Raw genomic sequence first — 269,549 nt, forward strand, 5'->3', positions numbered from 1 at the left:
CTTAGGGAAAGCTAGGGGTGGGGGTGGGGTTCCCTCTAAGGCAGGCTGAGAGTGGAGTCAGACCAACCCTGGTCAGCTACCCTCAGCTACGGTGTCATCTCGTGTCTCTGGGGTTCGACATCCCTATCTCTAAACTGAGGGGTTTGACTCGGTGACTCTAAAGCTCTAAATCAAGGCCACAGAAAGATGCCCTGTATGCCAAAAACGTATTCCAACAGCATCTTGGCAAAACATGGGAACAGACAGGCTGCCACCAACTGGGGAATGGCCTGGCAGATTGCCGTATATGAACACTGTGGAATCTGGGTAGGCAAGAGTGGATTAGAAAAATTCAGAGAGACTTGGGAGGACTGACGTGATACAGAGGGGAGGAAGGAGAAGCAGTAGAGCCATATACACAAAGACGTCAACAGAAGTTGCTCAGAAAGACAGCTGAACTCAGCTGGAAGGCGAAGACCAACCTAGGCCCAGGGAACAGATGAGAAGAACATACACCTGTCAACGTAGAGGTGAGGGCCTATGGCTATGGAGCGTCACGTACACTCTCAGGCATTGTTTCTTAATGTTGGTTTTTTATAACTTTTATTTTACAAGAAGGGACTGTGGAAAAATAACTATGATGTAAAAACAAAAAGCTTCAATAAAACCTTAAGAAGAAAGAAATCCTTGGATTCTAGACGTTCTTTTTACACAGACAGAGTGTGAGCTCTTGTAGGGGCCTGGACCTTTGTATCTCTAGATCCTGGCACAATGCCTAGCACACACACAGTAGACACTTACTACATAGCTGCTGGTCTAGATTGGGCATATCTGCCTCTTTGAACAAGGGTGCCAGCTGGGCTCCCCCAGTATCCAACCAGTCCAGCTCTCAGGAGTTCAGCTGTTTGCTGCAGTCCCAGGAGGACCCGCATGTCCCCAGGAGCTTCTAGCATGCTGTGAGGTAGTATCTTCAGTTCCCTCTGGCTGACAATCCCTCCAGGGCTCCTTGACACATAATAGGGTCTTCAGGGCTGAGGAGCCTGAGCTTGGCTCCCTTCCCCCTCTACCTTCTCACACCCCGGCCCCCCACCTCCAACGGTACACCTGAGCAAGAAAATCCCTTCAATGGAGCAAACACATTATGAGCCTTCTTTACCTGCTGGGCCACAGATCAGTCTGGTTCTAGATGGGCAGACCATGGGAGCAAGTTCAAGCCTGGCTTCACCTGAGACCCTCACCCTTTAATAGAAAATAGTAATTTTTATTATGACAATTACTTGCTAAATTTATTGAATATTGTTTATTATTATTTTACCTGACATGGATAATACTTTAAGGTTTGCAAAACAGTTTTGAAAAATCAGTAGCTATTATTTCAGTGTATAGGGAATTTCTGGTGAGGAAAGGCCCTTTACCCATGCAGATCAGTCCTCACTTGGTCTTAGAGAATTGCTTAGAGCAGCAAAGAGGTCAAAGCACTTGCCCAAGGTCACCTAGCCAGACCAGGACTGTCAGAGGAGAGCCCAGCACAAAGACAAAACCAAATGGAGCTGCGTCTGTCCCTGGTTTGGCATTAAGACTCTCCCCAAGCTGGCCCCAGTTCCCCTTTCCTCCCTTCCTCTCTCTGTGCTGCTCCATGTGGGATGCCGTGCTCCCATCTTCATGGCTTTGCCTGGACACTCCACCATGCTTGGAACATCTCCACCTGAGCTTCCTAGGGTCCTTGGCTCACTCTTTCCTGGTGTTCACCCTGCCGCGACTGCCAATGCCCTCCCCTCTAAGATTACCTTGTCTACAAGGTATATATTGTGTATATCTGGGGTCCCTAATGTGGTTTGGGCAGAAGAGTAAGAAGGAACCATAACCCAAACATAACAGGGCATTCCCAATTAAGTACCCTTCCCACTAATCCTAGATGACTCAGGGCCAATATCTCTGTCCCAAAGCACTGGGCCAGTCAGGTGGCACCACAGTGCACAGAGTGCTGGGTCTGGAGTCAAGAAGACTCATGTTTATGAGTTTAAATCTGGACTCAGGTACTTACTAGCTGTGTGACCCTGGGCCAGTCTTTTAATCCTGTTTGCCTCAGTTTCCTCATCTGTCAAATGAGCTAGAGAAGAAAACAGCAAACCACTCCAGCATCCAAATGGAGCCACCAAGAGTGGACAGGACTGAGAAACACTACACAACAACAACAAAGGGTTGTCCGGTTGCCTATGACCTGGCATGCCTAGGGAGGGTCCCTGGACAGGCAGTTAGAATGGGTCATCATGCCCTATGGCCTTTGTGGCCACCAGAGTTTCATGAACTCCAGTTTCTCTACGTTTCTGCACAAGGAGGCAGTGAGCTTCCACCCTCCACTCACTTGGCTGGTCCAAGCTCATCTCCACTCTCCCCACATTGCCCATTCAGCTGGGTAGGGTTGGAGTCACTGAAGCCCAGAATGGGCTGCCAGGAGGCCAGGCTTAAAGGAGATACTGTCCATAAAGGGCTTGGCAAGCCTGAAATGAATGAATGAAAAGTTGGCCAAGCTGTACTATACACTATGTACTAAGAGCACTCAGCACTAAACCTGGCGCTTGGAAAATAAATACAGAATCAAGACAGTGCCTGTCCTCAAGGAGCTTATGTTCCAATGGGAAAGAGGAGAGAGGTGCAGAGAGAAGGGAGGTGAGGTCTGGGCAGTCGCAGAGAGGGAGAAATGGAGCGCAAGCACGCCCCGCCCCCTGCTGACCAGATCCGTTATTACCATTATTATTATAAGAATTTTAAAAGTCTGGAAGTCTCGAGTCTGAAAGACTAGAGTTCAAATCCTACTTCAGATGGTTTGCTAGCTGAGCAAATCACTTAGTTTCCTCATCTGTAAAAAGTGGATAATAATAACACCTACCTCACAGTATTATTGTGAAGACCAAATTTAACAAACGACACTAAATAATTTAGTGAACACCATTTGGTAGTATCATCAGTAGGAGCAGTAGCAGCAGTAGTGGAGTAGTTGGAGTAGCAGCTGTTTTCTTCCCCCTTCGTTGCTGAAGACCATGCCATCAGAGAAATGACGATGCGACTTGCACTTAACTTTGAGTGAGGGAAGGTTCTGCAAGGTCACCAGCCTCACCTCTCCTCCAGAGCCATCTGGGACCAGTGACCAGATATTCATCAGGATGAAAGGGGAGACCTTGGCCCCTTTAGGTCAAGGTCTATTCAGGTACTTACTTAGAATAAGGTAACAACCCTTTCACTGAATAGCCCTGTATAAGAAGTAGCCAGGGATAGCCCCTTTAACGAGGTAAAGAAAAGAAAGACCTCAGGCTGGGAAGGAAACAGCAACAGTGACTATTAATAATCACTCTGAAGCCAGGAGGATCCAGAAGAGAGCTCAAAGGCAGGGGCCTAGAGTTGTCCAACATATGAGCTTCAGAGTGCAGTAAGTTTAAGGTTTTGGGAAGGAAAAGGGAGGGAAAGGAAAGAAAATAATCTAGGTAGTAAAACCCAACTTACTTGGGCATCTTCTGGCTATCCAAATTTACCTTCCTTTGGAGAGGAGAAGGAAGGGGAACTGGAGACAAGCAGGAGAGGAGGAGCTAAGTGACCCAGCTAGCTGAGTCCCCATTCAGGCAGCTGCATCTACTCACAGATTCTTGTGCTTGTCCTTCGTTGCCTAAGATCATGCCATTAGAGAAATGATTATGTGACTTGCAATTGTTAAGCACCTACTATGGGTCATGCACTGGGCCAAGAGTTGGGGTTACAAGGAAAAGCAAAATGCAGCCCCTGACTTCAAGGAGCTCACATTCTAATGGAGGAGACAGTGCCTAAATAACCAGGTGCATCCAAGATGTCGATGCAGAGTAGGTAAAGATGATCTAAAAGAGGAAGGCACTGGTAGCTCTAGGGACCCTGGCAGGCAACTTCCCTGCAGTTCCCTAAACTTTAAAGTGAAAAGGTTGGATATGAGGACCTTTGGGCTCCTCCCAATGTTGGCTCTAAGGTCATGTGATCCTAGTTCAGCTTTGTCCTTATCAATATCTTAGGCTATTAGAATTACCAGGCTGGAAACGCCCAGAACTCACCAGAAACCCAGTGGTCAGATGTGGCCACCCTCTGATTGGTCCTCCCAGCCCTGGTCAGGCATAAGATTAGTTGACACCTTTGAAGAAGGCCCAACCCTACCCTGGAAAGGGCCCAGACCCTCAGACAGGTCACTGGGTCCTGAGCTCCCAGCTGTAGGTGACTCTGGGAAGGCCCCCAATCCTGAAGCGTCCTTTGTTGTACTTTCGGGTTCCATGGCCTGGCCTTTTCCTGCCCATCTCTCCTGGCTGGCACCACCTGCCCCTCTTGGTCTCCTTGTTCCAATTCCCCTTTCCATTGGATCTCTGTCCTGCCAGCTCCTGGCCCTGGCCCCAGTTCCTCATTTACTTAGTATATCCGGCTGGCGACACAGTCAAACACTGGCTTCCTGAAGCAATGCCTGCCCTGTTCCATCCTTTACCAAATAACAGAATTTCAAAATGGCAAAGGCCTGGGGACCATCTAACTCAACCCGTATTGGAAACAAGACTCCCTCTACTACCCACCCAACAAATGACTATCTAGCCTCCTTCCAAAAGCCTCAAGTGAGGGAGAGTCCACCACCTACAACCCACCCAACAGTGGCTGTCCGGCCTCTGACCAAAGGCCTTCAGTGAGGCAGAGCTTACTGCCTCCTGGACTGGTTCATAACCCCCCAGGACAATTCTATTTGCTTGGTTCCTTCAAAGCTCAGCTCAGGTGTCAATTTGTACATGACTCCTTCCTTCCTGATGCCTCCAAATGCCAGCACCTTCCCCCAGCAGATGATTTTTGTATTGATATATTCTACCCGGCATGCCTTTTGTACATTCTTATACCATATATGCTGCGTCCTTCATAGAATGTTTTGGCTGATTTAGTCTATATCCCTGACACTTAATGCAGTGGCTGGCAAACAGCAGGCACTCCCTAAGTACCTGATGATATCAAACCTAAGTTGGCCTCTCTGTGACTTCCCTGCTTGTTCCCGTCTATGCCAATGGGGGAACCGAATGTGTCTCATCCCTTTTCAATGATACAGGATCATAGAGTGGAACCAAGGGGACCTTGGGAGCCATGGAGTTCTACTTTTTCATTTTACAGATGAGAAAACTGAGCCCCAGAAAGGATCCATGATTACCTAATAATAGCTGACATTCCTACAGACCCTCAAGAGTCTGAAGAGCTGTCCCAAGGAAGAGGGATTAGACATTTTCCACTTGACCCAGGAGGATGGAACCATGAGCAATGGAGGAAGGAGAGGTGCTAGAAAGAGGCAAATTTAGGCTTGAGGTCAGAAAAGACTTCTTAAGAATTAGGGCTGTCCCAGAACGGAACAGGCTACTCCAAGAACCAATAGACTCCCCCTCCCGAAGTTTCCCAGACTGAATGACCCTTTGTTGAGAATATTCTCAAGAAGATTCAGGGATAATGATGAGGAGGTCCATCATGGACATGCTGAATTTGTGACTCCACCAGATATATCAGGTGAACAGTTAGAGATGGGCTCCTGGCAATCACTGGTGACAAGGAATTGGGTCTAGAGCCATGGCAGTGGTGGAGATCACTGAAAGATAAGAAGTCAGTAGAGAGGGAAGAGACATAGGCCAAGGGCAGAGGCTGGGGAGGGGGGGCAAGCAAAGGGACATGAGTGAAAGGGACTCTTCAGGACAGGCAGAACGGGGAAGGTTAACCAGCAGAGGGGAGTGTGATGGATGCCAGGAAGGGGAATGTTTGGGAGGAGAGGATGGGCAGCAAAGGCATAACAGGTGAAAGAAAAGGGCCTGAGGAAAGCCCATTGGATGGAGCATTTTAGAGACCACCAAAGGCCTGAGAGAGAGAAGTTCCGGTCCAGTAGTGGGGAATGAAAGTCATATTGGAAAGACCCCACAGCAGTGGTTGGCAAGGTGCTAGAACCAGTCATGAAAAGATTTCTTTCTAGGAGTTTAGCCTTGAGCAAAGGGAGAAATAGGGTGAGGTCGACCTTCCCCACTCAGATCGCCTTCCACTTACCCAGTATATATCTAGGTTATGTTTGATTAATTGCATGTTTTCTCACCTATTAGAATGTAAACTTCCTCAGGGCAGGGGCTATTTTGATCCTCCTTTGTTTACCCAGGACTTAGCATCATGCCTGGTACCTAGTTAGCAAGTAATAAATGCTTGTTGACCAACTCACTAAGCAGGCTGCCTCTAGCTCTGCTTGAGAGTCTGAGGAGAAATGTGAGAACACAGTTGCCTCCAATCTCTTGCTGGTTCAAAGAAAATTCACTGGAATCCGTCCACCCTCCAGGCAGATGACCTGTTGTCAGACTCAGGCCGCTAAGGTCTGGATTTAAATCCACCTCTGACCTCACTAGTGTTTTGATGTCCCATGGGTACGTCACTGTCTCTCTAGGCGCCATTTTGAAGTCAAATATACCTTTCCTGTGCAGTTTCTTTTCAAAACCACTTCATAACATTGTTTTTGACACAAATGAGAGACAGTATTGGCTAGCATTTGTTCTCCTATCACTCTAATTTCTAAACACATCCCTCTAACCTTCTCTACTCAGAGATCATCCCTTACAACAAATGCAAAGAAAGGAAAAAAACAGTTCTTAGCTACAGCTGAGTCTGACTGTGTGTACATACTGTATGTACACATTTCACTCCCCCAGCCCTTGCCTCTGCAGAGAGGGGAGGGAGGTGCGTGTTCTGGTCTCCTTCTCTAGCCAAGTTCATTGCATCCATTTTTACACTCCACTTTGTTTACAATCGTAGACCTTACCTTTTCCAGTGGTTGGCTTTAAGAGCCTCAAGGTCGAGGATTGTCTTCCTATTGCTTGGGGTCCTGTGCACAGTAGGAGGTCTATTGAATTGACTGAATGGAGGGAATGGAAGGGAGACTAAGGGAAGTGACTGGAGAAGTGGGAAGGGGAGCGGAGGGAAGATGACGAGTCAGTTCCAACCTCAAACTGTTGAGTTTGGGGTGATGGCAGGATAGCAATGGACGGGTCAGCAGTGTAGACGATGGACGCAATCTTAGGAAACCCACAGTGAGGCTAAAAGGGGAAGCTGGGAGAGAGGCTGAGCTCAGCAAGGATGAAAATGGGAAGAAGAGTAGAGGGCTGAAGACAGAGGCTTGGGAGACCCTTGGAGGTCTCCTTCTGGGAGCTGATGCAGCCCCAGTCAAATCTATTAAGTATCATAAGTGCTGAGAACACAGAGACTAAAGTGGAGAGAGTCTGCCCTCAAGAAACTTAACATTCTATTGGGAGATTTCACTTGTTAATGCAGTAGGAGTAGAACTCCTACCATGGAAAGAGCCTTGGCAGGGTGTCAGCAGACCCAAGTCATAACCCAGCTCTCTCTATACACCCACGTGACCTTTGGCTGTGGTTCCTCATCTGTAAAATGAAAAGGTTCATTTTCTTCCTTGAAGAGGGGAGAACACCTCTGTGAATCAGAAGACCTTTCCCATGTCTTGGTTAGTTTTGCTGAACTGATTTTTCTTCTCTGTTTTGCTCTGTTATAAAGGATGTCCTTAGGAAGGAGGAGGAGGGGGATAGATTGAGAAATATAGGTGATATAAAAATAGGATATCAATGAAAATTCACCTTAGGAAGAGTTGGACTGGATGACCCCCAGGGTCCCTCCCAATGACCCCCAGGGTCCCTCCCACTCTGAGGCCTGGGACCCCACTCTAAATCTGGGATGCATCAGTACGATAATATGCAGAGAGAGAGCGCTAACAGGAGGGGAAGCAAGGACAGCCACCATTCCTGATGTTTCTCTACCACTTCACACACACAATCTCATCTGAGTCTTACCACAATCTTGGGAAGAAGGTATTATCATAATTCCCATTTTACAGATGAGGAAACTAAGGTTGAGAGAGATTAGGTGACTCAGTCACACAGCTGGTAAGTGTCTGAGGCAGGATTTGAACTCAGGTTTTCTGACCCTACAGCCCAGCACTCTACTCGTTCTCCACGTTACTTTCTTGGAAAAGGATTTTTGGAGGAGACAGCCCTTGGACAGTGTTCCAGGGAGGTGAGGAAGGAGAGTGCAAAGGTAGAGGAGCTGTCTCTGTTCTGGACTCTGGTCTCACTTCCGGGTCCCACTGTGAGCACACATTCATTGTGATGTTTGATTTGGAATCAGGGGAGTTGTGTTCAAATTCCATCTGTGACACTTGCTAGCTGCGTGATCTCAGGCAGATTCCTTAAGCTCATCTGTAACATGAGGACAGATGGTGGCAGAGGTCCTTGCCAACCCCAGACCTCTGACCTGGTGGCAAACATACCAAGTCCCAGAGATCCCAGAATGGGGCCTCGTGGTGGGAAGGGAATCTGTAGGCCAGCCAAGCAAATCTAGGTTGGCCCAAGAATCCCCATACCTGCACCATCCCTGAGAAGGGCTGGAACTGGAGTCAGGCCAGACCAACCTTAGCTGGGGTGGAGAAACCCCAGAGGGCCAGGCTACCTGTTGAACTGGTCCTGCCGGCCCTGCTAGCTCCAAACTTGTCCTGAAGAGCTGGGACACTGAGCTCCTGCTCTGGCAAGTGCCCTCAGCCACGGGCCAACCAGAAGAACAGGAGGCCCTCCAGGGCCACTGGAGAATCCTCAGTGTTTTGACAATCTATCCTGCAGTTGAATATGGGAAACCAGGAGCCATAGGTGGGAGCACCATATTCCTCGGGCTTTGGCAAAAGAACTGAGAAGAAAGGAGGGAGGGAGGGACAGAAGGAGGAGGAAGAGGAGAGAGAGAGAGAGAGAGTGAAAACAAAAGAGGGAGGAAGAGGAGAGAAGGAGGAAAGGAAGAAGAAACAGATGCAAAACTCTTTGTGATCCTTCTAAGGGTTTTTCCAGGCTCTTGACTTGTCCTGACTCTGCCAATGACTCTGATACACAAGTCCTATAGCTAATACGGGAATTTGTTTCACAGGATTCTGTATGTTTACAAAGGGGTTTATTTTCTTGATTTCTTAATGGAAGGAGGGGAAGGTCAGAGGGAGAGGAATCAGAGCAAAATAAAATAATATTGAATTTTTAAAAGATATTCCTGTCCTTTTACCATCACCTCTCGTTTCATTTTTGACACCACATAAAAAATTTTGCTTCTTAAATTATGAAATTCTTGAAGGGAGGGACCTTTCTTTGTGTCCCCAGTACTTGTCACATAGTAGGTATTTAAAAAATACTTGTTGACTGACTGACTGAAGGAGAAAACCCTGGACACCTGTAGTTTGGAAACAGTTGTTAGAACCCAGTGTTGCACAAAGGCTGCAAGGACCGTGACCCCCAAGAAGTCTGGGCAGAGGGCGCAGGATTGGGCTCATACTGCTAAAATGGCCCCCAGACAGCCCAGAAAAATGGGACCCCAGTGGTGTCAGGCAAGCTAAACCAGTGTCATACTAAATTACCACAACCTACTGACTCAAGGCTGACCTCTAGGCTCTGAGAGGGTAAGAGGCTGTGGGGCAGAAAGGGCATAAAGCAAATTTTGTGTTGGGTCTCTCAGTCAATTTAATACCACAAGCATTTACTAAGCACCTACTATGAGCCAAGAACTGTGCAGTCTCTGTGTCTGTCTCACACACGCGCGCACACACACACACACACACCCCTCTCTCACTCTCAGACACACATTCATGGAATCTGGGAAGGTACAATCTACCAGTGGAATCCTGGCAACCTAAGAGACAGGAATTCTGGAGAAACAGGCCTGAGATCTGTGGGAGGATCTGGGAGAGGAGACCTAAGTGACTTTATTCCCCAAAGCAGCTGTCCAGGGTATCTGGTGGCTAGACCTAAGAGCAGTTACAAGAACCAGAAGGTGGAGGGCTTGTGCCTCACAACCAGGGGCAGCAAAAGAAGTGAGATCTTTTCTTCCTACCCTTTATGAGACCTTGAAAAGAGAATACTAGAGAGTATTTCTCAAAAAAAGGTCATTTCAGAGCCACTGGGAAACCTCAGTGCAGAGGATTAGGAGAAGAAAGTTGAAATTTCTGTCTTTGGTAGAAGCTAGAATTTTAATACTGTACCTTTCACTTTCAATTTCATTCAATAATATATTACATTTAATAGTGTAGTAATCTATATATGAGCGAACTATGTGAAATTAGGATTTCATTGAAAAGAGGGCCCAATAAGTTACGAATTATACTTAGGGATGTATTTATACCCTTAGTTTTCTCTAGATAGGGTAGGTCAGGTTCTTAAAGGGAAGACTAGGAGACATAGGGCTCATCCCATTCTCACATGTGCAGAGAGGGAGCTGCATCAACTTGAGATCAAAGTGCCCTCTGGTGACTAATGCAGGTATTACGCCCTGAGTAGCTATTTCAGCGCCACCTAGTTGTCTGAGTGTCGATGTGCTGGGGAGGCAGACTGGCCAAACTGGTCAAGGGCCCTTGGCCGTACCATTGAGAAGTATGTCTTGAGAACAAGCAAAGTATGGTGGAAGCAGAAAGAGCACTGATCTTGTCCCCAAGGGACCTCTATGTTCTAACTTTGGTTCTAGCTGAATGTGCAACCCTGAGCAAATTACTTCTTTGAGACAACTGAGATATCTGTAAAATGGGAATAATCATACTTTATCTTCATGGCATGATAGAGTGGATATAGAAATCAGGAAAATGTATTCAAATCCTGCTTCAGGGGCTTACTAACTGTGTGACCCTAGACAAGTCACTCAACTGCTCTATGCATCAGTTTTCTCATCTGTAAAATGAGGCTATATTGCCATGTCTACATTCTAGGATTGCTGGTAGAATCAGGTGGGATATGTGTTAAGTGCTTTGTAAACTACCAACTGCCATGGAAATATGTGCTGTGGTTGCCATTTTCCCCTCCCTGCCAGGGTTAAGAAAGAGTCTGTAAACCTCAGCATGCTATAAAAAATGGGAGTTATAGTTATGATTCCAACCCCACGAGAAGTCAGAACCCTCTCCCTCTGCACAGGGAAAGAAAGGATCAGGAAGACCTCATGGTTGAGAGTGGTAAGCACTGATTCTATAACAAGAGGTCCTGGGTTCAAATTCTACCTCAGCCACTATCTAAGATGTGACCTGGGACAAGTCATCTAGCCTCCCTTGGCCTCAGTTTCCTCCTCTGTAAAATGAAGGGTTGGGCCCGGTGTAGGATCCTCTAGTTCCATGAGCAGGGTAGATGAGCTCACTCCATGAAGTCTCCCTCTCTGGGCTCCTTTCTGCTCCTTAGATAAATCCAGTCACATTTCCCTGATTCATTCCTCGTTGGTGATCATGGAGATGTCGCCATCTGTAGCATCAGGCTCCTATTCAAAAAAACTCGTGAAAAAACTGCTGGGATGTCCTGAGAAGGGAGGGGGAAGGGAGAAGGGAAGGGGGATGCAAGTCTCAGATTTCTGATGGCTTGACATAGTCAGGGCTGCCTCTGGTTCTCCAGCCATCCCTTGGGGCTGCTCCTCCTCTTCCACCCCACCAGCTTGAGGCTTCACAGAAAGAAAAATCTTTCCCTCCAGAAACTAGGGGTTGTTTGAGAAAAACAAGCAAATTAAATGGGATTCTGTTCACTTACTATTTGAGGCTCCTCAGGATGATGGAGCCTCAGAGCTGGAAGGGACCCCAGTGGCATCTAATCCAAGCCAGACTTACATTCTGACCTTGTATGGTGTGTGATCAGGAGGGAGGAGACCTCTGGGTTGGGTTTGGGGCCCTAAGACTCCTTCCAACCCAGAGATTCTACAGCTGTTCATCCTTTACTTGAAGAGCTCCAGTGATAGGGAGCTTGTTCCCAGAGGTTTGCTCCTCTGCTTCTGGACAACCCTCTTGGTTAGGAAGTTGGTCCTGATATCAGTCTAAACTGGTCTTTTTGTAGCTCCCCCCCGCATTGTTGCTGGTTCTGCCCACAGTGGCCAAGCAGAAGAAAGAAAGGAAGGAAGGAAGAAGGAAAGAAAGAAGGAAGGAAGAAAAGAAAGAAGGAAAGAGAGAAAGAAAGAAGGAAAGAAAGAAAGGAGACAAAGAAGGAAAGAGAAAGAAAGAACGAAAGAAAGAAAGAAGGAGGGAAGGAAAGAAGGAAAGAAAGAGAAAGAAAGAAAGAAGGAAGGAAAGAAAGAAAGAAGGAAGAAGGGAAGGAAAGAAAGGAAGAAAGAAAGACTTTTCCACTGGCCAGCCCCCTCCTGCCCCCAGCCCTGCAGACTGTTCCTCTCTTCCATCTTTCCTAAAGGACCAGCCCGGGGGCAGAACGATTTCAGGGACCTTCTCCATCCCCGTTGCCTTCCCCCAGAAGCTTCCCAGTTTGTCATCATCTTTCCTATAATGTAGCTCCCAAACCTGAACACAGACCACTAGAAAAGTGGTCCAACCAGGGCAAAGAAGAGTGGGATGGATTACCACCGTTTCCTTCCTAGTCCAGCTCCATATCCCACTGCTGAGTCCAACCAGCTCAGACCTCTCCCCACCCATCCTCCACCTGGTGATAAAGTGATTTTCCATATCTGCAGCCCCACTCATGTCACTCCCTTACTCAATAAACTCCTCGGCTCCCTTCTGCCCCTAGGATCCAATATAAGTTCTTCTGTTTAATGTTAAAAGTCTCAGCCAACCTTTCCAGCATCATTATCCCTGACTCCCCTTCCCATGCTCGACTTTTTCTTTTTCCTTTCCTTGCTCTATGATTCAGTCAAACTGATGGTCTTGCTGTTGCTCACCCACAGCATTCATCTCTCCTCTCAGCAGCTTTGCATTAGCTGTCCCCTATGCCTAGTGTTCCCTCCCTTCTTACCCCCTCTGCCTTCCAGACTGCCTTCTCCATGATGCCTTTGCTGATTCCCCCACTGACAGCATCCCCCACCCCCACCACACAATTTATCTGGTAGCTAGATTTAGTAGCACTTATCAATGCAGGTCTTGTCAGAGGAATGGAAGCTCCATGAGGGCAAGGATCATCTTCCTTTTGTTCTCATGTCCTGAATGCCCAACACAGTGCTTGGTACTTAGTAGGTGCTAAATTAATTGAATTGATTAATGTGTATGGGAACCCCCTGAGTCCCCAGCTCGGCTTCCCCTGACTTCCCAGAAAAGTCAGTTTGGTGCATTCTCCTTTTGCCCACCTCCCCAGGGATTCCCAAGACCCTGTGGTCCAGACTTCAATCTATCAATGGTCAGAACCTGATAGGAACAGACAAGGAGGTTGATCTGGTGGCAAGAGTGCCACACTGGGCATCAGCAGACTTGGGGTTTTGTCCTGACCCCACCACTAGCTAGCTAGGTGACCCTGGGCAAGTCACAATGCCTCTGGTCTCCATTTCTCAATTTGCTAAGACAGCTAAGTGGCGCAGTGACTAGAAGGTGGGAGTTGGAGGCAGGAAGATCTGAATTTGAATCTTGCTTCAGGTGCTTACTAGCTGTATAATCCTGGACAAGTCACAACCTCTGTCTGACTCAGTTTTCGCATCTGTAAAATGGGGATAATAATAGTATCTACCTCCCAGGGCTGTTGGGAGGAGGTAGTAGTTGGAAAGCACTCAGCACAGTGGCTAGCACACCATAGGTGCTGTATAAATGCGCGCTATTATGAACTATTATCATAGAGTCTTCCCAACGCCCTCCTCAAGTTAGTATCTGTGGTTTTTGCCATCATCAGCATCATAATCATCATCCCTACTTTACAGGCTAGGAAACAGAGGCACAGAGAATTGCCCGGGGTTTCTCAGTTAGTAAATGTGAGGTAGAACTCGAACTCAGGGCTTACTAACTCCAAGTCCTGTGCTCTGGATCACATCACCTCTGCTAGGATGACTGCAGATTGCTCCCATGTTCTGATTGTTAACATTGATTATCCAGAGCCTGATTTGGTTCAGATCTTCCTTATTCCCTTTAGGAAGCTGACATGGTCTCTCTCTCTCTCTCTCTCTCTCTCTCTCTCTCTCTCTCTCTCTCTCTCTCCCTCTGTCTTTGTGTCTCTGTCTCTCTGTGTCTCTATCTCTGTCTTTGTGTCTCTGTCTCTCTGTGTCTCTATCTCTGTGTGTCTCTGTCTCTATGTCTCTGTATGTCTGTCTCTCTGTTTCTCTCTCTCTGTCTTTGTCTCTCTGTCTCTCTGTCTGTCTTTCTGTGTGTCTCTGTCTCTGTCTCTCTTCAAGTATCACTGATGCCTTTTGTTCTGTAAAATTCAGTTCAATCCAAGAGCCTTTCTTTCTGGAGGGCATGTTTGCCAGGCAGCTGTCAGGCTCCAGAGTCAGCCAAACAAAGCACAAAACAACCTCTGCTATTTACTGTGCAGGGGCTTACACTGGGGGTAGGGCAGAGAGGAGGAGAGGACAGGGCTAAGTAAGGACTCAGTGAATGCAAAGCAGAGGGATCCACGAGGAGGGTGTTCTGACTGGGCAGGGGAATGCACCGTAAGTGCAAAGGCTCAGCAGTGGGAAATGTCTTATCCAGGGAAGAAGTTAGCAAGAAAACCAGTTTGGCTAAAACTTGGAAGTGAAATGTGAGAAAGCACAGACATCTCCCAGTTCTCTGTCTCTCTCCATAATAAGACCTTCCTGAGTTACAGTGAAAACCACCTCAGCATAACCAATGAATGCAGGGATGGTTTGACTTTGTATGTAGTACTCCATCCTGGTAGTCCCCCACTTCTCTGAGGGGTGCTTCCTCCACTTATCCCAATGAGACAGCAGAAGAAGCACCTTCCGTCTCCTTGGGAGGCTCACTTTGAACAGAACAATATAATACAACAGCTGCTCAGGGCTCTCTCTTTGCAGGGTTCTGATGCCTGGGCAAAGCCTCAGAGCCTGGGAAGGTTGGGATGGGGCCCTTCTCCTGGGCTAGCTATGGTCAGAGGCTCTGGGGTGGCATCCCAGCTTGGCCAGTTACTACCATTTGTGTGACCTTAGCCTAGTCCCTTCCCCTCCCTGGTCCTCAGTTTTTTCATTTGTAAAAGGAGGTGTTAGACTAAAGTCTCTCAGATCCCTTCCGGCTTTGGGTTTCTCTGTGTCCCTGGTGCTCCCTCCAGTGGGAATTCTTGGAAAAGATGCTGCAGTCTCCACAGACTTCAAACTAAAGGGACCTCAGAGGCACCTGGTCCAACCCCTTCATTTCACAGAGGGGGGAAACTGAGGCCAAGGTTGTAAGTAGCTGAGTCAGGATTCTAATCTGGGTCCTCTAGCTCCTCTTTCCTCTCCACCACAGCTCTAACCCCTGGAGTTACTGTTCAGAAGATGTCCACCCCAGATAGAATTCTGGGCTCGGAGTCAGGAAGACCCAAGTTTGACTCTGGCCTTGACTCACTAGCTGCATTACCCTGGCAAGTCACCGAACCTCTGTCTGCTACTGTTGAGTTTTCTTAGCTGTAGAATGGGGATAACAGAGGTTCTGTGAGGATCAGATGGGACAATATTTCTAAACTACTGCTACATAGTGGGTGTTCAATAAAGGCTTATATTCTTCCTTCCCTAACTAGAAGTGACCTTAGAGGTCATCCTCTCTACTCCAACCTCTTTTTTTTTTTTTTTAACAAATGAGGAAACTGAGACCGAGATAGTTGAAGGGACTTACCCAGGGTCATACAGAGAGTGTGTGATCCCAGGCTCTCAGATTCCAAATTTAGTTCTTTCCCCATGCAAACTTCCAAGATTATTTGATCTGACTTGTCCTTGGAATATGGATTCTTCTGACCCCAGCTCTGGCTGCCCTAGACCCTCTGGATCCCTCCAGGGAAGGCCTTCTTCACTTGGGGTCCATCAACTTAATTACTTATCTGTTTATATTTAATTTATCCAAATAGAAATCTATTTAATTTAATTATACATACTTTATATTTATTAAATATTATATAATTATATAATATAAGAATGCATAAGTATGTGTAACATATAATTATTCAGTATAAATACTTATTTGTCTGTTTATTTGTTTGACAGCTACATTTCAATATAATAGCTGCCCTGTCCCTGACTTTGACCAGAACTTCGTGGATTCGTGACATGGGAACGGTTCCTGGATGGCAGAGGCAGAAGAAGGGGTTCACTTCCTAGCTGTGAGTCCTTAGGCAAACTGCTTCCCCTTGAGGGTTTCAGTTTCCTCCTCTGGGAAATGGGCACACTAATCCTTGCCCTCACCCTTAGACCCTGGGCCACCAGGGGCCCTCAGCTCTCTGGGCTGCAGCTGTCCACAGGCCTGGCTTGCGGGCACTGGACCCCAGCCTGAGCTCCCTCCAGACCCACAGAGCTGGAGGCTGGGCAGCAAGTGCCCTGCTGCTGGTCCTGCCCTCTGCCGCCCTCTGGTGGTGGCTAACAGCACTACCCTTCCTTACCACAGGTTGAGTGCCTGGGTCCAGAAAAGGCAATGCCCGGTGTCTGCACGCGCACTCTCCAAAGTGATTCTTCATGTTCTATTGTGCCTTGTGTGAGGGAAAGACTTCTCATTTCTCAGATTGGAAACAGGAGATTCCTGTGGTCCTGGTGTGGGGGAGCCAGTCAACCAACCAGAGTCTACTCAATGCCAACCCTGGGCTGGACACTTCAGAAAGAAGCAGGAAAGGGAGTCATTCCGGGTCCTCCAGCAGATTCTGCCCTATGGGGAGCCTCCACCTTCCCTAAGGCAGTATTTCCCTTCCTGAGGGGGAGGCTCTGTTCCCACTTGGTGAGCCTTCTTCTGGCCATGAGGGGCTGGTATTGTGTGTGTTTGAGGGGGTACTTTTCAAATGAACATAACAGCATAAGATTTGGAGAAGGAAGAAGCTTTAGATCTCAATCTCTTCTTTTTACAAATGGGGAAACCAAGTCTGGGAGAGCGGAGAGGTCACATAGGGAGTTAGTAACAAAGATGGGGTTCAAACTGAGCCAGAGGTTCATCCACTGGCCTTCAGGTTCAATCTCATCATTTTACGGGTGAAGAAGCTGCCCTGACCTGCCCCCTCATTTTAGAGAGGAGTAAACCAAGACCCAAGGATGGGAAATGATTTGCCCAGAGTCACACAGGGACTAAATAACAGAGGCAAACCTTGAACCCAGGACCTCCTGATCCCAAGACAAGTTGTGTAACTGCCTCATTTACATTTTAAAAGAGAAGCTAATTAGCTCCAAATCAGCTCTAAAGGATAGATTGTAACGAGCCTAGGGATGACAGGTCTTGGGGGTAAGAAGGCCTTCTGAGGCTGCTTCACCAAAAATTTCAAACAGCAGAGGGCCAAGTACAGATCCCTGGGGTCCTCCACTAGAGACCTCCCTCCAAGTTAGCATTGAGGTCTAGCTAATTCATCTGACTGCGTACCCTTGGTTGCCCAAGGTGCCAGCCTGGTTGGTCCTTGGACAGCCCACCCTGAGTGTTGTCCAGACCCCTTTCATCGTACCAGGCTGGTATCACTCTCCTGACCTGAGCCACCTCCACATATGACAAGTCAGAGGTGGTATCATCATATGTGAGCTGATCTTTCATGGCATTTTATGGTTTACGGAGCACTCATGCCCTCCGAGGCACCATGGTGTCTTGGAAAGCTTGATGGGCCTGGAGGACCTGGATGGTCCACACCCTGACTCTGCCAATCACTGCTTCTGTGACTTAGGACAAAGTTATTACCTTCTCTGGGACTCAATTTCCTTACCTATAAAATGGGCAAGGGAAGGCCCAAATGAGAGGGCCTCTATGGTCCTTTCTGGCTCTAATTCTTATGATCCCCACAGTAGCCCAGTGAGGGAGGGATTACTCTCCCATTTTACAGATGGCATTTAGCAGCATTAAGGAACATCCAGTTGGTCAGGGTGACAGATGTAGATATGAATCAGGGCAAAGTGCTGGGACTAGTCAGGGGTGTCTGGGTCATGAATTAGGAGAGGGTGGGCTGCAGAGTCTTTTTTGGAGGGCAAGGCAAGCACTTTAAAAAGAGAGCCCTGATGTGAGGGAAGGGACAACCAAGCAGCCACGGGAGGTCCTGCAGGGAGACGCTAAGATTAACCGCCCCCTCCTCTGGGAGTCCTTCACTCATGAGGGACCATGCACCCAGCATGAGTGTATTTCCCCAGAGATCCACTGGAGGGAATCTTCACCAATCTTCAGCCCTCCCACTCCCATTCCACCAGGCGGGAGCCAAGTTCAGAAAGAGTCTCCAAGGAGCCTTGATTAGGATCTCAAGTGACTTGCCCAGGGTCACACAGCTAGTAAATCCAGGTTTTGAGCCTAGGTCTTCTGACTTCTCCAAACCCCAGGGTTTTTCCACTGCACCACACTGTCTCAAACACCATCCCACCCACATATGAACAAGATGCCCTTCCACAACTGCTCTCCCCCAACCCCTAAGTGCTAGATGACTTTCAGTGTGTGTATGTGTGTAATGTGTGAGTACACATATGAGTGTGTGTGAGTACACATATGAGTATGTGTGCGTGTGCATGTGTGTGAGGAGACACTCACTATTTCTACTTGAGGACAGCTCTCTTCCTTCGACTCCCTCCCATCCTGCAGCTCTGCCCTCTGGCGCCAAACAGGAGTCTCTTCCACAGGATAGCCTCAGATTCCTGAAGACAGCAATTAAATCCCAGCCTCCCTCGATCTCCTGTTTTCCTGCTGGTGTTTAAAGCCTGCCCCAACTTGGCTTCACTCTCCTTTGCAGGCTTATTAGAGATTACTTCCCAACATATTGCCTTTCTTGCTGATAGATCCCATGCTCACCACATTCCATCTCCTGCCCCCATGACTTTGCCCCTCTCTTGTCCCTCCCTCCAGGACTGCCTTCCCTCCTCATTTCCTTCTCCTAGAATCCCCCCTCTCGGTTTCCTACAAAATTCCTGGAGCCTTTGCTGATGCCTCCTGGTGCTAGTGCGATCCTCCTGCAAGGATCAGCTTCAGTATTAACTTTGCACACACTCATTCTGCTCCCTGAGGAGAGAGGACATTTTGTGGTTGTCTGGACCTGCCCAGCATCCAGGACCATGTGTGGTACACAGGAGGTGCTTAATAAATACTCATTGAATGAAGGAATGAAAATCCTTTCAGATGATGTTTCCTGGGACTCAGTTCCCTCTTCTGTAAAACAATGGGGCAGCCAGCCCTGGCCCCTGGCTTTCAGTGGAGGAGTCTAGTGAAGGGACGAGGGGCTGAGCCCTCTCCAGTCTCCCTCATTTATTCCTTTACATTCCTCAACCTCACCCCACGTCCTCAGTGACTCAGAAACTAAGTCATCTGAAAGTGAGTTCGACACGATGCCAGGGGGGAGGGCAATGCCCCGGGAGGGCACGCCGGGGCAGCTCCCTACCCCCCCACTGCCCCACCCCCAGAGGAGGGGCCTGCCCTTACATTTCTGGTCCTGTGTTGTCCTCACAGGGCAAGGATTTAGGATCTTAGGAGCATTGCAAACTGGAAAGAACCTCCCTCCATAGCTAGCTGGCCCAACCCATTTTATGGAGGAGGAAACTGAGCCTCATCTGGGCTAAGAGGTTTAACCAAGGTAAATTCTCTGTCATTTATTAAATCCAAGGCTCTTTTTAATGCTCCACAAAGCTGGAATGAGGGCTAGAGCCAGTTTGGAGAGGGCTGACGGCCATTCTCAGAGAAGTACAAGTCGGTAAAGAAATTGAGAATCAATCACGTGAGAAGTCCCAAAGCTGGAGCAGGAAGCCACTTTAGATATGTCTTCATTTTTACAGATGGGGAGAACTGAGACCCAGAAAAGATCAGTGACTTATCCAGTCATACAGCTAATAAGTTTCTAAAGCAGGATTTGAATTTAGGCCTTGTTGACTCCAAGCCCAGCATTCTACCCACTGGGCTACCTAGCTCAATAGGAAAGAAAGAGAACTAGATCTGGGTTTGAATTCTGATTCTGTCATTTAATCCTTGTATGACCTTGGGAAAGTCATATCATCTCTGAGCCTCAGTTTCCCCATCTATAAAATGAAGGGGTTCCCTCTAGTTTTCAATCCGTGATTCTATGAGCAACAGAGAGCCCTGTCTGGGGCCAACCAAGAGTGATGCCATCCTGGGCACCTCCTAGTGACTACACTCTGAGCATGGCACCTCCACTCAGAGACTTTCAGCCTCCTTCTTTCTCCGTGAACATCTCCTGGTCACTGCCCAGACTGTATCTCAGCAGAAAGGGGTGATGAGGGGTGTGATAGCCCAGTCTGTCTTGCATGCACAACCAGATCTGATCAAATATCTCCCCGTTCAAAACTCAACTGTGCCTTCCCATTGCCTTCTGGATGAAATCTAAACTCCTTATTCTGACATTCGATGATGCCTCTAGGTTTGGCCCAAATCATCTCTCCAGCCTTATCTTTTCCATGAACCAAATGCTCAGTCCAAGCTGGAATATATGCCATGCCTGGTAAATACCACATGTTCATCTGTAAAATGGGTTCGACAATATTACTTCTCTTCCTTTTGGGGCAGCTGTGAGGCGCAAATGAGATAATCCCCTGGGAAACCTTAAAAACTAAATGAGCATTATGACTACAAACAGTTTACTTAACCTGTCTGAGACAGTTCCTTTTATTTTAAAAAAATCTTATTTATAATAATAATAACTAAGCTGCTATAGTGCACTGAAGTTTGCAAGGTACTCCAAGTAAGCTCTTTCATTTGATTTTCATAGCAACTCTGGGAAGCATGGGCTTTTATAATCCCCATTTTACAGATGAAGAAACTCAGATTAAAAGATAAAACAGACGCTCACATAGCTGGAGGCGTCTTAGGGACGATTTGAACTCAGAGCCCAGTGCTCTAGCCACTATACCAGCCAGCTAGCCACTTATTGCAAATTTAATAATCATTAACAAGCATTTCAATGTACAAAGAACTCAAAAAAAGAGGATTGTGTATCAAACTGAACTTTTAAGTATTTTCAGTTTTACAAAGTAGCAGCCAAATTGCCCTTCCTTGGAAGGCTTCGATGGCCATTTGGGGGGATGTTATAGAGGGAATTCCTTTTGTATGTGGATCCATCTGAGGTCCCTTCCAACATTTAAATTCTGTGATTCTTTGTCCCCTTCTAAACTCTGGGGGTTTTTCTGTGTATTTTTAAGTGTTCTATTATCTTAATTTTCTCATCTGAAAAATGGGAATAATTCTATCCTTTATTTGCCAGTTGTTGAGTTCAAATAAGATGATACATTGTAACCCTTAAAGCCTTGTTTGTTATCTGATGACGATGATGACAATAGTGATAATAATTCCCTGGCTCCCCCTCCGGCCCTTTCCCAGACCCTCTACTGCCTCCATTAGCCAGGTCTCTGTATTGCAGGGAAGGTTCAAAGGTGTCACTGGACAGTCACAAAGAACAAAACACTTCACTCTCAAACATCACTCGGGCACAGAAACGCCTCATCTCAGCTCTGGGAGGAGCCAACTTCTTGGTGCTGAGGGAGGCTCTGTCTTTACATGGAGAGGAAAGGTTCCTGTCCAAGGCAGAGCCTTGCTGGCACCCAAGGGCAGAGCAGAGAGATGGGTGGAGGATATAGGATCAGCTGGTAGCTGCTCCAGCATTGGACCCTTGCTCTACCCGATCCTGAGGCTGACCTGAGGGAGGTATCGTGGGCTCCAGGAGTCAGCAGACCTGGGTTCTGTTCAACACAAGGGCTGACAGATACATCAAGTCAAGCTGTAGGCCAGCCTTCCCTTGCTCAGGACATTGGATGAGACCTCTGAAGCAAGTCACTGCATCTCCCTAGATCTCTGTTTCTTCATCCGCAGGATGGGGGTGTTGGGAATTGGGAATCAAAAGGGTGCCCATCACCTGGGGAATGGCTGGACAATGGAATGGAATCCTGCGGTGCCATAAGAAATAATGAAAGAGACAGGTTTAGAGAAACCAGAGAACAGTCATGCCATGACCAGCCATGATTCCAGATGACCAATGATGAAGCACACTGCCCAGCTTGCAGGACAGGGGGCAGAGGGCGTAGCCACTCTGTCCACCAGAAAGAGCATAGTCCTGGCTGAGGGTGGGAGTCCTCGCTCTGCCTGTCTAGGTGACACCAGTGTAGAGGGTGATGATAATAACTCATCTTTTTCTCAGCACCTAGATCTCCTCCCATCTCCAGGCAGCAGTGCCTAAAAACCAAAAAATCATTAAGTGCTAAGTGCCCACGGTGTGCCTGGTACCAGGCATGCTAAGCTTTGGTGATACAAAGCAAAACTGTCCTGTCCTCAAGTAGATTAAGTTCTCATGGAGGAGATAACAGTCAATCAACAAGCACTTATTAAGCACCTACTGTGTGGGGGGTTCCCTGCCCCTATATTTACATATATCGGTATTTCCCTCTAGAGAATGAGAGGCAAGGAGTCTTTCCCACATTTCTTTGTATCCTCAGAAGCTCCTAACACAGTGAGTATCTGGTATATAACAGGTGCTCAATAAATGTTTGTTTGTTGACTGCCTTCAAGGATATTTCATTCTATCAAAGATCTGTACCTATACAAAGTCCCTGATATAAGGGAGGAAGGTGAGATTTCTTCTTTCCCAGATAAGTTGTTTTAGTCACAGATAATGAGCTTCTAATACGAATTCACAGGGCATTAAACTAAGTATAAGTTTGCTGCCACATGTGGTGACCCCTTTCAAATGTGACTCCCCTTTTGCTGACAGAATTAAAGGGAGCGATCTTACTGGGAAGAACACCTCAAAAGGTGTCAGGGTCTTCCGTAGCTAAGGCAGGAAAGCATTCCTGTAGGGAGCACAGGCTCAGAAAAGTATTGAGAAGGATATTTTCCTCTCCTTGCCCCATTCCCCACAGTGACTGTGGCCTCTAGAATGACTTGCCCAGAGGGAGATGTCCCACCCAGGAGACAAATCCAGGAATTCATTATTTTAGAGAGTTTGAGGCAGAAATTGAAGAAACAGAGGCACATATCCACAAGACAGCTGGTAGGAGAGAAGTGAGACACCTGCAGAGAGGAGAAGACATGGGAAAAAGAATCTAGGAACCAGAGCCATTGCAAATGGTGATCATTTAATATCATTTTTGGACTTTAATAAGGTCCAGAGCCTGACCTAACCAATCAGAAGAAGAGCCTAGATCTAACAGCCTCTTTGTTCTCTGAGTAAACTCAGAAAATACCTCTTCCTATGTCAATAAGGCCACATGGGGTTGACTTAAGAGCATTTTTCCTCTGTTTAAGGATGTGACCCTTAACCCGAGAAACTATCTTGAATAATGGGACTTTTCCGTATCTTAATATTTTTGGATACATACTATGTTATGGCATGTTAATGATAAAGAAAACACAGATATCCTGGGTCATAATTTAAACTGACACTTTGTCAACTTTCATTGTATTTACCACCTATTCAATTAAGAAAGTTCCTTTCTCATGGCATAATTAAAGACACATGGGGATTATAAATCTGAGGGACACAGACATCCTGGGATTGTCTTAAAACAGATTTAAGGCTGGTCATTTTGTATCAGACAGTCAAAATTTATGTTTTGGTTCCTTGTACGTATAGGTTAAACTAGCTTTGGCTAGCTGTGAGGAAATAAACAATATGAATTTACACGTCACCTAGTCTGTTTGCCTCTTTAACCAAGCTTTCAGGTTGACACTCTCAAAGGGAGATGCATGAATCTGTTGTTATTCAGTCATGTCTGACTCTCTGTGACCCCATTTGGGGTTTTCTTGGCAGAGATACTGCCATTTCCTTCTCCAGCTCATTTTACAGATAAGGAAACTGAGGCAAATGGGGTTAAGTGACTTGCCCGGGGTCACACAGCTAGTAAGAGTCTGAGGCTGGACCTGAGCTCACAAAGATGAAGCTTTCTGACTCCAGACCTGGGGCTCCATCCTCTGCACCACCTAGCAGTCTATATGAAGACTTTCCAAAGAAAGAAAAGACTTGGAGGCCTTGCAGTACCAAAACTTGTGAGTTGCCTTTTCTGTACACATATACACGTCTCTCCACTGTCTTGTTGTACTCAAAAGTTGAGCCTGCTCTTACCATGGATGCTGTGTGTATTTGTGGGAGAGTGTGCCCCAGGTTTATGGTAGAAATGTTTTACAGCTACTTTTTTTACTTTGCTGCCTTAATAAATATCTTTGCCAAGAGATAATTGTATCTACTGGCTTATTGTTAATGGAAAACATGCTAGTGGAGGCTCATGATCTATAAGACTTGAAGAGTTGGACAGAAGTGAGTGATTGAACAGCAAGGATTCTAAGGGTCAGAGGTCGGGAAGGAGAGGAGGGGGTCAGGAATGAAGGGGGAGGGGGAGATTGTGTAAAAACGTGGAGACAGGAGGCATAAAGTCATGTGTGAGAAGGTCAGTTTGGCTGTAGAGTGCAGCAAAGAGAGAAACACACAATAAAGCTAGAAAAGTAGGTTACAACCACGTTGTGCAAGGCTTCATGTGCCAAACAGTTTATATTTGTCCCCAGTGGTCATTGGGAGCCACTAGAGTTTCTTGAGGAGGAGAGTAACCTGTCAGATGTGCTTCAGGGAGATCATTTGGGGGCTTCATGGAAGATGGATTGAGGAAGGGAAATGGAATAGGAGGCAACTGAAATAGCTGAGATGAGATGGGAGGGGAAACAGAGCTAGAACAGGGACTGTGGTAGTGGAGGGAAGGGGTCAAATGGAAACAGAAGAGACGAACCTGAGTGATCCACTAGATATGAGCGAAGGGGAGCAGGGAGTCCTGGAAACCTTAGGAGAGACAGTAACGCCCATGACAGTAATGGGGACATTTATTTGAGCAGCAGACTTGAAGGGAAAGATAATGAGCTCTGCTTTGGCCATGGGAGGAAAGAAGAAGGCACTAAAGTCACAGGACCCAGGATGTTCCTACTCCTGAAGAGAATGATCAGGTCACAAACTAGTGGATGGCTTCAGAACCTGACAGGGCAGCCCAGTGGGCAAAGCAGGCATGTTGGCAGCAGAGGGTGCCTAGGTCCCCACAGGGGAAGGAGAGGAAGGAGACCATAAATTTATTCATTCAGCAAATATTGATCCATTGTTTCCTCTGTTCAAGGCATTGTGGGGAATAGCAGAGATCCAAGCCACCGTGGAAGCCCTCAGAGATATTAGAATCTGAGAGAGATAAGACATGTACAGGGCAGCTCGCGGTAAATTGTGTAGGAGTTCAGCAAGGTCTAGCCAAGACTGTTTCATTTAAGGAGATCACATACAAATGCAATTAAAGGCACTTCACAATCTACATGGCTAGGGGTAGTGGGGAACTATGAATAGAAGGCTAGAGTCAGGAAGACCTGAGTTCAAATCCTGCCTCAGGTCCTTACCAGCCTGATTCTGGGCAAGAATCTAAAAGGAACCTTATCCCCTCCCTATTTTACAGGTGAGGAAACTGAAGCATGGGAGGCTTACCTAGATATAGTGGAAGGGGAAAGGAGAGAGGAAGGGAAGGAGGAAAGGGTGGAAGGGGAGAGGAAGGAAGAAGAGGGAAGGGGAGAGGAGAGGAGGAGAAGAAGAGAGGGGAGGAGAAGAGGGGAGGGGAAGAGAGAGTTGTGTCACCCTCATTGCTAGTTGTGAGGGCAGCTGCTCACTTTTCCTTTCCTTCTCTTTCAGTATGAGAGCAACGGATCAAGAGAATTCCTTGATTTTAGTATTTAGGCCGTTGTTTGGAGGCAGCCATAGGACATTGGGATCTCCTACTGCCAGACTGACTGAAGATCCTTGTTCTCTCTTTCTTACCTAAGGGAGCAAGCTGGTCATCTCCTGGACTCTGGTTCTTCAGGATTCCAGCTTCTTTCCCCAACACCATCCTCTGTAGTGCAATAAGGAGGTGGAGTTTGAGTAAACAGTTTCTCCCTCTCTCCAGAAGGCACATGGCAATGGTGAGTATGTACTTACATGAGTTCTGAGAAGTGAGTTCAAGAACACTGCGTCCTATAGAGAGGGATGCAGAATTTTGAATTCTTTAGGCTATGTGACCTCAAATTTAGTTTAGCCCCAGTCTTAGGAATTTTCTTGTGGGCCACCCCAAAAGTCAAGAGTTTGTGGATCAGACCTAGAGAGAAAGGTTGCTCTTCAGTCATTTCAGTTGCGTCTGACTCTGTAACCCCATTTGGGATTTTCTTGGCAAAGATACTGCAGTGGTTTGCCATTTCCTTCTCCAGCTCATATGCCAGATGAGGAAACTGAGAGCAGGAGGATGGAGTGACTTTCCCAGGGTCACATTTGAACTCAGGTCCTCCTGACTCCAAACCTCTTGCTCTATCATAGTGCCACCTAGTGGCCCCAGAGAGAAAAACAGGGAGGAAGTTTTCCTGATGTGGTATGATACTTGGAAAAAGGAGAGCTGTCCACATAACATGGTCACTGCATAGTACCCTACTTAGACAGCAAAGTCAGTAAGCAACTTGGATTGCACAGTATTAGAGAAAGAGTAATCTTCATCCTGTCTCCACTTCCAACCCTCAAAAGTGGCATGAAATCTGGAAAGTTGGGGCTGTAATAAAAGCTAGTTGAGCTGGCAGGGGAGGGGAAATTCTAGACCTGTCCAGGCCCTTCCCTCTGTCACCACCATGCCAGGCTCCTCCGAGAACAATATTTCACCAGTTCATTCAGCCGTGACTGTCTGCTTTCTTCTCTTCTTTTGGTTTGAATTTCTGATTAAAAAAAACTCGGGGGAACCAGATATCTCCTTCCCAATGCCTTGAGGACTGAAGTATCCCTCAAGGCCCTGTCTTGAGCCCCCCTCCCTTTTAGTGACATCATGGACCCCCATGGGTTTAATTATTGTCTCCCACAGATGACTCTCAGTCCATAGATCCTACCCCCATCACCCTTTGAGCTCCAGTCTCATATCACTTGTTGAATTCCCACAACTGAATACCCCATAGGCATCTCACACCCAACATGTTTATTGCCTTAAAAGCAGACTTGGCATCATGGAGAGAGGACTTTGGTTTGAGCAAGGGGTCTATTACCTTAACATCTTTAAGCCTCAATCTTTTCCTTTTTAAAATGGGGTGGGTGGGAACTAGATAACACCCTCTCTAAGTCCTGAAGAAAGATGGTCTAAGAATAGGGTTGGGAGGATCCAGGAAGAGCTAATGGTGGGTAAACTCGGAAGCTTATCTTCTGGAATCATGTCCTAGGTCACGATGTACCCTGAAACAGCCCAGAGGATGTACCTAGCAGGTGTCCATGTACAAGCCAGCCAGCCCCCAGCATTCTAAGGGAGCAGTGACTCCAAAGGTGGCTTCCTCGCTGGAGTCCTATCTTTTACCCTCTCCCTGTGCTCCCTGGGGATCCGAGAGGTGCAAGAGCCAAGTCTAAAGTTTGGGTCCTAGCCCTGAATGCAGTCACTGAGACACCATTCTTCTGTCTCCCTATCTGAAAATGGGCACAATAATATCCATATAAATGTTGTATCAGAGGGCCTAGGAAAACCAGGATGGATTTTCTGGATCACTTTGCTCATAGCCCCCATCCAGGAAAACTGGAACAATGTATATACTAACCATGTTGCCTTGGACTAGTATCTTTCAAGGCTCAGCTCAAGGTCCCTACATGAAACCAGTCCTGATCTCCCAGTTGTGAGCACTCCTCCCCACAAAAATTACTGCGTCTTTCTTTGGATTATACTCTATTTATTTGTCTGGAATTGTTTTATTTCTCCAGTAGAATAGAAGCTTCTTGAAAGCAGGATTATTTCATTTTGTCTTTCGTTTTCCCTTCACCTCACCATGTCTGGGAACACTGGGAAAATGCTCATTGGATTGGAGAATTGACTAAAGGTTCCCCATCTGTCTTCGTACAAGGCTCCTGCCTGAGCCAGGTAGGGAGCAGGTCACTTTCTCCTTTCCTCCTTCTACTCCCTTCTCCCTCCTCCCCTCCTTCTCCTCCCCTCTTTCCTTCTCCCCTGCCCCTCTTTCTCCCACTTTCCCCTTCCTCCTTCTCCTCCTTTCATCCTCCTCTCCCCTCCTTCCTGTCCCTCTCCCTCCCTTCTCACCTCCCTCTCCTCCCTCCTTTCCTTCTCCCCTTCCCCTCTTTCTCCCATTCTCCCCTTCCTCCTTCTCCTCCTTTGTCCCCCTCCTCCTCTCCCTTCCTCCTCTCTCTCCCCCACCTCTCTCTGCCTGCCTTTCTACTGTTTTCCAAACTGTTTCCCAACTGCCTGTTCCTCAGCACACCGTTTGGCACATAGTAGAAACTTAATAAATGCTTGATAACAATATTCTTGGGAGATAAATTTCTCTCTTCGCGCATCAGATTTCTCCCTGAGTAAACCAAGGGAAACCTGGGCCCCCTATTTCCTTCAAAGAACCGGAAGGAAACTATTAGTAAACACAAAATATTTATGTAAAGGTGTAAGGCAAAGCTCCTTTTAGATGGTGTGTTATCTGCATATAAATGTCTTTGGAGAGCTCATGACGCCATCCACCTCCCCCAGGTCATCTCCCTTCCCTACCTCTTTTCCTAAGTGCAAAAACTGGAGTCTAGGGATTTGAAAAACTAGCCCAGTCCCAGAGCTGTTTGGTAGTTGGTGGACAGAGATGCCAGAGATGAACATTTGGGGAGTAGATGGGTGGAAGTCATTGTAAAGTAGTGATGAGGGACATGAGTTAGGGACAAAAAAGAGACATCCAAAGGAAAGACCGAGGGCATTTGCTCACTGAGATGACCCTGCTTTTTGCTCTAAAGATCTAGACCCCTAGGACAGAGAACCAGGTTCAACCCCTGAAAGGGAAGGTGTCAGTGAGACTCTGAGGAAATTAGATTAGCGAGGCTCTGCTGGTCCTAAGGCAAAGGTTTATCTTCCTTTTCTAAAACGTCTAAGAAAAGCCCATGGAGTTGTGGGAGCATTTTAGTCAGACCACAAGACTTTTTTAAGCTCTTAGATATGCCTAGGGCTGCGTAGAGCCTAGAGAGAAGAGCACCAGGGATGAAAGAGAGACAAAAACAGTCCTTTCCCTGGAGACACTCACATTTTAATGGGAGAGATGTCATGCAAACAACTTTGCACCTGTGAAATATGAGCAGGATAAGTGGGAAGTAATCTTGGAGGAGAAGCTGCTGAGAGAAGATGGGAGGGGGGCTGACTCTTAATGAAGCTGGTCCTAGGGTGGAGGAGGCAAAGAATTCCAAGCATGGAGGACAGACCATGAATAGGCAGAGTTGGGAAACTGAGTTCTGGGTATAAGAGAGACAAAGAGGCCAGTTAAGGAGGATGGTAAAATATAAGAAGCCTGGAAAGGTAGAAAGGGACTAGGTTAGGAAGGGCTTTAAAAGCCAAACAGAAGGCTTTATACAGGCTGTCCCCAAACTCTTAATGCAGTTTTGAGCTTTAATAGCTAAATATTTTTGGAACATCCCAGATTTGATCCTGGAAGCAACAGTGAAGCTTATTGAGGAGGGCAGTGATATGGTCAGACCTATACTTTTTTTTCTAATAAAAAGAAAAGTATTTATCCAAAGTAGATTTTCTTAAACATGTTGTATAAAGTTCATTAATTTCCTTAGGTTTCGTTCACTGTTTTCTTTTTCTTTCAGTTTTTTTATTTTTTCCAATTACGTGTAAAAACAATTTTTAACATTTGAGTTTTTTTTTATTTTGAGTTCCAAATTTGCTCCCTCGCTTCCTTTCCCCCTCCTTGAGAAGGCAAGCAATTTCATACTATTTTTACATGTGCAGTCATGCAAAACATATTTCCACATTAGCCATGTTGTTAAAGAAAACACAACCCCCTCCTCAAAAAAAACCAACAAGAAAAATAAAGGAAAAATAATTTTCTTCAGTCTGCATTCTGACTCTTTCTCTGGAGGTGGAGAGCATTTTTCATCATGAGTCCTTTGGAATAGCCTTGGATCATTGTACAGCTGGGAATAGCTAAGTCATTCATAGTGGATCATCACATAATGCTGGGGTCACTGTGTACAATGTTCTCTGGTTCTGCTCACTTCACTCTGCATCAATTCTGATAATCATTTAATAATCTCAATTAGGACCAGAGACTGAACTAATCAACTAGAAGAAGAGCCTGAACCTAACAGCTTCTTTGTTCTCTGAGTAAATTCAGAGAAGACCTCCTCCTATTTGAACAAGGCCAGATGGGGTTGATTTAACAGCATTTTCCTCTGTTTATGCCATTAAGGATGAGGCCCTTAACTCAAGACACTATCCTGAATAATGGGACTTTTTTCTTATCTTAATATTTTTGGACATATACTATGTTATGGCATGTTAATGGTAAAGAAAAGATATTCTGGGTCATAATTTCAATTGGCACTTCGTCAACTCTCTTATCTTATTGTATTTACCATCTATCCAATTAAGAAAATTCCTTTCTCATACTATGGTTAATCATATATGGACATCATAAATTTGAGTGACACAGACATGCTGAGTTGGGATTTATTCTCAAACACATTTAAGCCTGGTCATTCTTTTATCAGTCAGAACTTACATTTTGGCTCCTTGTACAGTCGAGTTTGCTAGCTTCTGCTAGCTTTAATTTAAGGGAATAAACAGCATGCATTTACGTATCACCTAGCCTGTTTGCCTCCTTTAACCAAACTTTCAGGTTGATAGTTCATATAAGGGTCAAACCTTTACTTCAGCAGAATCACTTTGGAAGATGGAGTGGAGAAAAAAAGAACCTTGAATTGGGAAGACCAGACAGTAGGCTATTACAATAGCCCAGGGAAGGGGTAATCAGGACCTGCATCAGGCTGGAGACCATAGCTGAAGATTTCAGCTGAGAAGCTGGAGGGGGGAAGATTCTGAGGTCCAACACAGCAATGTTTCGGCAGTGCCTCCAGGACCCGGAGGTCAAGGGTTGGGAGCTACCCATGGATACATGTGCCTTGCTTCCTACGTGCCCCCACACTTCACATTAGAGACAGTATTTGTCGGGGAAGACACCTGTTTGGGGCACATTTTGTTGCCTTTCTTACTTGTTTGCTTAGAACACGTTGTAGACCCTGGCTGATCACTGAAGATACCACATGGGTGGCAGCTTGGGAGTCTGAGAGGAGCAGCCCAAGGGAGTTTGCTGGGGGTCTGACCTGTGTAGGAGGCAGTCCCCAGGAGTGACATATACAAAGGAATTTCAGATGATGGAGAAAATGGTAAAAACAGGGTGGGGAGAGGATGGGGAGCACAGATAGGTCACTGTGGGAGGAAGCAGACGTCCAGGTGAGGAGGGAGAGTCCATATAGATACAGTTCCTTCTCAGGCTCTTTTGCTGGACTGAATCATAATACCCACCATAACCCTTCCCCTAACTATGTGCAGGAAAGGGAATATCCAATACTGGGAATAGCAACTGCCTCACTTTGGCTGGAGCTGGAGTCCTGCTTGGGGATCCCTTGAGGGGGAACAATGTGAAATCAACCTAGAAAGTTAGAGGGGAACCAGATTGTAAAGGACTCTAAGGGTCAAACAGAGGAGTATGAATCTTTATTCCAGAGGTAATAGGGAACCACAAATGCTTCTTGAGTAGGGGACTGACATGTACCCTGCACTTTAGGATGTTAGTTAAGTATGTTAAAAGTTTGTGCCTCATAGTGGCACAAAGGTGTCCCTGGCCTCTCATGAACTAAGCCAAGAGCATGTGAGCTCTGATGGGACCCTCTCCATGGATAGAAACCACTTGAGGGTTGTTGGCGGGGGAGTATGGGAAAGAGAAACTGTTCTCCAAGTTGGCTACAGGGAGATTGGTTTTTCAATTTTTTAATTGAAATTTTTCAATACTGTTATTCAAAACTGTGCTGGATGAGTCCTGAGAGGCAGTGTGGAAAGAGGCTTTGTCCTTTAGAAAGAGCTGGGTCAGATGAGCTGGGTTCAAATCCTGTCTCTGACACTAACTTCTCTGGACCTTAGTTTTATCCATAAAATGAGGAGACTGGACTAGATGGTTTCTGAGGTGCCTGCTAGCTCCATGATCCTATGACCTCAAGGCCTCAGTTTCCTCTTCTGTTGGACTAGAAAGTTCCTTCAAGCTCCAGAGATGATTCCCCTGTGTGAAGTTCTTTCTGCCTCCAGACCCTCATGGTGGGAAACACCCCCAGCCTGGCACATCCCACCTGTAGCTCTTGGCTGTGGCCTCCTGTAGCCCCCCTCAGAGGAGCCAGGCAGAGAGAGCCCTGGCCCAGATAAGTGAGTGCCCCAGCTCTGCGCCTAGACCCGGATATTTGCTGTTCCCTGAGAGTGTTTGCTGATCTCTCCCAGATTGCTAGCAGGGAGCTGGGCAGACTGGCTGGAAAGGATTGAGGCCATTCCCTGGGAGCTCTCTCCTCTCCTGGCTTCACCTCTCTGATCTCCTCAGCATCACCTCCCAGCCTTCCCCTTTGCTCCAATCTCTGAGGAAGAGGAAGAGCGCTCATTTACCCATGCCCTTGATCCAATCTCCTCCTCTCTCCTCCTATCCTTTCTATCAGTCATGTTCTGTCTCTCTCTTTACCTTTCACCTCTCTCATCTTCAATCTCTCCTTGTCTATTGGCTCCTTCCCAGGTCTTTTTGATCCTTAGACAACCTTCATTTGACTCTGCCATCCCCTCAAGCCCATCATCCTCCCCTCACAGACAAGTTTCTGGAAGAAGCCACCTCACTTCCCAGCTCCCTTGCCTTCTGGCTTTGACCTCCCTACTTGACTAAATGTTCTCTCCTGGTTCACCAATGTTCTCTTTCAGAATAAATCCAGCAGCATTTTTCCTCTTCCTCATCCTGAATGGTGTCTCTGCTGCATTGGACGCCACCAGCTGCCCTCTCCTCTTGAATACTCTCTCCTCTCTGGCCTTTCAAGACCCTGCTCCACCTTACTCTCTCGCTGCTCCTTCTGAATCTCTTTTACTGAGTTGTATCCTTGTCTGTACCATGAGCATTCCCCTAACTGTGGGTGCCCACCAAGGCTCTTCCTTGGTCTCTCTCTTCCCCCCCCCTTCTCTCTCTCCCTCCCTCCCTCCCTCTCCCTCTCCCTCTCTTTCTCTCTCCCTCTTCCTCTCTTTCTCTCTCCCCCCTCCTCTCTCTTTCATTCTCTTTCTCTCTTTCTTTCTCTCTCTCCCTCCCTCTCCCTCTCCTGCTCTCTCCTCTCTCATTGACTTCATCATCTTTACTCCTCCATTCTCCACCTTGTTCCCATTCTACTGCATCTATTTTGTTTGCGTGTATGTCATTTCCTCCCAATAGAATGGAAGCTTCTTGAGGGTAAGAACTGGTTTTTTTTTGTCTTTCCATCTCCAGAACCTGGCATTGTGCCTGGCACACAATAGGAGTCTAATCAATGCTTGTTGAATTGGATTCACGTGAATTTCCCAGGCTGCAAAATTTACCTGATTCCTGTGTTACCTCTTGCCTCAGTTTCTCCCAAGCTCAATTCTCCTTCCCCAGCCCATGCCTGCATTATTACATCTCCCTAAGTATAAAGACCAAGGACAAGGCTGGAGCTCCACTTGGATACAGATACCTCACAAGTCACTCTACTTCCTTCCTGTGCCTCAGTTTCCTTGTCTATAAAAGGAGGGAGTTAAGCTCAGTGACCTCTGAGGTCCCTTCCAGCTCCATACAGGATCCCCTGGTGTGTGGGGAGGGCTGTGTAGGGGGGAGGAAGCCCTGGCCCCCTGATTTTCCCTTCTTCCTTTTGGAGCTAAGTCACAACCGGTGATCCCAATTGTGTTGTGTGTGGGTCTGTTTCTGGATCAGAGTCCAAGGCACCAAACTCCTGACCTCCATATTTACAGAGTATAAGAGAATGAAGAAATGCATTCCCCACATGCCTGGCCATGTATGTGCCTATGTGCATGTATGTGGTTCTCTTTGTTCCATTTGTCCATACATGTCACAGCTGGTCCTGGCTATATCTGTTTGTCTGCTCAAGTCAAATGTGAGACTTTGTAAGGAGCTCATGTGTCATCTCAGGCATAGTTGGTGTATACCAGGAGGCTGGGAGGGAACAATTGTGGGAAGGGGCAGGTATTTGTTTGTGAGAGGGACCCACACGCAGCTCAGCACAGGGCAAGTTGGTCCCCCTGCCTGGACACAGTTTCAGTGACTGCAAGGTTGGACAGCAACTCATGGAGGCAGTTGATGTTAAAAAACAAAAAAGCAACAGACCTCTCCAACTGCTGGGGCTGGGCTCTCAGGTGCGCTCCCCTCCCTGTGCTCCTCCCTCCCCTACTGCATGCTGCTCTCTGCAGCCTTTGCACCCACTCTGTGCCCTCAATGGTCGTGGGCAGGACGGAGCGGTGTTCCCAGCTGCCTCCCACTGCAGCATGGTAAGCGCTGCTCTCCTCTGGGACCCAGGGAATGCAGGCACCCTGTGCAGGGGGAGTAGAGTGCCTGTTGTGGATCCAGTCGAGGAAGAGACTGCGGAGCTGGCACCAGTTAGGCTGGAAAAGAGCTCCTGGGGTTGGTCCTGCTTGGGTAGGGGGAGAAGAGGAGGGGAAAGGGAAGGATAGGAAGAGTTGGGGGGGAGGGAGAAGTTTCCAGAAAGGCTCAGCTTGAGCCCATGGACTGGCATTTTCCTAGACCAGAAAATTGAAAGGAAGCTATTGGGGTGTATGGATGACTGCGGGGGCTGTCCTGGGCAAAGCTGGAGTCTAGAGGGAGAACCTAGAATTTAGGGCTGAAAAGGACTTTCTCAGTTAACCGGAGGGGAAATTTAATGTGACCTGCCTAAGACATACAGGTAATAAGTGGGGAGCCCAGGTTTAGACTCAAAGAAACTCAAAGATTTCTATTCCCCAATGCTTGGTGAGGCTAGATCTCAATCTGAGGTTGAATTTGAACTCAGGTCTTCTTGACTCCATCCACTATACCACCTTCCTGCCTGGTGTAGGGGAGTGAAGCGTAAGAAAACTGGAAAGGTGGGAAGAGGACAAATCGTGAAGACCTTTCAATTGCAAAGGGGACCTGATCCAGGAGGGAATAGGGAGCTTGTTGAATAAGTCAGTGGGTAATGTGGTCAGATCTTCACACTGGCACTTAGCATTTGGGGGGAGGTTAGCTTGAAATGGGAAGAGAGGTGGGCAACCAGCTGGAGGAAGGACTGAAGGAAATATGCATTTATTCAGCCCCTACTCTGTGCCAGGCACTTTGTTAAAGGCTGGCAGAGAGAGGTGGAAGATGAGGACCCAAAGTGGGTATGGAACACTATGGCCGGAGGGATCGCTGACACACCAGATCACAGTCAGGATCCAAAAAGCCCTTGACAGGCCACAGACAAAATCGAACCGAACTCCTTGATCCAATTCGCCAATATTTGTAAAGCTCTCAGCATAGTGCCTGCCAACGTGGTGGTGCTTAATAGAGGCTTATTCCCTTCTACCACTTTTTGAAATAAGCAGCAAGTCTCCTGGCTGGGTACAAGAAATTAGCTTCCCGGATAAAAGATGGAGAAAGTGTGAATAGAAAGCATTTGGATTGAAAAGGACCCAGGGGGAGGGGATCAGCAGACCACAACCCCAGGCTGAACCACATCTATGGTGGGAAGTGGTTGCCAAAAAAAAAAAAAAAAGCTACTGGTGCCTTGGGCTACATTGGGATGAAGCTCAGCCTTCAGGAAGTCCCGCAGTTCGGCCTCTAGGTGGTCCGATGGTGCGCAGTGTGTCAGACCCAGAGTCAGGAAGATTCATCTTCCTGAGTTCAAATCTGACCTCAGACACTTCCTAGCTGGGTGACCCTGGGCAAGTCATTTAACCCTCTTTGCCTCAGTTTCCTCATCTGTCAAGTGAGCTGGAGAAGGAAATGGCCAACCACTCCAGTATCTCTGCCAAGAAAACCCCCAGTGGGGTCACGAAGAGCTGGTTAGGACTGAAAAATGACTCAACAATGGTTTGAGAGGTCTCTGCTGAGGAAAGACTGGACTCCTCTTGTTTGGCCCCTCAGGGCAGAACCCAGGCAATAGAGGGGAGGAAACTGCAAAGAAGCCAATGTAGGCTTGATACCAGGAAAATAAAAGGTCCCTTAACCTTGAGAGTTGTCCCAGAGTGAAGTGGGCTGCCTAGCCTGGGGCCATCCTTACACTGACCCTCAGGGGCCGTCAGCACACTGGCCTGGCCAGGGCTGTCTACAATCTCTGCCTTCTAGAAGGTCTCCAAGCAGAGGCTGGAGAACCCCTCTTTGGGTGTGTGATAATAGGGGATTCTTTGGGCTGAATCCGATTAGCTGGTTTTTGAGATTCCAGGAGGAGAGGTTGCATTCCAGCCTCACCAAGCCAGTCAATGACCAGGCTTGGACCCAACTCAGCCACACCAGCTCTTTTCTCATTACAAACCAATCCTTCCCCATTCCCTCTGGCCCTCCTGCAGCTTTGCAGCCTCCCACCTTTCCCTATTGTGAGTCTGGAAGGGGCCCCTAGGAGCAATTATTACCTAATCCCCACAGAAAGATCAGAGCTCCCCCCATCACCAGACAATCAAATAGTAATGGCTCATGCAGGTAGTTTTTGGCAGATAAAGTGACTTGCCCAGGGTCACCCAGACAGTGTTTACAGGATCCCAGATCTACAGCCAGAAGAGACTTTGGCCATCTTTGTCTACCCCCAACCCTCATTTTACAGAGGAGGAAACTGAGGCCCAGGGACATGAATTAACTTGCCCAGGGTCATTGGGTACCAAATCGCAGAGCCAAATTTGAACCCAGAGCCTCTGACTCCCAATCTGCCCAGTTTCTCAGAGAATTCTCTTCCTTCCTTCCTTTGCCCAGGCCCAGACTCCTCCCCGCTTCAACTGTTCCGACTTCTTCAGGGATGTGTCTGTGGTGGCCCCACTTGGCCCCCAGCTCTGCAATGGAAGCGGGCACTCGCGGAGCGCCGGGGGGTGGGAACCCTTTGACCTGGAGGACTTGAACTTGACAGCTGAGGAGCTAAGGCTCAAGTACCTGGGCCCCCAGCAGAGCAGGCTCTTTGGGCCTGTCTGCGCCACCTATCTGCTGATCTTTGCTGTGGGCGCGGCGGGCAACGCCCTCACCTGTCTGGTCATTCTGCGGCACCCGGCCATGCGCACTCCCACCAACTACTATCTATTCAGCCTGGCGGTGTCCGACCTGCTGGTGCTGCTGCTGGGCCTGCCCCTGGAGCTCTATGAGATGCGGCACAACTATCCCTTCCAGCTGGGGGCGGGGGGCTGCTACTTCCGAACGCTGCTCTTTGAGACTGTGTGCCTGGCCTCGGTGCTGAACGTGACAGCGCTCAGCGTGGAGCGCTACATGGCCGTGGTGCGCCCACTTCAGGCCAAGGCCCTGGTGACCCGGGCCCACGCCCGCCGGGTCATCGGGGCCCTCTGGGCCGTGTCTGTACTCTGCTCCTTGCCCAACACCAGCCTGCATGGGATTCAGGAGCTGGAGGTGCCAGGTCGGGGCGTGGTGCCCAACACAGCCATCTGCACGCTGGTCCGGCCGCGGGCCATCTACAACCTGGTGGTGCAGGGGACCACGCTGCTCTTCTTTGGCATCCCTATGGCCACCATCAGCACTCTGTACGTGCTCATTGGCCTGAGGCTGCGGAGGGAGAGGCGCCTGTGGGCCCAGAGGGTGACCAGGGACAGTGCAAGTGACTGCAGCAATCTGGGAGACAGGCTGAAGCCCAAGATGCATCGCCAGACGCAGGTGACAAAGATGCTGTGTAAGTGAGAGGGAGGGAGAGAGGGAGGGAGGGAGATCAGAGGCTCAGGGTCAGTGTTGACACAAGGAGGGAGATCAGAGACACAGGGGTCAGGGTTAACACGGAGGGAGGGAGATTAGAGGAAAGGGTGTCAGTGTAGACACAGGGAGGGAGATTAGAGGCACAGGAATCAGTGTAGACATGGTATTGTAGGTTTAGAGCCAAAGGGGACCCTAGTCCAACCCCCTCATTTTACAGATGAGGAAACTGAGACCACAGAGGTGAGGTGGCTTAGTAGGGGCTGCCCACCAGCCCTAGTGCTCAGAGCCAGGGGCAGGTCAATGAGGCTCCAGGGCTCCCTCCAAGTCACCTGTTGTCTCCATCATGCAGTTGTGCTGGTGGTGGTGTTCGGGGTGTGCTGGGCCCCGTTCCATGTGGACCGCCTCATGTGGAGCTGTGTGTCCCACTGGACTGAGGAGCTGCTGCAGGCCTTCGAGTATGTGCACGTTATCTCAGGAGTTTTCTTCTACCTCAGCTCGGCTGCCAACCCCGTTTTGTACAGCCTCCTGTCCAGCCGCTTCAGAGGGGCCTTCCGCCAAGCCCTGGGCATGCAGGTGATGAGGCAGCGGCCAAGGACTCTGCTGCCTCTGCTCCCTGGTCTCCCCCAGCCCCGCCACTGAAGAAGGGGCCTTGAATGAACCAGGGTTCTGGGCAGTGGGAGCCTCATCCTCTCCTGGCTAGAAGGGAGGGTGGTCAGAGAGCCAGCCCCTAGAATCACAACCTCCAAGAGTGAAGAGGAGCTCAGTGGTAATCCATGAGACCACCTCTCCTCCTCCATGGGAGACCTAGCAAGGTCCAAGGTCACACAGGTAGGAAGGAAGGAAAAATTTCCAGTCAGGAGATGGAGCGTCTTGTGCTAAGAACAATCACTGGAAGGCAGAGTATGTTGAGGGGGAGGCAGAGAGAATACAGGAAATAAGGGAGGGGCAGGTGCTGAAGGGCTTTGAATGCCAAACAGATTTGATCCTGGAAGCAATAGAGAGCCACTGGAGTTTATGGAGAAGGAAGATGACTTGGCTGGCTTTAGGAAGTTTGTTTTGACATTTCAATGGAGGATGCCTTAGAGTAAGGAGAGACTTGTGTCCAGGAGACCAAGTGAAAGGCTGTCACCTTCAATTCTTCTTATATCGAGCCCAAATCTACTTCCTATTTCCACCCTCTGGGGCCAAGAAGAACCAATCAAATCTTCTGATAGATTTTCAAACATTTACAGAATCACTTTTATTTTCAGACATGGGGGACTATGGATGTGGAATATTATATACATTGTCATTGATTTATTACACTTTCTCATTACTCTCTTTAAAATTCTTTGCTACAAGGAATGGTTTCCTGGTTAGGCTTGGGAAAAGATATATTTGGTGATAAAGGAGATACAAAAATGAGATATCAATTAATTTTTTTTTAATTTGAAAACAATGACCACGCCCCTGGAAATTTTCTCTAGGATAAACATCCCAAGATCTTTCCACCCTACCTCACAGAGTATGGCTTTCAGGTCCCTCACTATCCTGAACAGCCTCCTCTGGATAGGTTCTAGCTTTTCATGGTATATCCTAAAATGTGGCAACCGAGACTGAAATAATCCTCCACAGTGAAGGAGAGTGGACCCATTGAATCCCTTGTTCTGAATGTTTACTTCTACTTACACAGTGTAATACTGAATTAGCTTTGCTGCCTGTCCTGTCACAGTAATGACAGTTATTGAGATTGAAGACCAGTAGGCTCCTCAGATCTTTTTCATATAAACCTAGCTAGATAGCTAGGTGGCACCAAAGTGCATAGAGCACTGGTGCATAGAGCACCGAGTCAGGAAGACCCATCTTCCTGAATTCAGATCGAGTTTCAGACACTTACTAGCTCTGTGACCTTGCGCAAGACACTTAACCCTATTTACCTCAGTTTCCTCATTTGTCAAATGAGCTGGAAAAGGAAATGGCAAACCACTCCAGATCTCTGTCAAGAAAACCTCAAAAGGGAAAATGACTAAACAATAAGGAAATTGTCTAGCTACATCTCTCCCCTTATTTTGAGTGCTTGAGCAATAGATGTTTGAACCCAAACGCAAGATTTTACATTTATCCCTAGCAAACTGTATCCTGGATTCAGCTCTTAGACCAGGTTGCCAAAACCTTTTTGCATCCTGTCACTCAACATGTTAACTATCCTTCTGAGTCTCAGATCTTCTGGAAATAGAACATTTCAATCTAATAAAATAGAACATTTCAATATAGTAAGGATGTTGCCTATGTATTTCTTAAAAAATGTATTGCTAGCCTTTGGTTTTATATCACCTACTCTTACCAATGTGTCCTTCCCCTTTCTCTCTTAGAGAACAATCCTTTGGGAAATCTTTTATTGTACTGACAAAATTTGTCTCATATTAAATTTCTATGCTTAATGCCAGATACAAAAAGTCATTTTTAGCCATGCTCTTCACGCTAACAGCCATAACTTGCCTTGAGTTTTATTTATACCTGAGGCTCATTCTAGATTTATTAACCAAGCTTGCTATTTCCAAACAAAAATTCATTGCATTTTACTACACTCATCTTATTTTTTAAAATGTTCTTTCTTGCATTCTGAATTTAACAAACATGAGCCTTTCCTTCTAGCCATGCCATTACTGATGTTATTAATTTTTTAAACGTCATACTGCACTAACTGTGCTAACTAGTCACAGGACTTCTATGGGCCAGGAGTCTGGCCAGTGAGCCCAGTCCTTATGGGCATGAGAGAGACTGTACAGCAGGATCATGATGCTACTGCCTACCGGGAAAGACTTTGGGGCTCTCCCTTCTAAGCAGGTGCTGAAGGGACGCCTTCCAGCTGGGGGCAGCCGTTTACAAATGGTGTCAGCCTGGGCTCATCTTTCCAGGGGATGGTTTCTTCCGGGTTCGTGGTTTCCAGTGTGACAAGAGAGACAAATGATTGGAGGGAGAGAGGCAGGGGCCCTCCCCCTCAGAGGCTCCCATGTGGCACATGAGCACAGACCTCAGGTTTACACGATAAAACTCATTCCACTGAGTCCTTTCTGTGCCACCTTGAGGAGGTAGTCACACATTTATCTTTTTTCTTTTGGTTTGGTCTGTCTCTACACAATCAAGATGGATATGATGCTACTTCTCCAGCAATATATACATATAAAATATCATATATATCATATAATACCTTGTATCATATATAATATCCTATGTATCATGTATCACAAACTGTATATATAGATATACATATATATGAAGTACGCATATATAAGGACCAACAGCCCAGTTAGAGTTTGTTGGCAGTCTAAAATGGGGAACTCATTACTTCCTACCCCCTTTCCTGTCCCCATCACTGAAGCTGCAGAAAAGTCACAGGGAACCAAGGGTCATTTTCAATTTTTTGTTGTTTCATACATTGCCCCCCAAAAAATGTCATGGCCAGGTGGCCAGCCTATTGGCCTAGCACATAGTAGGGCTTACCCTCAAGTACTCAGTTTCTTCCTTCTGTTTACTTTGTATACCATGTGTCCTCAAAGTCTTCATTTGAACAGCTTAAAGACTGAAAATGTCACCAAGACTTTTGGGACACCTTCAATGTTTTATATTTATTTCTCTGATTTCCAGTTTCTGCATTTGTTGAAAGTAGGGTGTTTAAGCTCAGTGATCTCTGAGCTTCCCCAGGAGAACAGAAGCTTCTTGAGGGCAGGGCCATTTTCTGTCCTGGATTTCCCAGGGCTTTGCACGGTGCCTGGCACATAGAAGATGGTCAGTGAATCGAATCATTCCTTTGAGGTTGAGGCTAGAGCCCTGTGGCATGCCACTACTGACATCCTTCCCATGAGGTTACATCACAGAGTGGTTGTGAGGGAAGTTTATGCCCACCCTCCATGTGACTCACCTACTCTGTGCTCTCTCCCAGCTTTGAATCACTTGTAGACATATCGGAAGACGGCCCCTGACACTTGCTGCCTGTGTGGTCATGGATAAGACTCTTTGCCTTTAGGCCTCAGTTTCACTCACTGTAAAGCAGAGTGTAGAGTTAACCTCTCGGCTCTTTCACAGCTCTAGATTTATGATTCTCTGGCTCCAGCAGGAGCATCTCCAAGCCTGACCTGAGCATCACTTCCCCATTTCCAGCTGCTTCCAGCAGATGTGCCTCCATCCTCTCAAACCCAAGACCACTCTCCTCCTCCATCCCTGAAGCCAGTCCCCAAGTGGGCTTCCTTTTCCAACTGTCCCATTCTACCCTTCATCCAGCTTCCTGAGCCATCCTCGGTGTCTCCATCCTGAGCCCTCCTCTTTTCTTCCTCTCTGTTCTCTCTCCTCCTCAGCTCCCAGAGTTTCAATGATCCTCTATGGGCCCACAGTTCTTTCCTGGTCCTGGATTTTGCAGGGTCATCTCAGGAGGTCACAGTGGAGCCCAGTAGCTTTCTCCTAAGTCCACTCCCTTCTAGTCTCTGTCTCTAAGGGCAGCCAGGTCCCCACAGTGATTGCACCAGGGTTCACCACCTCAGAGTCACTTTGCTCCTCTTGCCTCCTCCGTGAACAGTTGCTTTTGGAGTCCTGCCCCATGGCTCCACCAGGCTGCCCCTTTCTCACCCAGTCCACTCCCCCCAAACTCAGACCCCCATCACCTTCTGCCTGGACCATTTTAAGAGCCTCCTCATACTCCTCCCACTCTCAGTCTCCCCCTTCTTCAGCCTCCTCATAAACAAATCCCACAAATCATTGTCTCACAGGACAGTACTTCCTGCCTGAGAACAAACATTCCATGACTCCCCATTAGGATAAATACAAATTCTCCTATTCCTTGCCGACCCTCAGAGGTCATCTTCCCTGTCCACTTAATTCACCTTGCTCCTCCCATGCTGGCTGTATTTCAACTGTCTCGTCCCCACATTTGTTATTCCTCCTTGTTTTACACATGTGGAAACTGAGGCCCAGGGAGGTTAAGTCACTGGCCCAAGGTCATACAGGGAGAGAGCACCAGAGGTGGGTTTTGAACTCAACAAGTCCTCAGACTCGTTGCCCTGTACCAAATCACGGTCCTTGTATGCCAGTGGAGAGAGGCACCAAGTACCCAAATAAATCTTGGAGTCATTGGTAGATTCACCCAAGGCCAGCAGTGGGGCCTGCTGGGTGGTCAAGAAAGGGCTTGTGGGAGGGAGTCCCTGAGCGGTGCCTTGCAGGAAGCTGGGGAGTCTTCGAGGGGGAGATGGGGGATGGGGCGTCACACACCTAGGGAAGGTTTTTAAGGGGCAAGTTCTTCAAATCCAGGTCCCAAATGCCACTCCTTTTGACCAGAACTGCACTTGAACTCAAGCCCCAGGGCTTGGAAGCAGAGTTCTGTGCCTTGCTCAGGAAGGGCAGGGACCTTGTGTCCCATGGTGGAGGAGGGAGCTGGGGGAGGGAAAGGGGGTCAGTGGGGAAGTGACTAGTCCAAGGTCACACAGGTAGAAAGAGTCAGAGGCTCGATTCTGAACTCGATCCTCTGCTTTCAAAACTAGCTCCCTCCCCCTCCCCCAAAATCTGGTCTGTGACTCTCAGTAATGAGCTAGCTTCCAGCCACAGGCCAACACGGGGGGAGAAGAGGACTGGCTCTCCCAATGGCTGCCCAGGTGCACTCTGGGGTGTCTCCCCCTCCCCCCTATCCCCAGGGACGTTTCCCCAGAGGCCCCAGCTGCAGTTCTGAGGAGGCAGAGGCAAACTCCCCACTTCCTCCACAGTTTTTGCAGAAACCTGACTCTGACCTATACGCGCCACCTGGTGGTGCCCACCTGGCACAACCTCTGGGTCCTTGAGGCGAAGGGATGAGGTCCAGAGGGCTCCAGCAACGTGACCACAGTCACACAGGATGCCAGGGTCCTCCACACTGACCCAAAAGGACCTGGAAAAGCTGACACAACACAATCCCATGAAACCCAGCCGTCATTTATGAAGCCCCCTCTGTATGCCAGGCACTGTGCCAGGAACAGATGAAAACCATCTACTGCCCTCAGAGAGCTTCCATTCTATGGAATACAACAGATCAATTAATACAAAATAATTTGGGGTTAGCCAGGGTGGTTTGTTTGGGAAGGGAAAGATATTTGGAAATGAAAGTAATGAAAAACAGGAGAAGAGAAATGGAAAAGAGGGGGGAACAACCATGATTGGAGGAGGAATGGGGGTGCATTAATGGAAGAGGGGCAGAAAAGGCTTCCCAGAGGACAAGCACACAAGCTGAGCCTTGAAAGAAGCTAGAGAGTCTACGAAATGAAGGTGAGGAGGGGACTGCCTGTGCAAAGGCATGGAGATGGGAGATGGGAAGCAGAGTGTAGATGAACACCAAGTTCAGCAGGAATGTAGAGTGGTTTCAGTGATGTGGATGAAGGCTGGAAGAGTCAGCTGGAGGCAGATGGATAAAGGTGGAGCAGGCTGGATTTTCTCCTGAAGCAATCAAGATCACTAGGGCCTCTTAAGTGACCCAAAAGCCCAAAAGGAGGTCTGATCAGGGCGGATGACAGAGGCCAGGACTTAAGCTAGGGTCTTTTACATGACTACCTGAGGAACCTTTTGCCAATTCCTAAGGAAACAAACTTCCCTCTGGTTTCCCCAGGCTGAAATATTCCAAACTGACATTGGAAACTGAGGCCCAGAGAAGCGAATTAACTTCCTAAGGTCACACAGGCACGAGGCAGCCAAGGCAGGATTTGAACCCAGGGCCTCTTCCTGGAGAGCCAGTCAGTATCCTTTTCACAGAACCAAGCTGACTCTTCTCTGAGCTGTGGGAGTGTTTCTATCTGAATCATTGGAGGGACTGCCCCAGAGAATGTCCCAAAGCCGCTTCTGATTACTTGTTCGGGTTCAGCTCACCCAGCCAAGGGCCAGAGGACAGGAGAGAGGGAGGGGCCCTCTGGGAGCATAGTGGCCACCCCACAAGAGAGGCCTCTATCAGATAACCCAAGAGGAAGCTCTTGACTTTCTCCAGAGATGGCAGAGATGAATTTCTGTGGTGACTGAGGCAGGAAGTCTGCTGGCAATTTGCTGGGGCTTAGCATTAAGGGGGAGCCTGTCTCCGTGTGTCATAGGCCTAGAAAGTCTGTTCATCCAGTGCTCCTCTCCTGGGTCAGCAGGGACAGCTCTGGGCCATGCCCCCTCACCTGGACTTCCCACAGCCTCCTGAGTGGGCTCTGCTCTGGGCCTCTTTGGTCTAGTCTTAGCTGCCCCCGCAGGAATTTCCTGATGTTTGGCTCCACCCATACTACTCCCCAGCCTCAAACAGCCTCCAGGCCCTGCAGTGTTAGGACTAACCACCTACTCCCCAGCCCTTTATCCCCGGCTGGGCCTTCCAGGGTAATTGTGTATTACTGCCCTCATAAGTCAATTTTAGGGCATCTTATTACGGACCCACAAGGGACCAGTCAGGTTTAACCAAAATCCCCATTGGATTTGTTCCTTCTCTTTTAATGGATTGCGGGGGTGAGGGGCTGGGGTGTTGGCAGTGGGGAGTGGGGCCTAGCTTGGGATGCAGGAAGGGTTAGTCTAAGAAGGATGCCAAGAAAAGAGGGAGCTTGAGAGGACCTTTCCTGACATCCAGGGTCTGTAGCAAACTCCCCACACCTCTGAAGGTCTCGAGAGGCCCCATCCTCTGCCTGGTGTTGTATGAAGAGCATGGAATTATGGGTGAGGAGACCCCCACCCCAGTTCTCCTGGCTCTGCTATGGGACCTTTGGCAAGACCTGCCCCACCCTGGGCCTCAGTTTCCCCATTTGTAAAAACGAGTGGTTGAACTAGATTGTCTCTACTCGGTTTTAAATCTTAGGATTCTAGCTCCTTGATGTGAACAAGATTCTGCTTTCCACCCTCTTCCTCTCATCATTCAGCTAAGGACCTGGTTATTGGAGTACCCTGTTCTCTCAGCCTCCCATGTGTTCTGTGCAGTGTATTTTATCTGCCTCTTCCTGGGCCCAGGACTTCCTGAGAATCTCTGTCCCTCAGGCTGGAATCTTCAAAAGAAAACCCTCAGCCCTCCTCCCTTCCTAGTAAAGGTGCCGGACTTAAGTGGGAAATGCTGCCTGCTCTGTGAGTTGGGATTGGTTTTGTCTTCTTCTGATCCGAAAGGGAAGGCTTGGTGGGGGGAGATAGGGAGATACCTGTGATATAAAAATAAAATCAATAAAACTTCCAAAGGGGGAGAAAGAAAGAGAAAAAGAAGAGATTTTGCCAATCTATCTGTTGGAGCTTGGGCAAATTCCTTACGTTCACTGGGCTTTCACTGGCCTCTGAGGCCCCTGGACTTCTGTTCCAGAGCTAGGATCCCACGATCCTTTAGTAAGAATCAGTCCCAGCTCCTCCCTCTTCTCTCACTCACTTTCCATTATTCCCAATACTGAAGAAACAGAGTCAGCCCGCCACGCTGAGAGCCTGATGAAATGAAGGACCTCTCCCAGAAAAAGAAAGAAGCTTTATTTGGCCACTCCTTCCCCAGCTCAAGGCCTCTGAGGCAGGACCTAACCCACTAACTTTAGGAGTAAAGAGTAGAAAAAGTGATGCACTTAGAGCCAGAAGCCCTGGGTTCAAATCCTGAAGTTGCCACTTAGACCTTTGTGAGCTTGGACAAGTCAGTCTCTATGGGATTCTCTTTTTTCTATAAACTGAGGCAGTTGGAGATCACATGGTCTCTAAGGCTGCTCTCAATTTTGGGGAAAGATTATTCCAGGTCTCTTAGCACCCAAGGGGACAGATCACTAAAGCCTGCCTCAACAAGGCAAAAGGCACATCAGTCAACACTCACTATTTATGGTTTGCAGGTCAACGATGGAGCTGAGGTTTCTTAGGAGGAAAAGACCCTGCCTGGTGGGCAAGAGCATTGGAGGCAGTGTTCACCAATGGGCAGACCCTCCCCTCCCCCCAAAGAAAAGAACTCTAAGTCAGCTGCCTCCGGGCTTAGATGGAGGGCAAATGCAGTACTTCTTCTGTGGAACTGACCTGGCTAGTCTGAGGTAGTTGTAGGGAAATGAATGGAAAAAAAATCAGGGCTGGATCCGGACAGAAGCCCTGGGTTCAAATCCTGACTTGAACACAGAATGTCTATGTAAGGACAAGTCATTTTCTCTTTGTGGGGAGGGGAAACCTTCATTTCTGTTGCTCAGTCCATCCAACCACACTGCCTTGAATGCTCTTAGATACTCAACAAATAATTAATTAGGAAGACCTGGCTTCTAATTCTGACTTAGATACCCTTAGTTATGTGACTCTAGACAAGCCATTCAACCTCTTGGAGACAGTCTCCTCACCTGTAAAATGGGGATAATAGTAGCAGCCTACCCTGTGGCAGGGAGGACCAAATGTCTGTACAGAGAAGTTTGTATGCACTTCACATGTAGCTTTTCCTGTACCTGTCATGTCACCTTTGTAGAATATAAACTCCTTGGAGGTAGGGACAATTCCCTTTTTCCTTTTTCTCCACAATAGCTGGCAAGGTAACTGCCATGTAGCAGGTGTTGAGGAAATGCTCGTTGAATGGAGGATGGATAAATGGATGGATGGTTGGATGGATTTTGCAAACCTTGAAGTCTTTTATAAATTTGATCCCTGACTATGTTGTTGGTGTGATACATCCATGAACTCTCAATTAATGCAGCAGTCATAATCTACACTCCAGACCTTGGAGAAAAGCCCAGGGGGAGCCAGGACTCAGGATACTGAGGCTGACAAGTGACTGGCTCCCGAGTAGAGGACCAGGTCTTTATGGGTCATGGGATGTGTGTTAATCAGCTGAATTCAGCCAATCCTCAGGAGATGGAGCTGTGCTCACCTGGGCTTCATCAGGGTGAAAGATGGTTAGTCTTAGGGAAGCAGCCTAGGGTGGGTGAGTTCCTAGACACTAGGGACTGGGTTGAGTTCTGGGGTCACAGGCAAGGAAAGCCAACTTCTCCATTAAGGGCTGAAAGGTCCAGCTGGTGGCTGCTGTGTCTTCCCCCCAGGCAGAAGAGGGAAGGGAGCATCTCATGGGAGAGGCCAGAGCATACAGCCCTCAAAGGCAAGGTGAAGGAGTTGGGGCCAGAGAGGGCTCTGGAGCCCACAAAGGGAAGAGTATGGGGGACTGAGGAGAGCTAAGGGTTGTAGGCTAGATTTCTCAAACCTTGGCCCAAGGGATGCTCAGTCTTGGAGGGTTCTGGGAGGCCATGGGGCAAGCCACAGCATCCCTGCCCTGCCCTGCCCCCATGGGGTAGCCCATTTCACTTAGGACAGCTCCAGATTGGAGGAAGCTTTTCTGGACTTCAAGCCTCAGGTTGTGTTTCCTCCTGGTTCTTCTCTCCAGGCCCAAGTGGAAGAAATCAAATCCCTTTGCCAGGGGAAGCCCCTTCAAATATTGGAAGACAGCATGGATTTCTCTCCTCAGCCCACCCCCACCCCAAGTATTCTCTAGGCTATAATATCCCTCATTCCTTCCTCTGATTAATATTAAACCACAACTCTTTGTGGGCACCCCCGTGAGCATTGCAAGGCAAGAGGACCATGTCAAGCAACTGGTGGTCCAGTGGACAAAGGACTGGGTCTGGAATCAGGAAGACTGAGTTCTAATCCAGATACTTACTATCAGTATGACCCTGGGCAAGTCACTTCATGTCTGCCTGCCTCAGTTTCCTCAACTGCATGTAGGGGGTTAAAAGCATCACCTACCTCTGAGGGCTGTGACAAATGAAATATTTGTTAAGTGTTTGGGCACAGTGCCTGGCACATAGTAGGCACTTAGTAAATGCTTATTTCTTTCTAGGGGTCCCATAAAACTCATAAAACACCCACTGGTATTCCAAGCACCAGTAGTTAAATGAATGTTTGTAAATGGTCTGAATGTTAATGACTTGGATAAAGGTCTAGATGGCCCATCTATTTCACCTGGACACAGCACTAAGACAGGAAAGAAAATTAACACACTGAGTGGCAGAATCAAGATCCCAAAAGATTTTGATGGATTAGAACTATGGGTTGAGTCCACTAAGGTGAAATTTAATAGGAATAAATGTAAAATCTTATAGTTGGGTTAAAAAAAAATCAATGTCACAAGGATAGGACTGGCGGAGCATGGATGGATCGGTTTGTCTGAAAACCTGGGAGTCCTCGTGGTCCACAAGCTTGATTTGAGTCAGTCTTGTGATGGTACAGCCAAGAAAGTTGATGTGACACCACACTAAGAGGGACAGAGTTACCAGAACTAGATGGTACCAACCAGACCATGGCTGGGGTTCAATTCAGGAAGGACATTTTAGGACAGACATTGAGAAGTTAGAAAGTATCTAGAGGAGTGCACCAAGAATGGTATAGGGTCAATTGAAGAAAGTGGGCATGTTTTAGCTCAGACTAGTAAAGGTGAGGGTGGGGAAGTTGGGGATTCCACGATACCTATGTTCAACTATATGAAAAGTTATGTAGAAAGGGAACCAGACTTGTTCTGCTTGGGGGAAAAAAAGGAAATAAGCATTTACAGTGCCTACTGTGTACTAGGCACCGTGCTAAGGGGTGAATTTAATCTTTTTGAAAAGATAAATGTTTCTTGCTGTCTGTTTTTTACATCCCCCAATTTCTCCCAGCATCTCTCCCTTCACCTTTCCAGAGCCATTCCACATAACAAATGTTTTTATAGAAAAGAGAAAAAAATCAGCAAAACAGAACAATACATTGAATAAGTCTAGAGATATACCCAACATCTTCCTCCTCTGCAAAAGCTGAGGGTATCTTCTCACATCTCTTCTTTGGGGCTGTGCTGGTTCTTTGTTGTTGGTGTTCAATCAAGTCCAACTTCCTTCTTGGGATTTTCTTGGCAGAGATACTGGAGTGGTTGGCCATTTCCTTCTACATTCATTTTACAGATGAGGAAACTGAGGCAAACAGGATAATGTGATTTAGCCAGGGTCACACAGCTTGTAAGTGTCTGAGGCCAGATTTGAACTCAGGTCTTTCTGACTCTAGACCTGGTACTCTATCGACTGCACCACTCAGCTGTCTCCCCTATTCTTTGTAATTTTTCATCATTCAGTTTTGACTGTTTTGTGGGGGTTCTTTGCATTTACGTTGTTGTAGTCAGTGTGTATATTGTTTTCCCGGCTCTGATGACTTCATGCTGCATCTGTTCATATTAATCTTTCCATGTTTTTCTATATTCATCACATTCATCATTTCTTACGGCACAGGAATATTCTATTACATTTATGTACTGTTATTTCATTGCACACTCAATGGACATCTACTTTCTTTCCCATTCTTTGCTACCACTAAAAGTGTTACTGTAAATATTTTGGTGGTCTCTTCTTATTGATGACCTCCTTAGGGTATGAACATAACAGTAGAATCTCTGAATCAAATTTTTTTTTGCATAATTTCAAATTCCTTCCCCACCAACAATGCATCAGTGTGTCTGTAACAGGAGTTATTTCCAAAATGCTTCCAACATTGACCATTCCCATCTTTTGTCATCTTTGCCAATTTGCAGGGTATTCAGTCAAACTTCAGGGTTGTTTTGATGGGTGTTTCTGAGTCGCCCTGATGAATATCAGGCCACTGAATCCAGAAGGCTCAAGAGGATAAAGTGAGGTTAGTGACCTTGCACAGCCCTGCCTCACTCAAATCAAAGTCAACCGCAAGTCATGTCACCATCTTGATGTCATGGTCCTCTTTGAGAACGAAGGATAACAATCTGTGAGTGAGTGGCAACTTTTCTCTCCCCTCCCTTCCCCTCTCCTCTGGTGTTCTACCCAGGGGAAGGTACACTCCTTGGCCAAAAGTTGCCTTTTTTTCTTTGGGTTTACTGGCTACATCTCTCGCTCAAAGAGCAAGTCTTAAGCCCAAATCATTCTGGAGCTCAAGACTAGACAAGTCCCCACCCACCTAACACAGACTGAATGTAATAACTAAATAGTAACTGTTTCTCTTTTACCCAGGAACCCTGAGGGTCTTCTCCTGCCCAGTTTGATTTTTTTTTTTTTATTAAAGGGGCCATCCCTTGAGTAACTTAAAGATGCTTATTCATTGAATGGGTGTACCTCACTCAAAGTGAAAATGTGATAAGACCTTAGTTTGAATGGGCCAGGGTCATTGTATCCAGGGTCATCTCCAGTCATCCTGATGAATATCAGGCCACTGGACCCAGATGGCTCAGAAGAAGAAAGTGAGGTTGGTGACCTTGCACAACCCTCCTTCACTCAAATGAAAGTCAACTGCAAGTCATGTCATCATCTTGATGTCATGGTCCTCTTCAAGAACGAAGGACAAAACTCAAAAACCTATTATCAGTGATCTGGAATATTCTTTCATGTGGCTGTTAATAGTTTGCAGTTCTCCTTTTGACATCTCTTTCCTGCCATCCTTTGAAAGCTTCTCTGTTGGGGAATTAGAGCTATCCATGTCACATGGTAGGTTTTGAGGCATTTGAAGGTCTTTGCCCCGAGGCTAGATGATGTTCCTCAAGTATGTTGTGGAGGAGATGTCTTCTGGGAATGGGGTCGGGCAGCCTCTTCCAACTCTTAATCCTAGCAAATGTAGCATTTCTTCTGCGGCTTTCCTCTCTTTGGTCCCATTTAGATGCCCAAGACTAATGCCAAGGAGTTTGAGGATGTAGACAGGGGGAGAAAAGAGAACTTTTTTCTATACATTATCTATAGGGTATTTAAACACATTAGCTCAGTGCTACCAACTGGACTAACCCACAACTTCAACATGTCCAGAAGACATTCTCTTTTCTCTCCAAGCCTCTCTTCATACCGACTTTTTTATTATTGTCAAATGCACCACTAACCTTCCAGTCATAGGCCTATTAGTGATTGGATTTTAGAAGCACTTATGAACTACTGAAACTTCTTAAGGAGGAGACTGACTTAGCAGGACCAGTGATCTAGGGAAATCATTCTGGTAGCAGCCATGTGGAGGATGCAAGAAAGTGAAGGTAGAGACCAGTTAGGGGGTATTTATTATAGTTGTTCAAATGAAAAGAGATGTGGTCCCGATAGGAGGGAAAACCAGTTGGGAGAGGGGGCAGCCTGAGAGTGAAAAGGGAGGGGAAAATGATGATCTGGTGGTACAATTCACAAAACAGAGTCAAGAAAGACTCCAGGGTTGTGAACCAGTGTAGCTGCAAAGATGGTGGTGCTCTCAACAGGTGTCAGGAACACAGGATGTCAGAATCAGAAAGGCTTCCAGAGTCTCCTTGGGGTCACGGTTATATTTTCCATATTAAAAAAAAAAAAAGCAATGAGACTTTAATGACATTTCGGATAGTTTGGGGCTTAAATATTGGGGTATTTCTTTTGTATAAATTTCACCTACCTATTCTATCACTGAGCCCACACCTCACTCTCCTCTCCAGTCTTCAATCTCTCCCTATCTATTAGGTGCTTCCCCCACTGCCTACAATCACACACTCCATGCTGGGGTGTGCTGGTAAATGTTCAGGAACCATCTCTCCAGGGGGGCAAATGTAAGGCAGGGCATATTTTTAAGTGTAATCTACATTATTAAAACTTTCTTAAGTTTAGACAATTAACAAAATAATTCAAGTTCTGATCTGCAACAATTTCCAAAGCGTAAATGCTCACATTGAAAATTTAATCATCAGCTCCCAAGCAGGTTGGAGCTGGCTCCAGGATATCCCTGCACCTGCATTTCCCCATCCTTAAAGTCCATCCCTCCATCTTAATGTCTCTCCCCTCCCTTCAGTGCCTCAGTTCTTTGGAGATCACCTACACGAGGTGCCTTGGTTTCTCCTCACTCCAAAATCATCCATGATCTGCCAATCACTCTGTTTCTCAGTCCACAGCCTTTGACACCACTGATCACCCTCTTCTCTTCATCATACTTTTCTCTCCAGGTTGCTGTTTCCTGGTTCTCCTCCTACATGTCTGACCTCTCCTTCTCTGTCTTCCCCCCTTGCCCTGGATAGCTGTGGCTGCGGACCAAGGTCTTGTCCTGGGTCCTCTTTCCTTCTCATTCTGTATTCTGACACTGGTGATTTCATCAACTATCATGGACTCAGTTATCTCTGAGTAGGTGGCTCTGGGGTCTCCTTGGGCAGCCCTAACTTCCCTGCTGATCTCCAGGCTTGCAAACTACTCAGTGGGTACCTCAAACTGAGTGTTCTGCACACATCTTAAACTGAAAAAAAGCAACTCATTTTCTTTTCCCCAAATCCTTCCCTCATCCTAACTTTCCTGTTCCTGTTGAGAGCCCCCTTCCTCCCTGTCCCTGAAGCTCACTTCAGCCCACAGACAATCAGTTGTCAAGACCTGCATTTCTCCAACACACCAGTGTCAAAGTGTGCAACTGAGAAACAGTCAGAGCAATTGGCAGATCACTAGTGGTTTTGGAGTGAGGAGAAACCAAGGCACCACGAGGTGATCTCCAAAGAATTGAAGCACTAAAGGGAGGGGAGAGACATTAAGATGGGGGGATGGACTTTGAGGATGGGAGATGCAGCTGCAGGGGTATCTGCTTTCCTTCCCTGACACCCCTCCCTCCATGCAATCACCTCTAGTGGCTCCCAATTGCCTTCAGGATCAGACACAGAATCCTGTTTGGTTTTTACAGCCTTTTGTATCCTGCTGCCTTCCAACCGTCTCAGTCTTCTTATACCTAATACTCTGAGTGCAGTGATACTTCCTCCTTGTTCACATTACGCTCCATCTCCCAACTCCAGGCATTTTCCCTGACTGTCCCCTCCACCTGGAGAGCTCCCCCTCCTCCTTTGTGTCCCCTGGCTTCCCTTGAGTTCCAGCTAAATTTTTGCTTTCCCTGAAAAGTTCTCCCCAATGCTCCTTTGTGTTCCTTCTCTCCAAGTCGGCCTCTCTCTACCTTGTTTGCAGACTGACTTCTGTATGTGGTCTCCCCCTTCTTTAGGGCAGGGACAGCCTTTCTTTGCACCCCACCGCGTTTAGCTCAGTGCCTGGTAGACTGGTATCTAGCAGGCAATTAATAAATGCTTACTGATTTAAGTTTCCACAAAAATAACCTTAGTCAATCAGATGTGATACAAAAACCTAGCTAAGATACAACCAATGTTTTCCCCTACCTACCAGTCTCATAAAGCATCCAAAAAGGCAATCTGGTCGTTGGGCCTGATTTGTTTCAATTAAGCCAGGCTGCCTCTTGGAGGTCACTGCTTCCTTGTCTAGATCTTTAGCCCTTAACAAAGGAGGCAAAGTGGAGCTCCCTGGCCTACATCTGGCAGACTCCGTTTATCTTTCCTTGGTCTTCTGCAGCCCTGGGCTTCCCCTCCCATTCTCCAGGATCCCTCTGAGGTCACATCTGCTCATTTCTGGGTTCCAAAGGTGTCACTCTTACCTGGACCTTTGAGGGCCCACGATCTTGAACCCCAAGAATCCCTGGAAGGAAACTGTACCTATCTGAGAGAACCGAGTCAGGGAGCGGCTTACGAGGCCCCACGCTGTCCTGGCTTTGGGGATCTCCAGGGGTGATGTGGGTGTCACCGAAGGGAGGGCCTCAGACAAAGGGGAGAGCTGGGTCATTTCTAAATCGTTGGCACAGACCTGGCAACATTCACACACTTCACAACTCTTTCCTGTTCTTTTCCTCTCCGTCCTGGGGAGCCGCTCACGACCTCCTCAGCTCTGCTGATTCCTCTGGGCTCTTTATCTAATGAGACTGTAGCCCCTGCCCCCCAGGGCCTGGAAGGGGCCAGCTGGGCCCTCACTGATGGGGACCTGGCCCCCAACCTCGCTCATCTGTGAAATGGGGGGGCCTAGAGCAGAGCCTGCCTCACAGCGGGGAGTCAGGACCCGGCCCCTGCAGTGCTGCCTCCCGGGGTCCTAGACTCCCTCCAGGGGCTGGTGGGTCCCTGCAAGAACAGCAGCCCACCCCCAGATGTGGGGCCGCAGGGTCATTCTGCAGATGGGGAAACTGAGGTCAGGCAGGGTTCCGGTGTGGAAAGGCGCGCGTGCGCACACGGTGTTTGATCAAGGCCTGGCTGGGGGGGGGGTGGGGCTCTCACCATCCGGGTTATCAGGCAGGCCCCGACCCTTCCTTAGCCCATTATACCGATGGGGTGCCCTGGCCTCGGGAGGCGGCCCAGCCCCGCACAAGGATGGGGGGAGGGCTCTTGGACGCTACAAGGGCCTCTTTTCATTGGACAGACGGGGAAACCGAGGCAGGTGGCGTCTGAGGGGCTGGCACGGGGTCCCGGCTTCCCCCGCACCACGCTGGGTCCCCCCCGCCCCCCGGGGTCGCACCCCAGCTCCCCTCCGGAAGGCCCAGCAGCCCAGCGGGGCTCAAGATGTCCGCCGCCGGGCGACCAGACACCACACGTGGGCAGGCTGCACCCGGCGCCACGTGCTCCACCGCACTCCGCCGCGTTCCGCCGCGTTCCATTCCGCTCCCGAGCGTGCCCCACTCGCCGGCCAATCAGCGTGCCGCTCCCACCTCGAGTCCCGCGCGCTCGCGCGCCCTGCGCCCCGCCCCGGCGCGCCCCGCGTTCCTTCTGCCCCGCCCCCTAGGCCGGACTCGCTCTGGGATTGGCTGGCGCTGGCTCGGGGGCGGGGAGCAGGAGCTGGTTGGCCGCGGGGGCGTCACGGGGTCGGGACGAGCTCCTTTCCAGTCGCGCCGAGGGGGCAGGCTCAGTCTTTCGTCTCAGTCTCAGCCAGCAAAGGGCTGCTCGCGGACGGACTCCTGCCCGCGCTCTCCACCACCACCGACGTTGCCTCGGCCTCGGCCAACGGATCTGCACCCTCCGCGCCGTAGTCACGCGCCGCCACCATGGTGAAGCTAGGGAAGGTGAGAGGCGGCGGCCTAGCGCCTCCACGCGCCCCCGGGGCTGCGGGGCCTAGCGGGCCTGAGCGGGCGGGAGCGGGGAGGAGCGCGACGGCGCGTGCGCAGCGCGGGGCTCCCGGGAAGTCTCGCGCGACTCGGCGCCGCCGTGGCCGTCGCTGCTTCTGCTGCCCCTGCGGGCGGGAGGCGGAGGGCCCTGGGAGCCGGGAGCCCAGAGCAGCGGGAGGGAAGGCGGGGAGGGAGGCCGCGCGTGCGCGCTGGGAGCCGAAGGGGGGGGGGGGGAGCTCCGGGGCGGGGGCCGCCATGAGGTCATCTCCGTGCGCCCAGCTCCCGCTGGCGCACGTGTCCAAGCCGCGCGCACGTGGGCGCGGGGCTCGCCCGCCATGTGGCCCCTGTCTGACAGACCCGAGCCGGGGCCGCGTTCGCGTCCGCGGGTGGGGCGGCATCGGGGAGGGCTCAATCCTCCGTCTCTGGGTGCGCGCGGACCTCGGGTCCCTTATCTGTCAGAAGAGCAAGTCTGACCACGTGGCCCCGGTCCAGCTGACCCCTTACGTCCCGATGTCCGACTCCTCCCTGGGGTGGCTGGGGGCGGCAGCGGCCCTGCCCTAATGGAGAGGAGCTGGGCACTGACTGCCCTGCAGGACCCCAGGAAAGTGCAGGGGATGGGGGGAATCAGCCCCTAGGAGGCTGAACTCTTAGCTCGTGCTTTCGGCCCACGTGGCCTTGCTGCGGGGAGTCCTAGTCAGCCCGAGTCAAGGGGTTGGGAAAGTCGGGGCCATGTGAGACCTCGCTCGGGTCCTGGTTCACAGTGAATGTTAAAGCTGTTTACTGGAATGTGGCGAAGTCGTTCCCTTGAAACAGGCTGGAGCCGGCACTCTTTGTTGTCTTGGAGCACTTCGCCTTTTAACCTGGTGATCTTCCATTTCAGTGTGTGGGAAGCCCGAAGTGGACCGGCATTTTCAAATATTCTGAACTTGTTGGTATCAGGAGGGAGGCTAGAAAGGGGGAAACCTTTCCAGAAGGAGGACTGCTTAACCTGAAATGAAGGGTTTTAGACCCATTTTAAAGCTGGTAAATTTTATAAGTGTAATTGTTATGGTTGATGCTTCTGAAGAGCACTTGAGAGAACTTGTGCTGCTGGAATATAAATGTTGTGCTCTTTTGGTCTTTTATTCTAGGCTGCTAAAAATCAAGCTGAGCCAAAGAAAATGGCTCCTCCCCCAAAGGAGGTAGATGACAGTGAAGATGAGGATATGTCAGAAGATGAGGAAGAAAGCAGTGGAGAAGAGGTAACTTTGCAACTTCATCCAGAAATGATTAGTTTTGTTCTGTAAAGAAAAAGAGGAGCAAACCAAGCTCTTCAGAGTTTAGAAAGGAATTTGTAGGCAAGAATTTCACTATAGCTTGATCCTGTGTAATTGTTTCATTGGCATCTGTTCATTTTAAATGTTCATTAGATGAAGAATCATTTTGGGGGGCCTGGTCACAGCAATTTTCAAATCTGGGTTTGATTTAAGGGAGAAATTAAGTAACAATCCAGACTATTTGGGGGGGTAGGCAGCTTGATTCATTTCTCATTTAAGGGCAGAGGTGAGTCTTGGGCACCACACTCTTTTCTAGGAAAGATGCTTGGTAGTACACATCTCAATGTGGAGTTAGATGAAATTTACAGGGCTTTTGTGAGCACTTTCTGGACTTTGCCCAGGGCATGTAAATGTGGGCTAATTAATGCTCGCAACTAGGCAGGACCCCTGCCAGCAGCTTTTGTTGGGCTGATTGAGTCCATTGATTGAACTAGAGTTGTGGGCTGTTAGAACAACTCTGGCACAACTAAATATGATGGGCTCACTGAGGTGATGATGTCCTTGGAAGGTAAGAAATATTCAATGTTGACAGAAAACAGTGTTGATTTAGACACTTTAAAAATCTAGCATAGCCTTCAAAAGTAGAGGTCCAGACATTAACTTGGATAGCTGGGATGTAAATTCTATCCAAAAGTGAGAAAGTACCTAAAGTACAGACTTGGCTCCTTTCCATATACTTGACTGTTTGCTGGTCTGTAAAACAGGTTAGACCAAGTTCTTTCCTAGCTCTGACATGACTTGGGAGGATTGGGAATTTCTGAATCTAGAGTCCTTAAGAGGCAGTATCCTAGTGGCAAGCTAGGATTACAGACCTTTGTTCAGAGGGTAACGTCCAAGCCCCTCCTGGGTGAAGAGCCCTGGCAAGCCCGAGGGAGATATTTAGACCAAACTCCCTCAGGGAGCTTATCCTCTAGCAGTTTGGACCGAGTTGGGTGTGCAGTACTTTATGGTAGCTGGCGTGGAACAAATTGTATGATGTACCCAAAATAGAGCAGAGTAACTAGTGGAGCTGCATTGCCCTCTTTGGCAGCCAGAATACACTGTTGGATTGAATTAGCCATGTACAGTGCCTGCTCCTCCCTCCACCTTTCCAAACAGTTTGTAGTCCAGGCCTGACTTTTGAGTTCCAGCACTTCATACCTGTGTGAGCAAGTCCTCAGGGTGCAGCTTGTAGGAGAGATGGATGGGGGGGGGGAATCAAATGACCTCCCTTGTTTGTTCTTTAGCTCCTTAGAGTCTGGCTCGATATTTTTGTCTTGAGCTGTTCTTTTTAGGTTAAAAAAATGTTTTGTGAATTGTAACACTTGGTAAATGAAAATTATTATTACTAGGTTGTAGTTCCTCAGAAGAAAGGCAAAAAGGCTGTGGTGGCCACACCAGCAAAGAAGGTACCACCGGCCAAAAAGGCTGTTGCTGCTGCCATGCCAGCCAAGAAAGCAGCTGTGACTCCTGGTAAGAAGGTGTCCACCCCCACCCCAGCCAAGAAGGCAGCAACCCCCGCCAAAGCTGCCATCACACCAGGCAAGAAAGGAGCTACTCCAGCTAAACTAGCTGCCACCCCAGCAAAAGCAGCAGCCCCTCCAGCCAAAGGGGCAAAGAATGGAAAGAACGCCAAGAAGGAGGACAGCGAGTCTGAGGAAGACGACAGTGAAGATGAGGAGGATGAAGAGTTTGAGCCTCCCAAAGTCACAAAAATGGGAGCCACTCCCGCCAAGCAAGACTCTGAAGATGAGGAGGAGGAGGAGGAGGAGGAAGATGAGGACAGTGATGAGGACGAAGAAGATGAGGATGGTAATAATTGTTTCTATTCTGATCATGGTAAAGAACTTTGTTAGCAGAGTCATAAGCTCTGCCTGGAGTGAGATTCTTTCAGTGGAGGCTGCATTCCCTGAAATCAGCCACCCAGGGCATGATCCTGGGCAGATAGCGCCCCCAACCTCCCCTCCCCCCAGCATCTCTGGGTCCTTCTCTCTCAGGACAAGGGACCTTTCAGGTTCCATCCCTAGTGCACTTGTTGATTCAGATCTGATAGAGTTAGGGTGTTTCCTGGAAATTTCATAATCAATAGGAAGGGTTGGTATTCTTTCATCTTGGTTCTTTCCCTCATGGGAGATAGTCAAGTCAAGGTGTTGTTTTTAGACTCTGAGGAAGAAGCCATGGATACCACACCTGCCAAGGGGAAGAAGGCCAAGGAGTCTGAGGAGGAGGAGGAGGAGGAAGATGATGACGAGGACGATGAAGATGATGAAGATGAGGAGGAAGAGGAAGAAGAAGAGGAGGAGGAGGAGGAAGAGGAAGAGGAGGAAGGTAAAAATTAGAGAAATCTTAGGCCAGTGGGTGCATCCAGGTGTGAGTTTGTCTGGCCCAGTGCTCAGGCATTGGCTGGGTGGCACTAGAAGTGGACTGGCACAAGATGTGCTCATGAGCCTACTGGTCTTTTCTTTCAGTGCCTGTGAAAGAAGCACCTGGAAAGAGGAAAAAGGAAATGGGCAAACAGAAGGCTCCTGAGGCCAAGAAACAGAAAATGGATGGTAAGTGCTGCCTAAAGCAGGCACCTAGAGGGACAGGGGCAGCACAAGTGATGATCTGACAAGGGACTTAATTCTGAAGTCTGATGGACAGACACACTGTAAGCAGCTGATGTGCTCATGGTGTCCTGGGCATCCGGTCTCTGCAGTAGGCACTTCCCCTAACCCAAGTTACTTTTTTGCCGCAGCTGAAGCATCTACAAATTTCAATCTCTTTGCTGGCAACTTGAACTTCAACAAAAGTGCAGCTGAGCTCAAAACTGGCATCACCGACTTTTTTACCAAAAAGGATCTCACTGTTGTGGATGTCCGCATTGGTGCCACCAGGTAAGTGGCCTGGGTATTTTTCATTTATGAGGACCCCGGTGCATTTGACAAGGTGAACACGTTGGTCTTTGCTTAGCAGATTTAGTCAGAACACTTAGCTCAACAGATTTGATTTGAACCACCAGAGAGGCATCCCATAGTGGCTATGGAGTCAGGAAGACATGGGGATAAGGTCCATCACTGACTCCCCCCTCACACTTTAGGTGACTTTTCAGACTGAAGACTAGATGCATGCCAAGAGTTCACATTCCTCTGTTACTATGGTCAGTCTTGGATCTCCAAGGCAGCCATTTGGTCAGTCTCCTGGTTGGAGTCAGTTGGTGATCTCTGGCACCAAGTAGCAGAGCCAACTAGGAAGGACCAACAGCCACGTTCTTATTTTAACATTCCTTTTGTAACTTAGGAGGAGAGGTTTTCTGCTTTTAGATGTAGGATCTGAGCTGAGGGGGAGTGCTCCAGGCCACCCTAAAGATTGTTAGTTGAAAGACTGTCCCTTAAGAAAACTTGGCGTCTTTGGTCACTCCCATCATCAGGCTGGCCATTCAGTGCTGGGATCTTCCTAGAAAGAGGTGAAGAAGGGCGTAGATTGGCTCAACTGTCAGCACTCATCCTGACTGTTTAGGGTGTCACAGGCCCCATTCTGAATTGGACCCTGGCTCAGGGGCAGCCTCTCATCTGGTTGTGGTTTGAGGCTTCCTCTCTCTTTTTCGTCCTTCCAGGAAGTTTGGCTATGTGGAATTTGAATCTGCTGAAGACATGGAGAAGGCTCTGGAACTGAGTGGCTCCAAAGTGCTTGGCTCTGAAATTAAGCTGGAAAAAGCAAAAGAAAACAAGAAAGGTGTGATGAAGGGGAGACTCCTTGGCTTCTTCCCTGTGGGTGGTGGCTCCTGTTCAGGCCCCTCTCAAATCCAGCTGACTGGACCTCTCTTTACTCTAGACCGAGATGCAAGGACACTCTTCGTCAAGAATCTGCCATATAAAGTAACTCAAGAGGAGCTCAAGGAATTGTTTGAGGATGCCATTGAGGTCAGACTGGTCTGCACCAAGGATGGGACCCCTAAAGGGTAGGTTATATTTATGGTGGGGGGGCTCTCAGAACTGAAAATTAATCTACTCTTGTTTAGCTCAAAACAGTGATCTGGTTAGAGAATGTGTGCAGCACAATGCAGTGGAACCCACAGTGAGGGTCTACTGTGTGCCAGGTGTTCTGCCATGGGCTGCATATATAGTCCCTGCACTCTAGGAACTCAGACTCTTAGCCACCTCTGATGACAGGTGTTGATCTCACTGGACGTAGTAAAATGAATTTCTGTCCCCTTGACAAAGCCAGGTGGTAAGGCACTGTGGATTGGGAGTCCCAGTCTCACTTAGTACCTTTGCATCCTTGGGGAATCACTTAGAACCAAAATCCTATTTGGTTTATCTGTATTAGGGAAAAAAGAGTTTCCTTTTAAAAAGTGGATGTTGCTTTCCAGATACAGTTTTTCACCTAGACAGTGAAGCAGCTGCTCCAGGTAGTCCCTGACCCTGGGAGGGTATAAGAACCGTCAAGGGAGTGGGAAGCTCATCACTGCTGATAGAAAAACTGCCCACACGTTAGCACCCACGATCCCTAGGGACCGGACCCCAGGTCTCCTCTCAGCCTTATTGCCCAATGTACGTGTCGATCCCAGAGAAGATTTTTTTGTCTCTGGTACAGTCTGCGGTCTGTCCACCACTGGGTGGTGTGTGCCTTTTTTGTATCCTTCCTTTCTTGGAAATGTGGGGTCACTGGCTTGACCACCCACCCCCATTTTCCAGAATTGCCTACGTTGAATTTAAGACTGAAGCAGATGTGGACAAAGCTTTGGAAGAGAAGCAGGGCACTGAGATGGATGGCCGAGCCCTCATTCTGGACTACACAGGGGAGAAGAGCCAAGGACAAGAGAACTCCAGAGGGAAGAACAGTTCCTGGGGTGGGAGCAGCAGCAAGCCGACAGACTCCAAGACGCTGGTGCTGAACAACTTGGCCTACAGCGCCACTGAGGAGAGCCTGCAGGAAGTGTTTGAGAAGGCCACATCCATCAGCTTGCCTCAGAACAACCAAGGCCGACCCAAAGGGTGAGGAGGCCAGCAGGCAGTGGGGGCCAACAGGGTCTTAGAGTCTCTTCCACAGCATCTGAATATCTTGCCTTCCTGCACAGGTATGCATTCATTGAATTTGCCTCGGTGGAAGATGCAAAAGAGGCTTTGAATTCTTGTAACAACATAGAGATTGAGGGCAGAGCCATCCGGCTGGAGCTGAAGGGACAGAAGGCTGCCAATGCTGCCCAGAGGAACCGTAAGTGAAGGGGGTGGGGAGCCGGCTGTCATCTGCATAGGTAGAGGGAGTTTCCTCAGCTGGGAGTGGCCAACCCGGTGAAATTCCATTTCCAGGTCTCCCTCCACCTTCAAAAAAAGGGCCTTACAAATTCTGGATTTGAAAAACGGGGGGGGGGGGGGGGGGGGGTCTTGTTTGCAGCTGAACAAATGATGCTGGATGTGATGACTGATTATCTGAGAATTACTGATGAAATCTCTAGAAAATTCCTCTAGATAGTCAAGTTCTGATCCAGTTCTTGTCTCAGGGCATAACTTGCTAAAGGTCTGGTCACAGCTCACCATGGCCTATGAGCCTACAATGTGCTGAGACAGACTGCAAAGCCTCTTGGTGCCAGAGATGACATGTCAGCTCTTCTTTCCCCAGAGTCCTACAAAACGTTGTTCGTCAAAGGCCTGTCTGAAGACACAACAGAAGAAACATTGAAAGATTCATTTCAAGGCTCTGTGGGTGCCAGGATAGTCACAGACAGGGAGACAGGGTCTTCGAAAGGGTACGAACTAGGAGCCTGTCTGGGGGCCAGAGGTCTGGGTGTCTTCTCAATGAGCTCCTCCCTGTCTACCAGTGACAGGGCTGTGGATTCGCACGAGAAGAACATAAACTTCGCACCATTGTGTTTGTGTCACTTGTTGTCATGGGGGACACTTCTCCGTGGCTGTGAGACAGATGCGTACCTGGGGATCAGGAAGGACAGGCCCAGAAAACAGGGTCACTACAAGTTGGGGGTTGGAGGACATTTGCTATCCTGCTCACAGAAATGACTTGTCTAAGAGGGGGAGTTTTCCCATGCCACCCTTGACAACCTGTGTGTTTGCTGCTGACACTTATCTAGGTTCGGTTTTGTGGACTTCAACTCGGAGGAAGATGCCAAAGCTGCCAAAGAGGCCATGGAGGATGGAGAGATTGATGGAAACAAAGTGACCCTGGACTGGGCCAAGCCTAGCGGCTTTGGAGGCCGAGGGGGCGGCCGTGGTGGCGGTGGCGGTGGCCGTGGTGGCTTTGGGGGCCGAGGCGGTGGCAGAGGAGGCCGAGGGGGCTTTGGAGGCAGAGGCCGAGGAAATTTTGGAGGTAAGGGAGAGGCTGCAGATGCTGCAGGCAGAGAGTAAGTCTGGGGGGGTCTTGTGGATGTTCATGAGTTCTTATGGGGGTCTTCTTACACACAGGCCGGGGCGGTTTCCGAGGAGGTCGAGGAGGCGGAGGCGACAACAAGCCACAAGGAAAAAAGACAAAGTTCGAATAGTTTCCCCCTTCTCTTTTTCCCCTGCTATGTGAACGGACTCTGGGAGTTTTCTCCTATCGTCTAATCACTGACGGAGCTTTCTGAGGACATTCCAAGACAGACGGGCAGCCCTCTGGCGTCTTGGACAAACCTGGATGACATTTCAAGGGAGAGAGTGCGGCGGTTTTGACTGGATGGACGTTCCATATAAACTTTTTGCAGAGACGGGTGGTAGCTTTGGGAGGTTACCTTTTTGTCAATGAGTTGTCTTGAGTTTATAATGTTATACCCCATGTACAAAACCATTTTTTTCCTACAAATAACTGTAGTGGTTTTTTGTTCCATTTTTATCCCCTTTTTTGGCTGTAAAGAAAAAAGGCAAATGTTTTCTCATGGTTCCTGCTTTATAGCAGCCTGTTTTAGGACACATTAAAAGGGCCTAACCTGGTGCCGGACTGTTTCCTAAAGGGCTTTCAATCAAGGCACCAATTGAAGAAGCAGTTGACCCCGGGGAGATGTACCTGTGCATCCTTGGGCTGTCTGCCCATGCACCTTGTGCTCAGTACATCTCCCTGCCCTTTTGTAATCTGGGACATCAGCAATCCCTATTAAGGCCTTTGTGCTGGCAGAGGCAGCAGCCGTGCTCCCCCTTTGCTGGTAGGGCAAGTAGCAGGTGTGGCACCAGCAGAGGTCCTTGGGAGGGGCACTTTGAAAGTCCTAGGATGATAGGCCACCATCTTAGTAAGCAAGTTGTCGAGGAAAGCCTCCAGGGCATTAGTTGATGACTGAGACCCTGCAGTTCCTCCTGAGAAAGTGGAGTCACCTGTCCACAAGAATGAATATTTAAGTCGGTGCCCCAGGAACCATGAAAGAAAGCTGTCAGCAGCCAAGAACTGCCTGGACCCCACCCCCTGATTTCAGAAGAAGTGTGCCTGAAGACTAGGCTGGGGCCCACAAGGATTCCAGGAGGGATGTCCTCTGTGAGGGAGATGGGAGAAAGTACTCAAAATCAAAGCCTGGCCGCCCTGTTGAGGGGAGCTGATAAAGGGAATCCTGTATTAGACAGTAGCTGGTGGAAGGCTTAAGAATAGTGGTGGATGGTCACTGGAGAGAAGCTGGGCCACCATGAGGCTGGGTGGCTAGGAGGCCTTCTGGGGCCAAACTGAGTCCAGATAACCTCCCGTGGTGGGCAAACTGGTCACTGACCAAGACCAAAGAGATACTGTGCATGCTGGGAAAGGAGAAATGGAAGGGACACCGCCCATTTTTAGGCAAATCTAGGTGGGCCACCTGCCCAAGGGATCCCTGGCTGGCAGTTCCAAGGGGGAACTTACCTTGGAAACCTGTAGCCATTTTAGAAGTGTCACTAGCAAATGGTTGGGAAAGCTGGGTAGACTCTCCCCAGTAGGTGGCAGCACAGGATCGTCCAAGACATGGCAGCCTCATGCTGCTGCTCCAGGGCTGGCTAGGAGGACAGTCCCAAGCAGTGGTAGGAATGGTGGGGTGGCTGCTCAGAGAACTGTCCAGGCCATGCCTGGCTTCCTAATGGACCACGAAGGCATGGGAAGGTGCGTGTTCACCACATGGGCCATTACCAATGGCTCCTCCCAGGGTTTTGGCATCTTGTGAGTGGGTGCTTAGACCTGTTGTAGGCTAGCAGGGGAATTTTCAGGATTGGTGAGAATAGATAGGCCAAGAAAGGCCCCCTCTTCTGAGGAGTTTAGGGAGTCAACCTTTAAGGGAGTGGAAATGGAAATGGGAGCATCTCCCAGTGTTCAACTTTCTAGGGTCGTAGATTTGGAAGCAGTTTGGAACGTTATGCCATCAAAGACTTCTCCCTCTTAGGGGTAAGGAAGGGATATGACCCTGGTGCAGGGTGTGAGGGGCACAGGTCTCTTTATTTAATTTGTTTTTAGTTTTCAACCTTTACTATTACAGATTTTGAATTCCAAGTTTTCCTACTCAACATGGCATGCAATCTGATTTAAGTCTATACATGTACAATCATATCAGACACGTTTCCACATTAGTCATGTGAAAAAAGAATCAGAACAAAAAGGAAAAACCACAAGAGAAAAAAGAAAATGGTCTGCTTCAATGTGCATTGACTCTAGTTCTCTCTGGATGTGAATAGCATGTTACATCGGGAGTCTTTTGGAGTTGTCTTAGATCTTGCATTGCTGAGAGGAGCTAAGTTTTATCAGTCGTTGGCACAACGTGGCTGTTAGTGTACAATGTTCTTCTTGGTTCTGCTTCTCTTATTCAGCATCAGTTGATACAAGTCTTTCCAGGTTTTTCTGAAATCTGCTGGCTTATCGTTACTTACGGAACAGGAATATTCCATTACGTTCATATACCATAACTTGTTCAGCCGTTCCCCAACTGACAGCCATCCCCCTAATTTCCAATTCTCTACCACCACAAAAAGAGCTGTTACATTTTTGTACACGTGGGTCCATTTCCCATTTGTATGATCTCTGGGACACAGACCTAGAAGTGCTATTGGTGGGTCAAAGGGTATACAGTTTTATAGCACTTTGGGCGTAGTTCTAAATTGCTTTCCAGAATGGTTGAATGAGTTCACAACTCTACCAACAATGCATTAGTGTTCCAGTTTTTCCACATCTTCAACATTTATCAATTCCCTGTTTTGTCATATTAGCCAATCTGATAGGTGTAAGGTGGTACCTCAGAGTTTTGATTTGCATTTGTCTAATCGATAGTGACTTAGAGCATTTTTATATGACTATATATAGCTTTAAATTTCTTCCTCTGAAAACTGCCTGTTCAAATCCTTTATGAATTGGGGAGTAATTTGTATTTTTATAAATTGGACTTAGCTCTCTATTTTAGAAATGAGGCCATTATCAGAAACCTGCTGTAAAAATTGTTTCCCAGCTTTCTGCTTCCCTCCTGATGTTTGCAATTGGCTTTCTTTCCCAGGCTTCTTTCCAGCAGGTCCCCTCCTCAGGGGCCTTACTTGTCCAGGGATGCTGCTACAACAGCGAGCTAGCTTCACCATTCTGTACAAAGGATGTGGCCTTGAGAATTGGTGACCAGGAAGGAGGTGTCCAGCATCTCACAGTTGTGTCCTTAGTCTCCATCCTTCAGTATAGGCTCAAACTGACAAAAGGTCTTAATGGTCACCTAGTCCAGTCCCTTCATTTAAAGGATGAGGCCCAGTGAGTTTCAGTGTGCCTAAAGTCACAAAAGTGTTGGGATATGTGAGCCCAGGTCCTGCCTTCAGGTGCAAGCCTGCTTCATCAATTTTGGCCTTTCCATTTAACAGGAAAGAAGGGGAGGGTTGGGGAATATCCCTTTGGGTAAAAGGACTAGAACATGATATTGACAGGTTGGATAGTTGAATCTGGTGGGGACCTAAGAAAAGTCCTAAACTCTCAGATTCAAATACGCTTGCCCAGAGGCAGGAGTGAAAGTCTCCCACAGCTTGAGGTGAGGGCTCTTTGGGAGGTGAAAACCAAAACCCCACCTTGGGGGAGAGGGGAGGCTTGGCTGCAGGGGTCCCAAGAGGCAGGGCTGGGAGGAAGGTGCAGTCACACATCCCCTTTTCATTTTACAGATGTAGGGGAGGCCTAGGGAGGACTTAAAGGTCATCCAGGTAGGAAGGAGCAGAGAGCTGGGACCTACACCTTAAGGAAGGTGTGGACAACTGCTCCCAAAGGGAGCATCTGCATGGTGAAGGATCTGGGAGTATTCATAAGAAGGGATATGATAGCAATCCTCAGCTAGTTATTTGAAGGTTTATGAAAAAGTGGGAGAAGAGTTCTCCAAAATGCAAAGTCAACCACCTCAAGCTCACACTCAGAACTCTATCTAGGGGAAAAAGCCTCCAAAGCCACTGGCCCAACACCCCACTCCCCATTTTACGGATGAGGAAACCAAGGCACACGGAGGGGGAAGGATTAAGTGGGATCCAAGTCCAGCTCTCCATAGTACAAAGGGACAGGCTGGTTGGAAAGGTCTCCAGCTATCCCTCACTGCAAATGTTCAGCCAATGAACATCTAGTATGCGCCAACTGTGTGCCAGGCCAGTTGTATGCCAGGTGCTGTGCTGAGCAGGAGAGGCTGTCATCTTGGAGTAGTGGCAGGCACTCATCAGGGACACTGATGGACTGACACAGTGCAGGGCAGGATCCTGAAAGGTCTTTTGTCAGTTCTGAGTGAGATTCTGTGTTTTGGACTTGTCTTGCCCAAACATACCTTTTTTGGTGTTCATCAAATGTGGGCAACGGGCTCTTCCTGTGCAATCATCTTCTCGACCCATGATCCCTCCCTGCCCCCTCTGCCACATGGTCATAGAACTGCCAGGAACCTCAGAGGACGACGGGTCTAACCCCTTTTTTAAAGGAGGAGGAGACAGGCCTGGGGAGGTTAATGACTGGCCCAAGATCACTCCAAGTTCTTTGCTTGAGGTCACCTAGGGACCTCAGAAGCAGGATCTGAACCTTCCTTCTCTGACCAGTGCAGCTTGTCTGCCTTTCCAGACTGGCTCAGAGAGTTCGATCTGGAGAACAGCAAGAACATCCTTCCTCCAAGGAGGACAGGTGTTTGCCAGGGCAGTTGTCTAGGGAATTTCTGTCCTGGTCTCGAGAGACACTGGCAGCTGGTGAGAATCTAGGCTTCGGCCCCGGGCTCCTTGGCCACAGCTCCTCTGATGAGACCACAGTGGTAACTGACTTGGGGGGGGGGGGCGGGCAGCCGGGACTCCTGCGCTTTGCTGTCTTTAGGATCCACTTGAGCCTCCCCTCTATGCTGCCTCCAGGCATCTGAGGCTGGCTTGTCCAACCAGTTCTGAGAATCCCCTCCAAGGTGTCCACGGGTGTGTGTGTGTGTGTGTGTGTGTGTGTGTGTGTGTGTGTGTGTGTGTGTGTGTGTGTGTGTGTGTGTGTCATGTGATTTGTTCTTGAGCTCCAGGGCCCCCCACTGTTGGTTCAGCCCCCTGAGGCTAAACTGAAGCACCCTACCCCCCCCCAATAGGATAGCTTGCCTATCCACACAGGACTAGCACTTTTCACTGTCCCTACACAACATGCTAGCTGCTGTCCATCTCTGAGCATTTCTCGGGCTGTACTCCATGCCCAGAATGCCACTCCCTTCTTCATGTCCATCGAGGGGCCTCCTTGGCTTCCCTTAAGTCCCAGGTAAAATCCCTTCTGCAGGAAGCCTTCCCAAACCTCTCTAACGTTTTGTTGAGATTTTTAAAAATTTCTTTCTTAGGGCAGCTAGGTGGTGCAGTGGTGCTGGAATCAGGAAGATTTCTCTTCATGAGTATAAATCCAGCCTCAGACACTTCCTACCTGTGTCACCCTGGACAAGTCTCTTAAGCCTGTTTGCTTTAGTTCCTCATATGTGAAAAATGAGCCGGATAAGGAAATGGCAAACCATTCCAGCATCTCTGCCAAGAAAACCCCAAATGGGTCACAGAGAGCTGGATGGGAAACAAGAAGTTACTTTTTTAAATTATTTCATCAGTTATTTCCCAATTACATTAAAGTTTTTTAACGTTCATTTTTTTCTTGAGTTCCAATTGCTGTCCCTTCTACCCCTCCCCAGCCCCTCAAGAAGGAAATTGATCTATGGATTATGTGTATGAAGTCATGCAAGACATGTTCCCGTTAGCCCCAGCCCTGCCCTCTGATCTAGCACCTTCTCTGTTGATGACTTCTATTTATTCTGTATGGAGCTTTGTTTGCATGTTGTTGGGGTGCTAGTGCTGAGCTCCTCACAGGCAGGGTCCGTCTTCTACCTCAGCATCCCTAGCGCTTTACTGTGTATCTGGCACACAGTAGGTGATTAATAAATGCTTATTTTCCAAAGGATTTATGAGGAAATGCTCTCCTCCAGAGAAAGAACAGGTGGCATCTACAGATCAAAGCAGATTTTTAGCATCAGGCCAAATTTTCCATCTGGACAAAGGATGACTCTTACCTCCTCAATCTTTTCTACCTTTGTGCATCCGTGAGGCACCAGGGGCACACAAGTTGCTGGCCTCTAGTGTCTGCATAACTGGAAGTTACCTTACAGAGTGAAGGTGGCCTCCTTGTCTTACAGAGAAAGAAACTGAGGCCTAGAGAGAGATACTGGCCCAACATCCATCGGCCCCTCAAATCAAATTCAGACCAAATCCTGTGGCTCCAATCCACACCCCAGAAGTGGGAAGGGGGAAAGACCCACAACATGGGAGGTTTTCAGGGCCCAACAATTAAATGTTTCAAGTAATGGACAGCACACTGGGGAGCATGTATGGAAGGGTGCCCAGGATACTGAGTATGGAAATGTACCAAGATCCACCCACAGCATGGAGTATTTTTGGTCCAGCTTTACTTATGGTAGAAGGAACTCCCAGCATGGAAGCTCCCTCCACCAACACGCTGGGGCTTTGAGAAGCAATGACTCCTCTCTGGTCCTGTAACACCGAGTGTGTGGCAAAGGAGGGATTTGGAGCCAAGGCTTCCTGACTCCTGGCACTGACTTCCTGGGCACTATGCTAGCTTTGGCATTAATGCTGGTGTTATGAAGGAGGTACCTCGTGCCCACTGGCCAAAGGCAACTGGAAGAAGCTACAGGCTCCACTCAAACCAGCTCTTGTCAGAATCCTGTGTTGAGCCAGGCAGCCTCAGCTGCTCCCAAGAACTGGGGGCAAGGCGGGGAGCCTCCCTACCAGGTTACCAAGCTCTTCCCTATGCTGCTGGGCTAGGAGCTGACCCAAGTGCCTAGATGGGGCCTCAGAGCCCTCCCAGGGTCAGCTTCCCCTCCAGGCCTATCAGAGCAGGGAAGGCTGAGGGAGAGGGCCTGTGCTAAGACTGCACTGAGTAGTCTGAAGGCCCAGCCACACAGTGTCTACTCGTGTGAGTGGCTTACCTAGGGACAGCAGTGGCATGAGCCCCAGGAGACCTCCAAGTGTGGGGGATCAGGGCCAACATGGAATTCCATCAGTGGGCAGCCTCGGGTCTTACAGAAGCCCTTTGAAGCAGAGATCAGGAGCCATGAGAATACATAGGAAGTAAAGGCCCTTCAGGACTGAATGACCCAAGCTGATGACCTGTCCTCCAGCTTCCTTCAAGAAACACGAGGCACTCTCAAGTTTTACTTTAATCTGTCGTTAATTTGGCCCACCAGATGTGGAAGGACTGGAAGGAGCTTGGGTGCGCATTTTACAGAAGAGTAAAACAGATCCAGAATACCACATACTCAGACCTTAGAAACCAACTAAACGACCAGCCACTGAAGGAAGTAACCTGACCACAGGCACACAGGAAAGCAGAAAAGCTTTGGTGCAGGGACCAGAGCCTCCAGTGAGGAGGACCTGGAATCACATTCTTTCCACTGGTGAGACTGTGTTATTTGACCAAGGGGACTAATAAACCATTTACAAAGACCCCACATCTATGTGTCATAGAGACAAAAGGCCTGCCTTCAAGGGGTTTCTGTTCTACTGGGGAAAGATACTACATGTGTATGCCCAGGAACCCCCCACTGCTTCTAATTCTACCCCAGATATGGGCTAAGGGATACCTCCAGGCCAAGTGGACTCTTCTTCTACCTCACTAAAAATGAAGAGGTAATGAGATCCTTTTCTAGTCATCCTGGTCCTGTGTGGTAGAGACCTAAGAGGCCCCCTGCTATCCTGGGCCTTGATCCAAGGCCCCCTTGTGTCTAAGCACAGGTTTATTGGATGTAGGAAGTAAAGAGATGACACTGATGGTCCCAGTTCGAGTCCCCTGCCTCCCAGGAGGGCACATGAACTGGGAGAAAGATTCCAGTTTTGTTGAGTGGACGGATGTGTCTCCTGGACAGAACCAAATCATGTGATTTCTCACATATTCCTTTTAATTAACAAAACTAGGCTGTGAATCGCGAGCACAAGTTTGTACATTTGGCTCCCCGGTCGGATAGGGCTGAGGTTGGCCCACCACTCCTACACACGCACTCACACTATTATAAATACAGGTCCTGCCCTGATCACAGATCATGGAGAGCAGGAGGGGAAGGTGGACAAGTCATTTCATCCAGAGGCAAATGTTTCTGTCTGGTTCTGGGACATGGGGATCCTGTTGGGATGGGGGAAGGAGGTAAACAGAAGAAGCAGGGGAAGAAGGTCCCTCTGCCACCTACATTTTTGCTTCTGTCCCCTCTAAAAGCCTTCATAAATAAAACTTCACAGTAGCTAAGAAAATACTAACTGCTCAGCCTTCCCAGGCTACTGGAGCTCAGAGGGCCCACATCTGCCCAGCGCAGGGGGCCTGTGACTGGTGCTCCAGCAGAGAAGGTGGCTGCTCCCTTCCAGTCAGGGCCAAGCCACTCAGGGACCAGGAACCCTGGGTCCCAGCAGCTTTTCTCCTGGGATGCAAAGGTTTGAGAGCAGGTGGGTCAGGACATCCAGCGTCCCAAGCGTGAAAGGATTCCAAAGAGCGGAGCCTTTGAGGTAGTCACAGTGAAATGCTTTTCCTTCCCAAGGCTGGTGGGCTTTGGGAGTTGATGAGATGAGAAGCTTGCTAGGGGCTGGCCAAGCATCTGTGAAACCCCTGGCCATGAGATGCACAAGCGGGTCTCTGCAAGCAGCAGGCTTGGCTGAGCCCCTGGAGTCCAGAGATGGTTTTAGTGGTGATTGAGGCAGTTTTCTCTGCAAGCTTGTCTGTGCAAGGGCCTACTATGAGGCTGGAGGGGCTGAAGGCCGTAGGCCTACAACACCAGCCCCCTGGGCCCTGCTTCCCTGGGACTAGAATACTTGCCTGTGTTGTACCTGGGGAGCAGAATGTGGAGAGCTAGAGGGGACACTGGGGCTCCCCTAGTCCGTCCCCCATCTGCCCCATCTCCAGTTCAAGAAGAGGCAGCTCTGCCTCCTGGTGGAAGGCTGGCACCTTGAGCATGGAGGTTAGCAAGCTCCTGAGCCCCAGGGCCCAGGATCCAATGGCTTTCTGGGCCCTTCCCCCAGGGGCCCCTGCAGATATTCCAGTTAGCACAGCCAGAGAAGTCTCTGAAGCGGCGGTGGGCCAAGGGCTAGAGCACTTGGAGTTTGCGGGCACAGGTGAGATTACTGTGCACCAGCTCCCACATGTCCAGCAGCTCAGCTGGCAGGAGCTTATGCACCACGAGCATGGAGCGGAAGAAACATGGCTCCTTGTTCATGGGGCTGCTCTTGTTTCGCGTGATGCCGAATGTCTTGAAGCCGGCATGAGCTGCAGGCTGCACTCGGAGCAGCTGAAGGCACATGCCCAGGAAGACATCGTCAATAGGGTAGAGCTCCAGGCTCTCGGAGGCGCGGTAGAGGCGGCGGGCCAGCCCGCCAGCCATGAGGAAGCCACCGCCGCCTGCGTAGGGTGGGTACAAGGGCTTGCTGTACAGCGTGCTTGGGATGTAGTACTTGTTGTCCTTCTTGCGAATGGGCCGCGCACGGTACAGGACGTCCCCCACAAACAGGTCCTCGTCGGGATGCCGGTCCGCCAGGAACTCCAGCAGGTTGTCGGGGCTGACGTACACATCGTCATCCCCTTTGAAGATGAAGCTGACACCTGGGCAGAAGGTGTCCTGCCACTTGAGGAAGTGCACCTCCTTTAGAGTCAGGTTGAAGAAGCTGTCCAGGAAATCCCACTGCAGGATGTCCCCGTAGAGGCGATCCTCGTAGGCCAGCAGCTGCTGGTAGTGGGCTCGCTCATCCTCCTTGGCAGCCTTGCCCAGGAGAAAGAGAGTGCGCACGGCACCCTGGCCTCCCTCAGCCTTCCGCTCACGGCCCCAGGTGCGCCGGATGGCTTCCCGCCGGTCGTGTTGGGTGATGATGGACTTCACCACCACCAGCAGGTAGACACCCCCTTCACACTTCTCCGGGTGATTCATCAGCATGGGGAAGTAGCGGCAGTGGCGGTAGAGCAGAAACTGCTGGAAATGGGGCTCCAGGGCCAGGAACCAGCTCTGCCCTGTCAGGTTGGTGTTGGCAGAGCAGTTGGAGACTGTCACGTCCCAGGCCGGGGGTGTGCCCTCTGTGGGTGCTGGGGTCGAGGCCTTCCTGGGGAGGCTCCAGAATCCGGCAGAATTGGAGAAGTCACTGGTGTGCTTCGTGGCCTTAGCATGCCTCAGCCTGGACGACGGGGAGGAGTCCAGGAACTGGCCTGGGGTCAAGCCTCGCTGCAGCACAGTCAGGGTCGCGAGCACCACCACAGAGAGGCACACCGAGCGGTAGATGGTCTTCTTCCTAGGAAAGAAGGAGGCAGGAGGTCAAGAGCCTTTCCCCATCTCCTGGTCCTCCAGGTGCAGGTTCACCTGACCACAAACCACCTGTGGCCCAGCTCCATCGAGAAAACAAACATTTATGAAACACTTACTGCCAGGCACCGCACTACCTAAGGGCTTTGCAATTAGCTGGTTTGATCCTCACAACAACCCTAGAAGGCAGGTACTATTACTATTGTTAGCCACATTTTACAATTATTGGGGAAACTGAGGCAGACTGAGGTTTAAGTGACCGGCTAAGTGTCTGCAGCCAGACTTGAACTTGGATCCTCCAGCCTCCAGGCCTAGCACCCTATTCGCTATCCACTGAGCACCATCCTCCCCTTGCCTCCAAAGTCCCAGGATAGAGGTGACTATAGAATTTTGTCCCTGTGCTTTTCAGAGAAAGAAACTGAGGCCCAGAGCCTCCCTACCACTCTTTCTTCTCCAGTGCCCAGGCACCTGGCACAGGGCAAATGGTTGCTGACCAACTCTTGTCAGATTTTCCTGAAACTCTTTCTTGTCCCACCAGAAACAGTTTTGTGGCCTCGGTACCCGGGGATCAGCATCCCCCCAAGTCACAGTAGATGAGCTCTTGGGGGCAGGAACCGTCTAGTATTGGCTTCTCTGTCCCCAGAGCCTCACAAATCACAGGCCTTGGAGAAGCAACTGAAGGGAAGGTCTCAGCTTTCCTTCCATCTTCCCATGGGGGAGGGACCAGGAAAAAGTGATTTCCCTCCTCTCTCTCCCAGCCTCTCCCGGCTCAACTGGGCTTTTTCTCTCTTTGCCCAAGATGGGAAGAGCTCTGGAGATCCTGGCCCTGGGTGGAATTCCTACCTGAAAGTCAGCCACAGCCTTCCAGTGAGAAGAGCCCAGGGAGAACAGAGGTCTGAGCTAATGCTCAGTGCTGAGCCAGGCCCTCTAGCACTGGTTCAGACTGCCCCTGCCTCATTTTCCATGATGGAGATCCATGGTCCATCCTGCCTTACAGCTGCTCTTGGACACTGGACTGGGCGCCAGTGTAAGTCTGTGACTGCTTGTCTTGGAGAGGGCCACCAGGCCCTTGGGGAATGCCCAGCCTGCTTCCATTCAACAATACATTTTGTTCTGGGCTTGGCCTAAAGGCAGAACCTACTCACAGGAGGTTTATAGGGGCAGACCGATTGATCGGTGGATGACTCTGCTAGGTGGAGGGAGCTTCTCATAACTCAGACCTAATGTGTGTCCTGAGATACAGAACACCTGTGCAGGCCCGCCCCCCCCCCCCCCAAGGCTTATGGCGCCTCAGAAGATAGGCTGTGAAAGAGATTCAGAGAGAAACAGTGTGTGCCTGTATAGCGTAATGGGGGTAATGGGAAGGCTATATAGGCGATGACACTGGGATAACTGTGTTCAAAGCTGGAAGGGACCTCTGAGGCCATCTAACAGAAAAGGAAACTGAGGCATAGAGAGATTCACCAAAATAAGATCTAAAGCTAGAAGGGCCCTTACAGGCCACCTGGATCAACCCAATTTACAGGAAACTGAGGCAGAAAAGGTATGACCTTGCCTAAGGTCACACAGGTGTTAAGTGGCAAAGCCAAGATTTCAGCCAAGAATAGATAAGAGATCCCAAAGCTGGTGCCTCCTGGGCCCCAGAGACCTTTAGCATTAGGAGCCTTTAGGCATCCTCTGGAACAATGGCTTGTAAGCCTCCGGCTGCCAAGGAGTCCTAAGCACTAAGGCCAGCAAAGCCCTATTGCATGGTTATTCATATGCTAACTCAAATGGACTCCGCCAGAATTGGGTTCTTCAATGTATAAAATCATTTAAATTAGAAAGGAAACCAACCACTTGTATTAAAATGTAGAAGTCTTTTCTTCCCATCCAAATCACAAACCAGGTTTTTGGATGGCCTCCCCCAGAGCCCCAGGGCATCTGTTACCAGAGCTGCTCTCACCGATGTGCCCCACTGCCAGCTCAGGAGCTGAAATGGAGCAGCCTGGCTCCACCAAGACTCGGACACTGACTCCTGAGCCATCTAATCCAACCCCCTCTTTTGACAGATGGAGAAACTGAGGTTAAGTGACTAAAGGTCATGAGCCAGCTCCATGGGCCTTGCTCCCCTCCCCAGGCCCAATCTCTCTGGTCTCTAGAAGGGACTGTTGAAGTTCACGAATCCTGGCCAGATGGGGAACTGGGATGGCAGGAGATGGGGGCAGACCAGCTGATCAGTGGATGACTGCCAGGTGGACGTAGCTTCTCAGAACTCAGACCTAATGTGTGTCCTGAGATACAGAACAGCTGTGTAGCCCCCTACCCCCGGAAGGCTGGGCACACCCCTCAGACGGTGGGCTGTGAAAGAGATTCAGAGAGAAACAGTGTGTCCCTGTATGTCTGGACTAGACTGCATGCCCTATGGTTACCAGGTCCAGGGCAAGTGTGGCTGTCTGACCATCTCTTCACTTCGAATACTACACCCAGTAGGTTGGGGTGGAGCTCAGGGTGGGTCCACTGATCTAGGAGGATCTAGGAAATGAGGTGGATGGGGTGGGGGATCCTTTCCCTTTTCTGAGCCTCTCTTCAGCTCGGTCAGAGAGGACTTTGCACCAGATGGTCAATGAGGACCCTCTCTTTAGCTCTCCCCCAGGGCATTGGACTAGAGAGTCAGGGAGGCCTGGGTTCAAATGCCACTCCAGATACTAATGTAGCTTGTGACCCTGAGCAAATCACTTAATTAAAATTTTCTTATTTGCCACAATTTTAGGGATTTGGCTTCGATGGCCTCTTGAGTCTCTGGTGATTCTATTTTGAAGCAGATGCGAGAGCTCAGCCCTCTTGTTTGTCAGAGAAAGAAATGGAGGTTCTGGGAGGAAAAAGGACCCAGCCGAGGTGTGACCTTGGGAAAGTGGAAGTCAGGATTACAACCCAGGGGATTTAGAAGTTTCCTCTGGGGCCTCTTCTAGCCTAGGGGCACCTCTTCACCTCAACACTTCCCTCAATTAGTAAAGAAAAATGTGGGCGAGGGTGCAGAGGTGGGTCCAGCCGCAAAGGAAACTCTAGGGAATATTTTTCAGGTGAATAACTCCATTCCCCCACCGCCAGCACCAGCTTGGACCAGCCCAAGAACCATAACATGGCAGAACTGAAGGGACTGTGAAAGTACTCCCTCATTTTACAGAAAAGGAAACTGAGGCTCAGTGAGGTCAGCTGGCTTGAGTCTTGCTCACCATATCACAGATTTGGGGTTGGCAGAGCTCTCTGGTACTTGGAGGCATAAGGAGCTCAATTCGCTTGGCGCAAAGACGCAAAGAGGAAGAAAGCACCTGGACTAAATCCTAGCTCCCTCCGATTCCAAATCCAACTCCGAGCCTCACTGTCCCAGGGCGGCTTGTTCAGCTATTTATGTCACAGATGAGGGAACTGAGACCAGGGGTGGAGGTGGCATTTTCTGTACCTTCGTAAAGTGCCAGGGAGCCTAGAAGTTCACCCCATCTCATCCCTCTCCTGTCCTCCCACCCCACAAAATACAGCCCAGTCCAAATTGCCCTGACTCCACCCCTCCAACCGTTGCCTCTGCCTTAGGACTCTGGAAACCCAGTTCCCCGCGGCCCAAGCCCAACGTAAGGTCTGGAGAAGACCAAGTTTGGTGGAGCTTTCCCAGCTGCCAGGGGCAGGCGGGCGAGCCTGGCTGCGGATCATGGCCGGAGCCCCCATCAGGAGCCCAGCTGTGGAAAGCTCCAGCCTTCCTGCCTCCATAGCGCAGACAGAGTCAGCTGGAGAGGGGGCAGAGGACCCCACTGGCATCCCTCCCCCTCAACCCGGGGCCCAGGGAAGCGGCAGGAGGGCAGGCAGCCCAGGTCTCCTCCTCAGGAGGGGAGGACAGGGACATCTGAGTCCCCCAGCCCCTACATTCTCCCATCCCAGAGGCAAGATTACTCACCACTGGAGCATGCTGGGCACACTCGGAGGGCGGCAGAGTTGGCTGAGCCGGGGAGTCCGGGGACAGGGAAGGCAGAACTGCTCAACTGCTGCTGCTGCTGCTGCTTCTGCTGCTGCTTCGGATGCAGCCGGGAGTGCTGGCTGCAGGGGCAGGAGAGAGGGACAGAGGGAGGGAGGAGACAGAAAAAGTGAGAGAGGGAAGGGGAGGGACCGAGAGGGAAAGAGAGACCGCCGATCCCCGGGCTCTTTCCTAAGCCTCTGGGGCGGAGCCAGGGAGAGGGCCCCCGCTGGGAGGCAGGTATTTTAACCCTTTCCAGCCTAGGCTCTGGCCCCAGGCACCTTTAACCTCTCCGGTGCCAGAGCCCCGTGGAGTCATCAGCCAAGCCCCAAGCATTTAACGAGCGCGAAGCCAGGTAGACGGAGTCTCCAGCCCTCACCTCTCTCCCGGCCTCCAGCCTCCAGCCTCCAACTGCCCATCAAACAGCTGACCTGGATGTCCTGGAGGCGGCTCTCACTCAGCCCGGGCGAAGCCCACTTAGTTAGCTTTGCCCCCTCACCCCAACCTTCCCTCCTCTTGGCTTCCCAAGGATTGTCGGGAGAACCCCCGTACTCTCGGTCCTCAAGGTTCGGCTGTCCCTGTCTATACCTCTCCCCCGCCCCTCAAGCTCCTTTGGCAAGTCCTGTGGTTTCTAGCTTTACAGCCTTTCTTATCTGCGGCCGCCCCCGGTCTCTTCTTGACTCCTCTGTCCACCCACTGGTCCAGCCACCCTGCTACTGCAGCAGCGGTCGGAGCGTGTGGGGGAAGCAGAGGTGACCTGCCTCAAATCTCACTCCAATTCAGCCTCCACCCAGCGGTCACCTCCACCTCAATAAATTCCAGTGGCTCCCTATTTCCTCAAGAATCAAATATGAAATCCTTGGAGTAGCTTTTAAAACCCTTTACAGCCTGTCCCCTCCCCAACTAGCCTTCCACACTTACAGTCCAGGATCCAGTGGCCGGCCTATCTCCTCCTGGCTTCGGGTCTCTGATGAAATCCCTGCTCTGCCAGAAGCCTGTCTCAGTCCTACGGACCTGGCGCCTTTCCTCCGAGATTCTCCCCAATTTGTTTGAATGTATTCATCTCCTTGCTCTCTCCCTCTTTTGACTTTGAGATCCTGGAGTGAGGAAGGATGGGGTGGGGACAGGGGAGCTAGTTTTTTGCCTTTCTTTGTACTTATCCCCAGAGCTTCACACATAGTGGGTGCCTAATAAATGCTTGTTGACTGACAGAGCCAAGGGGAAGCAATTCACTTTCCTTCCCTTCGCCTCAGTTTGTCCATGTGTTAACAGGGAGTTGGATGCCCTCTGAGGTCCTTTCCCACCCTAAGCTGTCTATTACTGTGGGTGCTGGAGGTTGGGGGCGGAGGAGACAGGGTGGAGGGTCACTTCTTTGGGGTGGGGAAGAGGGAATTCATGCTTCGGTCTGGGTTGGAGCTCTACAGCAGGCCAGCAGTGGGTTCAAATCCCAATACAACCTGTACTGGGCAAGTCCTGGCCTTCTCTGGGCCTGAGTTTCCTCATCTTTAAAATGAAGGGGTTGAGCTGAATGCCCTCTGAATGTGAGATTCAGTCCAGAAGAGAGGAAAGGTAAGTAAGAGATGATAGATGACAGGATGGGGATGAGAGATTAGAAAAGACCACTAGAAGAAGACGGTGCTTGTGCTGAGTCTTGAAGGAAGAGAAATCTTCTAGGAGGCAGAGGGAAGGAGGGAGAGCATTTCAGGCATGAGGCACAGTTGATACTGTGGCATGGAGATTTGGAGATAGAGTGTTTTGAATGAGGAACCAGTCCATGAATCAACACCAGTCCTTCTGATCCCCTGTCCTCACTACCTCTCCCAATTTCTGGTCCAGCTTGATTGAGATACAAGTCCTCCAAAAATCCATCCCAGTTTGGTCATGCCCAAGCCCACCCAGAGGGCTATAAGATATGCCTTGGTCCTCAGTGCCTGCTCCTTCTTACTGTGAGCAGGTTCCCTCCGAGGGAACAGGTACCCTCTTGAACTTGGGTTAGCTAAACCTTGCTCAGATTGCACTGAGCCAGGGGACACCATCTTGGTGTAGCGGATAGGGGTTTGAGGAGGTGGGGGGGTGTACCATCTTGTCGGGGGAGGGGGCTCTCCAGAAGCCCGAGGGCAGATCTAGGAAAATGCCCAGAGGAAAAGCTTCCTAAGAAATGGGGCTGCCCCAGTGTGGAGTGGGCTTCCTCCGGAGGTGCTGTCCTCTCACCTCCTCCTTGAGGTCTCAAGCAGAGGCTTTAGAAGGTGCAGGCCTCACTGGAGCCCTGAGAGCTTCTGTGTGAATCTCTCCTGCCACCTCCTGACTCTATCCATCCCAAATTCCTGGTGGGCAGGGGCTGTCCCAGGAGGGTCTCAGTCCCCCATCCTCCCTAGAAGGTCAGATGGGAGCATACACTCCCTCCAGGTCTGTAGACTAGTCTTCATACAAAAGGTGCTTAAATGGGAGTTACTTGTTTGGTTGATGGATTTTTCCTTAAGTAAAATTAGAACTTGGTCTTGGTGGGGAGGAGAGGAGGACAGATTGCTTTTGTGCGTAATTGGACTGACCAGTATCTCCTTCTAGGATTCTCTCCTACTTTTGGAGGGCAGGGAGCTGGGAGAGGAGACATCTGAGACCATGATTGTTGGGGAGACCCCCATCACCTCCTGTGAGTGATCTGTGGTGACAAGCACAGTGAAATGGAGGGGTCTACACCTGGATCCCCATTAGCTGTGTGACCTTGGGCATTACCTTCACCTACCTGGGTGGTGCAAGACTAAAGCATTCCTTCAGATTTATAACACTGTAGAATATTGACCTTACTGAGAGAGACCCAGGAAGGGAAGGGCTCTGGGAGCCAGAGCGGATCTTCTCCTCAGAATAACTCCATTGAAACTATAGTTCAAGGCCCCCTTTCAGCTGATAGCATCTCTCCTCTGTCCTCCCCCTTTCTTTATTCAAAACTATGTCCCTCACTAGAAGGTAAGTTCCTAGTGGGCAGGGACAAGTTTGTTTTGGTGTCTGGATGCCCAGAACTTGGTACACTGCTTGGCACATTGTAGTCACTGATTTGTTCTAAACACTGGGTGACTGGTTAATTGGGTATGTCCAATCAGACATGAGTGGGTACAGAGGGACCGTAGTCTCTAGGCTGGGCCAGAATGTGTCCTTTCCAGGGCCCCCTTCTTTCCTCTCCCTCCCCTCTCTTCTCCCTTGATCTTTTTCCCCCTTCCCCATCCTCTCTCACTACATTTTCTCCCCTCCTCCCCTCTTCTCCCCTTTTCTTTATCTCCCTCTCTCCCCTATCCTATCCCCATATCTCTTTTCTCCTCTCCCTCCTTCCCCCTGTTCCTCTTAGTGAAGGTTTGCAAGGTGTGAGGAATGACCTGCTCTCCTCTGCCCTCCCAATGACTGAGGCCCAGCTGGCCAGTCTTGGGTGACCACCATCCATTAGGATGACAAAGCCAGGGCCCCTGGAGAGCTGAGCCACAGATCTCAATCTCACCATTCTTCAGAATTGTTAACAACGGTGGCGATCTCCCCAGTCAATTAGAATGGGGATCGAGCCCTAGGGGAATTGGAAGGGTGGGGCCGGTGGGGTCACCTGGATTTGTCCCCAAGACTTCACCCACATACTGGGAACCACAAGGAGGGGGCCTTAGGACATGAAAAGTGGGGAGGGACCTGAGGATTTCCAATATCCGAGAGAGGAGGGATCTTAGAACAGGCCAGAGTCAAAATAAAACCTTGGGACAGAGTAGAAGAGACCGAACAAACTTTCAAAGTAGGAATCATTTCATTCTTTAAACGTGTACCCCAGGGACTAGTACGGGGCCTGGCACACTGTAGGTGCTTAATAAGTGCATGTCGCTTGATTAACAGAATGCAGAATGAGAGAGCCTTCGAATGTGGATTGTCATGAGGGAGGGATCCTAGAATCCTGAATGTCAGGAGGGACTTTTGAGAGTGTTTACTCCTGGGGATTCTCGACCTGGAATCCAGACTTGGTTGTATTGGTTTCCCTCTTAATGCTAGGATGTGTATTTCCATATGATTGACTTGGTAATCCTAAATATTTTATTTTATGCATTTAAAAGCATTATTTGGAAGCTTTTTCCAATCTGACTGTTGCTGAAAGTGACCACACCACCACCCATCTTACAAATGGTCAAACTAAGGAACAGAGCCTGTCAGAACCTTAGAACATAGACTATCTGAGTCCGGAGGAACCTTAGAACATGGAACAGGACAGTCAGGAGGAACCTTAGGACACAAAGCATAGAAGCAGTCAAAATGTCCCCTTAGAAGAATGCCTCCAGTAGGTCCTCAGGGCATTGTCGGGCAGCCCCTGTGGGGGACCCTTGGGCCCTTCCCTCCTCCCTTCAATTCTAAGAGAGGGAATGATTAGGGTGCAGGGTCTGAGCCTGGGTTTTTTGGATGAACCCCAGGTGGAGGGGCTTGCCCCAAATTGCTTGTAGATTGTCACTGACATTTCCGGAAAAGCCAGAATAATTATGTTTTAATTCTGAGTTAAATCCTGATAACTGCCAACCGGAAAAAAAAAGAAACCAAAAGCCACACTCACGTTCACTGAGAGAGACAAAGGCACAGATTATTGGGGTCCCCCCTTTTTTAGTGGCAGATCAGACTTTGAAATCTGGAACAACCTTATACTTCTGACTTCAGCATTGAAGTTGGACCAAGACCATTAGGGTGAGCTCAGGCCACGAGCTTCCCCTTCCCCCCCTCCCGCCCCCTCCCGCCCCCCTCCCCATCTTGTTTCTTCCTCTGCCAGATCAGGAGTCCTAGATTTATGATCCCAAAGCTCTTTTTGGAGATGAAGAGCAAATGGTGGACAGAAAAGTGGAAATGATTTTTCAGGGTCACCCAAGTTGTGTGATGGCCAGGACTGGGAAGCATTTAGTAAGTGCCTACTGTGCCAAGTGCTTGGAGATATTGAGACAAAAAGAGAGACAGACAGACAGACAGACAGAGAGACACAGAAAGGAGAGATTCAGAAAGAGACAGGAAAAGAGACAGAGAGAAGATAGATTTTTATTAGCTGAACAAAACTCTAAATTTAATTTTAAAAAATCATCAAAGGAAGTCAATCTTCTGAAGATCTGCCCAGACATGGGCCATCCTCCCCCGTGGAAGCCTGCTACCCCACTCCTTCTCAGGCCTAGCCAAGGCCAGTCTTGGAGGGCAGGTTCCTTGAGGAGAAAATGGCTTTGGTGGTAATTTCAGAACTGGAAGAAGACTCAGATTAACCATCACAATTGGTGGTTGTGGAGTAGCGTCTGACTCTCTGTGGTCCCATTTGGGGTTTTCTTGGCAGAGATCCTAGAGTGATTTGCTATTTCCTTCTCCAGATCATTTTACAGATGAGGAAACTGAGGCAAGCTGTGTTTGGTGACTTGCCCAGGATCACACAACTAGTATGTGTCTGAGGCCAGAGTTGAACTCAGGAAGTTGAGTCTTTCCAACTATTCATAGCACCATCTCCCTACCACCGGGCTGGAAAATGAGGAAATGGGATTTGCCCAAGGTGGTGGAGCGGGGATGGTGGCTCAGGTCTCTCAGATTCCTGGTTCCCTTTCTCTCCTCCTAGGCTTTGCAGGGCCCCATTCCATCCAACTTTATCACTGAAGAGACCAACGGTCAAGGGATGCCCAGATTTGGGAAAGGGGCTGAGCACCTAAGGCAGGAGTCTGGGTACTTGGCTAAGGACACAGATACTGACCCAGTGTCCCCCATCCATTGCCCTCAGCTTTCTTCTTCTTCTCAGGGGTTCCCCTCTCTCTCCTGAATTTCACTTTTTTCTGTTTTCCATTTGAGGATTCCCTGGAATTCTGAGCTTACTTGTTTGACCAGGAAAAGTAAAGTGAGCCTTGGGCCACCTGAGGCAGGTTTCTGCCTGGGGGGCCTTGGGCAGAGACTCACAACCAGGCTGCAGACTCAGTTTCTGGCCTCTCTAATCTGCCTGGAGATCTTAGGGACATTGTGCAAGGCTCTGGACATCAGCAAGGAAGGTCCGGGCATGGTCACCTTCCTGAGGGAGATAGAAAGCTCATTGTCCCAGGCCAAGAGCCCAGAGGTAGAGTCAGCCCATCTGGGCCTTTAGGAACTTACCCTTCCCCACTTCTGATTCATAATTAAAGAATTTGCCAAACTGCAGCTAGAGGGTGGTAAAAAAGACTACCAGAAATCCAGCCACAGATCCAGGTTAAGAACCCAAATCTAGCCCAATATTCTCATTTTACAGATTTGGAAACTGAGGGCCAGCCAGGTATCATAGGAACAGAGATTTTTGAGTGAGGGACTATGTAGTCTAATCCTTTCATTTTATAGTCAAGGAAACTGAGGTAGAGAGTGACTTTCCCAAAGGTCTTCCAGAAATATCTTTGAGCTAAATATCCAGAGAGAGAATTCTAAAGAGCAAAGCCATTTCCTTCCAATGACCAGCTGGCTCTTCCTCTGAGCCTCTGTTTCCAAATCTGTAAAGTAGAAAGGTTGAAGGAGATGAGGTCTAAGATCTCTTCTGACTCTGAGAGGCATTTATTAATTCAAAAGCATTTTTTAGTTTAAAAATATTTATTACATGCGTTCCATGTGCTGAGTAATGGGCTAGAGATACAAAGTTTGGTTTTTTAAAGCAGTCTCTAACCTCAAGAAGTTTTTGTTCCATGTTTAATGCCAGGTCCGAGAGAGCCTGGAGAGCACTCTGCCACTTGGGTGACAAGGATCCACAATAAATGAAAGCTTTCATTATCCTTCCTCTACCCCTAGTAAGCTGTGTGACTCTGGGCACCTTCTGGACCTGCAGGCCTTCTTCTGCAGTTAGACTCTGGGCTCAGTTTCCTCGCCCACATGTAATATAGATTTACGTGTGTGTGTGTGTGTGTGTGCACCCCTAGAGTGTCTGGTATATTTGCGCAAGTCCTCAGATAGATTTCTGATCTGGGATATGGCCTGCCTGTTAGCATCCAGGTGGCTCAGTGGATAGAGCAATGGGCCTGGGTCTCAGCAGTCACCACCCCAGGCTGAATTCCAGGTTCATTGGGGCATCCTGGGTTTTGTAATAGCAGTGGCCACGGGGGACTCCAGCCCAGCTCCAACTCTGAGCACCAGCCCTTACTGGGCCCAAGGGCATGTCTTTAGCTGGTCCTGGGAATTACCAGACAGGCAAATGGTCATGCCTGGTGGCACCTCATACCATGTCAACAGGATTAAAAGGTAGTCTGTGCTAAACAGGGCCATGCCTCAGCCCCTACCCTTCCTGGATGCCTGCTCCCAGGTGGGCTGTGGACAGCACTGTCCCAGTATCCTCCCTGGCCAGGCCCCAGCTCTGATCCCAGCCCTGGTGGGCGCTGGCCTCTGAGCCTCAAGCTGGATCCCCCAGTTCTGGCCCTCCCCTCCTCAGTGACTCACTCTAAGCACATACACTGTCCTCTTTCAGGATGGAGCCTTGAACACTGGCCTAGTCTTCCTGGTTCCACCTCCCCAGCCCCCCCTTCCCCTGGGACTGGCAGCTCAGAATGCACATACAAATCTTCTCTTTCCCATGAACTCCCCCCCTTCCAATTCCCCATTCCCCAGCTCCTCTCCTCTCCTCTCCTCTCCGTGACCCAGGCTCCTGGCCAAGAGGGAACAGTTATATGCCTGCATAGAGCCCCCTTTATATATTCAGAACCTTTCCTGGTGCATTCTGGGGCTGGGCAGCCCTGGGCTGACTGGCCAGCCAGCAGCTATCCATCTCTCATCACCTGGCCTATGCCGGGGAGGTTGGGCTGAGGGGCCAGGCCAGACCCCCACATCACCATCAGACAAGGGGCTCTCCAGGCTGGGTGAGGTAGATAGAGCCCTGATGATGTCTGCTGGGCATTGCCCCAGAGGGCACAGCAGGCAGGTCTGGGTCCCAAAGGCCTTCAGTCTAGTCCAACAAGGATTTAAACATTTTTATTAATTACTTGCATTCTTACATCACTCTCATTTGGAAACACATCCTTCCCAGCTAGCAAGCTATTGTTCCTTGTAACAAAAACAAACAAGATAATTCAGCAAAACTAAATCATCCACTGAATTGGTAAGTACATGCAACAGAGCACACATTTATTTAGCACCTACTGTATGAGGAGATGCTAATTAGTAGGGATGCAGACTAATACCAAACAGTTCTTGACTCAAGGGTGGTACATTCATAGGCTCACAGGGACAAAGTCTTAGAGTCACTGAGCTCAAGCCTCTCATTTTACAGATGGGGAAACTGAGGCCAGTGTGGTGCCTCCCATGTCTATTCTAGTCCACACCCTCTCCTGGGCTGCCGGAAATCATCCAAGAGGTCTGATGTGTCCCATGGGGTCCACCTTGGTCTGTCTTACTAACCCTCAGGGGCAGAGCTTAGCCAGCCTGAGTGAAAGGCCCAGGATGGGACAGGAAGAGTCTCCCAGAGCCCTGTTAATCAATTAGTTGATTAACAAGCATCTATTAAGCACCTACTATGTTCCAGGCTCTGAAGGAACAGATGTACTATCAGAAGGCTAGGGTCATGATGTCCAGCATCCTTCCTGGAAAGAACACAAGCTTTGGACTTCAAATGGAGCAGGAGAGGAAGGTGCCAGTTCAGTCTTGTTCTTGCACCTAAGCAGGTGGCCTTTAGGCAGTGAGACAGTGCAGAAGATCCCAGTTCTAATCCATCCTCTGGCTGGGTGATCCTGGGCAACTCATTTAACTTTTTAATCTTGGTTTTCTCATCTGTAAAATGGAGATAATAAATGCACCTACTTCACAGAGCTGTTATGAGAACTGAGATGAGCCTTTTAAGTGCTTGGCCAGTGTTAAAGAGCCATGAAAAGGCTATTAACTTTGTGCCCTGGGTCCCTGTTCCCACACCCTCCTCACACTGGCCAAACAGGAGAGAGGAACCTGCTGTTCTTCTCACTTCCCTTTTGTCCTAAAAGACATTTTTCTCTCTCTAAAAAAGCATTTCCCCTCATGTCTCCTCTTGCCTAAATGCTCCTTGAGAAGGCCAGTGAAGGGCAAGCTTTCCCAGTTTCTAGGGAAGCTAAAGACCTGGAGAAACAGACCCTCTGAAGGTAGGGTTTCCTCGATAGCCCCAGAGTGTCTGGTGCCTGGCTGCTCTGTCTCAGGGTTTTCCAAAAAGCCAAGACACAGAATGTGGGATTGATTGAGAAAGGGTGACAAGGCGTGTCTCTAGGTATCGTCACTGAGCACGCTTTTGGGGTTTCTAGAACCTGGAGGTTCCTGAAATGAAGCTGGCTGAGCATCTGTACAACAGACCACTGATAAAACCCAAAGAAGGTCATTGAGAGTTGAATTGAAAACTGCTTGTAAAAACCCCATCTTTGAAGTTTCACCGCAGTAGCTAGGGCCTAGGCTTCTCCATTCAATTCAATTCAGTTTAATCTAATTGGAAAAGCATTCAGTAAGTGCCAACTATGTGCTAGGCTTTAAAGATATAGCCCCTTCTCTCAATGAGCATCTATTTTACTGGGGGATTTTTCCAAGGAGTTACCGAGCACACATTTATCAAGGTGCTGATCACATGCCCTATGTTAGGTGCTGAAGATACAGAAATGAAAACTTCATAGGATCCCAGGAGGAGGAAGAAGACCAGAAGAGACCTTGGAAGTCATCATATCCAGTTACGGGGGTGGGGAACTGAGAAAGCTTGGAGAAGGCTTCCCTAGCACTTTCCATTTATCATCTTCCTTTGTCCTCATCCATTTATTTGATGAGGTTGGGGTTTACTCTCCCCAACTCACAGATCACCCAACGAGGCCTTGGTTTCTTCAGCTGTCAAGCAAGGAGGTTGGACCTGATAATCTCTGAAGTCCATTCTAGGTATACATCTACTATCCTAGCTAAGATATTTATACAGCGCTTTCGTTGGCAAAGCACCATACACATAGTAGTCACTTAATTATGCTGCCTTTTCCCTGTAGATTATCTTCCCTACTTTAAATTCAAGGATGCCTCCATTGTCCATCTCTACAAAGGTGAAGAAAATAGATTGTCCTTTGACAATCATGGGGGTGGGGGTGGAAAATGGGGTGTGGGGGTGGGAAAGGTAGAGGGGGTGGGAGGGTGTCTCTCTCTTAGTCATTGTTGGCAAGATTCTTGCTTGAGTTCTGCTTAATAGGCTGATCCTTCACCTGGAAGATGGTCATATACCCGAGAGCCAGTGTGGCTTTTGAAAGGGCTGAAGAACAGTGAATATGGTGTTTGCTGCCCAACAACTCCAGAAGAAATGCCGGAGCAGAACAGAGATCTATACACAACGTTTGTAGATCTGACCAAGGCCTCTGACACTGTTAGTCGTGAGGGCTTATGGAAAATTATGTCAAAATTTGGTTGCCCAGAGAAGTTCATCAGCATTGTATGTAGATTTCATGATGGTGTATTTGCCCAGGTTCTGGATAATGGACAGTGCTCTTGTGCCTTCCCAGTCACCAATGGAGTGAAACAGGGCTGCATGTTTGCTCCCAACCTTTTTAGCATGATGTTTTCAGCCATGTTGTCAAATGCTTTCAATGAGGATGAACACGGCATCAAGGTCAACTACTGTACTGATGATACAAGTCAAGACCAAAGTGGAGGGAACATTGGTGCATGAATTTCTTTTTGCAGATGATTGTGCACTCAATGCAGCCTCTGAAGCTGAGATGCCACAAAGTATGGATCAATTCTCTGCTGCCTGTGCTAATTTTGGCCTAATAATTAACACCAGGAAAACACAGGTGCTCCATCAGCCACCACCACACCATCCATATGTGGAACCATCAATTACAACAAATGGAGAAGTTTTGAATGCTGTGGATAAGTTCACTTACCTGGTAGTGTACTTTCCAGGGATGTACACATTGACAATGAGGTTGACACACTCATTGCCAGAGCTAGCTCACTGTTTGGGAGGCTCCAAAAGAAAGTATGGGAGAGAAGAGGTATTAGACTGACTACCAAACTGAAGGTCTGCAGAGCCTTTGTGCTGACCTCATTGTTGTATGTTTGTGAAACATGGACAGTCTACCAGTGCCATGCCAGGAAACTGAATCACTTCCATTTGAACTGTCTTAGGAAGATTCTGAGGATCACCTGGCAGGATAAGGCACCAGACACTGAAGTCCTTGCTTGAGCTAAACTGCCAAGTATTCAAACTATGCTTCAGAGAGCACAACTCCAATTGGCTGGCCACATAGTTCAAATGCAAAATGTATGCTTGCCAAAAAGACTATTTTATGGAGAACTCTCGTGGGACAGGCAATCACATGGTGGCCAGAAGAAGCGATACAAGGATACTCTCAAGGCCTCTCTCAAGAACTTTGGATGTGATTGTGTGACACGGGAGACACTGTCACAGGACCGCTCAGCATGGAGTGCCCACATCAGAAAGGGTGCTGTGCTCTATGAGCAAAGCAGAACTGAGACAGCACAAAGTAAATGCAGGATGCACAAATTTGGGATATCCACCCCAAATATTCACAAGGACTATCTGTGCCCAATCTATGGTAGAGCATTCTGAGATTGTATTGGTCTGATCAACCACAGTTGGACACACTGAAACTTCACTTTATCATGGTGATGTCATTTTGGTCCTCTGCCACAACAAAGGACAACAACCAACCAATTTTCCCTACTACTCTGGGAGCTGCCTGAGGACAGATACTATCTCATCCTACTTTTTATCCCCAATGTTTAGCACAATACCTATCTCAGTACATACAGAAGGTGCTTAATAAATGCTTATTGTTTGACATAGCTGTTAACTGTTAAAGGCAGGGTTTGAAGGTAGGTCTTCCTGATTCCAGGTGTAGCATGATCCATGCTGCCTCTCCATACAAATCCAAGTCAGCTACAGAAAACATTCCTTTGGGTTGATTCTCTCCCCTCCCCCACTCAACAACCTTATATCAGTAATATTTTGAACTTATCTTTCTGTCCTATTAACATGTAAGCTCTTTAGAGCAGAGTGTGCTTCATACATGTTTGCATCCCTTATTGCAAGCACAGGACCTTCATCAAGGATGCCCAATGAATGAATAAGTGAAAGAAAGCAAAATTAAGTCAAATCAATAAATATTAAGCATCCTTTTTGTGCTGGGCACTATATTAAGACCTGAGGATTATGCAGTTCCATAATATGGTTTTTCCTGTCTTCTCATTTGGTCAATATTTTATGTTTAATGGTGTCATTTTGACTGATTTCGTGTAAATGGGAGGTACATCAGTGGGGGCTCGGCAGCTAAAATAGTGAGCGGTAGATGTGTATCCCTTCCCCTTCTTCCCTACCTTAGCACCTTGAGTTTGAGCTGTAGCTGTATGGTTGCCACTGTGGTTGGTTTCCCCTTTGAAAAACCTCCCCAGGTCTGCCAGCATGAGTGTAGGTTAGGGGTGAATAAGCCACCCCATATAACAAAACATTTCTTAAGAAAAAAAATTCACCAAAACTGATAAATATATTGAACAAGCCCTCCCTCCCTCCCCTCTCTCCCTTCCTCCCTTCCTTCTTCCCAGCCATCATGATGTAATGGTCCATATTGAACTAAAAGTAAGAACCTGGGTTCAAGCCTTACCTCTGACACTTACTAGCTGTGTAACTCTGAGCAGGTCCCTTGCCTTCTCTGGCCTTCATTTTCCTCATCTGTAAGATAGAGAAGTTGAAGCAGACCCTCCCTCCCCCCAGGTCCCCTTCATGAACTTATGAACCAAATGATCTTCATGCATAGGTGGTGAGTTCCCCATCCATGGAGGTCTTCAAACACAGAAGGGATGGACAATTGTCTAATGTGTGGTAGGGAGATTCTTGGTCGGTTGAGGGTTGAACTAGAAGATCCCAGGGGTCCCTCTCAACTCTGAGTCTCTGGGATTTGGCAAGAGCTGTGTCCTGGGCTAGCGACATCCATGCCCAGAGAAGGCTGGTCATACCTTGGTGTGAACTTGGTTGTGTCCAGGGCTAGCGGGAGGTGAATGTGGAATTCCTACAGACTCCTTTCTGCCTTCCTGGTCAGGCATCTGGGCACCGCAGGCAAGATCTGAAATTGCATCTGCTCCGGAATCCATGTGATCTGACTTATCTGTGAAAGGGCTGAGGAATCTCCCGGCATCCAAAGGATCTGCTAAATATGCTTACAAACAGGGAAAAAAGTGGAATTCCTCATGGGCTCAGCTGCCTGCCCCTGGGCTGGCCCAGACCTTCCTTTCAACGGGGCCCCCATCTTCCCACTCTAGTCCCTGCCATTCCCTACATCTAATCTCTTCCCATCAAAATGGCAAAGGGTCTGAGGGTGGCTTCTCTGCTAGGTGGGGCCCATTCACACCCATGTGTTGTCTTTGATCTTAGGGGTGGACTTGGGAAAAGGTCAGGTTGGCCAACCACTGCTCCTGGGCCCCAGGAGGTGTGAAGGCTGTCCTGCTTTAGGGGTGTCCTGTTGAGGTGGCCCATTCCCAAATGTCCAAGTTGAGGAAAGGCAATGAATGGGGCTATGAACAGGGAGTTTGGAGCCAGGCCGTGAAAGGCTCTAAATACCAAAATGAAGGCGTTTGTTTAGGTTGGATTCAGTGCAACCGATTTAAATGTTTGCTCTGCCAAAGATATTTCAGGGTAAGTGAGTGACTGAGTGAGTGACTGAGTGAGTGCGTGAGAGAGTGCGTGTTCACATCGGGGCCTGACCACTTATTACCTGAGTGACCTCAGGCAAACTGCTTCCCTCTTTCTCTCTGGGCTTCAGCTTTCTCATTTGTAAAATGCAGGGTTGGGCCTGCTGGCCTGTCTGGTTCCTTTTCCATCTAGGGTCCTTTGGGCCTCCTCATTGCTCTTTGGTAAGGGAGGCATCATCCCCCCATTTACGGAGGAAGAAATTCAGGCTGAGTGATTTGACCAGGTCACCCTGACAGTGACATGGGCCAAGGTGGAACTTGAACTGAGCTCTTCGATCAGTGGGGGTCTTGGAGTTGCTCTCACTTAGAAGAGAGCCCTCTTCATGGCGTTCAGCATTCTTTTCCTTTTACCAAGAGCTGCCTTGGATGGCCCTCTCTTTGGCCAGCACAGGGAGGTCAGCAGATGGGTGGAATCTTCACTTACCCACCCAAAGGCATGCTCTCCTGGCATTAAAAACATCATTTCCCCCTTCCACTCTGGAATGCAGAAGGGAGGGCCATGGGTGTGGTGGATGTATGGGAATGCCTTTCTTGAATCTGAGGGCTATCAGGGCAGCTGGGGCTGGGCCTCCATCTGAGACAACTCCCTGCCCCCCACTTTAAGAGCCTAGGTTTTTCTCTTTCCACCAAGGTAGGGCCATATTAAAAAAGTTAACAGCAACAACCTTTGATCCCAGGCTCTAGAGACCAACAAGAGGAGGAGAGAAAGCCAGAATAGGTGGAGCCCCTGGCCTGTGCGGACTCCCGAGGCCAGAGGCTGAGGCCAGAGCCAGCTCGGCTGAGTCTTGGAGTCCTGGTGCGCCTGGCAGCAGTAGAGGAGTCATGGAGAGGGGAGGGCATGCATTGAGGGGAGAAGTGGGACAGCTCCTTTCACCTGGTCCCCGTTGGCCAGCCCCCTTCAGGCCCCAGAGATGGGGACAAACGGCGATGATCGCCTTTGAATGCCCCATTCTCTGCTTTTCCTCTCCGGCCCGTGAGTGGCTTGGCCGAGGCAGAGCTGCCTCACAAAAGCGCATTCATGTCAAGCTGGGGTTTGGACAGGGACTGGGGGGAAGGGGCCGTGGGAGGGGCGGGACAGGGGCGGTGTTCTCATCATCCCTCGGAAAGAAGGTTGGCACCCATTCCACATGCCAATAGGAACTAGTGACGCTGCTGCAGATGCTGAAAATCAACTTCCTAAAAGCCAGCAGTGACCTGGCCCCTTCTTGGGGCGCAGGAAGCAGGGCTGCCTGGCCACTCTCCTACCCTGGAAGCTGCTCTGGCTCCCCGCTCCCTCACGGATAGCATCATTAGAACTGGAAGGGGCCTCAGAGGTCAAGAAATCATCTTACAGATAAGGAGACTGAGGTTCATAGTGGTCACACAGCTACTCAGTGCCTGAGGGAAGATTTCATCTTCCTGATTCCAGCCCACTCCCCACCATCTAACATATGACCTCCCATCTCTTTATCAGACAGACACCTCCCAAGCTGGTTCCCTCTTCTGTCTCCATCCTGATTTCTTCCCTGGAGAGACTCCAGCACTAGCACTCCCACCCCTCCATTTGAGGTCTCATCTCCAGCCCTTGGGCCTTCGACCAGGCTGTGCCTGTGGCCAGCAGCTTCTCCCTCTTCACCTCCAGCTCCTGTAGGTCCTGTAGGGCTCAGTTCAGATGTTACAATCAAAGGCTTTCCAGCTTACCCCAAGAGATGACAGTTCCTCCCATGGTCCTGAAATGACTTCTTTTGCACTTTGAATTTATCTATGAACATATCTCTGCAAGTAGAAGTCAGCTCTTTGGGGACACGGGCTATCCCTGTCACCTTCTCCTTTCTGGGTCTCAGTTTCTTTTCCTGTAAAATGAGAAGGTAGGGCTAGGTGGCTGTCATGGTCCTTCTCAGTCCCAGGATGGTGGGTCTGTGGTCTTCTGCTATGTAGGAAACAGAAGGGCTTAAGGGCTGCCTTAAGGGCAGCATAGCTCCCTGGCCTATGCCTATGTGGCCCGCATACAGCCACCCCTGGTGCTGCAGGAGAACCAGAGGAAAGAGTCACATGTCTACACTGCCCCTACCCACAAAATAAGGAGTGAAGGTGTCCACATAGATGCTTCCCACTCCTCCGGGATTGGACCAATCCAGACCACGTTAATTATAAGGCCAGTCTCAGAAAGTACCATCTGACTTTCATTTGGTCTCCATTATCCCTTCTTTGGAATACACACACACAGACACACAAAGACACACACAAATACATGCGTGCACATCTGTCCTGAGGCCTGGTCTTTCAAAAGACTGACTTCTCTGATTTTTAATGCCAACAGGCCACTCAGGGCAAGGTTGCCCAGGAAAAGTCCGTAAGAGCAGTGATCCTGAGCGTGCTTCTAGGAGGCTCTCAAAGCTAATTATCTTCTGTCCCTGGAAAGTGACCTTCCCTCCCAGAGAAGATGTTGGCTGTAGAGCAGACAGACAAGCAAAGTGAGGAGGAAACAACCCCTTCTACTGATTTGGTTACCAAGCAAGAGCTTTGGTAGAGTTGGTGTGTGTGTGTGTGTGTGTGTGTGTGTGTGTGTGTGTGTGTGTGTGTGTGTGGTATGACATGTGATATGTGGTGTGTGTGTGTGCTGCATGTGTGTTTGAGCCCCTGGGCTGTATCATGGCTTCAGCTTTGGCAGATTTAGTGGAGAAGAAAATAGGAAGTCAGCTGTTCTGGTTCCTGCCAATGGATTTTCCTTGTTTTTAAATTCTGTCCCAATTGTTCCAGAGTAGGCAGGTATTGTTTAGGCTGCCCCAAGCTGGGGCTTCAGGGCAAGTTAAAAGGAAGGAGAAAAGCTGGAGGGGCTCATGTATCTGTCTCCCCAGTTCTCCACCAAGTCAGCAGCACCTATTAAATGCCTACTGTACACTAAGCACCTTTTGGAGAGACCAGGCCAAGTTTGGAGCATAGGAAGACGTGTTTTCAGGGAAGAACCTGAGCTCAGCTGAGTTTGCTTTTCCCAGTAGGTCACTGGTCCTACAGAAGGGATCTTGTAATCCTATATACCAAGGGGGTATTCTGGGAGACACACATCCCAAACGTGTCCCAAGAGTCTTGTCTCCAGGGAGGAAAACAAGCCCCCCAGTGCTTCCCTTTGGAAGGAGCCAGCCAGGCACATGATGTGCTCCTGACCTGGCAAGCTCCTCCTCATCTCCCCTGACTGGGAGGATTCCCTGTGTGGAGCACTCTCGTCTGGAAGGGGCAGACATTGGTTACTTAGGTCTGGACAGCAGGAGATGGTCTACGGTGGGGTCAGGCAGGGCCTCTGGGGACCCAGGTGTATGCCCACTTAGGTACCAACAACAGAGTTTGGAGAATGTGGAAGACACAGGCGAGGGAAAGTGGTTCTGACTGAGCTGGGATTTCATGGGCTTTTCCTCATCACTGAGGGTGGGAGTCCTCACATGTGGTGATGGATGGGGATGATGTAGGATGGGCCCATGGGCCATGGGGAGGAGGGTGTGGGACCCCAGGGACTGGCAGCCCTTGCAACATGGCCCCGCTTTGGACCACCTTTGTGATTTCTTGTTCTTAATGGTGGTAAATGGAAAGGCAGGTGATTTGGGTTCTGCGTTGCTCCTGGGCGTAGGCCAAGGAGAAAGCCAAGCCTAGCTTCCCCTCACACAGCCCAAGGTTCACAACACACTTGGCAGGAATTAACCTTTGTGGTGGAAACATGGAGCTGCTTCCCCTGGGCTCATGGTGGGGCGTGTGGAAATCACTGTACAAATGAAGCTTTAGGAGGAAGAACTCCCCCTGCTTTCCTTCTCAAATGAACTTTATTAATGCCTGTTGGTTTTCCACTGATCATTTTTGGATGTGCCCTCCCGTCTCTTCTCCCACCCCCTACTGGACCCTCCCTTGAGATAAAGGACATCAAGTCAGATCCTTGATGATGGAGCTAGCGCTCTGCCCCAGTAGTCCCCCACCTTTCTGCTGGGTGGGTATTGTCCACTGTTTGTTCCCTGGGGTCATTTTATTTCCCACTCACACTGCAGTGGCTGTGGGGTGTGTCCACCCTTCCAAGGGGAGAGTGAAGTCTTCGAAAAATCTCCAGAGCTAACCCCAGGATGGGTGTGTCTGCAGCACCCACAGCATGATGGGGGGATAATCCTGGGGAAGCTGTGGCCTCGTGGGAAAAGCTGATGAACCCCAGGCCCGGGGAGTCAGGCGTGGGGCTGTCCGAGCTTCGTCTCAGCGTACTAGGCTCCAGATGATTCCTGCGGCTTGTCCCGAGAGGCCAAGATGGGCACAACTAAGAATTGAAAGCAGAATCTAGTGTGTGCGCTTGCACATGCCTGGGTGCTGGGGTGGGCATGGGGAGGCTAGCACTATTTAGTGGCCTCTGATGCTGAGTCCCCACAAAGACCAGAGTGAGGCCCCCGAAAGCCCTGCTCCACACCACCCAATCGAAGCAGCTGCCAGTCTTGGTCCAGGAAGCTGGCTGGTCTCTCTCACAGTGTGGATGCCTATCGAAGCCTGAGGACAGGAGCTGTCCTCACTTCCTGTAAGACTGGTTGCCTGGAGCACAGAAGCAACAAGGAGCCACTCAGTCCAGTGCCTGGTGCCCATCCCCAGCCAGCCCAGCCCTCCCTCCTGGATGTCATACTGCTGGCCTGCCCAGGAGGGATCCTGGGGAGCTCGGCTGCCCAGGGCATGATGAAGGCCTCCCCTCCCCAGCAGGCCTGGCTGTTTGGGGTTTTTTCCTCCGGCTGATTCAATTCAAGAAACATATATTAAAATGCCTACTAGGTGCCAAGCACTGAGCTAAGCCGTGGGGATACAAAGAGAGACAAAAGACAGGCCCTGACCTCAAGGAGTTTACACCCTAATAGCGGATCCTGAGGGGGAGCCCTAGAGAGAGCTAGGCCCCTGATGCCCACCTCACTGTGGTCCTCACACAGTAGGCGCTCAATCCATGCTTGCTGAGTTGAGCTGAGCTAATGTTGCTTGTGCTTTGGTCAGTGGGTCCCACATTTCAGCCCTCTCTGTTTCGGTCAGGAACAGCTAGCTGGTATGATGGCCCCTTGAGAGGTCACAGAGCAGGAATGAACCTCAGAGACTGTCAAGACCAATGTCCTCATTTTACAAATGAGGAAACTGAGGCCCAAATCAGTGAAGAGCTGTGCCTATGGTGCAGAGAGGGGATGTGAACCCAGGTCCTGACTCCCAGTCTAGTTCCCTAGGTCTCATCATCTCTGTGATGGGAGTCCTGAATCACTTGCAGGCCATTCTGGTGTGGGGCTCCATCTGGATAGCGGAGGACCGTGGGGCAGAGCCTGGGGTGGCCGGGGCAGTTTTATAGGGTCGAGGCTCCTTTCCAGCCTCCAAAGTGCCTACAACCCCTGGCTACTCTGGCCTTTTAATTCTAGGATTTTGAGGCTCTCTGGATTACTGGCTAAGCCTGAGGGTCCGTGGTTATTAAGAAATGCCTGCTGACTGACTGACCGAGGGCCATGCGAGAGAGGAGCGGAGATGGGATTCCTTCCACAGGCACCTATCAGGCACTGACTGCGGGGGGCAGGGCTGTGTTTCTCACGATGCTGGATCCCCTCGCTCTCTCTGCTCACGGCAGGAAGGCAGTAAAAGTGTGCAGAACGGAAGGAGTGGGGTAGAATCAGGGAGGAGGGAAAGGGAAGGGGGCCGCCCCATTCCTCAGCGTGGAGGCTTCAGTGTCCTACCCGGGTTTCCACTGACCAGGCGAGCACCAGGTCAGGGATCACTGCTGTCCTCACGTTGGGATTTTTATTGCTTAGTGCCTGGCCTGGAAAAGCAAAGGTTGGAGGCTGCTCTGGCCTCCCTTCCTCCCACAGCTTCCTCTGGGCCTCCAGGCTGTTCCAGGGAGCACAAGGGAGCGGATGCCAGCATGGACACACTCCTGCTGAGAGGGGACCAGGACCCCTGTCATAGGAAATGCCAGACGGAGCCTCAGGTCAACAAAGGGGAAGGCTGCAGGGCTACCCCAGGGCAAAGTCTCCCAACACCCACAGCCTGGGGGCAGGGGGTCAACACCCAACCATGAGATCAGCAGCATCCCTTGGCAAAGGAAGCCCAGGCCTCCGCCTCGGCCTCTGTGGCTTTTCACATCGAGCTGGCCCAAACACAGATGTTCCAGCACCAAATAAAATCCCACTCCCCAGCTCCCTCTCCAATGCCTCTAACCCTCCATCTTCTTCCTGGCAGTCCTGGGGGTGGAGGCAGGAGATTTCCCATCTCCATGCCTTTGCCCAGGCTGTCCCCTCCAACCTGGAGTGCCCTCCCTCCCTCCTTCCTTCCAGACTGTACTCCTCCGGGAGGCCCTTCCAGGCCGCCAACACTGCTAATTCCTACTAGCTAAGGTCACTTTGTTTCTTCCCCCAGCCCAGTGCTTGGCATGTAGTAGGCACTTAATTGAGCATAAAATGATGTGCCATGCAGGCTCCCAGGGACCATTTAAAGTATTTCACTGTATGATGCTGAGAAGTCTCCTTCTCCTCGCCCAACCTCAGTTTCCCCACATGTACTTTGAGGGGGCTGACCCAGACCCTCCTCAGAATCCTCTTGCTCTGATAGTCTGGGGTCTGAGGAGCCATGCAGGATGGCAGGGGAAGCCGCTACTTACTTTGCCTGCCCCTCACAGCAGAGCCTGTGGAGCTGGGCCGGCCGGTCTGCTGGGGCCCTGAGTGAGAAAATTGAGGGGCGATGGCTGGGGTCTTGGCCTTCCGAGGACTCAGGCCATGTGAATCGGGGGTGCGGGGGATCCGGGGCTTGCTGGTGAAGGCTGCGCTGAATTCTCTACAACGACATTGAGCATTTCTGGTCAGGGCTGGCAGAGGCCAGGAAGGAGAAGGCTGAGGGGTTGCTTCAGCATTGGGGCCTGGCCTGGTAACAAGGACCCTGGCATCCACCATGGCCCACACCCCTACCCCTGGGACTTCTGGGAGAGCTCAGTAAGTGTGTCTTCCAGGGACGACCTTGGGTGACCACAGGCACCGTGGGAAAAGCTGAGTAAAACTGGGGAGGGCAGTGGAGAGAATGCTCTGGAACCAGGGGGATTAAAAAACCCCACCCTGTCAAGGGCAGGGCCCAGAGCAGTGCCTTGCATCAGTAAATGCAGACTGACTAGGTGTGCAGACCCCAAGGCCAATCTCCTAGAATTAAGGCAGGCTCCAAGGGATCACAGAATCCCAGAGGTAAGAGCTGGAGGGAGCCTTAGGGGTTGACTCGTCCAAGTGATGCAGCTTACAGATGGAGAAACTAAGGCTCAGAAAGGTCCAGAGACTGACCAGGCCCCGCCACATGGAGGCCCAGGGACCTCGAGCATGGTCCATGAGGACAGTGGGCAGCACCTGCCAAAGTCTACCTTCATCACTGCAGAGGTGCCCCTTGACCAGAGCCACAGCGCACTGGGGCTGCCTCACTTAGGAGGGTCAGCTACAGAAGGTCCTGGAAGAGGAGGAGGAGGAGGAGGGAAAAGGACTGATCTGGCTTGGGAAGGGTTTGTGCCAGAGGCACGGGAGGACGGGAGGGAGCAAGACTGCCTAGAAAGGAGGCCATGGGTGGGGCTCACAGCCTGGGTCACAGATCCTCTCTCCTCCTCATGAACAAGAGCTCAGCTTGGTGTGTGGAGGGAGCACTGATGTGGATAAAAACATGGCTCCTTGCAGCATGTCCCTGGTGCCACTGATCAGGCAGGTCCAGGAAACAGCCTCTGAACACCTGAGGCCTTCTCTACTCTTAGCTCCCCTGTCATTCCTAATCACACAGAGGGTCAAGCTGAGAAAGTGGAACTGATCTGGTCACATGAAAACCTCATGGTACAGAGGAAAGGGCCTGGGTTCAAATCCTGCCTAAGTTGGCTCCCTGTGGGACCACCTAGGCTTGTGGTTCTCTCATCTCAGTCACTTCCTTTCTTCATCTGGCCCTTGTGGATCTAGCTTGGACCCTGGGTCCTGCTCTCCCTGGAAGGGTGGCTCCACTCAGGAGTGCTAGGAGGTGAGCTCAGGACCCTCATCCTCACCAAACTCCCCTTTGGAAGAGAAAGGGACCGAGGCTCTCCGAGGGGACAGAAGCTCCGAGGCCACTGCTTCCCCCATCCTCCTGGACCCTTGCTGAGCCAGGCTGAGCAGTCACATGGGAGAGACGCAATGTCTAAAGACAAAAGGACTGTTGGGGGATGGGGAGGAAGAGGGGGAGGAGGGAGGAATGAGAGAGAGGGAAGAAGGGGGAAAGAAGGTGGGGACAGACAGAGCAGCCACAGTGGAGGTCCCTAAGGGTGGTAAAGAACGGAGAGTGATCTCTCTGCCAAGGCCTGGCTTTGGGAGCCCCTGCTCTGGGGGCCCAGAGGGATCGGGTTCCTCATTTATCTCTCAGCCTGGGCTGCCCCGGGACAGTGGATGTGACACCTTCACCTTGTGGGCCCTCGGGAGGACCTGGGGGGGGCTCCTTCGGGGGCAGGAGATGGAGGAGAAGGGGTCCTGGAGGGTGGGGGATGGATAGGGGGTCCGGGTCCTCTCTCAGAAGCTCCTGCTCCCCAGGGCAAAGGCTGGGAACTCCCCGGTGGCCTCCAGGCCCTGGAGGGCTCTCAGCTGTCCCACCTCTTCTCTGCCTTTAGTCCACTCCATGGCTGGGAATGCCTCCCTCCTCCTCGGGCCCCACCCTCTGAGGGGTTCCAGGGCCTCTAGCCTGCCACCCGAGCCTTCAGAGCGTTCAAATGCAGATTTGGCCCTAGGTTTATCAGGTGGCCACAATGGTCCTGGGCAGGGAGTTGTGCTGCCAGCTTTCCCAGGCAGCTTGTCTGCTGGATGCCTCTCACTTGGAGGATGCCTAATGAGGAAAAGAGGAAATAGGGGAATGGGAGAGGGATGGGCAGGGACCCTGGAGCCGCCTCCCAGCATGGGGAGAGCTGTGCTCTGGTGTGGCCCCAGGAGGTGCAAGAGTCAGCCAGGGAAGGATGTCTTCTAGGGCTCAATCCCCAAATGGGAAGGATGAGGGGGGAGGTGCTGTCCCATTGTGGGACTGTGTCCCATGCTATCGCTCCTGACACACTTTGCTGCCAGCTTCTCCCTGGGCACCTCTGCCCAAGTCTCCCTTCCTCTGGAAGGTCTTCCCTTGGCCCAGCCCCTCGAGCAGTCCCTTCCAGGGTCAGCGCCTCGAAGCCCTTTCTATTTCTCTTGTCTGTCCTGACTTTACATGCTGAACCACACCCCCCTCACCCCCCACCCTCCCGCCCCCTCCTCCTTTGGGCAGGGGCTGTTTCTGGTTTTGTGTGTTCATTTTATCCCCAACACTTATGGCAGGGCATACAGTAAGTGCTTAATAAATGCTGGCTGACTGATCTTTGTGACAGGCCCTGTGTTTGGCACAGAGTCCCTGCCCTGGAGGATCTTACTTCTCAGTGCCCATCTGAGCACAGGAGACACATCCAATGAGAGGGGCCAGGACAGGCCCAAGCAAGTGAGGAGGGCTTGGTCCAGGGTCAGAGATGAGGGGAAAGCCCCTCTGGGTGACACACTGGGCATGGTTCAGCTGGTGGCCTGGGACCTCTTGGGCCTCTCCAATGGGGATGCTGGTGTCTGTCCAGCCTGTTCACGGGGTGTCCTGAATTCTTCTTACTGACCTTGCAATCTGGGCACCGGGACCTTCTCCCCTTGGACCCCCAGCCTCTTCCTGCAGAGCACTCCTGGGATAGGCAGGATTGAAGGGCATCTTTGCCACTGCCAAAGTGGGGGGACAGCCCAGTCAGCCTGGGCTCTGTGAAGCCAGTTCCAGACACTGCCCAGCCTGGTTTGGTCTCTCAGAGGACAGACTGCAAGGCCTGACATCACCCCTCGAGTGTTCACACCTCCACAGAGGCTGTTTGCAGCTCTGGGCCAAGCACAAAGGGACCTCAGAGGCCTGGGGTCATCCAAGTAATCAGTGTCAGAGGTGAGCCTTGAACTCAAAAACAGGTAGTCTTTCAGAGGGTCAAACTGTCAGATGACACTGTGCTCCAGAGGAATCCTCAATGGCCCCTGATCCTGGGCTTTTTGGCCCATATCCAGCTGCTGACTCAGCAAAGTAGCCATGAGCATGTTCTCTCCCTCTCTCTCTCTGTCTTTGTCTCTCTCTCTCTGTGTCTCTCTCCCTCTCTCCTTCTCTCTCTTTCTCTCTCTCTCTCTCTATGTGCTGCCCCTTCTGTTTGGGAGGCTGATTTTTCACACCACACCTTAGACGTGACATTTGCCCCCACTGAAAGGCATCTTGCTGGAGTGGGTCCAGGGCTCTCCTGGCCTGCCCTGTGGCTTGGCATGCTCTGCAAATGGGATGAGTCTGCTGTCTGGGCCTGGATCCAAGTCACTGGGAGATGTTAAACCTCATTTATCATGGCAACATCAAACGACAAGCTTCATGGCCCTCCACGGTCTGCCTGCCATTGACTTCTCCAGCCTGGCCTCCTAATGGCATCTTTTGTGAATGCACCACTCCACTCCACTGGCCTCCCACCATGCTCCAAGGGCTTCCTACAAACTCTCCCCCAAATCTGCATTCGCGGACTTCTCTCCATGTTTCCATGCTTCCCTTCCTTCTAGGCTCAAATGCTAAGTTCTCTCTGAGCCTCCCCTGCTGTCAGCGCTTTCTCCTTCTTCAAATTATCTTGTGTCATCCGTGTCCATGTTGTGTCCCCTGAGTAGAATGTAAACTCCTTGAAGGCAAGAACATATCTTAGAACAGGGTCAGAATTTGAATCCAGGTCCTTTGACTCCAAATTCAAGGCTCCCTTTCACTATGTCATGCTGACTTCCTCCTCTAGGCCTCAGTTTCCTCTTCTAGAAAATGAAGGGGCCAAACTAGGTAAAGCCTGGGTCCACCATCATCTTCGTGCTCATGTCTGTGCTGAGTTTCCCCCAGAAGATAGAGACACAGCTGGGTTTGGGCACAGTCACAACTGATGGGTACCAGGTGGCTCTGTGGTGTCTGGACCCTTCCCAGTGTTTCAGGGGATGCTGGGGGTCTGGGGCCCACACAGGGGCTGGAGATGCCTTTGACCTTGAAAGGACCATGAGGTTTAGAGAGAACAGTTTCCTCTCCGCTGTTCTCAGGGCCAAGGCTTCAGTACACCTGGACCCTGAACCAACTAACTGGGGACCAAAGATGAGGGCAGGGCGCCCAGGGTCCAGCAGAGACCATTTCCACTGGCAAGGGAGGGCATTCCGAAAAGGCTTTCTGGCACAGGGGGTCCACTGAAGATATGGAGAACAAAAAATCACAGAGATGGGGGTGGGAGACAGACAAGGAGATGTGGAGGGGAGGCTGGGGCCCCACTGGGGCAGGCCAGGATCCTAAGGACACATATCATTGGCCAGCCACCAAGGTTCTCTGTGTAGATGGAGCGGTGCACTAGGCCCTGCAGGATGGCATAGAGGGGAGAGGTCAAGAGCAAGATCCACGAGAAGGCAACCACCATCGACCTGGTATGACAAGATGGGGTCTGAACTGGGATGGCCAAAGAGGAAAGTGAGAAGAAGCATTCATGAAGACCTACTATATGTCAGGCACTGGAAACACAAGGGAAGGTAAAACAGCTTCCCAGAATGAGCTTCCCTGGTTCCTCCCCACTGTGGCATCTTCTCATGGGGGGAGCCCCTGAAGAACTCCTCCAGACACAGGGACTTCAGTGGAAAACCCAACTTGAAGCTTGGCCATGTAAATTTGGGGGCAGCCAGGTGGTGCTCTCTGAGTTCAAATCCAGCCTCAGATACTTCCTAGCTGGGTGACCCTGGGTTAAGTCATTTTACCCTGTTTGCCTCAGTTTTCTCATGTCAAATGAGTTGGACAAGGAAATGACAAACCTCTCCAGTATCTGTCAAGAAAACCCCAACGGGGCCACAGAGAGCGTGAAACAACAGAACAACAAAGGTGAATTTTTACATGAATTAAATGGACATACAAGGAGCCCCAGGCCCCACCTTCAACTGGAAGATAGTGTGGAGGTGAGCTCTCAGGAGGCACCAATCATGTGCTCAGGCTGGCAGTAGCCTCACTCAAACCTGGGCCCAGTCAGCTTTCATTTGGGATGATGGAAGAGTGATACACAGGGTCTCTTTCTCTTAAAGCTCGCTATGTGGTAATGTGGTGGACGTTCCCATCTGGCTCCTTAGAAGCCCCCCACCCTCAGGGTGATGGCCCATGGTGCACACAGCCTACGGAGGGTCAGCGGGAAAGTGCATCACACGCATACATGCACATGCACACACACACACATGAGATTCCCCCTCTGCCAGCTCCCCTTGTGGCTGGTGGCCTGGACTAGGCCAGGGTATCCCTATGGATGTCTCCTTTTCCACTCAGCCTCTGAGGGAATGGACCACAGAGAGACATGGGCAGCCACTTGAGGGCAAGCAGGGATGGCCTTGGGGGCTGCCAGAGAATTTCATAGGAGCAAGGATGGGGAACTAGGAAACTCAGTGGTCAAGCCCAATCTTCTCATTTTACAAAGGTGGAAACTGAGGCCCAGAGGGAAGAGAGCTCCTTCCTGGTCCTGGGCTCTGACTCCTACCTGTTGGGCTGTCTGTCTGCTTGGCTTTGGGCTGGCTCCCCCTGGCTGGGCTCATGGGCTGAAAGAACATGCTGGCCTTCCCGCTGGGGCAAGGCAAACAGCTTGTAGGGTTCCGTGCTGAAGGCTGTAGGGGAAGACAGAAAACATTTCAAGGCTAAGTTGGGCTTTTGCGATCTTGTAAGACACTGTCCTCGGACCCCTCAGTCTGGACCATCTGCACCCCCTCGGACTGGGGCGTCCCCTCCCCCTCCTTGCTGTTTGCACAGGCTGCTCTTCTCCTGGTTCAAGGGCCTCTCCTGGCCCCTTCCCTCTGCTGGGGATGCACAGTCTGTTTGCATGTGGCCTCCCTCCTGAGGGCAGGGACTATCTTCTGTCTTTCTTGGGATCCCCAAGGCTTCTCAGCACAGTGCCTGCCACACAGGAGACCCTAATAAATGGTTGTTGCCTGAGTGATCCTTGGACAAGTCAAAGGATGCTCAAGCTTCAGGCCCTGGTCAATGAATGAAAATCATTACTGATTTTCAATTGATTGTTGATTGGCTGACAGCAGAATATTTCTCCTGACTAAAGCACCCCTGTTTTACTCTTCCCCTTTCAGAAAAAAAAGTCTGAAAAAGCCCGGAAACCTTGGGGGGCCCTAGAGGTTGGCCCCATGTGGTCCATGAAGGACACAAGGGCCCCGGCCCAATGTCTGACCTCCGGGGGAAGCTGGGGGCTGGTCCAAGGAGGCTGCTCATGTGGGCTCACATGAGGGGGTCAATTCCTTTCAGTAGAATGCTTTTGCTTCAACTCCTACATCCACACTGGGGAGCTTCCCAGATTATCTGGTAAGGCATCCTAACCTGTGAAGGGAAGCTAGGACTCAGCACTGTCTGAGGGTTGATCAGCCAGTTGAGGCTGGGTCTTCCTCTAGAAGATGAGGGCCCAATAGGAGATCAGGCTCATCCAGTCCAATCTGCTCCACAGCCAGATAAGAAGGGCTGAGGCCCCCAAGTAAAACAAGGAGGCCAGTGAGCACATAAGAGGCCCAGTCACCTTCTCAAGACTGAAAAGTTGTCCAAGTCACTCAGGTCACTGGAAGGGCATCTAGGACCCAAGCACAGGCCCCAGGGTGCCTTCCATTTCAGTGTTTGATGTGTCAACAGGGAGTGGGGTGGGGAGGGGGCCAGATTCCTGCTCTTCAGATACATAATTTCCCTGGGAATGCTGATCTGGAAAGATAAAGACCTCCAAAGATGGTGCAAAGGAGGAAACAGAGATAAGCCTTGGGTAGTGATCCCTAAGCTGATACTGAGATCACAGACGCAGTAGGGAGGGACATTAGCTTGCCTATTTTACAGATGAAGAAACTGAGGCAGTGAGTGGCAGAGTCGTTGCTCAGACTGAAGCTTCCTGACCCTGGCTCAATGGCTCACACACTAGAGAATGTGGTACCTCCACCCAGCCAGTCTGTCCCTGGGAATCTCACCTCCTTCCACAGCCTCCATCTCTGTGCACTGTGTCTAAATCAACATCTTGATCTGCGTCTGACCTCCCACTGGAGAGGGAGCTCTATGGGGGGGCTCCCAGGGCACCCCCAACTCACCAGGTCAGCATGGAATTCCCAAGCTTTTCCCCAAACCTGCTCATCCTGATAACATTCCCAGTTCATTGATAATGATGACTCAAGAAGACCCAAGTTCAAATCCTGCCTGAGACTTCTTGTGTGACTCAGTTTCCTCACATGTAAAAAGAGGGGCCAGACTCAGGATACAAAGTCCCTTTCAGGGCCAGATCTAGCATCAGTTACTGGTCACTCATTGGTCCCACGGGCTCCTGGGCTCCAACTGCCCTTCATTATTCTCTGCCTTGTTCCCCTGCATTTTGATCCCATGTTCCTTCTCTCCTCTCTCCAACCCTGGCCTTGGGAGCCAGCCTCAGCTCCCAAGTTGGCCCATCCCCTCCTGCCACATCCCATGCCCTGCTCCCCAGTTCAGGTTCCCATTATGCCTTGCTTGGACTTCTGCCACAACCCACTAATTGGTCTTCTGACCCGAATCTCTCCCATCTCCACCCACCCACAAATCTTCCTCAAGTGGAGCGCTGGACATGCCACCCTCTTACTCAAGCACCTGCCACTGCTTCTTCCTATCTGGCAGAGAATGTTCGACCCTTCACAACTTTCCAGACCTTACGTTCAACATGTTGAGGGGGCCTCCGTGTCTCCCCCGACCCCAGACCTCTTGCCACCATGGTGAAGTCTGGAAGAGTCCTTCCCTGAAAGGTAGTTGGGGCAGGCTCTGAAGTGGAAGATAAGGCCTCCTGGTGGTGTTTGCCCTGCAGCACCCTCAGAAGGACTTGGAACGGTCCAGGACTGAAGGAAAGAATGAGCCTGGGCGAGAACCTGAGCTTCCAGGGGCCTACAGGGCCCCTAGAGCCCTGCCCCAGTGGGGGGCCACTGCTTGGCCTCATCTCTTTCTTGGAGTCCTTGGGCCCCTTCAAGAGCCATCTTCTATCCAAGTCGCTAAGTCAGTCAGCATCTATTAAGCACTTCTTGCATACAAGTGCTGCGCTAAGTGCTGGGGATAATAAAGGCAAAAACAATCCTTGCCCCAAGGAGCTCATAGCAGACGGGTCAGACAAGATCTGTGCAGGGTGAAGGGAAGGCGGCATCTGAGGGATGGTGCTACCATTGAGGGCGGCTGGGAAAGGCTTCCTGTAAAAGGTGGAATTTTCGCTGGGACTTGAAGAAAGCCAGGAGGCAGGGATGAGGAGGGAGAGTGTTCCAGGGATAGGGGATGGCCTGGGGACCAGCGCCACTGGGTCACATGATAGATGATGGAGAGTAAGGTCTACAACAAGGAAGGTGAAGGGCGATCAGATTCACTGGAAGTCACCGAATGTACATGTAAGTCAGGAGATTCCATCAGAATTGTGGGAACTCTGTGTGGCAGCTGAGTGGAGGCAGACTGGAGTGAGGGCAGACCCTCCCATGGGTTGTCACAACAGTCCAGGTGAGAGGGCATGAGGGGCTGCACCAGGAGAGGGAGCATCCAAGAGATGCTGTACAGGGAAACTCTACAGGCCTTGACTGAGCAGACTGACTATGGAGCGAGGAGAAAGGGATAGAGAATGAGGAGGTGGGGATGGCTCAGGGTGCGAGCCTAGGGAATGGGAGTGCCATGGTGAAGCCTGGAAGAGAGAAGGGTTCAGAGGCTGGACCATTATGCCACAGGCCTTTCCTAAAGTGCCCCCATAGAAACTAGGGATGGGAAGCAGGCAACTGGGGAAAAGATCTTCGGAACACATCTCTCTGTTTATTATCCGAGAGGGAGAGACACACGAACAGATGCGTACAAGGAACCAAAAGCCATGCCCAAGCAGGTTATGAATGGATGTCTCTGAAAAGAAGAAATGCACCCAGAAAAATCTAAATCCTAAGAGAAAGCAATCCAAAACAAGCCTGCAAGCAGGGTCCGAAGGCAAGGACAAAGAAGAGACGAGCAACTTTGGTGAGGCTGTGGAAAGACAGGCACGCTGATATATAATCAGACGGAGCAGCATTGAGAAAACCTAATGCTCATGCAGCCCCTACTATGTGCCAGGCCCTGCGCTGAGCACTCGACAATTAGCATCTTATTTGATCCCTGCAGCAACAACCCTGGGAGATAGGTGCTATCATCTCTGTTTTACAGACAGGAAAACTAGGGCAAGTACAGCTTCAATGACTTGCTCAGGGTCACTCAGCGTTTGAGACTGGATTTGGACTCAGGTTTCCTGACTCCATGCCCAGTATTCTGTCCACAGCACCTAGCTGCCTCAATGGTCAATGCTCAGGGCTGTGGGGTGGGGAAGACAGAAACACTAATAAACTGTTGTCAGACTAGTGAAGAGATCCAGTCATTCTAGAAGGCAATCTGCAAAGAACATGACCAAATGGCTGCCCCTCCAGAGGCGTTCCTTACAGCTGTTTGGAGGGGAGTGTGGGAGTGCTCAGGCAGTCTCTACCTTATCTCTACCATCCTGGCTCTGCCCCCTCCCTAGAGTCCCAATTTTCTTGTATTTAGTTTTTCTGTACATTTCTTTCTGGCATGTTTTCTTCCCTACTAGACTGTGATTTCCTTGAGAACAGGAATTATTTTTACTTTTCTTTATGTCCCCAGAGACTCCACTGCTAGGCACAGATGCCAAGGATGTCATTGACCAAAAGAGAAGCTGTGGCCCATGCTGATGACCGGCCATGGCGGTGAGGCAGAGGGCTGCCGGACATCCTGGTTTGGCTGCCAGTGTCTGGGGTCACAAGGCGCTTCCTCACTCTCATGGCCTCCCTTTACTACTGCAGAGGTCCTGGAAGGAGGGGTGGGAGAGGGAAGAGGAAGCCATTCAAGGTAGAAGCCAAAGCCCTGGGGAAGGAGGAGTTAGGAAATCATGCCAAGGAACAGGCTGGCATGGCTGGAATGTGGGAAGGACAGTCACAAGAGTCCTTTGACCCCAAATGGAAATTCAATTTACTCTATATAGTTGGGTGGGGTGGGGCTGGGAAATGGAAGTGTTGGGCATGAGTCCCAGGAGGACAGGCTGCAGCTGAGGAGAAGGAAGACCTTTTCAGTGATGGGATGGCCTGCCTCTGGGATACAGGGGAACTGTTCACTGGGTCAGGAGTTTGATTCCCTAACTTCCAAAGCATCCCTCTGAGCTACAGATTTCTGTCATTCTAGATGGAAAAAAGAAGTCCCCACTTGAATATGTGGGAATCTCTAAAAAGTTCAGCTCCCAGTGAGGTGACTGCAAGCCCCATCACACAGGAGAGGGCAATGGGGGCACAAGGAGCTCTTGTGATTCTGGAACATCAGAGCAGGGAGAGAGTGGGCTCAGTCCCCTAAGTCAGAGAAGAGAGCTCATGGGACTTGTTTCTTTCTTACAACACAAGATAGGAAACCTCTTTTGACAGAAAAAAAGCAATTTTATAAGCGTCTGGAATGAGTTACTTGAGGAACCCTCTACCAAGTCAGTGTCGGCTGAGTCTGGTCACAGGATAAAGTCCAGGAGTCCAAGTGAGGCAAGCTGGCAAGAGAAGAATTGGAAGGTACAGGCCTGGGGCAGGCTGGGGAGGGGGAAGCTGATTTCACGTAAGGCATGAGGAAATAGGCAGAGAATGGAATTCAGGCCTGTAGCCTGGGAACAGGCAGGCATGTCCACAGAGCAGTTCAACCAGTTTGTGAGGGGCTGCTTGCTCTTTGCCCTTCCTGATCTGGGTGGATAAGGGCTCGCAGGTGTGGGAGCCTTTCAGGGAGAGGCAGGATTCTGTAGGGGTTGGTGGCTGACTGAGGGAGCTAGAGTCCTGACGGGGTTTTCTCTGGGCTCCTGCCAAGGACATTCTCAGCTATCGGGGGAGGCCAGGTGGTAGGCTTGTACTGGAGCTGGACCTCAGGGTCTGTGACTGACCTGCAGCCAGGTCACAGGGAGTAATAATACTTTTGAACCTGGCTTCTTCCTGGTCTTCCTTGCACCATCCCTGAAGTAGACAGCCCAAGGACAGAGCCCATCTTCAAAGAGGTGACTGTGACTCCTGATGGTCAGAGAGCTTGCAAGTGCACTTGAATGTCATGGGGTTGAATCCTAGGGGACTGCCCTTGGTCCCACTAGTGTTCTTCAAAGGAGAGAGGGTTCAGGGGGTGACCTTCCAGAGACTGCTCCATGCGGTCTCCCATGGGACATGGTTGCCCTGCTTGGAGTGGGTATCCAGCCTGGCCCAGAGGCCTGTTTTGCTTCTCTAGAATGCTCTTGGGCATTGAGCATTCTTGTGAAGGCCAAGTGAGCTTGGGAGGGGACCCATGGATCCCATTAACATTGGTGAATGCTTCATACTGGGCTTCTCCAGAGGAGCCAGGTGGGAAACCTATTTGCAATTCCCTGGATGTTGGGATGTTAGTCCTAGGATCGCTCGGAGTTAGTCCCCCAGTCAAATGCTCATTTCCAGAATTTGCCTAAAACTGGTTTTCCTGAAGGCACAGTGAGATTATTCATGAATGCTGGGGTGACCAGACACAATAATAAAACAGAATGTCAGTAAAGTGGGGGACCCTGAGCCTGTCACACACTGAAAGATGGGGGGACATTGGCCAAGTAGAGCCCAATGGATTCTGTAACAACGTAGATACCGCCACAAAGAGTTGCCAGGTCAGAAGGCTGCCAACTATGAACCTCACTGAGGTCTAGTCCCTGGAGTAGACTGAAGACAGGGGTTGGTCCATTCCCGCTTTTCCCTCTGTGATGGTTTAGAGGTCTGTTGTCAAGGGTTATAGTGCTCCATGAAGATGGGCAATGCTCTGGTTGGGGAGCCTTCTCCAGAGGGTCTCCTGGTGAGTCCAGAGTGCTGCTGGTCCAGACAGGGCACGTTTGTGTTTTGGACTCAGGGTCTGGAGGTTGTCCTCAGGGTCGGGGGTGTGCTCCTCTATAGCCCCAGATGTGACCATGATGTCTCACCCAGGCCCATTTCCCAATCTGCTTCCCAAAGACCATGCCTGGGAGGAATTCTGGAGCTCTCTGGTCTGGCCTGGCTGGGCTGTTCCCACTGAGGGGGAGACCTCAAGGTGAGCTGGCTCAAAGTCCAATCATGCTCTTTCACGCCAGCCACTTTCTGCTCCAAGAACAGGGTGTTCGAGCAATGGGCCCTCTGGCTCTACTTCCCATTCCTGACACTTCCCTGACCAAAACTCTTTCTCTAGAAACATCAGGTTTATGGGAAAGATAGTACTGGACACTTGAAACTTGGGTCATCTTGAGTCCCATGTTGGGGGTAAGAAATGTCCCCGGGGCACAGTCTGAAGGAGAGGTGGTTACCAGGAATCCTTTCACCTCCATGGGGGTGGCCTTGGGCCTCAATGGGACAGGCAATAACTAAAGCCAGGGAGGCCCCTGGCCCTGTTGTGGCACATGGAGACACAGTCTTCCTGTTAGAGCCTACTAGAAGGAAAGAAAGCCAGAGGCAAGGCTTCCTGGACACTGGCCTTGGCTGGACACTCCCATACCAGGCCTTGGACTGCGCTCCCTGTACTGCAGGCAGGAGTTCTGGGCTCGGCCGAACCTTTCGTCTGTCTGGGGAGAACTCTGGAAGCCATGCCTTCCCTTGTCTTGGCTCTGGGTTATTAACTTCAGGGGCCTTTACCTTGGCCTGCTTCTGGTCAGGCTTCCCGAGGCCCATCGTTCCCAGGGCTTTGTGGCTAAATGGTTAACGATGGAGACACAGGTGGGGATTTACACCTCTACACGCTGAGCCGGGGTTCCTTGAAGCAATCCCATGCCCACCTCCAATGATCTTGCATTTACTTCTGTGCCTATGTGGTATTGCCCAGTTAGGATGTATGGTCATGACAGGTAGAGACAGTGTGCTCTTTGTCACCACATCCCCCCCTCCTAGGGCAGTGATCAAGGTAGTGAATGGCTGGATCCATGCCACCCAGCAGGGTGACCCCTCCAGGAAGGGGTCTGGCCCTTGGCACAGGGTCCAGGCCCAGATGGATCAATACCTTAGACCAAAGTGATGTGGTGCTTCATAAATGGCTGCAGAGAGTGGGACATTGTGGCATTGATTGTGACTGAGCTCAGATGTCACCAAGACCCCGAAACTTCTCAGATGCACTGTTGGCTTGTCCCAGGCTTGGCTTGTGAACTGGAGGCTTTCACCTGGAGGGCAGGACTTGGCATTTGTTCCTACTTGTTTCCATCTGATCCAGTCCTGGGGTGAACAGAGACCAGACCCAGAATTCCTCAGGGTCCCTAACAGAGTGTTTGCACCCTCTGTCTTTCTGTTTCTGTCACAGATAGGGCCATGTTTCTTCTCTATGGCTGGTCAGAGAGGCCTCACCCGGCTGTCTGGTTTGAGAGCTGGCAGCAGTGAGAAGTTTATACAGATGCTCTCCCCGCCAAGCTCCAGGTAACTCCAATGGGCTCAACATTCCCCACATCTGTGGCATCTGTGATTTGGGGATGAATGAAGCAGGCACAGAAGGGATGAAGGTACGAAGACTTGGTGCAGGGTCATCAAGCTAGAGCCAGTGGGAACTTCACTGGCTGCCCAACTGCCCTCATTTTAAAGTGAGGAAACTGAGGCACAGAGGGCTTCCATAGGATTCTTAGTCTAGAGCAGGAAGATCCCAAAGGCATCTCGTCCAATCCTTCAATTTACAGAGGAGGAAACTGAGTCTAACGGTGATAAAGTGACTTGCCCAAAGTTACACAGGTAGTCTTGGTGGTAGGATTTGAACCCAGGCCCTCTCACTCCAAAGCCCGTACTCTGCATGGCCCCTGTCATAAAGCAAAGCATGTGTGTTGGATGACTCCTCCTGACTCACTCAGCCTACACTGTGTCAGCACAAGGGGCAGTGCGGTCCAGAGGATGGCACTCTGGGCTTGGAGTCCGGAAGGACTGAGTCTAGATCTCACTTCAGACATTTATTAATGGTAGGATGTGACCCTCTCCCCTGCCTCAATGACTTCATCTGTAAAATGGGGACAGGGAGGCTCACCAAGTCCTCTATCAATCTATGTTGCCATTATCCCTGTAATGGCCCTGCCTGCCAAGGCAGCAAGGGTATGATGCCCACTTGGGTTGAGATGAGACAGTTCTCTGAAAACCTCTCAGTTAACAAGAGTCAGAGCCAGCCTGAAGTTTGCAGGGGCTTGAGCCCCTTAGGATGAGGCTGGATCCACCCCCCAGCCTTCTGATGGATGCTCCCCAGAGCTTCTGCAATCAGGCAGCATCTTTCCCTACCCCTGCAGGGTAAGTTCGAGGCGCTTCTGGTACCAAGAAGGTACATAGAAGTCTGCAATGGGTCTGATGCTAGAATTTGGCTTCTCTCACCTCCTCTGTTCTAGTCAATCAGGTCCCTGAGTTAGGAATGAGATTCTTGTCTAGTAAACCTTGGCTACCTCCATGCACAAGGCCTTTCATTTCCTCTGGAAAATGAAAAGAAAATAACCACGCACGGATATGAAAGGCCTGTGGGGCACACCCCTGATCCAAAGCATATTTTCTGTGCACAAAGACAAGCCCTTCTCTCATGGTCAGCCTCCACTGGACCAGATGAAAGGAGACTTCCAAACCCACTGAAGATGCCCAGAATATTTTATGATCCCACATAATCCAACTGGATGCACCAGATGCACCAAGTATCCAAAATGCCAAATTCCGAGACCACAGAGACTCTGGGTCTCCATCGCTCTTGGTTTCTGACCCCAAAATCTTCCCCCTGACATTTCTCCCTAAGACCCAGAAGGACCTAAGATGACTGCAGGGTTTGGCCCACAGAAAGCACTTAATACACACGCAAGCACTTAACACATGCGTGTGCGCTGGTGACCTGCTGGACATTTGCAGAACATTTTAGGGCTGCAGGGACGTTACATCAGGAGAACAGATGTTTTGTCCTTCCTGATCCACAAGGATGAGATTATTTTGTGCAACTCTTATTTTATAGAAAGTGAAAGGAAGAAGGAAAAACAGAAAGAGGTTAAATGAATAATAGAGTGGGGACGATAACCTGGGCCTCTTGGTTCCCAAGTCAATTTTTTTCCCTATCCCATCACATTGCCTTTAAAAAAAATAGATATTAAACTGATATGGAATACAGATTACATATCAGTTGATCTGTATGGTACAAGGGAGGTACTTAATGTCTACTTCTTGAATGAATGTTTGGGGATTGGTTGAGAGTCAGGAACTATGAACACTAGGTGTGGACCACCATCTACCCACCCCAAGTTGGCCTACTTGGCCCCTCTCTGACCTCCCACACCCTGGCAGTGCCATTTTCTCAAAAGCCTTACATGCAGAAGAGGTGCTGGACCTGGTTCCACTGCGGGTTGGGGGCCGAGGGCCTGGCTGGGCCTGGAGTGAGCTGCCTCGCATGGGGTGGGCTGCACAAGGAGAAATGAAATCATTTTCCAGCCTAGAGAAATAGACAAAAAAACAAACATGTAAGCAACAAATCCAGCTAAGCTGGTAGGAGCCAATGCTGGCCAACCATGGCTCTCTGAGGTGTCCCCAAACAAGTGCCTTAAGAGCAGATCTCAACTCCAGTTTAGAGCCTTCTGTATCTTGGGGACAGTCTAGATGGACAGTCAGTCGGGCCCAGAGCCGGTCAGAAGGAGGAGAGGGGGTTGGGTCAAAGTGCCCATGGAGACAAAGGCCTGTCTTTTCCAGACCAGCATCCTACTGGTGCTGCTGTGGGGCATGACAACAATCTCCAGAGAATTACAAGGGGGTACCAAAGTGGTATCAGCCACGGCACAGGGTAGGTGTGAGCAGGCTACAGCATGTAACCAATTTGGAACATCAGAGAAAAAGAGGAGTCTGCTAGGAGGGGAAGAAAAGGATGTGGTCACTATGTTAGCAGGGGTGCCAAGCTGGCCTCCAGTAGGGTGGCTCTTGAAAGACCGTGGAGGAGTCGCCTAGGATGGGTGGGCAAGGACAGGCTGAGATCTGCATGCTGCTCTAATGGAAGTCATGCAAGGCCAGGAACAGCCCATATGATCCAGTGGGGGAGGGGCCAAACAAATGGGATGGAACATCATGGTGCCATGAAGCATCCCAAGTGTGAAGCCCACAGGGAGCTATGGAGAGACTGACAGGGGAGAATGCAGGAGGAAATCAGCAGAACCAGACTTGTCTTCACACGGACTACACCCACATTAAAAAAGGGAAAGAAGGGGAAAGGAAGAAGGAAGGAAGGAGGGAAGGAAGGAAGGAAGGAAGGAAGGAAGGAAGGAAGGAAGGAAGGAAGGAAGGAAGGAAGGAAGGAAGGAGGCAGGGAGGAAGAAAATGAAAGAGTCAAAGATGGTAAGAGTGAGGCAGGCCTGAAGGGAAACACAGAGAGACATTTTATGGGTTTGTTTGTTGCTTATTCCATTTCATTTCATTCTGTGGCATTAAAGGCTAAAGGTCTGGGCTGATTGGAGGCACAAGTGGCTGTTTAGCTTGGAGAAGACCTGGGAGGAGGCTGTGCTCACTGTCTCCAAGTAGCTGAAGAGCTGCCATTTGTTCAGCACAAGAACCAGACTGATTTTGTATGGCCCCAGAGGCCAAGAACTAGGAATAATGGGGAAAATGTACAAAGACAGATGAGACATCTACTTGCTAGAATGCTGAGCTGTCTCAGAGGGGAAGGGGTTTCCCATCCCTGAAGGTTCTGAAGCAGTAACAGTGAGGGCTGAGACCTGCTGCCCCGTGCCACTTGGAGGTTCCCTTCCACTCTGAGAGCCAGTGACAATGGGGCTGAGCAGACAGAAGCACACATCCCATTTGGCATTTCCACAGTTCTCAATAAGGACTTGGTTACTTAAGTCTGTATATCTGTATTGTGGGTTCCAATCCAGCATCTACCCTTGACTAAGGGGAGAACCAGTAAATCATCTAACCTAAGGCTCAGTTTGCTTCTCTATAAAATGGGGATTAGATAGTCTAGAAAGATGCCTTGCCAAACACGAGGCTAGAAAGTGCTGAAGTAACATGTAACCTAAGGCCTCATCACAGAAATCAGAGGATCACATGGGAGGGTGAGAGGTGTGGGACTGAAAGGGATCACTGAGTTCAACCCATTCATTTTACAGACGAAGATGGCGATGGGCAGGAGGGGAGGGGGCCCGCAGAAAGCTTCAGTGACTCACTCCCAGGCCTCGCTAGTCAGGCACTGGCGCGGATGGAAGGGATCGAACCCCGGGCTTCTGGATGCCACTGTCATGTTCTCTCCACTCTCCCAATATGGGCTCTCTTAGTTCAGAAGAGCCTAGCTCAGTTCTGCTCATGTTCCCTCCTTCCTAGCCTTGCTTTATCTGACTGTCACCTGGGCCCCTGCTTGGAAGGAATGCATTCCTGAACGTGTGCTGGGTACGTAAGTTTTAGCCTCAGACACAAACTAGGCAGAGACATCAACTCTGTCATCAGACATCCTTCTGTAGAATGGTCCACAGGGGGTCTCACAGACTCTTGCCTAAGAACCTTGATCTACAACCAGAAGGGGCCTTAGATGCCACCTGGCCTGACCTCCTCATTATTACAGATGAGGAAACTGAGGCCCAGAGAGGAAAAGCACTTTGGCAGGGGCCATGCAGGGAATCAAACGACAGTAACACAATTTTGTTCATGGATAGAAATTTCAAACAAACGTAGAACTTAGTGGGAGCACTGGCCTGGAGCCCACAAAGATTTTCCTCTTTAAGCACAGAAATTGAAATTTCCATTTCTCTAAATGGGAGAAAGAACTTCCCTTTAAAGGGTGAAGAGAATTAGCTGCTAAATTAAAAAACAAACCTCCCCCCCCGGCTCCGACACATACCCCTCCAACCCAGGGCTGGAGGCTCTAGATGAAGTCACAGCAAGATCTCTAAAAGGTGGCTAACTGGGTGTCTCCATGCGCCCCTCTGCACGGACTGCGCACCGGCTAGGAGAAAGAGCAGGCTGGTTTCTCGGCAGTCACAAGCATAAAGACGCTCTGTAAAAAGCGTGTAATTACCTGGACGAACACCAGTACAAGTCAAAGGGCTGAGGGCTTCCTGGACACCAGCCCCATGTAAGAACAGCCATGACGTGTGCCCACAAAACAGAAACCAGAGGCTCAGCCCTCCCATGTGGGCAATGCCTCCGCTGAAACAGCAATGGGGGGGCGGAGGGGAAGGGCTGGGGGTCCTGGCTTTCTCCCTGTCTCTTCCTCCAGCTCTGCCTGGGACAAAGGCAGGACGTGGGCTCAAATTTTCCTTACACCTACACCGCCCCCACCCCCCTTTATTAGGCCATAAAGGAAGCCCTTGGCTCTGAAGACGTCTGCTTCTGGAAGGTCTTGTGTTTCAAGGCTGGTGGGAGAACCAAGTAGGCCTAGCATGGGGGGCCAGGGAAAGCAGTGGGACTAAAGAGGAGATCTAGGATCTGTTTACGAGCTCACTGGCCAGTATCAGTTTTGCTTCTGGGATTTGACTGATCCACTGGCATGTGGGGAGTAAGCTTCAGGCCCCCTCCCCTGTCATAGCAACTTAGCCACTGAAACATGCCCTGGCCAGGAAGCAGCATCGTGCTCACTGACATTCCCATGGTGCTTTGGGGTCTACCAAGAACCTTCCTCAAAACAAGCCTGGCACACTTCTCCCCACTTTACAGAGAGAGAAACTGAGGGCAAGCACATAGAGTTGCATGCTAGCCAGAGAAGGGCTGGGACTTGGGGCCAGGGCTTGTGCAGAGATCCCCCTGGCAGGGAAATGGGGAGGAGAACAAGGCCACAGGGCCGCTCCTTTCCCCCCGATGCCCTGGGCTCTCCACTTCCGGGGCTATTTTAGCCGCAGTAATGCCCTAAAGAATGACAGTGGATGAGTGCTTTTCAACATGGATGTTTTATTTGTGACTTTCAGGTGGATGCCTTGCCTCGCAATAAAACAATATTTGTAATAGAATCGCAGACTTACATGGGGTGCACATTCTTATGATACCCAGGGGTGACAGGCCTCTGCAGGGGCTCATCGATGCTCTGTTGGAGGCTGCTGGGAAGGGTTCTCCTCCTGGCTTTGCCAGAGTTAGTCATTATCTAGGACACAGGAGACACAGTCAGTTTGTGGTCAGAGAAGCACAGCGACAATGCTACCCCTGTACCCTGCTCTCTTCTTTGGGCAGGGGCATAAAAAAGGCAAAGTGATCATTTTCTTCAAGCTTTTCTGTGACCGGCTGGTGCTCCAAGTTGGTCCCACTCCTAGGTCCTGTCTGCTGATGCCAACAAAATCACCAACGGGTTCCAAATGATGGGCAGAGACTGGGGCTCAGGGAGGAGCAGCCAGAGACCAGGAGTTAAAGAGGCCAAGGTCATGGGAAATGGGAGGAGCTGTGTTCTATCTACTGGTACAGTGTAAAGTCCTCAGAGGATCCCCAGCAAGGAGCTCAAATACTAATGGGACAGAAACTAAAGAAAAAGACCCTGGATGGAAGGTAATTTCAGGTGAGTCCTTTCATAAGTGGGGATTTAGAAGGAGCTGCATCTCGAAGGAAGCCAGGGAACCCACGAGGCATAGGTGAGAAGGGAGGCCATTCTAGGCAGGGGGGGCAGCCAGGGCAAAGTCAGGGAGGTGGGAGATGGTCATGTGCCTAGACAGGGAGAGCGAAGGAAGAATACAAAAGACAAAAGACAGAAAGAACCCAGGGGACAAGGGCTGTCTATGTGATCCTGAAGGGGACGGGTAAGGACTGGAGTTTGCTGAGTCAGGAGTGGCACCTGAGTGGAGGAGGGGGGAGAGACGGGAATGGAGGAGACCAAACAGCCGTGGGAGAGGCCGGGGGCCTGCATGAGCTGGGGACTGTGTGTGGAGAGGGTATTTCCCTCTCTCCTGGCTGTTCCCTGCTGCCTAGAAAGACACCCTCAAAAGACCCTTGCTTGGCCTTCCCTGAGACCTTCCATCGCACTCTCTGCTTGTCTTTCCTGAGCTGTGAAGCTGGATCATATAGGGGTAAAGAAGAGAGTGGCAGGGGGAAACGTGGAGGTGCTTCCTCAGGGAAAGACAAGGAGGAGAAAGGAGGGCGGCAACTCTTGGGGATGGAGGCCTGGGTGTCTTCTGAAGCAGCTGGGAACAGCCCAGAGAGGAGAGAGAGAGGGAAACAGATCAGTGAGGGAGGGGGTGCCAAGGACACCCACAAAGGGCATCATACTCTCCAGGGGTGGCATTCTCATTACAAAATGTTGCAGTTTCCAAACATATTCCTCGCAATCCCCTGGAAATAATTCCCATACCACAAATATCACTGTCTTCATCTTATCGATGAGGAAACAGAGACCAAGAAAGGGTCCAGAGCTGCTTTCACACAACTGTTTTTCTTCCCTGAGGGGTCAACACTAAAGGACTAGCCAGGGAGATAACAGGCCATCATCACTGGAAGCTGGAGGACCATTTGGATGTGTGCTCTTGAGCTCACTGAGGAAATTCTGGATCAGATGGCTTGGACTCGAGGTCCTCTGGGGTCTCTATGTGATCCCCGAGTTATTCAGCCTGGGTCCTCCTGTGATCAGCAACATGTATTTTTGAGATGGGCATCCAGAGATGGGGAAACCACTCGTGGCCATCCGAACAGAGAAGAGGAAAGTGGTACAAATGGAGAAGAACACTGACCGTACAATCTCGGCCTCATGAACATGCTTGCTCTAGCCAATAAGGAACCATTTAAAACACCCTCCTGACATGCCGAGGGCCCCAGGGAAATGGTACTCACTCCCAGGTACTCGGAGGTCAGCAGCTTTTCCCCAGAGAGCTCCCCAAGCTGGGGCTGTATCACTTCATCCTTGTCTAGATCAGACTCCATAGTGTCCTGGTCCTCCTATTTCAGAGAGATGAGAGTTGAGTGACTCCCCTGGACATCGGGCAGCCCAGGCATCTTAGCCGACATTCACAAAACAATGCCATGTGCACAGCCCTGTTCCCAGGACCCTCATTGCTGCCCTCAAGGAGCCTGTGGATTAAGGGGATGTTTTTCAGTTGGCATTTAACAGTTATTAAGCACTGAGACCTCGTGGCACAAACGTTTCCTAAAACCTCCAAGCTGCCTAGGAGATTTTTGCTAGGAAAGAGCAAAGTCTGACGCCTGGAGGCCCAGATCTCAGCAACCTTCTCTCTCACCAAGTGTCTCCATGGAGCTGGGAGGAGGGAGGAGAGAGGGGATTTCCACTAATTAAATCACTCCTCATATTAAAGATGCAGGATCCTGGAAGCCTGGCTCACCTTTCAATACCCCCAGTAGTAAAAGAGAAACAAGATAACCCCAAACAGCTTTCAATCAAAATTCTCTAAGCCACTCCTCCCTCGCACCCCTCCTTTAACTCCGAGAATCCCTTCTACAAAGCCTCACAGGGCCCTCTCATTGGCTTGGCCTGGGCTCCAGTTCCTGTCTGCCATGAGCTCACTGTCTAGGGAGCCTGTAGCCACATGACGTGGCCTTGGTCCACCTGGGAGACTCAATGGGAACTCTGGCTGAGAGTCTGGTGACATCCCAGAGACAGCCCATGGTGGAACCTTGACCTGGTCCTGGGAAAGGCCCTCTTCTGAAGGACAAAGGGTTTTCTCAGGCCCTTTCTAGCTATTCATTTTAGAAAGCTGCCAGGAAGAGCGAGAACTCAATGTTGCTGCCCGAGTCTTCCTTGTCTACCCTTCTTGGTACTCTCATTGGAAGGGAAGGGCTGAAGTCAGAATGACGGTGCGAGGCCCGAAGCCTGGCCCTGCCTCACTACCTCTGTGACCTTGGACAAGTCAAGATCCTGACCTCCCTGGGCCTCAGCTCCCTCCTCTGCTTACATTCTCACCTCTAGCTCTGGGCTAGCAAGTCAGTAAGCATTTATTAAGCACCTATTATGTTCTAACACCTGCTGAGCTCAAAGGATACAAAGAAAGGCAAAAAACCACCCCTCCTTTCCTGGAAACAACATGCAAACAACTGAGCAGAACAGTGACCAGCCTTCCCTCCCCCACCAAGGCCAGGGGTCCATGGGGGCCACCAGCTCCAGGCCCCACTGGAGGAGTTCAAGCACCCAAGGTGCACTTAATCTCGTAACAGTCAGATTAACTTTACAAAGAAATAGCTACTTCCAAGGTACAGCAAGAGTAAACACACAAACATTCCCCTGTCCCAACACTCCAGGTTTCTATGGAGCTGTTCCCATCAATAGAGCGATGGCCCCAATCCTCCCAAATCAGCAAACATTTATTCAGTAGTAGGCCAGGTGCCAAGTGCCAGCGCTAAGGGGATTCAAGGCAGGGCTTGGGCCCAGAGGGGCTTCACTGGTTCTGCTCCATGGCATCTGGGGAAGCTGGCTGGTTGGCAAAGGAGGGCAATGTTTTGGGGTGGGAACTTCTCCCCTCCTCACAAAAGTGCTTCCGAGTGAAAGAAAGTCCTGCCTGACCCCCCCAGTCCTCTTTCATCATTCTGCCCTCCAAGTAATCCCTGCTCCAGTCAGAAGGGGCCAGGCTGAGCCCTGAGAACGAGCTCCGGAGGTCTAGCTCATGTGTTACTATGCTCGGGATGATGATTCTTCTTTTCTCCTCCTCCTTCTTCCTTTTTAATTGTATTTCATTTCCCCCCAATTACATGTAATGACAATTTTTAACATTCAGTTTTGAAAATGTCTGAGTTCTAAATTTTCTTCCTCCCTCTCTTGCCTACCCCATCCCTAAGACAGTAAGCAATCTGATACAGGTTATATATGTGCAGTCATGTAAAACGTATTTCCTTATGAGTCATGTTGTGAAAGAAGAAACAGAAGAGAAAGAAAAAATGAAGTGAAAACAATAGGTTTTGATCTGCATTCAGAGTTCACCAGTTCTTTCTCTGGAGGCAGAGAGCATCTTTCATCATGAGTCCTTTGGAATTGTCTTGGATCACCATATCGCTGAGAATAGCGAGGTCATTCATGTACGTCATTCTACAGTCATAAGGTGATCCTCATACAATGCTGCTGTTACCGTGTATAACGTTCTCCTGGTTCTGCTCATTTTTCTCTGCAGAAGTTCATGTAAGTCTTCCTAGGTTTTTCTGAGAGCATCCCGCTCGTCATTTTTTAGAGCACAATAATACTCCATCACAATCATGTACCACAACTTGTTTGATCATTCCCCAGTTGTTGGGTATGTGGTATGCTCTTTCTCCTCTGAAATCCCACCTCTCTTTTGAAGCCCAAATTCAAGTTCTCTTGATGGATCTCCAGGACCCTCCAGGGATCGTCCCTCTCAGGAATCATGCAGTTTTTTGTTCTGTATTGTGTTAACAAACATAACATGGAATATTGTGGGTTATCATTATCTCTGGCTGTGACCTTTCCTCCCATTCATCTGTAAACACCACAGATATAGGCCCATGCCTCAAGCTGAGTTTTTGTCTACCCCCAGGCCTAACTCAGACAGGGACGTTGGTAAAGTCTGTGGCTGAACTTCATGGCCACTCTATTTGTTACTTCCACATTGACCTGGGTCCGTAGCATGAGGAAGCTGTGTTTCCCACAAAACTTCACTCAGTATTTCAGACTTTCAGACTGGAGCCCCCTAACTCTGAGCCACATGAACCACCCTAAAGGGAGTTTGGGACCATCCTTGGGAAGAGATTATTACTGAGTTGGTTGAAGTTAATCCATGAAGCAGCCCCCAATTTGATGGGAGGCCCACCTTGAACTGCCCTTGCAAAGAAGAGGGTTATAGGTAGTGAGCATTACTAAGGAGCAGCTCCAGAGAGAAGGAGAGCTGGATTTTACCCTCATCCATGCTTCAGGAGGAAAACAAGCAAAAAAGGGCTGAGCAGTGAATGATGGCCCACAGAAATGAAACAAAAATGCAACTTCTTGTTCAGGTTCAGTGTGGAACTTTTTCTAATGACGTCTACATTCCACTTCAAAGACAAACCAAGCAAAGCCTCTGAGTCTGGCCCACGTGTAAGGCACCGTACACAGGAAGCCCTACCTGGAAGGGAGGATACCTTATTACTCTCTGTGTCCCCAGCACAAGGCTTCACACCCACTCCATGCGGTTTCTCAGTGTATGCCGTTCAATTTTTCTTTCCAAGAGACCTCTCAGTTCAGGAGTGCGGCCAGTGTCACGGCAGATTTAATCAGTTTCCTCTCTAGGCCATGAGACAAGGCTAATGAATTAGTTTAAATTTTTTTTTTTAGATGATGTTTGAGAGGAACCCAGTGATCCAAAAAAAATAGAAATTTCAAGGGTTAAAGGGAAGTGGGCAGTTGCATGGTGGATGTGAGGAGGTCACAGTCCCTTGCCAACGAAGACTTCTATTTGAGAAGTGGTGTAACAGCCATCCCCAAGGGCAGATGTGCCAGCCATGCAGTGAGATGAGGACTGACAGCTGGATGCCCAAGGGCTGCCCTGACTGGGGTCCCATTACTGCCAATGGAGGCCTCCGGCTCTTTGGGTCCATCTGCTAGGGAGGATTTCTGAAAAGACCTGGATCACAATCCTGAAGGATGAGAAAGTGTTGTGATCTACACCAGTGAAGGGATGGCCCACACCGAGAGAATATATACCCACTGACATTATTTAAGTCATTTCACTATTTAATAGTCTTAGCCCAGTAAAGTTTTTAAAATTACCTTATTTTCAACTTAATGTTTTCAAGGTATTTTGAAATTAACTTCATTAAATCAAGGTGTGTTTGCCAGTAGACTAGTTTCCACATTTGGACCTTACCATACATTTATGAAGAAAGCAGGCTGTGATGAGACTGAGAACTAAGCATCGAATGTTGAGGTTCTACCCCTATGGCCCGAAACCCTGGCCACAAGGAAAGTTGCTCCTTATATCTTAATTCTTTACTCAATAAATACAAGTGAATACTCATTGTCTGTTAAGAGACAGAGGAAACATAAATTACTGTTCATTTGAAATGTTTTGGTTGAGAAAGGCTTCCACCAGAAGCCAGAAGACTTCAGTTCTAATCTCAGTTCTGGTGGGAAAGTCATCTAAGCTGGGAATGGGGGCTCCCTTTTTCCTTCGGCCAAATGGGGGTAACATTCGCTCCCTAGCTCACATCGAAAGAACGAGAACAATTCTGATCATTCTCTTAAATTGCTGGATCTTTGAAAAACAAAGACCTGCAAGGGGTACAAGTAGTGGGGCCTTGGGACCAGAAGCCCAGTTCTCCTCCTCACTCTGCCACTCACCAGCTCTGGGACCACTGCAAAATTCAAATTCAACGTTAACCAAGGAGGATGAAATGCAAGGTGCTGTGCCAGGCACCGGGCTGATACAGAAACCCATGCAAGGGAGTGCCTGTTCGCAGGGAGCTCACAACTTCCCTGGGGACAGCCAACATGCATACATAAATAAATACATATCCTATTAATAATTAATAATACCAATCAATTTCAAGGGAACATTAATAACGGGTAGCATCAGGGCAAGTCTGGGAGCTTCAGGTTCCTCATCTATATAAGAGTTGCATCATGGGTACTTGATGATAAAGTGCTTTGTAAACTTTGCATATAGTTCTTAATATCATTATTATCAGCATCATCGAAATTCCTGGAAACAACTCTTATTAGGAAGGAGCAAAGGGAATTGCTCTAAGGATTCAGGAACTGTGAAGATAAGATAAGTTGGATAACAAAGAGAACCCAGACTTTAACAGAGCCCATTCTGTGAGCTTCCAAAAGTACTTGGAAAACTTGCCCAGGCAATGCTGGGGGAAGGGGGAGAAAATCCTCAGCTCCCCAGGCCCCACAGTGGGAAGGGTAAGCAGATATCCCATTTAAACCAGTCCCTGGGACAAAGGGACACCTTCCCAGTCAATGCCAAGTAGGTGAAAAAACGAAGAATCTTTATCCAGATTTTTTTTTTTTGAAATGGGCAAACCCAGTCCCCGGTGGGCTCTGGGCCAGAGAACAGAGAGCCGCCTTCTAATCCATCCTCTCTGCTCATTCTCCCGATGTCTAAGAGAAAAGGATTCTATTGCACTCTACGCGTCCAAGCTGGGCTGCGGTGAGAGCTGGCTGAAACTCCTGAAGTTCTCTGGAGAGGGGAGCCTGGCCTGAAGGCAGGCCATTATCTTTTCAGCGGTGTTTGTGCCCTCTGAATAGAAACAGAGGTTTTTGAAACCCAGCTCAAGAGACAAGACTTCTGAGGTCCTGAGAAGGGGAGTGAGAGGTAAGGAAATGCTTCCAGAATAAGTGCCTTAAGGCAGGTCTTATATACCATCGCTGGAATGTATTTACAATGAGAGCCCACAGTTACATTGTCTTTTTACATTTTAGCCAAATGCATCAAATTACTGGAGTCTCAGCTCGCTGATAAGTGATTACCGAACGAAATTCAGCCCGCCTTTGGAAAGCACCTGAGTCCCAGGGAATTTAGATGTCCGAGGAGAGTGCCATGATTCTAACGACTCTACAGGAGTCTTAACTGCTTGCTTTGGATGCTCAAAATTGCCAGCAAGCCTAGCTCTGAGGAAGGAGGGGCTGAATACAATGGAAAACCAGGCTTCTTCCTAGTCTGCACAGACAGGGCAAGGTGTTCAAAGGGCAACCCAGTAAAGAGATCCAGTTTGGTCACTGACCGTCCCAATGGTTCCATTTCACTATTCACCACCCTGGAAGAAGCCTCCAAGCTGGAAGGGAAAAGCAGGATCCTGGGGACTGGCCTTCCATGGAATTTCCCTATTTCTCATATGTCCCCACAGGCTGTCTTGACAGAGGAGGTCTCCCTCTCTTTGGGAGTTGGCCAGAAAGCTACATGAGAAGTTTCCCAGGGGGATGATGAGAGAGGGGGTTTTGCCTTGCATAGGATCTGTTTAATCCATAATGCCCTTTCAGTGCCCCAATTCAGAGAATGTGGGCCCTGCTGGAATCAGGCCAGCTTAATTGACTCAGTTCGCTGGCCTGAGCTTTTCCTGAACACTAAATGAAGTCTAGGAAGGCATTTGGGGACAAAGGGAAAAAAAGTAGGGCTTATCGACATACATTTGATACATGAAGCCATAGGAACACCTCCATCCTGCCTTCTCTGGTCTCTGGGTCTCAGGCCTCGCATGAACTCTCCCCTTGCCTCACAGCCCTCTCCCTCTCTTTCTCTGAGGCCCAGCTCTGGGGCTTACTCCTCCAGGAAGCCTTTCATGATTTCCCCAGTTGGATGTCATCTCTTCTTCAGGATTCACTGAGTTACAGACCCCAGAAGCATGGCTCTGAAGCCAGAAGGAAACCGAGGTTCACACCTCCATGAGGCCACATAGGGAGTAAAGATGAAGATGGGACTGAAGCTATTTTGACCTCTCAATGTGCAATCTTTCTCTCCTCATTTGATGATCATTCAGTCCCTGCTACAAGACCTCCAAGAGGAGGCCCTAGCCCCCTTTCAGCAACCCATTCCATTTGGGGATAGTGCTCCCCATATAATGCACCCCCTCCCCTGCCCCCCAAGTCTTCCTTTCTCCAGGTTAACCATTCCCGGCTCCTCTGACCAATGCATGGGTGACATGAGCTCCAGATTCTTCACCACCATGGATACCTTCCACTGGATGCTCAGCAGCTTGTCAATGTCCTTCTCAAACTGTGATGTCCAGAAGTGAACCCAATAACCAGTTGAGGTCTCACCAAGGACCATCACTGAAATACTCCTGGACAAAGGATACTCCATTAGTTGTTTTCAACCGTCAAATTTCTATGGAGCTTGCAGTCCACTAACACTCCTAGATCTTTCTTCAGACAACCTTTTAACCAGAGCTCCCTCATCACATACTTAGGAAATTGATGTTTTTGGACCCAAGTGGGCAAAGACTGTTCATTCATCCCTACTGATTTTCATCTTATGAGACTCAGCTCATCAACAACAGATGACAGTGCTCTCCTCATCCCTCTTTTTCTGGTTACTTCTTGTCCTCTGTTAATCATTTTCTTCCAAGTGTGGATGTCCCTAAGGTTCTAAACAAGATCACTTTCTCTTCTTTCTTTATGCTCTTTCTCATGGTGAGTGTACACAGTCCCAGATGTTCCATTATCATCTTTAGGGAGATGACTGCCAAACCACTCTAGACTATCCAGTCCTAGCCTCTCCCACTTCTCCAGTTGCTTGCTGAAATTTCTAGCTGGCTGTCCCATTAGCACCCAAACCCACATGGCCAAAGACTGAACTTGTTGCCTTTCCCCTTAAACCTGATCCTGTTTCCAGCTTCCCAGTTTCTGTCAAAGGGACCACAATTATCCCAACCTTGAAACTATAATCCTCTCTGACTTGTACTCTCCCTCATCCTCACTATGTGAACAGTCGCCAAGTCTTGTTGATACTATACCACCATAGGTCTGCCTCTCCTCCTACCGTCCTCACTTAGATTTTCAGCAAGTCCCTCCTAAGCACTTCAATATATTTTTAAATTTTCAGTTCCCTTGCCTACCCACTGAGAATGCAAGAAACATGATACCTATTATACATATACAGTCATGCAAAACATATTTCCACATTATGAAACAAAAGCAAAAAAAAACAAAAGAAAAATATTCTTTTATCTGCTTTCTGAGCTCATCATGAGTCACTGGCACATGGTAGATCACTGTAGTGATAAGAGACACTAGGCTTGTTTGTTTTTTTTTTACAGTTGATTAGCATTTGTAACATTGCTGCTCCTATGTACCGTTCTCCTGGTTCTGTTCACTCCACTTTGTGTTGGTTCATAGAAGTCTTCCCAGGTTTTTCTGAAACTATCACCTTCATCATTTTTTATAGCACAACAGTATTTAACTACAATTACATACTGCAGCTTCTTCAATTGATGGGTAATCCCCTCAGTTTCCAATTCTTTGCTACCACAAAAAAAAAAAAACCCAAACTACTGTAAATATATTTGTATATATATATATATATATATATATATATATATATATATATATATATATATATATATATATATATATATATATACACACACACACACACATACATATAGAGGTCTTTTTCCTTTTTCCAAAGGATACTGACTTAGTAGTGATATTACCAGGTGAAAAGGTATGCACAGTTTTATAGCCTTTGGGGATAGTTCCAAATTGTTTTTCAGAATATTTAGATCACTTCCCAAACTCCACCAATGCATTAGTGTACCTATTTTTTCCCATTCCCTCCAGCATTTGTCACTTTCCTTTTCTGTTACGTTAGCCAATCTGACAGGTATGAGGTGGTACCTTAGAAATGTTTTAATTTGCATTTCTCTAGTTATTAGTGATTTGGAACATTTTTTCATGACTATTGATAGCTTTGAGTTTTTTTTCTCTACAAACTTCCTGTTCATATTCTTTGACCATTTATCAACTGAGAAATGAGCACTATTTTTAGAAATCTGGCTCATTTCTCTGTATATCTGAGAAGTGAGATCTTTACCAGATATTCTTGCTCTCTTAGTTTCTTACTTTTCTTATAACGTTAGCTACATTGATTTTTTTGGTGGAAAACCTTTTTAATTTTATGAAATAAAAATGATTCAGTTTACCTCCTCTGAACCTCTCCGTCTTTTGCCTGGTCATAAACTCTTCTCCTCTATTCATAGGTCCCATGGGTAATTTTTTTCATGCTCCCCCAATTTACTTATAACCACTCTTTATGTCTAAATCATGCACTCTTAGAGTTGCTCATGAAGCACATAATAGACACTGAATCAATGTCTATTGGCATAATTAGTGAGATGGCGGTCTCTGCTTAGTTTCAGTCAGATGACAGCTTTCTCCAGCAGATTCTGTCGAACAGTGCATTCTTGTCCCAATGGTGGTATCTTTGGACTCACCAAGCACTGGACTTCTGGGCTCATTTGCTTTTGGGTACTGAGTACCTAATTTGTCCCGCTGATCAGTGACCTATTCGTTCCCCAGCCCAAGACTGCTTTTATGATTACTGCTTTGTCGTATAGTGTGAGGCCTGGTACTGCTAGGCTGCTTTCCTTTTTTTAAAAAAATGGATTCCTCTGATATCCTTGACTTGTTCTTCATCCAGATGAATTTAGTGATTCTCTAGCTCTATAAAGTAATTCTTTGGTAGTTTAATTGGTAGGGCACTGAATAAGTACATTAATTTAGGCAGTATTGTCATTTTTAATCCTGAGGACTTTTAGTAACAGCTTAATAAAGAAGTTAAGAGGTAAGGGCTTCCTTACCTCTCATTATTGTACTCTCCAAAACATCCTCCGTCCAGCTGCCAAAACCATCTTAAGAGCTGTTCCTTGATTCTGACCAGCTGTCTCTGTCTTCTGTGAATCCACACTCCCCATGGCTGGAGCTGCTTCCATCTTCCCATCTCTCAAAATCCTAATTCTGCTAAAACATCTGCTGCCTCCTCACATTTTCCTTGTACCCTTAGCCTGAATCTGCCCTTTGTCCTCATCATACTCTTGGTTGAATTATCCTACAGCACCTTCAGGTTTGAAAGCACTTTCCTCACCAATCCTGGGCAGTACAGGGCCAGCTGTTATGATGTGGCTGGGGAAGGAATCTGTTCCAGGTAGATCAACCTGGAAAGGCAGATTGAAGATAAATGAGAGAGGCCTCATGGGCCAGAACACTGAGATTTCCAAAGGAGAGTGAGGAAGGCACAAGGCCTGAAGCCCAAGGGAACAAAGCTCTAGGAGTCCAGGAGGAAAGAGTCTTTACTGCACAGGCAGTCAGAGGTCAAGCGCATTGTACCCACTGGTCCATGGCCATGGTAAGAAAGACACTGCCAAGGAAGGAAAGGCTTGTTTGGTGGGGAAGTAGGGCAAGGGAGAGACTGTGGGCAGGATCTGAAGGTTGGGGAAGCCAAATCACCCTGCCACCAAAGCCAACAACTAAACGACTAGAACAGGATGTCCCCAAAGTCTTATTGCAATCTTAAAGCTTAAAACTACACATGACTCTTGGGACATCCTGCATTAAAGACAAGACCCAGCAGGCCTCTCCCTGGGCAACTGTCCCAGCTACAACATCAATCAGTCAATCAATCAGTCAATAAACACTGATTTAGTCCTGCTATGTGCTCACTGGACACCTAGACTGGGAGGTGAATAGAGCACTGGGCCTGGCATCAGGAGGATCTGAGTTCAAATCCAGCCTCAGACATTTACTAGGTGGATAAGTCACTTAACCTCCATTTGCCTCAGTTTTCTCATCTGTAAAGTGAAGACACACTGGAGAGGGAAAGGACAAACCATTCCAACCTCTTTGCCAAGAAAAGCTTAAATGGGGTCACAGAGCGTCAGATACAACTGAAACGACTGAACAACAATGTGTACTCACTGCTGTCACGGAGGGCTCCTGGGACACAAAAACAAAAGCAAAACCCCTGCCCTCAAGGAGCTGTCCTAGAATGTACAAAACTAGCACGAAGGATGGGTCTGGAGGGGATCAGGGAAGGCCAGTGCCTGGGCAGAGCTTCCAAGGAAACATGAGATCTGAGGAGGAGGGGGAAGAGGGAGGACTGTCCTGGAGTGGTGGGCCACAGTTTGGCCAGACTCTGAAAAGGGGAAAGACAGCTTTCAAAACCAAGCAGAGGAGTCTGAATTGGATCATAGCTGCAGTAAGGAGCCAGAGAGACTTCCTGAGGATGGACTAGAAGTGGGAGAGCCTGGGGGTCCAGATGCCTGTTTGCAGGGTCTCCCAATGGTCCAGGTAGCAAGTGATGAGAGCCTCATGCCATTGGCGCTAACTGCTACATGGAGACCTGGTGGTCCAGGGGACTGGGGGCAGACAGGCAGCAGCAGTGTCTCCCACATTTCCATGGCTTCTTATATAACAGGACTGCCACAGAAAAGTGGCAGTCATGCAGAGAAGAGGACAGATGGAGGCCATTCATGCAGCACCCATGGAACAACGAGGAGATGGCACCAGTGGTGCGTTTGCCTAGTCAGGAGTCTCAGTGAGCAGAGGGCGGCCTTGGCCAAGAAGGGCACTGCCAATGTGGCCTCCTCTTCCTCCGCAGACACCACTTATCAGAAGGCCCTGCTAGGGACAAAGTCACAAAAGTGGAGGAGCTTTGAGCAATGTTGGCTGACCATTTAAGCCCACCAAATCTCCATCATAAGGACTCAAGAGAAGACTCCACCTGTGTCCAAGAGGAGGGCTGTGCCTTCTACGTGGGGGGAGGAGGCAGTACAGCATGTACACAGATAAATAGAAAGTATATACCCAGTGATTACAAAGTATTGAGGGAGGGTTGTAAAGGAGGTCAACGTGTAAGAATGCAGGAACTGAGCCTTGAAGGAGGGTTGCCCAGATTCCAAAAGAGAACACTACCAATATGGTGGACTAGTTATGTCACTTCATGGAGGTGCACGATGCAGTGTTGTACATGGGCCCAGTAAGCTGGCTGGTTTGGCTCCAGTGTAGAAGGCATGAGGGGCCCAAGGCCCTGCTACAAAGGCTAGACTACTTTTCCCCTAAAAGGCAGGTGTTCCTGAGCCCTGATTGGTTCAGGGGGCAAAGGCTCAAGCTGCTGATGTGGCTTCCCAGTCACTGAGGGTATGGAAGGATGTGGAGTCCTGCCCTGCCCCGCCTTACCCGAGTTTCAGCTGTTGGGCATATGCTATCGTCATCACCTTTTGAGGAAGCACACCCACTGATCCAATGTACTTCCCCCCAGAGATGCAGGGGCTGTGTTCTGCCACATCTTTGTTGAGCATCCTTCTTGGGCTGTGCTTAACTCCTTTTCTAAGGAGCAGGGTGGTCTACGAGTGTCTCCCTCCCTCATCATGGCTCTGATCATGCCACCCAAGCTCCAAAGGCATCCATGGCTCCCACCTGCTTCTGTGTTAAAACCTAATCATGTCTGGCCTTTAACACCCCTCATGATCTGGCCCATCTGCGCAGGCCTACTGTGTGCTCACTCCTCTTTCCTCATCCTTTGGTCCAGCCACACCAACCTTCTTGCTATGGTCTGGGGACAACATGTCATTTCTGAGCTCTGCTCCTGGGCCTCACCTCCGTCCCCTTCAGGATCAGGTGTCCCTTCTTTCATGAGACCTTTACTGATCCTCCACCTGCTAATGGCTCCCCATTCTTTGCCACCACCAATTACTTTGTATTTGCTTTGGTCATAGCTTGTATTTATGTACGTATAGACTGTTTCCCCTTGAACATAGGGCCGTTTCATTCACTCTACTTGTATCCCCGGCACCCAGAACAATGACTGGCACACAGGAGGTGCTTAAGAAAGACTTGTGGAAGGATAGATTGATTTGGTGGATCTGTGCTGTCCACATGGCAGTTGAGAGTAGATGTGAAGAACAAAGAACGGAGATGGTAGTCAATTGGGGAAGCTTGGCCTTGCTCCATACATCCTCATGAACCTGAAGTTTGACACGTTGAGCGACTCATCACTCCATCGGTGTGAGCACTTCTACCAAGAGATAGCAGCTCTTTCATGCCTTCCCCTCCTCTGTGATTCTTGTCTGTGTTTTACTACAAATCCTGCCCAGACTAGAATGCCAAACCTCATGGCATTGAGGTCTTCCTCTATATCCTGAACATGCCATGGAAGGTGCTACTGAAGCTGTCTATCCCTCATCCTCACAATGTGGCCAGCTCTCCTTTCCTGGTCACAGGAGCTGCCCTCAGTGATGCCTTTCCCTTCATTTCTTGTCCCTAGTGCCATGGAGCATCATCCTTCTACCTGTGAAGGGCTCTTGGATGGAGAAATAATTCTTTTGATATCACTGTGCTCCACAATCATATAGTGGGAGTGGAAAGACAGAAGTGTAAATGAGGGACTGTTTGGGATTCCTGAAGGCTTGTGGTAATTTCCTGAACTCATTCTAGTCCAACCTCCTTCTCCTCCTCAGTTCTGGGCTGTGCTCATCATCCACCCAAAGCTCTGGTCCAAAACATACAGAGTGAGAGGTCCTGGCACCTGAGTAATGTGGATCTCAAACATGGGTGTACACCATGTGACTCAGGAATGGGCAAATGGCTCATGTCCCGAAGCACCACGCTCCTGTGCGGAGGTTAGAGAAAATGGCGCTCTGTCCATGGGCGCCAGTGACGCAACCAGAAACGTGTAAAGTCAAAATACAGAGTGGGGCCCCACGTCATCCTCTGGCTGGCCTTGTCTGGCCTTAAACCCTCACTCCAAGAGGCCCCAAAGATACAGCCTACGTTCTACTTCTCCTACTGAGAACAGTGTCAGGCAGTCTATCCCGTGGTCACACAGCTTTTCCAGGGTTATGAGGAACACAAACACAGGCTGCCCCTACTTTCTGATTTGACTGGAAAGGCACCAACTATGGGCACTGGTGCACCGCCACCGTGCCCTGGCCAAGGGAAGCGACTGTCATCACCACTATCCTCATCATCACCAGCCTTTTATACGGCACCGGAAGGTTGACAAGACACTTTCCATGTATCACCTCATTCATGTGAGGATCACTGGATCCTCACAACAGTTGGTGCTATTATTATCTCCATTTTACAGGTGAGAAAACTGAGGCAGGTAAAGGGAAAGTGACTGGTCCAGGGTCACACAGCTGGTAACTACCTGATACAGGATTTGAACTCAGGTTCTCCCGGGCCCAGTGCTCTCTTCACTTTGTAACCTCATGTCCCACTCACTAAAGTGGCCCAGGCATTAAACTCTTGGTGAAAATACTACCTAGCAGGCCTCTGTATCAAGCTTTCCTTGGTGCATGAACTTGGAATCTGCCCGTCTGACAGCTTTGCCTTGGGAATTTGCTTCCAGTGTGTTTAAGAACTTCCCTGGCACCTCAATTCTCCTACCCTGGCCTCTATCAGGAACTGAGGATGTGCTAAGTCCTTCCACTTCCTACAAAATGCCCTCCAACATTTCTCTGCGCAAGCTCCAGGGCTTGGGCCTTTGCTGCTTGGGGGCTAGCTCTTGCTCTTGGCTGAAAGGAGAACAGTCTAAGAACCTCAGAGCTGGGGCGAGCTCTGAGGACCAGGAAGTTTCTGCCCAGCCATCCCCTGGTTGCCCAGGCATCTCCTCTCTCTTCAACATCCCCCCAGAGCTAGCCCTTCCCACAGCTGACTAACCCTCTGACATCCCAGTCCACTGAGCCTCTTAAGAACAAAGTCATTGAGTATCGAGGAGCCCTTGGATTCTGTGAAGTCTCATTTCAGGATAAGACTCTGTTTAATGCTCTAAGGCATGGGTGGGGAACCTGTGGCCTCAAGGTCCCATGGAGCCTCCTAGGTCCTCGGGTATGGCCTTTTGACTGAGTCCAAGTTTTACAGAACCAATCCTTTCAGTCAGTTAAAGGGCCCCACTTGACGACCTAGAGGGTCACATGGGAAAGGCTACTGATTTTGACCTGCTTGATCTGCCCAGGCTCCTGGACCTTGACCTTCAAGAGTGGGAAGGTTCCTTAGGGGCCTTCTAGTCCTACCTAATCATTCTACAGAGGAGGAAACTGAGGTTCAGAGAAGCTGTAACTTATTCTCTGGAAGCATCTGGTTTCCTGCCCACACAAGCAGACGGAAGTGCCCACTTGGTTCCACTCGCTAGCCAGTCTTTGTCCATATCTGAGTCCACCTCTGACCCTGGACCAAGAGAACATCAGAAACCCCTTCTGCAGCAGATGATGGGTAGGCTGATCCCAGACAGGCCTTGAACAGATGGAGGGTTAGCCTGGTGAGAGGATCAGGCCCCAAAGGGAGTAGACAGCAGTTCTATGGCTCCCCACTTGCAGTGTGACTAAGTAGATCTCTGAAAGCATTCTGCCCTCTGCAGTGATCAAGGATCACTCTCATACACACTTCTCTCCACTAAGGAACAGGTGGCTCCCAGGCTCATCAAAGCCTTACAGACTTAGAGGTGCAAGGAGGACCTCATAGGTAACTGAGTCTAGCCCTTTCATATTACAGACGATGAAAACAAGGCACAAAGAGCAGAGATGTGGTGAAGGACAGGTCAAGATTCAAGTCCAATGATGACCCTGATGCCCTTAAGAAAGGTGGCAGCTACAAGTCAGGTCAACAGCAAACCAGTAAGCAAGCACTGATGAAGCACCTTCTCTTTGCCAGCCACTGTACCAGGCAGCAGGAACACAGAGAAAAGGAAGACATGGCTCTTCTGCCCCTGGGCTAATGGGGGAGCCAATGTGCAGACAACTGGCTGCCTCCCAGAAGAGACAGGGTACATGGAAGGCACTGTTGGAGGGAAGGCGTGTGGCAATACCACAGTACTTTGGGACACAATACAGACCCGGAGAGGCTGTTGGCCTGTAACTGCATTCTGGTAAAGGGGGACATGCTTGGGTACTTTGGGCTGGGCTAGTACCAGTGTGGCCAGTGCCAGCTGATGTTCTAAGACAAGGTGCCGATAAAACCTTATACAGAAACCAAGAGCCTCAGGGAAGAGCTCATGCTAAGGCTGTATAGCCAAGACTGACTCGGACCTCTATCTGAGTCTGTCCCTGTCCCTCTGTCCGCCCCTGCTCTTTAACCTGAGCTTTCTACAAATAACTGTTGCCTTGTAGGCTTAACAGTTGTATTGAGTTGGATTATCTCCCATGGTATGGTTCTATAACAGCCTGGTTGCTGTATGTGATAGCCACACCTCTGAATCCATCCCATGCTTTAGGAAGGTCAGCCTGCACCTGGGTTCTACCCTGACCCTGGCTAGTCTCAGCTTTCTGGCTAGGCCAGTGCCCTTGGCTCCTTTTGTCCAGCTTCTCTGCCCTGGGGAGAGACTGTCTGTCTGTCTGAAGGGATCGTCACAGGGATCTGTTCCCTAAGCTCCTAGCCTGGGCCCTACTTCCTGCTGCCTCATCACTCCCTGGCCTTGCCTGCACAGGACTGAAGACTGAGAGCTGATTTCAGGGACTCCACGGAGTCTAAGCTCCTCATTTTACAGAGAAGCGTCAATAATCATGTTAATAACAATAACAGCCAGCACCGACATGGCGCTTAAGGCTGGCAAATCGCTTTTTACTTGTGTCATCCCATCTCATCAGGTCCAAACCACCTTGTGAAGTAGGAGTTCCTATTATCCCCATTTTATAGATGAAAACACTGAGGCTCAGATGGTGAAGAGACCTGCTTTGGTGTTAATCAAGCTTAGAGCTGGAGTAAGTGGCTTTAACCCAGAGACACTGGTCTATTCAGTGCCCTTCCCGAGTCACTCTTTGGGTTGAGCCACCTTCTCCCTCTGGTCTCCTCTCCTACCTGGGGAGCCCCAACCTTGCTGGTCAGTTGGTCCCCTTCCTCATCGACCCAGCCCCAATCTTCATTTTCCAGCTCCCTTGTTAGGATGTCAGCTCCTTGAGAGGAGGGGCTCTGACCATTTCCTGTATTCAAATTCCCAGTGCAAAGACACATAGTAAATGCTCATCAATGCTTTGTCTGGCAGTCTCTGTTTGCCTACTCAGCCTGCTGTGGACCTGTCTCATTTGCTTGGACTTCGGTTAGTCATTTCGCCTTTTTTGATGGCGCTGATTGCTGCCGCCCACTTGCCAGTCCTCCTGGAATTGAACTCCCTGTCCCTGCTAATGGCCTGGTGCAGGAAGAAGAATGCTTACTGGCCAGATGAATTTGTATGCTCCTTTTTTTTGTTGTGTCTTTTAAAAAACTCAGGGTCGAATTCAGGGCCCCACTGCAGTGGTCAGCCCCTCTCAAGCAACTTGACTGTGCCAGTAAGTTGGAACCCAGCAATGGATAGAGACTGGCAAAGAAAAAAAAGAAAGAAAGGGCTTTCCTTGTCACATTCATGGCAAAAAGGCCAGGGTTAGAGAATGGATGTGGTTGTGACCAGAGAAGCAAGCTGACTTGGCATTCATTTTGCTTTGGCATTTTACAGCATAATACAACAAATACTGTGCTGTGTTAAGACCTGGAAGAGATTTCATAGGGCATCTACTTCAACACCACCATTTCACAGATGAGGAAACTGAGGCCCAGAGAATTTAACCATTACAGTAGCAGAGTGTCTAGTCCAGACACTCTGACTCCATACCTAGTGTGTTTCCATGCTACCATTCTGCTTTCTCTCATCAAGTTGTACTAGCTTCCATCAAGAAGACTCATCTTTGAACTCAACATATGGTTGGGCAGGGACAAAGTCACAAAATCTTACCACTGGAAGGGACCCCAGGTATCACCTAGTCTAACTCACAGCTGACCAAGAATCCCTTCTGCCACACATGTAAGCAAGTAGAGGGTAACTCACTCCTACTCAAGGCAACTCATTTCAATTCTGCCAGCTCATATCAGAAGCAAAACTCCACCTCTCCACAACCCCTACCCACTGCTCCTAGTTTTAGCTGCTGGGGGTAACTAGAGAAAAATGGAATCTCTCTTCCATGTGATAAGCTTTCCAATACCTGGACTCAGATGCTATGGTTCCTCCAAGTCTTCTCTAAGATAAACATGACTACTTCCTTTAATCAAACCACCTATGATTCCATCTGCCCTTGAGGCCCTCTGACCTTCCTCTTGAGGCTTATACAAGAATCACCACCCTTCTTCAAATCTTCTCAGAACTGAAACAATACCACAGATGAAATTCAAGTCTACGAGGACAGACGAACTGCATCTTGGAGGACTGATCATGGAACCATTGTCAATAATCTTGGATGACAGGCAGCATGCCAGATTACTCAGCATCCCAATATTTAAGAATGAGGAAAGGGCCAATTCAGGCCACTCCAGGCTGGGGGTTCTCAGGTCACTACGGGCTCCCTGGAGCGTTCCTGCCATCTTTGGTCTCCTCATTCTGGAAAGTGCCTGGCACTGGGCAGGTGCTTAGTAAAGGCTTGTTGAGCACTCTAGAATAGATCACAAAAGATATGGCTTGTGCTAGCTTAGGGAGGAAACTAGTGCTTCCTAGGAACCAGAATGAATTTATTTGGACACTATCCTGGGAGCCTTGCTTCTTTGTCTTTTGTGAGAGTTATGAGGTGACAGGACTGACCTGCTGCCTACACGATGCTTCCTGGCTTCAGTAAGGAGATTAGCTCCCTCAACAAGGATGAGAATTGGTGTTTATATAACACCCAAAGGGTTATAAAGCACTTCTCCTATCTTATCCCAATTGAACCTCATAATGACTCTCCCAGGCAGCTGATACAGGTGTTATCATCCTCTTTATAGTTGAATAAACTGAAGGCTGGCACGGTGAGTGACTCACCTCTTGGTCAAACAGAAAGCAGGCCCTGGAGGCGAGGCTATAAGTGAGGTTTTCCTGATGCCAAGGCCAACACTTATGCTACGTGGTGATAAGATCTCTCATAATATCTGAGCAGATAATATGTGGAGGACACATTTGAACTTTGCTCAACAGGTATATCCAGAAGGTATTAACTTATGGATTAACCGCTACTGAGCACCTGGCCAAGACTCAATCAACGCTTCCCCAGTGACTTGAATGAAGTCACAGAGGTGATGCTTTCCAAACCAGCAGATGACACAAAGCAAAGGGAGAGCTGATGTTCCAGACCAAGGGAGGCAAATTCAAATCTATCCATAAGGATCCTTATGGCTCACATACTGACTTAGTTTTAAGATGCAATGCTCCCTATATTTATTATTTTTTTAACTAACTTTATTAAATATTTCCCAATTACATTTTAATGTGGTTCAGGACACACTCAGGAGTGTTGTGAGTCACCAGTGGCCTGTGGGTCGCAGGTCTGACACCTCTGCTCTGGAGGATAAATCTGAAGTTTAAAGGCTCAGGAGTGCCTGGAATAATGAGCCCAAACCCACCAAATGAGAGTTAGTGCAAATGTGGCTTCACACTGGTTGGTACTGCTATGTCTACCCTGTCAACAGTGAGTTCCTCAGTGGTGCAATGGAGAAGAGTTTGGTTAGTAATTCTCCATTGGACACATGGCTCCTTGATGACAGGAGGAAGAGGAAGGCATGATTATGGCAAAAAAAAAAAAAAAAAAAGAATAAAAACACCAGCTTCTCTGTCTACCCTGGGCTGTTCTCACCTCCTCAGGAGCAAGTTCTAAACTCACAGGGCCCTAGCTCTAGAGCAAGAAGGGAGCCCAGAGGTTATTTAGGCTCAAAGGCCCTCATTTTATGGAGGAAGAAACCAAGGCAGGCTCTCATTTATTGATGAATGGTGAGCATACCCAACATCCTGGGTACATTGTGCCATATCACACTAGTCACATGATCCATCAGCCACCAAGCAGCACAGCAATGTCCAGCCCCGCCTGCCTTCAGTCACAGCCAATCTCCTTATGATGAACCAGTCAGTCAAGTGACTGCAGGAGCTGAGTCACATAGGAGCGCACAGCTGGCACCCGTGGTTTTTTCCTGGGCTTACCACACGTGGCAACACCTTCATTTTTAAATCCCAGGGGATATTAACAAAGCAGAGCAGCAGACAGACATTTTATCAAGTCCAATTTTTCCAAAGAATTGCTGCCCTCAGCACTCGGAGGTCTGAGGAGCAGGAAGTGGCTGGCCTGTTTTAGATGTGCTTCTCTGCCGATTCACTGAGGTCTACATCATTTCTCATTCAGTGAACCTGGCGCCTTCCTAGGGACACAGCTGACTGCACCACCCGCCCCAGGCCCCTTTTCTGCCTCTGTTTCCATAGAAATGGCACAAACAATGCTCACAAACACCTAGGGAACTCCCAGCACTTAGAAGCTCTCCCCTTGTCTGAGGGATGTCTGCTTCCATAGAAACTGGAGTGGAAAAGAAGGCAGCAGTGGTGAGTCAGCCCACCGGCTTGTGCAGACACCTCCCAGGGACTGTGAGGCTACAGCTGAAGGAGGAGACCCAGGAGCTGGAAACTGTGATCTCTACCCACAGTGGCAAGAGAGGCCTCTCCCTGAACCTCCCCCACTCTCTGTGTGAGCCCTTGTAAGGACTGCAGGCCAGGTTCCCAGAAGCCTCTGAGGCATGACCAGGTCCTGGGAAAGCCCCCCACCCCCACCCCAGGCATCTTGGGCCAGGCTTCAGGAGATCCGGGGAGCTGTGTCTGAAGAGAGCTCTGCCAGCCTGGCTGGGAGAAGCCCCACCGGCAGCACCTTGCTTCTCACTTGTCCACTAAGGTGGGCACAGGCCTACCCAGACTGAGACTTTTGGCTCTCAGTCCCAAGAAGAGAAGAGGCTCCTGATTTAGCACCAAGCTCCATGCTTGCAGCTGTGTTTTCTACTCAAACCCAGATCCTAGATGCCAATCCTCCAGGCTGGGCACCCCTGCTCACCCTCACCATCTGGCCAGACCCTTTGCCAGGGCCCCAGACCCTGTACTCAGCACTCAACTGGCCTGGCTTCCCAAGTCCTGGCTCCTCTGGTCTACACAGCCAGCTGGGTTCTGGGGCTGTGGCAATGGCCTGCTCCTTCCTCCTGTCCAAGCCAAACCGTCAGTTCTGTTCTCTTCTGCTGGGACTAATCCCGCTGCTGCCCATGGCAGCTCAGCCTATGACGCAGACCAGGGGCATTCTTTGGATAGAGACACTGCCCTGACAATTCAGCCTCCGCAGCCCTCCCATCACTGGCTGATTCCCTCACCTGGATCTAGGGACACAGCCCCAGCTCTGGGGGGTAGGGGAGTCTGGAAAAATCCCTTCTCCTTGAACCCCAGAAAGTAAGTGCTCCTGAGCTCCAAAAGCTTGTCCCGTGTTCCTGGGACAGCTAGGGCAGGGAGTCACATGTACATTGTGTCTTCTGAGCTCCAAAAACTTGTCTCAATGGCTCCTGAGCTTCAGAAAGTTTACTTGATGCAATCAGGAATTTCCTCTAAGCTTCAAGAAGCCTGAGACTATTCTTGTGTCCATCCTCCCCTCTCCTCTCACCCAGCCTCCCCAGCTTAGGCCCTCCTTGCCTCTGGCCTGGATCCCTGCAGGAGCACCCCAAGCAGCCTCCTTGCCATGGCCTTCTCCTGCTTATCCCAGGCTCTGCAAAGCTGCTCCAGGAATGCTTCCAAGGCCCAATTCTGAGCATGTCATCCCTGGAATGCCTGGGATCCCTGCTGTGGAAAGCCTTCACAACCGGCCTTTCCTGTACTCTGCAGTGTGGCTGCCCCATCTCCTGCCCCAGCCCAGGCTGCCCTGTACACCCTCCCTCCCCTCCCCTCTACTTCCTACACAGTTCTGCTCAAGGGACACTGTCTATGTGAGCCCCTTCCCTACACCCACCTCCACCCAAGCCACCAAAGCCTCCCTTCCTTCAGTCTAGATACAAATTTTGATACAGAGGGAGCATGACATAGTAGAGTTAGGAAGACCTGGGTTCCAATTCTGTCTCTGACATAGTACTACTGCCTGTATGACTCTGGGCAAGTCATTTCACTTCTTAGGACCCCAGCCGTCTCTCCAAGACTCTAGAACAGGTGCCCACCTGCATTGGTGGTGGGAGTTGTTCATGCCAGAAGCTCCTTCCATGAAGCAGATGAAGAGCTGTCTTCCCCCTCCCTCCAAAGAACAGAAGCTCCCTGAGGGCAGAGACACTTCATTTCTGTCTTTGCCTCTGTCACTTAACAAGGTGCCTGGAATTGGCAGGCACTTAAAACGTGTAAGGATGAAGGAATAAATGAAAGAAGCGCTCACAAGGCTAATCCTAGAAGCCAATGCTCAGGCCACAAAAGCCGAACATTCCCAGGGCAAGACAAGCAAGAAGGAAGGAGAGCTGAGCCAGAGCAGCGCAGGAGGGCCAGAGCAGCCACATTCCAGGGCTCTGCTCGGTGCCCGCATGTCCTAGGCCATACCAGCTCTGCGGCTGTTTTCCAAGTCCCTGCCCAGGATGTGAATTCATCCTTCTGCTTTATGTGACCAGCCAGTCCTCCAACAGGCCCCCTTCCCCAGCCTCAGCCTCTCTGACCCTGGCCCCCACCTCCCCCACCCCCACCCCAGGGCTCAAGGATCCAACCCTGAATCCCTAGGCTTGTCAAGCCTTTCCCACCTGGGCTCTGCACTTTGTGGCCAGCTCTTCCAAACCTGAGTCACACTATTCCCAACCTACTGGTGATACTCAAAGCTTAGTAGGCTTACTGCCCATTTCCCATACACAATCCATATTTTTCAACCTCTTTGCCTCCACTCATAACCACCTCTTATGTTGGGAATTTCTTTGCACTATGCAGCTTTTAAAGGCTAATTCGAATGCCCCTTCCTGGAGGACCACAGCCTTGGGTAAGGCTTTTCCTCCCTGGGACCTCCTCTAGCACTCTGCTCACAGTCCTGTCTTTGCATCTTAACCAGAGCCTCACCCTGTGCTCTGCACACAGTAGGTGCTTAATATTTGCTACATTTGCTCAGAGACGAAGACAGTGAAAAACAAAGATAAGCTGACGGCTAAGGAAACCGCTCCCTCAGAAACCAGAGAATGGTGATGTCAGAAGGAAATCTAGACCAGGAATCTGTCTTCAAAGGGGGCCACTGAATGCCCACTCCTTAGGGAGACCCTTTGAGCATGGGGTGGACCAAGAGTCGCAGAGGGGCCTTCCAATTAAGTTCTGGGATTCTGTGAAGAAAACACGGAATAACCTCTCCACCCGAGGCATTACCGTTTCTAGGATTTCCCAGCCAAATGGTCAACACTTCCAGCAAAGGGGAACTCGTTACTTTACAACAAAGTGCATTCACTTACCAAAGGATTCCCCAGATTGGAAACTCTCCCAGGTGTGGAGCTGAAGTCGGCCTGGTTGTCCCCCCTCATCTAGTTTTATACACGGGGGTCACAAAGAAGAAGCTAAGAGAACTGGTCTGTCCTATTGGTGTGTTCACTTCTCCAGCCTCAACATCTCTAACTTTTTCAACAGACACTTTCATGTCCTCATTTGGTTTTAATCTTCCTATGGTCAACACTGGATGAATTCTCTCTCTCCCCGTCCCCCTCCATGCAAGTCTTTCCCCTTTGTCCCAACTTCCCTGTTCCTGTGGAGGGCCCCCTCATCTTCCCCATCCCCTAGATTCCTAACTGCAGGGCCATCCTTGATCCGCCCCACCCCAGTCTTGCCCCATCCAATCTGTTGTCAAATTCTGTTGGTTCTTCCTTTAATAAATGGCCAGCCTCCTCTGGACGCAGTCTGCTTTACTCATGACATTCCTAGCCCCGAACACCTGTTTTGTATGTGGTCTGATCAGGATGATGCCATTCTGGGTTGTGGCTCTCTTGATGCCATCTAAGACCCAAACCATTAGGGCTGTTGATTGCCATATCACTCTAAGTAAGTTTTCACATTAACAAGTTTGTGTTCCACTAAAACCCTCAGATCTCTTTCACTTTCTGCATGCAGGGGAAATAACTATTCTAACCCTGGGGCAGAATTAAATAGTCTCCTGGTGAAATTTCACCTCTTTGCATTTGGGCCACTGTTCCAACTTGGGGAGATCTTTCCTGAACCCAGTTCCCTACTTTCAGGTCAACTTTCTCAGAAAAAGAAATCCCAGGTCAGGGTATTTAAAGCCAAAGTTGGTCAGCATTTTCTATATGATCTCAGTAGCCCCTTCAACTTACTTCATCATCTTCCTCCTCTTCATCATCAGACTCAAGAATCATGTCCAGTGGGTCTTCTAAAAAGAAAAACAAAGTCAAAAAGTGATGGGAGCAGGGACCACCCTCACCCACAAGCACTTCTCTGGGCATTCTTGGGAAGCCGGCCAGCCTTGTCCTTGGTGCTGTTGCTGCACCTTCAGGCAGATAGAATGAAGCAGAATCTTTTTATAATAAGAAACCACTTTCAACAGCATGTGAAAAGAGCCATAATATCCTTATTCACTATAACAGGGAGTGGTTCATTTATAGCTTAGCCAAGGAAGAACAAAGGCAGTGATGGGGCAGGTGGAGGGAAGGAATGAAGATCTAAAAGGAAGAGGAAGGAGAATTGGGGGTTATTTACAGAGGGGCAAATGGGTGGGCAGGAGAAGCCCAGGGAGAAAGGGTGAGAATTGGGATGGAGAAGTGAGAGGGGGAAGAAGATCCCTGGAGCAGAGATAAACCCAGCCCAGGTAGCAGAGTGCTCATCAGTACTAATGAGTCAAATGCCAAAAGAGGATTGTGAACGAAAGGGTGTCGGGGCCTCTGTCCCCAGGAAGGTGCCCAATGCCCACTCTGAGAATGCTCCTCTTCCTAAGGGAAGGTGTCATATTTGACATTATACTCTCTACTTCTTGGGTAAAGAAGCAGAGACTTCCAATAATAAATTTGCCTGTGCCTTTAACCCCAGCCTTTCCTCAAATCACTGTCTTGGAATCACGGCCTAGCAGGTCAGTATTTGCTCCAGAACCATGATGTGTTAAGATCTCTCAGTCTCTGGGCTGGATGGAGCTGGATTCGTATGAGCTGACTCATCCCATGCCCAGGGCCTTGAGGTCATACCATGCAATGCCACACGTACATCTCCAGTGGTCAAATATCTGGTTCCCAGAGGGCAGCTTTAACGCTATATTTTCCTCTTTGAAACCTCACAAAGACGTAAGAATTAGAAGAAGAAATCTTAAGCAAGCTTCAAATGGGACAAGCTTATGCTAGCTTCTGGCTTGCAACCTTTATAACCCAGTCAGCTGGCTTTTCTGAGGAAAGTCTTCCAGTCTACATCCAAGGTTAAGGGTCTTTCTAGCACAAGGGAAAGCATGAGAGGCAGGCCACGGTTTCCTCTGACCTGAATTAAGCTGCTTGATAATGAATTCAATCTGGCGTATCATTTCAGCATTGCCTTCCTTGATGAAACATCGAAGGATTTCTTCCATTCCCTAGATGCATTGGAGAAAAGGATGGTAAGAGCTTGGACCTCCTCTTCATGAAGGAAGCCTGGCTCCACAACTCTCTAAGAAATTATTTGGTTGGGAAAAGCTCCAAGGAAAAATGTCAACATTGTTGTTAAGACCCTTCAATAACCCATACATAAAAAAAAAAATCTGCTTTTGGTTTAAACAAAGACCCTGATCAGCCCTATTACATTTGACCCTTCTGGACCTCAGTTTCCTCCTCTGTAAAAGGTGATTAGACTATTTGACTTCCAAGGTCCCTTCCAACTCTTAAGCTCTGAAAGATTTCTCACCTCCATCCTAATTTCTCCATTCTCATTACCAACACCTTGTTCTATGCTCTCATGACTACCTTCTTCAAATACTGCAGTATCCCCTTAACCAGGTCATAGAAGTATCATAGGATTATGGTTCTAGAGCTTGAAGGGACATTAAACGTCCCCTGATTTAGAGACAGGGATTTTTCTCTCAGGCCCCTGGAGCCCTAGCTTGCACTGGATGTTGGCTGGTCACGTGCGGCAGCCTGAGGTAGGGAGGCTGGCTGTTGGGGTGCTTTGACTGCCTTGGGGGGTTCCCTAGCTTACTTGTGTGGCTTATGAAGAATCACAGATTGATCTACCTACTTTTAACTCAACTACTCTCACACATGAACAAATGGCTATAAGAGATTCCTGTAAATATTCCCCAACTGGAGAAGATAACGTGAGCATTAGCGAGCAGCCCAGAGACATTTTAAATGGATGATCTCATCATATTTGACAAGAGAGCAGAGAAAAAAATGTGAAATGATCAAGATTATTTGAAATTTTCCAAGTAAAGTGGTTCAGTGGGTCTTGGACCCATTTCCTAAACAAAACAAAAGCGTTCAAAGAAATTTACCAGCTTCTGATTTGTTTGCAAGAACAGCTGACTGATGCTGTCACATGACTGGAGGGTGGGATGAAAGAAAGGGGCTCATGACTCAGCCAACACAACCAAGTGCGTTCTTTAGCTGATGGCATCTACCTGCTTCTGCGGAGGGACAGCTCTCATAACCACGAAGGGGAAGAGGACGAAAGAATCACTGCTGTAGAATAAAATGTCAAATCCAGATTTTCAAAATTGAAAAGTAGGTTTAATCCCAGAGATCTTACTAAAATATTATTAATGGTTATTATATCTAATACACTTTTGTTAACCCTATTTTCAGCAAAAGCAAAAAGGGTTGAGGGGAACCGTTAATAAAAAAAGCTTTCCAAATAGTATTTCTTTCCTATTTATCTCATGTGACAACTAGGTGGCGTGTGTGTGTTCGTCCTTCATTGCTGAAGAAGACCATGCCATCAGAGAAATGATGACGTGACTTGCACTTGACTTTGTTTTGAGTGAGGGAGGGCTGTGCAGGTCACCAGCCTCACTTCTCCTCCAGAGCCATCTGAATCCAGTGACCTGATATTCATCAGGATGACTGGAGATGACCCAGGATGAGGCAGTTGGGGTTAAGTGACTTGCCCAAGGTCACACAGCTAGTGAGTGTCAAGTGTCTGAGGTGAGATTTGAACTCAGGTCCTCCTGCCTGCACTAGTGCTCTATCTACTGCACCTCCTAGCTGCCCCAACAACTAGGTGGTGCAGTGCACAGAGCATCCGGGCCTGGAGTCTGGAAGACTCATCTTCCTGAGTTCAAATCTGGCCTCAGACACTTCCTAGCTGTGTGACCCTGAGCAAGTCACTTCACCCTGTTGGCCTCAGTTTCCTCATCTGTCCAATAAGCTGGAGAAGGAAACTGCAAACCATAAGAAGAGAGACCCAGACCTCCTTCTCCATTCCTTCAGCTTCCCAGTACCCAGAAGTACCCAGAAGCCCTCAGTGGGTAAATGGAATCACTGTCTGGCTTAGAGCTGAGGGGCTGGAGAAGGAAGGCTCAGCGCCAGCTAGAGGGTGGCCCAGCCCCTGGGGCAGGCCGGCCAGTGAAGCCTGGGGTTTCTTCTCAGAATCAAGTTGTAAATGTATAAAATACAGTGTCTGGATTTCTGGAGGATCAATTCTACTGAATTACAGTCATCAAATTAGAAAAACAAAAACAAGTCCCAAGACCACAGGTTGAGGCCTGGAGCCTGGGTGAGGTCTCTGGCCTGGGAAACAGCTAAGCTTTATGGACACCAGAGATGGGCAGGGGGATTACCTGGTAGGAGGGAGGTAAAAGGCCTCAGGAGTTGTCAAGGCTTGGAATGAGTTGGCCAAAGCCAGCTTTAAGGGCGCCTAATTCCCCCCAAGGCACCACAAGGCCGCTGCCCTCCCCCAGAATCTGGCAGGCTCTGGACACTAGCAGAGCAATAGGGAGCACTTGTGATGACCTCACCAAGAGGCAGGAGCAGCCTGAAGCTTTGGAGCCTCCTTTAGCTATAACCACTCCCAAGGTGGCACAATTCCTAAGGTTTCCATTGGTCCCCCTGATGCTGTGTACGTTTGTGGGTGCCAACACCCCCAGATTTATGGGCCAAATATCTGGTGATCACTTTTCTTGCCCTGTCATTACCTTGAATGCCTCAGCTTAGACTTGTCAAATGAAGGGGGTGGATTATGGCTTTGGAGGGGGAGCCATGTTCTAATTGGTGCATTGGCAATAAACAGGCTTCACGGAGATCATTCTGCATGCAAGGCAAGGGCAAGCTTCAAGGAAATGATGTCATGTGTTGCTTTTGGACACAGAAGGAAACCTGCTCCAGACTCCTTGATTTGTGCCTCCAGAGAGAAGATCTGTGAGTCAGACTCCAATGTGGGGACAACGTCTTCATTTGGAGGGAGGTCATCATCTACACCATCCAGTGGGGATGGGGGGGCTGACTTCCACTTTATGAACCTCACATCTGCCAAGGAGACGTTGAGGGGGGAGGTGCTTCAGAGGCAGTGTCTAATCTGGTGACAAACTTGGGCAACTGAGGCTTGACTCTAGAGTGTGCTCTGTGCATGTCTTGGCCTGCTACTCCCCTCCTCAGTTTTCATCAAGGATGCCCTCAATGCTTGTGCAAAATATTCTAGTAAACATCATCTCCAGAACAGAAGACAACCAAGGGCTCCTCCTGGGCCCTACAGACCAAGCAGCAACTGCACCAAAGTGGCCTCTCAAGGCAGCCTGTCCCTCTGTAGACAGTTCTGAGGGTTGCCAGTGTAATGGGGGGGTCTGGGCCACGTGTCCTGGGAGCACGCCTGCTCTTTTTGGAAGGGTCTGAGGGTGTGGGATGAAGGGGACAGTCCTCACTTCAAAGCATGTCTAAGGGTCTAGGTCTGGTCCGCTTACTGGCCTCTTCTTCCAGCACATCCAGTGAGAAGATAAGCTGCTGGTGGCCTCCAGGCCAGGGGGAGCCTTGGGCCAGAGGCTGGGCTGCTGCTGAGCCCCTCAGATCTGCCCGGACACGAGGGGCATGTGCTTTCCTGTGATTTCTGCCCTCCTTCCCTGCCTTGGGTGAAGGAGTGTTAGAAACGGGGCAGACGAAGCTTTGACCCCACAAGCTTCCCAAGGCCAGGAAGCCAGGAGAAGTCAGAGAGCTAGAGCTGGGGCCAGAGGGCAGCAGTGGATGGCCTGAGCCCAGGGCCAGGACACTGGGTCTACGAGCAGGGCAGCTTTTGCTGAAAGCAGCTTGAACTCGATTCAGGACTGGCTGCTGAGTGACATGGGAGGTTGAGGGGGTTTAGGGGAAAAGCCGAATACCTCTTCTTGTAGCAGCAGCAGGACCATGCTCTTGGCAAGCTTGAGGTCCCTGAAGCCTGTCCTTCCTGCCCTCTCTCCCTCACTGGGAAAGGGAAGGGGGCTGATTGCCCCATGAGAGTCTTTGGCATAGGCCCCTCCATCCTTCTCAGAAGCACCCCCAAAGCCAGAGCAGGAAGGCTTCCCTGCAAGGTTTCTTGAGTCTGCTCCCTCAGAACCCTCCCAGACACACCCATGCCACATCGCCCACATTCTGCCATCTGCAGCCAAAGAGCACGAGAGTGTCCCCTTGGACCAGAAAGCCCCTCCTAGCCATCCTCACATGGCTTGAGGCCCCTCCCTCCCCATCTGCCTTCCTCTTCATGTTCGCCAGCCAATCAGTCTTTTCTAAAAGAGGGTGTGCCAACCTGAATGCAGCACTACAAAAGTGCTCTGTTTGCCAGGAGGATCCCTGCCCTGGTCCTGGACGCTGTGTCCTCTTACCAAAGCCTAAAACCACACCAGCTTTCCTGAAGGCCACCACGTCCTGCTGCTGACTCACCATGACCTTGCAGGTCCCTCAAACCCCTACATCTTTGTCAGACAAGTTCCAACTGACCACACCTCGCCCTCCCTGTGCACCAAGTTGAATTTTTGAGCTCATGTGAAGACTGCAGACATTCCCATTGTGTTTCATCTATTAGATTTGGTCAGTCCTGTTGCGGTGATGACATACGTGACTTCCTATCCTCTCCTTCCTATGGACATCGTGAGAACTGGCCCCTCAATGACCTCCTGAGTTTGTGGATGTGGGGCCGGACGGGCTGGTCTCCGGCAATCTTCCTTCATCATGTGACAAATAGAGTTCAGATACAGAAGCTTCCTCATCTATCCCAGAAGCGTTGGCCATTCTCTTGTGGTTTTATCTGTTTGTCCCAGATCCCTCCTAAAACTCTCAGGATGGTCTGGTGGGTCTGGGACTGTGTCAGGCTGCCTAGAAACTCTTCTTTCCCTCCATCCCTTCCTCCTATTTCAGGAGACCATATGGCTCCTAACCTCCCATTACTCTCCTTGTTGGTTAAAAGAGGCAAACAGGCTAGGGGATATATAAATTCAGACTGTTTTATTCCCTTAAGGCTATCAGATACATGATCATGGAGCCAGAAGAAATATTCTCACTGTCTGATAAAAAGGATAAGAAGGCTTAAATACATCTTAGAACAATCCCAACTCAGTATGTCTACGTCACTCAAATTCACGATCCCCATGGATGTTGAACCAGAGTATGAGAAAGGAATTTTCTTAATTAAATAGGTGGTAAATCCAATAAGAAAAGAGAGTTGACCAAGAGTCAATTGAAACTACAACCCAGGATATCTGTGTTTTCTTTACCATTAACATGACATCACATAGTATATGTCCATAAAATATTAAGACAAGTGCCATTATTCAAAGTAGTGTCTTGTCAAGGTGCCTTGTCCTTGGTGGTCATTAATAGGAGAATGCTCTGGTCAGTTCCTCCTGGCCTTGTGGTAATGATATAGGAAGGGGCATTTTGAATTCATTCAGAGAACAGGGCATGTCTATTACGCCAGAGCATGCAAAGCATTCTGGTAGATTAAGCTCAGAGTTGCCACAATGCCTCTCCTGATTGGTCAATCCAGGTTTTAGGCCTTTCTCAGGACTTGGAGGTTCAGAATGGTTTGGGGAGAAGTCTACATCCTCCATCAGGTTTTAGTGAGTGAGATGTAGCTTGGGGCTTCCCTCTTGCTGCTTAGGAAGGAGGTGATCATGATAGTCCATCTCCAGGTCTGTTCCTTTGTCCAATTCTCCTGGTTTGATGTTAATGGTGTTTTTCTAAATCTCAGTTTGGAGCTCTCACAGTCATGGTGTGGCATCTTCTCCTTTGGATTCTTTCTTCTGACTTGGGGTTTATCTGGATCTCTGTTCTAATATGCTGATGGTCTGATAGACTTAGACAACATATTCAGATACTATTCCCATTTTGGCAAGCAGTGATTTTTCCATCCCTAAGCTGAGTAAATCTCATTTCCTGTGATAGAGGTCACCAGCGGCCTGTATGTCGAGTGCTTCCCCATCTCTTCTGACTTGTGCAGAGGCTCCCAGTCTTCAACCACAAATCACATCGTCAGTCTTTGTACTGAAGTCACTCATCATAACAGCCTAAGTTAGAGGCGTCTGACAATAGAGGATTGGTCCAAACAGGCATCATGCACTAATACGATGGTACATTAGACTGTGTTTGTGATCAATCACCATGAGGAAAATAAGAATAAAACAATAGCTAGCATCTCTCTGGTTCTTTGACGTTTGCCTAGTGCTTTACAAGTATTATCTCATTTGATCCTACGACAACCTTATTATCATTCTCATTTTACAGATGAAGAAACTGAGGCAGGCACAAGTGACTTGTTTAGAGCCACACAGCGAGTACCTGAGGCCAGATATGAGCTCAGGTCTTTATGAAATACTTACAGTAAAGCCCAGAAGTACAAGCACAAGGCCCAGGCTCACTACAAGCCTATAAAGGGAGAAGGGGATGGAAATGCTGAGAAAGATGACAGAAATCAGGGCTGACTGACAAGTCATCACAGATGTTTTATGGACTGAAATCATGTCTCCAAACACTGTGATTGCAATGGGTTTTATGAAAGTCTCCTGCAGATTTTACTAACAAATTGCCAATGTTTCCTTTAGGTAAAAAGAGCCAGTCTAATGAGGGCAGCCCGGCCCCCTGTCTACGTGGGGCTCTGGCTCCCACCCTGGGCAGCCACAGCTCTGACCTGAGGCGCAGCCATGTTCTTGTGGCAATAACCATTTCATCAAAGATCGTTCTTCTGAGCCCCACCATGGAGGTCCAGGCCACTTATTCCAGTGACTTGTCGTTCCACTTGGCCTCCAATGGGAGTGTTAGGGCAAAGACTCCTAAAATAGTCAATTTAGTCTGTAATCTTTTCTGCTGCCCTTTTTTCACTTGGGCAGATGTTACCAGCAGGTTTGTAGCTTTACAAGGACCAGCTTGTAGCCCTCCAAGGATCTCTGGATCCCACCCCTGCCAGACACAATCTCTCCACTACACTTCTTACCATGGCTCTTGCTTCCTCCCGAATGGACGGTATGGAAAGAATGCTGTACAAGGCGCCATTCACATACGGCTGTATCTGCAGAGAAAGCAACAAGAATATGTTGAATAGAATGTTCTTGAATACCATTACCAAAATTCACTCATGAGCAGGATAAGGGTCAAAGGCCTGGTAACAGCAGTGTCCTACGTGCAGCAATGTCACAGGGACCACCAAGTCAGACCCTAAACAGGGATCTCCTCTACTCTGCACTGTCTCTGACAAGAGACATCCAGCTCTAGCCTGGAGACCTCCAGTGACAGGAGCCACCTGGAATCCTTAGCAAGCTTGTTCCTCTTCCCTCTCTGGCTTCTGGACCCCCTACACCAAACAGATCCCCCAAAAGTCTTCTCTCCTTCAAGCTACCCAGTCCCAGGACTTTTCGACTGATCCTCGTAGTACATGACCTCCTAGCCCTGCCTGCAGGAAATACCATGGCTGGCCTTCTCTCATCAGCGTCCTTTGTAAAACTGAGTAAGTTAGGGCCTAATGCAGGGGGATGCCAATGGATCTGGGATATCCTGGAAGCTGTGCCTGCACTGCCTGGCTCACTCTTGTGCCCTTCCAATGCTGGGGACTTTCGTGGTTCATTACTGGAAGCACATTGGCCAACCAGAGGTTATCCCTCATTCCCCACAGGAACATGACCGGCCATCTCCCTTTGGCCTGAGGCTCAATGCTGAGATTTGTAGCCAGTCAGTCTCCTGTGTCTCATCTGTCATTCTTTACTCTCGTGGGTCCCTAGACTCACAGACATACCTACAGTGGGATGAGCCCCATGTTTCTCCTGGACACCCTGCCTCTCTTCATGCCACCCAAGGCCCTCCTGCACTGGCAGGTTCTGAAGCCTCCTGGTCCTTTTCAGATGACCTTCTGCTGCCTCACCTTGTACTTCAGTATGTATTGCAAACTGAACCATTTTTTTGGAGGCCTCTGGCCCAGACTTTTTGGGTCTGACATGCTATTTCCTTCATCAGGATGGAAGGTCCCTGAGAAATGACTCTGTATTTTGCCTATCACTAGTACTCAGGATGGAGCTGGGCACACACTGAGTGCTTAATCAATGCTTCCGACTGACTGCACTGGTGTTGCTAAATTGTCCTTTCTGTTGTAGCTGAAAAACTTGTCTCAACAGGAAAAACAGCAGGGAATTCAGTTGCGAGCTCTTTGGGGCAGAGCTTTCTCAATGTTTCCGTGTGTGTCCCATTGCCCTGGCTCCTCATACATCGGGCTAAAGTCCCAGACACAGGGCACGCACCAAAGAGCTCCTGGTGAAGACTCTGCGTCCCATGGCAGTAGCCTCCGGGTCTCTCATCTTTCTCTGTTCTCTCAGGGTTACCTGCGCTGCAGCTCAAAGGACTGAGGCACAGGACTGAGACAAGAAGCTCCGTAACGGACTAGGTGCCACATGGCTGCTGATCTCTAGGAGGCACAGGATTCAAATGGAGTGAAGAAGGCAGGCAAAACCAGGCATGGTGTACTCCCCAAAGAGCCTCCTCAGAAGTTCGGGCTTTCCTCCTGCCTGTGTGCCCAGAGCCTCTCTCTTCTCTCCTTCAGCCTGAGCTGAGCACCCAGGCTCCTAGTCTGAGGCTTCTCCTCTGCACCTGCCCCAGCAGCTGGGACTTCATGGTTGGGGGTTTGTGCATATGCATCAGTCTCTTTTCCTAAATTGGAGTTTTCAGGTGGCTCATGACGAGTATCCTTTCCAGGGCTAAGGATTCACTTCTGGCTGGCTCCCAGTGGCATCTTTTGTGGAACCCAGGGACTGTCTCCTGGGAGATGCCAACTTGATAAGGCAAAGCTATCAGGGAGGGAGCCTTTGGGAGATGCAGGGACCCTAAACTCAGCTCTGAGAATCTGATTCACGGTAGGATGCCCAGAGGCAGATGTGACCTTGGCAGGAGGTTGAAGCTCCACGCTGCAAAGGCAATGGGTCCCCACTCCCTCCAGGCCCAGGTCCATTGATGACCTCGGAGCTCCTGCTCCAACAACTGGTGTTTTGTTTTACTCTCAGCAGCCCCATCCTGCACACCTTCCTGCACCAAGAGTGACCCACCTCTAGCCCCACCCCTTTTTTCTTCTCCCCTGCCCAGGACAATGTGACCTGCCCTAAAAGACCAGTGTGGCCCTTGGCAGTGGGGGGCTAAATGCTATCGTTCTAAGTGAGCCACAGTAAATGCAGGCACATGCAAGCGCATGGCAGGAGGGACAAGGGCAAGGGGTGTAGTGGAGAGGGGGCTCCTCAGATGCCACAGACGTGTAGTGGCAGGGATCACCAATTGCTGGTTTTCTGAAGTGCCATCAGCTGTGTATCTCAGAAGCCAGAGCGATGATTCTAAAGGCAACATGACAACCAGCCATCAGGTCGCTCAGACAGAAGCAGAGGCGGCCAGCCCACTCTGCCCGTCCCAGGATTGGAGCCAGCAGAGCCTTACCTCATGGTTCTCATGGCCGAGCAGATCCGACAAGACTTTGAGCACGAGGCTGGCCACCTTAGCGCACATGTTCTTACCTGCAGGAAAAGAAAACCAATGGGACCCTGGCCCTGGAATGTGACCTCACTGCTGCTGCCAGCGCTCCCAGGCCCCCCTCAAGTTTACTGATCACTTTATACCCATCGTCTCGTCTGATCCTTGAGACAGCCCGGGAGAAACATGTTGCGGGCCCCACTTGGGGTGAAGGCCACCCGCTGACTTGCCCAAGATCTCAGAGGCAGGATTTGAAATCAGGTCTCACAAACTCTAAGTCCGATACTCCACTGTGACCCCTAGCTGTACCTCCCAGACATGCCAGCCTCACACAAGGACCATCATGGCCTTAATCTCTGTGGGAACAAGCACCAAACATGGGTTGAAAGGGAAGGGGGAAAGGAGTCCTTTGATCCTCACAACCACCCTGGAAGAGAGGTGCTATTATTATCCCCATTTTATAATTGAGGAAACTGAGGAAGAAGTGAAATGACTTGCCCAAGGTCACGCTAAAGCTAGCACACTAAATGCTAGTGCATTTGAACTCAGATCTCCCTGACTGCAGGCCCAGTTCTTTATCTACTGCACCACCTAGAGTCCTCCATCGGAAAGTTGGTTGACTAATACTGAGTTGAAATACTAATGAAATGAATTCCTATAACCTGAGAAGAGGCTAGTATTAGCTCACTGTTTCTCAGGCCAAGTGGCCTTCACTGAACAGACAGGGCTCCAAGATGTGGTCTCCTCCTCCCAGAAGGACAAGAGCTGGCCTGGGGCCAGGCAAAGGATGGTTAGCAGCCTGGCCTGGGAGGGGGGCTCTTGTCTCCTCTTCTGGGTTTCTCACTTTTAGGTGCAGACACCATCCCTGGTCACCTGCCTGGCACTAGATTATCTCCTGATTCCTTCTGGCCAGTGCAGATTCACCAGAAGAAGGGCCCCTGCTCTCCTACAAGGACAAGGAAAGGACAGAGGCCTTGGGCTACCATCCACACAATTCTGTGTAGCACTGGAGCACTGGCTACAGAGTCAGGAAGACCAGGGTCCAAATCCTATTCGGGACACTCCCCAGTGTGGGAGAGACCTTTGGGGGTCATTTAGCCCTTCAATTTACAGATGAAGAAACCAAGGCCCAGAGAGCGAGAACTGTGGGGTCCAAGTAGGGACAGGGACAAGGCTTCTGCTAGGACAGCTGGCCCAACCCATGACCAACAGAACACATGTACCCCCTAGAACCACTCCCTTCACTATTCCTGAATCTCCCGAGGCTCATGACAAGTGGTGAGTGGCATTGGGCCTATGGGCATGCTGGGCTACCCCCAAAACCCCCGGGAGGCACGAGACCTGCACTGCGGAGGCAGAGGTTCATGAGCAAGGCGACGGAGTACTCGAGAGTGTAGTCCGACAGGCAGTCGGGATCCTTGAGCACCTCGATAAGCCAGAAGATGAGGCCGTCATGGATCATGGTGGACTGCAGCGCACGCCTGCAAGGGGAAGGCCTGGTGGTCACTCACACTGGCAAGCATGGGTGCAAGGATGCAGCCAGAAGCCAGAGCAGAGACTGGGGTCCATGATGAGCACCAGCACCACCCACGCCCTTCTCTTGCCACTAGAGAGGGTACTACTCTGAAGAGCAGTCAGGCACACAGCACCTTCAGGGGGGCAGATGGCCACTCAATTTCAGGTGGCAGAAAACGAGAGTTTCCACACATGCCCCCTTCCTACTGGCCAAATGCGGCTCTACTCTCAGAGGCTGGGCTTGAAAACATTCTGAATTCCCTTGCTAGACTCTCCAGGCTTTGCTTTGACTACCAAGCTCTGGGTTTGTGACACGAGTTCAAAACCCATGTCTGCCACAGCCAGCTCTTACACTCACCACACCTCAGTTTCCTTGTTTGTAAAATAGCTGATTGAAAAGTTCCTTACCCAGAACCTAGGACTCAAGGGGCCTCGTTGCAGTCACCCAGACCCAAAGAAAGTCCCAAGAAAGGCCAGAATGAGCGGCTCAGGTGCCCCCGCAGCCTGGGTCAATTTGTAGAAAGGGACAGCTTTCCCTACAACATGCTCTCCACCATCCAGTTTGCATGGTTTGAGCAGGAGAAAGGTGATATAAAAGGTGCCCCAGCCATGCCTACTTGGGCTGGCTCTGGGGCAGGACTGGCTGTTAGAATTTATTGGGGGAGGGGGAGAGAAGGCTTTCTTTCTGTCATCTGGTGTCCCATTTTACAAGATGCAGCCCCCAGTCCCTACAGACCTGTGGCATCAGCATGATGTGCCATTTCCCTGTACCCTAGGCCTGGCTCCTTCTCCCTCCTCACCTCTGCCTCTGGCCTTCCTCAAGGCTCTGCTCAAATCTCACCTCTGCTGGACCGCTTCAATGCTAGGGCCTTTCCTCTGGACTATCTGCCTTCCAGAGAAACCAAGGATGTTTTTACTTTTCTGGGCATTCTGCCCCTTAGCATAGTGCCTGGCACCCAGAAATGCTTCATAAATATCTGGACTTTGAGGCTTAGCAGTGGCAATGAGTGGCAGCTGACACTGAGGAAAGCTGATCGACAAGTCCTGACTACAACATTACTGGGGTGTCTCTTTCCGGATGTCCTCAGAGCACCACAGCCATTGGGGGTTCTTGATGGGAAAAGGTCTCAACCAACCAAGGAAAGGAGAAGACAATGGGTCACTTTCTCCTGGTCAACGGTATCTCCCTTCCAATGTAGTGAAATCTCAGTGAGGAAATGCCCACGGAGTACAATTAAATCTCCAGAATACTGAAGCTTAAATTAATATTTCTCAGAAAGAGAATAACTCAGCATTGTCTATTTGTATAACCAGGAAGGGATATTTATTCACCGCTGACGTGTCTCTACAACGTAAGGAAACTGACCTTTTTCTCTATGTAATCAGAGTTCTACTTACTAACTTACCTTTTGTTTACAGAAATGAAGTTTGACCACACCTCAAAGAAGGAAAAACTGTGATGAGAGTTATTTACTCTTGTATTCTGCCTGTGAAAACTGGCAAAGAATTTCACAAAGAGTCATAGGGTCATGGATTTACAGTGGGAAGGGACCTTGGAGGCCAACTAATCCAATGTGCTCATTTTACTGAGGAAGAGGAAACTGAGGCTCAGAGAAGTTCAATGACTTGCCCAAGGTCTCACAGCTGGTAAATGTCTGAGCCACAATTCAAACCCAGACCTCTTGACTCCAATCCAGTGCTCTCTCCACTATACCATACACCTACCTAGTTCATTCAACCACTCCAGATAATAACAATTCACAACTAAAGGTTTGTAAGGCTCATTCCCACCAACAACCTTCTGAATATGAATTTAATTTCAAGGAAACCTGCAAAAGTTATAGCTCCTAAAGAGCACACTTTAATAACAGTAGCAAATGTTGGTATGGAAAAATCAAGCATTTCAAAGGTCACAGTGAAACAGAAACAGTAGGATCAAAGCACAAAAGGAAGTTTAGCTGAAAACAAGAGACAAGCTATTGCTGCCAAAAGACTGAATTAACCCTCAGAAAACAAGCAGAGATGCTCAGAAGGGCCTGGCAGAAAGAGGAGTTGTTACCAATTTCTCTACAGTTCACCACTGCCTCCCTGACACTGGAAGAACAGTGAGAAGACCAGTAACAGAAAAGCTTTATTCATTACCATGAATAAAAAATGCCTGTTCCAGCACCATGTCAGGTCAGCTTCATTAGGCTTTCTTAGTGCTTTACTTTAAAGACTACAAGTCATGAGACCCCTGTAACCTTCAGGTCTGTAAACAAAGGCTGGATGACCACTTGTAGGCTGGGATTTGTTGTATAAAGTTGGGATTCAGTCAAAGGGCTACATTTGAGGACCTAGAGGGCCACATGCGGCCTTGAGGCTGCAGGTTCTCCACTCCTGCTGTAGAGTATACAGTGGTAGGGATTCTTTTTAAGGTACAATTGGACTAGAGATCTATTGAGGTCTCTCCCAACTATGAAATTCTGTGGTCTGAAATGCTCTGATGGGTTGTTCAGAATAAAATAAAATATTTGCTTAAAATCTTCTACCTTCCCTTTTTAATGGACCCTTTTACAAAAAGACAAGCTGCTTTCTGAGGTGGCACTTAATGAGACTTCATGGAGAAGGGGAACCTTGGGAGGAAGGAAGGCGTCCCTGGGAGGAAAGCAGAAGCAGTGGAAATAGTACAGGATTGGGGGTCTTTGCCCCTGCCATGTGTCTCCTCCTTTACATGAGGGAGGCCCCTTCCAGCTGCTGTAAGACCATGGAAGAACTAGGCACGGACCTGTTGGAGCAGATGCAGAGACTCCAGGACAATGTCATGCTGACAGCATTCTAAGGGCAGCTGATCTCCGGGGTCCCAGAAGGTGGGTAATCCAAGAGATTTCCTTCCTCTCAGCAAGAAAGTGAGGGCCTAGGGGTGCAGAATGCTGCAGACCCAGCCACAGCCTCCACCAAGGGCATGGGGAGTTCTTTGGGAGGTGGAAGAGGTCTTTAAAGTAAAGATATCAGTGAGACTTTAAAAGAAACCTTCACTATTTCTAATGGGAGCTAGGCACTTGGGGGCTTGCTTTCCACCTCCCTCCCTCCTTCCCTAAAGCAGTCACAGCAGCTGCAGCAGTATCGAAGGACCATTAGTTGCAGCTGCAGCAGAGACCTCACCTGAGGCTGAATTTCTGCAGGGCCCCCAGCACATTCTCCCGGGTGAGCAGGTCCTGGTCCTCATCTTTCAGTCTCTCCTCCAGCATCCTCAGCAGCCTGGTGTTCTGGGAGAGGTAGAGGCGACCTAGGATAGCAGGGGATAGGGGTGGACAGGGAAGAGGGTCAGTCTTAATTACGTTGGGGGCATTCCCTGGATCATCCCTCCATGGAAACTCTCTGAATTGCGCTGGCACAGGCCTGGTTTGGCGGAGAAGCAGGGAATGCATTTTAAAAACAATATTTAAGGATTTCCCTTCCACAAGGCAGTACCTGGGAAAACTGTGGAGGGAGGTAAAAGACAAGAAAGGTTACAGCTGATGACATCAGCCACAAAACATGCACACCCCTCCATTCTGACTGAGACTTTCTTAAAGCCTTTTTGGGTGGAAGAAGTCAAGACTGTGGTATATGTGAAGGGCATGATCCTGAGAGGGGATCACCAGTATGGTGGCTCCTGGCCATGCTTCTTTCTCCTGGGAATGCCCAGGGAGGGAATACTAAAGCAGCAACGACACTGGCCCTTCAACTGGAGAGGCCGGACTCTGGGAGTGGTCTAGCAGATGGAGATCACCAAACAAAAGAAGCAGGTTATGACTGACCCTATGGTCCAGTTTCCCAGCAGGTCAACGATGGGCTCCAATTCCTCAATGGCCCATGAATAGAAATACCAACTGTTCCATTTCAGAGCCTCCTGCTGGCACTGCCACACGTCTTGGGGGGAAAACACAATGTAGAACTAGGGTTGTCCATCAGGACTGAGTTCCCAGGCTGGCCCACACTGAGAAGTACACATGGTAGAGTAGAATGTCAAAAGAGCTGGATTTCAATCCTGGAATTGATACTGACTTGTATGACTTTGGGCAAGTCACACAACCTGAGCCTCAGTTTCCACATTTGTAAAATGAGGTCAGACAGACTTGCACAGCCTATCCTGCAGGGAAGGGGTAGGGGTGGGGGCTGTGATGAGGCCAGTACTCTGTCAGCCTGAAAGACCTGTGCCAGTGAGCATTATTTTTACTAAATAACTGACAACATTTTAGAAAGCACCTGTTTGAAAGCTGGAGACTTCAGCATGTACACCCAGATGTGCCCAAACCAAAACTGAATCTGCAAAAAGCAAGACCCTTTATTCTAAGAGAGAGGTCCCTGGGCCCAGCAATGGTTTATCTTTGGGATTCTTGGATCCACTTTGATTTAGAGAGTTATACCCTCCTGAGGGAAAAGGTGCCAATGACTAGAAATCAGTTTTGATGGTCTCCCCCATTTTGTTGTGCCCTAGAGAGGGTACTGCCAAGTACTATGATGGCCTTCGGGCATCTCTCAGAAAGTCACCAGGCAAGGCAAATCCCAGATGGTCACCATAATTGGCTAACAACAAACCAGGTGAGGTGTTTCCCCATTATGAGATGCCAACAAAGGGAAGAACGTTGGAACCTTCCAGAATTTCCTATCCAAGGCCATAAGTGGGCCACGTGAGGTGAGCAGGACATCAGCCCTCACCTTCTGAGAGGGATGCAAAGGCATTGATGAGCCGGGCCATGTACTGGCGGACCACGTCACTCTTGGAATGCAGAAGCTGGAGCACACTTCTCTGTAAGAAAAAAAGCCCAAACAAGAAAAACCCAAGGTAAAGAAGTAGCGAGCGAGGAATCATCTCAGGTCTATGCCTGAGGAAAGGTCAGAGAGGCCTGTGCAGACTGGGGTTGTGCCCTGTTTCTGTGGGCACCCTTACACGTGCTCATTATCTTTACCCCTAGTCCATTTTTCTCATCCTTCCACTCTACTTGGTTCATAACCTCAGGGAAGTTCATAACCTCACTCAGGCTCACCTCCTGTATCCGGTCTGTATTCAGTCAGTGGCCAAATCTCACCCTTTCTACTCTCACCATAGCTCTAGCATCCGACCCTCTCCCCTCCTCTCCCACACAGTTATCTCCCTTCTATTACTGCCAGCAGCCTCTTAACTGTCCTCTCTGCCTCTCCTCACCACACACCCACAGACCTACCTCCCTTCCTCAAGTTGCTCCAGTGGCTTCCTATTATCTCACAGACAGCACACAAACTTCTCCGCTTGACTTTAAAGCCCCCAGCCTTCCTGGACTCCACAATCCACCCCACCAGGCCTTCTCTCTGCTGTCCACATCACGCTCTGCCTATCTCCACGCCTTCCCTAGCCATGTCTCTGTCTAGGATGCCCTTGATCCTCAGCTCAGCCTCACACAGCCCCCTCTTCCTTTACAAAGTAGCCCATTTTCTACACAAAGCCACCCCCCCAACCACCCTGCACAGAACTGTTTTTAATTTACTTTACATTCATGCTGTGTAGACATACATGTGCTTGTCTCCCAGTTGGAATGCCAGCTTATTGGGAGTGCGGATGGTGAGAGTTGCCGAAACAGTTCCTGGGAATGTTTAGTAGCCTGGGGCTGTGCCAGGGCCCAGAGAGGGTGTGTCCCTGCAGAGACAGTGTGGGGAGGGCCCAGGCTCCGTGCTACCAACTCAGCCTGATTCACTTGGTGGGACCGATTGATGTTCCTCAAGGAAAATATCCTGTCTCCCCTCTCCGTGCTCTCTTCCTCATCCTGCCTTCAAGGCTCAGCTGCCTCCATGAAGCCTGCCCTCTATTCTCAGGGCTTTGTGCCTTCTCTCTCCTCAAAATATCTTCTATTATGTTACAAGGCTGCTATGAGTAGTAATGGATTGAGCCCCAGGCCTGGAGGCAGGAAAACCTGAGTACAAATTAGGTCTCAAAGACTTACTAGCTGTGTGATCCTGGACAAGTCACTTGACCTGTTTGCCTCAGTTTCCTCATCTACAAAACGGGGATAATAATGGCACCTGCCTCACAGGTTTGTATTTGTAAAGCTCTTTGTAAATCTCAGAATTTGACACAAACATTAGCTATTATTGTCTGTGTACGTATCGTAATCCCCAACAGGGTATAAGCTCTTTATGAGTGGGGATAGCTTCATTCCTGTGTCTGTACCTCCATTACTCAATCAACAAACTTAATTTCATTCCTATCACAAGTCAGGCACAGTAGGAGGGGAGGGGCAGACAAAGACCAAAAAACCACAGATATTTCTTCCCTTCAAGAACCTTCCATTTTCCTGGGGAAGGTGAGATGCACATATGTAATTAATCAAGACCAGTCAAGTCTGAGGTCATTAAGTAGAAGGTGAAGGAGATCTGGAAGGTGCCATGCCCAGTGTGGTTCCCGCTGTGAGGTGAGGCAGGAGGGGGCATGCTGGGTGTGGACAAAAGCGGAGACAAGATATGTGGGTGTGGTGTGTGAGGAACAGAGGGCAGGTCAGTGTGGGAAGGGAGGAAGCTACAGCCAGAAGGAGAGGCTGGGCCCATTTGTGAACGGCTTTCATAGTCAAGGTTACCTCTTAACCAAGAGATAGTAGAGAGCCACAGGAATTTATGGAGTAGGGAATGCCAGGGTTGTGCCCAACCTTAGGAAGATCTAAGGGACTCTGTGGAAGACACTGTAGAAGGGCAGCCAGGGGCATCACAAGTCTGAGAAGATGCCAGTGGAGGATGTGATGGAGGGAGAAGTGCAGGGTCTGGCCATGGAATCTCTGTGACAGGGACAGGGAGGGCATGGTCTGAATCTGAGCAGATGGCAGGGGCTTCCAAAGAAAAGGGGAAGAGGTCTGAAAGGGAGAGACAATCACACACGAATCGCAGCCGTTCAGCGGTGGGAGGCTGGGAAGCCTGATCCATGGGGCTGACAAGTGAGCAGGGGTCTGGAGGCAGAGTCCACAACTGTTTCAAGGAGAGCGTCTGAGACATGGCTGAGCACGCAGGGATGTCTGCAAGGCTGGGGGCCCTGGGTATCTCTGTAGACCAGGGAAAGAGCCGGCAGAGACAGAGCCGTTAAATGAGAGAGGGAGGATGCTGAAGGGCACACCTGGCCTGGGGCGGGCCTGGACCTCCTCCCCCTTGGATGAGGGTTCCGAAGGGAGATGGAGGAGCTCAAGATGGCTGGTGCTCCTTGGGCACCAGGAGCCTGAGTCGTCTGCCCTGAGAACCATCATAGGCAGCGTGACGAGCCTGCCAGGAAGAAGGGCCGGGCAGTGGGAGTATAAGCAAATGCCTCCATTAAGGGCCAGGGTGACAGTGGCACCGATCACCCACAAATGTGAGCAAAAGGAGAGAGGAGAAGAGAGTGTCAGGGACAAACCCCAAGGAGGGGATAGACAGGGACTGACAGTGGCACATGCAGCAGAGGCCATCTGTGCTGAGGAAGGCTGGGAGCCAGATGGCAGCTGGCTGAGAATGGACCAAGAAGGAAGTGCAGGCAGGGGGGCAGCGAGTGTAGATGGTGTTTGGGTCTAGGGAAGGATGGAGGGCGTGGCCCTGTTTGGAGGTGGCAGGGAAGGAAGCCGCAGCAGGGAGAGGTGGGAGACAGGGATGGGGTTTGGGGGAGGCTAAGGGTGTGACTAAGGGGCAGTGTGCCCATGGTGAGGAGATCGGGGCCTCAAGGGCATGTGCCTTTGGGACCTCGGGAAGCCAGCTCTGAAAGTGCCCTCAGATCATAATTCCTCCTCTTTCCCAGACCTCGCTCCTAGTCCCCCAATCACCTCATCATCTTCTGTTCTCCCAACTGTCCTGCTATTTTACCACTCACACTGGCTAGTCTGCACCTTCCCCAGCAGAGGCTTGGAGTCAGGAAGACCAGAATTCAAATGCTGCCACAGACACTTAAGTTACTGAATCTGTTTGCCTCAGTTTCCTCACATGCAAAAATAACAGCAGCTCCCTGCCAAGGCTGTGACTACTGGCATTTGTAAGGTGTTTCTCACACCTTCAAGGACTATGCAAATGCTTCCTCGCTGCATGTGCATCACCTGCAGTTTATCAAGGTCCTTCCTAAAGTGCGGCCCCCAGAACTGGGGCCAGTCTCCCAGTTCTGGTCCAATCAGAGCTGAGTACAGAAGGAACCAGCTTAGTGCCCCAGTTCTGCCTCCCCATGCAGTCTGAGATGGCAGCCACTCTTGGGGATGACATCACCCTGCTGACTCAGGTTGAGCTTGCCAGCCACTAAGGTCCCCAGGTCATTTTCGGATGAAATGTTGGTTTGAACTGGTGTCTAGCCACAGCTCCTCTGCCTCCTTTTTGTGAAGAAGCTTTTTTTGAACCCAAGCATAAACCTTGATGCTTGTCCTTACCAAACTGCAGCTTATTCTAGTCAGTCTCATGGTCCAGCACCAGTGGATCCTGGTGCTTCACCTCCAGGGGAGCAGACATCCCTTCCTCCTCCCTTTTTGCCATCCACAAATCCAATGCAGACACCACTCACACCTTCCCAAGCTGCCTGAAGGTCGGCCTGCACGCCTGGTTAGGGTTAGGGGGTACACAAGTGGGGGACGCAAGAATCCCCAGAAGGCTCTTCTCCTTGTTGGTCCTTTGCTCTGGGAGAGGACCAATGACATTATGGGGTGAGCTCCTGATTCTGCTGTGAACTGGACTCAAGGGATGCAGAGCTGAGCAAAGTTCTCTGCCTCACTCTGTCCTCCTGAGTTATGCAAATCCAACGGAAGGGGCAGAACCAAAAATCAGGGTGACTGCCAAAGTCTGGGAGGCAGCGGGTGACCATGGTTTCTCTACGTTAAGGTCTTTCACAGGCCTCAGTTTGTCTGAGGCAACATCCATTCAATGACTAAGGTGAGGTAAGAACTGAGAGAAAAGATAGTCTAATTTACCACCCCAAAATTATTGATCTTTCCAGGAGCTCAGTAGAGGTCAGGGAGGGGAGAGGGAATGACAGCCTGAAGGGAGGCCAGAAGGGGACCATCTGAGTTTGGAGGAGAGAAGGGGGTTGGGCAGAGTAGCTGTGTAGACTGAAAGGGTAGAACCAGGATCCATGGGTGGCAGATTCAGAGACAACAGCTGGGGCCTTGAGGCAGATGAGATGGCAAGGTGACAACAATTTTAATGTTTTAGCAGCCCTCAGCTCTGGGGCCCCAGGAATGGGTTGGGCTGCATGCCTCTGGAGGATTCTAATAGGAAAGGCACAAAGCTCTTAGGATCTGCTGAATGATTCATTCTCTCCAGAGCTGGGGGTCCTGGAGAACCTGCATCCACACAGCCTAGCTAAGGGGGTGTTGGGAAAGCCTTTGTGGCATCTCTCTATTTAGTAAAAGGATTTCTTTTATTGTTTAAATGATCTGCCAAGTCATAAACTTGCACTTGGTGCCAGAGAGCAGCTTGCCTAAGACAGGCAGAGAGGTAGGGTCGGTGTAAGGAAATCAGCTCTGCCCAGGCTCCCTGGAGGTCTTCAGACAGTCTGGGCAGGTAAGTAGGTGTCAGGGGGTCAGGGAGATGTTGGACTTCCTAAACTCTGAGATCCTCTGGGATCATGGCAAGGTCCTCATCCTCCTTGGCCTCACTGACGCTCCAGACACTGCTGGCCATTCCTCCTGGACAGTCTGTGCTCTCTCACTCTGTGACTCTGGACCTCCTCCTCCCTGGAGTCCTTTGCTGGATCACTGCTCACATCCCATCATCCTTCAAGGTTCTGTCCTGGGCCTTCTCTTTTGGTAAGCTTGACTCTCCATCATCGTCTCCATGAAGGAAGACGTATCTGTGTCCAGCCCAAGAACTCTCCTCAGTGCACTCCACATGGTTAGCAGCCCGGCGGACATTTCCCACTGGATGTCCCATCAACCCCCATCTCAACAAGCCCAGAGCAGATCCTCTCTTGTCTCTGGCTAACACTCCTCCAAACACCACTGTGGCCCCGTCCTCACCTCCTCTCTCTTCATCACTGGCTCAGCAGTAGCTGAGTCTTCCTGACTCTCTGGGTCTGACATCTGGCTCTCTCTCTCTTCTCTCATAGCCACCAGCTAGACTTAGGCCTTCAGCACACCTCTCCTAACAGGCCTCGGGCTGCTCCATGGCTAAAGTTTCCTTCCATCAGGTTCCAACCTCCCTTCCCCCTCTTCACACACTCGCCCATGTCTGAGCACCGGTCCAAGCACTCCCTGCTGCGTGCCAGGCTGCCTCCCAAGACAAGTCTGTCCTGATGTTATAAGAGATTCCCTTTCTCTCCCTCCTCAGGACACCTGTGTTTCCTTCTGTGCTCATGTTACATCCTCCAGCAGAACCTGGGTGTGGGGAGGGGAGGGTACCCGTCTTTGTATCGTCAGCCTTGTACTTTCTTCCTTTAGGTTCATTCCTCAGAGTAGGGAAGTCTACTAATGCGGACCAACAAGCAGTCTGTAACAGAGCCTGAGTTTCTCAGAGATTAAGTGACTCGCCCAGAGTCACAGGGAATACGTGTATCAGAACTTGAGGTACACACAGTTAACAACTTTTTGCTGAATTCAATTTCTGTGTAAACACCCACGTGAAGAGGAGAAGCTGGATTCATTCACAAGTTCAGTGTAAGCAGCCTCATTTTTCTGACTCCATGCTGTCGACTCAGCTGCTCTGATGTCCTAGGGTATCACAGATATAGGGTACTGAGCTGTCATGCATGTGAATTCCCCGGTCACGCTGGGGCCCGCACAGAACTAGCACACTTTCCTCAACAGGAAACCAGACAATCAAAAGAGCAAGGGTTTCACTGGGAAATGGATCAATTGTCCAGCCTTTCAAGTGATCAAAGCCACAGGACAAATAATAAACAAAGGGTGATGGCTGCCCTCGGCCTTCTCAGCAAGAGCACAATCGCGATCACGTGACTGCAAACTAGACTGGATGGCCTCCCACAGCGGGCACAGGGCCCAAGCCAGGCCTGTCTGGGCCCTTCTCTACCTATTGACACAGAAAGGCGATCGCAGCACAGGAGGAAGGGAGTCACCCGCAAACAGACACACAAGACCCTTCTCAAGCCTGACCGTGGGCAACTGTCACCTTGGCAACAAGGCCAATGTCAGAGGCCAAAGCTGGGCAACATGACAGAGCTGGCAGTGAGAATTGTGGATGGAAAAGGGCCTTCTGAGTGAGCAAGCCTGGGCTCCTGGTCCTGCCTCAGAGACACAGATACACACAGACATACAAACACACACAGATACAGACACACACATGCATACAGACACACACAGACATACACAGAGACACACAGACACAGACAGAGACACACAGACACAGACAGACACACAGACAGACACACAGACAGGCACAGACATACACACACACATACATACACACACACACAGACACATGGACACACAGACACAGACAGACATACAGACAGGCACACACACACACACACACACACACACACACACACAAAGACATACACAAACACACACAGGCTCAGTGGCCATGGGCAAGGCACTTCACCTCTGAATGTGCCAGGCAGAGAAGGTGCTGACCTGTTTGCTATAGGGACTTCTCTTGCTGGGAGAGTCCTTGGACCCATCCAATTAAAAAAACAAAAAATTCCCAAAACTCCTCCTGGCCTCCTGAGCAGTCCTCTAGTGTCTCTCTGCAGCTCCCTCTTCTCCACTCACTGCAAGAATTCAGCTCAGGCCAAATTAAGGCCTTGTAGTATCTGAACTGCCAGGGTCCAGCCCAGGCCCGTCTTTCACAAGTGGGGCCCGGGGCCACGCAGACTTGCTCACCTGTCATTCACACACTCACAGCCAAGAGAGAGCAGACCAGAAGACACATGGGGCCAATGCCTTGGGCCAGGCTCTGCCCGCAGTCTCTGACCTCACTGAGTCTCTCTACTTCTGGTGACAGACCCTGTTAAAAGCTGTACTCTAAAGGCATCATGGGTACCATGCCCTCAGAAGAGCACTCTCAACAAGGAAGGCCTGGGCCGGGCCGCCAGCAGAGGCTCACATACCTGCTTGCTGCTCTGACAGTCCAGAAGGTCATTGCTGATGTAGGCCTGTAACACCGTCTCCCTTTGCTCTCCAGGATGAGATGTGGTCAGACGCTGAGAGAGAAGAGAAGACAAATTCAAGGGTCATTCTTTCATGTGTGGGAAAGGGCCTAGACCAGAGGAAAAAAAACAGCCACTACGCACTTATTAGGTGCCAACTGTATGCTGGGCAGGCTCTGGGGAGTCAAAGACAAAAGGAGCTTGTACTCTAATAGGGTTGCATATTCCAAAGAGAAGCCAAGAGAAGCAGCACCAGGAGGCCGGGGAGGGAGTGTCAGGAGTGCCAGGCCAAAGGGAGGGTGCAGGCGGGGACACAGAGAGGCAGCCCACAGATGGAGGACAGTTGTCAAGACAGAACAGGCTGTGGGAGGACGTCTGTAAATCAACAGAAGCGGGGAGTGCCTGCTACGAGTGTTCAGAGGATGGTGAGGAGCCACGCTGCCTGGAATCAAGTATGCCCAGGGTACCAGGACACCAGGACTACACCCCACTCCCTAGCATCTCCAACTGCTCTCTCCTCCCCCTTAACCCATCAGAAACTTGGACTATGCCCCTATACTCTTAGGTTCTGACAGATGGGTTTTCCCCTTTTCTTAGAGGTAGTTGACCTGGAGTCAAGAGAGCAATGGACCTGGAGCTAAGGAGACCTGAGTTCAAATCTGCCTTCAGGCACTTACTAGCTGAATGACCCTGGGCAGGTCACTTCACTGTTATCTGCCCAGGTTCCTCATCTGTAAAATGGGGATGATAATAGCACCAACCTCCCAGGGTTGTGTGAATGAAATGGGAGATTATTATTACACAAACACTAGTAATAGTACTGTTGTAGATGTGATGATGACGATGACGCCAGGACTCAGGCCTCCACCTCACCTTTCAACTCCCTGCAGACCATGCTCTTCCTGGCCTAGTCCTCCTTTATTATCTTTCCTCCCTCTCTTTCTTTTTCTCTTTTCCTCTGTCTGTCTCTCTCTCTTTATCCCTTTCTCTCTGTCCATCTCTCTCTCCCTTTCCCTCTGTCTCTTCTTCCCCTTCCCTCTGTCTCTCTCTGTTTCCCTCTCTCTGTTTCTCTCTCTCTCTCCATCTCTCTCCTCTCCTCCCTTCTCTGTCTCTGTCCTCCCAATCCCCAATATCTGGCCTGCTGACTGGCCACTTATCTACCACTTATCTATCAGGAGGTGGTGCTGACAGAGTAGGCCAGGTCCAGATTGTGGCAAGTCTTGAATACTGAGCTGTCTCATGAGGGAGGTTTCCCTTCAATGGTACCTTCAAAGCTGAACCATCAGCCTTAGCTGCAGAGAGCACCAGCGCCCACAGGCCCATGGCAATGATGGTCTCATCCCTAAGGACACAGCAGGTGCCCCTGCCAGCCTACCATGAGCTGGGGACAGTAAATGAGCCACTGGTCGGGAAGGGAGCTACAGGGGGTGTCTTATGGCCCTACTGTATCTACTGTGCTACTATTAGCAAGATGTTTTCTATACAGAAGACACTTAATAGCTCAAGGGCCAGCAAGACTCTTTTCTAAAAGGGCCTTCACTGCTTCCCATTTTCTCTCACACATTAGCTCCTATCCACTTGGCAGGAGAAAGCCACACACCCACCTTAAAGACATGGGCCCTGCTCCCTTCTGGCTCCAGGGTCCAGCATGCACCTACCCATCGCAGTGCCTGCAGAAGGAAGGCCTTCAATCGGTCATTCCCAAAGGTTAGATCTTTCTTCAGTTTCTCATAATCCAAGGAGGGCAGCAATGGGATCTCCTTCAGCTTCCTGCTCAGCACAAGATGAAAGGAGAAAGAAATTCTCTTTGTTAGAGCACTTTGGTTAGTGATCCCTGAATTTTGAGGTGGAAGGGCTGGTGGTGGGCACCTGCCCCTCCAACATCCCCAGTGAGGGGCCATCCAGCCTCTGCTCAAAGGCTGCCATGGAGGGGGAGCCCCCTCCCCTACCAAAGGCCTCCCCCTTACCTGGGACAGTCCACATCAAGCCTGAATTAGATCAGCCCTTGTGCCCTTTCCCTGATGCTGAGATCAAACAGGACAAGCTGAATCTCTCCTCCACAAAGCAGTCCTTCAAAAACTGCTGACCCTCCTCCTGTCCCAGGCCCCCACTTTCTCTCCTGGCTAAGCCTCTCAGGGTTCCTTCAGTTAATCTTCCCGTGACTCAAGCCTCAAGGTCCTGCCTATCCTGGCTGCCCAGCTCATCACTGTCCCCCAAGACTGTTACCAGCCCAAGTTTGTATTTGGTCCTACAGAACAAAAGGTGCCAAAGCCCTGGGCAGCTTCAATGGTCTCCAGCAACACCAAGACTGCTAACAGAGGGCACAGGTCAAGCACTTTACAAATGTCTCACTCAGATCAGCAAAACAAACCTAGGAGAAATGTATTATTCTTGTCCCCATTTTATGTGGGAGGAAACTGAGGCAGGCAGCAGCAAAGACCTTGTCCAGGGTCATACAGCTAGGATCTGAGGCAGTATTTGAACTTGGTCTTCCTGACTCCAAGGTCACCACTCTTATCGACCCATAATAACTTGAAAATTTTGGTTGACTGCTGATGGAAGGAGATGATGGTTCAAAAACTGACCTTTCTGATACTTTCCCACCTCCCACAATGTCTGGCCATGGCCTGCGGTGACTGATCATACGGTGACTAGCACAGGCCTGCTCCTTCCTGACTGCTGATGGAAGGAGATGATGGTTCAAAAACTGACCTTTCTGATACTTTCCCACCTCCCGCAATGTCTGGCCATGGCCTGCAGTGACTGATCATACGGTGACTAGCACAGGCCTGCTCCTTCGGAAACAAAGTCTACTTTTCAACTTAAGGAGGGAGCGAAGAATTCCAGAAATATTTTGAATAATATTAATGTATAGTAATATATATGTTACTGTCTTCCATGGGGATTTAAAAAAAAATTGGGGGGGGGGAATCTCTCTCATAGTAATTATTTTTTAAATTCTATTTTCCAAAATCTCTTCCTCCCCCTTCCCAACCTATTTGGGAGGTAAGAAAAACAAAGCCCATTTCAAAAATGTGTGTTCTTCCTTCATTGCTGAAGGAGACTATGCTATCAGAGAAATAATGACATGCCTTGCACTTGACTTTGTTTTGAGTGAGGGAGGGCTGTGCAGGTCACCAGCCTCACTTCTCCTCCAGAGTCATCTGAATCCAGTGACCAGATATTCACCAGGATGACTAGAGATGACCCAGGATGAGGCAGTTGGGGTTAAGTGACTTGCCCAAGGTCACACAGCTAGTCAAGCAAGTGTCTGAGGTGAAATTGAACTCAGGTCCTCCTGACTCTTGCACTGGTGCTCTATCCACTGTACCACCTTGCTGCCCAATTTCAAAAATGTATAGTTTTGCACAAGAAAGGAAGGGAAGAAAAGAGAGAAGAAAATATGCTTCAATTTGTACCCTGAATTAAAAATAAAACTTAAAAACAAGTTGTACTCTGAGTTTATTAACAGGTGGGTAGTATGTTTCATCACAAGTCCTTTGGAATTGTGGGGGATCGTTATGTTGCTCAGAATTGCTAAGTCTTTCATTGGTCAGCATTACCATATTCCTGTTCCAATATTAGTGGTCTCCTGCTTCTGCTTCCTTTGGTTTCCATCAGTTTCCAGATTTTCCCCAGGACACCACCACCCTTGTCGTTTCTCACAGTACAATGGTTTTCCATCACAATCGCAAAACACAACTTGTTCAGCTATTCTCAATTGATGGGCACCTTCTCAGTCTCTAATTCTTTGCCACCAAAAAAAGAGCTATTATAAATATTTTTATACATATAGGCCCTTTTCCTTTTTCTTTGATCTCTTTGGGATACAGATCTAAGAGTGGTCTTGGTTACAGGGTAAACACAGTCAAATCTGTATATTTTAGAAACAAGAATTTTATCAGAGAAATTTGTTACAAAAATTTCCTCTCATTTTCTGCTTTGCTTATAAAGTTAGATGCATTGGTTTTGTTTGTACAAACACTTTTTAGTTTTATGTAATCACAATTATCCATTTTACATCCTGTGAACCACTCATTTTGCTGGTCATGAATTCCTCCCCTATCCACAGATCTAACAGGTAATTTCTTTCACGCTCCCTTTGTTTGCTTATATCACCCTTTTCGTCTAAATCAGCAGTGAGCAACCTATAGCCTTGAGGCCACATGTGGTAGGTCCTTAAGTGTGGCCCTCTGACTGAATCCAGAACAAATCACCTCAATAAAACTTGGACTCAGTCAAAAGGACACATGTGTAGACTTCAAGGCCACAGGTTGCCCACCCCTGGTCTCAACCATGTACCCATTTTGAGCCGATCTTGATGTAAGGTACGAGATATTGGGCTATGCCTAGTTGCTATTAGACTGCTTTCCAGTTTTATGAACAGTTTTTGTCAAAAAGTAAGTTTTTCCCCCAAAGTGGAGATCTTTGAGTTTCTCAAACACTGATTAATCTTTCTATTTCTTACCCAGTACACCATGTTTGGATAATTACTACTTTGCAATATAATTTGAAATCTGGTACTCCCAGGCCCCATTCCTTCCCAATTTTTAAATTTATTCTCTTGATATTCTTGACCTTTTGTTCTTCCAGATGAATTTTTTTATTTTTTCTAGCTTTATAAAGTAATTCTTCGATAGTCTGATTAGCACTAAATAGTAAATTAATTTAGGTAATATTCTAATTTTTTATTATATTGGCTCAGCCCCATCCATGAGCAATTAATATTTTTTCAATTATTTAGATTTGTAGTTGTATAAAGAGTATCTCTGGTGTATGTCTTAGCAGGTACATTCCCAAATATTTTATACTGTCCATAAATTTTTTAAATGGAAATTTTCTCTCTCTTCCTGCTAGATTTTGTTGCCAATATATAGAAATGCTGATGATTTGTGTGGGTTTATTTTATATCTTGCAACTCTGCTTAAGTTAAATGTTTCAATTAGTTTTTTAGGTGATTCTCTAGGGTTCTCTAAACAAACTATCATATTGTCAGCAAAAAGCAATAATTTTGTTTCCTTGTGGTTTGTGTTGATTTCTTCCATTTCTTTTTTTTGTCTTATAGTTATAATTAGCATTCCTTGTAGAATACTGACTAGTAATGGTGATGATGGACACCCTTGTTTCATCCTGATCCTACTGGAAAAGCTTCTGGCTTATCTCCCATGGGGATTATTTCAAACAGGACAACATTCACAGAGTCTCTGAGTCGAGAGGCATGTTAGAGGCACAACCTGCAACTTTTAACAGACCAATGAACCTGGGATCTCCTCCCCGTGAGCATTCTCTCGCTTACCTACAGATGCCTGTTCTGGGTAACTCATCATGTATTCTCCTAGGCTGGCGGGGGGGAGGGCATGGAGGGAGAGGAGAGTGTTCTATGCCACATGCTGGAGGCTTGTCATGACATGAACACCAGTGAGCACCCAGGCTGCCCACTAATCTGCTCCCCTGGGCAGCTCCTATTGTTTTTCTTTGACTGAATCCTTTAAGCCTCTTATCCCTAAGTCTGACCTGTATCACCATCATTTAGTCCCCATCTCAGAACGAGCCTCAGCATCTCACTCCAATCACAACATCTCCTGTATCTGTCCCCACAGCCACCTAGGTCAGATCTTTGCCTCTTCCCTATTTATTCCAGGAGCCCCTAGTTGAGTTCCCTCTCTTAAATCCCTCCCTGTCCACCCTCCCCACATTTGCATGCAGGTCTCATCACATTATTTTGTTCAGTGAGCCCAAGTGGTCCCTGAGTATCCCTAGGATCAAATACAAGCTGCTCTGATCAGCATTTAAAGCCCTTCTCAGTCAGCCCCAGCCTCCCTTAGAGCCTTATTCTGCATGGCCCAGGAACATTCTACATGACTACCCTTTAATACACAGGCAGGTACCAGATCTCAAACTGTATTATTATAGCAATCATCATCAAAACCATTTGGTACTGGCTAAGAAATAGAGGGGTGAATTAGGGGAATAGACTAGGTATACAAGACAGGATAGTGACCTAGTGTTTGACAAACCCAAAGACCCCAGCCTCTGGGATAAGAACTCACTATGACAAAAACTAGTGAGAAAACTGGAAAATAATATGGCAGAAACTAGGTACAGACCAACATCTTACATCGTATACCAAGTTAAGGTCAAAATGAGTACATGATTTAGATATAAAGGGTGATTCCATAAGCAAATTAGGAGAGCAAGGAATAATTTACCTGTTAGATCTATGGAGAAGGGAAAAATTTTTGACCAAACAAGAGACAGAGAACATCATGAGACAGAAAATGGATAACTGTGATTATATTAAACTAAAAAGAGTTTGCTCAAACAGAACCAAGGCAACCAAGATTAGAAGGAAAGCAGAAAACTGGGAAACAATTTTTACAGCCAGTGTCTCCGATAAAGGCCTCATTTCTAAAACATGAAAAGAGCTGAATCAAATTTATAAGAATGAGTCGTTCCCTAATTGATATAGACGGGCTGTTTTCAGATGAAGACATCAAAGCTCTCTATAGTTTTATAAAAATGCTTTAAATCACTATTGATTAGAGAAAAGTAAATTAAAACAGCTCTGAGCTACCATGTCACACTGATCAGACCGGCTAATACGATAGAAAAGAAAATGATATATATTGGAAAGGATATGGGAAAATTGGGACACTAATTGGCAGAATTATGAAATGTTCACTCTGGAAAGCAATTTGGAACTATGCCTAAAGGGCTACAAAAGGCACACACCCTTTGATCCAGCAATATCATTATTAGGTCTGTACGTCAAAAAGATCACAAAAAAAGAGGAAAAGGACCTATGTGTGCAAAAATATTTGTAGCAGCTCTTTTTGTGGCGGCAAAGAATTGGAAACTGAGGGGATGCCCATCAACTGGGGAATGGATGAACAAGTTGTGGTATGTGAATGTAACGGAATACTACTGTGCTATAAGAAATGATGAGCAGACAGACTTCAGGAAAACCTGGAAAGACTTACATGAACTGATGCTGAGTGAGGTGAGCAGAACCAGGACATCATACACAGTAACAGCAACGCTGGGTGATAATCAACTCTGAATAACTCAGCTCTTTTTGGCAATACAATGATCCAAGGCAATTCCAAAGACGCTGATAGACTCATGATAGGAAATGCTATCCAAATCCAGAGAAAGAACTAATGGAGAATGAATGCAAACTGAAGCAGACTCTTCACTTAATTTGTTTCATTATTTTTTTTTCCTTTTGTTTTTTCTTTCACAATATGACTAATATGGAAATGTTTTAGATGATTACACATACATAACCTATATCAAATTGTTTACCCTATTAGGGAGCAGAAAAGGAGGTGAAAATTCAAACTCAAAATTAAAAAAAAAATGAATGTTAAAAATTGTCTTTACTTGTAATTGCAAAAAAAAAAAATACTATTAAAAAATTCAAAGGTGGCTTGGTGGAGTTGTGCCTACGGACTAGAGAGGGCTGGACTTGGAGGAAGGAATAACTTGAGTTTGAATCTTGACTGACACTCACTAGCTGTGTGACCATGAGCAAGTCACCTCATCTCTCTCCGCCTCAGTGTTTCATCTGTAAAATGGGGTGATGATAATAGACCTATTTCCCAACGTTGTCTTGAGGATTAAACAAACTCACACCTATAAAGTGCTTCATCAGCCTTAAAGGGCCCTAGAAACCCTAAGCTACTGTGATGACGGTCCAGCTGAACTAAACTTTTTGTCACTCCTCTCACATGATACCCCCTTTCCCTCTGCCACACCTTTGCTCAAGCTGTGTGCCCACACCCGGACTGGACTCCTTCCTCCCACTCCTCTCTGAGACTCTGTCATGCCCTCCGAGCTCAGCTGAAGCACCTGCTCCTCTTGGAGGCCTTTCCTAATAGGCTGGGAGCTGCTCTTACCCCCTAACAAAAAGAATCTTGAGCTGACCCTAACTTGTTTTGTCCACACCCTCTTCTTCCACGAGAGGGTCAGATTCTTGAGGGCAGGAACTGCTTCATCCTTGCCTTGGCCTCCTCAGTGCCCAGCACAGGGCCTGGGGTAGAAGAGCCACTTGTTGACTGACTGACTGACTTTAATATGAGGCAGCTTTCTCCACTCCTCCCCACTGGCTCATGCAGAGCCTCACCTTTGCTGTTCTGGAGCTTGTTCTGTTCCATGACTTGCAATGGTACAACACAGGAAGGAGAATGGTGTTAAAAGACAAGACTGTTTGGGGGAAAGGTCTTGGCAATGTCCCACAGACAATGGAGCCTGCTGCTCTCCTCTTAGACTCTAGGTCCAGCTTTCCTGCCATGGCCAGTAACAACACATGTGTACAGACAAGTGTGTGGATGCACATGTATACACACACACACGTGTATCTATAGACAACACATGCACTCTAGCCTGCTTGGCTTTTCATGAAGGGCATTAGGCTGAATTCTCTTGCATGGCTATGGGCCTCATTCAGGAGGCTCTGCAAGGTCAGAGGCATGATGGAATCAGGGCAAGTTAGGCTAATGAGGCAGAGGGATGGGGCTGAGGGGGGAAAGGTCTCTGAGGAAGCATGGATAGCTATCCCCCTCAGCCAAGCACAATCTCCTCAGCCAGGAAGGGCATACTTGACTAGGACATACCAAGGGCACTGGCAGAGAGTCTTCCAAGCCAGAGTTGCCATCTCCACCATCACCCAACAGACAGAAGGACACAAGGTCTCCTTATGCTACTGGAAACTGACTATTGTCTCAGGGAAGCCCAAGGCTGCCTTAGGGCAGGTCTTCCACCAAAGTGTCTCATATGCATAAGTCAGAATTATATAAGATTCCTTGAAAAAAATAAGAGCCAGCTTTGTTGGATGACTCTCTGATTACTAATATCAAACAAACAGAGACACCTCCATCTACCCAGGTATTCACTGCTGCCAGGCTGCAGACTCTGAACTGGCAGCCAGTTGCCCAGCCTCTGCTTTTAGGTCTGAGCACAGGAATCAGCGACCCACAAGGGGCCAGGTTCTACAGGTGAACACCTTTAAGCATTAGAATGCTCTAGAGCTACAGACTGAGTCCAATCCCTTTTCCAGATCTTAGAAGAAACTTCGCAAACTCTGTTTTCTGCACGTGGTGTGTGATAAGATCATACATTCAAATGCTAACCATGTCCAAATAGCAATCAATCCGTCAATAAGTACTTCTGAAGTGCCTACTGTGTGTCAAACATTGTGCTAAGTGCTGGGATATAATGACAAAGACCAAGTGGTTGACTTCATCGCTGCCCCACTGCTTGAAAGGACCCCAGGTACCTACCAGGAGCTTCCTGGTCCCACAGTTGTCTTGCTTCCTTGGGCCCTGGGGTTGGGTCACGGTCTTTCCTAGCCTGCTGACATCAGGAAGCTCCTAGGAAGAGGACCCTTAAGCCCTGCTCCCCACTGGTGCTTTGTCATCCTACCATTAAGCTATCCCTAGGCACAAAGAGCCACCCAAAGCAGGCCCACACAGGCTGGTTTGTCCAGTGGTACCCACAGGCATTCCCGCAAGTTCTAAAAGGAAAAAACAGAGCATGGGCTAAGACATGGAGGGAGGGGGGCTTATGTTAAAGCCTCTGCTCTTCACGGGGCTCACAGTCCATTTTTACATAGAGTCTCTCTTAATAAAAGCACTCAGGAAAAGTTTGGCAAATAAATACTTACACAGGTGCCAAGGAAGCTCTCAACATGGTGGAAGCCTGGGAAGAAACAAGGGAAGAAAGAGCAGGTTAACAGAAAGAAAAACAAAATGAACACGGTGTCCCAAGGACCAAGCGGGACCTTAAGCCTGAATACTTAAAAACCTCCACTAAGACTTGGGACCCCCGCCCAGTAAGCAGCCCAGGGAATGGCTCTGGTCATCGGGCTGCCAGACGCTCCGCCTCCAAGGATTCTCTTTGCAAACTCTGGTTTGACATGTGAGAAGATATGAATCTGTGGGTAGCATGTGGATTTGGGTCTGAATCTGTCCGTTCCTCATCTCCTGGAGATTTTAGAGCTTTGGACTCTATCAGATCAAGTCTACTGCATCTTATCTCTGTATTGCTGCCACTAGCCACCTTTACAGAATCTCCAAGTTTGAGAATAAAACTAGAAACATTTAAACTTAATAGAACAAAGGCCTCTTAGGTCTCTACTGTACGCAGTCAGAGCCCTCCTCTGGTGCTGAGGGAGATGCAGAGCTGTGAAAGGCACAGCCCTGACTGGGGGCGGGGGGGAGTGCTTACTGTCTAGTAGGGATATATTACACACGCACAAATAACAAAAGTAAAACCTCATCCATGTATACAAGAGGCACAAGCAGAGTGCCAGGGGAGACCTGAGACAGGAAAAGCTTCTACTGATAGGGGATTCAGGAAGACTTTGCGGAAAAGGTTGGATTTGAGCTGATGAATGGATTTCAGGGAGGTTAGAGGCAGTATTTCAGGCACCCCAGAATGAAGTGAGCAAAGGCCCATAGGCTGGAGATGGCCTGCTGTGCCTGACATTGCCAAGTGACAGAATGAAGAAAGAGAAGTGACGTTCTGGGGCCAGGGAGAGACCAAGACAAAGCAGAAGGAACCAGGAGAACATGGCAAGTCCCCAGGAGGAGGTTCTGGACAGCATGGGATGTTGCAGAATGATCAAGGAAGAGAAACTGGTGGATTCGGGGACTTTGTAGTCTGAGCAAGGGAGGGGCAGATGAGAGAGTGGGAGGTAAAGCAGAGGAACACTTGGGGGCTAGACTTGGAGGAATTAACATAAAGCCTCAGGCAGTACTAGAGAAGCACTTCATGGCTGCCTTAGTTTCCCCCCAATGAAAAATGGGGATAACGATACCTGCCTACAAATGAGATGACAGTTACACTTGGCACATACTTGGCATACAGCAGGCACTTAATAGATGCTAATTTACTTCCCCTTTAGAGACAGGCAACTTTTTAAGTTTGACTGTGGAGGGAAGGGGCAGGAGGAGACAAGTTGGACGGAATACTGATCAACTTTCTCAGGACTTGAGAGACCTGAGTATGTCTCTAGCTTGGTGAGAAAAGGCAAAGGAAAGGGATTCAAGAGGAAGGAGATTTTTAAAAACTTGCTGACATTCAGGCAGTACTTTCTAGTCTCTAGCACACCGTACAGAACTTTGGAGTCTGACAAGGCTCAGAGAGGAGTCTCCCAGGCGCCCCTGTATCCACTGACCAGCCGGGCTGTGCCTGAAACCTGCCTGTCACAGTGGGGAGCCCTCACTACTGGTAGCTTCTCCATGGATTCAGCAGGTTTTGCAGAAAAAGGACAATCCTGTCTCCACAAGTCAGACGCTGGAGGGCAGTGGCTCCTACCTTGGCCTCAGTTACTCAGGGTCCAGCTGGCCTGTCTTGAGCAGGGTTTGAAAGTTAGAAAAGACTGGACAGTCAAGTGTGCCCCCTGGTGGTCATCACTGCCCAGTGCTCTACCCTGGCTTTAGAGAGGTTACAATTCATTCCTTTCAACTTCCCAGGAGAAGCCTGCTCTGGGTATTATCCCATTTAACAGATAGGAGTCAGGGCACGATCCCCAACCCCCTTAGTGGGGGTTTGGGATTGAGCTGTTAGGTGAGTGACCAGAATTCAGGGTAAAAGCCCAGCTAAAGGTGAGTGAGACCTGGTGCTCAGAGCAGACCCTGGTTCTGAGGGATGGGTGAGCCTAGAACAGGGAGGTGGCTCCTGGGGCCAGGAAGAAGCCTGGGTGACCACATGGAGAGACTGGACAGCTCTGGGTCCTGGCATTGACCTTCAGGTCACAGACACACAGCATCTCAGAGCTGGGAGAGGCCTGGGGTTGTCTGGGTAACATTTGGAGAGCTGCTTACCATAGTCCTTAGCCCAGTGGGGGGTCCCTCCCCCTCCCCCAGGCCTCTGGAGCCTGTGCCTGTCTGGATGTCCCAAACCTATTCCTCCTTCTGTCTTTTTGCAGGGCTGTGGTACTCCTTATTCCCCCAACCTGTTCACAACCTCTGATCATCTCACCCTCCCCCACTCTCCCCCTCCCCCCTCCATCCTTTCCACCACTCCCAAACTTGGGAATCAGGAAAACCTGGGCCCCAGGCCAGTCCCTTTGCCTCTGTCAGCCTCAGTTTCCTCTTCTGCTGAACAAGGGTCTAACAGCACATCCCTCCCAGGACTGTGGAGCATCCCAGGAGATGCTGATGTGGTTTGGGGTGCTGGGCTAGAGCTGTAGGGAGGGATAGGAGGGTGGGTGCAGCCTGGCTGGGCTGGAGGCTCATGGGGATGCTGCCCTTTGGACAGGTTAAAGGCAGGAGGCCCAGCTGACCTTTGGTGAGGGGACATGCCTGGCCAGTCAAGGAAGGTGCCATGACAGCTGAGGCGAAGGTGAACATTCTCAGGCTGGCTAGGGTTAAGGAGGGTTCAGTGCCAGTCTATGTGATTAGCCTGGTCCATACCACACCCTGAATGTGTCCTTGCCCACTGTCCTACACCCTCTCTGGAGCAGAGATCATGGAGAAGAAGGAAAGAATCTCTTCTCCCCTACCACATACACTTTCAGGCTTCACCAGGGAATCAAAATCAAATACATTTTGCTCCTGGCCCCAGAACAGGGTTGTCCATCCCTCTCCATCTCTGTGACTTCCCAGACAAGAACATCCTTCAAGGCGTGATCTCCCCCATCACAAATGTTTTTGTGTTTGCCCTCTCCACGCTGAGAACTGCCTAACACAATAAGAAGACATCAGCTGAGGCCAGAGGAGGCTGCTGTGGCCTGGAAGACTCTCTCCTAACAGGCTAACCCTCTCCCTAGTTGTTTCTCCTCATTAATCAAGCGCTCACTGTGTGAGTCCTTGGGTTTGTCCTCCTGGGCTCAGTCTCCTCTTTCATAAACCATCCCACTGGGCCAGCTCTAGACCTAGGGGTCCATGAATAGCTGTCAAAGTCATTCACGAGGGGGGTAAATCTTTGTACGGAACACAAGTGACTCTGGATGTTTCTTTTGGAAACAAGGACAAATCTGCCTATTGCTGCCTTCCACAGCAAACAAGTCTGACATGCAGCAGGAATGTTCCCTCGCTCCCTAGGATGGCATGGCATGGCCATATTTCCCTAATAGCATGAAGCTATGGCTGCCCTGCTTTGGGGCATGCAGTGAGAACTCCAGGAGAAGGAGGCAGACATCCATAAGGAAAACATGATAAAAGAAGGGGGAGTCAAGCCATTTGGTAAGTCAGGTGGGTATTTGGTGAGGAATGAGAAAGGGAGGAGACTGGGGAGGCAATGTGGTTTTGTTTCCCAGAACTACAGAAGAAGAAATCCCCACCCTCGACCAATGCAGTTCTGAAAGTTGACACTGACAGGGGGACTGACTTATCCAAGGACACCCATCAGGAGGTGATGGAGGCTGAACTTGAACCCAGGGCCTCCAGACCCTGAGGAAGGCCAGCTATCCCTATTCTTCCTTCTCTGTGGCCTCAGGGTCAAGTGAAGAAGCATTTGAGTGAAAAATCAAGGGAAGGGCAATGAGCAGTGAGTGTGTCAGGGTCTAATAGAGACCACCTGGAGAAGGTGAGACCCAGTGTAGCGTAAGGCCCAGGTGTTCTGATGTGGGCCTCAGTCACACAGATACCAGCTGGGTTCATTCTATGGAGAGCAGAGCAGCCCAACTTCTTGAATGACTTCATCCTTCCAAGAGGCTGGAGAACCAACAGGGGGAATTTGGGTCTGGATCTGATTGTCACCAGTCTGCAGAGGCCAATCACTGTGGCAGGAAAGGAGCTAACTGCTCCTCCTCCAGAGGAAAGTCAGGGCTACTCTGATATGCCCCTGAACCCGGAGAGCAAAGAATCTCAAGGGGTTCCAGAAGTCTGCACAAAAACGCTCCAGGGACATTGACCAGGAGGGATGAAGGAAACTCAAGAAAAAAGTCCTGGAGACTCAAAGGCAAATGATTTCGTTAAAAAGAAAAAAATGGCAGTTGTCCAAAGAGACTGATGTAGCTGTACAGAGAACTCAGCAACCACCTGAAGATGGAAGTGAACATCGGTAACAGGGCCTGGTCAGTGCAAAGAGTGTGCTCCAGAGGGTGCTGGGAGAGGAAAGCTGGGACAACAAAAAGCCCATACAGGGGCAGAGGAAGGGATCCAGGAAGGGACAGTACCCCATGAAGATTGGAGAGGATGGTGGTGATGATGACGAGCAGAGAGAAGGGGGAGCTAACACTCACTTCTTCTCCTCCCATTTCCTCTGCCAAGGACACTGACCCTTGGTTTGGGATGGAGGGGACAGAGAGGGCTAAAAGGAAGCAGAGTGAACAAGCATCCAGCTGCTAGAACTCAGATGAGCCACCTCACCTCCTCAGCTAGAGAAGAAGAGGCAAATGTGACTTTGGAGACATTCAGTGATGTCTGAAGGATCACAGAGTATGGTGCAATAATCAAAGAATGTCCTGATTTTCAAAGGAGAGAAAAGGCCAATAATCAGACTTGGATTTCTGGGAAAATTCTAACATGCACCATGAGAGAGAAGCTTAATGAAGGCCTCAGAGCCCTTTCTGGCTGTGATCAGAAGAAGAGTCAGCGCGGCTTTAGCCAGAACACATCATGGCAGACTAAGGTAAATCAGGGGATGCTGGAGATCTAGTTCATGTAGATTTGGGCAAAAATTTGCTATGATATCTCTATTATCACTGTTTCTAAAAATAGTATGCACTATGAAAGAGGTAAAGAAGAGAGGTGGAGCCAAGATGGCAGAGAAAAGGCAGGGACTCGCCTGAGCTCTCCCCCAAACCCCTCCAAACAACTTTAACTAATGCCTCGAAACAAATTCTGGAGCAGCAGAACCCACAAAAGGGTGGGGTGAAACAATTTTCCAGCTCAAGACAACTTAGAAAGTTGGCAGGAAATGGCTCTCACACTGGGGTGAGAGTGGATGGCAGTCCTGTGCAGACCGAGTCAGGGCAGAGTGCCCCAGCAAACCAAGAGAGGGCCTTGGACATGATTGAGTCAGGGGTAGCAGGGTGGGTGGTTTCTGACTTTTCAGCCCACAGGTGGTAAAGGGGTCAAAACAAAGGGTCAAGAGGAGATTACAGGAGTCCCTTTGTTGGCACGGGGCGGGGGGGGGGCGGGGAGCAGGACTCTGTTACATTGCCCATACTTAGATCTCGGTCAGAGTCCTGGGGCTCAGTCCCAGGGCAAGGAGGAACATGAGCACACCACACCTTGCTGCTGTAGAGGGGTTAGGATCCTAGTCTCAATGCCAGGACAGAAAAGAATGCTTGAGGTCATTCACAGACCAGAGCACAGGCCAGAGAATAGTAAACACATCTCTCCCTAAATCATACCACACTGAAAGAACCAAAAACATGTAGGTCCCCAGAATAATCTTTGAAAACAGCTGCACAACAAATCTGAAGCTTAGGACAGTGCCCCTTCTACTCCAGAAGCAGAGTCCCACTTTAGCTTGGAGTTAAAAGTCAAGAAATATGCTGAGAAAATGAGCAAACAGCAGAAAAAGATCCTGATCATAGAAAGTTACTGTGGTGCCAGGCAAGAGCAAAGCACTAACTCAGAGGAAGACAACAAAACTGCTACATCCAAAGACTCAAAGGAAAATATGAATTGGGCTCAGGCCATGGAAGCGCTCAAAAAGGATTTTAAAATTTAAGGGAGAGAAGTTGAGGAAAAATTGGAAGGAGAAATGAGACTGATGCAAGAAAATCATGAAGAAAGAGTCAACAGCTTGGTAAAGGAGGCATAAAAAATTACTTGAGAAAATAACACCTTAAACAAGTGGTAAAAGAGGCCCAGAAATCAAATTAAAAGAAGAATGCCTTGAAAAGAAAAGTTGGCCAAATGGAAAAAGAGGTGCAAAAGTTCACTAAAGAAAATAATCGTTTAAAAATAAGAGTAGGGCAAGTGGAAGCTAATTGATTCCACTAGACACAAAGAAATAAGAAAACAAAATCAAAAGGATGAAAAAATAGAAGAAAATGTGAAATATCTCATTGGAAAAAACAAACTGATCTGCAAAACAGATCTAGGAGAGATAATTTAAAAATTACTAGACTACCTGAAAGTCATGTTCAAAAAAAGAGCCTACATATCATCTTTCAAGAAATTATCAAGGAAAGTTGTACTGATATTCTAGAACCAGAAGGTGAAATAGAAATCCATAGACTCTACCCATCACCTCCTGAAAGAGATCCCAAAAGGAAAACTCCCAGGAATTTTTAGCCAAATTCCAGAGCTCCCAGGTCAAGGAGAAAATGTTTCAAACAACCAGAAAGAAACCAAGTATCGTGGAGTCACAATCAGGCTAATACAAGATTTAGCAGCTTCTATGAAAAGGACAGGAAGGGCTTGGAATATGACATTCTGGAGGGCAAAGGAGCTAGGATTATAACCAAGAATCACCAACCAAAACTGAGGATAATCCTTCAGGGGAAAAATTGACATTCAACGATGTAGGGGATGAAAAGACCAGAGCTGAGTAGGAAATCTGACTTTCAAATATACAAGACTCAAGAGAAACACAAAAAGGGAAATCATGAGGGCTTCGATAAGGTGAAACTGTTTGTGTTCCCTAATATTCCTACAGGGGAAGAGGATACTTTTAATTCCTAAAAGCTTTCTCAGGACTAAGCCAGTCAGAAGGAGTATACATAGACAAGAGGGCATGAGGTGAATATGATGGCATGATTACCTAAAAAAATAAAATTAAGGGGTGAAAAAGAGGGGTACACACAAGGGAGAGGTAGAAGGGGATAAATTATCTGATATAAAAGAGGTGAGAAAAAGCTTTCATGGTAGAAGGGGAGATGGGGGGAAGGTGAACCTTATTCTCATCAGAATCAGCTCAAAGAGGAAATAACGTAGACTCAGTTGGGTGCAGAAATCTCCCTTACCATACAGGAAAGTAGGAGGGGAGGGGGATAAGAGAAGGGAAGGCTGATAGAAAGGATGGTGGACTGGGGAAGGAAAAAGTCAGAAGCAAAACACTTTTGCAAATGGACAGGGTCAAAAAAGAGAGTAAGATAAGCAGGAGAAAAATAGGATGGAGGGAAATAAGTAGCTGGTAATCATAACTGAAAAAAAAAGCCTCGGGTTTCCAAGGGCAGAGGAGGGACTCTACAATACTCCTGAAGGGGAGCAGTCAAGGGGAGGGCAGTCCACTATGGGAGTGTCCAGGGTAAAAGAAGGAGCTCACAGGGACTCAGGAGAGGATCTTGGAGAATCAGTGCAGGCAGATGAAAGGGCTGCTCGTCTAGCACACGTGAGCTGCAAGGACACTGAAGACTTTGCTACCAGGAACTTGGCCATGTAGCCAAGGGCACTTGAGCTTCAGAGACCAAACCTGAAAAGAGCTGATTTGCACACGCATGCGCACACGCACACACACACACACACACACACACACACACACACACACACACACACACACACACACACACCCTCACCCCTTGCTCCCTCCACAGGTGAAGTCTTTTTTCTGACTACTGGACATGACCTCCAGACTGAGCTTCCAGGTTGAGTAAGGACACCTAAAACAGACATGGTGGTGGTGGGTATAACGTAATCACTCTCCCTCTGACACTGGAAAGCTTCCTTTCCCTTGCTTGGTTTTGTCTGTTAGCTGGTCTTACTGAAGTGTCCAAGTGTCTAAAGGTGGGGAGGCACCAGTACCCATGGGGATCGTCTGCTGGGGAGGAGGACGTCTGCTGGGGAGGGAGATCAGGAAGATGAAGATGAAGCCAGCACTGCCACAATGCTCTAAGGTTTGCAAGATCTTTGCAAACATTCTCTCATTTGCTGCTCGTAATAACCCTGGGAGGTAGGGGCATCACTATCTTCACAGAGAGGAGTAAACCTGAGGCAGGTTAAGTGACTTGTCCAGGGCTACACAGCTAGAAAGTATTGGAGGCTAAATGTGAACTGCAATCTTTCTGCCTCTGGACCCAGCGCTCTGACCACTGCACCATCCCGCTGTCTGAGAAATGTCTATTGGAGGCTCCCCCTCACTTGGGCCCCATCTTCACACGGGTGCCGACTGCACCCCCCCCAGGCAGGGAGGACACAGATGCCTTTCTCTTCCTCTCCATCTCCCTCCCAACTTTCCTTCTTCAGTCGATGGCATCAGCAGCCTTCCACAAGTCGAAGCTTTAAGGCAGCCCCCTTAAGAAGGGCTGGCATCTGCTGTCATCCAGGCCCCAAGCACTAAGACTGAGCAGGATTTCTTGTGGCAGCTGCCCAGGACTGCCAGAATCCCAAAGCAAAGATTCTGCATTCCCTAACATACCACAGGAGGTCCCCACAAGAGCTGCTGCTTCTTACATCGCTCCCCTCTTTCTCTGCCTTATCCACTCCTCCAACGTTCCATCCCCAGGGGGCAAAGTTTTCATCATCTACCTTCTCAGGATCCCCAGCTGCTGCTTAGCCAAACTGGGTGGTGGCCTGTCAGCTGGGTCCTCCACCACCTCAGAGGAACTGAGGAACCCCTCTAGCTGATCTAGACCAGGCTGGGATTTTCCATAATCAGAATCAGAGTCAGAGAGGCTCACAAGTCCACAGTGAACCACAAAATCTTTCCCAAGAATGACTAGACACCATCTGTCCCCAGTGTCTCCCAATGAAGCTGATTTTTTAAACCAAAGTGTAGACCTTTGCATTTGGCGCTATTAAATCCCATTTGAACAGATGTGGGCCTGCTGATGCTGCCTCCCTCATCTGCTGGCCATCCCTCTAAGCTCTGGTTACCTGCCCACCATACAAACAAGCCACTTCTGCTTTGATCCCAGTTGGGGGTAAAAAGCTGAACAGGCTTAATTCCCTAGCTCGTCTAGCAGGTTCCTTTAGAAAATGTTTTTGGTATCACTGACATCAGAACGTAACATTCTGAACACAACTTAAAAGCCTTTGAACCAAGATTTAAACTGTTTTCATGCCAACCTGTGTGGAAGCAGAAAACACATTTTTTTATGCGCCTCTTAGCTCGAGGGATGACTCTTCACTCCTTCCTTGAAGGGTTGGCAAATTAGACCTATTGAGTTGGTGATCATGGATGTGATTAAGATCCCTCTGTGTTCCAGGCACTGTGCTCAGGGCTGGAGCTAAAGGCAAAAACAAAGTTGTCTCCGCCATCTCACTAGAGGATGCAACATGTTCACAAAGAAGTAAAATCGGAGGGAGGAATCTTCAGTAAGTCCCTGACCCTGGGATCAGGAACAGTAAGGGCATTCCCAATGAGGGGATCTGGAGGCTTCCTGGAGGAGGCAGCACCCGAGGTGATCCTTAAAGGAAGGAAGAGGGGAGGGAACAGTCAGGAGAAAGGCCTAGGAACAGCGTGGAATGCCGAGATTAGAATACCCAGTACACCTGCAATACAGGGGATGAAGCCTGGAGTCTGGTTCTGAAGGAGCTAACAGCTATTTTAGGGGCAAAAGGGTGAAGGGGAGGAAGAGGCCCTGGCAATCATCCACAAGGGGCTGACCTGATGGGGGTAGGGTGCCTAGCAGAGTGCAAAGAGGATCCTGGATTCCAGAGATGCCCAGAAAGTAGAACTGATGTGGAGGTCATGCCAGGCCTGGTGCAATCACCAGGCCCTTTGATAAAAAGCACTCAACTTCCCCCAGATAAAAGGTGACCTACAGGGCAGTCAAAAGCTGTCCAGTGAAGAGCCCCTTCAAGGAGATTAAGAGGAGTGGGAGGTATCCTGTTGGATGTACAGAATTCTATCCAAATGGAAAGTACCCACACTTCACAAATTGTCCTCAAAAAAATTAAGCAAGCACACTACCAGAATCTTTTTATGAGACAAATATAGTCCTAATATCTAAACCAGGAAAAGATAAAACACAAAAGGAAAACTATTGCTCAATATCATTAATGAAATTAACTTAAAAAAATCCTATCACATAGACTACAGCAATCCATCCAAGAAATCATTCATTACGATCAAGTGGGACTGAGACCAGGGATGAAAGCATTAGGAAAACAATCCACATACTTGGTCATGCTAAAAACCAAAACATCCCAAACCATAAGATCTCAACAGAGGCGGAAAAAGTCTTTGTAAAGTACAACACTGTGGTGCTAAAAACCCTGCAAAGCATGGGCACGGAGGGGCCTTTGCCACACGTGTCTGACTCTCTGTGACCCCTTTAGGGAGTTTCCTTGGCAAAGATAATGGAGTGGTTTGCCATTTCCTTCTCTAGTGTGTTCCCATTTTAGAGATGAGGAAACTGAGGCAACAGAGTGAAGTGACAGGGTGAAGAATCATACAGCTACAGTTTGAAGCCAGATGCAGCTTCCCGACTCCAGGGTCAGTACTCTGTGCACTATGGTGCCCTCTCGTGGCTTCCACCTGGACAGTGCTTTCTGGCCTTGGGGGAGATTTACTCTGGGGAGCAGTTACTACTTTTCAAACCAACAAGCCACTCCCTAGTTCTCTTTGTTAAGGAAACCTCCCAACGCTATGGAAAATGGTATCTCAGGGGCCTCCAGGGTTGGCCCAGGTTAGAGCAACAATGTGACTGCAGGGATGGCTGCCCCAGGCCTGGGCTCAGCCTAAGGAGGAGAGTTGCCCAACTTCCCAACCCCTCAGAAAGCTCAGCCCCCACACCAGGGCCTCACCCATCAATAAGCAAAGTTTTCACAATACTACAACCTTGCCCCATCCAGGAAAGAAAGCAAGTACTGCCCCAGGCCCAACACCTCTCAGGGGCCCCAGGCATCTTTCTGAGCCAAAGGGACACAGCCTGCATCATTGCAGAAAGTATGCTGTTCCAGCATCTGGGAGATCGAAGATCCAGAACAACAACAAAGCCTTAGAAGAAAGGAAACTTGTTTTAAACAGAGGGTCACCAGCTATGTGAATCTTCACTCTGTCCCCTCCCTGGGCATTAGAAACATAGTTCTAGTCGCAGGCTCTCGGATGGACTGAGGTAGGGAGATGAGCCCTGCAGGATGACCAAGAATCTGCCCCACCTTCCCGCCCCAGCCTGGGGGGAGCTGGGGTCACCTTGCTGACGATCAGAGCCAACCACCCTATGGGGACCGAGGTAGAACTGTCAAGGATCCTAGAGGGGCCATACTGATGTAGAAAACCAAAATTCACATCCTCTGTTATGTTTTTAATGTGAATTTGGTTAGCTTTCATGGAGTTCAGGCACACTCAGGAAGGTTGGTCTCCTGTCTGACACCCCAGTCCAAGCCAAAGGCTTGTTGGGCCAAGCCAGAGTTCAGTGAGATGCCAAATCCAAAGAGGACAGTGGGATACAAACAAGGCTGCAGAGTGCCCTTGGAGACCATGGAATGGTCCCAGATGGCTGAGTTTCCAGCCTGGGCAATCCTAAGAATCAGGTACCAGAAACACGGACATTTAGAGGAAAAAGAAGAGGGAGGAGGAAGTATCTAAGTCAATGTTAAGACCCATGAAGTTCTGAGAGAGGACTCTAAGTCCCAAGCAGAAAGGATCAGATGGAGATCTAGAACTCAATCTTGGCTCAGAAGTAGAACTGGTTGGGTCTGAATGGCACCAACTCAGAATTGGGAGAGCTGAGGGGCGAGCCAAGACTGGTAGCGCAAGGAGAGGAGCTGAAGGCCCCAAATCAAGTCATCCGGAGAGCCCACAGTCCTGAGAAGGAAAAAGAAGTGCACCTCCTCAAGCAGAAGTCAGATCCCAGCATGGAACAGAGGGGTCTAGGATCACAGTGTTTACACTGTCCTCATGCCATGTCCTCATGCCCACCTCCAGGCAAGCCATGCTACTTCTGTCTTAACTGAAACCAATCAAGCATCTCATTTCATTCCAATATGGAACTTGGATGAGTCAGGTCCAGCTAGAACCCCTCCCCCACTTTACAGAGGAGGAAACTGACCAAGGATGTCCACATGGAGAACTTGACAAAGCAAGTGCAGTCTGATGGGGGACCTGTGGGTCCACCTGCATTTTGAAGGGTGTACACAGCGTCTTGGCCCTGCTATATTAGCACTCAGAGGTCTGGCACTGCCAGGCTCTCTGGTACCATATTGTTCCAGATTCTTTTAACTCTTTGCACCTTGAGCACTCACCGTTCCTGGTCTTGTGAAGTCAATGCTGTGGGCTAAGCTTTGCCTCATTTGGTTGCTGAAGAGACGAACGCAAACGCTCTGCAGATACTCTGGTGTGATCTACGGTATGGACATAAGTGCATCAAATCAGGGGGAGAAAAGGCCCTCATTTCCTTGGCACCTGTGGGTACCACTGACCCACTGAGGTGTCAGTTCTCCACGAAGGGGGCAGTCAGACCAGGAGGCTCCTTCTCCTTAACCCAAGTGTAGAGTGAGGCAGGGCAAGACACTACACTTAACAAGAAAGAAACACGTTGTTTTCTAGGGTCTGCATCAAGCTTCTGCTCGTTTGGCTCGACCACCTACATCTGATGTTTCTGTAATGTTGCTCAAAATACATCAAGAAGCTGAGTTTGCCTTCTTTGGTTTCATTCTCCTCATCAAGTTCCCAAATTGCCCTAACTTCTATCATGGTCTCTGTTGGAACCTGTCCATGCCACATGGTCTGGGATTAGAGAGATTCAGTATCTCCTACTCAGCTCTAGATCCATTACGGTACAAGAACAGATGATGGTTCAGAATGATAATCAGAGGCTAAAATACAGCTCAGAGACTCACTGAACAGGAGCTGGTTTTTTCTGAGTCTCAGTTTCTACATCTGCCAAATGGGAAGGAAGGAAGACCTGAATTAGCGACCCCCATGGGAGGGAGCACCCGGGCTAAGTGTTTGGCAAACTTCCACATGCTATACGAAAGTCAGTTAAGCCCATTTTTGTCATCTCTGTCTGTGCCTTTTAGAAGCAGCAACATGTGTCTGACGTCTGCTACAACCAGGGGACATCTGGAAGAGTGGAACGACTTCCTAGCAGGAGCCTCATCTTCAAGGCTAAGCGCTGCCGGGCCACCAGGCCCCAGCTGGCAGCCATGTCTCAGACAGCAGGGTCAAGGATAGTACTGCAGGGGGTCTTGATCGTCGCTTCGGACTGACAGCCCCACACAGATTAGTTTCCATTACAGAGTTCTCTTCCTTGAATGTGACTCAGATGAAGGTTCTGAAACCATTTCTACCTGTTTCCCACACTCCCTCTTGAGATGAGATCTGCTGAGTGGGCTGCTTTCTGGAACCACACCTCCTAGGCTACTGGATGGAGTACCAAGAAGCCCTGAGTACACACCTGGGCAAAGGTTTTCAGACCTCGGTGCCCATTTGCATTGGAGGAAGGCACTTTTTCCTTGGGAGCCCCATATATCAATAAAGTCACAGGCTAAGAATGACAGTAATCAGTGGAGAGTGCAGTCTGGCTTACACAAAGTAATTCTGTGGGGGCTCACGATGAGATTACAGGGAAAGGGAGCTGACCCAAGCTGGCGCTTGCCTGTTTCTGGCCCTCTCACTGATGCCACATCAACAGTGGTGAGAGGGGCAGGGGGAGATGCAAGGCACCTTGTCTCCCTCAGTCTGAGTCACTCAGCTTGATATGCTGGAACAGGGTATGGGAAGGCAGCCCCCACACAGAAAACCCAATGGGCAAGCAGACATGCTTGACTCAGAAGACAAGCATTAGAAAGAAGAAGGGTGGAAGGTCTTGGTAGAGATCCTGGGTATCTCTTGATAGATGTGCTTGTTCAGTAAGTGGGGTGTGTGCTGTCTTTACTGAGTTAATGGATGTGGCTCCTTCAGGGCACTATGGAGGTACAAGGATTATTGCCATTTCACAGATGGCAATACCAAGGCTTTCTAGAGGCTAGAAAGGGTCAGAGCTAGGGCTTCTCATTCTGATCCTGAGAGCTCACCTCTGGATACCAAACATGGCCAGTGCTGTGGCCCTAGGTGGGATCATTTCACTTCTCCCTCCTTCTGCCTCCATTCCTCACCATACAATGCAGCCCACCCTAGAGAGGCAGGGGACCAGGAAACCTCCCTCAAGATCCCTTACTCACCATCTTGCCATTCACAGTGGCCTCCAGAGAATCCACTAGCTCGGCTGTGACCCCAATCAGGTTGTGGTAGTCAGCCTGGATTTTGTTGTAGCGCTTAAGGTAGGTCATTGTCCTTCGTTCAGCTTCCACCAGCTGCTGATGCAGCTGCTGCAGCATTTCTGAAAAGGCAGTTTGGACATCAGCAATGAGCCAGGCTTGGGTCCCAGAGCAGAGCAGCATCCCCTATCACCACTGGGCCTTCTGTGAATATGAACATCTCCCTTGTGCCTCCATAACCCTGGGGCCTCCAAGGGATGACAGTGGACTCTAAACTCTGGCAGACTTGGTTCACAGTTGGATGACTGGCTTGCTGAGGCTCATCCTAGCTCAGTACAACAAGGCTTGTCCCCAGGAAGCCAGCCACCAAGTGGTATCCCAGGAAACAGAGAAAAAGAAAAACTGCCATTCAGTCCCATGGAGCCCCTTTGACTTGGGCAGGGACAGAAGTGGACAAAGGAGCAGCAGGATCTATACTTGTGTTTTTGGATCAATAAACAAGAATGTGCCTGCTGGGATTCTAAACATAAGATCACTGCCTAACAGTGATGCATCAATGGAAGGACTGAACCACACTGACTTCAAGGTCCTTCCTATGAATGAAACCAGGAGATACAAGGCAACTGGGGACAAATGGAAGGAGTGGCAACAAGGCCTCCTTGGGAAGACAAACTGAGGAGTCAGTGGATCTCATCTGATCTGGGGCCCAAAGGAAATGACCAAGGTAATCTCACAGGACAGTGAATCATCTTGCCTTGTACCTGGGCCAAAGACAAAAAGATCACCTTCAAGGTGACTGCAGCTAAGATGCAGCCAACGTCTGCAGAGGGGGAGGCCACAAGACTCTGCAGGCTCTGTCCTACCGATCTCTCCAAACCAAGTCCACATATGCTTAGAAACACTACTCGAAACATCTCTGACTCTGTTTTGCTTAGACAATCAAGCCATCATTGGGAAGAACTTAATGAGAAGAAGGAGCAGAGGAGGGGAGGGAAAAATTCCCTGCAGAAGATCATGAGGCTCATGCAACAAAAGTCTCCCACCCACAAGGCATGAATACGCTCTAGGAAAAAGTATGGAAACACAATGGCACCAAGTTTGCTTGTTCGTTTTAATGAAATCTACTATATTTTAGGACAGACGATGGCTCAGTGAGGGCAGGAAATACTTGGGTTTTATCTGGTAGCCATGATACAAACTGGGTGCTGGGTAAGTATTTTTTAGATGAAGGCTCAGAAACAACCCTTCACAGGCTGTTTAGGTCAAAATAAAGCCCAAATGAGGAGAAAGGATAAAAGACATCTCAAAAACGCTTGGTATGATTACAACTGCTTCAACCTGACCTGCTTAAACCAATGAGATAATACCTATAAAGCTCTTTGAAAACCTGAAAGCTCTATATAAATGTCAACTCTTTATTATTACTGGACAGACTTCAAATAATGTGATTAACAATAAATTAAGGACCTTTGTGATCACCATATCCTACCAAAGTCTAAGTGACATAAAGTGCTTGACGCAAAAGAGAGGCCAACAGCCCCAGAAACCAACTGAGTCCACAAAACACCTGACTTTGTCAGCAAGAAGAGACACCAGTGTAGAGTAAAAACTCAAGTCATGTCAGTAGCTGACATGCAGCATTTCAGAAGTTTGTTATCTCACCGGAACCTCCCAATGTTCCTGTGAGATAGGCATTATTATCTCCAGTTTATAAATGGGGAAATTCTCTGGCATGGAAACTCCCTCAAAACAACACAAGGGAATTTCTGTTGTCTGGGGCTATCCAGGGTCACGTGACCAATATGTTGAGGTAACATCTGAACTCGGATCTTCCCAATTTCCCATCCCTGCACTCTACTGACAAGGGAAGAGGTTCTTAATTTTTGTGTGTCATGGACCCTTGGGCAGTCTGGTGAAATCTATGGACCCCTTCTCAAAATCATGCTTTTAAAAAATTGAAGGAAATACTAATTTTCAGTTAGAGTGAAAATAAAGATGTAATTATTTTTCCTCATCCAAGTTCAAAGCCCTCCTGAAATCTATTTACAGATGCCAGAAGGAGTATATTCTCAACAGGAAAAGTGAAAACAGGCAGGCTTTTGCAAATGACTTTGCACAGCAGATTATCTGACAGCTACATAAATGATGAATAGGTTTAGAGAATGAGATCCTACTGTTTAATTACAAAATAAAATATGACAGTATAGTAAAATTAAAGACTATCTTCCGACAAAGACTCATGCGTGTCTTTGGTCCTTGTCATGCCATGGTCTTTGAAAAAGAGGGTTACACATCCTTCCAGACAACGGCAAATCCCTTGGGAGAGAGTTCATTTGTTTTCTATCTTGCCTAACATTGATAATTGATTTTAACAAAGACATGAGATCACTAAGAGTCAAATGCTCACAACAATCACGTTGACTAGTTCTTTCTCCCTCCTTTTTTCCTTCCCTTCCCTCCCCTTTTCCTTCCTTCCTTCCTTCTCTCCCTCCCTTTCATCTTTCCTTCCTTCCCTCCCTTCTTCCTTCCTATCACCTCCCTCCTAACATACTGTGCTCCTTCTTCCTCTGTTGCAGGTTAGGATCCCCTCTGTCATGTATTTTCTTGAGGCACTTCTAGTATCTTAGTGAAGATTTCACTTGCCTTAGTCAGCTGGAAAGGAGAGCGGTGTTCCTCTAGCTCTCTGACATCCTTTAGCATGGGCATCACCTATACTTTGGGCAGAACTAGCTTCTTTGAGAGCACAATCACGAGGGCAGAGTGGAGGGTCATACCTGCCAAATTTCCCCTAAAGCCTTTTCTGCGGAATGACCACAGAAAATGCCAAGGTGAATTCTGAGCAGAAAAGCCAACAAAAGGCACCATGAGTCTTCTTTCCAGTCCAAGGAAGCTTAGACAGACAGAAAGGGAAGTCTGCGGGTACTGGGGGAGGGCCTGGCCAAGAGCACAGTCTGCAGGTTGTCATGGAGGTGGCAGCTGCAGCAGCACTGTCAGAGGACTGGGCATGCCCAAAGCACAGGGACAGTGAGGCAACTGAACGCTCAGTCACCAGGAGCCCCCAGAGGGCCCCTCTGCTAGCACCAGGAACAGCATCTGGCGGCTCTGCAGACTATTCGCCAGGTGTGGGTCTCAATTCAAGGGAGCAGGGGCCCCACCTGGGGACCCTACTGGGCTGGGAATATGACATTCCAGAGGGCAAAGGAGCTAGGATTACAACCAAAAATCACTTAGCTGCAAAACTGAGTATAATCCTACACGGGAAAACTACATTGAATGAAATTGAGGACTTTCAAACATTCCTAATGAAGAAAATGGAGCTAAACAGAAAATGTGACATTCAAAACCCCAGACTTAAGAGAAGCATGAATAGAGAAGTCATAAAAGACAAGATTAAATTGTTTACATTCCTATACAGGAAAATCAAACATGTAACTCCCAAGAATCTGATCATTACCAGGGCAGTGAGAAGTAGTCTACTTAGACAGAGGGGTATGGGTGTGAATCTATTACGCTGGGATTATCTCAAAAAAAAAAAAAAAGAATGAAAGAGTGAGAAATAGGGATCCACCGGGAGAAGGGGAGAAAAGATGAGAAAGAGGCACACAAGTAAGAGTATTACAATGGAGGGGAAAATGGTGGTGGTGGTACAGGGAAGGTAGGAAACTTGAATTTCACTCTCATTTGAACTGGTTCAAAGAGGGAAGAAAAAAGTGTGTGTGTGTGTGTGTGTGTGTGTGCATGTGTGTGTGTACACAAATAAATACACACATACACAGTGTTGGGCACAGAAATCCACCTTGCCCTACAGGGATGTAGGAGGGGAAAGTGCTAAAGGAAAGGGGAGGGATAGTAAGGGAGAGAGTAGGAGGGGAGTGATCAAAAGCTAAACAGAGTTTTGAGGAGGGGACAGAATATAAAAAGAGAAGGATAAATAGAACAGAATAGGATGGAGAGCAATAAGAGTTAGCAATCATAATTGTGAACGTGAATGGGATGAACTCACCCATAAAATGGAAGAAGATGGTATAACAAATGAGAAACCAGAATCCAACAATATGTCATTTCTAAGAGACACACTTGAATCAGAAAGATTCACACAGAGTTAAAATAAGGGACTGGAGCAGATTCTACTATGTTTCAGCTGAAGTTAAAACAAAAAACAGGGGTAGCAATCATGATCTCAAACAAAGCAAAAGCAAAAACAGACCTAGTTAAAAGAGATAATAAGGAAAACTGCATTTTGATAAAAGGTACCATAGACAATGAAGTAATATCAAAACTGGACATATATGTACCAAATGGCATAACATCCAAATTCTTGAAGGAAAAGTTAAATGAATTATAGGAGGAAAAAGGCAGTGATATTATACTAGTGGAGGACTTAAATTTACCCTTTTTCAAACTAGACAAATCTAACCATAAAATAAATAAGAAGTTAAGTAGATGAATGGAATTTTAGAAAAGTTAGGTATGATACACCACTGAAGAGCACTGAATGAAAAGAGGAAGGAGAATTCTTTTTCTCAGCTGTACATGACACCATCACAAAAACTGACCCTTTATGAAGTCACAAAAACCAAACAAATGCAGAAAAGCAAAAATATGAGATGTATCCTTTTCAGATCATAATGCAAATATATACATGCATATGTATATGTATGTATATATATGTATGTGTGCGCATATACAAACACACAAACACATTCAATAAGGGCTTTTCAAAGAGACTAAAAACTAATTAGAAACTAAATGATGTAATTCTAAAGAATAAGTCAAAGGACAAATCATAGAAAGAATCAATAATTTCATTAAAAACAATGACAATGATGAAACATATCAAAATTTGTGAGACATAGCCAAAGCAGTACTTAGTGGAAAATTCTATCTCTGAATTCTTACATCAATAAAAGAGAAAGAGCAGATTAATGAATTGAGCATGCAACTAAAAAAAAAAGAAACCCTAAGAAAAAACAAATTAAAAATCCCCAACTAAACACTCAAATAGATATCCTAAAAATCAAAGGAGAGATTAATAAAAATGAAAGTAAAAAACTACCAAACTAATAAATAAAACTAGGTTTTTATGAAAAAAAAATACACAATGAAGTAGATTAACCATTGGTTAATTTAATTTTTAAAAGGAAAGAAGAAAACTAAATTACCAATCTCAAAAAAGGGTGAATGAACAACCAATGAAAATGGAATTAAAACAATTACTAGGAACTATTTTGTTCAATTATATGACCATAAAACTGACAATCTAAGTGAAATGGATGAATATTTACAAAACTGCCAGATTAACAGAAGAGGAAATAGAATACTTAAATAACCCTATCTTAGAAAAAGAAATTGAAAAAGTCATAAATGAGCTCCCTTGGGGAGTGGGGGAGAACCTCAGGACCAGATGGATTTACAGGCAAATTTTATCAAACATTTAAAGAACAATTAATTCCAGTACTATGTAAATTGTTTGGGAAAACAGGTAAAGAAAAAGTCCTAACAAATTCCTTTTATGATACAAATATGGTTTTGATATGTAAACCAGAGATAGCAAAAACAGGAAAAGAAAACTATAAACTAATTTCCCTGATACTGATGCACAAATTTTAAATAATAACAAGGATTTCAGGAATATATCACAAATATTATACACTATGATTAGGCTGGATTTATAGTAGGAATGGAGGGCTGTGTGAACAGAGAGAAGGGGATGGAGTTGGGATGTTGTACAAGTAGAATGTTGGCCAACACTTGGGAACTCACTGACCTTGAAAGAACAGTAGTATTCCCAAGAGAAATAGTGATGTTAAGAAGAGGAGTGAGTTCGAGAGTTTGAGATACAGTTAGGCACTGTCTTTATATCTTATTGATCTTGGGTCTTGATTTCTTCAGAGATAAATTCTATCTTTTTCAGTCTAAAGCTACTTCTCCTTGAAAGAAAAGAGAGAAGGAAACCACTCATGTTCCTAACATCCCCATTTGTATTGGGAACGTCATCATTCTTCCAGTCATCCAGGTCCACAGCCTCAAGAGATCATAAGGAGTCCTTTCTCTCTGTGGAATGTTAATCCTGGCCCATCCACCTAACTGGAGGCTGATCCTTTCCTTGTCTTTGTCCCCAATTTAGTATTAAAAAGACGTTCTGTGTTTATCCTTAGCATCTGTGCTAGACCCGGCTTCCCGAGCCTGAGTCTGGGCCTGGGCTCCCTGCCCACACTCCCTTTGAGATGTGTCCTTTCAGACTTTGCTTCATTTCTCGAGAATGTCATAGGAGTCTCCCCTTTTTCTTCCTCATCAAGATCATTCAGGTCATCAGAACTTTTTCTCGGGAGCCTCCCATTGTTTTAGAGCCTTCTTGCTTTTCACTGTCTCAGGCTATGGTATCTTCTTTCTTCTCTTTCATGTGGCTCCCAATTTAAATGGGATCCAACCAAGAGGATCTTGAGGTGGAGGAAGACTTCAGAGCCATCAGGCCCAAACTTCTCATTTTACTGATGAGTAAAGGGAGGCCCAGAAAAGAAAGGGACTTCCCCAAGGCCACAAAACTAGTAATTATGAAGCACACTAGCCCTGTAGACTCCAAATCCAGGATTGTCTCACTACACCACCCTGTGGATAGTAGCGCACCTAAAATCCACAGCTCAGTTAAATGTATAGATTCTTGGTAACATTTCACTAATATGACCAAGAACTTGATGTCTGCTGTCCTGAATGGTCCAAGCCCCTCAGCAGGTCACAGTAACACACCAAGGTCTGGATGAAAAGACCTTCAAAGCCAGGGAAAAAACAAGGCAAGGAGCTGCTTCTTCACGGCCATTTGCAAAGCACAAGGGAGTCATTCTAAAGTGTGGATGGGAACCCAGAACCTACACATATGATCTCATCTCCAGTTCATGACAGACTTGCACAACCTCCTGGAATCTAGAAAGAACTGTAAGGTTGGTATTCATGAGCCAAATTTTCACGGCCATTGCTGACCAAAACATTCCAATAAATGCACACCAGCTTTGCATAGAAACTACACCTACATGCCCTAAGTGAGAAACAGGCTCTAACTCTTCCCAGAAACTCCTTGGCAAGCACTCAGAGCAATCCATTTTGTCCCAGAGTACTAAATATCAACGTGACAGTTTCTCTGCTGTACAGTTTTATGGGGTACTAACAACACAACCAAGATACCGTGATGTACAAATGAAATTTAAATAGAAACACAGTCATCCTAAAAGCTCTGTCATTTTAAAAATGAAGTTCTTGGCTCTATTGTTGAAAAGTTTCTAAGCATTTTCATATTCACACTGCAGCCACATAAATATATTAGTGCTGAAGCCAAAAGAATCCTGAGTCCAGATTGAAATAAAAATTGTATACAGAAGGCTACCAGGTTTGTGTTTATGATGACTTAACCCTTTCAGTTCCAGAGCTCCTGCCTCGACTGGCCCCAACCTTGCTTCACTTCACTTCCTGGCCATTTTCCTGCTGACCGTCTTGCTCCTCCTCCACCCCACCCCTACTTTCTAATTCTAGGATGATAATCCCATCCCATCCATACTGCCTCTGTTCCTGGAAAAGGTGTGTGGTTCCCCTCACCAGCCCTGTACGTTTCCCAAGCAAACACTCCACCCTGGGCACTACTTCCTTGTCTGTATGTGTTGTCTCCCCCTGTCTTAGCTTTAGTCTTTGTACCCCAAGAGCTTAGCAGCATGTGTGGCACGTAGTTTAATCCATTCATAGGAACTCTTTCTTTAGGTACAACAACCAAGCAGTAATACCAGGGACATAAAACTGAATGCTTGTAAGTGCTCTGTTCTCTTTCTCCATGACTGGACAAAGCTTGTAGCTCATCTGTGGACACAGGACTATGAGTACAAATTCAGATCTCTAAATAAAAATAGGAGGCCTGGCTCCTGCTGGTGAGTCACTGTGGGCTGTGGCCAGCTGAGTGAAACGCCTGGGGATGAGGGGGCGGGGGGAGGGGGGGGGGGTGCTTGCAAGCCCAAGAACTACCAGGTATAGGTATGCTTTAGCACATTGGAGGAGACAGACCCCCACTCAACCCACCGGGAGATTCACAAAACCACAGTGAACCATTTAAGCTGCCGATTTATGAGATCTGTAATCTCACAACACAGGAGTCATTTTTCCAGGCATAAAATGAAGCCAATTTCAGTAATGTAATGAAAACATGATGTTTTTCAAAGGCCAATATGTTTCAAATACCTGTCTTGACATTCAGTAAATGTTATCCAACAACAGCGCTGCTGTCATGGGGACAGAACAAAGCTCTGGAAAAGGCAGCTTCTAAAAGGTCATTAGCTCTGAACAGCAGCAGAAGGCTAAGGTGCCCACCCACAGAGCCATCCCATTGTCACAGCCTCCGCAAGCCCCAGGAGGGGGCTTTGTGGCTTCTGGCTGCCCCTGCTTCCTGGGCCAAGAGGCCTAGAAGAACAGAAGCTCCCTGAGGATACCCACTGCCCTTCATTCCCAGCAGGCAGACCTAATAGGTGCTTAACAAATGTTTGCCTACAGGAGACACAGGTTTCCCCTTTGCCCTATTCCCTGAAAATAACACATATGCTTTCTTTTAAGTATTTTAAGAGCTAGTATGACATAGTAAATAGGAGGCCTGCCTCAGTATCTAAAAGACTGAGCTTCACGTTCTGCTGATACACACCAGCTGGATGGCCATGGGTGGCCAGGAACCAGAGAGGTGGGATGACACCTGGCCTCCAGCTAGTCTGCAGCTTGTGTCTGGCGCTGACCAGAGGTCCTGCCCAGGTCTCCCTTTGGATGTATCAACAAGAGAAGGGCCAGCCACACAGATAGATTAACCAGACCTTAGCCACAAGACTTGGCAGGCTTGGTCTGAGTGATAAAGGCAGGAGGACAGCAGCCAGGTCTCACAAAGCCTTTCATAATGTCCTGTCGTCATGATCAGGTTCCTTTGTCACTGAGACACACAACAGGAATCAGAGATCTTGCCTTAGACTGGGATACTTGGGTCTGGTGGGACCAACATGCTCTCCAAACACCTGCTTGTACTTACTCAATAAATCAATTTCTGATTCTGATCAGAAATCAGAGTGGGACTCAGGTTCCGCCATGCTGAGGGCAAGTGAAATCTCTCGGGGCCTCAGCTCTCTTGCTTTTGAAGGCCCCTTCACCCATACCTGGAGGGATCCTGGGTCATGGGCAGGGCCCACAACCCTACTCTCTTGCTTGCATGAGCTGTTGGCTAGTGTTCTCTAGCTGGGAGGAGCCCACCACACCACGGGGGCCTGAGCTTCCATTGTGGGATCCTTCGCCACAGAGCCTTGCCATTGCCAGGAGGAAGAGGGTGAAGCACGGAAGAGAGCCGAGGGCAGGATTATGTTTTGTGAGCTTCCTAAGCTTGTCTTGTGCCTGACAGGAGGGTTCCTAGGCTGGCAAGTCCAAGTTAATTGGAGCCATTCAGGTACTATTATCCAATTCCTAGTGGCCAAACAGAAGATTCTGCTCTAATGAGGAATGAGCCCAGAGGTAGAAAAACAGGGGCAGGGCAGGACAGGGTGGGCAGGGAATGATTCCCCTTGAGAGACAAACTGTAAGATACAAGCTTGTGTGGGGTAAGAGGAATTCCTGCAACATGGCCTTGAAGCTGAAACTGGCCAAGTGGCTGAGGGCAGCAGCCGCTAAGTGAGCCATGTCTGATAGCTGAGGAAATGCTAGGAAAGCTACAGTTACACGTACAGGAAACAAGAGGATGATCGCTCCCCCACCCCCTCCCAGAAGGGCAAGGTCTTAGTGTCACAATGTTCCTTCCAAGAGGCCCCTGAGAGTCATCCATCAGAAACTGCTTGGGAACTGTTTATAACAAGGCCTTTCGATGTAACTGAAAGCCATGCCATGCATACCTGGCATTGTTAGCAAGCTATTAGCCACTCAGAGATCTGGCACTGGCCCAAGAGCAGGGCCAATGGGAAGCCCTGAAAAGCAGTTCATTTTGCATTAAAATACATGGCATTTTTGCCCTCTGAGGGAGGGTATTTTCTGCAGCACAGGAAGTCTGGAAAGAAGCCCAGATTTCAACTATTTTCATATTTTACCTCAATCTGGTTTCCAATTTAGAGACCAGGCCAAGACAAAAGATTGGGGGATCCATGGTTCTCTGACCTAATCCCCCACCCTGTGGCCCTCTTCTCCCACCCTCAGACCTCTCCCCACCTCTCCAGCTCTCTTGTGTATGGAGCCTTCCCCCACTGGAGAGTAAGTTCCTTGAGGTCTTGGAGCTGTATCTCAGCTCTCAGCACACAGTAAGGACTTAATACATGCTTGCTGACTTGACAAAGCTAGAAGCTATGTAGAAAGTGTTTCATCTGAAAGCTCTAAGATGGTTGTCTGAGTGTTTAGAGGCTTTTGATTTACCATCTTCTAGAGGCCCCATAACTGAATACACACTGTTCCCCGCCCCACACTAGGAGATCTGGGCCTGTAAGACTTTGGGGGCCTTCCTCACAGTCTATAATTTTGAAAAGAAACAGCAACGTGACATCTCACTAAGTGAGGCTGCCTGGCATCATGAAGGGTCTCATTCAGGAAGTCCCAGGTTCCCACTCTGCTTCTGAGCCCTTCTGGCAGGGGACCAGGGGCAAATCTCTAGGTCTAGAAGTTGGAGACAGTTACAGTTATATGTCTCAGAGGGAATCTCCACACTGGGAGGACAATGAAAATACAAGTGCAGACCAAATAATAATCATACTAAAAAGCAAACAAAAAAACCCCCACCCTTAAAAACAGAAAACAGACTGTACTATTATTTTCTTTATATAAAATACCTTTTTCTGTTTCAGTTACAAGGAGTATCTCAGAGTATGAGGGCAGAAGGAGGGCATGTTGCAGTCCGCGCTTTTCTGTCTAGCCAGGCGGCCTAGCCGGGCCCACCTATGGCTGTAGGAGGCATCAGTGACAGCTGGCCATTGGCCAGGCCCATCAGAGGCAGCATCGGCTTCACAGCATCGCCCCCAATTTTTGTAGAATCCCTCGAGGTGCAGCATTCCTCTGCCCCAGACAAGTGTCAGTCTTCATCCTCCCCCTCTGCTTCACCCCCATACACACATCCCCCAGGGCAGGCACCTCCCTAACCACTGTCCATGGCCAGTCCTATGTCCAACAATATTGCCATTCCCCAGCAGAGGGCTCCAGAGACAGCAACTCTCCCTGACTGGTCAAACCCAACATGCTAAAATGAGGGAGCTCACAGGGCCTCAGATGGTCCCATAGTGAGTAGCTAGACACCATAGCCTTGTCTCTTGTATTTTTGACAGCTTTCTACTGGATAACAGGAATCCTGGGACCTGAGCCTGACCCATGCAGGACTAGCTAGCAGAGCAGCACACTGACCAGCATGATCGACCCAAGCAATTCCTTTGGTGCCCTAAGTCAGGGCATGGCACCTAGCCCTGCTGCACCAGAGGATCAGGTTTGGAGGGCTTAGCCCCAGCCATTGGTGTGACTGAGCCCAGGAAGCAGATGTCTGCTCCCTTGCCCATACACCCCTCCAGCAATGGAAGAACCTCAAATCCCACCTCCAGGGACAAGGCCCCTTTAGTCCTTCCCCAGACTACTCCCTCAGTCTGGAACATTTAATAGGATGGGAATAAGTAAAGCTACTCTTACTCAGTCATGGAATTCCACCCAGGCTAGGGACCTGCTTGATGCTCCAGGATCTATGGTAGCAAGGGTCCCCATTCATTCTCCACTCTTGAACCTAGAAGATTGACCCTGCCTGTCCCATGGTCCATCTCCTTCAGACCCTCAAGGTCAATGGGTTTAGCCTCTGCTAAAGTGATGGCCTCGGGGCAGACCCAGGGAGTTGGTGTCCCAGAGCTCCTGGCAGTTCAATTAGAATCAAAACAAATCAACAGGCACTGAAGTACAGACCACGGAAGGGAAAGCCCTGGGGGCCTGAAGAGGAAAACAATCCAAAGGCTCAGGCCCCAGGCAAGGGCCTTACAGAAGGACACTTTCCCCTCTCAGCACTGCAGGAGACATGACTTAGCCACGCTCCTTCCCTGGGAGCAGGACATCAAGGTACGTTTGGTGGCATGAAGGGGGAACTGCTCTCCCCATCATGGGCTGCTCTGTTACAGAACCTTACACCTGGCAGGTTGCATCTCCTCAACAGATTCACTGGGAAGCCCAGAGATGGTGACCTGGGAAGAATTCTAGCAAAATAACTGGAAGGTGTCCACTAGCCTCCCACTCTACTGCCTCAGCCCCAGGGCTATTTTTTAGAATGAAAACTGGGGGCCTAAGGCTGAGGCACAACCTCTGCCACCAAGCTGGAGACAATCAGTCCTGGTCCTAGTAACCCCCAGGACACTCAATGGGGCATGCACACAAGAAGCATTTAAATGCTTGATCACAGACTGACCCAACCTTCCTTCATGCTCTACGACATAGCAGGCCTTCTGATAAGCACTGGGAACAAAAATCCAAGTGAAACGGTCTGTATGGTCAAGGAGACAGGCCAAGAAGCAGTGCCTAGGAGAGAGACAAGGGGACCACAGAGGTGGGGTGGGAGAGCTGGGGAACCAGGAGGGATTACGTGGAGAAGGTGGTGCTGGAGCAGAGCTCTGCAGGGACCAGCAGTGACAGAGATCATAGAGACAGAGGTGTGTGTGTGTGCGTGCGCACAGGTAAGAAGCCTGGCAAGCTAGGCTGGGTAACAATGTAAAGGGGAGTTTCTGGTTGATGCCAGAGCATAGACTAAGGAGTTCCTGGAGTTTATTAAACAGGGGAGGGACGTGGTCAAACTGATATTTTCTGAATAATGCTTTGGCAGCTGAGTGGCCTGTGGGCTGGAGGGGGTTGGGATTCAAAACAGGGAGCCCAGTCAGGAGGCTGCTGCTGCAGTCTAGGTGAGAGATGATGAAGATCTGGTCTGGGCTAGTGAATGAAGAAGAGACAGGATGCAGAGGCCACAGGACGTGCAATGAATGAGAGTGAGGGGCTGAGGATGACCAGCATGGGGGGCAGTGGGTCCTGGGGACATGCTGATGGCTGTTGGCAGGCATGCATCAAAATTGCGCCTCTGGCGTTGACCTGGACAGTCCATGCCAGTCCTGGGATTAGCCTTTCAGCTGTGAGATGCCCCCTTGGTTTCCCAGGCCTGCTGGCCTAGGGCACAATAGTTTCTCTCTCATCTACTCTCAGGATCCTCACTGGCCTTATCCGAGGAAAGATCCAGAGCCTATGGCCTATGGCCATATCACTTACTCACCAAACTGGGGAAAAGCCAATGTAAGGAGGGAACGGGGCCCTGGGACACCCAATCTGCCACCAGGGAGATGACACACAGCCACACCAGTTACAGCCTGTACCTCAATGAAGACAAGCAATTCCACAGCCTGGAGGAAAGCTCTGGGCAGCACATCTGCCTCAGGTCCAGGCTTGGCCACCCTTCTCCAGGGATAGGCTGTGGGGAGAAAGACTGCCTGGCACTGCTCAGATAGGCAGTGTGAGGCTGGACCTCAGCACAAAACACAACGGTGGACCCACACGGCCTCCAGAAACATCTTCATACCACAAAGATGGCAAGAGACCTAGGACCAAACCCTGGGGGTGTCTCCTATACTCAACAGTCTCCTCTTGGCACCCCCTCCATTCCTTCTCCCATACTAACCATCCCCTGACTCTCCCTACCAAGCATACATGGGTTGGATCCAAGACACACAAACAACAGCCTTCCCATTGCTGGCTCTCGTAAGGCCAGGCAGTATAGGCTTCTTCTTGACTCCCTAAAGGTGGGGCAATGGCTACAGGACATCTTCTTGTACACCCACCTGGGCTCTAGGCCATTATCAGTCCTCTGTGGTGCCTACTTGTGCCCATGGTTGCAAAAAGAAAAGACACTTTATTTGCCAAATCCTTGAGAGGCAAAAAATGAATTCTTAATCCTGACCTTCTTTGAAAAATGTCAACCCTCCTAGCCTGGATTAGAAATTCCAGTTTAAAAGGGCCAAATTTTCTTTTAAAAAGGATTTGGGGCCTTGCCTAAACCATAGTACTGGGGGACAGAGGCAAGGGGGGTCTTTATTCATCTCACTTTCAAAAGACAAACCCCACTCAAAGCTGGGAACAGTGGAGGGTATCTTGTTAATGCAGCAACTCTCCTGGCCACCAGAATGTCGGGGTTTGCCCCTACGGCCTCACAAAGGTCAGCTGCAAGTTCCCAAAGGGAATAATAACTGAAAGAACTTCCAAACTGGGGCTATTATTCAGTTTGGTACAAAATGCTAGCAACCTGCCACGATTCCTCCGAAGATCATCATGATGACCACAGAGCAGACTTTCCGGAAAGTCGCTGAAACAGGATCTTGACTGACCAAGTCACCATCCAGGTTGTGCCCTAAATCCATGTTTCCCCATGGAGGCAGAAGAGCCCCCTCCCTGCTGCAGGGTAAGTGGCAGAGCAACAGAGCAGGAGTCCTTATTCTGGCACCAGGATCTCACAGACCCTCTGGGCTCCATCTTGTGACGGCTGAGTTCAGTGAGATGTGTGAAGGCTTCCTGCCTCTCCTCCTTCCCTACCCTCAGCCCCGCAAAATTACCAGCTCTCTGAGCACAGACACCATGCATTATACTTTATTGGGCCTTGCACAGGAAGATGTTGCTAGCAGATGCTTGATAAACATTTAACGAACAGACAGATGGATGGATGAGCCAACAACTCCAACCATCTCCCATGACCTTACAGTGGCTGAGAACCAAGAGCTTGGAACTCATAAAAAGAGCTCTGCATTTGGAGATGGCGGCCCCGGGCCCAGCCCCCACTACGGCTGCTCACTATTGCAGTGGCCTTGGCCTCTCTGGGTGTCAGCATCCACGTCTGGGGAGTTCGGGATTTGGACCCCAGGGATCCCTTCCACCTCTATGAATGCCAAACAAAACTGAATGTTGTTGGGACTGGAAGCTCAATTCCGTGTGGACAGTCTCGGGCAGGTAAAAGTGGGACTTCTAAATCTTAGAGTCTTACGAGGCCCTCCATGAACAGCGGGGGTTCGAGAAGGTCAGACCGAGCTAGCTCGGCTAGCTCGGGTATTTCCGCCTCTCCCCCGGAGATACCTGATGGGTGGAGTCTCCCTGCCCTCGAGGTCGTCCCGGATTGGAGCACACCTAGTTACCTAACAGCATGGTATTGAGATGCAAACTGTGTGGCTGAAGATTAAGTAGGATTGAGGAAGCCAGAAAGCTCTTAGCACGTGTGGAGCCAAAGAGAAAAGTAGGGCTCCGCTTCTTTTCTTTCCCCTCTCCCCTCCCCCTCTCTCCCCCGCTTGTACTTCTACTTCCATTCCCTTAAGCTTAGCCTTCTTAGGAAATCTCCCCCTCTTCGTCCTAAGAAAGAAGAGCCCCTGCACTTGTAACCGAAACCCTGTAATAAAGCTCAACCCCTGTTTGACTCTGGAACGTCCTTTCTCTCATATGTGCATCCGGCGTGGCCAGCCGAAGACCTCGGGAGGTGAGGTAAGAAAGACTCGGGTAGCCCAATACAGGCCTCTAGGCTTGGCAGTTGGCGTCCCAACAGGGATTGGGAGCGTAGATAATCCTGGGTGCTTTTGGGGTACACCCGGAAGGGGCTGTGAAAGAAGCGAGTCCCGAATCCTAGATTCGGAAGGAGAGAAAGGGGAGAGAAGCTTCCCAAACCCCTGGGAAAAGGGCGGAGATGGGGAATCTATTGCCAGTAATAAAGCCAGAGGAACAGGAGGTCTGGGCTGAGACACTTCACAGGGAATGCAGGAAGGCGGGGGTCACAATAGAGTTAGATGACCTCCGAGAATTTTGTGAAAGGATTTGGAAAGTTTCTCCTTGGCTCAAGCAGGCAGGAATATCAAGAGAAAAATGGGGAGCGGTCGGAGAGCAAATGACTGCTTACGAGCAACAATACCCTGGGGAGCTGGAGGATTTAGATTTCCTGATATTCGGTGTAATTAAAAGCCTGCTGGAAGGGCCGGAGAGGCCAGGGCGGGATTGGAATAAGAGTGGAAGCGGAGAGAGGGGAGGGGAGGACCCAGGCAAGCAGAAAGTTAAGCGGAAAGTTAAGGAGCATAAAGAAAAAATAGATTCGGAGCTCCATCTAGAGGATGGGAAAGGCGAGGCAGGGGAGAATACGCCGTGCCTTCCCTCCGCGCCTCCTTATAACCTGCTCCATTGGTCAGACAGTTCAGGGCCACAGTCCAGTTTGGAAAAAGGAATAAGAAAGGCTATAGAGAATGGAGAAGATGTAGGGACATTTCCTGTGTTAGAAATAGCGGACCCCAGTGTCCCCGGTGGGGTTCGGAGGAGCCACATACCCATAGAGTGGAAGAGAGTGGCGACTCTTAAAGAGGCTTGTACCAAGCATGGCCCTAATTCACCCTTTGTTATAGCCATGCTTGAAACTCTCAGCGGTCAGTTCGTTCTGACTCCTAATGACTGGAAGAGCTTAGCTAGAGCCTGCCTTACCCCTGGGCAGAATGTGATTTGGGTATCAGAATTTTCTCAGAGGGTAAAGAGCACTACCGGTGGGCTAGGGGCTCAGGCCCCCCAGGCTTATCAGCAATTTACAGGAACAGGGCAGTTTGAGGCTACAGGAAATCAATTACAGTACTCAGCCTCCGATTATGTTTTGATTGCCGGAATGGCTATTGCCGCCTGGAAGGTTATAGCCTCTAAGAAAGAGAGAGAGTTTCCCATGACTAGGATTACGCAAGGAAACAATGAGCCATTTACTAATTTTGTGGCCAGGCTGCAGGAGGCAGTAGGTCGAGATATGGGAGAGGAAAACCAAGGGACAGAGATAGTGTTGAGGACATTGCTGCGGCAGAATTGTAATCATGACTGCAAAAAGGCAATGCTGGGACTGCCAAAGAATGCATCTGTTGAAGAGATGATACAGAGATGTGAAAGGGTAGGAAGTCAGGTCTACTTGGCACAGGTGCAAGGGAAGTACCTGGCTGCCGCCTTAAGTAATATCTCTTTGGAGAAAAAATGTTTTAACTGCGGAAAACCGGGACACCTTAAGAAAGAGTGTAGGAAAGAAATAAGTACAGGGAGGGGCCAGGACCCTTGTTTTTCATGTGGAAAGCCAGGTCACTTAGCTAAACAATGTAGGAAGTCGGGAAACGGGGTGAGGGGCCCCTCGAGGGCCCCGAAAGTGTACCCTTTGGCAGAGAATCGGGATGGCCCCTTGGAGGGAGAATACAGGAGATTATGGGGCCAGAGGAAGGAAAGCAACACCTTTACAGCTTAGAGAAGTGCCAGCTTGCAGCTCATCAGTTTGCCATGATTCCCCTGAGAGACCCCATACAGGAGGAATCCCTCATATTACAGAACCCCTCTCATGCACCCGTAGTTATATATACAGGAGTTTATCCCACCGGCACCACAGCACTTCCATGCTCCAATGTGGTAGCCGAGCCAGCTCATATAGACAATCAGCTTCCCATAGCTATTGCCCTTCCTTTAAAGCACTCAGTTCAAATCCAGTTACTAAAGGAAATAGGACAGAATAGACCTGAGTGTACGATCTGGCTTAATGGAATTCCCATGACTGGCCTCCTTGATACTGGAGCGGATAGGACCTGCCTTAGCGGTCGCTCAGTACCCCGGCACTGGAAGCTTAAAGAAAGCCAGAGACCAGTGTGGGGAATAGGAGGGTGCCAAAATACCTTAGAGACAATGCACCCAGTAAAGTGGGAGGCAGAGGATCGCCAAGGGACCGTATGGCCGTTGGTGATTCCAGGACTTAGTTTTAACATCTGGGGCAGGGACATTATGAGCCGCCTCGGGATGAAGCTATCAAATTTTTAGTAAGGGCCATTGCAGTTGCACTGGAGTCCCCACCCTTGAATTGGAAGTCAGACACCCCGATTTGGGTGGAGCAATGGTCCCTGACCCCAGAAAAACTCCAGGCACTACAACTATTGGTTAAGGAGCAATTAGAAAAAGGAAATATAGAACCATCAAAGTCACCCTGGAATGCTCCTGTGTTTGTTATAAAGAAAAAATCCGGGAAATTCAGGTTCCTTACAGATCTAAGGAAGGTAAATCAGTCTCTCATGCCTATGGGAGCCCTGCAACCAGGTCTCCCTTCTCCTAATGCCATCCCGGAGGGTTGGTCACTTATAATCATTGATATTCAGGATTGTTTTTTTTCCATTCCTTTAAACAAAGTAGATTGTCCTCGGTTTGCTTTTACAATACCTCACCCCAATAACGAAGGACCTGCAAAGAGGTATCAGTGGAAGGTATTGCCCCAAGGTATGAGTTGCAGCCCCACCATCTGCCAGTGGTATGTTAATCAAGCCTTAGAAAGCCCCAGACAGCAATACCAATGCAAAATCATCCATTATATGGATGACATCCTTATAGCTGCACCTCAGCTCAAGGAACTGGAGAAGTGTTTCCAAGCAGTAGAAAGGAACCTTTTAGGACTAGGATTAGTTATTGCTCCTGAAAAGATACAGAGAGGACCCAATTACAAATATTTGGGATATCAGATACAGGGCACCATCATTCGGCCGGAACCCCCAAAATGGGATATAAAGATCCAAACACTCAATGATGCTCAGAAACTAGTAGGAGCTATCCAATGGATAAGATCAAAGGTGCCTATACCTTTACCTCTCATGCAACCTTTATATTCACTATTGACAGGAGACTCTGCTTTAAATTCCCCACGAACATTGACTCCTGAAGCAGCCAAGGCCATAGAGGCAATAAAAAAACAATTTTTAGAGTCCACCACATTTCGGTGGGATCCAGGAGGAGATCTGGAGGTATCTATTATCTCCACCACACCTCCCTATGCCGTCATACATCAAAAAGAGAAGCCCCTAGAGTGGGTATATTTAAGTAAAACAGGAAGCAGTTTACTAAACAAGTGGGAATTTCTAGGACGGTTAGCACTAGAGGCAGTAAGAAGAGCCACCCACATATACCAAAAACAGCCAATTCTTTATGCTACACTCACCACTAAGGATGTAGAAGAGTTAGCTCAGAATCATGTTTCTTGGGCCACTATACTCCACTGGGCCCAGATGAAACCAAATTCGACTTTTCTATTCAAAGAATTATTACAGTGGGCCCCAGCACCAGTGAAAAGGTACTCACCAAACCCAGTAGAAGGGCCTAACATTTTTACAGATGCCACGAAACATCACAAGGCATCTATTTATAATTCGGCCTCCCAAGAGATATATATAGTTAACACACCCTACACCTCTACTCAACAGAACGAATTGGAAGCTATAATCCAAGCTCTCCAAATATATAGTGACATACCCATTAATATTATCACTGATAGTCAGTATGCATCTTTATTAATTTCACGGATTGAGGACTCTATTGTAGATTATCGGTCCAATATTTTTTCACAGTGTGAGCGGCTATTGACCACCATTAATAACAGAACACACCCTTTTTATGTTTTACATGTGCGCTCACATACAAATGGCACAGGACCAATTTTTGAAGGAAATCAAATAGCAGACAATTCACTATACCTGGTAGGGCACACTGTGGAACCACAAGAAAGGGCCCAAAAGGCTCATGATAGGTTCCACCTAGCCACAGAAGCCCTCTGCAAATTATATGGGATAACTCAGGAACAGGCCAGAAAAATTGTTAAGAGCTGTCTCCAATGTATCCCATTCCACCCATCTCTAGACCAGGGTGTCAATCCTCGTGGCTTGGCACCCAATGAAATTTGGCAAATGGATGTCACCCATCTTAAGGGCCAGTGCATACATGTGACAGTTGACACATGGTCCGGATTCCTTATGGTGACTTTACAGCCAGGTGAATCAAGTGCTAAAGTAATTCAACATCTTTGGCACTGTTTTTCTGTTTCAGGCTTACCCTTAGAAATAAAGACAGATAACGGCCCTGCCTATACTTCTCAAACCCTTACACACTTCCTCCGCGATCTAGGGATTCGACATGTTACAGGAATCCCCTACAATCCACAAGGCCAGGCCATAGTGGAAAGGGCCAATCTCACCTTGAAGGCGATCCTCGCTAAACAAAGAAGGGGAAAAGGTCGCCTAACACAATCAGAGCTTGATACAGCTGTGTATACACACAATTTTTTGCATATCTCAAGAAACTCACATACTACTCCAGCTATGAGACATTTTGTGACTTTTCCAAGACAACCCCGCAAGGAAAGTAATACCCAGGCTGGATATAAAGACACATGGGCCATGGTAAAGGATATGGCCTCAGGGAAATGGAAAGGTCCGTATAAGATACTAATATGGGGTCCAGGGTATGTTTGTGTCTCCACAGGAAAAGGTGATGCGTGGATTCCCATTAGAAGGATCCGTAGGTGGGAACCGAGGTCGGAGACGACGGAGACGCAGGAGGCGGAGACCCCGGAGAGCCCAGAGACCCCGGAGAAGGATCATACACCACCTGAGCCTGCTGCTGACAGCTTTAACCTTGCTGCCCAGAGAGGAAGCAGCCCTCATCACAACCGCAGACACTGCTGCTGACAGCTTCCCATCTAGGCATCCTTTTTTCGCCAGCTGAATGAGGACTTTGATATCACAAACCCAGGACACTTGGGTGGGGAGGAGGTGACCAATTTTCCACCTGTATAGATCCATTTGCAAGATTAAGGGAGTGGTGACGTGTAAGGCGCCTACACCAGCTGCTTCTCTTAAAATATGCTTTGGGATTTTAGTTGATTGCACTTCCTCTGTTGTAACTCAGCCATTTAGTTTCATCTTTGTTTTATTTGATGCCTCCCTTTGTCAGTTGTGCTAGCTGCAGATTTCTGTGTGAATGAAGTCTTGTTGTAAGGTACTCATATGCTAAAGGCCTTCCTAATCCACTCAGCCTCCAGCCACTGTTTGCTCTAGAGCCAGGTGCGCTCCGCGCATAACAAAGAAGGGGATATGTTGGGACTGGAAGCTCAATTCCGTGTGGACAGTCTCGGGCAGGTAAAAGTGGGACTTCTAAATCTTAGAGTCTTACGAGGCCCTCCATGAACAGCGGGGGTTCGAGAAGGTCAGACCGAGCTAGCTCGGCTAGCTCGGGTATTTCCGCCTCTCCCCCGGAGATACCTGATGGGTGGAGTCTCCCTGCCCTCGAGGTCGTCCCGGATTGGAGCACACCTAGTTACCTAACAGCATGGTATTGAGATGCAAACTGTGTGGCTGAAGATTAAGTAGGATTGAGGAAGCCAGAAAGCTCTTAGCACGTGTGGAGCCAAAGAGAAAAGTAGGGCTCCGCTTCTTTTCTTTCCCCTCTCCCCTCCCCCTCTCTCCCCCGCTTGTACTTCTACTTCCATTCCCTTAAGCTTAGCCTTCTTAGGAAATCTCCCCCTCTTCGTCCTAAGAAAGAAGAGCCCCTGCACTTGTAACCGAAACCCTGTAATAAAGCTCAACCCCTGTTTGACTCTGGAACGTCCTTTCTCTCATATGTGCATCCGGCGTGGCCAGCCGAAGACCTCGGGAGGTGAGGTAAGAAAGACTCGGGTAGCCCAATACAGGCCTCTAGGCTTGGCAGAATGTATCTCCGTGAACTGACTTTCACGTCTACATGAAAACTGGCTCTTGGTGATTAGATTAGAAATAACAGTTTGCCTTTTCTTATGCATGTGGAATTCCCATTTATCTGAATGGAAGCTGTGCCTCTGGGAACAAAAAGGATTGGTTCCTTAAGGAAAATGGGACCAGTAAATCATATGTACATGTTGATTTATACGTTCCAAATGCTTTACAATCCACATATCCAACCTGTTCCATGAGTTATATAAGCCAGCCTCACCATCATTTATCATGTTCATTCTTCACACACACACACACACACACACACACACACACACACACACACACACAGAGCAGAGTGATAGCTTACCTTTGCTGCTCTGCCCATGCTCCTTCTGTGAGATGAGAAAAGTTCAGGAAAAGCATCCCAGGGGTGAGGGGATCCTAGATCTTGGGAGAGAAGCACCTTCCGAGAACAGCAAGGCCAATCCCCTCTTCTTACAGAGGAAGACATGAAAGGCCTGCCAAGGTCATGTGACTTGCCCAAGCATACACAGCTAATAAGCAGAAGAGCCACATTTGAACCCAAGTCCTCTCCCCACTCCAACACCTCCCTCTTTCCACAGTGCAAAAGGGGATGTCCCTGGGCACCCTCCCATAAGACAGAATCTCAGCAGGGTCACATAATACTTAAGCCAACCCTCAGGCACTTTGCCTGACAGTTACCAACTCCTCAGTCATTGCCTGCAGGGGTCAAAACCTAGTTAATTTTCAAACCAAAAAAGAATCTATTTTTTATTATCAATGAGTTCTCTTAGAGAAACAGGGTTCCAATAATTGCTTTACACATCCCTGTTTTAGGCAGAGTCTGTAGGACCCCAAAGGAGGAGGGCCTCCTTTACCACCTGCTAGCTGACTGAAGCCCCCTGGAAGAAAAGCTTCATGGGGGGGCCCTTTGGCGCCACAAAGAATGAGCCAGTTGGCCAGCATGGTCTAACCTTTGGGCTAGGGGAGAGCTGACAGCTATTTGCCAACAAATAATATCAATCACACAGGATAACTACTAAAGGAAGCCTTTAGGCTCCTACTCTGAGGAATCCTGGGAAAGGCACAGTTACAATCAAGTCGCAATAATACGACAGACGTTTATCTTTAATTAGCATGTTAAGATTCACATACAAAATGCTCCCTATCCCTACCCCAACCCCACGGGGTCAATAGGGCAGCATTTGGGGAAACTGAGTCTCTGAGAAGTAAAGTGCCCTATGGACCCAGTGAGTGTTGGTTCCCAGCCTGACCCCAAATCCGGTATTCTGCCAGAGCACATGGCCTCTGTAAGAGAGACGCACAAAGAACACTGCAGACCCCTGAGGAAGGCAAGTTCTCCTTCTGCAATCAGGCCCTGGCTTTTTGGTAAAGAAAGAAGGCACACAGAAGGGAGATAATAACATCTGACACATGACCATAGCCAATGAAGGAAGCCCTAGTTAATTAACTCAACCCACAGTTTTACAGGAGATAGAGCGAGCCCCAAAGGTTTTTTCTATTTAAGACTAAGGCTGTCTCTGTCCTACCTGGATTAAAAGTGTAAAAGCTAAGTGTTGGGATCAAAAAGAATTTTCGATTAAAAAGAGTCTGAATCCAATCTCTGGCCTAATGTCTGAAGCCCGAGCTTTAAGGCCTGCTGCTTCATGAAGACTGACTCCTTTCTGCAGGAGGCAAAGGTTTCATTCACCCTTCTAAAAATGAGATGGACAATGTCATAGCTCAGATTAGGGGCCCAGAGTCTAAGAATGCCCGTCTGTTTTAGGTCTCCACGTTTGGGTCAGAAGGATACATAGAGAGTAAAAAGCCTCGGAGCATTATTGGCTTTGAGAGTTGATGACAGGAACGTTTCCAACCTCATCTTTAACTCTGGAGTCCAAGAATCCTAGAAGGCAAACAAAACCATACCCATGTGAGGATGTGTTCACCAAATATGTACAGCAGCATCTAGCTGACCTGCCATCTGGGCGAAAGGGGCCCCCAGACAACCTGGAGGGAGCAAATGCAGGATGCTTGGCACGGCCAGTTTCCAGAGAGTTTGGCTCATTCATTTATACAGACCTATAAATACTTGGAAGGGAAATAAATTGTCATAGCAGTTTCATAAACAGATAGGGAAAGAGGAATCCTGGTACATTATTTGAATATTTTGTGTAATTTAAAACCACGTACATCAAGTCATCTTGTTGGGCGGAAATGGCAAGAACATTTTAGGAACACATGGGGCCTGGCTGCCATCATCAAAGCAGCACTAAGAAGGAACAGGAACTATGTGGGCAGCTTCATTATGATCAGACTTCCTAAAGAAAGACTTCTCTCCTTGGCCCCCAGTTTGCACAGGAAAGGAGCGAGAGCTGTTGCCACTTGGTAGCTGCCGGCATCCGGCGCCTGGCGAGGGGCTTCACACAGGACGGTGGCACATCTCCACCCTACTGGGGCCTCCCAACTCAGTCTTCCTAGTTCACATTTTTCCTTCCAACCACCTCACCAAAAAGTAGAGCTCCTGCCACTAAGTATCATCCATCTCACACGCCACCTTCCCATACCACCAAGGATCACCATTGTCCAGGCATGACATGGCCCCATGGTGGAGAGAAGCGTGATTTCATCAGTGCAGGGATGGACAAGCTGCGTCACAGCAAGAGCTAACATGTTACCAGACAATACTTGGACCTGGGTCTTCTAGGCTCCAAGGCCAGTTCTCTACCCACAGCGCCAGCTGCCTTGTCTTAGGCCTAGACTGGACGGTAATCTCCAGGAAGGCAGGGATTATGTCACCCTTCTCCCTTGCCATTCAACAACTGTACTAGTACCTACTATGCCTAGAACACTTGTCTAGGCACTAGGAGGGAAAGCTTGGATACAGTCGAGGAGTCCCAGGCTGTGGATTAATGGAAGCCAGAGCTGAAAGGGCTCTGAAAGGACTGGCCCTTCCTGGCGAGTCTGGGGAAGCCCAGGGCACTTCTCAGAATCCTGGCTTTAATTGTGGAAAATAAAACACCAAAGATTACAAAGGAAACCAGCTATACTGAAAGTTACTAAAGTGCTCTAAGTTCACTAGCCTTAGGTTCAGAACTCTGATATCATCAGACCATTTAACAGATGTAAGTAAATCAAGGCTCCAAGAGCTTAAGGGAGGGGAAGTGAGGGAGAAGTCATGACCTGAGATCGCCTGACCCAATGCACACACACACCCCTCATATACCGTTCTGTATTTAATCAATGCTTGTTAAATTGAATACAAGGGAATTCTTCAAAAAACAACCTGGTTTCTCTCTATGGAATCATTCCCGCTGCCACTTTCCTGGCCAAGCATCCCGGCCTCCAACTAGGCCAATCTGAGTCCCAATCAATATGGCAGTGCTGTGGGTGAACTTTCTGACTTTTTCAAAGATGGATGACTAGGGGTCACTTTTACTCTTCTGTTAAACAAATATTAGCAACTTTGTGGCACTGGGGGACAGAATGCTCCATTTTCTCAGGGTTTTTTGTGGTTGCTATGCTTTATTCTATAGGAAAAGGTTCCCAGTATTGGACTGCTGTGAGAGCTCACAAGAAGCAGCTTAAAAACCCAGGCAGCGGCTGGGAGGTGCCTGGTAGACGGTTCTTTTGCTAGTTACCATTTGGGACAACTACCTAGCACAGGTCCTTGTTTAATCATGTCCATTATAATTCTCTGCTGATAGCACAGATTTAGCCAGCAAATATTCATCTCCTTGCCAAAGAGAGTGATGTGGCAGTCAAACGTGGAGGAAGATGGCAAAAGATTGTGAGCAACATCACTTCATAAAGCAGCAGAAGTAAAACTAAGTTTGTGGAGAGCTTGGAAGAACCCAGACAAGGATAAAACTAGAGCGAGGATGAGAGATGAAAAAGGAAAAGACCTGCAAAGGCAGCCGGTGATGGACTGTCATTTCTGTCAGTAGTGACGGCAGAGCCACCACATTTGGCCCCTGAGGCCCCAGTAACCACATGCCGCACCAGGAGGGTGGGAGGAGACAAAAAGAGAACAACATGACCCCAGCATAGACCAGTCAGTGCTGGAAGGGAGAAAGTTTGGAGAGTACCAACCTTCAGGAAAACACCAAAGACTTGGAAAAATCTTGGACTGTATTGCCAAAAAAAAAAAAAGTGGCCAAGAGAATATCAGTAACCCTTATTTTCTACAAAATCTTTATGAGAACCTACGTGATTAGGAGACAACAGCCACACCTTTACAGTCATACAAAGGACTAAAGGATGCAGAGATAAGGTTCCACAGTGCTTGCTGTTTGTCGATAACAAAAACATTGGATCTGGAAGGAGGAGGTGCTCTAGAACACGGAGGAGACAGGCCAAGTGCAAAGTCTAAAGGGAAGAGGTTTTCCTTATAGACAGGGAAGTCCTCCGTGCTGTCCAGGGTGCTGACCACATGATCCCAGAGACACAGCAGAGCCTCTCGCGTGGGGTCCAGTCACTCAAGAGTAGTACGCACAGAATTCCCATTGCCCAGACTATGGCATGCAGCTGGGTGGACATCCCATGGATACAGGCCATGAGAGTCATGTGAATGAACAACAAACCCAGCTCAGGAATGACTCAGGAATGAGAAGGAGCCAGATTGTTTTTAGGGACACGTAAACAGTGTTTTATTATGATCCCAAGCTCCATTCTGGAACAACTGTAAATGGCTTAGCTCTTCTCAGCAATACATTGATCCAAGGCAATCCCAGAGGACTCATGATGCTGCAGTCTGAATGCATATCAAAGCATTTTTACTTTCTGGATTTTTTTTCTTATGGTCTGTTTTTTTCTTTCATAATGTGACTAATATGGAAATATTTTACATGATGGGGGAGAACGGAGGGAGGGAGTAAGGGAGATAATGTGGAACTCAAAATTTAAAAAAACTGACTACTAAAAATTGTCTTTACATGTAATTAGGGAAAGATGTTATTTTTTTTAAAAGAAGCAGAATGTCAGGAAAGCTGTAACAGATCAAGCAAAATCAATGACTCTGTGAGACAAGCAAGAAACATTATATATTATATGTATTTCCGTCAAAAGATTGGAAAAATAGGAGAAAACATTAAGATATATGGCATCAAAAACAAATGACCTAGAAAACACAGTAAAGAGATAATTAAAACAATCACTGCACTTTCTGAAAATAATGCTTAAAAAAAAAGCTGGGACATTACATTTCCAGAAATCATAAGTGAAAACTGTCCAAATCTATAAAGACCAGAGGGGAAAGTGAAGACACAATACACTGATTGCCTCCTGAAAGAAACTCCAAAGGGAAAAGTCAGGAGTGTCATAGCTAAATTCAGAGCCCCCACATCAAATAAAAAACCTTCAGAGGGGAGAAGTTCAAGTACCAAGGAATTATAGTCAGGATCACACAAGACCCTGGCAGCTTCTCCTATCAATGAGAGGAGATCTTGGAATACATTATTTCAAAAGGCAAAAATATAGGCTTACAATCAAGATACCACAAACCTGAGCATAACCTTAAGGGGGGAAAATGGATCCGTAATGGCATAACAGACTTTTGAGCGCATCTCATGAAAAGAACAACGTTAAAAAGAACTGGCAAGTAGACTCAAAGCAGGATGCCCTAGACTGTCTCATGGGCCACCAGGGAATGGCCGAACAAGCTGTGACATATAAAGGTAATGGGATATGAAAATAAGTGATTTCAGTGAGTTCTAGGTAGTATTCATTGACACAGAGAGAAGGGAGCACAACCAGGAGAACAATTTATAACAAGAACGGTATCACTGAAAGACAAATAACCGTGAAGCCTCAAGGGCTCTAACCAATGTGATGACTCCCCATGTCTCCAAAGGACCCAGGAGGAAGGACATTCCCTACCTCCTGATAGACAGGGATGGTCATGGCCACTCTGGGGATCTGTTTTACTTGTTTCTTTTTCTGGGTTAATGGTGGGCAGAGGGGGGAGAAGAGGAGAGTTTAGCGAATCACTGACATGGCTTTTTCATATGCACAGAAAATAACAGAAGGAAATTCAAAAGGAAGCAGAGAAAAGGGCAGTTTTTGAAATTACTACTATTTAAAGAGGGACTTTTTGTTATGTACTTTTTTTAAAAAATAGAAATAGAGATCCACGGCTTCCTACAGAGTTCTTTTTGTTTTCTGTTGTGTTTATAGAAATGCTTTCTCTTTTTGATGTTTTAAGTTCAGAATAAAACAGTAATTGTTTAAATTGAGAGGGATCCCAGGATTAGCATTAGCAGGGCCTCCTAAGGGAGTGGCTCAGAGACCCATTTTCTTAGATAAATCATGTTACATATAATAAAGCTACAACAAAAACCCCACTCCAAGGAAATATTAACATTAACTTAGCCACAGGCAAATAGTCTGAAATATAGTAGCAGTCAATGAAGAAAGCCAACACAAGGCAACAGAGAATTGCAATAAAACTGTAATAAAAAACGGACCTGCAGCCCACAATGATGCTCATCACTGTTGTGGTACAGTCCTGGGACTGTCATCCAGTGCAAAGCCTTATTCCCAGTGAATATAGTGATGAAGCTTCCCAAATTGGCCAGTCACTCTAACACATTATCTGGCTCTTTCTTCTTTAATCTAATGTGATGACATTTTACATTTTCCAGCTTTTACCTCAAACCCACCAGCTTTCAGATTAAAACCACAATGGCAGGCAAAGGGTGGCTCTTACCTGGAAGAGCTCCTTAAAGGAAGGATGCACCATAGGGTTGGGGACAAAAGGAAGGGCATAAAATGGAAGAAACTCTGTGGTTTGGCTCAGCGCTGCGCCTTTGGTCTCCAGGTAGGCTTTGAAGTAAGAAATCCTTTCATCAAATTCTGCTTTGTCCTGTGGAATAAGAGAAGATGTTCCCCTCTGGGTCATCACAAGCACTCATCTAGTGGGTCAGCTCTTGGCTCTTGGCTGTCTTAAAAGTCACTTGGCAGTGGTGCCTTCCTTGAGGGTGTGTGCGTATGTGTGTGTGTGTGTGTGCGTGAATGTTTGTATGAATGTGTGTGTGAGCATGTATGTGAGGGTGTGTACGTGAATATATGTATGAATGTATGTGAGTATGTATGTTTGTGTGTGGGTGTGAATGTATGTGTGAGGGTTGTGAGATTTGTGTGAATGTATGTGTGAGTATACATGTGTGAGGATATGTGAGTGTGTGAATGTACACATGAAGGTAGGTGTGTGTGTCAATGTATGTGTAAGCATGTATGGGAGAATATGTGAGAGTGTGTGTCTGAAACATCCTTTGATAAACAAGGTGATCCCTTTCAATCAATCCCATCCTTCCCAGCACAATGTTGGTGTGTCTATACCTTGGCGTAAACATTTTGGAAATAATATGGAGTGATTAAAAAATTATGAAGCTTTATTGCTAAGATTCTATCCCAAAAAATTCATAAAAAGGGGGAAAAAAGACCCAGAAGTACAAAAAGTATTCACAACATCTCTATTTGTAATAGAAAATTTGGAAACAACCCTTTGTCCAAAAGTTGGAGGATGGTTTAATAAATTCCAGGAAATTAATGGAATCTGGTATTATTTTTTGTCCAGACCTAGGATGTCAATTGAGTGGAGAAAATTCCTTTTTCAAGTATAGACCAATACCTCTCTGGCTCCTGGTCACACAGCTAGTCTGGCTCAGTGACCCCACCCTAAAACCCCACCCAGTACGACACCCACCCAGCAACAGAGGAAAGCCCTGCAGGAGAGGATGCTGTGTTTCTCAGCAGAACAACCAATCACTAGAAGTAGAGGTGGAGGACGCTGAGCTGTCCTGGGAAGGGCAGAGAACAGAGGCATGTCCGTGGCTCTGGTTCTGAGGCTCTGGCGTTTCTTGGTGGACTTGGCTCTTGGCCTTGAATTCTGCCCTCTTCAGGATCCATCCCTCTGTTGATGACCTCTAACTAGTCCTGCATATATCTTATTTGTGCAAAGCTGCCTTTGTGCTGTCTCCCCACTTAGACTGGAAGCACCCTGAGGGCAAGACTGTCTTTTCCCTTTCTTTATATGCCAGCACTTAGCATAGAGCCTAGGACCCACAGTAGGTGCTTATAAATGCTTATATGACTGACTGACTCTCCTGTACTACCTGCCATTTCCAAACCCTGTAAAGACTTGGCCTGAATCTCTGCCTCCTGCCAGTCTCTGCCCATCTGAACCCTTTGGATTTCAGGGGTTGCTTCGGCAGGGCTCAGCCACGCCCATCCATGATGAATTAACTCTCTGGGGTGAACCAAGTTATGGGCCTGCCAGTACTCAAGCCGCTTCCACCTAAGGTGGCTTCTGCCAATGCACCTTCTGGCCTTCTACAGTAGCCTGGAGTGGAGAGAAGATGCTAACTACCCAAGGACACATAGTATTTGTCCAAGGCAAGACTTGAACACAAGGCTGTCCAGTCAAACCCTAAGCTTAATCATGGTCCAAACAGTAACAGGCCCTGAAGCACCTTCTCTGCTCCCCACCCAGCCCAGAGCCAGCTCCATAACAAGAAGAGAATGGGGTGGGGGACATGAGCCTGTTTTCCACCCAGATGGGGACTCCTCATGGGCCCACTTCCCAAAGCAGGGTGGGGTGGGGAGGGATGAGGGTTGCAAACCACTGCCCCTCCTCACCTTCAATTCCAGAGCAATCACCTCTCATCCCCTGCCTGAAAGCCTACCTATATCTGCCCCTTGAGATAGAACTGCCAAAACCCTGGACTGTACTGAAGGGATCTATCAAATTAATTCTTTATTATGCCAATCTTTTAAAAATAAACTAATTTAAGATAAAACTGTACCTTTGATTCTAGAAATCACTGCTGCTAATATTTAATCTCATCCAAGGGGATGGAAAGGCCCTTTACAGCCTTTTTATAAATCTCGAAGACAGAAAAAAATGGCCAGTAACATTGCTCCCCCTTCTGAGAAAAAGGGTGAACAGTACCCTGACCCAGTAGGAAACTGGAATGGGCCCCAGGCCGATGCCCAGACCTACCGGTTTGCCAGGGGCACATTTCAGTGGAAAGATGGCGAAGTGAATGTGGAGATAGAATTCCAGCTTCTGTGCGAGAGTCTCTCCTTCTCGGACAGAGGTTGGGATGTGCTCCTCCCATGAGGTGAAGAAGCCTTTCTGGTCCCCATTATCAAATGCAGTAAGTAGATCTTTCTGTGGGGAAGAAGACAAATCGATTTTTAAAACTTCGTTGGCACAGAAGCCATAGCTCAAAATACTTGTCATCCTAAGACACCCCCGGTACCGCAGGGCCTGTGCCAGAAGAACATAGGTAAGTGAGGGAAATTCTCCTAACTCTGGGATGCCATGAGTTCAAGTCCTCCATCTTCCAGCCAGGAAAAGCAGAACTCCTACATGACTTAGCACATGGCCTTTATCAGCCTGGACTGGCACGAAGCTGAAATCCTGTGATTCTGGCTAAGATGGTACCAGGATAACTGAAAGTGAATTGCCAGCCCCAGAGATAAATCAAAGACTCTCTGGCCCAACCTTTGAGAGTACCCATCACCTGTGCCACGAAGAGGCACCAGCCGGTGAAAGAAGGAAAAAACCTAGAGCAAATTAGGCTGCTTTGGCACCTAAAAAGCCTGACCCTTAGGGAACTGGCAGGAAGGGAGCAGAGGCTGAAGCTGCCCAGGGAGATACTTCCACTTTCATGGCAGGAGGGGCTGCCCCTCGCCTTGCTCACACCGAGGGAGGGGTGGCCCTGGTCAATTCTTTTCTCATCAGTCGCCTCCTAGGACTAAGAGCATGCCCAGACCATAAGCAGGGCTCCCCGGGAGGCTGGCAAAGGTTTGAGAGGGCTGACTGGGTGCTGGGTAGGCCTGGCAGCAGCCCCTGTGCCCACTGCCAGCTGCAGTGACAAGAAGCATCTCTCTCCGACCACCCTCTTGCTTTTGGGGCACCAAACACGAAGAAAGCATGGCCCACTGCTCTCAACAACTGACCCAACCAACCCCATCCAACAGAAGAAGGAATAAATAAACTGGCATCCCCTGAAGCAGGTGCCCCAACTCCTGCAGTGACCACCGGCCCTGGGTGCCACACCCTACTCCTCCAGGAACCACAGTCCCCTACTTTTTTTTCATTCACTCCTTTCAACTTAGGAATAAAATAGTCCTTTTAACGCTTGGCAGAAGACAAAGGGCTTTTTTGAGGGTTAAGTACTAAAGCTGTCCTCCCCATTGCACAGATAAGGATGCTGAGGCCCTAGAGGGTCAAGTGACTTGCCCAGATCCACACAGTGGAGGGAGTTTTGTACACTGTCCCTGAAGTCTCTTGGTTGAGGGGGAGACTGCAGCGCACTGGGCTGGCTGCAGGGTGGCAGGCAAGCTTTTGGCTCTTTTTCCCCATAAATACTATGGGTCTTCTGGCAGAATGCAAATGGATGGAAACGAAATGGCATGGAGCCAGTGTTTTAAACACTTTCAGCCCCCCCGCCAGACACTCACCCAGGAGCTCAGCACCTTCAAGGTGTCAGGGGCATCCTGAACGTCTGCTCGACAGGAGGTGAGAAAGACCTTACCTGGATAATCAGCGTTTTCGAGTCTCTCAGAGAGCCAGACGGGGTTTTGCACAATGGTTTCCCTTTACTTCTGCACTCCTTTAAAAATGTTTTCACTGTGTCTTCAAATTCGGCAAAGTCTAAATACTGATAAAAAGAAAAATTTGTGGCTTTAACGCCAGCCACAGCAGAGGGCCTGCCTGGCCTGGGAGCACAGAAGGCAGCCCAGAGACACAGCCAGAAGGAAGGCCTGGAGCCTGGGGAGGATGAGGAGACCTGGAGGAGGTGAGGAGACCTGGGGAGGTGAGGAGACTTGGGGGAGGTGAGGAGACTTGGAGGAGGTGAGGAGACGGAGGTGAGGACACCAGGGGAGGTGAGGAGACGGAGGTGAGGAGACCTGGAGGAGGTGAGGAGGGCTGGGGAGGTGAGGAGACTTGGAGGAGGTGAGGAGACCAGGGGAGGTGAGGAGACCAGGGGAGGTGAGGAGACCTGGGGAGGTGAGGAGACCAGGGGAGGTGAGGAGACCTGGAGGAGGTGAGGAGACCAAGGGAGGTGAGGAGACGGAGGTGAGGAGACCTGGAGGAGGTGAGGAGACCAGGGGAGGTGAGGAGACCAGGGGAGGTGAGGAGACGGAGGTGAGGAGACCTGGAGGAGGTGAGGAGACGGAGGTGAGGAGACCAGGGGAGGTGAGGAGCCTGGGGAAAGTGAGGAGACTAGGGGAGGTGAGGAGCCTGGGGAAAGTGAGGAGACTAGGGGAGGTGAGGTGACCAGGGAAGGCACTGAACCCCAGGAAGGCCTGGAGCCTGGGGAGGGTGAGGAGCCTGGGGAAAGTGAGGAGACTAAGGGAGGTGAGGAGACGGAGGTGAGGAGACCAGGGGAGGTGAGGAGACCTGGAGGAGGTGAGGAGAGGGAGGTGAGGAGACCAGGGAAGGTGAGGAGACCTGGAGGAGGTGAGGAGACCAGGGGAGGTGAGGAGACGGAGGTGAGGAGACCTGGAGGAGGTGAGGAGACCAGGGGAGGTGAGGAGGCCTGGGGAGGTGAGGAGCCTGGGGGAGGTGAGGAGCCTGGGGAAAGTGAGGAGACTAGGGGAGGTGAGGTGACCAGGGAAGGCACTGAACCCCAGGAAGGCCTGGAGCCCGGGGAGGGTGAGGAGCCTGGGGAAAGTGAGGAGACTAGGGGAGGTAAGGAGACAGAGGCGAGGAGACCAGGGGAGGTGAGGAGACCAGGGGAGGTGAGGAGACGGAGGTGAGGAGACCTGGAGGAGGTGAAGAGACCAGGGGAGGTGAGGAGACCAGGGGAGGTGAGGAGACCAGGGAAGGTGAGGAGACAGAGGTGAGGAGACCAGGGGAGGTGAGGAGACCAGGGAAGGTGAGGAGACGGAGGTGAGGAGACCTGGAGGAGGTGAGGAGACCTGGGGAAGTGAGGGGACCTGGAGGAGGTGAGGAGACCAGGGGAGGTGAGGAGACGGAGGTGAGGAGACCTGGAGGAGGTGAGGAGATGGAGGTGAGGAGACCTGGAAGAGGTGAGGAGACCAGGGGAGGTGAGGAGACCTGGGGAAAGTGAGGAGACTAGGGGAGGTGAGGAGCCTGGGGAAAGTGAGGAGACTAGGGGAGGTGAGGAGCCTGGGGAAAGTGAGGAGACTAGAGGAGGTGAGGAGACCAGGGGAGGTGAGGAGACCAGGGGAGGTGAGGAGACCAGGGGAGGTGAGGAGATTTGGAGGAAGTGAGGAGACCAGGGGAGGTGAGGAGACCAGGGAAGGTGAGGAGACGGAGGTGAGGAGACCTGGAGGAGGTGAGGAGACCAGGGGAGGTGAGGAGACCAGGGAAGGTGAGGAGACCAGGGGAGGTGAGGAGACCTGGAGGAGGTGAGGAGACCAGGGGAGGTGAGGAGACCAGGGGAGGTGAGGAGACCAGGGAAGGTGAGGAGACGGAGGTGAGGAGACCTGGAGGAGGTGAGGAGACGAGGGAAGGTGAGGAGACGGAGGTGAGGAGACCTGGAGGAGGTGAGGAGACCAGGGGAGGTGAGGAGACCAGGGGAGGTGAGGAGATGGAGGTGAGGAGACCTGGAGGAGGTGAGGAGACCAGGGGAGGTGAGGAGACCAGGGGAGGTGAGGAGACAGAGGTGAGGAGACCTGGAGGAGGAGAGGGGACCAGGGAAAGTGAGGAGACGGAGGTGAGGAGACCTGGAGGAGGTGAGGAGACCAGGGGAGGTGAGGAGACCAGGGAAGGTGAGGTGACCAGGGGAGGTGAGGAGACCAGGGAAGATAAGGTGACCAGGGAAGGCACTGAACCCCAGGAAGGCCTGGAGCCCAGGGAAGATGTGGAGAAGGCCCTGGACAGGAGGCCAGAAGCCCAGTGGCTCCCACTCAGAGGGCACATCTACCAGGCCACCTTCTTCTCCTTGCCCTGTTTGTGGAGCCTGGCCCTCACTGTCTCCTCAAGCTCCAGGCTTCACTGCTTCTAAGCTCCTGGATATTGACTTCAATCCTTTAAATACCATGGTGGACTTATCACCTTCCTGATATGGTTCCTTCTGCTCCCACCCACACCTTTCAGCCCAGTATGAATCACGGTTTTCCTGTAAAGCCCCCACACGGTGAAGGGCTTCTTTTCCTATGAGGGGGATCTGCTACCAGCCTGGGGTTCTCATTCTCACACCCACATTCCACTCTGCCCCACGGGTCCTTGACACTAGTCCCCAAGAGTCAGAGCTGGTAAGGCAGACCTGCCTGAAGTCTTTCCCACTGTTCTCTGGGTCATTACAAGTGGGTAGAGTCCAATGTGAAACTGATACAAATCCTCCCAGATGTCTGTGGAGTAGACAGCAGAGAAGAGTCGGCCCCAGGAAGGACCTTTACTGTCTAGGACAATCAGGGTTGGCCCAGAGCAGCTGTGGACAGAGTGGCCTCACTCAACTTGGTCTCAATCACTTAACCTTCGGTCAGCAGGGTCCTCAACTGTAAAATGAAAGGGTCAGACTAGATGGCCTCTGTGCTCCTTCCAGCTCCAGATCTGGGAGCTATAAACTCCCCAGGCCTCAGTTTCCCCAGCTGACAGGGTCAAACTTGCAGGACTTTTCAGCTCTATATCTTTAAAGCTATGAAGGCATATGAGTATAACTATACAAAAGTGACTTAATCTCGGGTCTTTCTAAAGGCTTAATTTAGAGGTTTTCTCATCTTTATTTTGGTTACCCAGGAATGTATCCCACATTCTTAACTTCACTCCTGTGCCACCAAATGCCAGATCCTGAGATATTTTGCCAGAAGCCACTAAACTACATTATGGGAGATTTATGCCTCTGATTTAGAGGACAGGAAGTGAGGTGCCCAAACCTGTAAGTGTACTGGTAGAGAGCATTCCCAGTATGGAAACTGCCTCTATTGATGCAGACAGATAACCTGTAGTGACTTCAGAGACTGAGAGTGGGCCTGGGGGACATTGAGAGGCCAAGTGACTTGCCCAGGACCACACAGCTGGCCAGTCTGTGTCAGGCTCCAAAGCCAGCCTTCTAGCCAGGACCCTGGCCTATGGCTCAGACCTCTATTGAATGGAATTCTATAAGTTCTGTAACAGTAAAAACTTATTGATTTCTATCCCAAAGGATTCATATAAAGAACTGAATAATTTGTAAAGAGCCCCTGTGGTTTTTCTATTAGTTGATAGAAAGCTGGTTTCCTTCTGGGCCCAGCCCCTGTCCTGCCTCCTCCGTGAAGCCTCCCCTGCTGGTCCTGTGCCTCTGGGAACAACCTCGCTTCTTGGGGTCCCAAATATCATCCTGCAGTAGTAAGCTATTCAAACTTAAGAAGCTACTGCTTCAAATTCAAACTACGCAGGGACAGTAGGGACAGCCTGTCTTGGTTGGGGAGATGTTTCCTAGTCACTCTTCTCCCTCTCCCCAAGGAATAGAAGGTCTTTGAGGGCAGGGCCTTTTGGTTTTGTCTCAGAATCCCCAGTAGCCTGTGCACATATTAGGAAATGCTTGTAGAATGAACAGATAGATGAATGCAAACCTCTTTCACCAGTCCGAGCAGTTCAGCTTCAGATGCTAGAATATCTCCCATTGTAAATACCCAGTGACAGTCTCAACAGAAATACCTAAAAAACAACAAACACACTGTCAATCACTTCATTTCAGCCACCTATGAAACTGCAAGGACTGATGGCAACAAAGATGAGTGTTCTCTCACATCCCTCCCATGGGGTTAATGTCTAACTACCATCCCAGTTAGACTCCAAATTCCCTGCTTGTTGATGTAAAGCATAGCTATGAAGAGTTAGAAGTCTTGGTTTCTAACCCTTCTTCCTGGTGACTTTAAGAAAATCATTGCAGCTGTCTGGGCCTCAGTCTCTCCAATGGAAAAATGAGGGGGTTGAACTTCATGCTCTCTAAAATCTTGTTCAAATCTAAGATTTTTATGAGTCTATGAGTCTGCTGGTACACATCTTACTTCCGGTTGGGGTGACTTGGTTTAAATCTCTACAGAGAAAATGAGATGAGATCCATTTTCCCCCTACCAAAAGCAGGTTAATGTCACTTAAGGGGGGGAGGGGAAACTTCATTTTTTATTTTTTCCACAGCATAGATTTTAAAGCCACATTCTACTTTTGCTGGGTTTTTTTTTTTTTTTCAGATCAGTTCTGGAGAAAGATGATTCAAGAAATTCAATTAGACCAAACTTGACTGACAAGTGCCTATTAAAGATCATGGATTTAGATCTGGAAGAGACCTTGGAAGCCATGAAATCCAACCCTCCCTCCACCCCCACTTCCACCCATCTGAATTCAGGTCCTCCTAACTACTGGAGCAGCTGGGTAGTGCAGTAGATAGAGTCCTGGGCCTGAAGTCAGGAAAGGTCATCTTCATGAGTTCAAATCTGGCTTCTCAGACACTTCATAGCTATGCAGCCCTAGGCAAGTCACTCCACCCTGTTTGCCTCAGTCTCCTCATCTGTCAAATGAGCTGGAGAAGGAAGTGACAAATCCCTCCAGTATCTTTGCTAAGAAAACCTCAAACGGGGTCACAAAGAGTCAGACACAACTGAACAACAACCTTCTAACTACAGGTCCAGGGTCTTTTCCATTATCTCTTTACTGTAACTGAGTTTTGAAATGCTGAATTGGGAGTGCCGATGAGATGCAGAGATGGCCCAAGAGCCACTGGACAGATAGGACTGAAGCTCAGGAAGGAGGCTGAGATTGAATATATAGATTTTGGAGTCTTCTGGAAAGAAGTTGAACTTATGAAGTCAATGCACTCACCATAAAGAGAGAAGGAAAGTGTCTGGGAGAGAGCCTTAGAAATCACTCACGCTCACAGAGGAAAGAGAACAATGAACCCAGTGAAGGAGACGAAGAAGGAATGAATGGTTTGACACAATCCCAGAGCTAGCAGAACCAGGGAGGAGAGAACAGTCACTGATACAGGTGGACAAATGCAGCAGAAACAGAAAAGATGAGGAGAAAAATGAGCAGAATATTCATGACTCTAGGTCATTGCTAACTCGGAACCATATTTCAGCAGTGAGAGGAGGGGGTAAATGACCTATCCAACCCAATCTGCATCTGTCCAGATGCCTCCCAAATCTCTCCCTCAGTAAGGCCGAGGTACCTTCCAAGGGCTACACTCACATTTTCAACCACTTCCTTACACCCCCCCCCCCCACCTAGATCATTAATCTCCCTCCCCTCCTCTCCCCTGTGACAGTCAGTGGCCTCCCCCAGGGATCCCACATGCTGTATACCTCAGGGTCCTCAGTACATGGGAGGTGAGGGAGGGGTTAGAGAGGCCCCTGGAGAATTAATTCTGTGGCTGCCAGGAGACTTGGGCACTTCCTACAACCTGTGACAATTTGAGAGTGACTGTGGCTGTTTCTGAACCTGCCATCCGACCTCTCTTCCTTCCCCAGCCCCCACTCCCCAAAAAACAACCCCCCTCATTTACCTGCAGATGGGCTCCATGGGGTCCCTGATCTCACCGCACCCCCACCGGCCCTCCTCATCTGTCCCTTGGACCGTCACACTCTGAAGTCTGCCCATCTCTGACCCTGTCACCCCCAGCTCTGAATTCAGTCCCTCCAGGACAGGATCACTCCCCATCCTCTGCATTTGCCCCCTCCTCCAAGCAGCCACCCAGCCTTTCCACGAGGTTCCCCTTCTCTGACTACCCTCTCCCCATCCGGCCCTGCCCTATGACCGTCCAGGGGCACCCCAGGTTCTGGCTCCAGAGCCTGCGTCTTCTCAGGGCAGGATGGCGGTGGGAGGGGGGTGGACAGAGGCAGGCAAAACGAATGAATGAATGAATGAATGACCGAAGGGCAACGAAGGGCAGAGCCCGCTGGCCCCGGCCCCGCCTGCCCGGCCCTGGGAGACCAAAATGAAGCGGTCCCTGCGCCCGAGCCGGCTGAGCTACAGAGGGGGAGCACAGTGAGTGCGGGGGCGTCCTGGACCCCAGGATCCTCCTCAAAGTCAGACTTCACAGGGCTGAAGGATGGGGGCATTTGGCTTAGCCACGAGTGGCAACCAAGATGTGGCTTTCCCCTCCAAGACCGCGGCCCCCAGATGAAGAGCCCCAGGGCTCCCCTCCTCTGATAGGAGGGGGGAGGGGCTCCGGGAGGAGGCGGAGGAGAGGGGGAGGAGAGCCTGGGCCCGCACAGCGGGAGGAATTCGGAGGGGGCAGACGAGGGGGAGGGGCAGGGCCAAGGAGGGAGACGCGGGGCGGGGGCGTGGCCACCCCGGCGCACCCGCGGGGCGCGGCGGAGCCCACGCGGCGGAGCCCACGCGGCGGAGCCCACGCGGCGGAGCCCACGCGGCGGCCCGAGGCTGCCGCTGGAGGACGGGCCGGGCGGCGGAGTGGGGCCCTCGAGGGCTGGGGGGAGGCCGCTTACCCGGCTGGCAGCGGTCGGGAGCGCGCTGGGGTGGTCCGGACGCCGGGGGCCGCGGATCACGGGCTGCTCCGAGCCGGCCAGGCCGCTCTGCCGTCACCCAGGCAACTGTCGCTGCGGCCAGTCCCGAGCGGCGGCGGAGTCACGTGGGGGGCGGGGCCTCCGGCGAGGGGCGGGAGCGGGAGGGAGTAGAACGGGTTGGCCCTCCCCATGGGACGTTGAGGAGCTAGGCCCCGCCCCCGAGCCTCCAGCCCCGCCTCCGAGGAGGTAATTGACTCACGCCTAGTGTATGTAGACTAAGGCGCCTGTCGCGTGTTTGTGGGCGGGTGTCTGACCCCGGTGTCCGCGAGTTTGTCTCCTTGAGGTTGGGTGTCGGTCCCGTTTTAAAAAATACAATTTATTGTCCCAGATCTCCTTTCTTTTCCCTCTCCTGGGGAGCCGCCTCTTGGAATAAAGATTTTTTTTTTTAAAAGACTTATCTAACTTTTTCTGGTGCCCGGTGTGTTTGTGTGCGTGTGTAGCTGTTGTCAGTATATATACATATATATGGCTGCGTGTCCACGTGTGTCCCTGTGGGTGTTCATGGCAAGTTTGTGTATGTGTGTCTGCATGTACGTGGGTGGGGGTGTATGTATAGGAGGGAGGGTATCTATCTCCCTGTGTCTTCCCACCTCCCCCGCAACGCATGCCCGCCACCCTCCACCTTACTAACCTGGTCAGTAGCTGCCCTCCTTACTCGTTTTTTTTGGGGGGGGAAGGTGAGGAGTCGGACCACCAAGGTTCACCCTCCATCCCCCTCCACTCCCCAGACTCGGAGAGGACGCTTTCCAAAAAAACCCCAGAAAGTATCCTCACTTTGTGCCCCTCGGCACCTCATCCCAAACGTCAGCACTGTGTCGGGCTCACAGTGCCCAGCGGCATTTATTAAATGCTCTTTCATTTGATTAATTGATCTCTACCTGGCCCAGACTCCTGGAAACCCACTTCCCCCCAAACCAGCTCCACCATCTGCCTCTTTCTCAAGACTCAGCTCCAACGTCCTTTCTCACTATCCTGGAGACTTGGCTCCCAGGTCTAGGCTGCCCCTAGCTCATTGTGACTTCTTGACATAATTTGCTTTGTGCACCCTTGAGCACACACAGGGTTCTTTGGACCTTGTTTTCCTCATCTGTAAAATGAGGGATTTGAACTGAAAGGTCTCTACAATCCATCCAGTTCTGGGAGTCTGTGAAGAAACAGATTGAATTTAGGGACAAATACTATTTGCACCCCCGTACACACCCCGCCATACACACACTGCCTGTGGGCTTCACAGTGCCTTGTAAATTCTCTGCTATAATAAAGTTACATTGTATTATTGTATGAACCTTTCCCAGAGAAGGGAGGGAGCCAGCCTCAAAGCTGGCAAAGCCTGGGTTCCAGCACAGCTCTGATATTGACTGAGGGATTCTGGGCAAATTGCCCCAGGCAATGTCCAAAGTAGGGGTTCTTAACCTGCTGGTTGGAACCCCTTTAGCAGCCTGTTGCAATCTATAGACCCATTCTCAGCATTACTTTTATTTATTTAGTTTTTGATTAATTCATTTGTTTTCAGTTTTCTACAATCACTTCCATACATCTTAGATTTTTTCCTCCTCCCTCCCCCAGACAACATGCAATCTTATATAGGTTCTACACATACATTCTTATTAAATACATTTTCACCTTAGTCATGTTACATAGAAGAATTAAAATGAATAGGAGAAACCATAAAAACGAAACAAAACAATACATAACACAAGAGAAAAAGGTCTGCTTCATTTTGCAATCCAATTCCATAGTTCTTTCTCTGGATGTGGAAGACATTTTGCCTCAAGAGTCCATTGGGAATGTTTTAGGTCCTTGCATTGCTGTGAAGGGCTAAATTTACCAGAAAAATTCCTCAAACACTGTGGTTGTTGCTGTGTACAGAGTTCTCCTGGTTCTGCTCCTTTCACTCAGCATCAGTTCACATAAGTCCTTCCAGGCCTCTCTGAAGTCTTCCTGTTCATCATTTCTTATAGCACAATAGTATTCCATTACACTCATATACCACAACTTGTTCAGCCATTCTCCAATCGATGGGCATCCCCTCGATTTCCAATTCTTGGCCACTATAAAGAGAGCTGCTATAAATATCTTTGTACATGTGGGACCCTTTCCCATTTTTATGATTTCTTTGGGATACAGTCCTAGAGGCAATATTGCTGGGTCAAAGGGTATGCACATTTTTGTAGCTCTTTGGGTATAGTTCCAAATTTCAGAATTACTTTTAAAAACATAAAATAAAATACATCTGCTTACAAAGAAGTCAATTATATTAAAACACAATTAACAAATTTTTTTGAGTTCGCAGGACAGAAGTTAAGAACAAGGTGTTAAAGTCATAAGTTACAGGAAGGTGCTAATTGCCATGATAGGAGAAAGGAGGGGATAGGGAACAGGTATTTATAATGTGCCTACTGTGTGCCAGGCTGTACACTAAGTCATTTTACAAATAGTATCTCTATCAGTTAAGGCCACACAGTGAGTAAATCAGAAATGATTTTGACTGCTCTCCTGGAATTCACAGGTCCCAGCAACAGTAAAATCCGGTGCACAGTAGGTACTTAGCAGATATTTACTGAATTCAGTGTGATGGAATAGGCAGGTAGGATGAACCTGGGCTAGCATCTACCCACAAGGAAACAGGCCCATGAAGGTGAAACGTACTTTCTTGAGGTCATCTGGATAGCCAGAATTTGAACCCAGACACTCTGACTCCACACCATAATCCTTTTCCATCTATGTCTTCAAAAGGTTTCTCTGAAAACTATTTTGTAAATGTGCAATTTGTACATGTAATTTGTAAATGTAAATTGGCATTTACAAGAACTCTGGACAAGGCAGGGGATTATTACAGTCAGGTTAGGAAAGGCTTCAGAGAGGGGGTGGCTAATTCAGTCAACAGAAGCTGACTGCTGGGAAATGACCCTGATAGTCTGGGGGCCCCAGACAAAACTGATCCCTGTCTTTCTCCTCCTCCTCTGCCTGGGAAAGGACTAGGCAGCCTGAGGGAAGGGGAAATCCTTAGCATCAACTACAGTCACACTTTGAACGGCAGATCTTTTGTTCAGGCCTTCTTCCCTAAGCCCTTCGCTGACTCCCAATGCTAAAGGGCCTCAAGGAGGCCTGAAGAATCCTTGAATCTAACCAACTCCCTTATTTTACATATGAAGAACCTAAGACCTAAGGGAGAAGAAGGGACTGGCCCAAGATCACAAAGGTAGCAAGTGATAGAGGTGAGATCTGAACCCATATCCTTTGACTCCAAAATCAGGCATCCATCTACTACATAGGCTGCCTTCTTCACAGACAGGGAATCTGGAGCCCAGGGTTCTTTACAGATTGAGGATTTTTCCCTCCCCCACACTTGAGAGAGGAGGGAGGTACTGCCTGGCATCAGCCTGAGGCCTGGCTCTTCTCATCCACCTCCAGTCAAACATCTCATCATCAGCAATAAACCAGGGAGAGAGCTGGGGAGGGAGGCTGGGCTAGGGGTGTGGGGAGAAGCCTTAAAGGGACAGAGAAAGGCCAGGGAACCCAGGGGCATCTCAAAGAGGAGGGGGACTGTGGCTGCCACAACAGCATGCTGTCTTGGGGGGGGGGGAAGTCCCACCATCTTTTTCTATATTAAATTTTTAATTTATGGAATAAAACAAACATTTCCATAACACAGTATAGTTGAAAGGATTGCACATGAAATTGTAAATCCATTATGCCCAACTTACTATTGTTTTAAAATATATAATAATCATGTACATTTCCCTTTTTTCTTTTTTCCCTTTTTTCTCCCCCCTAGAGATGGCTATTAGAAATATGTATGTGTGTATGTGTATATATATATATGCATACATACATACATGTATATATACTCATATATAAAATTCTTTAATATTTCTGTTTATCAGTTCTTTCTCTGGATGCAGATAGTGTCTTTCTTCGTATGTCCTTTATAGTTAATTTGGGTATTTATAATAATATCTCATCATTTCACCAATATCAATAACTCTTCTTTGGAGTAGCTTTCCCTCCCCCTCCACTGGGCCCATCTTCCTGGCTTCCTAGCTTTCTGCTATCACTTGGCCCTCCGCTGGCTCCTCCTGAGCTCCCACTTAACCTGCATTTCTATTTACCTTCTCAGAAAAGTTGGGGATACAGTTTCCTTTCCCTAGGAGGGCCCTCTCTGCCTTCCGTGGCAGACTCTAAGGGAGGGAGATGGAACTGGTCCCAGACTCTAAATCCAAACCCACCCCCTTCCCTACCCATGACTCAGACAATGACTCCCCATCCAGACAAGCTTTGGAGACCACAGTGTGACCTTAGCTGGCCCAGATCCAACTGTCTTGGGAAATAGTTTGGGGCTAAAAAAAAAATGACAAAACCACCCGTCCCCTTAGATTCCCGTGGACCCCACCCTTACCCCCCAGGCAGCCGACTCACCCCACTTTGGGACAGCCCTGACTACTACAAAGCCTATCCAGCCTCTACTTACTGGATTGTGATTTCCTGCCTCCCCTCCCCTGCACCTGGCTTTGCCATCTGTGTTTAAAGTCAGAAGAAGCTGTCCTGCCAGGCCCCCTTTCCCTTGTCCAAGGGTAAACAACCCCAGTTCCTTTCACCAATCTTCAGAAAACATAAACTCATTCATGCTCCTGAAACCTCTCCTTTGGACTTCGGAGAGTGAGAATCCAGGTGGGAGCCAGCCAGAGAGGAATCAGGAATGATGGCCAACCTATTCCTGAAAGTGGGAGTGTTGGGGGAGGAAAGATGCCCACGTGACACAAGTTTAAATTTAATCTCCATCTCTTTCTTAAACAGACAATCACACAGCCTCCATCCAACTTCTTTTTTTGTAAGTTTTTTAAAATTCATTTTAAACACATACAAAACAAGGAAAAAAACATTGTCATGTATGCAGTAGAACATGAGAGGATTCGATGCAAACAATAAATTTTTATCGCAAGAAAATCTACAGAATAAATACTATACATGGTTTTCAAAGCTACACAGCTTTTCTTTGCTTTCTACTAAGTTTTTCATTCAACTTCGGAGGTGCAAATGCTTCCACTGAAAATTTAACCATTGGTTCTTGCCAGCCATGATGAGCTGACATGCACATTGATGGTCCCTCAACTCCCACCTGAGTGAGTTTTCCATTGTACATGGAGAAGAAACTCAGCAGGGAAAAAGCCAAGACCCCAAGGAAGAAATTTAGTCCCCAAGTAGAAAGTGGAAGAGAGAGTTGCCTGTGCACCTCCTAATGCTGTGACCTTGGGTAAGGTCTTTCCTTTCTCTGTGCCCTTTTCCCTTGTAAAATGAGGGGATGAGCCTAGATGAGGCATTCTTAACTGGGGTCCATGAACATCAATGGAACAGAAAAAAATAACTTCTTTATTTTCATTTATTGCTAACTGAAATTTAGCATCAATTATGAATGAAAACATCAACCACATGATTCTGAGAAGGGGACCATAGGCATCCCCAGTCAGACAGAGAGGACTCCAAAAAGTCTGAGGCCCTTGCTCTAGGTGCGGCTGCCTCAATCCTGAGGAATTCACAGAATCCCAGCAGGTCAGAGGCAGACAGGAGCCCTCTCATCCAAACAGGGAGTCCTTCTACAACACACCCAAAAAGCGCTTGACCCAGTTGTGGTTTAAAGACCTCCAATGGTGGTGAACCACTCCCTCCTAGCAGGCTTCGGCCTGGTCCGTTCTTAGACCACTGGCAATAGTAAGCTCCTGAAGGGACGACCCCAGCTGTGCGATGCTGGCCAAAGGTAGCAGTCATTTCTGAATTCGCCTCCTTAGCCACGCATTCTAAAAGCACAATAGCTCACCATACAGGCTGCCTTGCCTGCTGGTTTCTTGGAACCCAATGAAAGCTTCCCTTGGTCTTTTATTTATCATGTGTGCCTGAACTTGTGAGAAAACATGGGCATGGGTTGACTGAGTTATTGAAAGTGGTTATGAAAATGCAAGTCCTCCAGGACTGGCCCAATTTGGCCCCTGAGAAGGTGGAGCCAGGAGGAGGGAAGGAGGCCTGACCCCAGACAGAGGCCTGGGCAGACCTGGAATGTCCTGAGCCAGTCAAAGGTTCTGTGAACCTCAGCCTGGGTCTTTTTTAGCTGTGAGGGGAAACTAGGTTTCCAGAGCAAACAGCTCCCCTATAATCTCAGGCACTAGGGGAGTCTTCTGGGTTTGGGAACTGGGCTCAGTGGAAGCATCCTGACTGGCTCATAATGAGGACAAATATTTGCTGGGACAGCCGAGCCCACAGCCTACCTGCTTGTCAGACATGAATACAGTCATTTTTCTATTTAAGGGAAATGGGTACAACACGCCTGGATCATAGGACCATTGACTTAGAGCTGGAGGGGACCTCACAGGCCATGTTGGTCATTTTACAGAGGAGGAAACTGAGGCTCAGGAAAGTAAATTGTCTTAAGATCACTAGAAGGGAGCTCAGAGGTGACAGAATTCAACCCCTTCCTATTATGGATAAGGAATCTGGGATCCAGAGAGATCAGGGGGCTAGCCCAAACTCACACAGGAAGCAAATGGCAGAGCCAGAATTCAAACTCAGGTCATAGTTTAACCATTTAAAAAAATTGTTTTTTAATCAGAAAAAATCTACCTTCTCTCTCTCCCACCCCAACCATCCTGTTCTAGAATAAGAAATAAAAAGAAAATGCCTGTTACAAATATGTATAATCAAGCATAATAAATTGCTACATTGGCCATGTGCAAAAAAAAAGCATGTCTCATTCTGTACTCTCAGAATTTCACTCACTTAGGTGGGTGGTATGCTTCATCATAATGCCCAGCAGAGTTCCTAATGCTTTCACAGTTGTTTGTTCTTATTATATTATTGTGTTGTATAAATTGTCCTCTTTGTTCTGCTTCCTTTCCTCTGCATCAGTTCATACAAGTCTTCCCAAGGTTCTCTGAAATCATCCCTCTTATCATTTCTTACAGCACAATAGTATTCTATCACATTCAAATGGCACAACTTGTTCAACCATTCCCCAATTGATGGGTACTCCCTCAAGTTCCTACATCTCAGAAAGAACTAGAATTATTTTTGTGCATCCTGAGAGTTTGTTTTGCCTAGGACTCCTCAATCTACCTTTCCTCTGCTTTCCCCTTCTCCTTTCTCCCCTTTCCTTCCTATTTCCCTGTTGAGTGAAATGTATTTCTGTATGCAATTGTGTGTGTGCTTGTGCATGCATTCTTCTCTCCTTTAATCCAAGTTTAGATGAGAATAAGTTTCAGATGTCAGCAGCCTTCCCCCCCACCTCCTTATGTGTACACCCTGATTAATTGAGATAATTTTCCCTAACCTTCCTTTTCCTTCCTTCCTTTTCCACAGTGTATTCCTTTTCCATTCTCTTTCCATTCATCTCCTGATCATCAAGACATAATAGAGCCACTCCCAGGCCTTATCTAATTACAGAGTCTAACTGCTGCTGGACCCATGGGGGCTGGGGAGCACCGTGCCACTGATTCCCTTCTCCACTAAGGGGCCCTTCTGCTCTACACTCAGGCAGAGGGAAACTCCTTTTTTAAATACACTTCAATCTGTTAAATCTCTACCCCAGCATCCTAGAGAAAAATGTGTTTATTGCCTAGGTTGTGACTTCTATCTAGGGTTTTCCTGAGAATGATGAGTGAAAAGGCATCCCCTATATGATAGGAATCAGGTATAGGACAGGTAATTTATTCCTGTGCACACACACCTACTTACAAAAGCTCCACAGCAGGTATTTAGAGAATGACTAAAACAGGACCCAGTAACTTAACTTACAACTACTGTTACAATTGGGTCGGGGTGGGAGTGGGGTGATACTGTAACCTCTTCAAAATGTAAAATATTGGTTTATTTGTATCCCTAGTGCCTAGAACACCACACATGGAAGACTTGCTCGTTGAATTGAATTGGAGAGGAATCAGTGGGAAGAGACTTGACTCTGGGTTCAAAGAGGGATTCAACTTGGGCTCAAAGCCTGCTTTTCTGAGGTTTACTACCTTGTAACCTTGGGCAAATTACAATTTCGCGTCTGTAATACAAGTGATTTGAACTGGATGGCCTCTAAGGTCCTTCCCCACTCTAGATCTAGGGGCCCAAGGTTTGATGAAAATCAGGAGTGACAAGGAGCTACTGCTGAGTTGTTTTCAGTCATGTCCAACTCTTTGGGGTTTTCCTGGCAAAGACCCTAGAGTAGTTGGCCATTTCCTTCTACAATTCATTTTGCAGATGAAGAAACTGAAGCAAACAAGGTTAAAAGACTTGCCCAGGGTCACACAGCTAGTTAGTGTCGAAGGTCAAATTTGAGTGCTCTATCCACTGTGCCACCTAGCTGGAGGACCTAGATTCAAATCCTGCTTTTGTTGCTACCTAGGTCCCAGAACATAGCACAGTGTAGGTACACATAGTAAGTACTTTTAATAAATGCTTGCTGCCTAGGTAACCTCAGACTTAATCTCTTTAGGCCTCAGTTTCCTCATCTGTAAGATGAGAGTATATCACACAAGTGATTCCTAAAGTCTCATCCAGCTCTAAGACCTCTGATCCTGTATCTTACTCATTGTTCCTGTGGAAGTGGCCACAGCTGTTAGCACAGCAGGGAAGGTAGTGCAGCTGAGCTGTGTGGTACTGAAGACTCAGGAATCTGGAGGCTTGTGGAACCAGAAGGAGCTAGGCTTTCACTTGTGGTGAATGAATTCAAACAGGCCCATAGGCAGTAAGAATTGGATTGAAATCCTGATTTTGTTACCAACTCTACTTTGCTGACTCTACCTTGCTGGACTTCAGTTTCTTCCACTGTAAAATGAGTAGGTTGGACTAGACTCAGATAAACCTTGAAGTCATCTTCCAGTTCTAGATCTGAGACTCATTATTTAAGAGAGGCTAGTGAGGACAAGAAGTTGGGGTCAGGGCTACAGAACCCTGATGGCAACTTGTGTTTGCTGGGTATTTCTCCTTATTGTCTCTGTATACGTGTGTACACATACAGTAGGTTGCTCAGCCTCAGGGAGAACTGGTCAGGAACATGACAAAGTTCCTTGTGTTGTTGATGTTGACTTGGAATTAGAATCCAACACATTCCACCTTGGGGATCTACATCCTGGGTCAGCTCAGATCTGCATTATCTCACTCTGGACTGAGTCCACTCTCTTAACTAATGATAGCTAACATTTATTTTGCACTTACATGTAGCTAGGTGATGCAGTGGATAGAGCATAGGGCCAGGATTCAGGAAGATCTGAGTCCAAATTCAGCCTCAGACACTAGCTGGGTGACTTTGGGCAAGTCACTTAAGCCCTATTTGCCTCAGTTTCCTCTTCTGTCAAATGAACTCGAAAAGGAAATGGCAAACCACTTCAGTATCTCTGCCAAGAGAACCTCATGGATTCCATAAAGTTGGACACAACTGAACAACATTTACTATGTGCCTAGCACTATGCTAAGGGCTCTCCAGTTGTCTCATTTGATTAATTCTGGTTCTGCTTCTCTGTTCTTTGAAACATTCTCATGTTTTCCAAGTTTCCTTGCTTTCAAATGCTTCTCCATTTCCTTTCCTCATTAATTTCTTCCCCACCCGCCTGGGTCACCAGCTGGGCCTTCCCAACTGCGGCCCTGCCCTCCCTCGGCAGATCACATAAGCTACTGTACATATTTCCTGGTGTTGTCTCCCCAACACTCAAATTAGATAGGACAATAGCATATCTTGCCCATCTCTGCATGGGTGGTGTATTCTTAATGCAAATCTGATTAGGGAAATGGATTTTGGTCTCACGCATATGATCCTCTCCTTGGCTAATGCCCATCTATCCAGTTCCAACACAGAAGCAACAAAAGTAAAGTATGAGAATCAGAAGATTGCTGCACTGGGGGAGGAACTGTAGAAGGGCTCTGATACAGTGCCTTGGATGGCAGACTTGGAGGATAGATGCTCCTGCTCACCTTTGCTGGGATACTCCCGGTGGTCTTGTGGCTCCAATTGTTAGAAAGTCTCTTCTTATCGATTCAAAACATTTACAAACAATATTGTAGAGAAGGACAGCTTAGAAAGACTTAGAACCTCATCAACACAAGGATAAACCAGGGTCCAAAAGAATGGAAATGAAACTTGTCTCACACCTTCTGCCAGAGAGGTGATGGATTTGACATATGGAAAGAGAATGGGAATGTTTAATGAGGGGATTGTTTTCTTGGACTGCGTAGATAAATATTGGGAGATTTGTTGTCTGTTTCTTTAAAAATATGCTCATTTGGGAGGAAGGTGGGAAGGACGTTTTACTTGAAAAATAAAAATAATATACTATTTTTGAAAATAGTATATTTATAAATATGTTTATTTTTGAAAAAAAATAGTATGCTTGTTTTTTAAAATAAAGTGCATTTACCAATTTAAAAACATTTCTATTAATGGGCCCCAGTTGTGTTTAGTGAATTGATACAAAATGAGCCTGATCCGTTGTCCACATGAAAACTTTGCCAGTGTGTGAGGACAATGATAGGTCCTTTCCAGTCTCCTTCATCCCTTTAGCACAGGCCCCATCACCTCCTACTTTGATTACTGCAATAGGCTTTTGGGGGAGGGGGATCTGCCTGCCTCCAGTCTCTCCCCACTCCATCTCATCCTCCATAGTGAATTTCCTAAAGCCCAGGTCTGACCATGTCATCTCCCCAACCAATAAACTGCTTTGGCTCCCTGTTGCCTCCAGGAGCAAATACAAAATGCTCTGTTTGACCCTATTCAAAGCCCCTCATAATCTGTCACCTCCTACCTTTCTAGGATGCTCACATCTTACTCCCCAACTTATTCTCCTAGATCCAGAAATACAGATCTTGGCTGTTCCAGGAACAAAATTCTCCCTTTCCGACCTCCAGGTATTTTCTCTGACTGTTCCTGATGCCTGGAATGCTCCCTTTCCTCTGATCTACCCACTCACCTCCCTGGCTTCCCTAAAGCCCTGACTAAAAGCTCCTCTTTTGCTGGAAGCTTTTCCCAGCACCTCCCATCTTGATTACCTCTCGCTTCTTTGGTAGGTAACTTGTTTGCACATATTTATTTACATGTTTTATCCCCCATTAGATTGTGAGCTCCTTGAAGGCAGGGATTGTCTTTTGCCTCTTTTTGTGTCCCACCCCTAAACACAGTGCCTGGCACATGGTAGGTCCTCAATAAATGTTTATTGATTGATTGGTTGATTAACTATTGATGTATCAAGCTAACCAACTTCAATTCTAAAGGGGAACTAGAAGCCTGAAACCAGATTTTTCACTTTTTTCCTGGCTATGACCTCTGGCCAGTTTGAGTCAGGATGGGGTGAGATCTCCCTCGGTGGCATGGTGGGAGGCCCCTACACTCCATGAGTTCTTGTCCTGTCCCTGCCACTTACTGGCTGGGTAACTCTAGAGCAGTCACTTCACCTCACTTCCCCTCAGATTCACCACCAATAAAATGGGGAGTAATAACCCTTGGGTGACCTGCCTCCTCAGGGTGTCATGGGGAACGTGCTTTGTAAATGACTAAGTATTACCAAAATGAGCTGGTATTCTCTGCCACTGAGATTAAACAAAAATGGGAGAGGAATCACTTGCAGTTCTGTAGCACTTTTAAGGCTAACAAAGCACTTTTTATATAGTGATCCCATGTATCCTTATTTCCTCCATCTTACAGAGGAAGAAACCGAGGCCTAGATCTGGGCAGTGATCAGCCAGAGTCTGGAGTGAGCACAGAGTGATCAGTGGAGTTGGCAGTCATACCCAGGTCTGAGGATCTTTGTAGCATGATGGTACATTGGCCTTCTGGTCCATGCTCAGTGGCAAGGGAAAGGATGGAGGGGTGGAGGTGGGAATAAAGGAGACCAAGGCCTGAAGGAGACCTTAGGGACCATCTCATCTAACCCAGAGGGATGGATTCAGAGGCTACTGAGTCTTAGCCTCTCATTTGACAGGAGGAAATGAAGCTTGGGAATGTTCAATGACTTACCCAAGGTCTTACAGGTAGTAGTCAGATTCAAATTCTGTTCAAACTGGATTTTTGTTCAGGTCCCACATGAATTAGAGATGCCTTAATTAGTCAACAAACATGAATTCATGAAGCACCTGTTATGTGCAGGGAATTGCACTGGGCACCAGAGATATTGTCCCTGCCCTCAAGGAACGCATAATCTATCAGGAGAAAGAAGACGCATGTATCAATCAACCAATCACCAGGCTTTTATTAAACACCTACCATGTGCCAGGTACTGTGTTTAGCACTGGGGACATAAAAAAAAAAAATGGAGCACAGTGCCTGCTCTTCAATGGCAGGTACACATGAATAAGAGCAGTAGGCTCCCCCCATCCCAATTCCCACTCAAACTGAGGAGTCATATCCCAAGCAAGCCCTCGGGGACCCCTGGAGGGGCCAAAGCTATTTTTCTCTAATACTATTGGCTCAGCCCTCCATTCCAGGGTGTTTGCCTGGTATTACTTAACAGGGTTAGTAGTATATACGTGTGTGTGCGTGTGTGTGTGTGTGTGTAATTTTTTTTTCTACCCCAGAGGATTTTGGAATGGCCCAAGTGGACAAGGACATTTGAAGATTTTTGTCCAGAAATCCAGTTAATGAGAGGAAGAGAGACAAAACCTGAGGCAAGAGCTCTGCTCCTCCCCCCCATTTCATTCCTTCTCAGGACTCTCCATTTCCCCCCACCCCCACCCCTGGGGTGTGTACTAACTCTTCCCCGGCTCTAGGCTCCAATTAGAGCAGAAGTCCCATGCAGGAGATCTTTCAGGATCTGTTAGTACTGAATCTAAAGTCTGGGGCCAATTACTTTCATTTGATTGATTCTTACCTGATGACTATCTCAAGGCTAAGTGAGATGAGAGGATGGGATGATTTCCACCCTTCCTTACATTGACAGCTCTGATACACCGGGAGTTTTGTGATAGTCTTGGGGGGAGCCTAAGGTGGAGAGAGGAACATCAGCAGGGCCAGAAAGGAGACAAAACAGAGAAAGCTGAGCCTCCAGAATGATTCTAAGAGTTGGACCAGGGGGGAACAACTTGGCTCTGAAGTCAAAGGGCCTGGATTCCAATCTCAGCCACTTACTAGCTGTGTAACTTTGAGTAAGTTACTTTATCTCTAAAGTTGAGTTTCCTTCTCTGTAAGAAGAGGGGTGTTACAACTCTAAATCTCTGATCCTCCCCAGGCCTCGGTTTCCTCTTCTGCAAAATCAGGGGTTCAGCCTTGTAGGGCTGAAAAAAAGCCCTACAGCTTTGGAACTACTTTCCAGCCCTGAGCCCATCAGTGTTGGTGCCTTTGCCACCGGTGTAGATTTCAACCCATCCCCATATTCTCATCTATGACTTGTTCTTGCCTCATCCGTCCCCCACTCAGATAAAACCAAACAAACTCTCCCAAGAAGATTGAGTTCACACTCTGGCAGCCTCTCTCTGGGCCTTTGACCAGTGTGTGGGTAACAGTGCATCCCCCAGGCTCTCCCTCACCTTGCCTCTTTTTCCAATTTTGCATTTTGTTGACATGTCTGATGTTACTTCTTGCCTCCATGTCTTGATTGGTAACAGGCCACATCAGGTTTAAAGAATGTTTTAGTTCCTAAAGCACTTTATAGTCATGATCTCATTTGATCCTCCCAACAGCTTTTAAGAGGAAAATAAAGTAAGCAGGATTAGCCTTGTTTTCCATCTCTGGCTCTGGGAACGGTGTTGGAACCAATATAATCATTCCTGGAAAGAATAATTCAATCAACTAATTGCCTTCTGGCTTCCCTCTCCCTGCTGTGATGCCCCAGACCCAAATACCACCCCCTCCAACCTCCACTCTTCTGTTAGAATAGAAGATTCTTGAGGACAGGGACCCTTTTTTATCTTTGGATCCCCAGCATGTAGCACCATTCCAGGCTCAAACTAAGTGCTTAATAGAAGCTTTTTAACTCATTCATTTTCTAAATGAAAAAATAGACAGTCAGAGAAATCCAGCGACTTGGTCAAGCCTACACAGTAAGTGGCAGAGAAAAATGACTTGAATCCAGGCCTTCTGAGTTCTCCTCCAGCCTTTCTTGAGTTGTGCCATCCTAACTCTATCCCTACTTCACCTCTCTGCACTGGAAAGGGGTGAAAATGACCAGAAGAAATGCCAGATCTCAGAACGTCAAAATGAGGGAAGACATTCCAACACAGCGCCAATGAGTCTGGGCACCAGAGACCCTCCCAGTAGCTCAGAACCACAGAAGCTTTGACTCTTGGAGCTGGAAGAGGCCTTCCACGTCATCTCATCCAGCCTATGCCTGTATGGAAATTCCATCCGCAACATTTTTGCCTCTTAGATGAACTGGCTTCACTCTATCAGTCTCTGAACACTTTCCTCAACCACTCAGGTTCTGATAAGACATGGAAAAAAACACCCATCTGGACCCCTTGGAGGTGGCATTTTGAGGGCCTTCCACCCCACCCCCACTACTTCAGGAAACGATGACCCATGGGGAAGCAAGCCTCTGGGCACCTGCCTGCCCTCCAGTGAGAAAGAAAACATTCCCATTTGCCCAAGAAGAAGATAAATCTCTCACCAAGGGACTCAGCAAGACAGTTTGAGCCACAGCCCCTGCCCTGACAGCCAAAGGAAGGCAGCCAGCCCCCCAGCCTTGGGGTAGACTTCTCCAAACATTGGAAGCCTCCTCTGTCTCTCTATGGCTGCCTTTCTGGCTTGTGTGGATGCAGACATGTCTCCAGTTCATAGAACTGGGCAGCCTGTGGATACCCTGTGCTTGAGAGGGAGACTTGGACGTGTGTGGATGGATGGGTGTTCTGGAGATCATTTGGATTTCTGAAAAAAAGAGACTCATTCGCTCTTGACACCTTTTCCATCTTTACAACCTTCTTGAGACAGCACTGTGTAGGACCTTTGGAGAGCCGCTCTGCACTTCAGCGCCCTATCTATAAAATGGGTCCATAGGGGAAGGAGACAATGCTCCACAGCACTCTGTAAGCTCTGGAGTCCTCATCCCAACTCCCACCTGCACTGATTGGTTGGGTTCCTCAGAACAAGGCCAATTCCATCTTCTTCTTTAGGAATCTAGAGGTATCCCTGAAGGGCTGAGTGTGTCTTTTTAATACTATAGTCTTGAGCCCCCATCTGGTTTATTCTGCTTAAATATCAGTTACCTGTGCAAGTTACTATCTCTCTCATATTGTTGGTCAACCTGACTATCAATGCCAGTTTGGCCACTTGACCTTCTGGCAAGTCATACCACCTCTCTGGGTCTCAGTTTCCCCCTCTGTAAAATGAAGAGCCTCCATGGCCTCTGAGGTCCTTTCCAGCTCTAAGCCTGTGACCTATGAAGCTCACTGAAAGAGTTAATTTAGACTGACTTCTACAGAGTATGGGTACAAGAAGAGAAGTTACCAAGCACTTCACTCCCCCAAACAAGAGGCCCCTGAAATGGGGAGAGTCTTAAAGTGACAGCCACAAAGCATCTGCATGTCCAAGCTCATTTCCAAATGTAGCATGGTCAGCGACAAGTCACTCCACCTGGGCTGCTGGGTTAATCCATCGCTAGCTACCACTGAGCCAAGCAGGTCACTGGTGCCTCTTCAGAGCCAGCCCCTGGGAAATCTGTCAAGGATATCTGTCCCTGAGAACCTTGCAAGGCCTCTGCTTTCTCAATCACTTAAGAGCAGGAGGGAGATCTTTGTCACCCTCCCCATCCAGAAGCACACAGTAACAGGGAGGAGAGGGAGGTCAGCATGACCAGGTAGGGCCTCTTGTAGGGGATTTGAGTTCCTGCTCAGCAGCTGACCAAAAGGTGTTATCATCCCCATATAGATGAATAATTGCAGGAGGTGTGCTCTTGCTCTGAATCGAGAGGCGGCCTCTTCTCATGTTGAAGGAGGCTTCTTCAGTGTGCCCACACTGAGGACTGAGCCCTCCTTGACTGGTCCCTCATTCCCTCATGGGATCTCTGTGACTGAGAGAATGAGCTTCATGGACCTTTGAGGTGAAAGGGACCTCAAAGGGAAACTGAGGCCCAGAGAGGACATAGGTCATAGAGAGCTGGAAGGGACCTTCAAGACTGAGTCAAACTTCTTCTTTCACAATGAAGAAACTGAGGTCCAGAGGGATGTGACTGGGCAAGGGTCTCACAGGCAGTAGTAAGTAGTCAAGTTGATCTTTGAATCCAGGGACTCTCACCCCAAATCCCAAAGTAGTCCCCCTGCACCTCACTGCCTCTCCCCAGGGATCATCTGATCATATTATCGCAGGTCTAGAGCTGGAAGGGACCTTTACTGAAATCTCCTCATTTTACAAGTGAGGAAATTGAGGCATAGAGAAAGTGGTTTCTGTAAGTGGCAGAAATGGGTTCAAAGCCAAGCATCCTTATTTTGTCTTAGAATGCCTCTGGTGCTCCTCAGAGATCAGGATTCTTCCCTCTGTTTCCCATTATAAACCCCTTTGAGCAGTGAAGCCTATGAGACCCTCTTCTCACTCGTGTTTTTAAATACCCAATTACTTTGAAAGGCAGCAGATATCCCACCCCTGTTGGCCCCCAAGCCAAGTTCATGAATCCCAGATTAAGATTCTCCAGGCTAATGAAGTGCCTTCATTGTGTGACTTGGGTGATCCCAAAGTTACTTTCCATCCACACTGGGGAAGGTGAGCCATTGGGCAGATGGAAATTCGGCTACTTCTCAGCTAATTCCCTAGTGACGCCGCCTCCTTCATGCCAACTCAGGCCAGCTGCTGGTTGTTTGCACGCCCTGCCCTCCCCTACTTTCCTGTGACCAAAGCTTCCAGTAAGTGGAGCTCCCTGCCCAGCCCTGTTCCCCACCCCACAGCACCGGAGAGAAACTCATCATGAAGACAACGTGGCCCTGACCCAGAAGCCTCTGTCAGCATCAGCTTGGGAGCCAGGAGCAGCGAGGACTCAAGCCCTAGCACCCTCTGTCCCCATCTCCTCCTGGTTTTCCTACCACCGTGCCCCATTCAAGTGTCAGGCCCTTTCTGGCTGAGTGTCCACCTTGGACACTGAACAGCTATGTGACCCAGAGCAAGTCACTTAACTTCTGTCTGACTCAGTTTCTTCTTCTGGTTGGGTTTTATGGCCTCCAAGGTCCTTCTAGCCTGGACCTATGAACCTATGACCTCTCTGAAGCTTTGGATTTCATTAACCATCCCCTCCTTGACATCCTGTTGTCCCGCATGGTCCTCCTGCCTCTCTGGCTCCTCCTCCATAGTCACCCTGTTCTTTCTCCTGATCCCAAGTGATGAGCATTGCTTAAGGCACCGGTTCTCAATTCCTTCTCTTCTCCCTATACTCTTTCATCAGTTCCCACGGGTTCAACTGCCTTCTTAGGATAGATGACTCTCGCAGCTACACAGGGCGTACCAAAAGTCTTAGTGCAGTTTGAGGCCACTAAAGCTTGTAGATGGCACTGAGACCTTAGGGACACTCCACATATCCAGCCCTAACCCCTCTCCTGAGTGCAGCTTCTTCTAGACATCTCCACCTGGACAGGGGGTGATGGGGTCATAGATACAGATCAGGAAGGAACCTCAGAAGGCATCGAGTCCAACTCTCTCATTTTACAGATGGAGAAACTGAACCCTGGAGAGAGGAAGTGAATGACGAAGGTCACCCAGATGCAGGAAGGGAAGGATGACTTGGGGCTAGGGGAGATTAATCAGCCAATTGGAGTTTATTAAATGCCCACTAATCCCAGGCCCTGGCTGCACTGTGCTTATGCGTTGGGGGTACAAAGACACAATCAGGTGATCAATCAATCAATATATATTAAGTGGTTCCCATGTACCAGGCCTTATGCTAAGTGTCAGGGACACCAAGAAAAAAAAGCAAAATCAGTCCCTCCCTTCGTGGCGCCAAGGAGAAAGACTAAAGGAGGAGGCAACCCTGAAAATGAGACTTGAGAGTCAGAAATCTTCAATAGGGAATTGGACAAGACAGGCGGAGGAATCCATATCAGAGGTGGGGGAGCGAGTTGGGCAAAGACATGGTGGTTGGAGATGGCAGGTAATCAAGTTAGGCAATGGTGAGGCAGTTTGAGAGGAGGGTAGATTTTGCATCTAGCCATGGAGTTACATGGAGTAACAAAATGTTAGGTGGAGCCCACTTATGGGGACTTTGAATACCAGGCTAAAGAGTGTGCCTGTCCTCTCTCAGTTTCCCATCTCTCTTCTCCTCTCTGGGATCTAGGTGGCCCTCTGTTTCTGCTTGGCCACCACCCCCAGCCAGAGGCTCACCTGGAGCATGACCAATGTTCCTTTGAATTTGTTAAAGACTCCAGTAGAGGGTCATATTGGTACCCAGCAAAAAGGCTGAGGTCAGTTGGTGCTGTAATCCAATCAGTCTGACCACTAAGTTAATGAGACCCAGGCTTAATGACGCAAGTAACTGGGCCTGGGCTGCCCAGTAGGGAGGCCACCGTGGCAAGTCCTTCCTGTCAGTGATCACGGGGGCCAATCTCAACCTCTTTGGAGTCAGCTGGGGGATGCTATGGGAGGGAGGGAGCAACTGAACACCCAGGTCTATAGCCCAGGGGTACCTCTGCCTCTGACCAGGAGAACCCCTAGCTGACCAGACCCAGTCCCCAGTGTTAGGAGCCAGAATGGAGTGAATGCTGCCCATCACCCTTTTAACTGCAATGACATGAACTGAATCACAGTCCTAGCCATGACTCAGTTTCTCTTGTCTGTTCTTTTATGGATAAGACTCCTGTCCTTTACTATGCCCAAAGGGCTACAAAAAGTGTGCATACCCTTTGACCCAGCAATACCACTTCTAGGACTGTATCCCCAAGAGATCATAAAAATGGGAAAGCATCCCACATGTACAAAAATATTTATAGCAGCTCTCTTTGTGATGGCCAGAAACTGGAAATTGAGGGGATATCCATTAATTGGGGAATGGCTGAATAAATTATGATATATGAATGTAATGGAATACTATTGTGCTATAAGAAATGATGAACAGGAAGACTTCAGAGAAGCCTGGAAAGACTTATATGATCTGATGCTGAATGAAAGGAGCAGAACCAGGAGAACTTTGTACACAGCAACAACCACAGTGTGCAAGGAATTTTTCTGGTAGACTTAGTACTTCATTGAAATGCAAGAACTTAAATAATTCCCAATGGACTCTTGAGGCAAAACACCTTCTCTATCCAGAGAAAGAACTATGGAATTCGATTGCAGAATGAAGCAGACCATTTTCTTTTGTTTTATGATTTATCTCTACAACATGCAACATGACTAAGTGCAAATGTATTTAATAGGAATGTATGTGTAGAACCTATATAAAATTGTACGCTGTCTCAGGGAGGGAGGAGGAAGCAGGGGAGGGAGGGGAGAGGAAGGGGAAAAAGAACACCGAAAACAAATAAAATAATTTAATAAAAAAAGAAGAAAGGAAAAGATTCCTGTCCTTTGATCCCAAGAAAGACCATTATGGATGCTCTTATGGGGCCATTCCTGTGGGAATGGACATTTTTGGTTCTCAAACCAGAGAGGGGCTGGGGAGGGGAGGAGGGTAGAGTTTCTTGTTGCCATCACAGTCTTCAGACCAGGAGATCTGATTATTGAGCCCAAGGTCAGACTCCCCCCATTTCGGGGTAGAAGGGGAACGAGGACTCTGACACATCAGAGCTCAAAAGCAGCCCCTTTGTGGGAACGAGGATGACTACGTCTCCATTCCCCCATCATCAGCTCTGGGCTGCACAGATACACTGCCTTGAATGCCAGAAAGGAGCCTTGGAAAAGAACTCAGCTGTGGCCAATCAATCAGTGCCTGTTGACTCGGGCCTGGGCCTGGGCCTGCTTGGCCAGCTGTGGAGCAGCTCCCATCTGACTGGACGCCCTCCAGGCTCCAGGGTCTTTCATCGCGTCTCTGGACCAGCTTGGCTGAGAAAGCAAGGGTAGCGTCTGCACATTTCGCCTCAGTGAGGGAGCCAGGCTGCCCAGGTCAGAACTTTTCCGTCAGTCTCTCCATCTTGACTCCAAGCATCTTTTTGATTCTTCTTTGGGATGACTCACATTTTTCAGAACATTCTCCACCCAGCAGAATCCATGAGCTTGTATGTTCATACATGTGTATGCATGTATATGAGTGCACATACATGTATATGTAGGCACAGTACCCATTCGTGTGTATTCGGCACCCACACACATGTTCACAAACAGGAATGAATGCATATGTATACATATCTACGTGTGGGCATGTTTGGACAGGTACTTGTGTGTTTGTGAACATGTGTATGTGGATATGTATGTGTTGCATGTGCATGTGTCTGTGCAGGCATTCAGGCAACCAGTGTGTTCACAGACATGCACCTGCACGTGCATGTTCATGCATACATGTGTGTTCATGTAGTACATGTAGGCCCCCATGCCTGTATTTGTGACCATGCACTCATGCAGATGTGTGTGTGAACATGTATGTGTACCCAGGTACCATGAGTGTGTTCATGGGGACATGCATGTGTGTGCATGTATCCACTCTGCTGAATGTGGCACAGTCGTGCTCAGGAAATACCAGCCGAAGGGTTTAGATGTCCAGCCCTCAGTGGGACGTCTGAGCAGTGATTGTCCCCACGTCACTTTACAGAAGTCAATCGGATCCAAAAAGCGTTCATCAGCTTCTACCCTGTGCCAGATGCTGTGCTGAGTGAGAGAGATCCAAACCCCAGTTTGTTTCCAGCAGTTCCTGCCTTCAAAGGGGCTTCCATTCTACTGGGGGACTTCTACAGTCCCCCTAATTCAGACAAGAGCATGTAAATCCAGTGACCTGGCTTTGCTAACCCGTTTAACAATGCTAGAAAGAGGTAACAGTAGTAATAAAATTAACTCACTTCAATAAAGCTCTTAGGTCTGCAAAGCCTCTTTCTCGCCACAAGCCTGTGAGGGAGGTAGTATAAATGCAGATACCTTACGGATAAAGAAACTGAGGCTGAAAGGGGAAAAGAATCATCCAGTGTCATATAGCTCATAACCGTCAGGGTAGGATTGAACCCAGGTCTTTTTGACTTTGGTACTCCATCCACTCTGTCCATTCATACAGGTTTACAGAAATCTTCATTCACAACTGAGAGCCACTCCTGGCAAGCAGCATGTGGAGACAAAATGGCTCGTCCACAACACAACCCCCTCCTCTAGGAAGAAGGCCTAAAAGACAGGGTCTGGGAGCAGGAACTGAAATCTCTGGGCAGAGCCCACAAGGACAGAAGGCCTGGGAAACAGGAATGAGCCAGCGGAGCTGGTGATTCTCTCCATGCAGTCCTGCTCAGACTTTGATTGCTGATTTCCCAGATCAGAGCTGCCGTAGCAGGGAAAGAAGCAGGACCAGTGCTATCCGGCAAATGCCCAAATCACTTTTCCTTGAAATAAAAGGGACCCCTCTAGTCTGGAAGGCAGCTCATTCCATTTTGGGACAGTACTGATCAGCTGGAAGTTTTTCTTGACTTCAAGACAAAATTTGCTACAGAATCCAAGCATTTCCTTCAGGTGGCATTGGGTGTGTTGGCAAGTCTGGCCACAGGGTAAAAATATTGGCATTTGCCCCATTGAAGATAGCTTAGTCTCTTTGGCATGAGGGCATCTGATCCGAAAGTTAAAGTTTCCAGGCCCTAGCGCCGAGAGGGAGCTTGTTGGACTGGCAGTGAGGGCCTGCTGGGTTTTGGACTTGAATAGACCAGTGATGGCTCTGGGTGTCATGGTGACCAGATGCATGTAAGGTCCGAAATAGGCCCTGGTCACCAATGTCCAGATTGCTGGGGCTGACTCAGGGCACTGTCCCCTGAGCCTCACTTGGAGAGACATCCTGGTCAAGCCAGGCACATGGACATATGTGAGGGCCAGCTTCTCCAGGGGCAAGAGTCTGACTCATTCCAGGAGTGGAGCTCTGGGCCTGTCTCTGTGTGTCCAGGGAGTTTTGCCTCCAGTCTGAAGGTGCCCCAGATGCTTATGGCCAGTTCTGGAGTGTTCGATGGTAGTGTCAAGATGAGACCTCAGAGGTGATCAAGTTCATAGTTCTTTATAGGCCATTCAAGGAAATGGGAATTCCCCCTGAAGTATGGCTTCTACACACTGGACCAGACTTAAAGTCAGGAATCCCACCTCAGCCACTTACTAGCTGTATGACCTTGGGTAAATCACCTAACATCTCCATGCCTCGGTTTCCTCATCTGTAAAATGAAGGGGTTGGACTCAGTGACCTCTCAGGTTCCTTCCAATTCTGGACTGAGCATCTTCAGCCTATTAATAAAATCTCTGCCCCCTTATCATGAGCCCTCAGAGTGCCCCCACCTCCTCATCCTTGTCTTGGCACTCCTCCCATTTGGCCCATAGCTGAGGCCTGGGCACTCAGAGCTGGGGGATCTGGGCCAGGTCTTGGGGAAAGAGGAACGTTAGCGAGATGACCCACCAGCCACCCCCCGAAGAAGTGAGAAGGCATCCACTGATCGCCCAGATGGAGCAAGTGGGGAGTCACAGATGTACCCTTCGCAGTCAGCACAGTCTTGGCCAAATCAGCCAAGAAAAACCATACAATGAGGAGGGTCTTGAGAGCAACATGCACCCTTGTCCTCCCCCTCCCAACTTTCCAGGAGACAGCCAGGGAAGGCAGCAGTTGACAAGTTTCTGGGCTTCATGTGAGTGGCATATGGGGGAGGACAGCTCTGTTTCTCTGGTTTTAAAAAATACACTTAAAGAGGTATTGCTTTCCCTCCCTGGGGGAAAGGAAGGCTGAGGGTGGCCCAGTGAGCAAAGCCTCCAAAGCCTGGTCTTTCTTCTGCCTCTAGGAGCAGAGGGTTGGTGGCATCCTCAATCTTCTTAATCTGGATTTGCTCAGAGTCAACATCCTTGGGGTCAAGGCATTGTCACCTCTCCCTTCACATTGTCTCCCATCTCCTAGGTTTCCTTCAGGACTCAGACCCTGAGCTCTTGCTTCCATTTGGGTCTTTGTGTTTTGTCTTCCTCCATAGGTTTTCCATGAACCAGCCACCAAAAGCCCCTCTCTGGAACTTTGGAGACTCCAGATGGGGAAACAGAGTGCATTTAGGGTTATTAACACCTTGTACAAATCACTGGCCTCAGGCTGGCAAGAGCCCAACAGGACCCCCCAGGGCACAAAGGAGAATGGGGCGAGATCAGCTCCCGAAATCTTGCCAGGAAGACTTCATGCCCTTCCACATGTGATCCCAGAACTGGGGCGGGGGCGGGGGGGGAGAGAGTCACAGAAAGGATGGTCAGGGGAAGCAAAAGCTGAAGCCAATTTTCCTATAGAAATAATCAATCAATTAATAGGTATTTGATTAAACACCTACCATGGACCTGTCAGGTGTTGTGCTTGAAGCTGGAGATACAAGTGCAGAGTGAAACAATCCCTTCTCAAAAGGAGCTGACATTCAAATGGGGAGACAACAAGTAGGTAAATACATATGTAGCCTATGATAGAGAAATACAAACAGAAACCAAGTGGAAGTGAGGAAGGAGTGCAGTCCAGGCAGGGCCAGCAGCAAAGGCATTGAGATGAGAGATCAAGTTTTCTGATAGAGAAAGAAAGAGAAGGATACTTTGTGTTGGGCGTGTAAGCTCAGTTCCATGTGGACAGTCTCGGGCGGGTAAAGGTGAGGACTTCTAAACCTTAGAGTTCTCATGAGGCCCCCCAGGGAACAGCAGGGAATTGAGGTGTGAGACCGGGCTATCTCGTGCATTTCTGCCTCTTCCCGTGGGAAAAGTGGGAGACAGCATCCTCGCCCTCGAGATTGGCCCTGGGTCTGAGCACACCTATTGTTGTCTAACAGGCACGGTATTCAGGTGCAAACTATGCGGCAGAAGAGCTTAAGTAGGGTCAGGAAAGCCTGAAGGCGCTCTTAGCGCTGAGGGGCCCTTAGAGGACAGAAGGCCCCTCTTCCCTCTCTCCTCTCTTTGCTCTCCCCTCTCCCCTCTCTCCCTCCCCACTTCCACTTCCGCTTCCATTCTCTTACTGTAAGATCTTTGCCTCCTTGGGAAGAGGATTTCTCTCTGCTAAGGAAGAAATCCCCCTGCACATGTAACCAAGACCCTGAATAAAGCCTAACCCTTGTTCGACTCTGGAAAGTCTCTTCTCTCATACATTTATCCAGTTTGGCCAGCCAAAGACCTGCGATAGGTAAGGTAAGACTCGGGTAGCCCTTAGGCCTCTAGGCCTGGCAACTTTGGCCCCATCACACAGGAAGGGAGGGAAAGTAACAGCCCAGAGGTCGTAGGAATGCCCTGAGGTTGGCTGAGTAGGAGGGTCACATGGTCAGATTTGCGCAGCAGAGTATGCAAGGATTGGAGTGAGTTGAGCCCAATTTAAAGACTTGTGAACAGTCTTGCTGAGAGGTGATGAGTGCTTGAAACCAGGTGATCATTTAGTGAGGAGAGAGAAGAGATTCGATGGAAAAGATGTGGAGGTGGTAAGATCTGGTGACTGGATATGTTGGGATTGAGGATCGAGTTGAGATAATGAACATGAGACATTGGAAAGATGACGGTCCCTTTGGCAGAAATAGGGAAATTTGGGAAAGAAGATAATGGAGAGGAGGAGGTTCAGTTTTAGGTACCTCAAGTTTAAAACATCTTTGGATTTCCTGTTTGGAACATTCTGTCGGCCTTTGGAGATATAGGACAGAAGCTTGAGGGGAGATGGGGTTAAATATAGAGATCCAAGAATCATCCTCAGAAAAGTCATAGTTAGCCATGGGAGGCGATGAGTTTATTAAGAGAGAGCACAAAAGGAAAGAGTTGCTTGGAGTCCTCCAGCTAGTGATCCTCAGAAGCAGGATTCTTCCTGAATTCATCAACTCACACCATGTTGCCTTTTGGGGAAATGTGGGGTCATTAGGGAAGCTTTGTTCTTTCCCTAAGAGAATTCTTATTCTTTCTGAATTGATTGCAATTTCCTGAGGGCAGTGTTAAACTGATAGAGAGCCTGCCACCCAGATTCTGGTAGAAATGACTATGAGTAAATGACTTCCTTGTAAATGATTCACCATCCTGCACATTGTATGGAAACTGACAGAACATGACAAACCAGTAAACTCAGCAGATACAGTTGTTCAGTATTATGGGCAATAGTGTATGAAGTGAAATCATTGTGGCATGATGGAACCTCTGTCAGTTCTAGAACACCCTAATTAAAATCCTAACTCCCTTTTTTTGTGCTGGATTTTGTAGTCTGGGCATGTCTATTCCACTCATTCCATCCAAAGAGGTCTTTACTGGCCCCAGCTGCTATTGGTGATAGCAAATTGTTACTACCTCCAGTTTCTGACCTCTCAAAGATCAGCATCACCGGTGTCATGTGTTCATGGACATATGGCAGTAGAGTGGGGAGAAAAGACGACCCACAGTTAGGTTATCAGATCACTGTTGCTGCTGCTGCTACCTCTTCTGCACCTAGAGGCTCACAGTGGTGCTTGCCTCACTAACCATCGAGAGAGAGAGAGAGAGAGAGAGAGAGAGAGAGAGAGAGAGAGAGAGAAATCATTGCACAAAATGAACAGCAACGTTGGAATGATGATCAACAGTGAAGGACTTGGCTACTTTGATTGTCACAGTGATCCAAGACAGTTCCATAGAACTCATGATGAAAAAATGCTATCCACCTCCAGAAAGAGAATGGATGATCTCTGAGTGTAGAGTGAAGTATGATTTTCTCTCTTTATTTTTATTGCTTTTTTGGGGAAATATGACTAATATGGAAATATGCTTTGCATGATTTCACATGTGTAATTGATGTCTTACTGCTTGCCTTCTCAGTATGTGTAAGAGGAGATGGGAGGAGGGAGAGAATTTGGAACTCAAGATTTTAAAAGAATGTTAAAAATAAACAAATAAATAAAATGTTTTTTCAAAAAAGAGAGCTATAGAGAGAGAAAGAGGAAGAAGGAGGGAGGGAAGGAGGGAGAGAGAGAGAGAGAGAGCTTTCTCTAGTCAAGTCTTTCTTTGGTATGAACACTCAGTTCTGGCACCACAGGCAATTAAAAAACTTTTGGTCATCACACAGGAAATGGATGGACAGGAAACAGAAAGAGGTACATTCTCTGAAGGGAGGGGTGGGGGCTGACACATTTCCAGAAGCTGGCTTACCTAGCCTCCTTGGGAGTTGGCTCTAAGTGAAGCATGTCATTCTTGCTCTAAGGCAGACTTGTGTGGTTAATAGATAGTTGCCATCCTTAGCTCGGGCTGTATGAGGACAGGCAGTGGGCTGGATCTGGCCTATGGATGGTAGTTTACCAACCCATTTTTGTCCTGAATCAGCTCCCCAAAATAACTTTTTAAAAAAATCATTCTGTGACTTGGGAGGGAAAAGGGGAGGAAGAAGAGAAAAAATAGAAATTTTATAAAAATTTAAGGCCAAATCAGCCAAGAAAAACCATACAATGAGGAGGGTCTTGAGAGTAACGTGCACCCTTGTCCTCCCCCTCCCAACCTTCCAGGAGACAGCTAGGGAAGGCAGCAGCTGGCAAGTTTCTGGGCTTCATGTGAGTGGCATATGGGGGAGGACAACTCTGTTTCTCTGGTTTAAAAAAATACACTTAAAGAGGTATTGCTTTCCCTCCCTGGGGGAAAGGAAGGCTGAGGGTGGCCCAGTGAGCAAAGCCTCCAAAGCCTGGTTTTTCTTCTGCCTCTAGGAGCAGAGGGTTGGTGGTGACATCCTCAATCTTCTTAATCTGGATTTACTCAGAGTCAACACCCTTGGGGTCAAGGCATTGTCACCTCTCCCTTCACATTGTCTCCCCTCTCCTAGGTTTCCTTCAGGACTCTGCTGGTGGGCAGTGGAGTCTGAGGGCACTGCATTGATTGCATAATCCAAGGGTGATTCATAAACTTAATGATAGTCATTCTTAGGATTGATTCTGTTTTTAGCAGATTCGGGATGAGTATTTTGACTTCCTCTGATACCGCTGAAAACTCTGGATTGGGAAACTTATATGGCCCATTTGTGTCTTCATGCCAGGGCAGATGGCTAGAAAGGAGCATAACCACACAGTGGGATATACACGATGACACCCACATGTCACAGAATTTACCATATTTCTCAGGCCAGGACCTCAGGAGTCACATAGTAAGTGTGGGGTACAGCAAGAGGCAGTGAGGGAATTATGGCTGGTAGTTTGCCTGGCAAAGCCAAAGTTGGTGATCTTAAGGACAGCATTGGGACTTTGAAGGAGTCTAAGAGACTCTCAGACTTGACATGCTGTGCACCATGTTGATTGAGCATAGGTACTGAATTGCTTCACCATTGCTCTTCCTGATGTCCAAAGCCTCTGTCTGGGTGAAGGCCTGGTCTCCCTGGTCTTGGATGTGGCTGAACATCTCTCCACCATCCATGCATCCCAAGAGAGTCAGGAGACATTTCCTTCTAGCATCCAGGATCTCATAGACATCCACAGATCTCGACAAAGTGTGGGCACTGAGCGGTTCCCCAATGCAGACCCACCTCCCTTCTGGCCCTGAGCAATCTGGAAGCATTCCAAGGGGCAATTTCTCCCATCTTGTTGTTGAAAATCTGCAGAATTTTCCTGTTGATGCCAAGCCCTAGGACCTGGCTGGTGATTTGTAGTCATCTGGGATGGCATTCTTCTTGATCTGCAGGCTCCATTTAATATAGACCTGGGAAAATTCTAGAGGGCTTGGGGGGTGGCAGAGGCAGCATTAGGGGCTGGGCTGCTGGGGGTCAGGTGCTCACAGAGGGTTGGGGAACAGCATAGGTTGGGGCTGGCCTGGTGACTTAGATAGCATGGTGCCGGGAGACAAGGAGTCAGGGCAGGAGGAGGGGGGATCCAGACAGTCGCCTCCTCCTGCCCTGGACTGGTCCCCCGTCAGTCCCCTTCAGGATGGGCAGAGCCAACTTCCTCAGATCAGCTTAGTCAGGGTTCCATTCTAGACTTCTGTCCTAGGTGCATCAATCTGTCTGGGTGTGTCTTCTGGACCGAATTTGAACTTTGGTTCTCCTGACTCTATCCTCTGGTACTCTATCCACATTTGCAAAGCTATTTTTTTTTTTTTTTTTTACTATAAGGATTTGTTCTGTAAAACTTGGACTCAGTCAAAAGAAGGCACCCAAGGACCTAGAAGGCCACAGGTTCTCCTGTACTACACTGTAAAGCTTCTTGAAGGCAAGAGATATTTAAGTTTTTCAACTTGCATTCCCAGAACCCTATACGCTTTTCCTTTTAATAAGTATTTATTGAATTGTATTGTGTTGGGGGTGTAAGCTCAGCTCCATGTGGACAGTCTCGGGTGGGTAAAGGTGAGGACTTCTAAACCTTAGAGTTCTCATGAGGCCCCCCAAGGAACAGCAGGGAATTGAGGTGTGAGACCGGGCTATCTCGTGCATTTCTGCCTCTTCCCGTGGGAAACGTGGTGGGAGAGAGCATCCCCACCCTCGAGATTGGCCCAGATCTGGGCACACCTATTGTTATCTAACAGGCACGGTATTGAGGTGCAAACTATGCGGCAGGAGAGCTTAAGTAGGGTCAGGAAAGCCCGAAGGCGCTCTTTAGCGCTGAGGGGCCCTTACAGGACAGAAGGCCCCTCTTCCCTCTCCCCTCTCTCCCCACTTCCACTTCTGCTTTCATTCTCTTACTGTAAGATCTTTGCCTCCTTGGGAGATTTCTCTCTCTCCTAAGGAAGAGCTCCCCCTGCACATGTAACCAAGACCCTGAATAAAGCCTAACCCTTGTTCGACTCTGGAAAGTCTCTTCTCTCATACGTTTATCCGGTTTGGCCAGCCGAAGACCTGCGATAGGTAAGGTAAGACTCGGGTAGCCCTCAGGCCTCTAGGCCTGGCACTATTGTGAGCTATTTATTTCATAGTCTTATAATCTGTTTCATTGTCTACAAGATACTATTGTGATGGAAAAAGTTGATGTGCTGGTCACACCATATCCCTGTGCTATTAAAAGACCCAGAGGAAGGTGTCTGGTCTGGGAAGACCTGGATGGTTTGGGATGTGCACAAGGTGTGGAGGGTGCACCTATGGACATTTGGGGCCTTGTGTGGGGCCTGTTCACTTAGCTGGATGACAAATTAATTGCTGCTCTATCTCCTCCCCCACTGGCATAATGAAGGTATTTGATAAGCAGTTTTGAAGTGAATGGGTAAAGGAGGTAGATTTGTCTCTGGTCCAAATAAAGAGTTTTCCTAACATTCAACCTGATAGAATTCCTGGGCATTTGTCGTTGAACAGACACAGGAGGCATCCAAGGGTCCAAGGACTACTTGGCTGAAGGATCCTGCCCCTGCTGGCCTTTCAAAAGTCACAATGATTGGCTCTCCCAACAAAGAGAGTCTAATAGAACTAGAGAAAGAGACAGGACAGTCATCTAAGTCTTAGGGCACTTAGGCAGAGCTGCAAATCAGGACCAGGGACAACGCTCCCTCCCGTCCATTGGCAATGGTATCTTACAGGGCATTCCAGGGGGGAAGGTAACCCAGAAGAAAAGACAAATCCAGCTGTCTCTGAGAGGACAGAGAACCTAGTGCCTGGGGAAGATGGCAGGCAGGCCCTGGAGACTCTGGTGTCCTGGAGTCTTGGGTCCAAGGCTTCCTGTTCTTCAGGAAGCAGGATCCCAGCCCCAGGGGTTGGGTGATCCCTCCATCCATCTCTGGATGCTTCCATGTGCATCTGCCATAAGACAGCCTAATGGGTTATTTATTGTACATTTGTTTCTTGGTTTATGGGAAGCAGGAATCCCATCTCCCTCTGCTCCACCCCTAAGAGCTGCCTCAGTTCTGTCTCCAGACCTACTCAACTCTTCTTTGGGGGTGGGTAAGCAGAGATGTGGTTGATTCTTCAGCCAATCTGCATCTTCAAGTCCTTCAGAGATTTTCTTGGAGCAGTCCTTTCACTGCAGTAGGTTAACTGTGGAAATGCCTTCAGTGGACCAAAGCCTGAACCAACTCCTTTACACCTGCTCATGTCTAGATGGTGAAACAGGCCCGGAGAGAAGGTTCTCCAAAGTCACCCAGTCAGTCAATCTGGCAGAGAGGGGATCCCAACTCCGAGGCCAGAGCCTTATCCATTGTCCCAAGGACACAGAGGCAGTGAATGTCAATGAGCAATGAACCATCCCCCTACCCACAATGAGCCATACCCTTCAATACCCACAAAGAGCCATCCACATTCAACACCAACACGATGACAAACTCAGATTCAGACTCAGTTCTCTCGATCTCAGATCCCCCAACATTAGACAGATTCTAGAACCTGTAATATTGCCAAGGCAGCATTTTTTCTTTTCTCAGTCATTTCTAAGGACTAAATACAGGATGCCCACCCACTGCTCCCTGCTCTGTCTCCATCCTGAGGTTCCTCCCTTGGCTCCATCTTCTCTTTCACTTGCTGCCAAACTGCTGGGTTGGTCATTGAGGTGAGCCAACAGTTCATGGGGCTCCCCAATGCTCCAAATAGGATCTATATCAGGAGCTTCCAAGGTCCCTGGGAGAGGGTCAGAGGGAGGCCAGCAGCCAGGGAGCAGTCCTTGCGTGCAGGAGGCAGACTAGGCAGCATGAGTTCATCAGTGACCTGCCCACCATCAATCATGTCATGGGTGTCTTTGACAGAAGATTCCAAGTTGAGTTATGGAAAATTATGCTCATATTTGTGAGGTTCCTGCATCTTGCTGGGACTGATCAGGTCCCAGGTGGAAAGCTGAGGTCTCCAGATAGCTCAGGGACCCAACAAGGGACAATGGTCATTTCAGGTAGGGGCACTGGAGGGAAGGGGCAGGGGAACCAGTGACCTCATCATAATTTGTACCTTAGCAGTACTGAGATGATATCAACCCAGATTCAGTTACCTTTCCAATGAGCTGGACCCTTTGGTCACTGCCCTCTTGGTCTTTGTGGGTTAAGGAAACATTCCAAGACAATGAAGCATCTTATCTTGGGCGTAGGGAATCTTGGGCCAGGCTGTCTCTTAATACAGTTGTCCTTATCTGCAGGGACAGCTTGGCTGACTGGGGCAGAGCCCAGCTCAGGCCTTGTCATTGTCTCATTGGTCTAGCTGAGGACTCAGCTCTGTTGCCAAGGAAGATGCACATGTATCTTATGGGAATTGCCCCACTCCCAAATATCCAGAAACCAAGGGGGGAAATGTGCAAGAACTTTCTCCTAGACCTGGATGAATATTTATAGGATCAGATATTTAGAGTCAGAGAGACACCAGTCCAACTTCCCTTGTTCTGCAGATATGAAGACTCAATGTGGTGCTTGGAGGCCTAGAAACTGGAGCCAGAGGACCCGAGTTCGAAACCTGGCTCAATTATTCTGTGTGACCTTTATCAAGTTGCCCTCTGAGCCTGTTTTCTCAGTTACAAACGGAAGGGGGTGGCTTAGATGACCTTGAAAGTCTCTTCTAGCTCTCCCTTAACGTTCCTTTGATCCTCTGATTTCCTTTCCAGGTACAGAGCAGCCCAGAGTGCTGCTGAGACCCCTTCCCTCTCGATGATTCTAGGAATCCCCTCACCTTTCTCCAATCCAGCCTCTGGAAGCTGCTGTGGTGATGTTCCCGAGGAGGGATGACTGTGCATGACCTGCAGAGGCTACCTAAGCTGTCTAAGATCAGATCTGAGCCCCATGGCCTGTCATTCAAGGAAGGCCCTCTCCAGTCTGACTGCACCCTCCCTTTCCCATGTGCTTTCTGTTTACACAAAACCATTCGCTGCTCCCTGACCTTGGCATTCCCTCTCATAGAGGCCGTGGGTAACTCCTGGGCCAGGACACCTGACTGGATTTGCAAGGACCAGGTTTGATCTCATCATCATCCCCCAGGGTTGTCCCCTGGGAACCTCAGAATATGAATATTTTGTTCCCATCTAGACTCTCCTCTGGGAATATCAGAATACAGCTTCTGTCTAGGCCTCCAGAAATGTAGGAGGGTAGGAGAGCTGGTCATCAACCCTCAGGCCAATTCTCATCCTCTCTCTGATATACACAGATGTGTATAGAAGAACATAGAAGTATATATTGCACGTAGTAATAATAGTACATAGTAATATGTAATTATATTACATATGATATACGTATTACATCTAATAAATACGTAGAAGTACATATTGTGTATAGAAGTGTGTGGATATTTTGCACATGTATCTGTGTGTAGATTTAAATTGTGTTTTTAAAATTTTACCTGTGCACACAGATAATGAGACAGACACACAGACAGACAGTGATGGAGGAAAGCCTTAATCTTTCACCTCAGAGAAAGAATGCTCCAGAATTAGTTGATCTGATAAAGACGAAACCATGATGCAGAAGCATGGCCTGGTCAGCAATGATTTTCCTGATTGGAAAAACCAATGGGAGCCGCCTCAGTGGAAAACACATTCAGATTATTGCGGGGCATGTGGGATAATTAATGAAAAGAATGCTGGGCTCAGAGCCAGGAAACCTGGCTCAGAATCTCACCAGCAACACTTAACAGCTTTGAGATTCTGTGGAAGTCCCTTGCCCTTTCAGAGCCTCATCTATAAAGTGGGGAAATAGCACTTGATAACAGGGCTGCTAGGGAGGGATTTTAAGATCCTCCTACAGAAATGTGAGTTTTTTATCCTGACTCAGCCTCAGTGAGGAGGCCAATTGGGTGCCTGTGTATGCTTCTTTGAATCAAGCCCAATTAGCCAGAGTCTATCAGCTGCTGAATTTTTATCCAATTCTGAGCTGGCCTATCGGAGTCACTGAGTATAAGACACAGCCTCTACTTCCCAAGAGCTTACCTCTCAGTAGGGAGAGAAGCTGAGATGCACCCTGGGCCACTGGAGCTGAGCCAGAGGGGCAAAGCTGCCAACATAGTGCCTGCTGCCAAGTGTCCTCCAACCCCCGGACATGGCCCAGAAGGACAGGCAAGGCCTGGCCCACAAGGTCCTTGCTTCAGGCTCTAGATGCACGTGTGTATGGGGACATCTGTGGCCATGGTGCCATGGTTGACTCTCATGACAGCCTGGGTCTCCTGCTTCCTGCCTCCTTCCTGGGCCCCTAACCTGCTGCTTTCTCCGAGTCCACACCCCTCCCTTATCCCTGCAGAGCCCTCCAGACTCTGGATAAATAGGCCTTTGCCAGCTGGGTTCTAATGCCATCGCCTTCCCACTGTTAATTTTCTCCTGTTTACTCTGTCTATAGCTTACTTTGTACATATCTGTCTGTAGCTTGTCTCTCCTGTTAGACTGTGAAGTCCTTGAGGGCAGGGACTGTCTTTGGCCTCCATATGTATCCACAGTGCCTGGCACACAGTAGGTGCTTAATAAATGTTTATTGATGGATACAGTGATGCTCCAGCAATCAGACTTGGTGTCAGGGAGACGGGGTTCGAATCTGGCCTCAGGGACTGGGCATATCACTTACCCTCTCTGAGCCTCAGTTTCCTCATTTGTACAACGTGGGACCCCTTGGAAACTCCAAGTCCACGATTTTATTATCTAGGAGCCTGAGATCTGGTCATGCCCTCCCCTCTTGTGGCCTTCCCATATTTCTTCTCAGATTGACTCTATCTAGATCCCAGATGTGCCTCATTATTTACACATCTTCCTCCTTACAATGTGAGCTTGGGGGGGCACGGCGGTGCAGGGCTTTTCTTCAATTCCCCGGGTCTTAGCATCAGGACTGGCATACAGGAAGCAATTAATAAAAGCTTGTTGAGTGACAAGAGGAAACAAATGGGACCAATCTCGAGCTTCCTTTCACCCTGAGAAGCAGAGATGCTGTTTCATGCCCAGAAGCGACAAAGAGCCCTCAAAACAGGCCAGTCTTTCAGGGGCCTCATCAGCAGCTCCTATCCCATTTGAGTCTTAGGCCTCATAGTTTCTTACTAAACCATGTGCCGCAGGAGGGCAAAGTGCTGCATGTCCTCCAAGCCTCCACCCCGCCCTCCTTGGCTGCCACCTTGCTTGAATTAGAAGCTACTACACTCCCCATAAGAAGATCCTGGCACTGGGCAGGCCACAGCTCCCAGGAGGAGAGAGGAGGCCAGACTGACTCACAGGTCCCAGCCCTGTGCAGGGTCCAGGACTTTCCCCCGGATGTAATTTCATATTCAATAAATCACTTACTGATTTGGAAAACATTTAGCCTCTGCCCTGAGAGATCTGTTAGGCCCCAGGCAAACAGACAGGGTGTTTCTCAGGAATCAGGAGTACTGGAGAGGGTATGACACTTCTGAAACTTTGATCTTTAACCAAATTATTTTCTGGAGAAAGGGACATGGAGAACAGCAGGGGCTAAGGAGAAGGCAGGATGCCCAAGGCTGGCAGGGAGAGGCAGAGAAATGGCAGCTGGGCACCTGTGGGTGCCTACAGTGGGCATCAACCAGGTTAGACTCCCAAACCCAGAAGTTCAGCACTGGGCAGGGCTCCACAGACCACCGTCCTCCACCTAGCTGCCTGCCGATGGAAGAACCCATAGGTCTGCAAGGTCCAGTGACTCCAGGGGCTGACTTGGTCAGGGATCTCAAGTTTCTGGGCAGTGCTGCCTAGCTCTGTTTTGATGGGACCCTGCCCAGGCTGAGAGAAGCAGTCAGGGAGGATGCAGCCTGAGCAGAACGGCCGGGCTGGAGTGGATGAATCGATGGATTGGAGGGGTGTGGGTGACAGAGGATGACCAGATGTCATTAGAGAGAAAGCAGCAAGGGTCACTGCTGCCAGGGCAGGTCCTCTGGGAGCTGGGCTTATGTAGCAGGACTTGGGTAGGCAGTTAACTCTCTCTTGTACCCACGAGCCCCAGAACAGCTGGGGAGATGGTCACTTTTCTCCCAAGGAGTCAGAGGAATCAGTGCCAGTCAATGCTCTCTCCTCCTCCTCGTTTCTGCCTCCTGGCTTCCCTCACTTCTTTTAAGGCTCAGCTACCCCCCACCCCAATCCCCTCCCGGAGGATGCCTTTTCTGGTCTCCTTAGTTCTAGTACCTTCCCTGAGATTATTTTGAAATTATCCTGCATACCTAGTTGTTTACAGGTTGCCTTCCCCTTGGACGGTGAGTTTCTTGAGGGGTGGGGACTGTCTTTTGCCTTTCTTCACATCCACAGTGCCTGGCACATTGTAGGAGCTTAACAAATGCTAACTGATTGGTTGGTTGAAGTGGTCATTTAAGTCCCTTATGAAGGGGCATGGGGGATGGTGCAGAGAAATGCCTCCCATTCAGTTTCCTTTTAGAAAGAGGGTCAGGGGGCAGGGATGGGGCATGCCTAAAATGCCTCTTCCGTGTCAGTACTCCCCAAAGGGCCTCTTCCCCAAAGTGCTCAGAGTCAGAGAAGACAGTGAGGGCAGCAGGGACCCTCACTGTCCAGTGACCCAGATGAGCCCCTCTGGCTTTCATGGGAGGTGGTCGTGAAACCTTGGGCAGATACTTTCTCCTTTAGCCCTGGTGGGGAGTAGGGGTAGGGAGGGGAAGGCACCTGGGTGAGCCCATGGTACACACAGGCTGTAGTTGTGATTGAGTCTCCCTTGATGGATCCTGTCCCTGGTTCCCTGAAATAGCTTCAGGAGGAACCTAACTATAGGGTTAAACACACCCTCCATAGGGAATGAGGCCTTCTCCCTCCCACCATTGCCAGACCTCTCTGGTACAGGGAACAGCAATCACATCTCATTGGTCTAAACTAGAAAAAGACAAAGGAGGCCAGGTCTCTGCTGGGAAACTGGACCACCAGCTGATAACCATCCCCAAGAGCCAATCTTTAAATTCCTGACAAGGAGTCATGCTGGGTAGAGAGAAAATAGAGGGACCACTCCCTGACCCCAAACCAGAGGATTTCAGAAACAGATAAGTAAGCCCTGCTGAGAGTGTCTGCGGAGGGCTGGAGGGTGCCATGCTTCTAGTTTTGAGACTGGGAAACTTTTCTGCCCACCCCTTGCCTTTGGGGTCTTTCCTGTAGGATTAGCCCTTGGAGGTGTAGGAGGAAAGGTACCCCTTTTGGCCCGCCAAGTTTCTGGTTCCAGGGCGGTCAAGATTGTCACTCTCAAGAACGGGAGAAAAATGGAGAGGCCTAGCTTGGCTCCTACTCACCGTCACTCCTGGAGAGAGATGCCCAACAATGGGCAGAGTCTCCTACCATCCCCCTTCGTTCTGCCACTTAGGACCTCTAGGACCATCAGTTTCCTCTTTTGTCTAACAAGAGGCCTGGATTAGATGACCCCTGGGTGCTTTTCTCTTTTAGAGTGTGATCCATTGAAAACCAATGAAGAAACTTCTCACTGTGGAATCTGGGAGTTCTTGCAAGCAGAGCTGAACTGACAGGTTTTACTTCGGGCAGCCGTTTACCTAGTGTTTTAATGCTTCTAAAGTTCTTGATGCTCATCTGGTTTGATCATAACAGCCTCGGTCATTGGCTAAGAGAAAGGTGTGTGTGTGTGTGTGTGTGTGTGTGTGTGTGTGTGTGTGGTTCAAAGAACCCTCTTCTGAAGACTTTCCTAATCAGGCCTATTCACCTCCTTCGTCCCTTTGTACTGGGACCAGTTCTCCAGCCTTAAATCCTTACTGTCTCTTAGAACTCCTGACTCCCCTTAAGATTCAACTTGGAAGGAGAGAGTCTACTGGATCAAAACATGGTCCAGGTGACTCTGGAGGTGTTCCCATAAGGTTAAGGAAGGAGAAGCCTTCGGAGAATCGAGAAGTCTTTGGGTAATAACAATTCACATTCAGACACTTTGAGGTTTGCTAGGGGACTCGATACACACAATCTCTTTAGAGCCTCATGTGAGGTGGTTGCTATATCAACCCTGTGTGACTTGTCCAGGGTCACATAGCTGGTATCTGAAGGCGAGTTTAGAACTCACATCTTGTAGGAGACTCAGCTCTGTTTGTTACACACTCACCACATACACCACACTATCTCTTCTGGGCTTTCCTCCTCATCCTTGTCATTAATTTGGCTGTGGGATGTCATTTTAACTCTCTGGGCCTCAGTTTCCTTCCCTGCAAAATAATACTAGCTTACCTTTATCAAGGGCATAAGACACTTTTCAAAGTGCCTTCCACACATCCTCCTTGTCGACATGCTATACCAGGGGGTCCTCCATATATGGAGTGGACAAGGTGGTCACTCTGCGATTTGATTTTTACCCATGAAGGAAGGTGTTACAAGTATTATGTTCCATTTACAAAGGGGGATACTGAGGCTTAGAAAGAGCTTGTCTACGGCCATCTGGCTAGTTGTATGGTAGAGCCGAGGCTTGATGACTATTGGTTTTCTGACTTTAAGCCTGGGCACTGTCCACTCTCCCATACTATCCATCTATCAGAGGTGGTTGGACCAGCTTTAATGGTCTAGAAATCTACAGCTCTCAGCCTTGCTTCCACTTGAAAGACCACTAGAAATCTTTCCGGGTTCTGGGAAATTCTCTACTTGGGAACATGATATGTCTATTTGCACCCCAATGGCAATGAGGACAGAGCATGAGCTCTTCAAACGTGAATGATCTGGAACAAAACTATGCAATTATTTTATCATCTGAAACGTCACCATAACCATCATCTTGTATCATGGTAGGGTCACTGCTGGGGCTTCCTGTATAATGAGCAAAGCTCAAGGAGGGAAGGGAGGAGGAGGGATGTGAAATTGATTTCCTACTGATTTATCTCTTTATGTAAGAGGCCGATAATCTGTCACAATGGGCTAGGGTTGCTATGGCTACTGGTCTTATTCATTAGCATTCTATGGCCTTGTAGCATCAGTTTAATTGTCTAATAAATGCTTGTTTAACTGAATTCTACATGTAATGAAACAAACCATTCATTTGTATTTAATGTAGCTATTTTGGCCAGGATGCATCACACATAATAGGTGCCTAATATTTGTAGGACTAGATGAACAAAAGACTTTTCTTCTTGCCTTTGTGCTTAAAAAAGGGTATATATCTCAAAGGTATTTGTAGTCATTGTTTCCATTACATCTAATTTTTTACGTTTATTTGTATATTTAAAAAATAAACATTTAATCCTTGATTGTTTCCTATGTTGAAGGCAGGACGTGTAGTTCAATTCAAGAAGCAGTTACTAGGTTCTGGGTATCCAGACAAAGACAAAATAAAAACCCAGTTCCTTCCCTCAAGAGCTTACGTTCTCCTGAGGGAGAGAAGATGCAAATGCAGGGTAACAGGTAAGTGATCACGGAGGGCTGGGCAACGTCAAGGAAATGGTGGATCTGAGTCTGGAAAGAAGCTGGGGATGGTAAGGCATGGAAGGGAGAAGGGAGAAAGGGGTTGACTCCAGTACTCCTTAGGTGCTCCATTTCCAAATTTCAATCAATGGTTAATGGCCTCCTGTCAAGCTTATTTCCTTGCAATTTTCCCCCCAATGTTATTATTTTCCCCAGGTTATGGCAACCAACCAATGATCTTCCCTGATGGACAAGGATCATGAGCTCAGACTGTCTGAAGCTGCCAAGCCTTCTCAGCACGAAATGAAAGGATGAATTTGTTCACTGTCATCTTACTATGGGACTGCTTCAAGAGGCTGCTCCTGGTGACTTCTATGGGAGGAAAGTTAATGGTTCTTACTGAAGGGACAGGTCAAATGGAAGTATCTACTCTGATGTCAACGATAAAAAATAAAAGGATCCCAGCATTTTTCATGGAAGCAAAATAGATGCCCTTCTGTAAGGGAAAGGGCAAATAAACTGTGATACATAAATATAATATGCCATAAGAAATTATGAATAGGAAGAATGCAGAGGAACATGGGAAGGCTTAGGTAAACTGATGCAAAGTGAAGTTGGCAGAACCAGGAAAACAACATACATGGTAACTACTACAATGGAATGTTGGGCCTTGCGTCAGGAAGACTCACCTTTTTGAGTTCATATCTGGCCTCACACACTTCCTAGCTGTGTGACACTGGGCAAATCACTTCACCCTGTTTGCCTCAGTTTCCTCATCTGTCAAATGAGCTGGGGAAGGAAATGGCAAACTGCACTGATATCTCTGCCAAGAAAACCCCCAATGGGATCAAGGAGAGTCATACATGATTGAAAAACGACCGAATAACAGGAAAACGGAGAGGAACATTTTTAAAAAATGATCAAAACGGAAAGCTGTGAAATTAAATGATCAAGCTATGAGAAGTCATCTGTCTATACTTCTTTGCAGAGATGGGGGACTATGGGTATGAAATTCTGAGTATTTTTTTAGCTTCTTGATTAGTCTCACTGAACCATTTCCCATTCCCCCACCCCCAAATGCTCTCCTCTTTTATAAAATTCTTTGCTATGAGGGAGAGATCTCTGGGAGGGAGCTCCATAAGGAAATGTTAAAAAAAAAAATAGGTCATATGTATATCGTGCTTCGAGACCTGCAAACACCTTTACACAAATTATCTCATTTGATCCTGAGAGTTACAATTATACCCATTCCAGATAAAGAAACTGTTTTAGAGAAGTGATCTGTCTGAGGTTATCTAGCTGTTAAGTACATGGGGTGGTATTCGAATTCATCTTCCTGCCCCCAAGTCCAGTGCTGTAAATATATGCCCATCTAACTACCCTATTTATGTCCTGAAAGGTGGAATTTAAGGTAGAATATTCCAAAGACAGAATATTGGGAGTGGGGTAGCTGCTATTTAAAATTCTAGGCTGGGCTAGAGACAGAATTTTGGTCCTGGAAAGTAAGAATGCACCTTTGTAGCAACTCAGGGAATAAATCAATTCTGGTAGGTTGATACAAAAAAACTGCGATACAAATTGAATATGTATCGATATAAAAGGTAGCAATAATAAACAGATTTTAAAAAACACCAATGTTTGAGACTTCCTTTGGCCTATCCGTTCTGCATGGTGACTGTGTAAGTGGCTTTTGGTTTATGGGCATGTCCTATGTGACAACACCGTCTGAAGGTCAAGTGGGTTAAGGGTCTGAACAGGAAGGACATAGCTAATGAGCGGCTTAGGAAATGAGATCAACTCTTACAAGAATCATCCGATGCTGAGGAAATGAGGCTTTTAGAAAGAAGGGTCACAATGAAATTAGCCAACCAGCTGAGCCAAGTCAGCAGTGTCCTTTGGGGCCAACAGGAACCTGTGGAAGCAGGCCAAGCGCCTTCCCCTGATGGTGGACAAATGAGCCAGAAGTAGCCAGTCTCATTGGGGTCTGCCTAAGACAAAAAGGCTT

The 269,549-nt window shown here is 48.7% G+C and overlaps 5 protein-coding genes, 1 long non-coding RNA gene, 3 other non-coding genes and 1 pseudogene across 18 annotated transcripts in view; 5 read left to right on the plus strand and 5 right to left on the minus strand.

Annotated features, from left to right (window-relative positions):
* TEX44 (testis expressed 44) overlaps positions 1–3,894 on the minus strand; it is a 13,947-nt gene extending 10,053 nt beyond the window's left edge. Inside the window, exon 1 of the mRNA XM_072637434.1 lies at positions 2,870–3,894. The gene's annotated coding sequence lies outside the window, so the exon portion shown is untranslated. The remainder of the gene's footprint in view (positions 1–2,869) is intronic.
* Positions 3,895–23,555: 19,661 nt separating this feature from the next.
* On the plus strand, positions 23,556–39,905 carry NMUR1 (neuromedin U receptor 1). The gene is made up of 4 exons (XM_072640497.1): positions 23,556–23,848; positions 25,640–25,777; positions 36,593–37,508; positions 37,878–39,905. Exons 1-4 carry the CDS (start codon positions 23,795–23,797, stop codon positions 38,165–38,167), a joined length of 1,398 nt encoding a protein of 465 aa, XP_072496598.1. The 5' UTR covers positions 23,556–23,794; the 3' UTR covers positions 38,168–39,905.
* An 11,555-nt stretch (positions 39,906–51,460) lies between these two features.
* Positions 51,461–54,003, minus strand: LOC140522238 (uncharacterized). The gene is made up of 2 exons (XR_011973259.1): positions 53,846–54,003; positions 51,461–51,715 (listed from the first exon to the last, which is right to left on the minus strand). It is a non-coding gene; the product is annotated as an uncharacterized lncRNA (long non-coding RNA).
* A 988-nt stretch (positions 54,004–54,991) lies between these two features.
* On the plus strand, positions 54,992–63,530 carry NCL (nucleolin). The gene is made up of 13 exons (XM_072637435.1): positions 54,992–55,291; positions 56,464–56,574; positions 57,981–58,440; positions 58,789–58,956; positions 59,097–59,180; positions 59,366–59,504; positions 60,224–60,342; positions 60,442–60,568; positions 61,305–61,604; positions 61,688–61,824; positions 62,230–62,356; positions 62,696–62,931; positions 63,027–63,530. The coding sequence occupies exons 1-13, from the start codon at positions 55,274–55,276 to the stop codon at positions 63,101–63,103; spliced, it is 2,103 nt and encodes a 700-aa protein (XP_072493536.1). The 5' UTR covers positions 54,992–55,273; the 3' UTR covers positions 63,104–63,530.
* Positions 59,221–59,295, plus strand: LOC140530607 (small nucleolar RNA SNORD82). The gene has a single exon (XR_011976035.1). It is a non-coding gene; the product is annotated as a small nucleolar RNA SNORD82 (small nucleolar RNA).
* Positions 62,020–62,098, plus strand: LOC140530614 (small nucleolar RNA SNORD20). The gene has a single exon (XR_011976042.1). It is a non-coding gene; the product is annotated as a small nucleolar RNA SNORD20 (small nucleolar RNA).
* On the plus strand, positions 62,397–62,531 carry LOC140530591 (small nucleolar RNA SNORA75). The gene has a single exon (XR_011976019.1). It is a non-coding gene; the product is annotated as a small nucleolar RNA SNORA75 (small nucleolar RNA).
* Positions 63,531–70,912: 7,382 nt separating the features above from the next.
* On the minus strand, positions 70,913–77,353 carry B3GNT7 (UDP-GlcNAc:betaGal beta-1,3-N-acetylglucosaminyltransferase 7). The gene is made up of 2 exons (XM_072637436.1): positions 77,232–77,353; positions 70,913–73,292 (listed from the first exon to the last, which is right to left on the minus strand). The coding sequence occupies exons 1-2, from the start codon at positions 77,240–77,242 to the stop codon at positions 72,104–72,106; spliced, it is 1,200 nt and encodes a 399-aa protein (XP_072493537.1). The 5' UTR covers positions 77,243–77,353; the 3' UTR covers positions 70,913–72,103.
* Positions 77,354–85,213: 7,860 nt separating this feature from the next.
* ARMC9 (armadillo repeat containing 9) lies at positions 85,214–229,504 on the minus strand. Of its 10 annotated transcripts, XR_011973260.1 has the most exons (27): positions 229,346–229,504; positions 226,472–226,556; positions 222,481–222,606; positions 220,938–221,108; positions 218,643–218,798; positions 213,750–213,842; positions 212,283–212,307; positions 190,368–190,525; positions 188,448–188,546; positions 176,078–176,112; positions 168,072–168,183; positions 166,375–166,467; positions 159,069–159,159; positions 157,530–157,653; positions 154,212–154,351; positions 152,838–152,914; positions 150,367–150,441; positions 143,488–143,578; positions 142,344–142,399; positions 118,694–118,798; positions 116,908–117,026; positions 113,284–113,405; positions 103,477–103,600; positions 99,536–99,764; positions 97,561–97,733; positions 95,843–95,985; positions 94,720–95,480 (listed from the first exon to the last, which is right to left on the minus strand). XR_011973260.1 is itself a non-coding variant. In XM_072637437.1 (26 exons), the coding sequence occupies exons 2-26, from the start codon at positions 226,520–226,522 to the stop codon at positions 95,154–95,156; spliced, it is 2,706 nt and encodes a 901-aa protein (XP_072493538.1). In that variant the 5' UTR covers positions 226,523–226,556; positions 229,346–229,504; the 3' UTR covers positions 94,720–95,153. The 10 variants fall into 10 exon arrangements, 6 of the variants coding, with proteins under 6 accessions (XP_072493538.1, XP_072493539.1, XP_072493541.1 ...); XR_011973262.1 differs by lacking the exons at positions 94,720–95,480; positions 95,843–95,985; positions 97,561–97,733; positions 99,536–99,764 and adding exons at positions 85,214–86,024; positions 89,864–89,931; positions 90,216–92,779; XR_011973261.1 differs by lacking the exon at positions 99,536–99,764.
* A 20,680-nt stretch (positions 229,505–250,184) lies between these two features.
* Positions 250,185–257,195, minus strand: LOC140522632 (MAP kinase-activated protein kinase 2-like; annotated as a pseudogene).
* Between the last annotated feature and the right edge of the window lie 12,354 nt (positions 257,196–269,549).

The sequence above is a fragment of the Notamacropus eugenii genome, chromosome 2 (genome assembly GCF_028372415.1).
Source record: "Notamacropus eugenii isolate mMacEug1 chromosome 2, mMacEug1.pri_v2, whole genome shotgun sequence".
In the NCBI taxonomy this organism is placed as follows: domain Eukaryota; kingdom Metazoa; phylum Chordata; class Mammalia; order Diprotodontia; family Macropodidae; genus Notamacropus; species Notamacropus eugenii.

Coding starts and splice junctions, on each gene's coding strand:
- ARMC9 (XM_072637437.1), bottom strand. CDS start 226,522: ATGGGAGATATTCTAGCATCTGAAGCTGAACTGCTCGGACTGGTGAAA. Junction 154,352..157,529: donor CTGCAGAAATTCAGCCTCAG/GTGAGGTCTCTG, acceptor TTCCCCTTGCAG/GCGTGCGCTGCAGTCCACCA. Junction 99,765..103,476: donor GCAGACAGACAGCCCAACAG/GTAGGAGTCAGA, acceptor TTTCCTCATTAG/GCATCCTCCAAGTGAGAGGC.
- NMUR1 (XM_072640497.1), top strand. CDS start 23,795: ATGAAGACTTTCCAAAGAAAGAAAAGACTTGGAGGCCTTGCAGTACCA. Junction 23,849..25,639: donor GCCTTGCAGTACCAAAACTT/GTGAGTTGCCTT, acceptor TTCTTACCTAAG/GGAGCAAGCTGGTCATCTCC. Junction 37,509..37,877: donor GCAGGTGACAAAGATGCTGT/GTAAGTGAGAGG, acceptor TCCATCATGCAG/TTGTGCTGGTGGTGGTGTTC.
- NCL (XM_072637435.1), top strand. Junction 59,505..60,223: donor GTCCGCATTGGTGCCACCAG/GTAAGTGGCCTG, acceptor TCGTCCTTCCAG/GAAGTTTGGCTATGTGGAAT. Junction 62,357..62,695: donor GAGACAGGGTCTTCGAAAGG/GTACGAACTAGG, acceptor ACACTTATCTAG/GTTCGGTTTTGTGGACTTCA.